Consider the following 252,342-nt stretch of genomic DNA (forward strand, 5'->3'; position numbering starts at 1 on the left):
GGGGAAAACTGAGATGTCTAGGATGAGCAAGAGATCATGTTTGCCTAGAGGAACAACAGGAAACCCAGTGTAAGAAAATAAAGAAATTGCTATGTCATTTGGCTATTTTTACCTGTATGCAATACAGCTGGGATCACACAGCTAGTAAAATACCAATATCTCTGCATGGGGGACCCATGTGGAACGTAACACACAAACTATCATTGCTCACATTTTGAAAGGAAAGCTCTAAGAATTAGAAAGGAATGCGAATTGCTCCACAAAGTGATGAAACTGGACTCCAGTCCTGCATTTCTTTTAGCCACGAGGGAGGTTGGCAAATGAGGGTTTTGCTAAGTGCCAGGATCCTGAAGTGCCAGCCCTGGTGTACTGGCGGCCCCACTCCTCAGGGTCCTGGGGGCGCCCGAGTGGCGGCAGAACTAGAAAGTGGCTCTGGGACTCCGGCGGGGGTTCCAGCAATCAAGTCCGCGGGAGCTGATTGGTGGAATTCTGCCCTTCCCGGCTTACAAGAGCTGACCCTGACGCAGCGGGCGCCGGGACTGCAGGCGGGCCGCCGCCCCCGGAGGATCGGGCGTCCTTTTCTTCCTCCACCCGTTCAGTTCCGAGGCCTAAAATCCAGACGCAAAATGGTTGCCTCCGCTCTGGCTGTCGGGGGAGCGAGCAGGCTTTGCCAGTGGGGCCTGAAGCGCTGGGAGAGGCTGGCAGGACCTTCAAAGCTCCCTATGGGGGCTCAGATCACTTGGACCCCTACTCGGACGACAGCCACGGTGGTGGTGGAGCCCGCGGGCCGCGTGTGCTGGGACGAGCCCGTGCGCATCGCCGTGCGCGGCCTGGCCCCCGAGCAGCCCGTGGCGCTGCGCGCGTCCCTGCGCGACGAGAAGGGCGCGCTCTTCCGGGCCCACGCGCGCTACCGCGCCGACGCCCGCGGCCAGCTGGACCTGCAGCGCGCGCCCGCGCTGGGCGGCAGCTTCGCGGGGCTCGAGCCCATGGGGCTGCTGTGGGCCATGCAGCCCGACAGGCCCTTCTGGCGCCTGGTCAAGCGGGACGTGCAGACGCCCTTGCAGGTGGAGCTGGAGGTGCTGGACGACCGCGAGCCCCAGGAGTCCGCCGGGCCCGAGGGCGGGCGGGTGCTGGCGCGCACGGTGCACGAGCGGCACTTTATGGCGGCCGGGGTGCGGCGGGGTGCCGGTGCGCGAGGGCCGGGTGCGGGCCACGCTCTTCCTGCCGCCAGGTGAGTCCCCTGCCGGCCTCGCTGCCCACTGGTTACTGCCCGGGGCCCTGTGCATTTACCAAAACCGGGGGGGGGGGGGGTAACTTGCAACAACACCCTAGCCCTGCTGTGGCAAGACAGGAAGGGCTGGAGGACTGCAGTGAATCGGAGCTGACACCCCGAGGAGGGGAGAAGGGTGCCCTCCACAAGTACTTTCAGCTCTCCCTGCTGCTCACACTTAGGCTGAGGTTGAGGTGAAGTAGCAGTTACAGTAAGACAAAGGCGTTTTCCTAGCAACTGGAAATGTGCTGAGATGCTTGCAGAAACACTCACTGCCAGTGACTCCTTGGTAATCAAGGAAATGAGAACTAAAACGCCAGAGTACATTCATTACACAGCCTCAAGAGTGGCAACGAGGTACAGGTCTGCCCTGTCAACTGTTGATCAGTACCTAGAGGGAAAGGAACTCCTCCACACAGCTAGGAGTGGAAGTGGCCAGCAATCCAGGGAAAGTTTTCAGCAGGACAGGTCATTCTGTCTTTAATTCACAACCCACGTGGACCTGGAGGCAAATCGTTTCCAGACAGCCCAAATGTCCACCAACAGAACTGAGGAGTGAATGCAGGCCCATTTCCAGCAGTCAAAGTGATTGGGCCACAGCTACAAGAATCAACATATAGGAGCCTCAATCAAATCCCACACAGCACATCCACTGTTACTTCACTCAGATAAGGTTCACAAAATCAGCCAAATGAAGAACATGCTTTTTCTTTTTCTAGTCCTGGGGGTCTTGAACTCAGGGCCTGAGCACTGTCCCTGGCTTCTTTTTGCTCAAGGCTAGCCTTCTACCTCTTGAGCCACTTCTGGCCATTTTCTGTATATGTGGTGCTAGGGAATTGAACCCAGGGCTTCATGTATTGGAGGCAAGCACTCTTGCCACTAGGTCATATCCCCAGTCCCTCTTTCAGCAGTTTTGACAGCTGAAAACCTGGTCATCTTCATGTGGTCAACAAATGGCTCATGATACCACTGCAAAGAGGTTCAGGAATTGTTTACTATTGTTTTGTCTTGTTCTTCCCAAGGACCTGGGCCCTATCCAGGGATTGTGGACCTGTTTGGAGTTGGAGGAGGCCTTCTGGAGTATCGAGCAAGTCTGCTGGCTGGGAAGGGGTTTGCTGTGATGGCGCTGGCTTATTACAACTATGATGACCTCCCCAAGGGCATGGATGTCATGCGTATAGAGTACTTTGAGGAAGCTCTGAACTTCCTACGCAATCACCCTGAGGTTAGATCTTCTCTGAGTTTTGTGGGATACATAAAAGATCTCTTCTTCATTCATGCTGTGCCTGTCTACCACTGCTGTCGTGGCCTTTCTTGTGTGTGGGGGGGGGAGGGGTAGAGGGGGAGAGTTGAACTTAGAGCCCTGTGCTCTCTGTTATCTTTTTCTTCATGGCTGGCCCTCTACAACTTGACCCATTCCTCCACTTTTTACTTTTTGCTTTATTGGGCATAAGAGGGTTTCTTTTTTGTTGTTGTTGTTTTGTTGGAGCGTGGGGGTCAGTTGTGGGGCTTGAACTCAAGGCCCATGTGCTGTCCCTGAGCTCTTTTACTCAAGGCTAGCGCTGTGCTGCTTCCAGCCAGTGTGTTTTCTGGTGGTTCACTGGAGAGAAGAATCTCATGGACTTTCCTGCCCTGGATGGCTTTGAACCATAGTCCTCAAATCCCAACCAGTATCTAGATGATTTTTGTCAATTTCTGTTTCCATGACTTTAACACCTCTTTTCTCCTTTGAAAACCTAGGGTGATAAAAATGTCTTTAATTACAAGAGCTGTGATATATGAATCAAAGGGCCATTTATTTACAACATGAAACACTGGGAGACAGGCCAGGAATCATTCTTATGGGAAACTACAAAAACTAACTACCCCACTGTTGATAGCATTCAGTGGGCTATTGAGGGAAAAGAAACCTTTCCCACATATTTTGCTTTGAACAGGAATAGACTATCAGGATAGTAGTTATTGTGGCTGAGGTCACAAATTATCCCTAATAGAGCAGAAAGTAACTAAGGGGAAAGAACCAGTAGAGAAAACATAATAAAGGTGGAAAAGAGGTGGGAAGAAACGCATGAGGCAGTCCTAGAGAATGGAGTGATGGTTCCTCAAGCACAAGTCGATGGTGGCCTTTGAGAAGGTCAGGAGGGACACCCAAGAACTTGAGTTGATGTGAAGGTAGACAGATGAGGCAGTAGGGAAATGGGAATCCCCTGACTGTTCACTTCAGTTTCAAGGGAATAATGGAAAGCTGAGAAGAATGAGAGGGCTGAAGTGGATGGAGGAGGTAGAAGACGTGAAGGAGTCTAGAGTAGTGCAAAGCAAACTACCAGGGACGTGTGACACTCTGAATGCTCATTGGGATGAAAGTAAGGTGATCAGCGTCCTTGTATATTTTCCCCCAGCCCCAGCATTGGTCTGATGGACGTGAACAGGTGGCCTTTTCCAGGCCAGTATGAGCAAAGCAGAAGAGGTAATAATGGAGTTGAGAGTGTTTGTGAGGTGCAATGACACTGAGGAAGCAGGAAATCTAAGCTGGAGGAGGTGGGAAATGAGACCATGAGAGATAAGGCAGTGAGGTAAAGAAGAAAGGACAGCTGAGGTGTCAGGGATGTAGACATGGAAGGGGTAAACCAGAAGGGCAAAGCTGGAGGAATTGAACATGGTGGACTGAAAATGGAATGCTCAAAGCCAAGGTTTTTCAGTGATATACTCATTGATCATGATGAGGTAAAGCTATAGCAATAGGAGCTCAAATGGGATGGATAAAAGATTATACCTGAGCCAGCCTGGGTACCTTCACTGTACTGCGCTGTTGGAGGACTCATTCTCCTTCTGTTTTGTGTCTCTTTCCAGGTAAAGGGTCCAGGCATTGGGCTCCTTGGGAATTCCAAAGGAGGCGAAATTGGCCTTGCTGTAACCTCTTTCCTGAAGGGTGTCACAGCTGCTGTCATTATCAATGGCTCTGTGGCTGCTGTTGGGGGAACCATACACTACAAGGATGAATCTGTGCCCCCTGTGAGTCTGCTCAGAAATCGAGTCAAGATCACCAAAGATGGCATCATGGATGTGATAGAAGGCCTGCAGAGCCCTCTGGTAGAAGAGAAGAGCTTCATTCCTGTGGAGAGGTCTGACACCACCTTCCTGTTCCTTGTAGGTCAGGATGACCACAACTGGAAGAGTGAGTTCTATGCAAATGAGGTCTCTAAGCGCCTAGAGGCCCATGGGAAGGAAAAGCCCCAGATCATTCTTTACCCTGAGGCGGGGCACTATATTGAGCCCCCTTACTTCCCTTTGTGCAGGGCAGCTATGCACCTCCTGGTTGGTGCTAATATCTTGTTTGGAGGGGAGCCCAAGGCTCATGCAGTGGCCCAAGTGGATGCGTGGGAACAACTCCAGACTTTCTTCCACAAACACTTGGGTGGAAAGAATTAGGAGACACTCCAATGAACACAACTCATCCTCTGAAGCTTTAGGGGAAAAGATAAAACATTTTCCAAAAGGCTGGGACTATGTCCTAGTGGTAGAGTGCTTGCCTCGTGTACATGAAGTCCTGGGTTTGATTACTCAGTACCACATATATAGAAAAAAAAAAAAGCCAGAAGTGGTGCTGTGGCTCAAGTGGCCGAGTGCTAACCTTGAGCAAAAAGAAGCCAGGAACAATGCTCAAGTCCTGAGTTCAAGTTCCAGAACTGGCAAAAAGGAAAAAAAGAAAACCCACAAAAAACATATTCTGAGAACGTCAGTTAAAATTACTTCATTTGAGGGCTGGGGACATGGTCTAGTGGCAAGATTGCTTGCCTCGTATACATGAAGCCCTGGGTTCGATTCCCCATCACCACATATATAGAAAATGGCCAGAAGTGGCGCTGTGGCTCAAGTGGCAAAGTGCTAGCCTTGAGCAAAAAGCCAGGGACAGTGCTCAGGCCCTGAGTCCAAGGCCCAGGACTAGCAAAAAAAAAAAAAAAAAAATTACTTCATTCGAAAGTTTTATTGTAAGTGTTTTTTATTGTTTTGTTTCATTTTGTTATTTTTGTGTTGGTCCTGAGGCTTGAACTCAGCCTGGGTACTGTTCCTATTTCTTCAACTCAAGACTGGTACTCTACCATTTGAGCCACAGCACCACTTCCAGTTTTCTTGTGGTTAATTGGAGATAAGAGTTTCATGGACTTTCCTGCCCCAGCTAGCTTTGAACTGGGATCCTCATATCTCAGCTTCCTTAGTAGCTAGGATTACATGTGTGAGGATTGGTACCCAGCTACAAATCTTGTATGGTGTTGTTTTTTTCCTCTTTAAATAATATAAGTGCCTAGCCAAGTGTGGTGGTACGTATCTATAATCCTACCATTTGTGAAGCTGAGACAGAAGGGTCATCCATCCAAAGCCAAGTTGACATATGTAATTTGCTTGAGACCTTGTCTCATACAACCACTAACAAAAAGTGCCTATCTAAAAAATGATGTCAAGAATGGATATTTAACATTTGGACCATTACACACAAAGTTATTGTGTCCTCTAGTGTTTGGAATCGTTTTACTACTATCATCCTCCATCCTAGAAGTGGCCTTTTGGTGGGTACCTTTGATCTGTATCGTTTTCGATATTATGCCTTAAGGTGCATGCATGTAACAATAAAAAGAGAAGCTTTTTATTCCATAAATGTCACTTGATGTCCATCTTGATTTTACAAAATAATCAAGTACTAGGGAAAGATCGCCTTTTACCTGACACAAGCCCTGTGCCACAGCAGTGTGTGTGGCTGCCAAACAAGTTCCTTCTAGGAAGGAACCAAGCAGCAGGAGAAGGCAAACATGCTTCCAGGAGGCCCCTGCTGTGCCAGGCACGGAGCCCACAACCCTTCTGTGTGCAGGTAGAGGAATGAGTGCAAGCAAAGGCCTTCATAGCATCTTAAGGCTCAAGTAACCTGCTACGGAAGGTAACTGGTATTAAAGCTATCGGGGAGGAAGGCTTTCTTCTATCTCACTCATCTCTGCATTCATAGATGAAACCTTTATAACAAAGACAGTTTAGCAAGAGAAAAATCATAGAAATCGATTTAATGTAAGTTTGCACGACATGGGAGTCTTCATAAGTCCCAAAGGAATAGGGAAACCTAGCTATTTTATGCTCACACAAAATCACTATAACAACAGATGTGGAGGGGTTTCTGCCTACCAAGCAAGCCATTAGTTCTGCAGCAGATGCCAGCTGAGTGCCTTCTGACTCACCTCTGTCGGATCCCACAGGCTGACAACCCGTAACCAAGACTGCCTACCTCTGCCCACCAATTAGGTGCTGACTGCAAGCCCTAGTGGTTTAACTAGTATGATGTGGAATAAACTGAGTTCCTCACAGTCCCCTTCTTGAGTTCAATTAAATTTCTAGGGTAGCCTATACAAGTCAAGGAAACACTTAGGCTCCAAGAGGGTGGCCCTTCAGGAACCTCTACATAGTCAGTCATGTGGAAACTCTCCAAACCCTATCCTTAGGGTGTTTTCTCTTGTTGCTGTTTTGTTTTGTTTTTGGTGCTCATACAGGGGCTTGAACCTGGGACTTTTACTCTTTCTAGAGTTCTATACTTGAGCCACACTTCCACATGTATATATATATATATATATATATATATATATATATATATGAGTGAAGTATGGACAACTACAACTTAATGTTAGTTGACTGAGGTAGAAAACCCAGCAAGGCCTGTCCCTTGAGATATTTTTCCGATCATCTCTGTGCAGTCTTGTTTTCTCCAAAATACCTCCTGAGATGGAGATACTATGATCTCTCATGAGATAAAGTACTTAAGAGAATCTCTGGATAGCCAACTTCAAGATATCATAATAAAGAACTCTTACCACTCAATAGGGAAATCATAACCCATATAATACGGTGATGAGAAGTCTGGCATTCTCCTCAAAAGTTAAACATAGCCTTGGCATAGGACTCAGGAATTCCAGGCCTAGGTATGAATCTGAGAGATACAAGAATATCTGACCACACAAAAATGCACATGTAAACATCCATAGCAGCATTATTCATAATAGCCAAGAGGACAGCCACCAACGAATAATTAAAAGTTGTATATACAAAGAATGGAATGTTACTTGACAATAAAGAGGGAACAAAGTATTTGTACAGAGATGTTATCATGTAACATGGCTTGCCCTTGGAAACATGGTAAGTCAAAGAAGCAAAACACGTCTGGGAGGGGGAAAAACCACTCTAGAGACAAAGTGAATGCAGGTAAAAGAGAATGATAAAAGTGGCTGAAATCTGGGGCTGGGGATATGGCCTAGTGGCAAGAGTGCTTGTCTCGTATACATGAAGCCCTGGGTTCAATTCCCCAGCACCACATATATAGGAAGTGGCGCTGTGGCTCAAGTGGCAGAGTGCTAGCCTTGAGCAAAAGGAAGCCAGGGACAGTGCTCAGGCCCTGAGTCCAAGCCCCAGGAATGGCCAAAAAAGAAGTGGCTGAAATCAATGGTAATGCATTGAACACGTGTGTGCAAGTGTCACAATGACATCCCCCTCCCCAGTATAACTATCATGTGCCAATAAATGTTGTAATCAAAATAAAAAATATGAACAACAAAGAAAATGAATAGTTGCCAGGAACTACGCAGAGGACAAATTGGAGAACAGGAAGAAGACTGCTGAGGAGCATAACAATTTTTCTGGAGTGATGAGAATGTAGCAGAATTAAGAATGTACAGCCTTGGGAATATGCTAAAAACATTGGAATTGAATTCATTTAAGTGAATTATGTGGTATAGATTATTTAAAATATGAATGTTTTGTGCATGTATGTTTTTAAGGCTTTGACCTATAGCCTCAGGTGGATTCAAACTCAAGATCCTCCTGCCTCAGCCTCCTGAGTGCTGGGTTTATAGACATGTGTCACCACACCCAGCCCTAAATGATATTTTTAAAAATTAGACTCACTTATAGCTTTGAAACCCACTAAATAAAAACTTTGATCAAGTAAAGAACAAAAAGGGAATGTTTTCATTTATGTGAAATGCAAGTTGGAAAAACTTTAAAAATTGTGTATAGATACAAACATGATAAAACTATCAAGAAAGAAGTCTAAAGATAGGTGCCAGTGGTTCATGCCTAATGAGTCTACTCAGGAGGTTAAGGTCTGAGGCTTTAGGTTCAAAGTTAGCCTGGGCAGACAAATTCTTGAGATTTTTATCTTCAGTTGACCAGCAAAAAGCCAGAAGTGGAGGCTAAAGTGCTAGTAATGGGGAAGAAAGCTAAGCTGCGAGCATGAGGCCTGGAGTTCAAGGCCCACTACTGGAACAACCACAACAACAGTCTAAGGAATAAATGCAAAATGGAAGAATTGTTTACCCCTGGATGGTGTCAGAATGGAGTGAATGAGGACTTTAGAGGCAAAGGAAATTAATATTCTAGTTCTAAACCAGGTGTCAGTCATGCTATTTTTCTTTAAAGCTTCACAAATTTTACAATTATTTGCCTAATCTATATTTTTTAAAGAATAATACAAATTTTAAGAAAGAAGAAGGAGAGAGACAGAGACAGCACTCCAGCAAAACAGCCTGTCTTAGGCTAGGATTTATTTTGTTCCTTAACTGTGTTTGTTGCCTGATTCACCTGGTACTACCTCTGGATTCCCAAATGATTCATATAAAGGGAACAGCAGGTAAAGGTCTATTCTAAGGGGATGGGTAGAATTACCTGCCTCTCTGTCTGCCAATCTATCTACCCACTACCTATTTTTTAAAGACACCTCTCCATTTTACTCTTCTAATGAGAGGAATCAGTAACAGTGACTTCAAGGGGAGCCATTTATCTCTGTGCTATTTTTCAAGTCTGTCTAGCTTTTCAAGTCTGTCTCTTACAAGACCTGACTAGCTTGATTTCATCTGACTATCCTTACCCAACATATGATGTATTTCAAGTCTCAAATGTGGCTTAAGATACTTAGGTAACAAGTGGAAGCAACCTAAAAAGACCAAAAATACTTTAAGTTCCCAAAAGAACAATAGAGGTGTTTGTCAGCTTTTTGTTACTATAACACATACCTGAGACAATAAGCTTATTGATAAGACAGGTCTATTTTGACTTATAGTTTCAAAAGTCAATTAGTGATTGGTTGATGATATTTTTAAGTCCATGATACAGCAGTACATATGGTGGGGTCATGTTGAGGAGCAAAACTGCTAGCCTTATGTTGAGTCATTGAGAAAAAGAGAAGACCAAGGTCTCATACTCCCCTTTGAAGTTATGCCCCAGTGACCTAAAGGCCTCTCACTATGCTCCACCTCTTAAAGATTCACCACCTTCCAAGAGCACCATGGGCTAAGAACTAAGCTTTTAACATGTGTACCTTTAGGGGATCTCTCTCTCTCTCTCTCTCTCTCTCTCTCTCTCTCTCTCTCTCTTTCTCTCTCTCTCTCTCTCTCTCTTTCTCTGCCCAGAGGTTTGAACTCGGCCTAGATACTATTCCTGAGCTTTTATGCTCAAGGCTAGCACTTGAGCCACAGCTCCACTTCCAGCTTTTTGCTGTTGGTGGTTAATTGGAAATAAGAGTCTCATGAACTTCTTGCCTGGGCTGGCTTTGAACTATAATCCTCAGATCTTAGACTCCTGAATACTGAGGATTACAAGCATGAGCCACCAGTTTCCAGCTTCCCTACATGTTCTTAACCATTTGAGCATGTGGCTTTCTTCTAAGGCCAAACAAATGCTATTTAGCTACTCAAAGATATTACTACTTCCGTGTCAAGTTCAAGGATAAGTAGAATGAATAATAGACATTGCTCTCTAAAGGTGAATGTGAGTAAGTGTGGCAAGGGACAAAGCAGAGATGGCAACAGGTTTCAAACTCTCCACATTCTTCTCCACGCCCAATTCATTCTTTTCCCTCCCAGCTGTCAGTCAGCCTGTGTATTATCAGTGACCCAAGAACCACCACTAGAGGCAGAAGCAATGACACTTTATAAACCAAGGTCTCATCTGAGCAGCCGAAATTGTCTTGCTTCCCAGAGTCCTTTGTGAGCCATAATGTATCCTCCCATGCCAATGTAGTGAGAAAACAGGTCAGCTTATCTCATTCTCCCTCCCATCTACTAAATTTCCCTTTTAACCTACCTCTCTTTTACAATCTCACTTTCCAACTTTTTTCCAGTTAGGTTTTATTTCTATAATCCCTATATCATCACTTTCACAGTGCCCTTCTCAAATTGCCCCTGAATTAGACAAATTGACATGGGCCAGAAGTAGCACTCTTACAGCAGTCCAGTAAACTGTGCTGAATATTCAGTTAGATAAGAATGGGTTGGGGGTGAGGGGGGATCTTCTCCAGATCCTACAGTAGAAGATCCCAGATGTCTTAACTGGGACCATGTGGAGGAGGTAAAGGGAACAATGGTGCTTAGTTGAAATCTGTTACTGATGTGTAGTCCCATGAGAAAGCAAAAATCAGATTTTACAACTTCAGTGTTAAGATCCTACAACATTAGGCATCACGGATGAACCTGATGGGCCTGATGGGTCCAACTGGTATGACAATACTGTGGAAATATGGCCATAAATGTTGGACCTGAATTGCACATGAGGGTTAGAGAGAAACCAAGCCATGACCCTATTTTCATGGCTTCCTAAATGCCATACTTGCCTCATAGTCTGGCAAGTGGTGATGTTATTCTCTTTTTCTTCTTCAGGTGGTACCAGAGGAAAGAGTGCAGCCTAGTAAGAGATCACCTTCCAGCAGTCACCTACAATGTACCAGTACCTATGCTTCATGCTACTGGTACATGACCGCCATCTTTCCAGGAAGATAGATGTGACCAAGCACTACCATCTGAATTTCAGATTTGCAAGCACCAATTGCAGGCTAATCAAATGGGAAACTCAATGAGGAGCTTCCAAATGCAAGTGATCAGAGAAATAGGACTTGAAGTTGGATGTGTTAGTGAATACAAGCTGTGAAAGCCATCACGGTCTAGGGAGTCTTATTTCTGAATCACAGCAGGTAGGGCATGGTAGGTACCAATGGATTTCTTTCAACTGAACTGATGGTTTGCAAAGCATATTGGAAGCCAGGAACTGGTGATTGGGCTTCTAAATCCTAGCTCCTTGAGAAGCTTCAAACCAGGAGTTATGGGTCCAGGTGAGCCTAAGCAGAAAGTATTTATGAGACCCCTTCTTTTTTTTTTTTTTTTTTTTTTTTTTTGGCCAGTCCTGGGCCTTGGACTCAGGGCCTGAGCACTGTCCCTGGCTTCTTCCCGCTCAAGGCTAGCACTCTGCCTCTTGAGCCACAGCGCCGCTTCTGGCCGTTTTCTGTATATGTGGTGCTGGGGAATCGAACCTAGGGCCTCGTGTATCCGAGGCAGGCACTCTTGCCACTAGGCTATATCCCCAGCCCTATGAGACCCCTTCTTAACCCACAGCTGACACAGTAGCTTGTGCCTGTCATCCTAAACTATGTGGGAGGTTGAGAATGAGAGGTTCACAGATCCATGCCAGCCCAGGCTGGAAAGTCAATGAAACTCTGTCTCACTGGAAGGAAGTGGGACACAGAAGTGCTCACTTGCCATCTCAGCAATTAGAGAAAGTAGACAGAAGGAGGCATAGAATCCCAGGTGGGAAGTGAGACCCTGTCCTAAAAATACAATCAGTGAAAAACAAGGCTGGAGGTATGGTGCAAGAGTAGGAGTGCTTGCCTAGCAAGAGGAAGGCATTGAGTTCAAACCCCCAGAAAAATATAGTGTAGGTAAGTATAAGGGTAGACACCCATAGTCCCAAAATGCTTGAGTCAGGATAGTTACTTGTGCCCAGGAGTTTAAGACTAGTCTTGGAAGCATAGTGAGACTTTGTCTCAAAGACATTTTCACTGGGTTAGGAATATGGTGTAGTGATAGAGTGGGGATAGAACACCTGCTTAGCAAGCACATGGTCCAGAGTTCAAACTTAGTACTCCCCGCCCCCAAATTGTTTTATTGCTAAGAAAATGAAAAAAAACAAAGCAAAACTGCAGACTGAAAAAATACTTGCAAAGCACATGTACAATAAAGAACTTATATCCAAGCTGGGTGCTGGTGGCTCATCCTGTAACCATAGCTACTTAGGACATGAGATCTGAGGATTATAGTTCAAAGCCAGTCTAGGCAGGAAAGTACACAAGATTCCCCTCCCCCCCTTTATTTAGTCATTTGTAGGGCTTGAACTCAGAGCCTGGGCACTGCCCCTGAGCTCTTTTTGCTCAAGGCTCCAGCTCTACACTTTGTGACACAGCACTACTTTCGGCTTTCAGGTAGTTAAATGGAGATAAGAGTCTCACAGACTTTCCTGCCTGGGCTGGCTTCGAACCATGATCCTCAGATGTCAGCCTCCTGAGTAGCTAAGATTACAGGTGTGAGCCATTAGCACCTGGTTTCCATGAGACTCTTATCTCCAATTAACCTCCAGAAAACTGGAAGTGGTTCTGTGGTGCAAAGTGGTAGAGTGCTAGCCTTGAGCAAAAGAGCTCAGGAACAGCACCCAGTCCCCAAATTCAAGCCCCAAGACCAAAAACCCCCAACTCATATCCAAAATATAAAACCAACTCTTAAAATTAATCAATAAGGAAATAACCCAAGGAACAAGATGTAGCAGTATAGCTACATCACTCATGGGGAATACAGAGAACAAATGAGTACATGAGAAAATGTTGACAGTCATATATTGTCATGGATTTCCAAATTAAAACTGGACAACCAGCATATACCTATTGGACATCACCAAAGATCAGTGCCCATGAAGAGCATGGGTAATGATACTGAAGCTTGATATAGCCATTTCAGAAGGTGGTTTGGCATATCATTCCCATCAGATCCAACAATCTCTGTGCTGCTGAGTTGAATACTGACATCCATACAGATACTAGCACATTCATAGGAAGTACATTCATAATTGCCAAGGCTCACAAGCAACCAAGATGTCCTTCAGAGCACATTCTCTGGGTGGGTTCTCTACTCACACAAGAAGTTTAAGGCCAACTTTGTTTAGGTCTTCTCTAAATTGCTTCAGAATCTCCTAATAATCAGTAGATGTATAGAAGAAATAATACTAAGGATCAACTAAAAGATACAATATTGGAAAACTCCTAAGGGCTCATAGGAAACCCAGAATCATCTACAGACAGACCCCTGGGCATTCTATACTGTATTAACTACTAGGGTTGCAGGATAAAGGCAGGAGGACACATTACTCAGACTGAATTGAGAAAGAGAGGCCTGACGTGAAGACATTAGAAATGTGTGACATTAGAAGAGTCAGATGCTATACTTCTTGTTTGGGGAGATTATGAAGGTTACCATAATCATAATTTTGAGATGCCTGAGAACAAATGCAGTCAAAGAAAATTATAACAGAAAGAAGCATGAATGAGAGAGAGAGAGAGAAAGAGAGGAGAGAGAGAGAGAGAGAGCATTAGAGCCTGGTGCTGGTGGCTCACTCCTATAATCCTAGTCAAGAGACTAAGATTTAAAGACTGTGGTTCAAAGCCGGCCTGGACAGGAAAGTCTGTAAGACTCTTATTTCCAGTAAACTACCAAAAGAAAAGCTGAAGGTAGAGCTTGGCTCAAGTTGGTAAGGTGCTAGCCTTGAGCAAAAGAAGTTCAGGGACCGTGCCCAGGTATTGAGTTCAAGCCCCAGGACCAGCACACACAAACCGGCATTCCTTTTTTTCTCTATTTACATCCTAATTTCCCTAAAAGAACTTCAGCAAGGCACAGATGGTGTAGGTAGTGGACAGAGATGGGGGGTTGGCATATTTGGTAAGCCAATGTGTCATTTCTGTTTATACAACGGTTGCATGGCCCGTCCATTTGATCATGCCTTCTCGTGATTCCATGAAGTTGCAGAAGTCACCAGTGTGGCACCTGACAGAGTTAAGCACTCAGACTTCTACTATAAGTTGAAACTAGAGGAAAGGTCATGGCAAGCATCCAACTAGGTGATTTCATTCAAAGTTCTGGGAAGTAAGCCAACAGAGGACTCAGGAGAATACACTCTTTTTTTTTTCCCAGCCAGCCAGTGGGTATTTTGAAAATCATACCTTTCATGTAACCTAATAACCCTTTCCTTCTGGAAAGATTAAAGAGACACCCATCGCCTGCTGTAGTACATCTGATTCCTCTGGAGACACTTTTCTGATGCCTGAAGCTGTGAACCAGAAAAATGGGCATGAATTTCAAGGGATGTTAGACACAATTTCACATACAATGTAAATTTCTAGAAAATTCTACCCCTGTTTGATGCTATGGAGAAGGAGGATATGATGTGGATAGATTTTATTAACATGACAATTAGGCATAGAGGACTAATATCCTCTCTAGTGGTTTCATTACTCCTAGATGGGGCCTTGATATTCTTTTTCTGAAATTCCTATGTTGAGCTAACGCTATACTTACACAAATCTTGCAGCAATGGTAGAGTTCCCTTTAGGTGTCAAGCTTCCCCTAATGTTAATACCATTCATACCATTGGACATATTATCATAAGGACATTGGTTTCAGCAAGAGCAAGATGGGAGAAGAGAGACACTCAGCACATTTCTAGTCATTCACAAGACTGAACCAAAGCAACAGGTGTCTGAGTTTGTACTGCTTTGTGGGTTGGAGACTACAGCGCATTCTCAGATGTGGATCTATGAGCTCTCTGCACTGTCTATGTGGTGATGTGGTGACTGCCTCATGAGATAGTCTAGGCTCTCGGCTTGGGAATGAGTGACAGATACTTGCTGAGGAGCGTGCTGGCTGCTCTGCAGAGGTAAATAGAGGACATTGCCCTCTGGAATTGGCAGGGAACCTGCCTGCTGAAATGCCACATGACCTGTTCCTTGTGGTTTCTCAAGGGGCCAGTACTGAAGTGGTCAGGATCAAGGGCAGATTGTGAGGTTCTGCAACACCTCTCCCAGCTCAGACCTTGATGATTCTTTCAATTGACCCCTGCCCTCAGAGGCACCCAGGGATCTACCACTGCTAGAATCCTACCAAGGTCCAGTCTAAACAGCTCTGGGGAGAATGTATGCCCAATGTGGCCCCATTTCACACAAACCCTTCTAGTGTGGAATCTGGCTGAGAGGAATTTCAGCTAGATGCAATGGGATTCACTTCTACCCCATCGCTGGCAGGAACCCCAACTGAAAGAACAAGGTGAAAAACTCCAATTTGAAATCCCTGCCTGTAGGGTACACAGTAAGAAGACACTGAGGGGCTGGGAATGTGGCTTAGTGGTAGAGTGCTTGCCTACCATGCACGAAGCCCTGGGTTCGATTCCTCAGTACTGCATACACAGAAAAGGTCAGAAGTGGCGCTGTGGCTCAAGTGGTAGAGTGCTAGCCTTGAGCAAAAGAACCTCAGAGACAGTGCTCAGGCCCTGAGTTTAAGCCCCAGAACTGGCAAAAAAAAAAGACACTGAGATGAGCTTTCATCAGCATGCCTGCAAAGCTGAACATCACTTACCTAGCTTAAGCGTTTGAGCACCTTGGCTGGCAGGATTAAAATTTTTTCCCACCATTTTTTCCATAATATTTTAGTACTCTTTAAATTTGCAGTTCTATTTCCTTTTCATCTATTTATTTATTTATCTATCTGTGTGTGTGTGTGTGTGTGCGCACACACACGTGTACTGAACCTGATACTGGCTAATCCTACCACTTAAGCTACAACTCTACTACTTTTCGGTTTTGGTAGAATTAAATGCCAACTAAGGAGAGAAGAATCTCACTACGTGGACTTTTCTGCCTGGGCTGGCTCTGAACTGTAATTCTCAGATTTCAGCCTCCTGGGCAGCGGATGGGAATCTGCTTTGTTCTCTAACTTCATGTTGCTCCCATGGTCCCTTGACCACCCTCCCCCAGGGAGCCCGCCTGGCTCTCAGGAAAATTTCATCTCTGATTTTATCTGAAAGTGCAAGACTGTCATCATCAGAAGGATACCCCTACCATCAAAGCCCCAACAGGAAGGTTTGTATCATAAATCCCCAACAGGACAGGACAAGGACATTCCAAAGAAGCGTCTCACTGAAAATGTATAAAAACCTTAGCCCCCACTCCCTACTCTTGGTTTCTCTGATCCTGCTGGGTGTTATATGGAGTCCCTCCACAGCCATGGTGAAAGCCTGTGTGGGCTGCTGAGGTCTCTGCCTTCTTTCTCTCCTTTCTCTGCTTGATCTCCTTTAACACTCAGGACTCAGTTTCCTGACACTTGCTAAGATTAAAAGCCCGAGCCACCAGCCTTGGGTTTACTTACTGCATTAAAATTTTGTTTTTATTTCTTTTTCTTTTGAGACAGATTCTCACCATGTAGCCTGGCCTGGCTTCAAAGTCTCTCTTAGCCTGCCAGGCTCTTTTCCCCAGGTTGGCTGACAAAAGGCCCTTTTGATACAGGCAGTTGATAACCAGATTCCTCCCTCTCACCTTGGAGTAACATTCTATTTTGGTCAGTTACAGCCATAAATGGGAACAATAAGCCCTCTTATTTACTATTCTGACAGACAGCCCCCATAATGGAATACTCTGCTTGTCTCCCAAGAACCAGTCCCATAGCCAATAAAGACTGCCTTATCCAAGGGCAGGCAGCTACTCTACCCCGAGAGGGCTGGCCTGTCAGCCTTCGACAATAAATTCCTTTCTCTGTATGTGACTGTGTGTCCCTGTGGTTTTCTGGGATGGTGCTTTCACTCTCAACCCTCTTGCCTTTGCATCCCAAATGCTAGAATCTCAGGCCTCTGCCACTGATCTCTAGTCTAAGCCTATGAGTATACCTTTTCCAGTGTCAATTCTCTAACACTTTCCATAATCTATTAGAATGAAAACAAGCCCATTAAACCAAATGTATGTAGTGAGATGATTCACTATCTAATAGTATAGGAAGCAGAGACTCAAGTGTTTCTGTCATTAGGCAGCCTTTCTTTTTTTAAAAACTGATGATACAAGATTTTATTGTCCAGATACTTTTTAAAGCTCCACAGCACATTCCTTTTGGCTTTTTACTGTCAGCAATTTAGCTATGGGAAACTCATGAAAGTGACCTTCCTTTGCCCCCCGCCCCCAAGAAACCAGGGTTGGAGTCATGACCCTCCCAGATGTCTCTTCCCTTCTACTTGACTATGAAGATCTAGAGCCCCCTAGAAGTAGCCAGTGGTGTGGGGATTTCCCTCCAAGGAGTGTGGATGGTGGCGGGGAGGGGAGGGGTGAAAAGTCGACAGCATGGGGGATGGGGCTCTAATGGCGGTAGTTCTGGAGAACCTCACCCCATCCCCACAGCACTGTGGTTTCAGTAAGTCTGTGAGCCTGGCACCAAGAAGCAGTAGATCTGACATCTTTAGGTTCAAATCTTGATTCTGCCACTTCATGTCCAGCTCTGGGCCTGAGCATGACTCCTTCCCAAGTGCAGATAGAACACTGGATCAAGGTGGCAGTGAGAACTAGATGACACCAGACACGCAGGTGCCAAGCCACGTACTGTGCGATCATGGCAGGTAAGGACCTATTAGACATTGGACCTGAACCGAAGGCTGTGCTTGCAGAGCCAGTCTTGGCTCAGGAGCCACTTGTTATGCAGCCTTTCTATATTGAGGGCAGAGTTGAAAGCCAGGAGCTACCAATCACTGACAAGTTCAGGGACCCTTTCAGTGAGGCCTTTAGTGAGCACCCTCATACATGTATAACCAACAAAATTCCCTGGATCAGCAAAGGACATGGAATCCTAACCCTTTGTTAGGGGCCCAGAAGCTTAAAATTTGGTTTCATTCTTAGCACAGTATGTCCTCCATCTGGGTGTTAAACTCAGCCCTCATCAAATCACAGAACAAACACTGGAATTGTATGAAGCCATCCCCCTCCCATAGGCACTAGGAATTTTCTATGGTAGCTGGTACTTTGTAGAGTATGGGCACACCTGATCTGGCCCGTGGCATACCTTCTTCCATGCAGCTCCCATTGTAGTAGGGATGCTGTATTTGGCCAGCATCACCTTGTCCACATGGTAGGTGGAAGGGAGTAGAGTCTGACCAGCCTGAATCCCTAGAGGCAGGGGCAAGGACTTGGACAACAGGTTACTGGACCTACCTTTCTTGGGTCATGAATCTTCAAGCTCCCTGACCTGACCCTATTTAGGCCCATACAAGCTCAGGCATGGGTACGCCATGCCTCCTGTCTCCATGTCTCCTGACACTCCTCCAGTCAACATGGCGTCCCACTTCAGCTCCCCATTGGAATTGATCTGGCTTGTTGGTCTTGCATTTCTGCTCTTTCTTTCCTCTCTATCTCTCAAGGCTCAGTTTTCTGACAGTGTTAAGTGTATTCGCTGGGCTGCAGATCTTTGTGACAGTCCATCTACAGACCACTGGCATGCCAATAAAGGCTCCAAATTCCACCTCTCAAAATGTGGCTTCTCTGTTTTCTCATGGTACAATACTATATTATAAAAGAATTCAATCAGCAAGATATAGAGAAGCCACATTTTGAGAGGTTGAATCAGGGGTCTTTATTAGAAGCTGGCAATTACAAGTGGACTTTTGTCCCCCCAAAACTTGGAGTATCAAATGTTATTCCAAAGCTTATAAAGGCAAAAACCACAAGAAGGCACATGTTATGTGGTATGGAGACCAGCAAAGCATGTTTTCCAGAGGCAAAGCAAGCTATCTATGGGGAAAAGTCAGGGGCAATAAAGGGTGAGCTATCTAGGGGCTACAGTCAAGGACAACCAAAGGCAAGAATCCCCTGGAGCAGGAGCTAAAACAACCCATGTCACATCTGGAATGTAAACAATGACCTATATCACCTCTATAGTCCTGAGAAAGTCCCCATCATCTACTAAGATGCCAAGACGGCTGTGAGGACAAGATGGTACTACTTAGACCCAGTATCCATGTTTCACCTAGGCTCACCAGTGAAGGTTCTCTGAATAGCCAGGCCCAGCCCCTTTTTCAGCTCCTTTCCCCTCATGTGTCACTGAGCCATTTCTGTGAGTCTCATAGGAACATGGATATCAGGAAGGGAGAGGAAGAGCTGCCTGTACAATTTCTGAATTCTGCCTTTACCTTTTAATTTCTATGCTGGGCACTGCGGTGGCCCAGGTGAGTTCTTTGTGATCTTGAGTTTCCCCAGACTAGGAAACTTTCCCGATTGTCACACATTAAACAACAGGTATTTCAACTACCCAGAAGCAATTGCTCCATTAGGTAGACTGGAGGAAAGGTCACTGGAGCCTAATCGGTAAGTATTTATACAACTACTATTCACCAAACACCTTCTCTGGTACCTTTCTTTACCCTGCTGAGTATCCCAAAAGGATGAGCTGTACAGTTGAGCTCCTCCAAAGACAGGGCACTGAGAGAGATACTGCAGAGACAGAAAAACAATGAAATAATTTTACTTATTTATTTAGTCAGCTCAGGGACTTGAACTCGAGACCTGAGCACTGTCCCTGAGCTATTTCGCTCAAGGCTAGCACTCTAATACTTTAAGCCACAGTGCCACTTGCTGTTTTCTCCTGGTTAATTGGAGATAAGAGTATCACAGGCTTTCCTGCCCTGACTGGATTTGAATCACTATCCTCAGATCTCAGCTTCCTGAATAGCTAGGATTCCAGGCATGAGCCATCAGCACCCAGAAAAATAATTGTACTTAGTGTTCTCCCTCTAGGAAGTTAGAGCTCCTACAAGTTTAGCATTGCTGCCACAAACTTCACAGGGTCTTTTGCTTCTAACATTCCTATACTTTTGCAAATGCCTTAGCTCCTTTATGAAATGCCCAGGTTCCATGAGTCTCTTGCTTGCTGCTAGAACTATAAAAACAAACAAAGAAACAAACAAAACACAACACTGAACCTGACACTGAGAGCAATTAGATTTGTGAGTTAAAGACTTCTCTTTCTCGGGACTAGGAATGTGGCCTAGTGGTAGAGTGCTTGCCTCATATACACGAAGTCCTGGGTTCCTCAGTACCACATATATAGAAAAGGCCAGAAATGGTGCTGTGGCTCAAGTGATAGAGTGCTAGCCTTGAACCAAAAGAAGCCAGGGACAGTGCTCAGGCCCTGAGTTCAAGTCCTAGAGCTGGTTACAAATTCTGCCTTCAATAACTGTTAACAAACTGTCCAGATAAATGTATTCAGAGTTACATACTTTGCTAAAAGATCCTCGAGCTATTAAGGAGCAAAGTCACACTAGCAGCCAGAGGGTCTGACGGCATCAAGACTGGCAAGCCCTGGAAGCAGATCTGGGTACCAGGAGCTTCAAGAAAGGCTTAAGGGGGCCTGGGGATATGGCCTAGTGGCAAGAGTGCTTGCCTCGTATACATGAGGACCTGGGTTCAATTCCCCAGCACCACATACAGAAAATGGCCAGAAGTGGCGCTGTGGCTCAAGTGGCAGAGTGCTAGCCTTAAGCAAAAAGAAGCCAGGGACAGTGCTCAGGCCCTGAGTCCAAGCCCCAGGACTGGCCAAAAAAAAAAAAAAGAAAGAAAGAAAGGCTTAAGGCAGCCATGTTTCTGTATGATCACATGAATTTCAATCACTAAGGATGCCTCTGAAAATCCAGTTCCTGAGAGTTTGTGGTTGCCTCTATGTCCTTCAGTGTCAAGACTCAACTGTGCCTTCCAGAATCAACACTGGCACAGGGCAGATGTTCTCCCTTTCAATCAGGAAACTTTTGTTCACCCAAAGAAGACTGAGCCCTCAGCTGAGAGAGCTTCCCAATCCTCAGCCAGCCAATAGGCAGAGAGCCAGTGCTCAAGCCAACGGCTGCCAGGCGGGGAGAAGGGGCTGGGAGGCGCCAGGCTTGTCTCTGCGCCGCCGGCCCTGGCTGCTCCAGTCGGGATGGCGGTGACTGTGGTGGTGGAGCCCGCGGGCCGCGTGTGCTGGGACGAGCCCGTGCGCATCGCCGTGCGCGGCCTGGCCCCCGAGCAGCCCGTGGCGCTGCGCGCGTCCCTGCGCGACGAGAAGGGCGCGCTCTTCCGGGCCCACGCGCGCTACCGCGCCGACGCCCGCGGCCAGCTGGACCTGCAGCGCGCGCCCGCGCTGGGCGGCAGCTTCGCGGGGCTCGAGCCCATGGGGCTGCTGTGGGCCATGCAGCCCGACAGGCCCTTCTGGCGCCTGGTCAAGCGGGACGTGCAGACGCCCTTGCAGGTGGAGCTGGAGGTGCTGGACGACCCCGAGCCCCACGAGCCCCAGGAGTCCGCCGGGCCCGAGGGCGGGCGGGTGCTGGCGCGCGCGGTGCACGAGCGGCACTTCATGGCGGCCGGGGTGCGGCGGGTGCCGGTGCGCGAGGGCCGGGTGCGGGCCACGCTCTTCCTGCCGCCAGGTGAGTCCCCTGCCCGCCTCGCTGCTCAATGGTTACTGCCCGGGGCCCTGTGCATTTACCAAAACCGGAGGGGAGGGGGGGGGGGGGTAACTTGCAACAACACCCTAGCAGTGCTGGCAAGACAGGAAGGGCTGGAGGACTGCAATGAATCGGAGCTGACACCCCGAGGAGGGGAGAAGGGTGCCCTCCACAAGTACTTTCAGCTCTCCCTGCTGCTCACACTTAGGCTGAGGTTGAGGTGAAGTAGCAGTTACAGTAAGACAAAGGCGTTTTCCTAGCAACTGGAAATGTGCTGAGATGCTTGCAGAAACACTCACTGCCAGTGACTCCTTGGTAATCAAGGAAATGAGAACTAAAACGCCAGAGTACATTCATTACACAGCCTCAAGAGTGGCAACGAGGTACAGGTCTGTCCTGTCAACTGTTGATCAGTACCTAGAGGGAAAGGAACTCCTCCACACAGCTAGGAGTGGAAGTGGCCAGCAATCCAGGGAAAGTTTTCAGCAGGACAGATCATTCTGTCTTTAATTCACAACCCACGTGGACCTGGAGGCAAATCGTTTCCAGACAGCCCAAATGTCCACCAACAGAACTGAGGAGTGAATGCAGGCCCATTTCCAGCAGTCAAAGTGATTGGGCCACAGCTACAAGAATCAACATATAGGAGCCTCAATCAAATCCCACACAGCACATCCACTGTTACTTCACTCAGATAAGGTTCACAAAATCAGCCAAATGAAGAACATGCTTTTTCTTTTTCTAGTCCTGGGGGTCTTGAACTCAGGGCCTGAGCACTGTCCCTGGCTTCTTTTTGCTCAAGGCTAGCCTTCTACCTCTTGAGCCACTTCTGGCCATTTTCTGTATATGTGGTGCTAGGGAATTGAACCCAGGGCTTCATGTATTGGAGGCAAGCACTCTTGCCACTAGGTCATATCCCCAGTCCCTCTTTCAGCAGTTTTGACAGCTGAAAACCTGGTCATCTTCATGTGGTCAACAAATGGCTCATGATACCACTGCAAAGAGGTTCAGGAATTGTTTACTATTGTTTTGTCTTGTTCTTCCCAAGGACCTGGGCCCTATCCAGGGATTGTGGACCTGTTTGGAGTTGGAGGAGGCCTTCTGGAGTATCGAGCAAGTCTGCTGGCTGGGAAGGGGTTTGCTGTGATGGCGCTGGCTTATTACAACTATGATGACCTCCCCAAGGGCATGGATGTCATGCGTATAGAGTACTTTGAGGAAGCTCTGAACTTCCTACGCAATCACCCTGAGGTTAGATCTTCTCTGAGTTTTGTGGGATACATAAAAGATCTCTTCTTCATTCATGCTGTGCCTGTCTACCACTGCTGTCGTGGCCTTTCTTTGTGTGTGTGGGGGGGGAGGGGTAGAGGGGGAGAGTTGAACTTAGAGCCCTGTGCTCTCTGTTATCTTTTTCTTCATGGCTGGCCCTCTACAACTTGACCCATTCCTCCACTTTTTACTTTTTGCTTTATTGGGCATAAGAGGGTTTCTTTTTTGTTGTTGTTGTTTTGTTGGAGCGTGGGGGTCAGTTGTGGGGCTTGAACTCAAGGCCCATGTGCTGTCCCTGAGCTCTTTTACTCAAGGCTAGCGCTGTGCTGCTTCCAGCCAGTGTGTTTTCTGGTGGTTCACTGGAGAGAAGAATCTCATGGACTTTCCTGCCCTGGATGGCTTTGAACCATAGTCCTCAAATCCCAACCAGTATCTAGATGATTTTTGTCAATTTCTGTTTCCATGACTTTAACACCTCTTTTCTCCTTTGAAAACCTAGGGTGATAAAAATGTCTTTAATTACAAGAGCTGTGATATATGAATCAAAGGGCCATTTATTTACAACATGAAACACTGGGAGACAGGCCAGGAATCATTCTTATGGGAAACTACAAAAACTAACTACCCCACTGTTGATAGCATTCAGTGGGCTATTGAGGGAAAAGAAACCTTTCCCACATATTTTGCTTTGAACAGGAATAGACTATCAGGATAGTAGTTATTGTGGCTGAGGTCACAAATTATCCCTAATAGAGCAGAAAGTAACTAAGGGGAAAGAACCAGTAGAGAAAACATAATAAAGGTGGAAAAGCGGTGGGAAGAAACGCATGAGGCAGTCCTAGAGAATGGAGTGATGGTTCCTCAAGCACAAGTCGATGGTGGCCTTTGAGAAGGTCAGGAGGGACACCCAAGAACTTGAGTTGATGTGAAGGTAGACAGATGAGGCAGTAGGGAAATGGGAATCCCCTGACTGTTCACTTCAGTTTCAAGGGAATAATGGAAAGCTGAGAAGAATGAGAGGGCTGAAGTGGATGGAGGAGGTAGAAGACGTGAAGGAGTCTAGAGTAGTGCAAAGCAAACTACCAGGGACGTGTGACACTCTGAATGCTCATTGGGATGAAAGTAAGGTGATCAGCGTCCTTGTATATTTTCCCCCAGCCCCAGCATTGGTCTGATGGACGTGAACAGGTGGCCTTTTCCAGGCCAGTATGAGCAAAGCAGAAGAGGTAATAATGGAGTTGAGAGTGTTTGTGAGGTGCAATGACACTGAGGAAGCAGGAAATCTAAGCTGGAGGAGGTGGGAAATGAGACCATGAGAGATAAGGCAGTGAGGTAAAGAAGAAAGGACAGCTGAGGTGTCAGGGATGTAGACATGGAAGGGGTAAACCAGAAGGGCAAAGCTGGAGGAATTGAACATGGTGGACTGAAAATGGAATGCTCAAAGCCAAGGTTTTTCAGTGATATACTCATTGATCATGATGAGGTAAAGCTATAGCAATAGGAGCTCAAATGGGATGGATAAAAGATTATACCTGAGCCAGCCTGGGTACCTTCACTGTACTGCGCTGTTGGAGGACTCATTCTCCTTCTGTTTTGTGTCTCTTTCCAGGTAAAGGGTCCAGGCATTGGGCTCCTTGGGAATTCCAAAGGAGGCGAAATTGGCCTTGCTGTAACCTCTTTCCTGAAGGGTGTCACAGCTGCTGTCATTATCAATGGCTCTGTGGCTGCTGTTGGGGGAACCATACACTACAAGGATGAATCTGTGCCCCCTGTGAGTCTGCTCAGAAATCGAGTCAAGATCACCAAAGATGGCATCATGGATGTGATAGAAGGCCTGCAGAGCCCTCTGGTAGAAGAGAAGAGCTTCATTCCTGTGGAGAGGTCTGACACCACCTTCCTGTTCCTTGTAGGTCAGGATGACCACAACTGGAAGAGTGAGTTCTATGCAAATGAGGTCTCTAAGCGCCTAGAGGCCCATGGGAAGGAAAAGCCCCAGATCATTCTTTACCCTGAGGCGGGGCACTATATTGAGCCCCCTTACTTCCCTTTGTGCAGGGCAGCTATGCACCTCCTGGTTGGTGCTAATATCTTGTTTGGAGGGGAGCCCAAGGCTCATGCAGTGGCCCAAGTGGATGCGTGGGAACAACTCCAGACTTTCTTCCACAAACACTTGGGTGGAAAGAATTAGGAGACACTCCAATGAACACAACTCATCCTCTGAAGCTTTAGGGGAAAAGATAAAACATTTTCCAAAAGGCTGGGACTATGTCCTAGTGGTAGAGTGCTTGCCTCGTGTACATGAAGTCCTGGGTTTGATTACTCAGTACCACATATATAGAAAAAAAAAAAAGCCAGAAGTGGTGCTGTGGCTCAAGTGGCCGAGTGCTAACCTTGAGCAAAAAGAAGCCAGGAACAATGCTCAAGTCCTGAGTTCAAGTTCCAGAACTGGCAAAAAGGAAAAAAAGAAAACCCACAAAAAACATATTCTGAGAACGTCAGTTAAAATTACTTCATTTGAGGGCTGGGGACATGGTCTAGTGGCAAGATTGCTTGCCTCGTATACATGAAGCCCTGGGTTCGATTCCCCATCACCACATATATAGAAAATGGCCAGAAGTGGCGCTGTGGCTCAAGTGGCAAAGTGCTAGCCTTGAGCAAAAAGCCAGGGACAGTGCTCAGGCCCTGAGTCCAAGGCCCAGGACTAGCAAAAAAAAAAAAAAAAAAAATTACTTCATTCGAAAGTTTTATTGTAAGTGTTTTTTATTGTTTTGTTTCATTTTGTTATTTTTGTGTTGGTCCTGAGGCTTGAACTCAGCCTGGGTACTGTTCCTATTTCTTCAACTCAAGACTGGTACTCTACCATTTGAGCCACAGCACCACTTCCAGTTTTCTTGTGGTTAATTGGAGATAAGAGTTTCATGGACTTTCCTGCCCCAGCTAGCTTTGAACTGGGATCCTCATATCTCAGCTTCCTTAGTAGCTAGGATTACATGTGTGAGGATTGGTACCCAGCTACAAATCTTGTATGGTGTTGTTTTTTTCCTCTTTAAATAATATAAGTGCCTAGCCAAGTGTGGTGGTACGTATCTATAATCCTACCATTTGTGAAGCTGAGACAGAAGGGTCATCCATCCAAAGCCAAGTTGACATATGTAATTTGCTTGAGACCTTGTCTCATACAACCACTAACAAAAAGTGCCTATCTAAAAAATGATGTCAAGAATGGATATTTAACATTTGGACCATTACACACAAAGTTATTGTGTCCTCTAGTGTTTGGAATCGTTTTACTACTATCATCCTCCATCCTAGAAGTGGCCTTTTGGTGGGTACCTTTGATCTGTATCGTTTTCGATATTATGCCTTAAGGTGCATGCATGTAACAATAAAAAGAGAAGCTTTTTATTCCATAAATGTCACTTGATGTCCATCTTGATTTTACAAAATAATCAAGTACTAGGGAAAGATCGCCTTTTACCTGACACAAGCCCTGTGCCACAGCAGTGTGTGTGGCTGCCAAACAAGTTCCTTCTAGGAAGGAACCAAGCAGCAGGAGAAGGCAAACATGCTTCCAGGAGGCCCCTGCTGTGCCAGGCACGGAGCCCACAACCCTTCTGTGTGCAGGTAGAGGAATGAGTGCAAGCAAAGGCCTTCATAGCATCTTAAGGCTCAAGTAACCTGCTACGGAAGGTAACTGGTATTAAAGCTATCGGGGAGGAAGGCTTTCTTCTATCTCACTCATCTCTGCATTCATAGATGAAACCTTTATAACAAAGACAGTTTAGCAAGAGAAAAATCATAGAAATCGATTTAATGTAAGTTTGCACGACATGGGAGTCTTCATAAGTCCCAAAGGAATAGGGAAACCTAGCTATTTTATGCTCACACAAAATCACTATAACAACAGATGTGGAGGGGTTTCTGCCTACCAAGCAAGCCATTAGTTCTGCAGCAGATGCCAGCTGAGTGCCTTCTGACTCACCTCTGTCGGATCCCACAGGCTGACAACCCGTAACCAAGACTGCCTACCTCTGCCCACCAATTAGGTGCTGACTGCAAGCCCTAGTGGTTTAACTAGTATGATGTGGAATAAACTGAGTTCCTCACAGTCCCCTTCTTGAGTTCAATTAAATTTCTAGGGTAGCCTATACAAGTCAAGGAAACACTTAGGCTCCAAGAGGGTGGCCCTTCAGGAACCTCTACATAGTCAGTCATGTGGAAACTCTCCAAACCCTATCCTTAGGGTGTTTTCTCTTGTTGCTGTTTTGTTTTGTTTTTGGTGCTCATACAGGGGCTTGAACCTGGGACTTTTACTCTTTCTAGAGTTCTATACTTGAGCCACACTTCCACATGTATATATATATATATATATATATATATATATATATATATGAGTGAAGTATGGACAACTACAACTTAATGTTAGTTGACTGAGGTAGAAAACCCAGCAAGGCCTGTCCCTTGAGATATTTTTCCGATCATCTCTGTGCAGTCTTGTTTTCTCCAAAATACCTCCTGAGATGGAGATACTATGATCTCTCATGAGATAAAGTACTTAAGAGAATCTCTGGATAGCCAACTTCAAGATATCATAATAAAGAACTCTTACCACTCAATAGGGAAATCATAACCCATATAATACGGTGATGAGAAGTCTGGCATTCTCCTCAAAAGTTAAACATAGCCTTGGCATAGGACTCAGGAATTCCAGGCCTAGGTATGAATCTGAGAGATACAAGAATATCTGACCACACAAAAATGCACATGTAAACATCCATAGCAGCATTATTCATAATAGCCAAGAGGACAGCCACCAACGAATAATTAAAAGTTGTATATACAAAGAATGGAATGTTACTTGACAATAAAGAGGGAACAAAGTATTTGTACAGAGATGTTATCATGTAACATGGCTTGCCCTTGGAAACATGGTAAGTCAAAGAAGCAAAACACGTCTGGGAGGGGGAAAAACCACTCTAGAGACAAAGTGAATGCAGGTAAAAGAGAATGATAAAAGTGGCTGAAATCTGGGGCTGGGGATATGGCCTAGTGGCAAGAGTGCTTGTCTCGTATACATGAAGCCCTGGGTTCAATTCCCCAGCACCACATATATAGGAAGTGGCGCTGTGGCTCAAGTGGCAGAGTGCTAGCCTTGAGCAAAAGGAAGCCAGGGACAGTGCTCAGGCCCTGAGTCCAAGCCCCAGGAATGGCCAAAAAAGAAGTGGCTGAAATCAATGGTAATGCATTGAACACGTGTGTGCAAGTGTCACAATGACATCCCCCTCCCCAGTATAACTATCATGTGCCAATAAATGTTGTAATCAAAATAAAAAATATGAACAACAAAGAAAATGAATAGTTGCCAGGAACTACGCAGAGGACAAATTGGAGAACAGGAAGAAGACTGCTGAGGAGCATAACAATTTTTCTGGAGTGATGAGAATGTAGCAGAATTAAGAATGTACAGCCTTGGGAATATGCTAAAAACATTGGAATTGAATTCATTTAAGTGAATTATGTGGTATAGATTATTTAAAATATGAATGTTTTGTGCATGTATGTTTTTAAGGCTTTGACCTATAGCCTCAGGTGGATTCAAACTCAAGATCCTCCTGCCTCAGCCTCCTGAGTGCTGGGTTTATAGACATGTGTCACCACACCCAGCCCTAAATGATATTTTTAAAAATTAGACTCACTTATAGCTTTGAAACCCACTAAATAAAAACTTTGATCAAGTAAAGAACAAAAAGGGAATGTTTTCATTTATGTGAAATGCAAGTTGGAAAAACTTTAAAAATTGTGTATAGATACAAACATGATAAAACTATCAAGAAAGAAGTCTAAAGATAGGTGCCAGTGGTTCATGCCTAATGAGTCTACTCAGGAGGTTAAGGTCTGAGGCTTTAGGTTCAAAGTTAGCCTGGGCAGACAAATTCTTGAGATTTTTATCTTCAGTTGACCAGCAAAAAGCCAGAAGTGGAGGCTAAAGTGCTAGTAATGGGGAAGAAAGCTAAGCTGCGAGCATGAGGCCTGGAGTTCAAGGCCCACTACTGGAACAACCACAACAACAGTCTAAGGAATAAATGCAAAATGGAAGAATTGTTTACCCCTGGATGGTGTCAGAATGGAGTGAATGAGGACTTTAGAGGCAAAGGAAATTAATATTCTAGTTCTAAACCAGGTGTCAGTCATGCTATTTTTCTTTAAAGCTTCACAAATTTTACAATTATTTGCCTAATCTATATTTTTTAAAGAATAATACAAATTTTAAGAAAGAAGAAGGAGAGAGACAGAGACAGCACTCCAGCAAAACAGCCTGTCTTAGGCTAGGATTTATTTTGTTCCTTAACTGTGTTTGTTGCCTGATTCACCTGGTACTACCTCTGGATTCCCAAATGATTCATATAAAGGGAACAGCAGGTAAAGGTCTATTCTAAGGGGATGGGTAGAATTACCTGCCTCTCTGTCTGCCAATCTATCTACCCACTACCTATTTTTTAAAGACACCTCTCCATTTTACTCTTCTAATGAGAGGAATCAGTAACAGTGACTTCAAGGGGAGCCATTTATCTCTGTGCTATTTTTCAAGTCTGTCTAGCTTTTCAAGTCTGTCTCTTACAAGACCTGACTAGCTTGATTTCATCTGACTATCCTTACCCAACATATGATGTATTTCAAGTCTCAAATGTGGCTTAAGATACTTAGGTAACAAGTGGAAGCAACCTAAAAAGACCAAAAATACTTTAAGTTCCCAAAAGAACAATAGAGGTGTTTGTCAGCTTTTTGTTACTATAACACATACCTGAGACAATAAGCTTATTGATAAGACAGGTCTATTTTGACTTATAGTTTCAAAAGTCAATTAGTGATTGGTTGATGATATTTTTAAGTCCATGATACAGCAGTACATATGGTGGGGTCATGTTGAGGAGCAAAACTGCTAGCCTTATGTTGAGTCATTGAGAAAAAGAGAAGACCAAGGTCTCATACTCCCCTTTGAAGTTATGCCCCAGTGACCTAAAGGCCTCTCACTATGCTCCACCTCTTAAAGATTCACCACCTTCCAAGAGCACCATGGGCTAAGAACTAAGCTTTTAACATGTGTACCTTTAGGGGATCTCTCTCTCTCTCTCTCTCTCTCTCTCTCTCTCTCTCTCTCTCTTTCTCTCTCTCTCTCTCTCTCTCTTTCTCTGCCCAGAGGTTTGAACTCGGCCTAGATACTATTCCTGAGCTTTTATGCTCAAGGCTAGCACTTGAGCCACAGCTCCACTTCCAGCTTTTTGCTGTTGGTGGTTAATTGGAAATAAGAGTCTCATGAACTTCTTGCCTGGGCTGGCTTTGAACTATAATCCTCAGATCTTAGACTCCTGAATACTGAGGATTACAAGCATGAGCCACCAGTTTCCAGCTTCCCTACATGTTCTTAACCATTTGAGCATGTGGCTTTCTTCTAAGGCCAAACAAATGCTATTTAGCTACTCAAAGATATTACTACTTCCGTGTCAAGTTCAAGGATAAGTAGAATGAATAATAGACATTGCTCTCTAAAGGTGAATGTGAGTAAGTGTGGCAAGGGACAAAGCAGAGATGGCAACAGGTTTCAAACTCTCCACATTCTTCTCCACGCCCAATTCATTCTTTTCCCTCCCAGCTGTCAGTCAGCCTGTGTATTATCAGTGACCCAAGAACCACCACTAGAGGCAGAAGCAATGACACTTTATAAACCAAGGTCTCATCTGAGCAGCCGAAATTGTCTTGCTTCCCAGAGTCCTTTGTGAGCCATAATGTATCCTCCCATGCCAATGTAGTGAGAAAACAGGTCAGCTTATCTCATTCTCCCTCCCATCTACTAAATTTCCCTTTTAACCTACCTCTCTTTTACAATCTCACTTTCCAACTTTTTTCCAGTTAGGTTTTATTTCTATAATCCCTATATCATCACTTTCACAGTGCCCTTCTCAAATTGCCCCTGAATTAGACAAATTGACATGGGCCAGAAGTAGCACTCTTACAGCAGTCCAGTAAACTGTGCTGAATATTCAGTTAGATAAGAATGGGTTGGGGGTGAGGGGGGATCTTCTCCAGATCCTACAGTAGAAGATCCCAGATGTCTTAACTGGGACCATGTGGAGGAGGTAAAGGGAACAATGGTGCTTAGTTGAAATCTGTTACTGATGTGTAGTCCCATGAGAAAGCAAAAATCAGATTTTACAACTTCAGTGTTAAGATCCTACAACATTAGGCATCACGGATGAACCTGATGGGCCTGATGGGTCCAACTGGTATGACAATACTGTGGAAATATGGCCATAAATGTTGGACCTGAATTGCACATGAGGGTTAGAGAGAAACCAAGCCATGACCCTATTTTCATGGCTTCCTAAATGCCATACTTGCCTCATAGTCTGGCAAGTGGTGATGTTATTCTCTTTTTCTTCTTCAGGTGGTACCAGAGGAAAGAGTGCAGCCTAGTAAGAGATCACCTTCCAGCAGTCACCTACAATGTACCAGTACCTATGCTTCATGCTACTGGTACATGACCGCCATCTTTCCAGGAAGATAGATGTGACCAAGCACTACCATCTGAATTTCAGATTTGCAAGCACCAATTGCAGGCTAATCAAATGGGAAACTCAATGAGGAGCTTCCAAATGCAAGTGATCAGAGAAATAGGACTTGAAGTTGGATGTGTTAGTGAATACAAGCTGTGAAAGCCATCACGGTCTAGGGAGTCTTATTTCTGAATCACAGCAGGTAGGGCATGGTAGGTACCAATGGATTTCTTTCAACTGAACTGATGGTTTGCAAAGCATATTGGAAGCCAGGAACTGGTGATTGGGCTTCTAAATCCTAGCTCCTTGAGAAGCTTCAAACCAGGAGTTATGGGTCCAGGTGAGCCTAAGCAGAAAGTATTTATGAGACCCCTTCTTTTTTTTTTTTTTTTTTTTTTTTTTTTGGCCAGTCCTGGGCCTTGGACTCAGGGCCTGAGCACTGTCCCTGGCTTCTTCCCGCTCAAGGCTAGCACTCTGCCTCTTGAGCCACAGCGCCGCTTCTGGCCGTTTTCTGTATATGTGGTGCTGGGGAATCGAACCTAGGGCCTCGTGTATCCGAGGCAGGCACTCTTGCCACTAGGCTATATCCCCAGCCCTATGAGACCCCTTCTTAACCCACAGCTGACACAGTAGCTTGTGCCTGTCATCCTAAACTATGTGGGAGGTTGAGAATGAGAGGTTCACAGATCCATGCCAGCCCAGGCTGGAAAGTCAATGAAACTCTGTCTCACTGGAAGGAAGTGGGACACAGAAGTGCTCACTTGCCATCTCAGCAATTAGAGAAAGTAGACAGAAGGAGGCATAGAATCCCAGGTGGGAAGTGAGACCCTGTCCTAAAAATACAATCAGTGAAAAACAAGGCTGGAGGTATGGTGCAAGAGTAGGAGTGCTTGCCTAGCAAGAGGAAGGCATTGAGTTCAAACCCCCAGAAAAATATAGTGTAGGTAAGTATAAGGGTAGACACCCATAGTCCCAAAATGCTTGAGTCAGGATAGTTACTTGTGCCCAGGAGTTTAAGACTAGTCTTGGAAGCATAGTGAGACTTTGTCTCAAAGACATTTTCACTGGGTTAGGAATATGGTGTAGTGATAGAGTGGGGATAGAACACCTGCTTAGCAAGCACATGGTCCAGAGTTCAAACTTAGTACTCCCCGCCCCCAAATTGTTTTATTGCTAAGAAAATGAAAAAAAACAAAGCAAAACTGCAGACTGAAAAAATACTTGCAAAGCACATGTACAATAAAGAACTTATATCCAAGCTGGGTGCTGGTGGCTCATCCTGTAACCATAGCTACTTAGGACATGAGATCTGAGGATTATAGTTCAAAGCCAGTCTAGGCAGGAAAGTACACAAGATTCCCCTCCCCCCCTTTATTTAGTCATTTGTAGGGCTTGAACTCAGAGCCTGGGCACTGCCCCTGAGCTCTTTTTGCTCAAGGCTCCAGCTCTACACTTTGTGACACAGCACTACTTTCGGCTTTCAGGTAGTTAAATGGAGATAAGAGTCTCACAGACTTTCCTGCCTGGGCTGGCTTCGAACCATGATCCTCAGATGTCAGCCTCCTGAGTAGCTAAGATTACAGGTGTGAGCCATTAGCACCTGGTTTCCATGAGACTCTTATCTCCAATTAACCTCCAGAAAACTGGAAGTGGTTCTGTGGTGCAAAGTGGTAGAGTGCTAGCCTTGAGCAAAAGAGCTCAGGAACAGCACCCAGTCCCCAAATTCAAGCCCCAAGACCAAAAACCCCCAACTCATATCCAAAATATAAAACCAACTCTTAAAATTAATCAATAAGGAAATAACCCAAGGAACAAGATGTAGCAGTATAGCTACATCACTCATGGGGAATACAGAGAACAAATGAGTACATGAGAAAATGTTGACAGTCATATATTGTCATGGATTTCCAAATTAAAACTGGACAACCAGCATATACCTATTGGACATCACCAAAGATCAGTGCCCATGAAGAGCATGGGTAATGATACTGAAGCTTGATATAGCCATTTCAGAAGGTGGTTTGGCATATCATTCCCATCAGATCCAACAATCTCTGTGCTGCTGAGTTGAATACTGACATCCATACAGATACTAGCACATTCATAGGAAGTACATTCATAATTGCCAAGGCTCACAAGCAACCAAGATGTCCTTCAGAGCACATTCTCTGGGTGGGTTCTCTACTCACACAAGAAGTTTAAGGCCAACTTTGTTTAGGTCTTCTCTAAATTGCTTCAGAATCTCCTAATAATCAGTAGATGTATAGAAGAAATAATACTAAGGATCAACTAAAAGATACAATATTGGAAAACTCCTAAGGGCTCATAGGAAACCCAGAATCATCTACAGACAGACCCCTGGGCATTCTATACTGTATTAACTACTAGGGTTGCAGGATAAAGGCAGGAGGACACATTACTCAGACTGAATTGAGAAAGAGAGGCCTGACGTGAAGACATTAGAAATGTGTGACATTAGAAGAGTCAGATGCTATACTTCTTGTTTGGGGAGATTATGAAGGTTACCATAATCATAATTTTGAGATGCCTGAGAACAAATGCAGTCAAAGAAAATTATAACAGAAAGAAGCATGAATGAGAGAGAGAGAGAGAAAGAGAGGAGAGAGAGAGAGAGAGAGCATTAGAGCCTGGTGCTGGTGGCTCACTCCTATAATCCTAGTCAAGAGACTAAGATTTAAAGACTGTGGTTCAAAGCCGGCCTGGACAGGAAAGTCTGTAAGACTCTTATTTCCAGTAAACTACCAAAAGAAAAGCTGAAGGTAGAGCTTGGCTCAAGTTGGTAAGGTGCTAGCCTTGAGCAAAAGAAGTTCAGGGACCGTGCCCAGGTATTGAGTTCAAGCCCCAGGACCAGCACACACAAACCGGCATTCCTTTTTTTCTCTATTTACATCCTAATTTCCCTAAAAGAACTTCAGCAAGGCACAGATGGTGTAGGTAGTGGACAGAGATGGGGGGTTGGCATATTTGGTAAGCCAATGTGTCATTTCTGTTTATACAACGGTTGCATGGCCCGTCCATTTGATCATGCCTTCTCGTGATTCCATGAAGTTGCAGAAGTCACCAGTGTGGCACCTGACAGAGTTAAGCACTCAGACTTCTACTATAAGTTGAAACTAGAGGAAAGGTCATGGCAAGCATCCAACTAGGTGATTTCATTCAAAGTTCTGGGAAGTAAGCCAACAGAGGACTCAGGAGAATACACTCTTTTTTTTTTCCCAGCCAGCCAGTGGGTATTTTGAAAATCATACCTTTCATGTAACCTAATAACCCTTTCCTTCTGGAAAGATTAAAGAGACACCCATCGCCTGCTGTAGTACATCTGATTCCTCTGGAGACACTTTTCTGATGCCTGAAGCTGTGAACCAGAAAAATGGGCATGAATTTCAAGGGATGTTAGACACAATTTCACATACAATGTAAATTTCTAGAAAATTCTACCCCTGTTTGATGCTATGGAGAAGGAGGATATGATGTGGATAGATTTTATTAACATGACAATTAGGCATAGAGGACTAATATCCTCTCTAGTGGTTTCATTACTCCTAGATGGGGCCTTGATATTCTTTTTCTGAAATTCCTATGTTGAGCTAACGCTATACTTACACAAATCTTGCAGCAATGGTAGAGTTCCCTTTAGGTGTCAAGCTTCCCCTAATGTTAATACCATTCATACCATTGGACATATTATCATAAGGACATTGGTTTCAGCAAGAGCAAGATGGGAGAAGAGAGACACTCAGCACATTTCTAGTCATTCACAAGACTGAACCAAAGCAACAGGTGTCTGAGTTTGTACTGCTTTGTGGGTTGGAGACTACAGCGCATTCTCAGATGTGGATCTATGAGCTCTCTGCACTGTCTATGTGGTGATGTGGTGACTGCCTCATGAGATAGTCTAGGCTCTCGGCTTGGGAATGAGTGACAGATACTTGCTGAGGAGCGTGCTGGCTGCTCTGCAGAGGTAAATAGAGGACATTGCCCTCTGGAATTGGCAGGGAACCTGCCTGCTGAAATGCCACATGACCTGTTCCTTGTGGTTTCTCAAGGGGCCAGTACTGAAGTGGTCAGGATCAAGGGCAGATTGTGAGGTTCTGCAACACCTCTCCCAGCTCAGACCTTGATGATTCTTTCAATTGACCCCTGCCCTCAGAGGCACCCAGGGATCTACCACTGCTAGAATCCTACCAAGGTCCAGTCTAAACAGCTCTGGGGAGAATGTATGCCCAATGTGGCCCCATTTCACACAAACCCTTCTAGTGTGGAATCTGGCTGAGAGGAATTTCAGCTAGATGCAATGGGATTCACTTCTACCCCATCGCTGGCAGGAACCCCAACTGAAAGAACAAGGTGAAAAACTCCAATTTGAAATCCCTGCCTGTAGGGTACACAGTAAGAAGACACTGAGGGGCTGGGAATGTGGCTTAGTGGTAGAGTGCTTGCCTACCATGCACGAAGCCCTGGGTTCGATTCCTCAGTACTGCATACACAGAAAAGGTCAGAAGTGGCGCTGTGGCTCAAGTGGTAGAGTGCTAGCCTTGAGCAAAAGAACCTCAGAGACAGTGCTCAGGCCCTGAGTTTAAGCCCCAGAACTGGCAAAAAAAAAAGACACTGAGATGAGCTTTCATCAGCATGCCTGCAAAGCTGAACATCACTTACCTAGCTTAAGCGTTTGAGCACCTTGGCTGGCAGGATTAAAATTTTTTCCCACCATTTTTTCCATAATATTTTAGTACTCTTTAAATTTGCAGTTCTATTTCCTTTTCATCTATTTATTTATTTATCTATCTGTGTGTGTGTGTGTGTGTGCGCACACACACGTGTACTGAACCTGATACTGGCTAATCCTACCACTTAAGCTACAACTCTACTACTTTTCGGTTTTGGTAGAATTAAATGCCAACTAAGGAGAGAAGAATCTCACTACGTGGACTTTTCTGCCTGGGCTGGCTCTGAACTGTAATTCTCAGATTTCAGCCTCCTGGGCAGCGGATGGGAATCTGCTTTGTTCTCTAACTTCATGTTGCTCCCATGGTCCCTTGACCACCCTCCCCCAGGGAGCCCGCCTGGCTCTCAGGAAAATTTCATCTCTGATTTTATCTGAAAGTGCAAGACTGTCATCATCAGAAGGATACCCCTACCATCAAAGCCCCAACAGGAAGGTTTGTATCATAAATCCCCAACAGGACAGGACAAGGACATTCCAAAGAAGCGTCTCACTGAAAATGTATAAAAACCTTAGCCCCCACTCCCTACTCTTGGTTTCTCTGATCCTGCTGGGTGTTATATGGAGTCCCTCCACAGCCATGGTGAAAGCCTGTGTGGGCTGCTGAGGTCTCTGCCTTCTTTCTCTCCTTTCTCTGCTTGATCTCCTTTAACACTCAGGACTCAGTTTCCTGACACTTGCTAAGATTAAAAGCCCGAGCCACCAGCCTTGGGTTTACTTACTGCATTAAAATTTTGTTTTTATTTCTTTTTCTTTTGAGACAGATTCTCACCATGTAGCCTGGCCTGGCTTCAAAGTCTCTCTTAGCCTGCCAGGCTCTTTTCCCCAGGTTGGCTGACAAAAGGCCCTTTTGATACAGGCAGTTGATAACCAGATTCCTCCCTCTCACCTTGGAGTAACATTCTATTTTGGTCAGTTACAGCCATAAATGGGAACAATAAGCCCTCTTATTTACTATTCTGACAGACAGCCCCCATAATGGAATACTCTGCTTGTCTCCCAAGAACCAGTCCCATAGCCAATAAAGACTGCCTTATCCAAGGGCAGGCAGCTACTCTACCCCGAGAGGGCTGGCCTGTCAGCCTTCGACAATAAATTCCTTTCTCTGTATGTGACTGTGTGTCCCTGTGGTTTTCTGGGATGGTGCTTTCACTCTCAACCCTCTTGCCTTTGCATCCCAAATGCTAGAATCTCAGGCCTCTGCCACTGATCTCTAGTCTAAGCCTATGAGTATACCTTTTCCAGTGTCAATTCTCTAACACTTTCCATAATCTATTAGAATGAAAACAAGCCCATTAAACCAAATGTATGTAGTGAGATGATTCACTATCTAATAGTATAGGAAGCAGAGACTCAAGTGTTTCTGTCATTAGGCAGCCTTTCTTTTTTTAAAAACTGATGATACAAGATTTTATTGTCCAGATACTTTTTAAAGCTCCACAGCACATTCCTTTTGGCTTTTTACTGTCAGCAATTTAGCTATGGGAAACTCATGAAAGTGACCTTCCTTTGCCCCCCGCCCCCAAGAAACCAGGGTTGGAGTCATGACCCTCCCAGATGTCTCTTCCCTTCTACTTGACTATGAAGATCTAGAGCCCCCTAGAAGTAGCCAGTGGTGTGGGGATTTCCCTCCAAGGAGTGTGGATGGTGGCGGGGAGGGGAGGGGTGAAAAGTCGACAGCATGGGGGATGGGGCTCTAATGGCGGTAGTTCTGGAGAACCTCACCCCATCCCCACAGCACTGTGGTTTCAGTAAGTCTGTGAGCCTGGCACCAAGAAGCAGTAGATCTGACATCTTTAGGTTCAAATCTTGATTCTGCCACTTCATGTCCAGCTCTGGGCCTGAGCATGACTCCTTCCCAAGTGCAGATAGAACACTGGATCAAGGTGGCAGTGAGAACTAGATGACACCAGACACGCAGGTGCCAAGCCACGTACTGTGCGATCATGGCAGGTAAGGACCTATTAGACATTGGACCTGAACCGAAGGCTGTGCTTGCAGAGCCAGTCTTGGCTCAGGAGCCACTTGTTATGCAGCCTTTCTATATTGAGGGCAGAGTTGAAAGCCAGGAGCTACCAATCACTGACAAGTTCAGGGACCCTTTCAGTGAGGCCTTTAGTGAGCACCCTCATACATGTATAACCAACAAAATTCCCTGGATCAGCAAAGGACATGGAATCCTAACCCTTTGTTAGGGGCCCAGAAGCTTAAAATTTGGTTTCATTCTTAGCACAGTATGTCCTCCATCTGGGTGTTAAACTCAGCCCTCATCAAATCACAGAACAAACACTGGAATTGTATGAAGCCATCCCCCTCCCATAGGCACTAGGAATTTTCTATGGTAGCTGGTACTTTGTAGAGTATGGGCACACCTGATCTGGCCCGTGGCATACCTTCTTCCATGCAGCTCCCATTGTAGTAGGGATGCTGTATTTGGCCAGCATCACCTTGTCCACATGGTAGGTGGAAGGGAGTAGAGTCTGACCAGCCTGAATCCCTAGAGGCAGGGGCAAGGACTTGGACAACAGGTTACTGGACCTACCTTTCTTGGGTCATGAATCTTCAAGCTCCCTGACCTGACCCTATTTAGGCCCATACAAGCTCAGGCATGGGTACGCCATGCCTCCTGTCTCCATGTCTCCTGACACTCCTCCAGTCAACATGGCGTCCCACTTCAGCTCCCCATTGGAATTGATCTGGCTTGTTGGTCTTGCATTTCTGCTCTTTCTTTCCTCTCTATCTCTCAAGGCTCAGTTTTCTGACAGTGTTAAGTGTATTCGCTGGGCTGCAGATCTTTGTGACAGTCCATCTACAGACCACTGGCATGCCAATAAAGGCTCCAAATTCCACCTCTCAAAATGTGGCTTCTCTGTTTTCTCATGGTACAATACTATATTATAAAAGAATTCAATCAGCAAGATATAGAGAAGCCACATTTTGAGAGGTTGAATCAGGGGTCTTTATTAGAAGCTGGCAATTACAAGTGGACTTTTGTCCCCCCAAAACTTGGAGTATCAAATGTTATTCCAAAGCTTATAAAGGCAAAAACCACAAGAAGGCACATGTTATGTGGTATGGAGACCAGCAAAGCATGTTTTCCAGAGGCAAAGCAAGCTATCTATGGGGAAAAGTCAGGGGCAATAAAGGGTGAGCTATCTAGGGGCTACAGTCAAGGACAACCAAAGGCAAGAATCCCCTGGAGCAGGAGCTAAAACAACCCATGTCACATCTGGAATGTAAACAATGACCTATATCACCTCTATAGTCCTGAGAAAGTCCCCATCATCTACTAAGATGCCAAGACGGCTGTGAGGACAAGATGGTACTACTTAGACCCAGTATCCATGTTTCACCTAGGCTCACCAGTGAAGGTTCTCTGAATAGCCAGGCCCAGCCCCTTTTTCAGCTCCTTTCCCCTCATGTGTCACTGAGCCATTTCTGTGAGTCTCATAGGAACATGGATATCAGGAAGGGAGAGGAAGAGCTGCCTGTACAATTTCTGAATTCTGCCTTTACCTTTTAATTTCTATGCTGGGCACTGCGGTGGCCCAGGTGAGTTCTTTGTGATCTTGAGTTTCCCCAGACTAGGAAACTTTCCCGATTGTCACACATTAAACAACAGGTATTTCAACTACCCAGAAGCAATTGCTCCATTAGGTAGACTGGAGGAAAGGTCACTGGAGCCTAATCGGTAAGTATTTATACAACTACTATTCACCAAACACCTTCTCTGGTACCTTTCTTTACCCTGCTGAGTATCCCAAAAGGATGAGCTGTACAGTTGAGCTCCTCCAAAGACAGGGCACTGAGAGAGATACTGCAGAGACAGAAAAACAATGAAATAATTTTACTTATTTATTTAGTCAGCTCAGGGACTTGAACTCGAGACCTGAGCACTGTCCCTGAGCTATTTCGCTCAAGGCTAGCACTCTAATACTTTAAGCCACAGTGCCACTTGCTGTTTTCTCCTGGTTAATTGGAGATAAGAGTATCACAGGCTTTCCTGCCCTGACTGGATTTGAATCACTATCCTCAGATCTCAGCTTCCTGAATAGCTAGGATTCCAGGCATGAGCCATCAGCACCCAGAAAAATAATTGTACTTAGTGTTCTCCCTCTAGGAAGTTAGAGCTCCTACAAGTTTAGCATTGCTGCCACAAACTTCACAGGGTCTTTTGCTTCTAACATTCCTATACTTTTGCAAATGCCTTAGCTCCTTTATGAAATGCCCAGGTTCCATGAGTCTCTTGCTTGCTGCTAGAACTATAAAAACAAACAAAGAAACAAACAAAACACAACACTGAACCTGACACTGAGAGCAATTAGATTTGTGAGTTAAAGACTTCTCTTTCTCGGGACTAGGAATGTGGCCTAGTGGTAGAGTGCTTGCCTCATATACACGAAGTCCTGGGTTCCTCAGTACCACATATATAGAAAAGGCCAGAAATGGTGCTGTGGCTCAAGTGATAGAGTGCTAGCCTTGAACCAAAAGAAGCCAGGGACAGTGCTCAGGCCCTGAGTTCAAGTCCTAGAGCTGGTTACAAATTCTGCCTTCAATAACTGTTAACAAACTGTCCAGATAAATGTATTCAGAGTTACATACTTTGCTAAAAGATCCTCGAGCTATTAAGGAGCAAAGTCACACTAGCAGCCAGAGGGTCTGACGGCATCAAGACTGGCAAGCCCTGGAAGCAGATCTGGGTACCAGGAGCTTCAAGAAAGGCTTAAGGGGGCCTGGGGATATGGCCTAGTGGCAAGAGTGCTTGCCTCGTATACATGAGGACCTGGGTTCAATTCCCCAGCACCACATACAGAAAATGGCCAGAAGTGGCGCTGTGGCTCAAGTGGCAGAGTGCTAGCCTTAAGCAAAAAGAAGCCAGGGACAGTGCTCAGGCCCTGAGTCCAAGCCCCAGGACTGGCCAAAAAAAAAAAAAAGAAAGAAAGAAAGGCTTAAGGCAGCCATGTTTCTGTATGATCACATGAATTTCAATCACTAAGGATGCCTCTGAAAATCCAGTTCCTGAGAGTTTGTGGTTGCCTCTATGTCCTTCAGTGTCAAGACTCAACTGTGCCTTCCAGAATCAACACTGGCACAGGGCAGATGTTCTCCCTTTCAATCAGGAAACTTTTGTTCACCCAAAGAAGACTGAGCCCTCAGCTGAGAGAGCTTCCCAATCCTCAGCCAGCCAATAGGCAGAGAGCCAGTGCTCAAGCCAACGGCTGCCAGGCGGGGAGAAGGGGCTGGGAGGCGCCAGGCTTGTCTCTGCGCCGCCGGCCCTGGCTGCTCCAGTCGGGATGGCGGTGACTGTGGTGGTGGAGCCCGCGGGCCGCGTGTGCTGGGACGAGCCCGTGCGCATCGCCGTGCGCGGCCTGGCCCCCGAGCAGCCCGTGGCGCTGCGCGCGTCCCTGCGCGACGAGAAGGGCGCGCTCTTCCGGGCCCACGCGCGCTACCGCGCCGACGCCCGCGGCCAGCTGGACCTGCAGCGCGCGCCCGCGCTGGGCGGCAGCTTCGCGGGGCTCGAGCCCATGGGGCTGCTGTGGGCCATGCAGCCCGACAGGCCCTTCTGGCGCCTGGTCAAGCGGGACGTGCAGACGCCCTTGCAGGTGGAGCTGGAGGTGCTGGACGACCCCGAGCCCCACGAGCCCCAGGAGTCCGCCGGGCCCGAGGGCGGGCGGGTGCTGGCGCGCGCGGTGCACGAGCGGCACTTCATGGCGGCCGGGGTGCGGCGGGTGCCGGTGCGCGAGGGCCGGGTGCGGGCCACGCTCTTCCTGCCGCCAGGTGAGTCCCCTGCCCGCCTCGCTGCTCAATGGTTACTGCCCGGGGCCCTGTGCATTTACCAAAACCGGAGGGGAGGGGGGGGGGGGTAACTTGCAACAACACCCTAGCAGTGCTGGCAAGACAGGAAGGGCTGGAGGACTGCAATGAATCGGAGCTGACACCCCGAGGAGGGGAGAAGGGTGCCCTCCACAAGTACTTTCAGCTCTCCCTGCTGCTCACACTTAGGCTGAGGTTGAGGTGAAGTAGCAGTTACAGTAAGACAAAGGCGTTTTCCTAGCAACTGGAAATGTGCTGAGATGCTTGCAGAAACACTCACTGCCAGTGACTCCTTGGTAATCAAGGAAATGAGAACTAAAACGCCAGAGTACATTCATTACACAGCCTCAAGAGTGGCAACGAGGTACAGGTCTGTCCTGTCAACTGTTGATCAGTACCTAGAGGGAAAGGAACTCCTCCACACAGCTAGGAGTGGAAGTGGCCAGCAATCCAGGGAAAGTTTTCAGCAGGACAGGTCATTCTGTCTTTAATTCACAACCCACGTGGACCTGGAGGCAAATCGTTTCCAGACAGCCCAAATGTCCACCAACAGAACTGAGGAGTGAATGCAGGCCCATTTCCAGCAGTCAAAGTGATTGGGCCACAGCTACAAGAATCAACATATAGGAGCCTCAATCAAATCCCACACAGCACATCCACTGTTACTTCACTCAGATAAGGTTCACAAAATCAGCCAAATGGAGAACATGCTTTTTCTTTTTCTAGTCCTGGGGGTCTTGAACTCAGGGCCTGAGCACTGTCCCTGGCTTCTTTTTGCTCAAGGCTAGCCTTCTACCTCTTGAGCCACTTCTGGCCATTTTCTGTATATGTGGTGCTAGGGAATTGAACCCAGGGCTTCATGTATTGGAGGCAAGCACTCTTGCCACTAGATCATATCCCCAGTCCCTCTTTCAGCAGTTTTGACAGCTGAAAACCTGGTCATCTCCATGTGGTCAACAAATGGCTCATGATACCACTGCAAAGAGGTTCAGGAATTGTTTACTATTGTTTTGTCTTGTTCTTCCCAAGGACCTGGGCCCTATCCAGGGATTGTGGACCTGTTTGGAGTTGGAGGAGGCCTTCTGGAGTATCGAGCAAGTCTGCTGGCTGGGAAGGGGTTTGCTGTGATGGCGCTGGCTTATTACAACTATGATGACCTCCCCAAGGGCATGGATGTCATCCGTATAGAGTACTTTGAGGAAGCTCTGAACTTCCTACGCAATCACCCTGAGGTTAGATCTTCTCTGAGTTTTGTGGGATACATAAAAGGTCTCTTCTTCATTCATGCTGTGCCTGTCTACCACTGCTGTCGTGGCCTTTCTTTGTGGGGGCGGGACTAGTGGGGGGGTTGGTTTAACTTAGAGCCCTGTGCTCTCTATTATCTTTTTCTTCATGGCTGGCCCTCTACAACTTGACCCATACCTCCACTTTTTGCTTATTTGGACATAAGAGGGTTTCTTTTTTTGTTTTGTTGTGTTTTTTTTTTTTTTGGAGGGTAGGGGTCAGTTGTGGGGCTTGAACTCAAGGCCCATGTGCTGTCCCCGAGCTCTTTTGCTCAAGGCTAGCGCTGTACTGCTTCCAGCCACAGTGCCACTTCCTGTTTTCTGGTGGTTCACTGGAGAGAAGAGTCTCATGGACTTTCCTTCCCTGGATGGCTTTGAACCATAGTCCTCAAATCCCAACCAGTATCTAGATGATTTTTGTCAATTTCTGTTTCCATGACTTTAACACCTCTTTTCTCCTTTGAAAACCTAGGGTGATAAAAATGTCTTTAATTACAAGAGCTGTGATATATGAATCAAAGGGCCATTTATTTACAACATGAAACACTGGGAGACAGGACAGGAATCATTCTTATGAGAAACTACAAAAACTAACTACCCCACTGTTGATAGCATTCAGTGGGCTATTGAGGGAAAAGAAACCTTTCCCACATATTTTGCTTTGAACAGGAATAGACTATCGTAGTTATTGTGGCTGAGGTCACAAATTATCCCTAATAGAGCAGAAAGTAACTAAGGGGAAAGAACCAGTCGAGAAAACATAATAAAGGTGGAAAAGAAGTGGGAAGAAACGCAGGAGGCAGTCCTAGAGAATGGAGTGATGGTTCCTCAAGCACAAGTCGAAGGCCACAAATGGTGGCCTTTGAGAAGGTCAGGAGGGACACCCAAGAACTTGAGTTGATGTGAAGGTAGACAGATGAGGCAGTAGGGAAATGGGAATCCCCTGACTGTTCACTTCAGTTTCAAGGGAATAATGGAAAGCTGAGAGGAATGAGAGGGCTCAAGTGGATGGAGGAGGCAGAAGACGTGAAGGAGTCTAGAGAAGTGCAAAGCAAACTACCAGGGACGTGTGACACTCTGAATGCTCATTGGGATGAAAGTAAGGTGATCAGCGTCCTTGTATATTTTCCCCCAGCCCCAGCATTGGTCTGATGGACGTGAACAGGTGGCCTTTTCCAGGCCAGTATGAGCAAAGCAGAAGAGGTAATAATGGAGTTGAGTGTTTGTGAGGTGCAATGACACTGAGGAAGCAGGAAATCTAAGCTGGAGGAGGTGGGAAATGAGACCATGAGAGATAAGGCAGTGAGGTAAAGAAGAAAGGACAGCTGAGGTGTCAAGGATGTAGACATGGAAGGGGTAAACCAGAAGGGCAAAGCTGGAGGAATTGAACATGGTGGCCTGAAAATGGAATGCTCAAAGCCAAAGGTTTTTCAGTGATATTATACTCATTGATCATGATGAGGTAAAGCTGTAGCAATAGGAGCTCAAATGGGATGGATAAAAGATTATACCTGAGCCAGCCTGGGTACCTTCACTGTACTGCGCTGTTGGAGGACTCATTCTCCTTCTGTTTTGTGTCTCTTTCCAGGTAAAGGGTCCAGGCATTGGGCTCCTTGGGAATTCCAAAGGAGGTGAAATTGGCCTTGCTGTAACCTCTTTCCTGAAGGGTGTCACAGCTGCTGTCATTATCAATGGCTCTGTGGCTGCTGTTGGGGGAACCATACACTACAAGGATGAATCTGTGCCCCCTGTGAGTCTGCTCAGAAATCGAGTCAAGATCACCAAAGATGGCATCATGGATGTGATAGAAGGCCTGCAGAGCCCTCTGGTAGAAGAGAAGAGCTTCATTCCTGTGGAGAGGTCTGACACCACCTTCCTGTTCCTTGTAGGTCAGGATGACCACAACTGGAAGAGTGAGTTCTATGCAAATGAGGTCTCTAAGCGCCTAGAGGCCCATGGGAAGGAAAAGCCCCAGATCATTCTTTACCCTGAGGCGGGGCACTATATTGAGCCCCCTTACTTCCCTTTGTGCAGGGTTGGCATGCACCTCCTGGTTGGTGCTAATATCTTGTTTGGAGGGGAGCCCAAGGCTCATGCAGTGGCCCAAGTGGATGCGTGGGAACAACTCCAGACTTTCTTCCACAAACACTTGGGTGGAAAGAATTAAGGGGATTCTCCAGAAAAGGTAGCTCATTCCTTGTTGGTTTGGATTAGAAGATTTAATAATTTCTAGGAACTTCAGTTTAGATTAGTTAGTTCCTCCTTATGTGTCAGAGGACTATCCGCTTTTTGAAAAAAAAAAAGGCGGGTTACTATTTACAATACTTTATAAAACCATTTTCATTAAGAATTTGAGAGCTCTAAGCATGAGTTTTTCAAAATAAATTTTCAAAATGCAATTGATAAAGATCGTGTGTCTTTTAATCCCTGTACTATTATCGCTACATCATCGTGCTTCCACAAATACCCTGTGCGGTGATTGTGCTCTGTTCCCCTTGGGATCTCCATGTGACAACCATGTATGTACAAATGAAAGTCTCTTGTTGCATGAATGTCATTTGAAGAAGGACATTGCTTTCTACAAAACAAGAAACTACTGGAAGAAAGAGCACCTTTGACACAAGCCCTATGCCACTTGAGGATGTAGGTCTGATGAGCAGTTTAGTCTGGAAAGTAAATAAGCATCTGAGGAAGAACACGGGACTTCCTCGTCACTGTTGCAGTGCCAGGCTTTATCCCCACAATCCTTCTTTCTATAGGCATGTCAAGAATGCATGTGCATGGGGCTGGGGATATAGCCTAGTGGCAAGAGTGCCTGCCTCGGATACACGAGGCCCTAGGTTCGATTCCCCAGCACCACATATACAGAAAACGGCCAGAAGCGGCGCTGTGGCTCAAGTGGCAGAGTGCTAGCCTTGAGCAAAAAAGAAGCCAGGGACAGTGCTCAGGCCCTCAGTCCAAGGCCCAGGACTGGCCAAAAAATAAAAAAATTAAAAAAAATAAGAATGCATGTGCAAGCAGAGACCTTCACAGCAACTTCAGGCCAAAGTAATCTGCTAGGGTCACATTCTACTGTAACTTTGGCAAAGAGGGATTAGAGTGACAAAAATCCATCTAAACTCTCCCTTACTAATGAAAAGTCAGATGGTGACACATGGGCATTTCAACCTGCAAGGTTATTTCACAGAATATACTCTGCTTCTGTATTGATAGTTATATTCCAGAGGCCCTTAAGTTTACATTTTGGAGGTCTACACATTTTTCAGAAAATACGTACAAATAAAATGTCATAGGACATGTGTAATTACCAGAAAAGAACATAGAATAAATAAGATGTAAAGTAAGCCGGCAAGTAGATCCTTGCTCTTCTTAAGTGAATTACAATTTCCAACCTCTCTATCTCCCTGTGGGAGGCACGCCTGGCCTTGGAGTGTATGCCGCTGCCCTAAGGGACATGGCGTGACAGCACACTGGGCACCTAAGACCACGCAGAACACTGTGTGTTGTTTGCCCTGGTTCACGATCTCCTCCACATCAGGTACCACCACACCTTTCTCACTCTTGAGAATTGAGCCAAAGAACCTGGTAAACAACCTTTAAGGTAAGAAGTTACATTAGGTTGCATTTTAGGTCGCTAGGATGAGTAGGGTATTATAATTAGTTTAAAATTTTATATAGGCTGCTGTGCTTCTGCAATAAAGTAGACTTGTCCCTTGAGACCTGTCTCCAGTGTCTGCATTGTGACTCCGTCAACCTTACCCCTCCCCCGCCCAGGACCACCTCCAATGAAGGAATAACATCTCCCATACCCTTTGTTTTCGTCACGGAATTTCCTATATTGCTGTATTTCTGAGCATCCAGCATTAGATTCAGATGTTATCTAAATGAAATGCCACTTGGCTAAAACTATATTTTCTCCCTTTCATTCCCCTCCCCTCCCCTCCCCTCCCCTCCCATCCCCTCTCCTCTCCTCTTTCCTTTGTCAGTTGTGGGGCTTGAACTTGGAGCCTGAGCACTGTCTCTGAGCTCTTTTGCTTAAGCCTAGTACTCTACCACTTTGAGCCACAGCACCACTTCTGGTTTTCTGGTGGTTAATTGGAGATGGGTCTCACAGACTTTCCTACCTGGTCTGTCTTTGATCTATAATCCTCAGACCTCAGTCTCCTGAGTAGTTAAGATTACAGGCATGACTTACCAGTGCCCAACTTAAAGCTATGTTTCCCAATCACTGGTCTCTGACTCTGCATAGCCAGCTTGAATAAGGGAAATTGAGGCTATTATCTGGAACTTCCCAGTTTGGCCTGTGAGCTCAATAACCTCTTTGGTTTCTACAGAAAAGAAGGAGAAATGGAAACAAAGGCAAAAGGTGGGGGGGGGGGGAGATAATTGAGAGCTAAAATTCAACGGACAAAAAACAAGTACAGGATTATTTTTTCCCACATGAAGATGACATGATGCTTGGGTTTCCACTTTCTACAGACATGAGTGAGTAGGATCAGAAAAGTACTAGTAGCAAGAGTGGCTTTCTTGCTTTTCCCTGGTGTTATGCTTTCTTTGTACCTTGGGAAGCCCTCAGCTCCATATTAGACTATTCTAACACTCTCCAAGGTAATTTCTTCCACTATTTATCATGCTCGAGTACTAAGCATCTCAGAGATTTGGGATCAGGAGAAAATCTTAAAATAGAAGTAAAAAAGAAGTGGATGACCACACTCTCTAGAGAACTGGCCTTGAAAGCAATGAGAAGAAAAAAATCTCTTCTTCATTTTTCTCTTTCCCTCCCTCCTTCCCTCTCTCCTCCCCTCTCCTCCTCTTGGACATAGTAAAGAGTTATTTTTTTTCACAAAGCAAAGCAAAAGTACATCTTGAGGTTATAAGGAACAGTTGGAAAAGCAGTCAACTTCCTAAATAGGACCAGTGTACTTCAAGGGGTGAAGTGGCTCCTGTAGATGAGTACTGGCTTTGTAGAAGGGCTTGGGGCCTGGGGTTTTACTCAATAGGGTAGAGTTACTAAGTGACATTAAACCAAGGCCCTCAGTTTTGAGGTTTATAAGGTTGACTTGAATATACAGTGGCTGCCCTGGTGTGGGAAGGCATAGGCCAGTGTGTTAGATCCTCTATGTCTTTTCTGCTTGATACAGGTACAGGCTCCTTAAGGAGGGAGCCCATTATGTTAATCATTGGTCTATGGTATGGACCTAGGCCATCTGGGGGTCTAGGGCATTTCTTTGGTCCTGCTTACCTCTCTCTACCTGGAAGCCTATGCTAACAGTAATGTGGTATCCTGGATAGAATTCTGAAACAAATGAAGGATATTAGGGGAAAAGATTAATTATTTTGTAAGCCAGTGTGTCATTTTGTTTATACAACATTTGTTTCACCCAGAAGTCCGGTCATGCTTCTTGATTATCTAACAAAATTACAAAAGTGATCAATACGGCACCTGAAAGGTTTAATTTCTCAAACTTACAAATATTAACTGGAAATGGGGCAGAGGTCTTAGTAAATAACCCAACTAAATTAACACATAGTTCAAGGTTCTGGGGAGTAAACTGGTAGAGGGATTAACAGGGTAATGATGAAGCTCTACCCAGCTAGCCAGTGGCTGTTCTGAAAGCCATGTCTTCCATATAAACCAAGATCCCTAAATGTAGAGAACCTTCCTTTAAGGACTAAAGAAGAGATCTCTCGAAGAAAGTGACATGAGAATCCTACCACTCATTGCAATGGTAGATCCTTCTGAGAAACTCTATGTCTCAGTTTCAAAACTTTGGACAAGAAAAACAGTCAAGAATTTCAGGGGATTTGCCATACAAGTTCACAATGTACATTTCTAGAAATTATAAGCCATTGTTGAAGTCTTTACGTGTTTGAGAATGTGGAGGAGGAAGGATCCAAGGTGAATGAAACTCTATGAGCTAGCCAAGGGTCAGGATCTTGTCTATACATGAGTTTCTCAAGCCTCCTTAGGGGCACAGAGATTTATGGTTTGGTTTCATTCTGAGCATAGGAGCACAGGATGTCCTCTATCTGGATATTAAAACTCAGCCCTCATCAAGACACTGGAGAAACACTGGAATTGTTTGCTGGTACCTCTCATGAGTGCCAGCAACTTTCTATGGCAGCTGATGCTTTGCTGACTGAGGGCAGCCCTGAGGCCTGGCCTGTGCTTTGGCCATGCCACTCTTAGGTGCAGCTCTCCCTAGTGATGGTGCTCTGAATGCCCAGGCTCAGGCCCCCTTGCCAGCTGTGGAGCGATTTCTGTGTGTCTCACAGCAACCTGGGTATTGGAGATGAGAAGCCTGCCTGTACCATTTCTGAATTCTACCTCTACCTGTCAATTTCTGCCTGTATAACTTCCGAACTCTGCCTGTACCATTCTTTGTCTGTGATGGGAGCCTGCAGTGATCCAGACTAAATTTCCCAGACTGGGGACTAGTCTGTTACACCTTAAACAACAGGTATTTCAAATACCCAGAAGTTGCTTCATTACCTGGAATGGGGGGAAAGGTCACAGAAATTGGGGACTTTGGGAGGAAAGGTCACAGAAATCTGGGACCTAAGGCCTAGCTTGATTTTTTTTTTCCATTTATAAATATTTATTTACCCCAAACCTCCACATACCCTTCCTTTTCCATCTTGGTCAGGGTCCAAGTAGGCTAAGCTGTGTGACTGAGTTCAGCCAAAGAGTGGCACAGGCATGGTAAGAGAGAGTCAAGTCAAGGTAGTCAGTGTGCCTTTACCTGCCATGTTATGTTTTTTTTTTTTTTTTTTTTTTTTTTTGGCCAGTCCTGGGCCTTGGACTCAGGGCCTGAGCACTGTCCCTGGCTTCTTCCCGCTCAAGGCTAGCACTCTGCCACTTGAGCCACAGCGCCGCTTCTGGCCGTTTTCTGTATATGTGGTGCTGGGGAATCGAACCTAGGGCCTCGTGTATCTGAGGCAGGCACTCTTGCCACTAGGCTATATCCCCAGCCCCCATGTTATGTTTTAAGGATGACTATTCTGCTCCAAACACTATTGGGTCTTTTTTTTTTTTTTTTTTTGTCGTCCAGTCCTGGGCCTTGGACTCAGGGCCTGAGCACTGTCCCTGGCTTCTTTTTGCTCAAGGCTAGCACTCTGCCACTTGAGCCATAGCGCCACTTCTGGCCGTTTTCTGTATATGTGGTGCTGGGGAATCGAACCCAGGGCCTCATGTATACGAGGCAGGCTCTCTTGCCACTAGGCCATATCCCCAGCCCCTATTGGGTCTTTTTTTATTTCAAGTTTTCCAAAGCCTTTGCAAATATGATTCTCTTTATTTAAAATCTTCTCAAATTAGACTGCTTCTGTTTGAGGAAACAGACATTCCAGTTACTAGATCTGACGCTTGAGGTACAAAATTCTCTCTCTGGATAGATGCCACAGGCAAATTTGGCAGTGTTTTTTCCACTTAATATTCCTAACAAACTTTTAACTGGGTAGCTTGTTAAAGGCACTGGAGCTTGCAGTTGGGGGAGTGGCTCCGTTACTAGAGCACCAGCCAATGAGGGGAGAGGAGAGAAAGGGGAGAGATGGGGAGGGGGGAAGGAGGGGAGAGAGAGAGAGAGAGAGAGAGAGAGAGAGAGAGAGAGATCCAGGCTATTGATGTAGGTGGTCTGATCACAAAAGCAACAGAAGCCACTCCAATTTCCATGCGTGGCCTCTAGGAAAGGCTTAGCAAGAGACATGAGAACCAGGGACACTTTAGGAGCCTAACCTGAACTATCCTTTCCGGTCTCTCAGTGTCTCGGCCATCGTTGTACACCAATTTCAACACAGTTATCTCAATCTAGAGTTGCTAGAATACAAAGTCCATGAACCTCAGAAGGAGTTGTGGACAGCGGCTCCCAGTCAATAAACAGAAGGACTCGGTCCCCAATCCTGTCCTCAAAGGCCACTCCTGCCATTAGGCCCGATGAAGCACAGCACACACGTCCAGGGAAGGACAAGTTTCCTGTCAGGAGGCTGCCTCTATCAGGATGGCGAGCAGTGAGGGAGGGTGACTGCGGAAAAGGCCTGCAAGGATGCGGGGTGGAATCCGCGCGGTGAGAACAGCAATTGGTATCTGTGGTCAGGCCAGGTCAGGCCAGGTCAGGGCGACCTGAGTTATGGGAAGCCAGGCAGCCCTGGAGCAGCTGGAGTGCCCCCGCCCCAGGGCGACTTCCCCGCGGGCCAAGTCTGCACAAGGGCTTATGGAGCTGATCCCACCCCCTCCCACTCCCACCTCTCGTCCCGTGTTGGGCTCCAGTCGAGATGGGAGCGCCCCGGGTGATCGTGGAGCCCGCGGGCCGCGTGTGCTGGGACGAGCCCGTGCGCATCGCCGTGCGCGGCCTGGCCCCCGAGCAGCCCGTGGCGCTGCGCGCGTCCCTGCGCGACGAGAAGGGCGCGCTCTTCCGGGCCCACGCGCGCTACCGCGCCGACACCCGCGGCCAGCTGGACCTGCAGCGCGCGCCCGCGCTGGGCGGCAGCTTCGCGGGGCTCGAGCCCATGGGGCTGCTGTGGGCCATGCAGCCCGACAGGCCCTTCTGGCGCCTGGTCAAGCGGGACGTGCAGACGCCCTTGCTGGTCCTGTGATCTTAGCTACTAAGAAGGCTCAGATACAAGGATCGTGGTTCCAAGCCAGTCTGGACACAAAAATAGGGGGACACCTAATTCTAGTTAACTAGCAAACATCCAGAATTGGAAATGTGGCTCACTAGTTGTGAGAGGGGGAAAAAAAAAAGTCAAGCAAGAGCATGAGGCCATGAGTTCAAACCCTAGTACAGCACCCCCCCCCATAACATTCATTGTCATCTAAAATAAATAAATAGTGTTACATCATCTCATTATCACATACAAATTGATATTTCCCAGTTGCGAAGAAAAACAAAATAATCATCTGAGCTAATGTTAAGATTCTACTCTAGTTATAAATATCTGGAATTTGTGGTGGCAGGTATAAAAGAAAAGTGGATTCAGTTGGAGTGTTTTGATGGTAATTTTGAAAATCAAAGCTTTGACGCAGAATGTTCACACACTGCCTGAGAATCCTGAGTTTCTTCCCAGATACTTCTAAGGAGAGTGAGCTTGGCTTTTGACATCACAATATTTAGAAGGTCTGTTGATTCCAATTATGAGTGTCAAACAGACCATGGGAAGGAATCTATCACAAGGGTACTGGTTTAAGAACAATTGATCAGCACAGAGAATATCCAAGGAGTCTACAACAGGAACTCCACCCAAGTCACAGCACCTAGCCCAACACTGGGCAAAACTAATGCAGGAATGGCCACTGGTGGCTCACACCTATAATCCTAGCTTCTCAGGAGGCTGAGATCTGAGGATCATGGTTCAAAGCCAGCTTGGGCAGGAAAGTCCTTGAGACTCTTAATCTCCAATTATCCACCAGAAAACTGGAAATGGCACTGAGGCTCAAGTGATAGAGTGCTAGCCTTGAGCTGAATAGCTAGTAGTAGAGCTCAGGATCAGTGCCCAGGCCCTGAGTTCAAGCCCACAACTGATAAAAAAAAAAAAAATCACTTGGCTACAGTTCCTTGAGTTTACTTTTCTATCTTGTGCCATTGGTCTATGTGTCTGTATTTATGCCAATACCCTGCTATTTTGATTACTACATCTTTGTAATATATTTTGAAGATGGCCTTGGCTATTTGAAAATTTTTTTTAATTAATACTCTTTTTTGAAGCTAAAAATACTGGTAAAGCCCACATTCACACTCAGTTCCACCTGATTTTCAGGGTGGAGACTACTCACTCTACTATACTACTTACAGACTCATTCTCCTTCATTTTTTTCTGTCCAGGTCATAGGTCAAAGGCCCAGGAATTAGGCTGCTTGGGACTTCCAGAGAGGGGCAAATCTGCCTCTCCATGGCTACTTTCCTGAAAGGCACCACGGCCGCCATCATCATCAATGGCTCTGTGGCCAATGCTGGGGGAACCCTATGCTACAAAGATGAGACTTTGCCCCCTCTGGGCTTCAACCGAAATCGACTCAAGATAGCTGAAGATGGCATTGCGGATGCTCTGGATACCCTGAATAGTCCTTTGGAAGGACTATGTGAATGAGGCTTCTAAGCACCTAGAGGCTCATGGGAAGAAAAAGCCCCAGATCATTCTTTACCCTGAGGCAGGGCACAACATGGATCCCTCTTACTTCCCCTTGTGTAGAGCTAACTTTAATCACTTGGTGGAGGTCTCCTCTGGGGAGGAGACCCCAGGGCTCATGTCATGGCCTAGATGGATGCGTGGGAGCAACTTCAGACTTTCTTCCGCAGACACTTGGGTGGCACAGAGGACACAATTTCAGCAAGGCTGTAATTTTTATGTGACTGACATTTCCAATGCTGATCTCTCGTGGGAATAGCTGCCACTATTAGTGAGTGTGTGTGTATTATTTTTTCTTTTTAATGATAGAAGTGTTTCCTCATCATAGTGAAAATGAATTCACCAATAAAAGTAAATTTCAAGATTAAAAAAATTACAGGTGTTTTCAGTTTGGAAAATTAATAGAAAATTTGACAGGTAAGAAAAAATCTGCCTCTTATTTTAGTATAATGTGTAACTGACTAGTGTTTAGTTCTGAAAGGAAAAGTGAGCACTACTGATTAGCAGTGCCTGCTTCAAAACTAGAGTGTAAAAATTACTAGCTGAAAAATTAACAAATGAATGATCACCTACTGTGTAATTAAGCAAACATAGTTGCCTCTTCATATGCATAGGTTCTATTGATCTGTAGGTCCAAACAACCACAGATTTAAAACATTACAAATTGTACCTGTTCTGAACATGTATGGCTGGTTCCTCAATATGATGTGACAGCTATCTCATAGCATTGCATTGTAGTAGGTGTTAGAAATAATCTGGAGGGGCTGGGAATGTGGCTTAGTGGTAGAGTGCTTGCCTAGCATGCATGAGGCTCTGGGTTTGATACCTCAGTACCACATAAACAAACAAAAAAGAAATAATCTGGAGGTCTAATGTTTATGGGAGAACTGGGTACTGGTGCCTCACACCTATTGTCCTAGCTTCTCAGGAGGCTGAGATCTGAGGATCTTGTTTTGAAGCCAGCTGGGGCAAGAAAGTTAAAAAATTGCAAGTGGGGGCTGGGAACATATTCCCAGCTTAGTGGCAAGAGTGCTTGCCTTGTATGCCTTGTATACATGGAGCCCTGGGTTCCATTCCCCAGCACCACACATATAGAAAATGGCCAAAAGTGGCACTGTGGCTCAAGTGGCAGAGTGCTAGCCTAGAAAAAAAAAAAAAAAGAACCCAGGGACAGTGCTCAGGCCCTGAGTCTAAGGCCCAGGACTGGCAAAAAGCCAAACCAAACAAAACAAAGTAATAAAGCGGTAACTTTGAGCGAAAAAACCTGAGGGTCAGTACCCAGCTCTAAGTTCAAGCTCTACAACCAACAACAACTATGAAAGCATGTGGGAGAATGTAGAGATTATATGAAAATGCTGCACTGTTTTGTTTTGGTTTTTTTGCCAGTCCTGGGGCTTGAACTCAGGGCCTGAGCACTGTCCCTGGCTTCTTTTTGTTCAAGGCTAACACTCTACCACTTGAGCCACAGCTCCACTTCCTGCTTTGTCTATATATGTGGTGCTGAGGAACCGAACCCAGGGCTTCATGTATATGAGGCAAGCACTTTGCCACTAGGCCATATTCCTAGCCCAAAATGTTGCACTGTTTTATGTGAGGAACTTAAGCATTTGCACATTGTAGTGTCCTCATCCATACCAAGAAACACCTCCAGTAGAAAAACTCTAATCATGTTTGAATTTCCCCTTTGAGAATGGAAGTTACAGCTATTAGATATAAACATATTTACAATTTTAAAGCAAATACATTTTTAGTTTTTTGGGTTTTTTTGCCAGTCCTGTGCCATGGACTCAGGGCCTGAGCACTGTCCCTGGCTACTTTTTGCTCAAGGCTACCACTCTATCACTTGAGCCACAGCACTTCTGACCATTTTCTATACATGTGGTGCTGAGGAATCGAGCTCAGGGCCTCATGTATACGAGGCAAACACTCTTGACACTAGGCCATATTCCCAGCCCCACATTTTTAGTTCTTTAATAGCATCCTGTGGATGAATAAATGTTCTCCTAGCCAACAGATTTTGTTAAGTTCCTGCCTATACCTATGGACCCTCAAAATATGATAGAATAAGTCGGACCCCCATGGCTCATGCCTGGAATCCTAGCTAGTCAGGAGGCTGATATCCAAGGATTGATGTTTGAGTCCAAGGAAGCAAAGTCCTTGAGACTCTTATCTCTGAAAGTCTTAGTCCAGAAGACCTTGTGGACAGCAAAGGAGTTTATTGTCTGCAGGGCTGACAGGCTAGCTCTCATGGAAGAGAGAGTAGCAGCCTGCCTTTGTGCAAGGGGGTGGTTATATAGAGCAGGGCAGCTAAAGGCAGGAAATTTCACTAGGGGCAGGGGGTGCTCTGCATTCTGGTTCATGTCGGGCACTGGTGGAGTATGAGAAGTACATGAAACCGGGGAATTCCATTGTGGTGGGACTTAAAAGACTTATGGCAGCAGTTGCAGGCTAGAGATAACAGGCAGCTTAGGGAAGAGAACTGGGTGGAAAGGCCAATAGCTAGATTAACTGCTTTTGGGGGTGGGGCCGAGGACTTGAGATAGAGGACATCCAGTGAGAATGGAGAAGGGCATGCTAACAATCTCTAACAAACTACTCAGAAAAAGCCAAAGTGGAGCTGTGGCTCAAGAGATAGAATGCTAGCCTTGAGCAAAAGAAGCTCTGCTACAGTGCCCAAGCCCTGAGTTCAAGCCCCACCACCACCAACAATGAAAATAGCTATAGAACAACAGATGTACTAAATACATGATTTTACAATGGTACACATGAAAATAAATAAGAATGATATTTGTATCACTTGTAGAAGTAGCTTTACAATAAACTTAATAAACATTTCTTAAGCTCCGATTGTATTTAAAATACGAATACCTTAATTTATGATTGTTGTTTAGAAGTTCAAGGCCAAAAGTTCAAGAGACACCTACCTAAACTACAATTATAGACAGAGGGACAGACAGACAGGTAGGCAGTCAGATTGGCAGACATCTAGTCAGATAAACAGAGATGGAAATAGAGATGGAGATAGGTAGGTAGCTAGATACAGTCATAGGTATGGAGTCCACTACCTGTCATCTCGCCTTGTAGGAAGCTTAAATAGAAGGATTGCAATCAGAACTGGCTGCCTAGACAAAAACAAATGGAGATCCTATTTGAAAAATAACCTAAGCAAAAAGGGTCGAGGTTAGGTATTTATCTACTTACTAATGTAGCTGCAAATGCTTAAGACAGTATAGAAGTTTAAAAACAAACTTAGCTTGGTACCGGTGACTCTAACCTGTAATTCTAGCTACTCAGGAGGCAAAGATCTGAGGATCAAAGTTTGAAGCCAGCCCAGGAGGAGAAATCTGAGAGTCTCTTATCTGACTTAACCAAAAAAAAGCCAAAAGTTGGGCTGGGAATGTGGCTTAGTGATAGACTGCCTGCCTAGCATGCATGAAGCCCTAGGTTCAATTCCTCAGTAACACATAAACAGAAAAAAGCCAGAAGTGGGCACTGTGGCAGAGTGCTAGCCTTGAGCAAAAGAAGTTCAGGCACGACTGGCCAAAAAGGAAAAAAAAAAGCCAGAAGTAGAAGTACATATCAAGTGGAAGGTACAGTGCTAGCTAGCCTTGAGCAGAAAAAGTGAAGACCTCAAGATCCTGAGTTCAAGCCCCAGTCTCTCTCTCTCTCTCTCTCTCTCTCTCTCTCTCTCTCTCTCTCTCACACACACACACACACACACAGGAAAACTTAAGTGCTATGGTTTGAATATGGATAGTGTTTCTCAAAGGTTTAGTGATAAAAGCTTGGTCCCTTGGAGGAGGCTGTTGGGATGTAGTGGAATCTCTGAGAAGTAGCTACTGGTCTTTGTGCTGTAGGTAGCCATTAGCCAGGCACCTTAGGAATCTAAAGTGGGTAACAAGATCTCAGAGACTCTGAGACAAAGCTGTTTAATTCAGCTTTCCAACTTATAGGTGATCAGCCAATGAGGCTACCAAGGTTATTAAATATCCCAGGATGTGTGTGTGTGTGTGTGTGTGTGTGTGTGTGTGTGTGTGTGTGTGTGTGTCCTGGGGCTTGAAACTCTGGGCCTGGGTATTATCCCTGAGCTTCTTTGGCTCAAGGCCAGCCTTCTACCAGCTGAGCCTCAGTACCATTTTTGGCTTTTTTGAGTACTTTATTGGAGATAGGTCTCATGGAGTTTCCTGTCTGGGCTCGCTTTGAACCATGATCCTCAGATCTCAGCCCACTGAGTAGCTAAGATTAGAGGCGCCACCAGTGCTGGGATCCCAGGATTTATTTTTTATTTATTTTTTTTTTGCCAGTCCTGGGCCTTGGACTCAGGGCCTGAGCACTGTCCCTGGCTTCTTCCCGCTCAAGGCTAGCACTCCGCCACTTGAGCCACAGCGCCGCTTCTGGCCGTTTTCTGTATATGTGGTGCTGGGGAATCGAACCTAGGGCCTCGTGTATCCGAGGCAGGCACTCTTGCCACTAGGCTATATCCCCAGCCCCCCAGGATTTTTTTTTTAAGTACTCCACCTACCTACGGATTACCCAACGTGGCTCCACAAATAGTTCTACAACAAAAGATTGTTAACTTGCCTAGCCAAACTGAAGGCCAAATGTAACTTAGCAGTGACTCTGCCTCCTGGGCCGGTGGAGTGGGACTCCAGATCTATTTTCTGCCTTCTCTTTGACCTTACAAGATCAATTCTGAAACAATGTACTATCATACTGCCTGCCTGTACCCCCAAACCAGCCTGCGATTTAGACTATTTTAACTATGCATATCTTTTTACACCCTTCCTCCCAATTCCTTCCATGTAACCAGTCATTCTCTTATACCCCAGAAGGCTGATGATGGCAAAAGAGGACCTAAGATGCTGTCTTTATGTGGCACATCCATGCCTTGTGATCTTTTGTCTGTCATATTTGTTTCTGCATAAACTTTCTCATCATGGGTACTATGTTCCGGACTTGACTTAATCCTTCTCATGCTGGAAGCAAGGGCGTAGGTTGACTAGCTGGGCTAATCCAGGCTGTGTCTTTGAAGGGGACTGTGGGAAGCCAATGTCTCAGGCTCTGTGTACTCTCAAGCTTGCAAATTTGGCACAAGCACAACCCACCATTGCCACCTAGTGTTACCAGAATCGCAAAGAAATGGGGTTACAAAATCTTGAACTAAACCTCCCGAGCTGTGAGGTAAATAAACATTTTTGTTTATAAGTAAATCGCCTCAGGTACTTTATTGAAGTAATGTGATGTCACAAGTACCTTTGGGAAAGAAGAAAATGCTTAAGAGCAGTTTTGTGAAGCTTGGCATGGATCATTTCCTGGATTCTGGAGCTTGCTTACATGAATATGCATGTATATATGTGGGGGATGTTGAGCTTGAGAAAATTCACTCAACTGTCCACATGAGTTTACAACCTTTGGGGGGGGATTGTTTATGCTTTGAGTATGACCTTTGTACATTGGACAATTAGTCCCCAATGCTACCACATTGAGATTTAGGACTCTTAATTTGAGAGATGAAGTCAAGAGAACAGAGCCTTGAGGCCCTTACAGATGGAGTCCAGTAGTCATCTCTGGAATGGGTTCCTGCTAAAAAGATGTTAGGTCTCACCTCTATGTTAGGCTTTTTTTTTTTTGGAGGGGGGGGAGGGTGTTGGGGATTGAACCTGAGCCTGTCCATGGTAAGCATGCACACTACCACTGAAATATTCCTCCACTGCCCCCCAACCTTTCTTGTATGTTTCCCTTATCCTTCCACCACAGGGTTGGTTATACAGCAAGAAGTCCCTTGCCAAAGATGGACTCTTCAACTTGTACTTCAGAACCCTAAGAAGTAAATTTGCGTTCTTTATAAATTACCTGACCTCAGCCATTCTGTCATGGCAGCCACAAGAGTCTAGGACAAACTTATACTTCACTGAAGATTTTTTTTTTGGGGGGGGGCGGTCCAGCGGCTTGAACTCAGGGCCTGGTCCCTGAACCTCTTTGCGCACGATGCTAGTGCTCTACCACTTGAGCCACAGCGCCACTCCCTGCTTTTTCTGAGTAGTTTGCGGGAGATGAGTTTCACGGACTTTCTGTCCTCCCCCCCCCCCCCCAAACTGGCTTCGAACTGTGTTCCTCAGACATCAGCCTCCTAAGTAGATGGGATTACAGGCGTGAGCCTCCAGTACCAGGCCACTAGAAAATTTTATTTATTTATCTTAACTATTCCTCAATCCATGGAGGCGCTGGGCTGGCATCTGGCGTCATCACTAATAGATCACTCAGTAGTTCTCACTCTAACACGTGGAGGGCGGTGAGAGGCCGCGCATCCTCTTCCCGCAGGGGCTCGGCTTCCCCAGCAGGCCCTGGGACCGCCCCCGCGCCGCCCCGCGCCCCGAGCCGGCCTCCAATCGCCCCGCCAGGCCAGTTCCCGGCCGAGGCCTGCGGAACCGAAACAGCCCGACGCCTCCCGGGTCGCCCGGCCTCCCCGCGCTCCCCAGTCCGGGGCTGGGACCCACGTGGAGCGCTCGCCACGAGCCGGGAAAGGCTGCGGTTCCCTGGCTTCGAGTCCGGCATGGCGGCGCCCCGGGTGATCGTGGAGCCCGCGGGCCGCGTGTGCTGGGACGAGCCCGTGCGCATCGCCGTGCGCGGCCTGGCCCCCGAGCAGCCCGTGGCGCTGCGCGCGTCCCTGCGCGACGAGAAGGGCGCGCTCTTCCGGGCCCACGCGCGCTACCGCGCCGACGCCCGCGGCCAGCTGGACCTGCAGCGCGCGCCCGCGCTGGGCGGCAGCTTCGCGGGGCTCGAGCCCATGGGGCTGCTGTGGGCCATGCAGCCCGACAGGCCCTTCTGGCGCCTGGTCAAGCGGGACGTGCAGACGCCCTTGCAGGTGGAGCTGGAGGTGCTGGACGACCGCGAGCCCCACGAGCCCCAGGAGTCCGCCGGGCCCGAGGGCGGGCGGGTGCTGGCGCGCGCGGTGCACGAGCGGCACTTCATGGCGGCCGGGGTGCGGCGGGTGCCGGTGCGCGAGGGCCGGGTGCGGGCCACGCTCTTCCTGCCGCCAGGTGAGCTAGGACTTGTGAAGTTGAGTTTGCCACCGCTGGTCTCCCCGTGGTGCCCCTGCTGGGTTCGGCGCCTCTGCCCTCGCGGGGGATCTGGGATTGGCAGCTTCCACGTAGACAACGTCAATGGCTGCTCAATCAGTTTGAAGGGTTTGGTTGTTAGGCTCTGTACAGTATCATTTGCTTATATTATCTCATTTAATAATAGCATCCCAACGAAGTGAGTACCATTACTCTGTGGTTGACAAAAGGTTCACTTTGCTATTTATTATTCACTGCCTCCCAGCAGCAGCAGGCATGGTGAGGTGAAATGATGACAGCCAAGGAGACACTATGGCCTTCTGTGGTGATCTGGCACATTGGGTCACTTCTTCACCCATTTCTGTCATACTTCAGACCTTGCTGCCTTCCTCATCAAAAGCCAACTCCATTGTTTCAGTTTTCTTTCCTCCTACATAGACATCTGGAATGTCTATACACACACACACACACACACACACACACACCCCGGTGGTGGTGGTCACACACACACACACACACACACACACACACACACACCCCGGTGGTGGTGGTGGAGAGATGGGGACAGGCTCTGGGACAGAGGCAGCACAACATGCACCTTTCTTTCAAATTCTTCTAGGTCCAGTCCTCCACCTGTGACTGGAGGACCTGTGAATGCCTGTCACTTGAAACATCGCCCTCTGTGATAATTCCTTAACAAAAGCTTTTACCACTCTCCCTTGCAATAACTAAGGCTTCTTCAAACCTGGCAGATAACTCCTAGAGTTATGGACAGGGTTAAATCATCAATGCGAAGTTCCCCTTGTTTTGGATTTTTCTCCCTCTAAGGCACTCTTAGTAGTGATCTGGAGATACTGTCTTCTTACCTTTGATCCATAGAAACTCGATAAATAATTTAGAAAAGTAGCCAAACACAGGTGGCTCGTGCTTATAATCCTATCTGCTCAGGAGGCTGAGATCTGAGAATTACAGTTCAAAGCCATTTCAGGCAGGAAAGTCTGTGAGACTCCAATTAAATCAGAAAAAACCAGAAGTGGCATTGTGGCTCAAGTGGTAGAGTGCTAGCCTTGAATGAAAGGAGCTCTGGGACAGCACTGAGGCCCAGAGTTCAAGCCTGAGGACTGGCATAAGTGAATGAATGAATATTTTTAAAATCCAGAAGTGGTGCTGTAGCTCAAATGGTAGCGCACTAGACTTGAGCAAAAAAAGCTCAGGACAGCACCCAGGTCTTGGAACCCAGGACTAGCAAAAAAAAAAAAAAAAAAGTGTCTACCCAGAATGTAGATTCCTTTTTTTTTTTTTTTTTTTTTTGCCAGTCCTGGGGCTTGGACTCAGGGCCTGAGCACTGTCCCTGGCTTCTTTTTGCTCAAGTCTAGCACTCTGCCACTTGAGCCACAGAGAGCCACAGAGATACTTCTGGCCTTTTCTATATATGTGGTGCTGGAGAATTGAACCCAGGGCTTCATGTATACGAGGCAAGCACTCTTACCACTAGGTCATATTCCCAGCCTAGAATGTAGATTCTTTTTTTTTTTTTTTTTTTTTTTGACAGTCCTGAGGCTTGGACTCAAGGCCTGAGCACTGTCCCTGGCTTCTTTTTGCTCAAGGCTAGCACTCTGCCACTTGAGCCACAGCGCCACTTCTGGCCATTTTCTGTATATGTGGTGCTGGGGAATTGAACCCAGAGCTTCATGTATAAGAGGCAAGCACTCTTGCCACTAGGCCATATCCCCAGCCCCAAAATGTAGATTCTTTAAGTTGTATAATGCTTCCTTTATAATACACCCCCCTTTTCTTTTTAGGCCATGGACCCTTCCCAGGGATCATTGACGTGTTTGGTCTTGGAGGGGGCCTATTGGAATATCGAGCTAGCCTTCTGGCTGGCCATGGCTTTGCCACCTTGGCTGTAGCTTTTTCTAACTTTGAAGATCTCCCTAAGGATTATAACTGCTTATTGGTGGACTACTTTGAAGAAGCCATGTGCTACATGCTTCAGCACCCCCAGGTATGCCTCCTGCCTTTTATTTAATCAGTCTCTAGGAATCTCTCCATAGAGGGTGTCACTTGTACCAGGTGCACTAAAGCTGCCCTCTTACTTTTTTCCCATATGTTTCTTTTGGCGATTTCCTTAGTTTCATGTGTCTAATATTTCCCTCTATCAAATGGATACTTGCTGTAGAATTAATTGTAAAATCGATGCCAAATCTCACTTAGTGACATTGGGATTTCTCTCTCTCTTTTTTTTTTCTTTTGCCAGTCCTGGGCCTTGGACTCAGGGCCTGAGCACTGTCCCTGGCTTCTCTTTGCTCAAGGCTAGCACTCTGCCACTTGAGCCACAGCGCCACTTCTGGCTTTTTTTCTATATATGTGGTGCTGAGGAATCGAACCTAGGGCCTCATGTATACGAGGCAAGCACTCTACCACTAGGCCATATTCCCAGCCCGGGGAATTTGTAATACAAATTGAGCTCCTCATCATCTTTGCATGCTTGCTTTTTAAAAATACATTTGAATATTTTAAATATATTTTAATGTATGTTTCATAAGTCAGATAATGAGTACATTTCTTTTTGGATAGTGTCACACCTTTCTTGGCTCTCTCCCAGTTTTTCTGTCCTGTCCCTGTCCCCACTCACTAGTTGCTAATTTTCAACATGGTGTCTCCCATAGTTAAGTACCACTGCTGCATTTGTTTTTACTGTTTAATTTTCGGGCATCAGAGTATGTTTTCACATTTTGATCAGAATGTTCCTTCTTAGCCTTCAAGGTTAAGAACTCCTGAAGTGGACTCTGACATCTTGCTTTGTTTTCTTGAGATTAATCATTTGCCAATATATTTGGATTGGGGCTGATGAATGTTTCACATCTTGGAATAGAGCTTGATTCCACATGGTTGACTATCAAGTCATATAAAGACAAAGATCTGTTTCACTTGGAATGAGGCTCTGAACTTGACAGTTGCTATGGCTCAGTCTTTTCTACTAGACGATCCTTCAGGAACATTTTTAACCAATTAGTAAATTAGACAGCAAGTATGATTTGTTTGCTCTGTGTTTAGGCAAATATTTAGTACTTGGAAAAACTCCCTTTAGTGAATGTGAACAACTCACTCTTTTTCTTTTCTTCCAGGTAAAGGGCCCAGGAATTGGACTTTTAGGCATTTCTCTGGGAGCTGATATTTGTCTCTCAATGGCCTCATTCTTGAAGAATGTCTCAGCCACAGTTGCCATCAATGGCTCTTGCTTCAGTGCAAACAGAACCATACAATACAAGCAGACTAAGATCCCACCATTAGGCCATGACCTGAGGAGAACTAAGATGGCTTTCTCAGGCATTCTGGACATCCTGGATACACGGAATGATCTTATAGGAGGGTATAACAACCCCAGTATGATTCCAATAGAGAAGGCCCAGGGGCCCATCCTCTTCATTGTTGGCCAGGACGATCATAACTGGAGGAGCGAGTTATATGCCCAAACCGCCTCTGACCGGCTACAGGCTCATGGAAAGGAAAAACCCCAGATCATCTCCTATCCTGGGACTGGGCACTACATTGAGCCTCCTTACTTCCCCATGTGCCCAGCATCCCTGCACCTATTACTAAAGAAAGCTGTAATGTGGGGTGGGGAAGTCAGGGCTCACTCTAAGGCCCAGATAGATGCATGGGAACAAATTCTATGCTTCTTCCACAAACACTTGGGTGGTTCCCAGAAGAAGACTTGTAAATTGTAACACATTTATTAGTCTGTTGTTGACATGGAAGATTCGAGGTCAAATTGTAGTGTTTGGTAATATTATGTGAATCATTTTCCCCATAAACAATACTAAATTCATTCTTTGAAATTTTAGATCACTTTATTGAATAGGTTGTATTTGTCCATACTGTATTTATGAATGTATCACAGGCTTACTGCAGAAGATTCAGACATATATAACACAAGAAAATATAAAAGCATGATCACTATTAAAACTTAAATTTCTTTTTAGGTTTTAAGGGTTCTTTTAGTAGGTGAATTGTGTGTGTCTGTGTGTGTGTATACGCACTCACCAATAGTAGAGCCTGAATTCAGGGCCTGGATGCTGTTCCTTAGCTTTTTTGCTCAAGAATGGTACTCTACCACTCGAACCACATTTCTGCTTCTCCATCTCTAGCTTTTTGGTGGTTACGTGGCATAAGCATCTCATGGACTTTTCTGCCCAGGCTGGCTTTAAACTGTGATCCTCAGATCTCAGCCTCTTGAGTAGCTAGGATTATAGATGTGAGCCTCTGATGCCTGGCTTGTAGATGAATTATAGAGATAAGTTGTCGGGACCTCAAGGATCCCTTCTCCTCACTTCTCCGGAGGAGATGCCCAAATGTTGGAGTCTCTAGGACCCCCTTCCCCCTATCTCCCTGGGGAATGCCTGAACCTAAATTATGAAAGACACTCAGCCCTACCCCTCCCACCGGCAGAAGGAATAAGGCGTATCTTTGTGGACTTTGCTGAGTTGAGGAGAAATGATGAAATCCCCCCTCAGGTGTCTGACGCAGGAAGAGAATCCCAGGGAGACAGGTTGAAGGTTGAAAGGGTCTCCACTGCCCAGAGGGCGGGGAGAAGGATTTATTACAATGACAAAGGCAGAAGGGGAAGGACTTGGGGTGACTGACTGATTGGCTGACTGGGATGCCCATCAGATGATGTCATGAACCTTCCCCTGTGGGCGGGGATTACAGCCCCCCAAGAGCTGGGTCTCTGTAGAAGTCCCCGCCATGATGGCATGCATGTGTTTGCCCCCCAGGGGCGGGGGCTTCTCTTCCTGTTACAGATGGAAGGGGAGGGGACAAGCTAAAGCCAACTATGGCCTCTTAAAGGCACAGCTGTCCCCAACAATAAGTGGCTAGATATGGTGGTTCATACCTGTAATCCTAGCTATTTAAGAGGTAGATGTTGGGAGGATCACAGTTCAAGACCAGCCTGGGCAAACAGTATGAGACCCTGTCTGAAAAATTAACTCAAGCTACAAAAAGGGCAGGAGGCACAGTTCAAGGAGATGAGCACTTGCTTAGCAAACACAAGACTCTTCACCTGTGAAAACAACTGAGAAACTGATCATCTGTGAGAACATGATCCTCATTCCAACAACTGGTAGCAAGGTAAATCTTTAATGGGCAAAAGCAATGGAGTGTTGTGTTGCTATATAAGGAAAGGCAGCTGACTTCTCCATTACAGAAGTCAGAAGAATCCTTTGCTAGGAGGGGTGGGGAGCATCTGTTTATGGAATGGTCAAATGTAAGCTCTGCTCCAAGTCTGCATATGATCTGTTTTCTGTCTCATGTCATGGTTCTAAGACCAGGCTTGGAAAATCACAACATGACAGTCTTAACAGCAGCACTGACCAGGTGTGTTTGAAGCCACAACTACAAATTACTCAAAATTGACCAAGCCTAATATTCAAGAAACACTACAGCCCCAGACAGGATAAATACACAGAGCACTGTCCTTAGCCCACCATGTAAAACTGATTGTAGTGGCTTTAAAATGTAGCTGTAAAGTCTTGGCCACTCTGCCACTGACATGAAACCTACATCCTCTCCCTTCCACATGTGTGAGCTGTGACTGTGTCAGTCAGTACAGCAGAAGTGATGCTGTATGTGTCAGAGGCTGGGTCCCCACAGATCACAAAAACTCTACCTTGTTTTCTGGCATGCTTGCTCTTGTAGCCCTGAGTCATTGTGAAGTTTGACTACCTCATGTTTTACAAATTTCATTCATTACAACCCATAGTAAAAATGTACATGCTATATCACATATCTTTGTCGTTAATTTTTTTTTTTTTGGCCAGTCTTGGGCCTTGGACTCAGGGCCTGGGCACTGTTCCTGGCTTCCTTTTGCTCAAGGCTAGCACTCTGCCACTTGAGCCACAGCTAGTCCCACCTCTTAAAATTTCTACCATCTCCCAACAGAGCCAAGCTGGACACCAAGCTTTTAACATGGTGGCCACTGGGGGACATTTATGGTGAGTTCATTAACAATTTTCTTTTAAACTCAAGGCTTCCCACTTGAGTTACACCCCAGCCCTTTTTGCTTTAGCTTGTTTTTCAGATAGGGTCTCCTACTTTGCTCAGGCTGGCCCCAGGCTCTACCTCTGCCTCTTGAATAGCTGGAATTACAAGCAAGCAGCACTACCACACTTAGCTTGCTTTTTTGAGGCAGAATCTCGTTAACTTTCTGCCTGGGCTGTTCTCAAGCCATTTCCTTCTATCATATTCCACTTCTTAAAGTTCCTACCATCTCCCAGCACCTCCACTTCCCATCCACTGGTAACCAAGGCTTTTACCCAAGAGTCTCTGAGAAACAGTTAAAATGTAAACCATAACAGTGGCAAATGAGCATACAAATATTCAATAACATATGTCATCAGGGTTTAAAAAATAAAATGACAACAAGAAGCAAAACACACATTAAATAGCAAAAATCGAAAAACATTAACAATACCAAATGTTGGTGGTAATATAAAGCAACAGGAATTCATCGCTCATAGGTTGGCAAAAGGCACAACAAGCATGTTAGAAAACAACTGTGGCTTCTATGTGATCAAGCAATCACCCACCTTGGTATTTATTTAAATGCATTGACAACTTCTGTGCACACAGATGCCTGTAAACTAATGTTTATAAGATCTTTACTCATCACTGCCGAAGTGTAGAAGCAACCAAGATGCCTTCCATAGAGAAATGGATAAGCAGTGGCACACCCATACACTGGAGTAGTACTAAAAAGCAAAAAAAAACAAAAAACAAAAAAAAAAACGGAAATGAGCTATCACAGATGCACACAGAACAACCTTAATGTATATTTTTATGCCAAGGAAGCCAATCTAATAGGTGATATACTATATGACTAAAACCATGTGACATCTTTCTTTGGACAGAGTTTGGGGGGGTAGGGGTGTGTCAGTCCTGGGGCTTGAACTCAGGTCCTGGGTGTGGTTCCTGAGCTCTTTCACTCAAGGCCAGCACTCTACCACTTTTAGCCACAGCTCTACTTACAATTTTCTGGTGGCTAATTGGAGATAAGAGTCTCCCAGGCTTTCCTGCCCAAGCTAGCTTTGAACTGTGATCCTGACATCTCAGCCTCCTAAGTAGCTAGGATTACAGATGTGAGTCGCAGGCGCCCAGCTTTTATGACATCTTAAAAAGGCAAAGCTATGGAGACATTGAAAAGATCAGTACTTGCAAGGGACATTGGGATGAATGAAGTGATGGGAATAGATGAGTGCTCAGGCCCTGAGTTCAAGTCCCAGGACAAGCAAACACACACACAAAATCAATACTGGCTCATCAATTGTAAAAAAAAAAAAAGTGCCATATTTATGCAAGATATCAATGACAGAAGCAACTGCATACAGGATGTAACTGAGGATGGTATATGATAATTTTCTATACTTTCTATTTAATATTATCTATCATCTATCTATCAACTGTCACCCACCCACCCATCATTTATCTATTAATGCTCTGTGTGCCATCTCAGGGAGGAAAAGCAAAAGCAAAGGACTGCAAGTAATTTATTCCCCAAAGTTTCCAAAAGTGTTCCTTGCCTGTGTTGATTAGACAAGCAAACCAGACTAGAAAACAAACAACAAAGATAATTTTCAAGATTGCTTTGGTCAGTCTAGTCCAAAGTGTAAACATGTAAGAGTGAACCCTTAATTTCATCTGAGGCGGAAAACAAAAAAGAAAAAAACAAAAAAAGGCAAAAGAGACTTTTAAGAAACAAACTATGAACAGATGTCTTTCATTTATTCCAATTTACCAGAAATATAATTCACATTCAACTTTTAAAACTGGTAAGTTGATTGGTTAATTTTAGTGCTGGTTCATGGGCTTGAACTCAGGGTCTAGGTGCTGTCCCTGAGCTTCTTTTGCTGAAGGCTAGTGTTCTACCACTGAAGCTACAGTTCCACTTCCTGCTTTTCTGGTAGTTTATTGAGATAAGAGTCTCATAGATTTCTCTTCCTGAGCTGGCAGATCCGCAGATCTCATCTGCCTAAGTAGCTAGGATTGCAGGCATGTGCTACCAGCATCGAGCTATTTTTTTGTCTTGACTAATATTCTAAAACAAAAGTTGTAAGATCTTGCATATGTGTTTATGTTTATTATAAATGTGTGAATGTATAATGTATCTCAATGGTAAAAAACAAATCTCCTGAAGAATTCTGTTTAACTTGGCTTCCAGATAGATGAATACTCAGGCTAACTGTAAGTTATTATGTTAATAATACTATAGTGGGTAATAATACAATAAGTATCCTAAAATGACTTTTGAGTCACATAACTTAAACCTTTGCTAAATAAACTGATTTTAACTTCGTTGGTAGAACAAAAATGAAATGTCTTTGTAATGATTAAACCTGAGGCCTAATGCCTGGAGTTCATGTCAGTTCTGTCCACTTGCAGGCTACTGTCTGCCAAATGAAGAGACTTGGCGAAGGGTAGAGAAAGGAAACTTGTTACATGGTACAGGCAGACACAGAATGATATTACTATAGCTCCTCATCAGTCATCTCTAGGTACAGACATGAGTTGTAGGTTTGAATGGACAAAGAATTGGGGGGAGGGCTGGGGATATGGCCTAGTGGCAAGAGCGCTTGCCTCATATACAGGAAGCCCTGGGTTCAATTCCCCAGCACCACATATATAGAAAATGGCCAGAAGTGGTGCTGTGGCTCAAGTGGCAGAGTGCTAGCCTTGAGCAAAAAGAAGCCAGGGACAGTGCTCAGGCCCTGAGTCCAAGGCCCAGGACTGGCAAAAAAAAAAAAAAAGAATTGGGGGGAGGGGGATGGAAGGAAGCCAAGATCAGTGGTCCCAGACAAAAGTGTGATCAGATGGTCATTTTTTAGTCCTTGCATTGAGAGGGGTTCTGTAGAAGTTGCACCACTTTATTATTAAGACAGGGCAGCCTGGTTAGGAGAAACAAGGCATTGATACCTGGCTAGTGCTCTAATCTTTGCTGGATTCCAGGATGGCTGTAAAGTGAGTGCAGGAGAAAATGGCTTGGAGAAAAGGACATGGATATAAAATGGAGAAGGCTTGGATGACAAGCTGTCCTCCTGCTTTTTCCATTGTAGACCCAAGTAAGTAGTCAATACTTAAAAGCAGCTTTACAGTACCACTTATTTTTATGCTTACATAATAGAATGCACACACATGACTTAAACACAGACTTTTGGGCTGGGAATGTGGCCTACTGGTAGAGTGCTTGCCTCATACACATAAAGCCCTGAGTTTGATTCCTCAGCACCACATATATAGAAAGGGCCGGAAGTGGCCCTGTGGCTCAAGTGGTAGAGTGCTAGCCTTGAGCAAAAAGAAGCCAGGGACAGTGCTCAGGCCCTGAGTTCAAGCCCCAGGACTGCCCCCCCCCCAAAAAAAACACACAGACTTTTTGGGTGTCTATCCATACTTAAGGCCCTTTGCATCAGGTTAGACCTCCAGGTGGTTGGAACAAGCCTCAATCAGCAGAAGCAATGTCATAGACAAACATTTTCTTTATTTGTGGGTTACCAGACTCAATACACAGATCTTGTTTTGTGTGAAGATAATTTCTTGTGTTTTTTTGTTGTTGTTCTATTTAGTATTTGATTACTGAGTTAAAGTGAACCTTAAAAGAGTTGTTTTAAAAATATTTTTATTTAAAACCTTTTAACCACTTTCTAACTTTTATAACTACCTTATAACCGTGGTTAAATCAGGCTGGTTAAATGTGTAAGTATTGTTTCACAATGATGTGTCATCCCATTTTAGATAGGAAGTTTTAAACCTTTGACATATTTGGCGGGCTTTCTCTGGATCAAAGTTCTAAATTAAGACTTTTGGACTGTGAGACTTTCCACTTGGGCCCTTTGACATCCTCAAATTTCTCAGATTGTACAGATAATAAGAAGGTAATCAGGCCTACTGATTATGGGTATTATGGAAAACATTGTGAAATAATAAAATGCTGCTCAATTTTCTTTATGGTATATTTATATGAATATGGTATTAATGTGAATGTTCTAAAGATGATAAGATTCATAGAAGTCTTAGGGTCACTGTGAGTTATGAACAGCTTAATCATGGCATGAACAACGAAAATAACTGAACTTCCTTGTCAGTTGCTTAACTACAATCAAAATTTAAACTAAGACTTTTATTATCTAGTTTTGATTCTTTTCTGAAAACATTTGCAACCAGGCTTATGGGGAAGACTCTAACAATACTCTTGAGCATAGTTTTCTAATAGTTTTAAGAATAATGGATGAAATAAAAACTCACAAAGCTCTAATGGACTAATTGATGGAGTTCTAAAATTGCTTAATGGAGGGGCTGGGGATATGGCCTAGTGGCAAGAGTGCTTGCCTCATATACATGTAAGCCCTGGGTTCGATTCCCCCGCATCACATATATAGAAAATGGCCAGAAGTGGCACTGTGGCTCAAGTGGCAGAGGGCTAGCCTTGAGCAAAAAGAAGCCAGGGAGAGTGCTCAGGTCCTGAGTCCAAGGCCCAGGACTGGCAAAAGAAAGTTGCTTAATGGATATCAAACTGGGCCATGTGCAGTGACCCCAGCTAGGGTAAGAGGCAAAAATTGGGAGGATCGTGGCTCAAGGACAATCCAGGCAAAAAGTCAGTGAGATCTCATCTCAACAAATAAGTTGAGTGTGGTAGTATAAACCTGAAAAGTCAAGCCTTGGGGGAGGCATTAGGCATTAGACCAATCCTTGCCAAAATGTGAAACCCTCTTCCAAAAATAACTAAAGTAAGAAAGGACTGGGGGTGTGGCTTAAATAGTAGAGACCCTGTCTAGCAAAGCACAGGGTCCTGTTCTCAAATGGCAGAGTGCAGTACTATAAAAAACAAACAAACAAACAACAAAAAAAAAAACTAACAGAACAAAAATTACACAGTCTGAATTAGCTGATAATACTTAGAGTTCATTACATCTCTTAGGAGTTTATGGACTCGTAAAGGTTTTTGTTTTCTAGACCTAAGGAAACTTCCTAAGTAATCTATAGCTATAGGAGTTTTACAAGATATACTTTTGTAAGCAAGAATGGAAACACTACTTGGTTCCTCCAAACTCCTACTCAGGAGTATTTTTTATTGATTTTTATAGTTGCAATATTGTTGTTTGCATATGTTCAGTAGGGATGTGTTCTCTTTATGGTAGGAGACAATTAGAAGCATCAGCGTATTTGGAAATAGGTACCACCATCTTAATCTTTTAGTCACTCCACAGAAGAGAGGCAACAAGACACCTTTCATCTGTTTCATGACATCTGTTTTGTTACTGCCTTTTTCTTCCTAGTCAGATTTCCATCTTGTGCTGAACTTGCTGCTTTTTGTTCATACTGAAAAATGACATTCTACAGAAACTCCTAAAAAATAATGCTGGCCCAGAGCTTTGAGCTGATAGCTATCACCTGCCAAACACATAAAGTTGAATTTAGCAATGGAATATGGATAAATTTAGTCTCAGAAGCTCACTTACATCTCCCTTTTTTTTTTTTTTGCCAGTCCTGAGGCTTGAACTCAGGGCCTGAGCACTGTCCCTGGCTTCTTTTTGCTCAAGGCTAGCACTTAAGCCACAGCGCCACTTCTGGCCATTTTCTATATATGTGGTGCTGAGGAATTGAACCCTTCATGTATATGAGGCAAGCACTCTACCACTAAGCCACATTCCCAGCCCCCTTCTCCTTCTTATCTGCTCAAACATTGCTGTGTAAGTTTTGACACTAACTCCTGGCCATCAATCATGTCCCCCTGGGAGCAAGCAGGACACGTCCATCCTGGCAATGAGGAATGATCAAACCCCAACTCCAGGATGGTTGAAGGGCAGAGATGGCTTCAGAGAAATTATCTTATTCAGGTGAGAAAATGTGGAAGTTGTCAAATCCGAGTGGTTTATGTGGATTTTGACAAAATGAAATTTATATACATATAAATCTAGGGATGATGAAGGGTTCTCACATACAATATTTAGATACTATCACAAAGACTGCCCAAAACACAATCTTGCACAAAGCCTGCTGCAACCTTACACAAAATACTACAACAGATAATATCTGCAAGAATATCTACTTGTCCATTGAATTTTGACTGGCTCCATCTTTTCTCTTAGTCCACGAGGCTAATGATTATTGCTTCAAAATATCATACACAGCAAGTAGGAGAGACACTTGACAAATGGGATTACATAAAACTAAAATATTTCTGCATAGCGAAGGACATAATTACAAAACTGGAAAGGCAGCCAAAAGACTGGGAAGAGTTCTTTACCAGCTATACACATGACAAAGGCCTAATATCCACAATATATAAGGAGCTCAAGAAATTAACTCTCCCCTAAAGTGAATAAACCAATCAATAAGTGGACAAAGGAACTAAACAGAGACTTCTCAGAAGAAGTAAGAGTGGCCAATAAACACACAATAAAATGCTCAACATCTCTGGCTATAAAGAAAATGCAAATCCAAACAACATTGAGATTCCATCTCATCCCAGTTGACTGACCAAATTTGTGAATTCTAACAATAACAAATGCTGGCAGGGATGTGGGGGGAGATGAACCCTATTGCACTGTTGGTAGGAATGTAAACTAGTACAACCATTCTGGAGGGCAGTTTGAAGGTTCCTCAAAGAAACTAAACATAGATCTTTCCTGTGATCCAGCCATATCAATCCTGGGCATCCATCCAGAACATTATAAGTCAGCATATGGTAAAGACATTTGCATATATCCATGTTCATTGCTGCACCATTCACAATAGCCAAGTTATGGAAACAGCCCATATGCCCTACAATAGATGAGTGGATCAAAAAACTGTGGTACACATACACAATGGAATTTTACTCATCCCTTAAAATGAATAAAATTATGTCATTTGCTGTGAAATGGAAGGACCTAGAATAATAACTCATGTTAAGTGAGGTAAGCCAAGCTCAGGGGACAAGCTGTGCACATTTTCTCCCATATGTGGAACCCATATGTAAAACACAACTGGACATAATAACTTATACAGAGTCCTATGTACATATACACAAACAGACTAAAGGAGGATATATGAAGGAGAGGAATTCAAGGGTATAACTTTTCTGGATATATATATATATATATATATATATATATATATATATATATAATTTATTTATTTATTTTTTTGGCCAGTCCTGGGCCTTGGACTCAGGGCCTGAGCACTGTCCCTGGCTTCTTTTTTGCTCAAGGCTAGCACTCTGCCACTTGAGCCACAGCGCCACTTCTGGCCATTTTCTGTATATGTGGTGCTGGGGAATTGAACCCAAGGCCTCATGTATACAAGGCAAGCACTCTTGCCACTAGGCCTTATCCCCAGCCCCTTTTCTGGATATTTAAAGTACTATTTCTACAGGTTTAGGCTAGTCATAGCAGAGGATCACAAGAGCCATATAGCTCCCAATAGCTATGCCCTTAGGAACACATAAGATGATGTTAAGTGAAATGAACTCCATGTTATGGAAACGAGTGTTATATCACTGTTGTAATTAATTTCAACATGCCATGAGAAACCATAGCTTTTTTGTTGTTGTTGATGATGATCCTCTTGTATCCCCTTCCTGTGATTGTCCTGGCGCTATCACTCTATCTCATCTGAGTACCCTGGATACTGTATATACTGGTATTAGAACTAGGGAAGGGAAAGGGAATATCAAAATCAAGAGACAAAGGATAAGAAAACAAACAACTCCAAAAGCAATACTTGTAAAACCATTTGGTGTAAACCAACTGAACAACTCATGGGGGGAGAGGGAAAGGGAAAGAGAGGAGGGGAAAATGAGGGAGGAGGTAACAAATTGTACAAGAAATGTATCCACTGACTTACGTATGAAACTGTAACCCTCTGTACATCACTTTGACAATAAAGTAATTATTCAGAAAAAAGTACTATTTCCCAAAACAAATTCCAAGAAATGGAAACATGATCTTTTAATTTTGTTGTTCTTCCTTTTCTTTTCTCTTTTTTGGGGGGTGAGCAAAGGAGGGCACCGGAATGAAGGAAAAAAGAATGAGAAAGTATAGTCATTGTATTCCATGTATATATGTCTAAAAATGAACTATGTCACTTGTGGGTAGGAATAGGATAAGAAAATAGGGGAAATGAAGGAAAGTAAAGAAAGGGTGAAAATGCCCAATAAGCATTGTACTCATAGCCTGACTTATGAAATTGTAACCCCTTATATAACTCCTTAAAAATAACAACAAAAATGAAAAAACTTACATAACCCCTTTATTTTCCCTTAAAAACTTCTCTTTGTAGCTGAGTGCTGGTGGCTTATGTCTGTAATTCTAGCTACTCAGGAGGCCAAGATCTGAGGATCACAGTTCAAAGCCTTCCTAGGCAAGAAAGTCTGTGAGACTCTTCAATTAAGCACACACACACACAAAAAAAGCTGGAAGTGAAGCTGTGGTTCAAGTGGTAGTGTACTAGCCTTGAGCTCAGGTGGGTCGTGACAAGGGAGCAGGCTGTAGATAAATCCTTCTGGGTTTACCTTTCCTAGGAATGTGGGCTTGCAAGTCACCTTGAATTTCTTTACAATGCTTCTCAACATTTCCACTATTAAGGGAAAACATGGAATGCTGAGAAAGTACTGGAAATATTGAAGTATACTGTTTTTGATGAAAGGATTCTAGGATAAGTCAGAACAGATTGACCAATATGAATCTGGAGAGAGTTTTAAAGCTATCTCCTTGAATGTGACAATACAAGGTCCAGATGCTCTATTTCTATATTTGATTGGCATGATTATTTTCATAATCCTAATTAGGAGGTGTTTGGAGAACAACAGCACAAGTGATTTCATTTCAATAAACACATAGAAATTTATATTCCTAGCATCCCAAATATTTAAGTCCTCCCCTTCTATATACTTAAGAGCAAAACTCTTACAGAAAATGAAGAGTGTTAGGAGTGAAGAGTCAGAGATAATCAGCAAATACGTGTGTGTGTGTGTGTGTGTGTGTGTGTGTGTGTGTGTGTGTTGGTCTTGGGGCTTGAACTCAGGGCCTGAGCATTGTCCCTAAGCTTTTTTGTTGTTGTTGAAGATTGGCACTCTACCACTTGAACCACAGCTCCACTTCTTCTTTCTTTCTTTTTTTTTTGCCAGTCCAGGGGCTTGGACTCCTGGACAGGGGCTTGGACGTAGGGTCTGAGCCCTGTCCCTGGCTTCTTTTTGCTTAAGGCCAGCACTCTGCCACTTGGGCCACAGTGCCACTTCTGGCCATTTTCTGTATAGGTGGTGCTGGGGAATTGAACCCAGGGCTTCATGTATATGAGGCAAGCACTCTTGCCACTAGGCCATATTCCCAGCCCCCTACAGCTCCACTTCTGACTTCCCTTTTTTGGCAGATAACTGGAGGTAAGAGTCTCACAGACTTTCCTTCCCTGGCTAGCTTTGAACCATGACCCTCAACCCATGGCCTCCTGAGCAGCTAGGACTGCACCACGAGAGACGATACAAATACTGTATTTTTGTAAGCCAACATTACATTCTGTTTATATAATAGCTACGTGGCCAAGCCTACAATCATGCCTATTGATTGTCCAACAAAATTATTAAAGGAATCCATGTTCTGGAAAGATTTTATCTCAAATTTCTCTCCGCTGTAACTAGGGAAAAGGTCTTGGCAAGTAATCAAGTAGGTGAATTCTAGAACAAGGTCCTTGGAAGTAAGCCAAGAGAGGGCTCATCAGGATATTGCTGAGTCTTGTGCCCAGTCAGTGCTGTCTTCCATATGATTGTCCTGAATGTAGGGAACCTTCTGGTATGGTTGGATCTTAACTGTCCCCCCAAAGGCCTAGTGCTTAAAGCTCAGTTTCCAGGCAGTGAAGCCTAATGGAAAGAAGTGAGGCATGGGGTAACCCTGAAAGAGGCATTTGGACCTCTTCCCTTCTTTTCTCTTATACTTCTAACTGCTATGAGGTGAGCAGCTCAACTTGGCCACAGGCTCCCTGCCATCATGATGATGTCTTGTTACAAACACAAAGCAATGGGGCAAATCAACCATGGATTGAAATCTCTGAAACTGGGAGCCAAAAGAAATCTTTTCTGCTTATAAACTGATAGTCTTATGTATTTTTGTCACAGCAATGGAAAGCTGACTAACATGTTCTCTTAAAGACTAAAGACAAGGCCCCTCACAAGGAGAGACAAGTAGTGACTTATCACAATGTCAGTCCCTTCTGGAGAAACTATAAGCCTCCCTTAGTCCAGAGGCTTATAGGCTTTTTAGACACAAGATCATAGATAGTATAATATCTAGAAACTTCCATCCAAAAGAACTGAGCACTTGAGGGATATATAGAAATTAGGATCTGAAGGAGACAGGTTACATTTACCCTACAAGTGGCACACAGATCATCCAGATCCTCTCTGATAGTCTTATCATTCCTGCCTGTTATCTAATCTTTTTACTTTGTAATCATTTTTCACCTACTTGCAAAACAAAAACATCCTTCATAAAGCCTTCCCTAATGTTTACATAGAACTAACATTGAAATCAGGAAATTACCCTTGGTACAATACTCTTATTAATGAGAGTATCACTGATGATGCTATTCTATTGTGTAGTACACTGACTACACAAAATGGAATCCAGTGGCCTTTTCTTGCCTTACCTATACTACATGTGCATCATACAACTATGTCCAAGGTCATGAATGCAATCATGACACTAAAGCACCAAGGGGTTTGTTGCACCTCCCACCTCTTTCTTTTACTCTGGGCCTATGAGAAAGGAAGATCCATTTCAGATGTTCAACTAAGATATATACATATATATCTCCAATCCAATGTTCTGAGTCAGCAAAGGATTTCATCTATTGAAGTCATAACCTCTAATTAAGGGCACAGAAACTTATGGTTTGGTTCCATTCTGGGCACAGTATGCTTCTTCTCTATCTGGGTCATCATCAAGACACTGAACAAACCCTGGAATTGTACGGAGCCACCCTCCTCTCATAAGCACCAAGAATTTTCTATGGTAGTTGGTGATTCCAGGCTTTCCAGACTGTGGACAGCCCTGTGACCTGGCCTGCGCTGCACCTGCTTCTTCTATGCAATGTATAGGTCCAGATCTCCTCCACGAAGGTGTTCTGAATGGCTGTGCCCAGGCCCCTTTCCCAGATGCTTTTCCCTTATGTGTCACTGAGCCATTTCTGAGGGTCTCATAGCAACCTGGGCATCGGGGATGGGGAAGAAGGGCTGTCTGTACAATTTCTGAACTTTGCCTGTACTTCCCAATTTTTGTGCTGGGGGCTACAGTAGGCCAAGTGAGTTCTTTATGAGCTGTGTTTCCTAGACTGGGCCCTAGCCTATAATACTCGAAATAACAAGTATTTCAAATAATAGCCATACTTCCTTCCTTAGGTCAAATCAGGGAAAGGTCACTGAATTCTCACACCTAGGGCCTAATACAAGAGCTTTTGTTTGTTTTGCTTCATTTTCTTGTGGTGCTGAGGATCTATCCCAGGACTTCATATATGTTATGTAAGCAGATCCTACCACTGAGCTGTAACTCCCTAGTCGGATAACTTTTTAAAAAGAAAAGGTATTGGGCTTCCAATTGCCACAAGCCTTCCACATGCCCTTCTCCCTTTTCCATTGTGCTCTAGGTACAGAGAGCCTGAGCTGTGTGGTTAACTTTAGCCTATGAGAGGCAATGACAATACATTGCAGAACAAGAGGAGAATGAAATCAAGGTATTGTCTCTTCCTCAATTACACATCATCATCACAGGCTGCCTGTAGCTCTTTCATCATCATAAGGCCTACAGTCTTTCTAGACAGCCCATGCTCCTATCCCTTGGGGACCTGCATTAGGTCTTTTTTTTTTTTTAAGTAAAACAAGAAAGCTGTTGTCCAAGCTTTTGTAGATAGTCCCTTTGCATAACACTTCATAAATGACAAAAGTTTCAGGCAACTTGATTTTCCTTGACCTACCTGTGACTGATCAAAACCAAAATAGAACTGTCAGTGACCAGATTTTCCAGTTGGGAAACAATCCCCTCTTTCCTTGGGTACTGATGCCACAGGAGTGTTAGTGCAGTGTTTTTAGGTGTTAGCTATGTGCAAACCTTTTGAGAAATGGAAACTACATTCAGAGAACACATAGCTGGTTAAACACTGAAGTTACCAAGGAGCAGAATCAGACCTCAGCCCCGATGGTCTGACTGTGTTGTGCCCAAGTCCTAGAAGACCACCAAGAAGACCACCGAGAGCCAGACGTTCCGAAATGCAAAAGCAAGGCTTTATTTAGGCAAGCTGCAGCCGGGACCTCGTCCTACCCACCGTCGCAGCAGAGGTTAGGAGGAAGGCCAAGAGAAGAGTTTTACATGGGTATTTAAAGAGAAAAAAACCCACAAAGTTGCATAAACTAGAAGTGCAAGCAGGGTTGGGGTGCGAGGACAAATCTGATTGGCTCGGGGTTAGGGGTTCTCTAAAATTGGTCAGAGAACATTCCAGGGAGGTCAACGTGACTGGAATGTTCCCAAACCAGTTGGGCCATCCAAGAAATGGGTTTTCATGGCTGGTTGGTTTCGGCACAAACATCCGCATAAGCACCTTTGTTCCTGGAATCTGTACAATTTCTGGCTAGTTTCACCATAAACAAGCCATTTCCCAGTTTTTATGTATGTGCTGGGTTATTCTTAGCTTAACACAAACAACAAGATGGTTGCAGCCTCAAGATGGAGTCATCCTAGTTCTTAATTTTTTTTTTTTTTGCCAGTCCTGGGCCTTGGACTCAGGGCCTGAGCACTGTCCCTGGCTTCTGTTTTGCTCAAAGCTAGCTAGCACTCTGCCACTTGAGCCACAGTGCCACTTCTGGCCGTTTTCTGTATATGTGGTGCTGGGGAATTGAACCCAGGGCCTCATGTATACAAGGCAAGCACTCTTGCCACTAGGCCATATCTCCAGCCCCCCCCCTTTTTTTTTAATGGTATCCTTTTATTCTCTTCCCTATGTAATCTAGGAGTTCCTGTCAGTACCTCTGAAGGCAGAGCTCAAGGAGCTAGCCCCCTTCATCTCAGTATAGCTGTGCTCATTAAACCTCCTCTACCAAGTCCAGAGCTACGGCTCAAGTCTTTAATCCTAGCTACACAGAAGGCTGAAATTGGAGGATTTCAGTTTGACACCATAATGGACAGGAAAAGTCGTGAGAGATTCTATTTCTAATTAACTAGCAAAATGCCATACTGGAGTATAGCTCAAGTGGCAGAGTGTTAGCTTTGAGCAAAAAAGCCAAGGGACAACTCAAAACTCTGAGCTCAAGCCCCAGTGCTGAAAAAGAGGGAAAGGACTATCATCTACCTATCCGCCTGTCTCCTAATCTACTTACCTATCTGTCTGTCCCAGCACCAAGGGCTTGAACTCTGGGCCTCATGCTGAAGTAAGCGCCTTAAGCTCTCCTTGGCTTTTCCATTCTGTATCTAGGGCTCAACCACTTGAGCTGCACTTCTAGTCAGGCTTTTTTGCTGGTTAGTTGGAGATAAGAGTCTCTTGGATTTATCTGCCTGGGCTGTTTTCAAACCTCAATCCTCAGATCCCAGCCTTTGGAGTAGGTAGAAATACAGGTGTCAACCATTTGGTTTTGGGGCAAAGGGGCTAGCCTGATTTGTTGGTACCTTTCTCTAGTCTAGGATTCTGGAACTGGGATATTAACAGTTGTACTTAGGCAAGACTCCTAACTTCCATGATAATTTTTGTTTGTTTATGGTACTGAAACTTTGAACTTAGGGCCTGGGAGCTGTTTCTGAACTTGTTTTGTTCAAGACTGGCAGTCTACCACTTGAGCCACAGCTCCACTTCCCACTTTTTAGTGGTTAATTGGAGATGAAGGGTCTCACAGTCCTTTCCTGCCCAGTTGGCTTTGAACCACCATCCTCAGAACTCAGCCTCTTGAGTAGCTAGGATTATGGGCGTGAGCCACCAGTGTCTGGTTCAAGACTCCTAAATTTGAACTTGAGCCACTTTAGGTGGAAGTGAGGAATCATTCCTCTTTACTCTTTGTGTTGAACTGATTGTCTCCATTCTGACCAGTACTCATTGCCACAAATGAGTCTGGTAAACTCATTATGGCCTGAGAATGTAACCCCGGGATGGGGGTAGGGGGTGGAGGAGAGAAAAGAATGAGATTTGCCTTCCAATCCAGAACGGGTCACTCCTCTATGAATCTTACTGGATCACTACATGCTAATGTTTTACAGCAGGGACACCTGGACATCTTCATCTGTACAGTCTCCTAATTGCCCCCGACAGCAGAAAGGGACAGTTCCCTGAGCCCCTCAGGGAAGCTTTTTCCTTATATCCACCACAGCTCATCTGTGAATTAAATTATGCCATAATTGACATATGAAACACCGACCAAAAAAAAATTTTTTTTGCCAGTTCTGGGCTTGAACTCAGGGCCTGAGCACTGTCCCTGCTTCCTTTGGCTCAAGGCTAGCACTCTACCACTTGAGCCACAGCGCCACTCCCAGCCTTTTCTGTTTTATGTGGTACTGAGGAATCAAACCCAGGGCCTCACGGGTGCTAGGCAAGCACTCTACCACTAAGCCACATTCCCAGGCCCTTCAGGATCGATTCATGCTGGTTATTTTGGAATCCCAGACATTTCTTGCCTAGGGTGGTTTCAAACATAGAACCTCCAGGTCTCAGCCTCCCGAGTACTTATAGTACAAACCGAGCCACCAGCGCCTGGCTTGCCCTCCTGTACTTTTTAAGTACTTCACATCTCTGGCTTGTTTCTCCCATCTGTTTCCAGTTATAAGCAGCACTTAAACCGGGCCTGGTGGTTTTTAAACAGTGAATGCCAGCTATCCTCACTTCAGCATTTCGTACTAGGAATATGTACTGTTCTTATCGCTAGAGCTTTTTATGTGTGTGCTCGTCCTGTCCTGGGACTTGAGCTGTGGGCCGCCCCCCTGAGCCTCGTGCTCAAGGACAGACCTTCACTCCTGGCCTTTTCTGAGTAGTTTATCGGAGAAGGGTGTGTGTGTGTGTGGCTCAGAGACAGTGTGTAGGCCGAGTTCAAGCCCCAGGGCTGGGGAAAAAAAAAAAAAAAAAAGAGCCAGAGCCTCACCGACTTTCCTGCCCTGGATCCGTAAGATCTCAGCCTCCTGAATAGCTAGGATTTCGGGGCGTGAGCCCCTAGTTCTTCAATTGTTTAAAAACCGAACTGCTCTGGAAGGAACTCCAGATCCCTTGAGGTCTGAGAAAAGGCTTAAAGAAGGGGGGGAGTTCGAGGCTCTGTTTCTCAGGGATCACCAGAATTACAGTCAACTGGGATGCCTAAGTAAGCAAAATCATCAGTTTTGGGGGAGGGGGATCCTTTCCAATCTTTCAATTTTGGTGGCTTGTTTTGTTTTTTCGGCTCTGGTGATCTACAGAGGGTTTTTCGCGCTTGCTCTAACATGAGCTGCGTCCCACGCCAACCTCCGGGGTGTTTTGTGCCTGTTGCTGCACTCTGCACTGTAAGGCAGAAGGCCGGGCAAACGCTAGGGGACGGCACGCAGCGGCTCCCAGCCAATGGGAACAGTGCAACGGTCCCGGTCCCGCCTTCGGGCGCGGAGGCCCCGAGTTTCCTCTTTCAAGCCTGGGTTCTCCCGAGCCACTCCACCCGCTAACTTCCCGCGGGACAGATGGCGGTGAGGGTGGTGGTGGAGCCCGCGGGCCGCGTGTGCTGGGACGAGCCCGTGCGCATCGCCGTGCGCGGCCTGGCCCCCGAGCAGCCCGTGGCGCTGCGCGCGTCCCTGCGCGACGAGAAGGGCGCGCTCTTCCGGGCCCACGCGCGCTACCGCGCCGACGCCCGCGGCCAGCTGGACCTGCAGCGCGCGCCCGCGCTGGGCGGCAGCTTCGCGGGGCTCGAGCCCATGGGGCTGCTGTGGGCCATGCAGCCCGACAGGCCCTTCTGGCGCCTGGTCAAGCGGGACGTGCAGACGCCCTTGCAGGTGGAGCTGGAGGTGCTGGACGACCGCGAGCCCCACGAGCCCGCCGGGCCCGAGGGCGGGCGGGTGCTGGCGCGCGCGGTGCACGAGCGGCACTTCATGGCGGCGGGGGTGCGGCGGGTGCCGGTGCGCGAGGGCCGGGTGCGGGCCACGCTCTTCCTGCCGCCAGGTGAGTCCCCTGCCGGCCTCGCTGCTGTCTGGGATGGGATGGGATGGGATGGGAATGGGTGGCAGGTGCTATGCATCCCACCGGGCTCACTTTCCCCACTCCCGAATTCTCCACGGGGCACTTAGAGTTCAGTGACCCACTGGAACAGCATTGCACACCTATGGGTCATAAGTAATCTTAGAGTCAAACAGGAACAGTACCGGAAGTTCCCCGGGAAAGGAGATCTCATTTGTGTGTACAGTGCAGGTTTGTTCCCGGTGCTCTCGTGGTTCCTGCGAAGTGTGGCAGCGTCTCTGAGGAATTTGTGAAGATGCTGCCCTTAGATCCGCCCGGAGTTAAAGAATTCCACAGGGTGGGAGTGGAGGCACCGTATGATTTAACCGGCTTTCAAGGGAGATCTGAGACAAGCTGAAATGTGAGGCTTGGATGGCACAGTTGCTCAAAGTTCTCAGGATGTAGGCCATGGTTCCTGTTCCTTTGAATGTGGAGGCACTGACCAAAAGGAGTTTAGTTAAGCTCCAAGGATAAGGATGTTCAGCCACCTCTCATTGTGTCGGTACTAGAGCTTGACCTCAGGCCTTGTCCATTAGAGTTTTTGTTCAAGGCTGATGCCGTACCACTCGAGCCACAGCTCCACTTCTTCATTTCTTTTTTTTAGTGGTTAGTTGGAGATAAGAGTCTCTCAGATTTGTCTGCCCGGCTGGCTTTGAGCAGCAGTCTTAGATCTCAGCCTCCTGAGTAGCTAGGATTATAGGCATGAGCCACTGGCCCAAGCTAGATGTTTATTTCTTATACAATAAGAAAAACTGGCCTGGCACCAGTGGCTCCCACCTGTGTTCCTAGCTATTCAGGAGGGTGAGATCTGAGGATCACAGTTCAAAGCTAGCTGGGGCAATATAGTCTATGAGGTTCTTATCTCCAGTAAACCAGCAAAAAGTTAGAAGTGGACCTGTATGTAGTTCAAGTGGTAGAGTTCTAGCTTTGAGTAGAACAGCTTAGAAACACTGCCCAGGCCCTGGGATCAAGCCCCAGGACCAGCAGGAAAAAAATAATAAAAAGGACTTGCCTTTGTCAGTTTTAGTGGCTCTAATACTACTCTAGGCTATCAAAGAAATGTAAAATTGAGAATGTGTTTCCTTGATAAGCCATAAAATATAAATATGGCCATTACATATTTAAATAGTAACAAACAAAAATTACACAGCTCAAAGGGGTCTTTGTTCTGTTTCATGTGAAAGGGCAACTGAGATATGATCTAATATCCTGTTTTAAACTTGAGGGTTTCCTGGGCACTCTGGCACTTCTGGGGTTATCACCATTCTCTCACTCTCTCACTCCCTCGGCTTGAACCCAGGGACTGAGCACTGTCCCTGGCTTCTTTTTGCTCAAGGCTAGCACTCTACCACCTAAGCCACAGCACCACTTCTGACTTTTTCTGTTTATGTGGTGCTGAGGAATCGAACCCACAGCTTCATGCATGCTAGGCAAGCACTCTACTACTAAGCCACATTCCCAGCCCACCGTTGTCTCATTTTAACAATTCTTTTCTACCTGTTTCCAACCCTCATTACTCACATTACTGGAGATTCCCCTTCTCTATCTGGAGATCATTTTATATTGTAATCTGTCCTTCTTGCACACAGCTCTGAAAAGTCATTGACTTGAGTTTTGCTTTTGAAAACTGCCAGAATGAAGGCTGACACTAAGAGCTCCACACCTGAAATCCTAGCTATTTGAGAGGCTGAAAGTTGGAATTATTGCAGTTCAAGGCCAGTGAAGGCAGGAAAGTTCACGAGATAACCCACCCCCAGTAGCTAGGCAGGTGCTATGCATCTGTCATCCCAGCATTAGGCTGGGGAGCAGGAAGTGAAACATAGAAGGATCCTGTCCCATGCACATACCTGGGCAGGAAGTGAGACCTTACTATCAAAGTAACACTGCAAAATAGGGCTATATGGGGCTGGGAATATGGCCTTGTGGTAGAGTGCTTGCTTTGTGTATACATGAAGGCCTGGGTTCGATTCCTCAGTACCACATATAGAAAAAGCCAGAAGTGGCGCTGTGGCTCCCTTAGTAGAGTGCTAGCGTTGAGCAAAAAAAGCCACAGACAGTGGCTCAGCAGTTTTGTTTTGTTTTCTTTTCTTTTTTTGGTGGTTGTGGGGCTTGAACTCAGGCATGGGCGCTTTTTTGTTCAAGGCTAGAGCTCTACCACTTTGAGCCACAGTGCCACTGCCACTTCCAGTTTTCTGGTGTTTAGTGATAAGCGTACCATGGACTTTTCTACCCTAGCTGACTCTCAGCCTCCTGAGTAGCTAGGATTACAGGCATGAGCCACCATTGCCCGGCTAAAATATGTTGTTTTCTAAGCATAGAAGTATATACCTTTGGTATACTGTATAAGACATTTCTAAAAACAAAAAGTCCAAGGGGACAAATGCATAGACATTTGCTTCATAAAGAATTCTCAGATTAGCAAGCTTCAGTGACTAAATGTGTTGATGTATGACTAGACATAGGTCAATAGATAAAAGTAGACATTCATAAATTGATAAAGACAAAGTATAGGTATGATATAAGTAATAGTATAAATTGATGTGTACATGTAATCTCAACCACCTAGGAATGTACTACTAGATAAATGTACCTGGAACTTAAAAGATGCTTACAGAAGTACTGTAAGAAAAGAAATATCCATAACATTTAATGATCATTTAAAAAGAACAACAAATTGTTCTCTATTTTTCAACATGATATCATTGTTAAGAACAGATCAATCCACCCATCCCCCAGTTTTGGGAAGAAACAATGACAACCCAAGTCCTTGTTAAAGTTTCACTCCAGTTATCAAGATGTGGAAATTTGTGACTGCAGGTGCACATCAAATGTGGGTTCTGTTTGACTATTTGGATGGCCGTCTTAAAAATCATAGCCTTCTTCTCCACACATTGCTGAGAATTAATAATTCTTTGCCAGCCATATACAGAAAACTAAACATGGATCTCTGCTTGTCACCATGAACCAACATGAGTTCAAAGTGAATCAAAGACCCCAATATCAGACCTGAAACTCTGAAGTTACTGCAGAATAAGAGAGACATTAGAAATTATAGGCATAGGCAGAAACTTCCTGAATAGAGTCCCACGGGCACAACAGATAAGAGAGAGACTCAACAAGTGGGACTCATTAAAATAAAGTTTCTGCACACGTAAAGACATAGTTATTAAACTAGAAAGACAGCCAGCCAATTGGGAAAAGATCTTTACCAGCAATACATCAGACAAAACCTAATATCCAATATATACAGGAGCTCAAGAAACTAACCCCTCCCAAACTTTAATACACCAATTCTAAATGGGAAAGAGAGCTAAGAAGAGACTTCTCAGAAGAAACTATGAGAATGGCAAAGAAACAAATGAGGAAATGCTTATCATCCCTGGCCATAAAGGAAATGAAAATCAAAACAACCATGAGATACCATCTTACCCTAGTAGATTGGCCAACGTTTTGAATTCTGACAACAACAAATTCTGGCAGGGATATGGGGAAAAAGGAACCCCACTGAACTGCTGGTGGGAACGTAAACTAGTACAACTACTCTGGAAAGCAGTCTGAAGGTTCCTTAAAAAACTAACCAGACATACCCTATGACCCAGCCCTACCACTCCTAGGCATCTGCCCTGAGCATCATGCACCAGGATATGATAAGGACACCTGCACATCCATGTTAATTGCTGCACTATTTACAATAGCCAAGATATGGAAACAACCCAGATGACCCACAGCAGATGAGTGGATCAAAAAAAATGTGGTACCTGTGTACAATGGAATTTTCCAGAGCCATTAGAAAGAAGAAAATAATGTCATTTTCAGGGAAATGGATAGAACTAGAACAAATCATGTTAAGTGAAATAAGCCAAGACCAGAGAGACAAACAGCTCATGTTCTCCTGCTGTGTGGAAGTTAGATCTAAAATGCAATGGGACATGACAAATTAAACAAAATTCTAGATACTCACATACAGTAAGACCAAAAGAGGATAGTCTTAAGAGAAAATCACAAAGGTGTAATATTCAAGTCCCTCTTAATATTTATGTAAAATAATATACATTACTGAAACAAACTCCAAAGATATGGAAACAAAGGATTTTTAAATGGTTTTTTCTTTTCCTGATGACTGTACTGTTTACCTTATGTATGGTGTATTCACGTGCACATCTGTGGGAAGGTGGGGGAAGGCACAGAATCAGGAAAATGATGAAAAAGTGCAGCAGTGGAGCGCTGGACATTGATGAAAGTGAACTAACTATACAGCTTCTAGGTGGAGCTGGGAAAGGAGGGCGTGTGAGAGACTGAGGGAACCGATGACACTATGCAAAAGGAAATGTACCTATTACCTGACATAAGTAAAGGTAGCCCCACCGTAGAGCGCCTCTAAAACGACAATAAAGTAAATTAGAAAAAAAATTTTCATCTGTTCACATTTTTCACAGTGACCATCCTGCTTCAATTCTCTGTTAAAATGGCAGGAAAGCATCTGGTTTGTCCCAAGGTTCCAGCATAAGCTGTTTCACGTCACCGAGTCACAGAGTTGTGTTTATATTGAAATTGTCCTAAACTGGGACACACTCACAATGCATTTACCCTCTATGGATCCTTCTGTGGCTCTTTTATCCTCTAGCATGTTACCTGCTTGAAAATTTTACTTTGTCAACTTGGGAAAGAAAAAGAATACAATTTACAACCTGTGTAGAAATGTTTACACAATATCTGAAATATGCTTTTTGGTGAATGGATCCTTCATTAAAGTATTTTGAGGAACAAGTAAGCTTACACAAGAAATGGTTTGTGAATAATAAAGTAGCATGCAAAACTAATTACTAAATGTGTAAATGATTGAAATAGTTAACTAGTAATCAAAGATGAAAGTTATGATTATTTCCAATTAGTTTGATCACTTCAAACAGTATCGAGGTGAGACAGAACCATTAAAATGTCAACCTGTAAACATCCAAGAGAGGAGAAATTGGGGCTGAGAATGTGGCCTGGTGGTGAGAGTGCTTGCCTCGTATACATCAAGCCCTAGGTTCGATTCCTCAGCATCATATATTTAGAAAAGGCCAGAAGTGGTGCTGTGGCTCAAGTGGCAGAGTGCTAGCCTTGAGTAAAAAGAAGCCAGGGACAGTGCTCAGTCCCTGAGTTCCAGCCCCAGGACAGAGAGAGAGAGAGAGAGAGAGAGAGAGAGAGAGAGAGAGAGAGAGAGAGAGAGAGAGATTTCTTCTCCCATCCATTTTCTCCTCATTCCTAAAGGGCTTCTTGCCCTACTTAAAATCTCTTGACAAAAGGCACGTACTTGGTTCTAATTAGTAGCACTCAGATTTTATTAGTATCAGCATTATACATTGAAAACAAAATTTTCAAAGAACTGTATTTCTCAGACAATATTATTACACAGAATAAAAAAGCCTGATCACAAGTTTAAAAAAAAAGACTTCTTTGCCAGATTGTTTTTTAACATCACAGTACTTGGAAGCTCAGTCCGGGCTATGAGTTGTAAACAAGAATGGACTCTGGAATATTGAAATAGGGCATCTTATTGCAAGGGCATTGGTTTAGACACAACCAGTACCCATAGCCACGCCCACCCACCCCCATAAATGCTGCCAACTCAGAATCGCTGTGTATTAGTGCCCACCGTGTTGACACAGGAGGATTCTAAATTGTCTTTACCAGTCTGTATCACTCACGGGAGTGAGTCTAGGTCACTAGTGAAGAGTGGAATTCCCTTTTTCTTTCTTTCTTTTTTTTTTTTTTTTTTGCTGATCTTGGGGCTTGAACTCTGAGCCTGGGCACTGCTCCTGAATCTCTCTGTGCTCAGGCTTGTGCTCTACCACTTGAGCCACAGCACCACTTCTGGAATTTTCTCAGTAGTTTGTTGGAGGTAGGAGTCTCATGGACTTTTCAGCTCGGGCTGGCTTTAAACTGTGATCCTCAGATCTCAACCTCCTGAGTAGTTAAGATTACAGGCATGAGCCACCAGCACCGGGCTCTACTTCAATTTAATTTTTTTTGAAACTAAATACATTTTAATAGAAAACAAAATACAAAATAACTCTTTCAGAAAACAGAAATGTCCAATCCTTTTCCCACACATTGGAACTTGTTTTGTCCTCAGAGCACATTTGATATGCATGTGTGTGCATGATTCATTCACAACCTGTTCATCAGACAGGTATTGCAGTGCAGAGTGGGAGCAAATGATCACAGGAGAAAAAGATGCGGAAAAGCCACACTTCTGAAGAAAGTCATTTAGAAACTCAACATTTCCTAAAGCTATCTGTGATTAATTCCAAATTATCTTATTCTTTAGCATTATCTTTTTTTGGTGCCAGGGATGAACCACAGCCTCATGCATGCTAGGCAAGCGCTGTACCACTGAGCTACATCCCAGCCCATCATAATTTTTTCTTCAGGGGAGAGAATTGACAAGATGTGCAGCTATGCAAACAATCTTTCCCACCACCACTGCAACTGCCCAATTTCAACTCACCCACCGACTTCTAGAAACATGTCATCTGGCAGGAGTGTCCCCAAGACCTCCCTTTCTCCTGATACACAGGGCCACCAAATTATCTGAATTCCCCGAACCTCAAAATTCCAAGTATCATTGCCAGTGCCAGGAGTCAAACCTGAAAAGTAAGAGAAGGTCCTGTCCTCTCTGCCAGTGCTAGGTTTCCTCTTCTCTATAATATAGTAACAATGATTTTTAAAAAATCCTATTTATCTTGTCATATGGAAACGGAAACAATTTGCCAAGATCATGCCTTCTTTTTCTATTTGCTGTCCCCACTTCCTTCCCCGAGGGAAGCAGTGACACCTCCCTCAGTGGCTCCAGGGAGCCCTCTGCAGCTGCCCCAGCCAAACCCACTGGGGAGAAGATGAGAAAGTGCTGCGCACAGGAGGGCAGGCAGGTTCTCTGAGAACCTGCAACTGACTTCTGGCTCTCACCCAGAGTCTAGATGTCACCTGCCCCATCGTCCTGGGACACTTGGCTGTGTGCAAGAGCTGAGCAGTGGTGCCCAGGAGGAGGGGAAGGGCTGGTTCTCCCACCATCAGGGATCCAGAGGAAAGACCCATTAATACAATACCCCCAAAAGGTGTTTTTTCAAGATAAAAAGGGTTTAGATGCTCAGCATTCCCCAAACTGCCACACAAATGAATGAGATTCCAAAATCCATTTGTGGACTAAATGTCTGTGTGTGTGTGTGTGCGCGCGTGCATGTTCCCCTTAAGGTCCTGGACCCTTCCCTGGGATCATAGACCTGTTTGGAGTTGGAGGAGGCCTTTTGGAGTATCGAGCAAGTCTGCTGGCTGGGAAGGGGTTTGCTGTGATGGCGCTGGCTTATTACAACTATGATGACCTCCCCAAGGACATGCAGATTCTCCACCTGGAGTACTTTGAAGAAGCCATGAACTACCTGCTCAGGCACCCTCAGGTAGCTGCTCTTTTTAGTCTTCTGGATTAGAAAGCAGCTTCTAAACCTGCTTTAGATCCTGGGATCCTGCACACAGATGGGAAGTGTCTCAGGTTCACCTTCCTGTTCTCAGATTATCATGAACTTTTGTGAACACTGGGTCACTGGGAGAAAAGGCACCAGAGATTAAAGAGCAAAACATTTTTGGACATGCCTGAGTGCATCTTCTTCACAACTCCATGCTCAGGGCCTTCCCATGGGCTCTGTGGCCCAGAGGTGACCCTTACCCTGGAACTGGGGAAACTGCGCTGTATATGGGCTTAACAAGATTTCTAAAGCAAGGATAATGATGGGAGTCTGAATCAGGCTGAGGTCCACCTGATGTCCCAGATTTGGCACTGTTGACCATACTCCTCTCCATATGAACTCATTTCCTTCTTTTCTCTCTGTCCATCTCAGGTAAAGGGCTCGGGAGTTGGAGTGCTTGGAATTTCCAAAGGGGGTGAACTTGGTATTGCCATGGCCTCTTTCCTGAAGGGCATCACTGCGGCTGTTATAATCAATGGCTCTGTATCCAATGTTGGGGGAACCATATACTACAAGGATGAGACTGTGCTCCCTGTGGGTATGGACCCCAGTCGAGTCACAATGACCAAAGATGGCATCATGGATGTTGTGGATGCCCTGAACAACCCTTTGGAAGGACCTGACCAAAAGAGCATCTTTCCCGTGGAGAGGTCTGACACAGCCTTCCTGTTCCTTGTAGGTCAGGATGACCACAACTGGAAGAGCGAGTTCTATGCAAATGTGACATCTGAGCGCCTAGAGGCCCATGGGAAGGAAAAGCCCCAGATCATTCTTTACCCCGAGGCCGGCCACTATATTGAGCCCCCTTACTTCCCCTTGTACAGGGCTGGCATGCACCTCATGGTTGGTGCTACTATCTTGTTAGGAGGAGAACCGAGGGCTCATGCCATGGCCCAGCTAGATGCGTGGGAGCAACTCCAGATCTTCTTCCACAGACACTTGGGTGGTACAGAAGGCACAATCCCAGCGAAACTGTAATTTTTATTTGACTAAGTGATATCTGATGTTGGTTTGCCCTGGGATTCACCACCACTTTTAATGTACTGTTGCAGTTTTATTTAAGAGTTTCTTTCCCAACAGTTTTTAAAATAAACTTTAGACTTTCTCAGTTTGGGAGCTGCAGGATTCTGTAGAAAAGTTAAGAGGTGGGGAAATCCTGCCTCTTACTATGGTACAACATAAAACTGACAGAGTTTAGCTATGAAAAGCAAAGTGAGTAACACTGATTAGAAGAGCCTGCTCTTTAAAGTACAATGATTCAATGATTATTTGCTGAATGTCTTATTAGCAAATGAATAATTGCTGTACTTTTCTTACTTTTGTAAAAGAAAGTATATACAATACCCTTTATGCCTGTCAGTTCTACATTGCGGATTCAAGTAACTGCATATTAAACTTTATATGTGTGTGTGTGTGTGTGTGTGTGTGAGTGTGTGTGTGTGGTACTGAGGAATCAAATCCAGGGCTTCACGCATGCTTGGCAGGCACTCTACCACAAGGCACATTCCCAGCCCTGTAATCAGCTTTTCCTAAAGGAACTTGCTAGTCATAGAATCCTCGCTGTTCTCTGAGGCTGATTATTTTATTTCATTTGGTGTTACTCCTGGGGCTTGAACTTGGGGCTTGGGCACTGTCCCTGAGCTTCTTTGCTCAAGGTATGAGCAAAAAGTCTTCGTACCTGGTGAAAACTTCATTTTCTCAGTGAGGAATCCCAGGCTTAGAGGAGTTCATAGCAAGTGAGCCATCATTTGTTCACTCCTATAATCCTAGCTGCACAGGAAGCCGAGATCCGAGGATTGTGATTCAAAGCCAGCCTGGGTAGGAAAGTCCATAAGACTCTTACCTCTTCATTTAACTAGCCAGAAGTGGAGTAGTGACCTGAGTGGTAGAGTACTAGCTCTAAGCAAAAAAAGCTAAGGGGCAGTTCCCAGATCCTAAATTCACATACATGTTCATAGCATAGTCAGGGTATGAGCACCCTCAAATTGAGTTCCTTCTCTCATCTTAAATCTGTGCTTCTTATTGTATTTGGTCACAAAACCACTTGTCCACCCATTTCTGCCCCTTGTCAACCACCCTGGCTGGAGAATGCCCATCCTGTGTGTCCACATTCAACTATATGTGGTGGTGTCAATGCAGGTACATTCTGATCCCTAAAGCCTTTCTATGCTCTTGAAGGACAATAGTAGCTCCCAGACATCAGAGAAGGAGAAAGCTTACCTTTCATCCACACAAGTTTGTGGTTAAATTCCCAGATTTGGGTTGGGATAACATATAATTCAAAGTACCATGAATTTGTAACACTTAGATGAGTTAGCTGACGCCAGTCACACACCTGTAATCCCAACATTTAGGATGCTAAAACAGGAAAACAGAAAAATCGAGGCTAGTCTAGGCTGCCTAGTGAGACCATATCTAAAAAAGAAAAAAGGGGGTGGGGGGCTGAGGATGTGGCTTAAATGTAGAGGGCTTGCCTAGCATGCATGAAGCCCTAGGTTCCAGTCCTTAGCACCACATGAAGAAAAAAAGCCAGAAGTGACGCTGTGGCTCAAGAGATAAAGGGCTAGCCTTTAGCAATAAGAAGCCAGGGACAGTGCTCAGGCCCTGAGTTCATCAAGCCCCAGTACTGGCAAAAAAAAAAAAAGAAGGGAAAGAAAAGAAAAAAATCTGGAACCACAAGCTTTGGCCTTCATTTAGTAGTCTGGTTTTTGAAGAAGGAGATAGGTAGCAGCCTACGATACCCTCTAAGAAAAGGCTTCAGGGTCAGAGAGGTAGAGCGAGGGAAGGGGAACAATCCAAACCAATGACTTGAACTACAGTCTTTGGATGCACCCTTTGCTGTCTTTTGCATCAGCATGTGTCCCTCTACGCCCCCACAACTCAGAATTAATCATTAATCCGAGCAGATCACCCCTTCACCCTGCAAAGCTCTGAGGCGGACCACGAAGGGCAGAGGGCATCCCACAGCGGCTCCAGTCGAGGGAAGAAGCAGATGAGTCCATGGTGACTTCATTCCCCCAACCGGATCCATCCAGTCAGTGTTCAGATCTGGCGCCCCGGGTGATCGTGGAGCCCGCGGGCCGCGTGTGCTGGGACGAGCCCGTGCGCATCGCCGTGCGCGGCCTGGCCCCCGAGCAGCCCGTGGCGCTGCGCGCGTCCCTGCGCGACGAGAAGGGCGCGCTCTTCCGGGCCCACGCGCGCTACCGCGCCGACGCCCGCGGCCAGCTGGACCTGCAGCGCGCGCCCGCGCTGGGCGGCAGCTTCGCGGGGCTCGAGCCCATGGGGCTGCTGTGGGCCATGCAGCCCGACAGGCCCTTCTGGCGCCTGGTCAAGCGGGACGTGCAGACGCCCTTGCAGGTGGAGCTGGAGGTGCTGGACGACCCCGAGCCCCAGGAGTCCGCCGGGCCCGAGGGCGGGCGGGTGCTGGCGCGCGCGGTGCACGAGCGGCACTTCATGGCGGCCGGGGTGCGGCGGGTGCCGGTGCGCGAGGGCCGGGTGCGGGCCACGCTCTTCCTGCCGCCAGGTGAGTCCCCTGCCGGCCTCGGCCTCGCCGCTGTCCGGGATGGGATGGGTGGCAGGTGTGATGCATCCCACCGAGCTCACTTCCCCCACTCCCGAACTCTCCACGGGACACTTAGGTCAGGGGTGGCTGAGAAAGTGCTGCCAGTTGTTTTCCTGGATGGGCAAAGTCTTGAGCCGCCGGTGGACAGCGGGGTGGGGGGGGGGGGATGGTAAGACCAGTTGCTCCAAAAGGCAAAACATCAGAAGTTGCCTAAGTCCCCTGAGTTGGCCTTGCGCTGTGCCCTGGCGTGGTTTTTGTGCACATTCCGCTCGAGGTCAGGTGCTCTACAACAGAGATTCGAGAACATGGTTCCAGTAGTGGCCACATCACCCTGAATCTTGCACTTAGTGTATCACTTGGTAGGTAGCAGTGGTCTTCCGCACAGGTAAAGAATCCCAGAGTCTGGGAGTGAAGGCTCAAGTGGGATTTAAGCACCTTCCCAGTTTGAACTGAAGCAAGTTTGGGAGCCACTGAGTGCTTAGAGACAGGCTTGGAAAATAGTTGCTCACTGACAGCTCTTCTCAGCCAATTACTTTCATGCTTTTGATTTGTTGAAAATTGCACAAGGTCCAGTTTAGGCTAGTGACTCCCACCTGTCATCAACCTTAACTACTCTGGATGATGAGATTTGAGGATTTACGTTCGAAGCTAGCCATGCCTAACAAATTTCAGAGAATCTTACCTGAAAGAATCTTAACCAGAAAAAAAAAGCTGGAGATAGGGCTCAAGCGGTAGAGCTCAAGCCTTGAGGAAAAATGCTCTGCAAGAGTGTAAGGCTTTGAGTTCAAACTCCTGTATCCGCACAGAAAGAAAGACAAAAGGAAAGAAAGACAGGAAGGAGGAAGGTAAAGAGGGAGGAAGGGAGATAGGGAGGTAAAGAAGGAAAGATGGAAGGAAGGAGCAAGCGGTTTAGTGGAAAGTCCATGGATTCTTGAACAATAAAGCTTCCTCTTGCCAGTTTCATGACTCTAATACCATTGGAGGATATGGAAAAATATGTGGCTAAATGAGGAAGTGTGTCTTTGTCATACAACTTTAAAATACTTGAACATTAAAGCAAGCAAAACACCAACCATTCAAAGGAATCTACACTGAAAAGTCTCTTCCATATGAAATCTTGCCTTGCCTTTTACATGGGCAGCTGTAAAATTTCTCCCAGTTTTTATATATGTGTGAAACTTCTGTTTCCTTGGGACTCTGTTGTGGTAAATTAAATCCTGCATTCACCACCACTTTCCTGAGCTCCTTTCATGTTACAGTCTGCCCTGGATTTTGGAACCCCATAACCTTGTTGGCTCAGTGAGCTCCTGAAAGCCGTTGACTTCAGTTTCCTTTCAGAAATTTCCAGAATGTGCTTTGATGTGGAGTTCTACCTCCGGGAACTTGTCCTGCCCAAACCCTTCAATTTGTTTGCAGTGATTCTTGCCATTATGAAAATTGAACTCAGTCTGTTAAATAACTCAGCAGTTAGATAATGTGATTTTCTTGTGTGTTCTCTAAAATGATTTATGATTGTTACAGTGACTCAATGTGCACTTATGTGGGAGGATGTAGGATTTGGAATGTGCTGGTATGTGAAATAGCAATGTGTAAAAATAGGGTATTGTTGTATAATATGGTCTTGCTTTTCTAAGCAACAAGTGGATCTGTACATATTGGAGTGTGTGTATTTACAAAAAAAATCTTTTGGTAGAAAAGACAATTCTAGAATGGAACAAAGTTTAAGGGAAGGCTGGGAATATGGCCTGGTGGTAAAGTGCTTGCCTCGTATACCTGAAGCCCTGGGTTTGATTCCTTTGCATCACATATGTAGAAAAAAGCCAGAAGTGGCACTGTGGCTCAAGAGGTAGAGTGCTAGCTTTGAGCAAAAAGAAGCCAGGGACAGTGCTCAGGCCCTGAGTCCATGCCTTAGGACTGGCAACCAAAACAAAACAAATAAACAAAGTTTAAGGGAATAAAAATGAAGTGCTTCAGAAGTGGCTTAATGTGGTCAAATGCTAGCCTTGAGCACAAAAGCTCAGGGAGAATGCGCTGTTCCTGAGTTCAAGCCCCATGTCCAACCAGCAAAAAAAAAAAAAAAAAAAGAATGAAGTACTTATCACCAGTGGCTCACCTTTGTAATCCTAGGAGAGTAAGATTTGAATTCAAAGCTAACTAGGATCAAAGTCTGTGAGAGATTATCTCCAGTTCTCCACCAAAAAGCCAGAAGTGAAACTGTGGCTGAAGTAGTAGAGCATTAACCTTGAGCAAATAAAGCTCAAGGATAGCACCCAGCTCTCGAGTTCAAACCCCAGCAATGACACAACAAACACAACAAAAAGAGGAAAATGCTTACCAAGAATGAAATCTTAAGTTCTTGTGGTTAGTAAAGAGTACTAACCTTGAGCAAAAAGAAGCCAGGGACAGTGCTCAGGCCCTGAGTCCAAGCCCCAGGACTGGCCAAAAAAAAAAAGAAATGGACAAATAGGTCCTTAGAAGGACAGTCATAGCCTACCTATATGGACCTCTGCACATGTGAAGCCATGGAATGTGACATTATGAGAGTATACTTGAGGAAAAGCAGGCTTATAGGCTTTTTGTTGTTGTTGGTGGTGGTGGTTGCCGGTTGTAGGGCTTGAACTCTGGGCCTGGTCCCTGAGCTCTTCAGCTCAGGGCTAGTGCTCTACCACTTGAGCCACAGTGCCATTTCAGCTTTTTTTTTTTTTGTAATTGAACATAAATTTTTTTACAAGGTGTTGTGCAAAGAGGGTGCAGTTACATAGTAGGGCAGTGTGTACATTTCTTGTGATATCTTACGACCTGTTTTTCTATCCCTTGTCTAGGTCAGGTAGACATATATGCAATATACAATGTATCAAGAACATATACAGTATTCACAGACTTGGTCTCTATTGTCTCTCCGTCTCCCTTTCTTAACAGTCATATATCAGGGAGATCATGCCCCTTTGTTTTCTGTGTTCTAGGCTTGTCTCACTCAACATTATTTGTTCGAGTTCTGACCATTTCCCTGCGAATAACAATATTTCACCATTCCTAATCGCTATGTAGTATTCCATTATGTATAAGTACCATAGTTTTTGGATCCATTCGTCTGTGGAGGGGCATCTGGGTTGTTTCCATATTTGGCTATTGTGAATTGTGCCGCGATAAACATGGAAGTACAAATGTCTTTTTGATATCTTGGGTTTTGCTGTTTAGGATAGATGCCTAGGAGTGGTATGGCAGGGTCATAGGGTAGGTCTATATTGAGCTTTTTGAGAAACCTCCATACTGTTTTCCAAAGTGGTTGTACTATTTTGCACTCCCACCAACAATGGAGAAGGGTTCCTCTTTCCCCACAGCCCCTCCAGCATTTGTTGTTTCCTGAGTTCAGAGTATAGGCCATTCTAACTGGGGTGAGGTGGTATCTCAGGGTTGTTTTTATTTGCATTTCCTTTACTAGCAGGGATGTTGAGCATTTCCTCATGTGTTTCTTTGCCATTTTTATATCTTCTCTTGTGAAGTCTCTCTTTAGCTCTTTTGCCCATTTCCTAATAGGTTTATTGGGCTTGGAGGGGCTTAGTTTTTTGAATTCTCTGTAGATGACCGATATCAGGCCTTTGTCTGTTGCTGTGCTGGTAAATATCCTTTCCCATATCGTTGGCTGTCTTTCTATTTTGGTGGCTATGACCTTAGCTGTGCAGAAACTTTTTAATTTGTAGTAGTCCCATTTGTTGAGTCTTTCCCTTATTTGTTGTGCCCCTGGGACTCTATTCAGGAAGTTCCTTCCTGTGCCTATAAGTTCTAGTGTCTTTCCTACTCTGTCCTTCAGTAGTTTCAAGGATTCAGGTCTGATGTTGAGGTCCTTGATCCATTTTGAGTTGATCTTGGTGCATGGTGATAGGCTTGGGTCTACTTTGAGTTTTCTGCATATGGCTGTCCAGTTCTCCCAGCACCAGTAGTTGAAGAGGCTATGTTTATTCCATTGTATGTCTTTAGCTCCTTTGTTGAATATCAGTTGGCTGTAAGAGTGCAGTTTTATTTCTGGGTCTTCAATTCTAATCCACTGGTCTTCCGATCTGTTTTTATACCAATACCATGCTGTTTTTGTTATGATGGCCTTGTAGTAGAGCTTGAAGTCTGGTATTGTGATACCTCCTGCACTATTTTTTTTGCCTAGAATTGCTTTAGCTATTCTAGGTTTTTTGCTGTTCCATATGAATTTATGGATTGGTTTCTCTATTTCAGTGAAAAATGTGGCTGGGATTTTGATAGGTATTGCATTGAATTTGTAGAACAATTTGGGCAATATGGCCATTTTCACTATATTGATTCTGCCTACCCATGAGCATGGGAGGTCTTTCCATCTCCTTGTGTCTTCTTTGATTTCCCTTATTAGATTTTTGTAGTTTTCATTGAATAGGTCCCTCACATCCTTGGTTAAGTTGATCCCTACGTACTTTATTCTTTTTTTGGCTACTGTAAATGGAATTGTTTCCATAATTTCCTTTTCTGTTTGTCTATTGCTGGTGTACAGAAAAGCTGCTGATTTTTGTGGATTGATTTTGTATCCTGCTACTTTGCCAAATTGGTTTATTAGGTGTAGGAGTTTGGGTACTGAGTTTTTTGGGTCCTTCAGATATAAGATCATGTCGTCTGCGAATACGGATAACTTGATTTCTTCCTTGCCGATGTGGATCCCTTTGATGTCCTCCTCTTGCCTTATTGCTATGGCTAGGGATTCCAGCACTATGTTGAACAGAAGTGGGGAGAGTGGGCATCCTTGTCTTGTTCCTGAGTTTAGGGGGAATTATTTAAGTTTCTCTCCATTTAATATGATATTAGCAGTTGGTCTGTTGTATATGGCTTTTATTGTTTTGAGGAATGTTCCATCTATTCCTGTTCTCTCCAAAGCTTTTAATAGGTATGGATGTTGTATTTTGTCAAAGGCTTTTTGGGCATCGACTGAGATAACAATGTATCCTTTGTTGTTGAGGGTTACCTTTAATCCACTGTGATCAGATATAATACATGGGATGATGTCAATACTTTTGTATTTGCTGAGGTTCTTTGTGTGGGCTATGACGTAGTCTATTTTGGAATATGATCCATGGGCTGCTGAAAAGAAGGTGTATTGGGTTTCTGTAGGGTGGAAAGTTCTATATAGGTCTGTTAGATCCATTTGGGAAATGGTGTTATTTAGGTCCTGAGCTCCCTTGCTAATCCTCTGGGTGTTGGATCTGTCTCTTGGAGAGAGAGGAGTATTAAAGTCACCCACTATGATTGTGTTTGCGTCTATCTTGCTCTGTAATTCTGTGAGAATTTGCTTGACATATGTAGGGCCTCTTTTGTTCGGTGAATATACATTTATCACTGTGATTTCTTGATTCTAGATTTTTCCTTGTATTAATATGTAGTGTCCTTCTTTGTCTTTTTGAGTGGACTTTAATGAGAAGTCCAGCTTGTCTGAGATCAGAATGGCTACACCTGCCGTTTTGGTGGGTGCATTTGCTTGGTAGATCTTGCTCCATCCTTTCACTCGAAGCCTGTTTTTGTCCCTTGCTGTAAGGTGGGTCTCTTGTAGACAGCAGATGTCAACTTTTTGTTTGCGAATCCATTCTGCCAGTCTGCTCCTCTTTATCGAGGAGTTTAAACCATTTATATTTAAAGAGATCAAGGATAAGGGTGTTTTTTTCTCCTTCCATTTTCTTGTTGGGCTGTTTTTTCCTCTTTTTTTTTTTTTTCCTGTCTTTAGTGAGCTGGTCTTTCTGCTGGACTTTGGCTATTGAAGTTTCTTTCTGATTCTGTCTGTGTGTCTTTTACGATCTCTGTTGGGTGGGCTTCCCCTCTTAATATTCGCTGTAGGGCTGGTTTTTTATTCACATACTCTTTTAGCTCCTCTTTGGTGTGGAAAGATCTGGTTCTCCCTTCGAATGTGAACTCCAATTTCGCTGGATATTTGATCCGAGGTTGTAAATTGTTATTCTGAAGTTCTTGGATGGTGTTCTTCCACTCGCTTCGAGCTTGGTAAGTTTGTGTGGATAAGTCGGATGTTATTCAAATCCTCTTCCCATTGAAAAAACTTTCCTTCTTCGCTTTGGCTGAATTCAGAATTTGCTCTTTAATCTTGAGGTCTGTAGTCTTGAATATTATGTGCCTTGGGGTGGCTTTCCTGGGGTCTGGCCTGCCAGGTGTCCTATAGGCTTCGGTTATCTGGATGGGGTCCCCTGTGAGATTGGGGAAGTTTTCTGCAATAACTTTATTGAGAACATGATTAAGCCCTCTGCTCTGGTATTCAGCTCCTTCTTCTATTCCAATTATGCGCAGATTATATCTCTTGTCTTTGTCCATTAGTTCCTGGATTAGTCTTCCCTGAAGCTTCACCTTTTCTTGGAGTGTGGTCATTTTCTGGTTGTTGTCAGCTGCTTCATCGTCCAGGCGAGAGATTCTGGATTCTATATGGTCCACTATTTGTGTTATGTTTTCAATTGCGGAGTTTATGGATGTCAGAGAGCTATTTATGGTTGTCATATCAGCTCTGATCGTGGAGATTTCTTCCTTTAAAGAGTTGTATTTTAAATCTATTTTTTCATGCATTTCAATTCTCAGGATGTGGAGATTTTCTTTAAAGGCGGCTTGCATTGTATCCATTTTTGCTTCCATTTCTTTAATTGAGGCTTGCATTGTATCCATTTTTTGCTTCCATTTCTTTCTTGGCTTCCTAGGTGTCCTTCCAGATTTCCGCTCTAAACTCCTGGAATTGTTTTCTGATTTCATTTCTGACGCTTTCAATCATTCCTGTTAACATGGCCTCATTTGCTTTTTTAGTCTCCATCTCCTCTTCAGTCGTGCTGCTTTTTGGAGCTGGCTTGCCCTTTGATGAACTGAGTTATGTTTCTTTGTGATTTGCGCATCTGGAGGTCTGTGTAGATCTTCTCTCCCTTCTGTGTAGGCGTGTCTACGGCAGCAGGTACTGTCGCTGTGGCCCCGCCCACCAGTTCAGGGTACACCTACCAGAGCGGGCGCTGTCGCCGGGGGCCCCGCCCTCCTGTGTGCTGTGCATCCACTACAACAGGCACTTTGGCGGGATATGCCTCCCAGAGCGAGCCCCGGGTTGTTGGGTTATGCTTGCGCCCTCCCGCGAGTCTGTTGGGGGGGGGGCGGTATGTGTGGGGTCCAGTGGGATCGACTGTCCGGGTGTGGCTTGGCACCCTCAGACCTCGCTTCCGCTGCGAGGAGGGGACGTGATCAGGCTCAGGTGACCCTGCTGGGCTGGTATTGCCCACCAGCGCCTGTGATTTTAGTTGTAAGAGTCTGCTAGGTCTAGGCGCCTCGGGTGGGGCTTGCACTGCTGGCCGTCCCCCGGCCCCTGTTGGGAAGGGGACAGGGCCGGTTCTGCCAGTTCAGGAACCTGTGGGGCCTTGGTGCTGCTCTGCCCTTTCCCTGCTAAACTGACTTCCCAGCGCCTGATGGGGGCTCCCCGCCTGATTTGGGGGTTCTTTGTTCCCTCGGGGTGGGGAGGGGGAGGGAGGGAAATCTAGCTTCTTTGTCGGGCTTGGGTCTCTGATAGCTGGTCTCCCGTTGGGGGAGGGGATAATGGGAGCACTCACAGTTGCTGCTTTGTGTGTGTGTCCCGCGCAGCCGTTGGCCCTTCAGGGGTTGGCGAAGTGTTGTGGTGGCTTCCCGGTTCCCTCTTTCTGCCGCACTGGGTTCCCTTGTCCGAGCCCGGTGTGGACCCGAACTTCCTGTCGCTGCCGGTGTGTGTCTTGGTCCGCACCCTGCCTTGTGTCCGTGGGGTCTCCCCCTATATGAATTCTGCGCTCCTGGCAGCCTGTCTGCCGATCGCCGGGTTCCCCTTTCCCAGCCTGGCCCTGTTTGGGCCAGGGTCGGCTGGTGGGGGAGGGTGCCCTGGAGATTCTCCGGCTCCGTGTAGGTTTTCGGTTCTTCTTTTTTGCTCCTTTTTGTTTTCCTACGTTTCTCCACTGCTTCTGGCTGCTGGTTTTGCTGGGTTCTGGATGGGGTGTTGGGTGTTGGAGTTCCCAGCTCGCTACTCAGTTGGAGTGAGTCGGGGTGCCTCCCTATTCTGTCGGCGCCATCTTTCTCTCCCACCCATTTCAGCTTTTTGATGGTTAATTGGAGATAAGAGTCTCCCAGATCCTGCTTGGGCTAGCTTTGAATTGAGATCCTCCAATCTCCTGAGTAGCTAGGATTACAGGCGTGAGCTATTGGTGCCTGGCAGTTATGGGCTCTTTAGTAGTAGTCAAACCTCACACCACAGGCAAGAAAGGAATTCCAGATGAATCAAAGACATTATATGTGAAAAACAGTCATTTAAATGATTAGAGAGCTGCTCAGGGTCCTCTCCTATGTGTGTCATGAAGGATACCAGTGTCTCTGCCTCTTCATGAAGGTCACTGGCTTTAAGAGCTTTCAAGTACAGACTCTAGGTGACCCCAGAAGCAAGAAATGAAAAGATCAGTTAGCCAGGAACAGTACAGATCACTGTTATGCCAAGTTGCGAAACCACCACCAAGAAGAGACCACCGACACTCAGACATTCCGAAATGCAATAGCAAGGCAAGACTTTACTCAAGCGGGGCCGCGGCCCAAGCCTTGTCCTACCCACCAACACAGAGGAGGTTAGGAGCCAGCCAGAAGCCCCGAGCTGCGATTGCACAGGGCTTATAAAGGCAAAAATCAAAGTTACAGCAATCAGGTTTTCAGGCAAGCAAGATTAGGGCTCAGGGCTCGAGGCATGCTGGGGGCGGTTAGAGTTAAGCATTCCAGGAGGTTAGAGTTCTTGACCGGCTGGGCCCTAATAAGCTTGCCCTGGGTTTGCTCATAGTTTAAACAGACAACAAAATGGGGGCTGCCTGAAAATGGGGTTTACTTCAACTTCTTCATTCCCCCTTCACTCCCCCCTTCTGATAGGTAACTCGAGAACCAATCGTGGTTCTCCTTGCTTATTAGTTTGATTCTGACTTCGAATTGGTAGGGATAGATTGGTATTGTGCCCGCAATACCATAAGTTGTCGGTGGCGCTTTACTCAGTTTGTAGCGGGTGTGGCTCAAGAGGAGGTCCAGTCTCATAAAGGACCTTTAGCTTGAGCCAGATCTCTTGGTGGACTTGCTATAGGGCTCTGAGAGGGCGATAAAAGCTCATAACAAATGTGATTACAAGTTAGGAATAACATTTAGATGACATCACACAAGTCCCTTAGCCCTGCAGATACAGGTACAGATAAACAGTTTTACACCAAAGCCCCAATTCTGACCCTATTTATATTATAGCCAATTTGATTACATACCAACTTTACTCACATGCTCTAATTTTAAGACATACTGATACCATTTGTTACATACTCACTTTCTAGGGATTGTCTTTCTCACCTTTAACATGCCAAAACCTTTTAATCTAAAGGAAACATTTTTGTTTTCTCTCTCTAAAGTCTTTCCTTATACAGTTTTATAATCTGTGTCTTATAAAATTTAGCATATCCCCACTCACACCATCTTCTACTTCCTCACACCATCAGTGACTTACTGGAACATTCTGTGACAATTTACTTTTTAAATCCCTTTCTTATCCAGAGGAAACCATTTCTCTATCCCTTTCTCCAAGGCTTTCTATACTAACCTTCCCCTTTACATTTCCTGGGGCTTCTTTGCTGCTAGAGTTTTAAGCTGTCTACGTTTTCTGGTTTATCTCAACTACATCAAGGGAATTTACTGTGACTCCACCCACAGGCTGTTGGGGAAGACAAAAAGGGAACTGATGCTCCTAAGAAGCCAGACCAGAGCCAACTATCATAAGCCAACTATTCTATATCTATATTCTATATTCTATATCTATATTCTATATCTTGAGCCAACTATTCTAGAGTGGATTTCTCCAGTTTCCAGTTCCTCTAAGTGCCTAAGGTTGGCCAGTGGCATCTGCAAGATCCACCCCCAGGAGGGCTCCATGAAGATGCCCCCGGCAGTTTAAATCTCTGTCCAGTTACCTTGGTACCTGGTATACCTGATGGCAGTTACTTCCCTCTCTTCTCTGAGGTCACACCCTAATCCATCTGGACACATTTTAATACTCTTGGACATACCTCCACCCCAGGCATTGTCTGGAAGTGACTCTCCAGCCTGTCATACATGCTTTGAATTTAGCAGCAGGCCAGTCTGCTTGAAAATTTCTTACAATATCCAATTTTCTTAATAGAGCTAGTTAGCAGATCCAAAGCACTTTCCAGCAGAAACCAGCTGCGTATGATAAGAGTCTGATCTGAAGATGTAGATTCTTCCAGATGACTGTTGACTCTCCTTGATCCTCACTCAAATGCAATAAGCAGGGGCCATGGTGGTGTCAGGCAGCAGTGGCTCCCAGTGGTTCCAGTAGAATGTCACACCTTCTGGGTTACCTGCAACTTTCTCCATAGACTGGTTAGAGAAGCTTAACCTAAGTTAACCTAAAGCCTAACTTTAGTTAAATTTCCTAGTATTTTCCTGATTCCTTCTTAAGCACACTAGCTTTTGCAGGCTGGCACATTACTGAAGTCAAGACAGCTTTAGGCAATCAATGGCCCTTGGGTCATTTTGCCAGGGCAATAAGTTTAAATCAGATATTTCCAATAAGGCTAGGGTTTTTTTTTTAAACCAACATAGGCGGCTTGGCCTGTAACCATTTCTCACAGGTGCAGTCTATACTGTTACCTCTGTTTTCCATGCCTCTAGTTTATCCTGCCTCATCTTCCCAAAAACAACTCTGGTCCCTTGGTCCTAAAATGGGGGGCTGATGGGTGAAGATCATCCATCTTCTATAACTTCTTCATGCTGACTCAGGGACGTTGACCTTACCTAGCCAGGAACCTATAACCTTAGTCTACTTTACCAAGGGGCTGCAGGATCAGATGTCCATTAGGAGCTTTACTCCAAACTGGAAATTACATTCAACATTTTAACTTTCAACTATACAGACTTCTTTTTGGGCTATCGCAGTGTAGCCTTTTAACATTCTAGTTTGTAAAAGCTTTTTCCCGACTGGCTGGGGAACTGATCTCTGATGACCTAAAAAAAAATGCCTACATTACCATTGCAGGCCGAGGACACAATCTCAGGTCTACAAGCTTTCTTTCCTGAACAGATGTATCAGCTTAAAATTCTCACTGCCAGTCAGGGCTTTGAGTAGATATGGGGGTTGGGATTTTAAACTATCCTCTCATTTGACACTTACCCTTACTACCCACTATCACAGATGACTGGCAAGTTCCTGCCCAGTAGACAGACATGGGCATTAGAAAGGCATGCTTACGAACTATTCTTCTAGGACTTCCCGGCTTTAACTTTTGAAAGGCCAAACAGGAGTGACTTTAGGATATGACACCATCTCTGCCATCCAAGCAGTGGCTTACTGCCTCTGGACGCTCCACCACTTTTGTCCCAGGAGGAGTGACTTTTCACTGGACTTGGACTCAGGGCCTGAGTGCTGTCCCTCAGCTCTCCAGCTCAAGACTAGCACTCTACCACTTTGAGCTCCACACCACTCCGTTCCCAGCACTCTGCTGGCTGATTAGAGACCAGTCTCTCACAGGGACCTTTCTCTGCCCGGATTGGCTTCGAACTGCAGATTTCAGATCAGTGAGTCTTACAAGAGGCCACTTTACTCCAATTAAAAGCAACAAGGTGGTCCACACAGAAGTAGTTTTTAAGCATGCTCTTACCTGGAACTTATTAAGGATCAATGTTAGATCTTGACAAACTTGTAGGAATCACCTGTCCTCTGTGGGCCTGCTGGAAACTGTTACAAAAAACCTACAAAGAAGCTGGAATGGCAATTAAACATTTTGGTAGCCATAATTCTCCTTTTCTCACTTTGCAATAATCATTTAGGACAATTTTACTTCCAAATTTCTTATAAATGTATTCTTGATTTCCAAAGCCTTTTTACTAACCTCTGCTTTAACACTAACACTTTAGCTTTTATCTGCATTGGAAAAACTCTGAAGCTTACAGGCATTCTGAAACCAGGTACCACCCTTTGCCTCCGGGCTGCTTGTTTTAAAAAAAAAAGCCTCTCTTCTTTTTTTTCTTTCTTCAGTCCCAGTTACTGCATGGCATGAAGAGCTTTGAACTCAAATGACCATTTTTTCTTAATGCAAGAATTACAATTACAGAATTAGAAATACTTGTCCATTCAGCTTTCCAATAAATTAGTGAGAAACGGTGGCCCATTTTGCCATTTCTTCCTACATACATAGAGTTAATGAGAGTTTACTTCTGTCCCCATTAGTTTAATATATATCCTTTAAAATCCAAATTACAAAAATAGCATAGGAATCGAATCACATCAGATAAATAAACTTTTTAACCATTTAGTCCAGTTAAATCATTCATTTTTACCACCAGGTTTCCAAAGTTCACCTGAAAACAAAACAGACAAAAGAAAGCCCTCTGTTGGCTCCATCCTGACTCCATAGGGCTTAATGAGTTCACGCCAGCTTGCCCTTTGTTAAATCAAGTCTTAATTTATTAAGATACCCACTTTTTTTGACTGCTAATTAAAGAACCCTGAGAAATCCTTTTTTAACTCTAGTTCGGTTTTAAAACAATGCAATAATCCTTTAAAGCATTTGGTAATGCCCAAACTTGATGACCATTTGAATTTAAACTTAAACTTAGTTTTACATTATACTGCAGTCTTGAACATGTTCACACTCACACATGCACACACACACATACATATTCAAAAGATCTTAAAGCGTGCAAAATAAGCATCGGCCGTACATTTTCCAGTGGCAAGAGGTATTCAATCTTACTCCTGCAACTCCTGCAACACCCAAATTTTAAGACAAAACCTTTAACAAATGATTTTAGCATTCTCTAGCCTCATTTTCCAGGGCTTGATAATTTAACAAAACATTTTAGCACACCAAATAATTTTCTGCTGAAGAAGGCTGGGTGGGGGTCACCCAGAGTCACAGGGTGATCCACTTTTCCTTCTTAAGGGCCACACTCTGGTTCTGAGCTATCTCCTTAACCTCCCTCCAGTGAGCTAGGATCAAGTCTAGAGGGCTAGATGGAGGTTCCCATGATAGAACGTTACCCATAGCTCTGATCAGATGTTCAGTCCAAAAGGCTACAAAAAACAAAACAATTATAACAATACAAAAGGAGGAAAACACACAGGCAAGAACAAGAACAAGAACAAGAACAAGAAAAGCTAGATCTCCCAAGTTGGCCCACAACCTCCTGCAAGGATGCAGAAGGAGTGGACTTAAGTTGAAGGTGGGGCTCCAGGGGTCCTCCTTCTAGGGTGGAGAGTCTGGGGTGTCCCCTGGTGTCCCCAGGATTGCCGAGTAAGCACGTCCGCTTCGACAACCCCTTCAAGAAATAAGCAAAAGCAAAACAGACAAACAGACACATTACAGGACAAGACAAATGAACAGGGCTGTTTTCTTACCTTCGGAGTCTGGGGTCTCGGGGGGGTCTCTGGGGCTATCCCGGACGAACCCCCAAATGTTATGCCAAGTCGCGAAACCACCACCAAGAAGACCATCGAAACTCAGACATTCTGAAATGCAATAGCAAGGCAAGACTTTACTCAAGCGGGGCCGTGGCCCGAGCCTTGTCCTACCCACCGACACAGCGGAGGTTAGGAGCCAGCCAGAAGCCCCGAGCTGCGATTGCACAGGGCTTATAAAGGCAAAAATCAAAGTTACAGCAATCAGGTGTTCAAGCAAGCAACATTAGGGCTCAGGGCTCAAGGCATTCTGGGGGAGGTTAGAGTTAAGCATTCCCAGGCGGTTAGAGTTCTTGACCGGCTGGGCCCTAATAAGCTTGCCCTGGGTTTGCTCATAGTTTAAACAGACAACAAAATGGGGGCTGCCTGAAAATGGGGTTTACTTCAACTTCTTCATTCCCCCTTCAATCACAACTGAAATACTTACAGAAATCTAAGGTAACTTACTGTACTGATAAAACATTGCCCCTCAAAAGTCTCGGAATGACAGAAAAAACAAATACATGATACAAGTAAGTTGAGGCCCAACTGATTTCATCTCAGAAAGTGTTCCCCCAAACTGCATACAAGCTGAGCATCTATTCCTGGAAAATTGGAAATCTGAAATATTCCAATATTGGAAACATCTGGAAATTTTATTCCAAATACAAAGATCTAGGATGGGAAGGTGGGAAACTAGAAGAGAGCGAGTGGAGGGCTGACATTGTTCAAAAAGAAATGTATTCTTTACCTGACTTATGTAACTATAACCCCTTTGTATATCATTTTTACAACAACAACTTTAAAATTATTTTTAAGGGCTGGGAATGTGGCTTAGTGGTAGAATGCTCACCTAGCATGCATGAAGCCCTGGATTCAATTCCTCAGTGTTATGCCCATGTCGCGAGAAGACCCCCAAGAAGACCACCGAGAGCCAGACATTCCGAAATGCAAAAGCAAGGCTTTATTCAGGCGAGCTGCAACTCGGGCCTCGTCCTACCCACCGACACAGTGGAGGTTAGGAGGAAGGCCCCGAGCTGAGATTTCACAGAGCTTATAAAGGCTAAAACCAAAGTTACAGCAATCAGGTGTTCGAGCAAGATAAGGATACGGGTACAAATCTGATTGGCTCAGGGCTTGAGGCATTTTGGGGCGGTTAGAGTTAAGCATTCCCAGGCGGTTAGAGTTACGCATGGAGTACCCTGACCGGCTGGGCCCTAATAAGCTTGTCCTGCTAGCCGGGATAATTGGTGGCCTGGGTTACTCATAGTTTAAACACACAACAAAACAGGGGCTGCCTGAAAATGGGGTTTACTTTACCTCTTCACTCAGTACCACATAAACAGAAAAAGCCACAAGTGGCGCTGAGGCTCAAGTGGTAGAGTGCTACACTTTGAGCAAAAGAAGCTCAGGGACAGTGCACAGGCACTGAGTTCAAGCCCCAGGACTGGCAAAAAAAAAAAAAAATTTTTAAAGCAAATACAAAGACCTGGAATTGGTGACAGAAGATGTACGTGCAGTTTGATCTCATGTGGATGGCTGTTGGTTTTTAATTTGCCGGGCTTAGCTCTATCCCTCCCCAACATGTGGGGAAGGGTCCTGGGCTTACCTATCTATTCTGCGGAGGATCCATACCTACTCTCTCACACCCCCTCTGGCTGGTAGGGTATCGGACGCGGGAGTGGGGTCCCAGGTTTAGCCTTGGGTCGCGTGTGGGTGCGAGACTTCCATGTTCTCCAGCCCAAGGAAGACACAAGCGCGTGAGATCTCGGAGAAAACCTCTAGGGCTTCTGTTTATTCAAATGAGGAGCCCCCCAGATATACCCCCGAGGCCGGGCACAAGAGAGGGATTGCAGATTGGTCACAGAGGGCTGTCCATCAAGTGATGTCAGGGGACCTCCTTTGGTGGGCAGAGGCCCAGCCCCTCAAGGATTGGGTTTCTGGGGTGTCCTCCATTACACACGTGCTGCCCCAGGAGCAGGGCCTTCTCTTCCTGCCAAAGGAGGAAGGGGAGGGACAGGCGAAGGTCAGCAGTGGCCCCTTAAAGGCACTGCTGACCCCAACAGATGGCTATTTTAATGGCTATCTTGTAAATCATAAGTCATAGAGAAGATGGCGCCGTCACGATAGGGAGGCACCCCAACTCGTTCCAACTGAATAGTGAGCTGGGAACTCCAGCACCTAACACCCCATCAAGAATCCAGCAAACCCAACAACCAGAAGCAACAGAGAAACACAGGAAATGAAAAAGTACAAAAAAAGAAGAGCCTATAACCTGCATGGAGCCAGAAAATCTCTGGGGTACCCCTCCCTCACCTGCCGACCCTGGCCCAAACAGGGCCAGGCTGGGAAAGGGGACCCGGCACCGGCAAACCAACAGGTAAAAAGTCACGCCAGGAGTACAGAGTCCAGACAGCAAGAGCTCCACAGACCCCAGGGGGCACGCAGACCGACTGAGACACCGGAGCTGTGGAACGGCCGGGATCAGACATAAGCAGCAGGGGAACTCGAGGTGCAGACGGCGAGAGCCAGGTCTAGCACCACCAAACGACTGATCGCCGCACCCCAGCACCACAGCCCCGAAAAGCCCACAGCAGCGCGGGGCACCCACTCAACCCAGGACCTTTAAGTTCCCCATTACCCCCTCCCCCATGGGAGACCAGCTATCAGAGACCCAAACCCTACAAAGAAGCTAGAGCTCCCTCCCTCCCCCTCCATACCCCGAGGGAATAAAGCAGCTCCATAGCTGGCAGCACTAAGACCTCTGGGAGGACTCGGGAACTAATAGAGGCGGAGCAGCGCCAAGGCATCCCCCCCCCCCAAGCCCCAGCAGAGCTGCCTGAACCTGGCCTCTCTGGCCCCACCCCCTCCCCAGCAGGGGCCCGGGGATTGGTAGGCAGTGGAAGCCCCAGGCTCGCTGGTGAGCAACACCAGCACAGCAGGGTCACCTGGGCCCAAACACACGCCCCCCTCACAGCAGAGGCACAGAGAGTCTGCGGGCACCAACCCACGCCCAGACACTTGATCCTGCTGGGGCCCATGCATACCGTCCCCCCACAACAAATTCGTGAGAGGACACAAGCACCCTCCAACAACCCTGACAACTCATCCCCAATGGAAGCACTAGAGTGCACATGCACGTGCCCCCTGGAGGGCCAGCATGGGCCAGCATGCTAGCCTTCCAACAGGAGGACCTCTTGTCCAAACCCCCATGGGAACGCACAAGCAGGCACAAGTGAGGGTGACCACCTCAGCAACAATCAAGAAGGTCACACTCACCCATTGGGCAGTAAGGTTCAACAGCCAAACTCAGAGCCAGGACACAAACAAGTCTCCCACTGACGGACCAGCAGGAACCAGCACAAAGCCAACCCAGGGAAACCACCTACAGATCCCCAGATGCGCAAATCACAAAGCAATGTAACAAATTTCATCAAAGGGCAAGCCAACTCGCCAACTCCAAAAAGCAGTATGACTGAAGAGGAGATGGAGAATAAAAATACAACTGAGGCTATGATAGCAGAAATGATGGAAAGCCTCAGAAAACAATTCCAGGAGTTTAGAGTAGAAGTCTCGAAGGACATCCAGGAAGCAAAGAAAGAAATGGAAGCAAAAATGGATAAAGTGCAAACCTCCGTTAAAGAAGATCTTAACATCCTGAGAAGTGAAATGCATGAAAAAATAGATTTAAAATACAACTCTTTAAAGGAAGAAATTTCCACGATCAGAGCTGATCTGGCAACCATAAATAGCTCTCTGACATCCATAAACTCCGCACTTGAATCCACAGCACAAAGAATGACCATATTGAATCCAGAATCTCTCTCTTGGACAATGATGCAGCCAATAAGGACCAGAAAATTACCACACTCCAAGAAATAGTAAAGCTCCAGGGCAGACTAATCCAGGAGCTAGTGGACAAAGACAAGAGATATAATCTGCGCATAATTGGAATAGAAGAAGGAGCCGAATACCAGAGCAGAGGGCTTCAACATATTTTCAATAAAGTGATTGCAGAAAACTTCCCCAAACTCACAAGGGACCTCACCCAGGTAACCGAAGCCTATAGGACGCCTAGCAGACCAGACCCTAGAAAAGCCTCACCCAGGCACATAATAATCAGGACTTCAGATCTCAAGAATAAAGAGCAAATTTTGAATGCAGCCAAAGCGAAGAAATTTTTTACAATGGGAAAAGGATCCGAATAACAGCAGACCTCTCCATACAAACCTACCACGCACGAAGAGAATGGAAGAACACCATCCAAGTCCTACGGGCTAACAACTGCCAACCTAGAATAAAATATCCAGCGAAGCTAGAGTTCATATTTGAGGGGAAAACCAGATCTTTCCATAGCAAAGAGGATCTAAAGGAGTATGTGAATAAAAAACCAGCCCTACGGCGAATTCTAAGAGGGGAACCCCACTCAACAGAAATCGTACAGGACACACAGACAGAAACCGAAAGAAACTACAATAGCCAGAGCCCAACAGAAAGAGCAGCTCACTAAAGACAAGAAAAAAAAGAGAGGAAAAACAGCCTAACAGGAAAATGGAAGGAGAAAAAACACTCTTATCCTTGATCTCTTTGAATATAAACAGTATAAACTCTCCGATAAAGAGGAGCAGACTGGCAGAATGGATCCGCAAACAAAAAGTTGCCATCTGTTGTCTACAAGAGACCCATCTTACAGTAAGGGATAAAAACAGGCGCCGAATGAAAGGATGGAGCAAGATCTTCCAAGCAAACACACCTACCAAAACGGCAGGAGTAGGGCTGGGGATATGGCCTAGTGGCAAGAGTGCTTGCCTCATATACATGAGGCCCTGGGTTCGATTCCCCAGCACCACATATACAGAAAATGGCCAGAAGTGGCGCTGTGGCTCAAGTGGCAGAGTGCTAGCCTTGAGCAAGAAGAAGCCAGGGACAGTGCTCAGGCCCTGAGTCCAAGCCCCAGGACTGGCAAAAAAAAAACGACAACAAAAACACGGCAGGAGTAGCCATCCTGCTCTCAGACAAGCTGGACTTCTCATTAAAATCAACTGAAAAAGACAAAGAAGAACACTACATTTTAATACAAGGAATAATCCAGAATCAAGACATCACGGTGATAAATGTATATTCACCGAACAAAAGAGGCCCTACTTATGTCAAGGAAATTCTCACAGAACTACAGAACAAGATAGACCCAAACACAATCATAGTGGGTGACTTTAATACACCACTCTCTCCAAGAGACAGATCCAACACCCAGAGGATTAGCAAGGGAGCTGAGGACCTAAGTAACACCATATCCCAAATGGATCTGACAGATCTATACAGAATCTTCCACCCTACAGAGACCCAATACACCTTCTTCTCAGCAGCCCATGGATCATACTCCAAAACAGACCATGTCATAGCCCACACAAAGAACCTCAGCAAATACAAAAGTATTGACGTCATCCCATGTATTATATCTGACAACAGTGGAATAAAGGTAACCCTTAATAACAACGGTTGCCACAGAGGCTATACACGTTCTTGGAGGCTAAACCCCACACTGTTATCCAACACTTGGGCCACAGACCAAATTAAAAATGAAATTAACGAATTCATAAGCCACAATGACAATGAAAATACATCACAAACCTATGGGATACAGCTAAGGCAGTACTGAGGGGCAAGATCATCGCCCTCAGCACTCACATTAAAAGAATGGAAACAGAGCAGGTGAATAACCTCACGATGAAACTAAAACAACTGGAGAAACAAGAAATGATCAAATCTAAAATGACTAGGAGGAGAGAGATCACAAAGATTAAAGAAGAGATAAATCTGATTGAAAATAGAAAGACCATTCAACAAATAAATAAGACTAAAAGCTGGTTCTTTGAGAAAATAAATAAAATTGACAGACTCCTCGCAAGACTTACAAAAAAAAGAAGAGAAGAGACTCATATATGTAAAATCAGGGACTCCACTGGAAAAATTACAACAAGTACACACGATAGTCAAACAATCATAAGGAGCTATTTCCAAAACCTCTACTCAGCAAAAAACAATAATTTTACAGAAATGCATCAATTCTTAGAGAAGTATAAACTTCCCAAACTGAACCAAGAAGAAATAAATCAACTAAATAAACCAATAACGTACAGCGAGATACGGGGGGTAATTAAGAACCTCCCAACAAAGAAAACCCCAGGCCCAGACGGATTCACCAACGAATTCTACAAAACCTTTAGTGAGGAGCTAATACCAATACTCCTCAAACTCTTCTGTGAAATAGAAACAGAGGGAGAAATCCCAAACTCATTCTATGAAGCTAATATTATACTCATCCCCAAACCAGGCAAAGACTCAACAAAAAAAGAGAACTACAGACCAATATCACTAATGAACACAGACGCAAAGCTCCTCAATAAAATATTAGCTAACAGGTTCCAGAAACTGATCAAGAAAATTACACACCATGACCAAGTAGGCTTCATCCCACAGTCATAAGGATGGTTCAACATCCGTAAATCAATCAATGTAATCCATCACATCAACAGAACTAAAATCAAGAATCACATTGTTATATCAGTCGATGCCCAAAAAGCCTTTGACAAAATACAACATCCATTCTTATTAAAAGCTCTGGAGAGAACAGGAATAGATGGAACATTCCTCAAAACAATAAAAGCCATATACAACATCATATTGGAGAACAGTATGGAGGTTTCTCAAAAAGCTCAACATAGACCTACCCTATGACCCCGCCATACCACTCCTAGGCATCTATCCTGAACAACAGGTCCCAAGATATCAAAAAGACATCTGCACTTCCATGTTTATAGCTGCACAATTCACAATAGCCAAAATATGGAAACAACCCAGATGCCCCTCCACAGATTAATGGATCCAAAAAATATAGTACCTATACACAATGGAATATTACATAGCGATTAGAAATGGTGAAATATTGGTATTCGCAGGGAAATGGTCAGAACTTGAACAAATAATGTTGAGTGAGACAAGCCTAGAACACAGAAAACAAAGGGGCATGATTTCCTTGATATATGACTGTTAAGGAGGGGGAAGGGGAGATAGTAGAGACCAGGTCTGCAAAACCAAAAACTTCTTGTCAAATGGTATTTCCCACAGGTGTAGGTCAGTGACCCTACATTATATATCCAATTCCAAATAACTACTCAACATATAAAGGTCAAAAATAGACCTCTCAGTGGATCACAATAGCTCAAAAACTATGTATGTACGTTCATATAAGACTATTGTTGACATATTGTCTAATGTCAACATTACATTTAAAGCCCTAGGCGAATTTTCTTTGGCGTAGGCCACATGGCTACTGTATATGTTCTTGGTACACTGTGTATTATATATATATATGTCTACCTGACCTAGGGAAGGGAAAGAAACACAGGGTGTAAGATATCACAGGAAATGTACACACTGCTCTACTATGTAACTGTACCCCTGTGCACAACACCTTGTCAAAAATTTTTGTTTAATTAATAAATAAAGTATAAAAAAAGAAAATCGTAAGTCATGGTATAGTATGCAGACATTGCTTGAAAATTACAGGTTCTTTTGAAGATGTTCTAAGATCAATGATGGCTTCTTACATCACAATATTTGAGAACTCAATCAATTGGATTTTGAATTGTAAGCATTACACACAGTCAAGATCTTGTATATTTAAATAAAAAGGAACACACACACACACACACACACACACACGATACCAGTTCTAGGGCCCAAACTCAGGGCTTGGACACTGTTCCTGAGTTTTTTGTGTGCAATGCTAGCAATCTACCTTCTGAGCCACAGTTCTACTATCAGCTATGGGTCCTTAATTGGAGATAAGAGTCTCACAGACTTTCCTGCCCTGGTTTCCTTCAAACTTCGATATTCAGTTTTCAGCCTCCTAAGTAGCTATGATTACACGTGTGAACCACTAGCACCCAATAGAAAGGAATCTTTTATTAGACCCTTAGTAAAAGAACACAATTGACCAGAAGCCTGGGGAGTCAGATTCAAATTGCTGAGGATCCAAAGGACACTGATCTAGGACCCCAGCCAGATCACAGCATTGCTGGCTCCACCAGACAGCACAGAACACTGCTCAGACAAGACAACAGTAAACCACTTTTCTCCCTCTGTGTCACTATTAGGAATGACTTTAGATCCCTGGGGGTGGGGGCAGATTCCTCTATATGGGTGCTGACATCCATTACAAAGTAGAAACTTAGACCCTTCTAATAAAACAAGTATAGACATTCTTTCAACCAGGACAGAATGGTATTTCACAACCTCCCCTCCCCTGCAAATAAGGAAAGAGGCCATTTGAGGACTAGATCTGGGTTTTGTTTCTTTCCAAGGTCCTGGACCCTTCCCTGGGATCATAGACCTGTTTGGAGTTGGAGGAGGCCTTCTGGAGTATCGAGCAAGTCTGCTGGCTGGGAAGGGGTTTGCTGTGATGGCGCTGGCTTATTACAACTATGATGATCTCCCCAAGGACATGAAGCTTCTCCACCTGGAGTACTTTGTAGAAGCCATGAACTACCTGCTCAGGCACCCTCAGGTAGCTGCTCTTTTAGTTTTTTCATCTAGATAGCACAGTTCTAATTCCCTAGCCAAGGTGAAATGTTCAATTCAGCTGCCCAAGTGACAAAACCGTGTAGTCTCTTTCACACTGACTGAGAAATGTAAATTTCTAAGCGGGAATGACCTCCTAGGGCACAGAGTGGTTGAACAGACAGATCTCTGTATCCCAAATCAGGTGGCCAAGCATCCTGGGCTGCCCAGGACAGAGAGCTTCCTCTGATATAGGTCCTTGGTGGGAAGACTGAGACCCTCCATGCAATTTATGAAGGATGGTCTCAGTCTAAGGTTTCTTATAAGAGTTCAGGAGATCACATTTGTGACATCTTTACGATGAGACCTGGGATTTATAGATGAAGGTTTATTCGGAACCTTTGAAAGATGTAGGCCCCAGAGATTAAAGAGCAATCTTTTTGGACATGCCCGAGTGTATCTTTTTGGCAACTCGATGCTCAGTGCCTTCCCTGGGCTCCTCCCTGGGCCTTGCGTGGTCTCTGTGGCCGAGGTGAGCCTTAGCAATGAGCTGTATATGGGTAAGCCCGTAGATGAGGTTTCTAAAGCTAGGATAATGATGGAGTCAGAGTCAAGCTCAGGTCCACCTGTTGTCCAAATGTGAGCACTCTTCAGCCCAGAACCTCATTTGTGAACTCATTGTACATTTTCTTCTCTCCTGATCTCAGGTCAAAGGCCCAGGAATTGGGTTGCTTGGGACTTCCAAAGGGGGGCAAATCTGCCTCTCCATGGCTGCTTTCCTGAAGGGCATCACGGCCGCCGTCATCATCAATGGCTCTGTGGCCAATGCTGGGGGAACCCTGTGCTACAAAGATGAGACTTTGCCCCCTCTGGGCTTCAACCGAAATCGACTCAAGATAGCTGAAGATGGCATTGCGAATACTCTGGATACCCTGAATAGTCCTTTGGAAGGACCTGACCAGAAGAGCTTCATTCCTGTGGAGAGGTCTGACACCACCTTCCTGTTCCTTGTAGGTCAGGATGACCAAAGCTGGAAGAGCGAGTTCTATGCAAATGAGGCCTCTAAGCGCCTAGAGGCCCATGGGAAGGAAAAGCCCCAGATCATCTCCTACCCAGACACAGGGCACAACATTGAGCCCCCTTACTTCCCTTTGAGCAAGGTTGCCATGCACCAGTTGTGGAAATGCCTAGTCACCTTTGGAGGGGAAACCCGGGCTCATGCCATAGCCCAAGTGGATGCATGGAAACAACTCCAGATTTTTTTCCGCAAACACTTGTGTGGCACGAAGGACCTGAGCCCAGCAAAATTGTAATTTGCATTTGACTTACTGCTGATCTTTTGTATAAACAGTTGCCTCAAACAGTGTGCCTGTGGATATCTGTCTTTATAATAACAATAAGCTTTGGCAGTGGGGAAGGGGAGTGATTATAAAACAGGAGGGAGTCAGCCAAGTGCTGGTGGCTCACACCTGTAATCCTACCTATTCAGGAGGCTAAGATCTGAGGATCCAGGTTCTAAGGCAGCCTGGGGAGGAAAGTCTCTTCTAAGACTCTAATCTCCAATTAATCATTCAAATAACTAGAAGTGGAAGTATGGCTCAAAATGGTAGAATGCTAGCCTTGAGCATAAAAGTTCAAGGCCAGTGACCAGGCCCTGAGTTCAAGCCCCATTACTAACAAAACAACAACAAAAACAAAAACAAACAAACAAAAAACACCAAGGGATGGAAACTGTATGTCTTTTAGTATGGCCTAACATGCAACATGCAACAGAAAAGGCTTTTGCTCAGAAAAGAAAGATGAGTATCACATTAATAATGCTTCCTATGTCACTATTATTTTCTACTACACTGATTAATAAACAAATTCATCATTTATGTGGGCTCAGCATTACAGTTTAGCCAAATTTGGACCGAAATTATTTAAAAACTATATTGTCTCTGTACTAAGTACATCTATACTCGGTGTGTTTGGGTGTGTGATGGGAGGGGAGGGCAGTATTGGGGACAGCGCCGAAGCCCTGAGTTCAAGCCCCATGACTGACAAAAACAACAACAACAACAAAAGACTTTAATTGCTAGTCATCATATGCCAATGAATTCCTTATTGTTCTTTTTGAAACAGTAATTTCTTCCTTCAAACTCAAAAACCACATAGTAGCTGTGCTTGTTCAGATTAAGTATCTGCCCTCAAAGGCTTATTAAAGACACTAGGTTGTCAACAGACAGGCTTTCAGAAAGTGAGTTGGTTATGAGGACTGTGACCCAATCAACAGATAATTCGTGGATGAGCTCATAATTTCATGGCATTACTGGGACGTAGTGAAAAATTAGAAGATGAGGCCTAACTAGAAGAGGTAAATCACTGAGGCTGTGACTTTAAAGGGCACATCTTGTCCCTGGCACCTTTCAGAAATGGTGGCATTTGATATATATTTTAAAAGACTGATAGGACTTCTTGGTTTTAAAGTGATTTTTAAAAAAATCTTATACTAAATTTGGGCAACAGAGAAAATGTTTCAGTACAAAGCACCCTAAAATCCCATCATCTAGAAAGCAGTGTCCTTAATATGTTTTTCTTGCTACATTTTTAGTTATTAATCTTTTTGTTTGTTTTTTGTTGGTTGGGCTTAAACTGAGGGCCTAGGTGCTGTCCCTCAGCTCTTTGCTCAAAGCTCGCACTTTACTACCGCTTTGACCCCCGGTTCCACTGCCAGTTTTCTGGTGGTTAACTGGAGATAAGTCTCATGGGGACTTTTCTGCCCGAGTTGGCTTTGAACTGCAATCCTGAGATCTCAGCCTGCTGAGTAGCTAGGATTACAAGTGGGAGCCACCAGTGCCTGGCTTCAATTAGTCTTAACCACTCAGAACACTGAATTCAAGAAGGAAAGGAATTGCAAAAGAAGACTTTAGGGGGCAAACTTGTAATCCTAGCTACTCAAGAGGCTGAGATCTGGAGAATCACATTTTGGAACCAGCCTGAGGAAACTGATATAAATGGTTCACTGAAAAACTTAAATTTTTCTTAAACCTAGTTTGCATTTTGTATTTAAAATAAAGACTTTAGGGGGCTTGGGGATATGGACTAGTGGCAAGAGTGCTTGCCTTGTATACATGAGGCCCTGGGGTTCGATTCCCCAGCACCACATATACAGAAAACGGCCAGAAGTGGCGCTGTGGCTCAAGTGGCAGAGTGCTAGCCTTGAGCAAGAAGAAGCCAGGGACAGTGCTCAGGCCCTGAGTCCAAGGCCCAGGACTGGCAAAAAAAAAAATTTTTTTTAAATAAAGACTTTAAATGTCTGCCAACAGATGGGCATGCATGCGCGCACATACACATACACACATGCACACAAGCATTTTAGAAAATAAGATTTCTCAGTATATTTTGAGTGTTTTAATCCCTTTCACTTTAATGTCGTGTAAAGAACATTTTGATATTACTATATTTTAAAATATGATTATTTTTCCACCCAGTGATTTATATTGCATAGTTTGGGAGTGGCTGGGGTCACTACCATTCATTAAGCCAATTCTCTATTGTAAGGTCTTGACATTGTTGACTGTCTTTCATCATAAATCCAGTGCTGTGGTGAACGCCTCACTAGTCCAAGGGTAATGACAAGTTTTATAGCAATTTTTTTTTTTTGCCAGTCCTGGGCCTTGGACTCAGGGCCTGAGCACTGTCCCTGGCTTCTTTTTGCTCAAAGCTAGCACTCTACCACTTGAGCCACAGTGCCACTTCCAACTTTTTCTGTTTATGTGGTGCTGAGGAATCAAACCAAGGGCTTCATGTATACGAGGCAACCACACTACTGCTAAGCCACATTCCCAGGCCCCAAAAGTGCATTTTTTTAATGCTCACAGAATCTCTAAGAGTTCTACATAAAAGCTATAAAAGCAAAAACTATAAAGATTAAAATATTTTTTTAAATGAATAAAATAACAAGATGAGCTAAGTAAAAATGTCTACAATACATACAAAGACAAATGACCCAAATCCAGAATATTAAAGTTCTAGAAGCCAATAAAGGCGTCCAACTCCTAGAAAACCTGCCACAGATATGACTTTCAAGTTTAAAAGAGAAGACATAAAGAATGTCAGCGAAATATGTGAGAGAGTCCCAGCTCTGTAGTTTGCCTAGGAATAGACTTCAAAATCATCTTGAGCACTAGAGACATGGCTCAAGCTGTCGCGTGCTTGCCCTATAATCACAAGGCTCTGTGTTCAAACCCCAAACCCCCCCCCCTCCAAAAAAGTCTTCTGGATTCCTTCTCATACTTCCTTTTTTCAGGAAGCTTTAAAAAAACAAACTTAAATAGATAAATTTAAAAAAAAAAAACTTGCACAGAACAGCTCACAGTTCTGTGAGAAGGTCAGGCAGCAAAGCAACTTTGGAAATGCAGTTCTTTAGTGAACATTGAAAAGTATGCACTACATAAATTACTCTAGGGATGTAACTTGTACCCACAATCCTAGATGAGCACCTAGAGTTTAAAGGATGGTTATGTTCCCAACCTGGCAGCTTATATCCTTTTGCTTTACCCCAGATAAAAATTGTGGGTAGGGGCTGGGGATATGGCCTAGTGGCAAGAGTGCTTGCCTCAATTCCCCAGCACCACATATACAGAAAACGGCCAGAAGTGGTGCTGTGGCTCAAGTGGTAGAGTGCTAGCCTTGAGCAAAAAGAAGCTAGGGACAGTGCTCAGGCCCTGAGTCCAAGACCCAGGACTGGCCAAAAAAAAAAAAAAAAAAAAATTGTGGGTAGGTGAGGAGTAGCAGCTCTAGTTACTCTGGGATCTTGGGTTGGGGGTGGGGCGTGTCTGAAGGCTTTGTAGTGTGTTTGTGGAGTATTTTCAGCAGGTGCTTGCATGTGGGCAGTTAGTTTGCTGCTTGGCTGGTAGATATTCATTCAAGGCAGGCAGATTTCTTTATCTCTCCCTCTCTCCCTCTCTCCCTCCCTCCCTCCCTCCCTCGCTCCCTCCCTTCTTTCCTTCCTGTCAATCCTGGGGCTTGAACTTCAGACCTGGGTCTTGGCCCTGACCTCCTTTTGGCTCAAGGCTAGTGTTCTGCCGCTTGAGTCACAACTCCATTCTCTGTTTTTTTCTGTGATAATTGGAGATGAGTCTTACAGATCTTCCTTCCCCAGGCTGGCTTCGAACCATGATTCTCAGATCTCAGATTCCTGAGGAGCTAGGATTGATTCAAAATTAGACTCTGTGATACTTACATAGGAAAGGATCGTTTCCAAAACCATTGGTTTTGCAATACAATTGACCCGAAGTCTGAAGAATGAGGTTCAGGAAATGAACTATCCAAAGGAACCTAATCTAGGAACAAGGTCAACAGAAGACACATGTAACCACTGGACTTCCCTCATGCTGGTTACTTGGGCTCCTGTGCACTATATACAAATGCTGCTTCCCCCACCCCCCTCTCTGTGTCGCTAGCATGTGTGAGTCTATGTCTTGGGAGATGGCAATTCCTTCCATTTGGCCTGTTAATGAAAGCTACATCCCTGAATTCCTCTAAAAGAGCACTTCATAAAGCATTCCTTCAAAACACGAAAAAAGGGATTTAGATGTTTGACACTCCCAAATCTGTCCCTACAAATGAAAGCCTCAAATTCAAAATCCATCCCCCTATTCACCCCCACCCCCTCACCCCCCAGATCTGGACGCTTCCCTGGGATCACAGACCTGTTTGGAGTTGGAGGAGGCCTTCTGGAGTACCGAGCAAGTTTGCTGGCTGGGAAGGGTGAAGTGGGGAGGGGCTAGGGGAACTAGCCCCCACCCTAAGATGTACCAGGGTCGGAGCACAGTAAGTCCAGCACACGAACAAAGTCGGGAAAATTTAAGCTTTATTGCAAGCACAAAAGTAAAAGCTGACTAGCCAGGGTCCCAGTGCAGACTTTGCTGACACCATGACCTTGAACAGTCCTCAAATGGCTTATATAGGCAAAGACCACAGGCAGGTGGCTGCAGCTGGCTTAGTAAGGTATGCGATAATAGCATAGGAAAAATCTATATCTTGACAGTTAAAAAATAACACCTTCAAAGTAAGATAATAAATCTAGGCAGTGAATGGGGCTAATGGGTTACATTTTTAGAGTAAGATAATAACAAAAACTTAGGAATAACATCTTCAAAGCAAGATATTGATAAGTGGGCACAACTTAAAAATGACATTTCCAAAGGAGCGTATAGATAACACTAATGAAACAGGGCTTATCCTTCAGTTGCAGGTGCAGCCCGGTACTGCACAACATTTGCTGGGCCAGCAGCCTGGTGCAGAACAACATTCACCGGGTCAACTCTACCATCACTCTGCTTATCGAGACCAACTGACACTAAAACATTTCCTCCATCCTTAAGCAGGCCTGGGAATGGAATGTCTCAGAAACTTATTCCCTTAATTGGAGGGGCTGTTAGGGGCGGTCATCTGAAGGCCCATACAGCAGCCTGGCACTGGGTTACTTCATCCTGCCTTAGGAAATATGAAATATAAAACGTGCGCCCCCTCATCAAAAGGGTTTGCTGTGATGGCACTGGCTTATTACAACTATGATGACCTCCCCAAGGGCACGAACCTTCTCCACATGGAGTATTTCTCAGGTGGCTGCTCTTTTAGTCTTTTAATTTAGATAGCACAGTTTTAAATAAATTTCTAGGCAGGGTTAAATCTTTTTTCTTTCTTTTCTCCTTTTGTTCCTTCCTTCTCCCCCCTTCCCTCCTTTCTTTCCTCCTTCCTTCCTTTCTGTTTCTCCTTCTTAAATTACTTTTCAGTTATGTTTATATAGTCACACAAGTGGGTTTCTATCCAATATGTACATTGGATATATATTTTTTCAAACCAGTCTGTATAATCCAATGCTAATATGTATAATGCATCTTGATCAGTGAGATTTCTTCCATCATTCTCCCATTTATCCCCACACCTCAACAAGTGGTGTTGGGACTAGACATCTAGACATCTCCATGCAGAAGACTGGAACTTAAAGAAAGCAAGCCAAGAAATCTCAGCTTATATTAGTATCAATTTAAAGTACATCAAGATTTCAATTTAAGGCCAAGGATAGATTTACAATATTTTTTTGCCTAAGACTCTGGGACACAAATCAAGTATTTAGTCTCTTCTGCACACAAAAAAAGTAAATTTCTGAACTTAGATAATCTCAGAAGGCACAGAGTGGTCAGGCAGCAAGGATTCTGAATCCCAGATAGAGTGAACAAACGTTCTGCTTAGCCCAGGACAGGGAGTTTCCTCTGATACAGGCTTTTGGTGGGAAAACTGAGAGAGTTAAGGAAAACTGTGGCAGATAGTCCCCTTAAGCACCATCAATGCTTTTAGGTTGAGATCTTGTGTTTAATTTCCAGTTTGTTATGGGAGTTAAATAGATCACACTGTGATACTCTTGAGCTAGGACCTGAGATTTACAAATAAAGGTGTGTTCATTCCTGCGGAAAATTCTAGAGCATGTAGGTATACAGTGGATAGAGCGAGGAGGACATGGCCATCTGAGCTTAGTATACAGTGGGGACAGGGGAGGGAGGGCTGGGGACACAAGAAATCTTGTCATTTGTTGTTAATTAACAAATAAAGCACTGATGAAGAAGATTGGGAGTGAAAGGGGATGGTAGGAACCTCATTTAGCAAAGAATGATATGTCACCTGTAGACATTAGTAGTAGTAGTATTTTATTAGATATCTGGGAGATATTTCTAGAAATTGTATTTTTCTAGACCTTACCGTGTCTGCCCCCACTTACATGTTTGAAACAAAATGAACACAGGAGAAAATGTAAAATGATTTACAAGTTCCCAAAGTAGGTTTACTTCATTCTTTAGACATGATTTTCTTTGTTTTTCTTTTTGTCAGTCATGGGGCTTGATCTCAGGCCTGGGTGCTGTTCCTGAGCTCTTTTGTTTAAGGCTACCACTCTACCACTTTAAGCCACAGCACAACTTCTGGATTTCTGGTGGCTAATTGGAGATAAGAATCTCACAGACTTTCCTTTCCAAGATGGCTTTGAGCCATCATCCTTACATCTTAGCCTCCTAAGTAGCTAGGAGTACAATCATGAGTCATCAGCACCTGGCTTTCAATTAATGATTTTATACTATGTTTCCTATAAAACTATTCAAATACTTCAAATATATGTGTGTGTAGATAGTGTATTATATATACATGTGTATATATGCATACATGTATATATGTATATGCATGTGTGTGTGTGTGTGTGTGTGTGTGTGTGTGTGTGTGTCTGTACTGAGCTTGAACTCAGGACCTGAGTGCTGTCCCTGAGCTTTATACTTGAGCCACAGCTCCACTTCCAGCTTTTTGGTTGTTAATTGGAGATAAGAGATTCATAGGCTTTCATGCCCAGGCTGGCTTTGAACCATGATCCTCATATCTTAGATCTCCTGAGTAGCTAGGATTACAGGAGTGAGCCACCTCTTCCAAATATTCTTTGAAAAAAATTATTAAATTCAGGAAGATTTTTTTTCTAGAAATGTAGGCCTTGTGTTTCCCAGTTCTTTTATGTACATACTGGGATCTTACACATAGATGAGAGCTTTCTCAGGTTCGGCTCCCTGTTCACAGATTTTCATGAACTTCCGTGAGTACTGGGTCCTTGAAGGAGAAGGCACCAGAGATTAAAGAGCAAAAAATGTTGGACTTGTCTGAGTGTATCTCTGTTGCTTTTCTTGTTTGTAGTGGGCCTTGAACTCAGAGCTTGGTTGCTATCCCTGAGATCTTTTTGCTCAAGGCTAGTGTTCTACCACTTTGAGCCATAGCACCACTTCAAGTTTTCTGGTGGTTAGCTGGAAGTAAGAGTCTCACTGACTTTCCTGTGTAAGCTGGCTTTGAACCGTGATTCTCAGATCTCAGCCTCCTGAGTAGCTAGGAGTACAGGCATGAGCCATCAATGCCCAGCCTTAATGTATCTTTTTGGCAACTCGATGCTCAGTGCCTTCCCTGGGCTCCTCCCTGGGCTTTGCGTGGTCTCTGTGGCCGAGGTGAGCCTTAGCAATGAGCTGTATATGGGTAAGCCCATAGACGAGGTTTCTAAAGCAAGGATAATGATGGAGTCAGAGTCAAGCTCAGGTCTACCTGATGTCCAAGTGTGAGCACCACCCCAGAACCTCATTTGTGAACTCATTGTGCATTTTCTTCTCTCCTGGTCTCAGGTCAAAGACCTAGGAATTGGGTTGCTTGGGACTTCCAAAGGGGGGCAAATCTGCCTCTCCATGGCTGCTTTCCTGAAGGGCATCACAGCCACCATCGTCATCAACGGCTCTGTGGCCAATGCTGGGGGAACCCTGTGCTACAAAGATGAGACTTTGCCCCCTCTGGGCTTCAACCGAAATCGACTCAAGATAGCTGCAGATGGGCTGGGAATATGGCCTAGTGGCAAGAGTGCTTGCCTTGTATACATGAAGACCTAGGTTCGATTCTCCAGCACCACATATATAGAACAAGCCAGAAGTTGCGCTGTGGCTCAAGGGGCAGAGTGCTAGCCTTGAGCAAAAAGAAGTCAGGGACAGTGCTCAGGCCCTGAGTCCAAGCCCCAGGACTGGCAAAAAAAAAAAAAAAAAAAAAAAAAAAAGCTGAAGATGGCATTGCGGATACTCTGGATACCCTGAATAGTCCTTTGGAAGGACCTGACCAGAAGAGCTTCATTCCTGTGGAGAGGTCTGACACCACCTTCCTGTTCCTTGTAGGTCAGGATGACCATAGCTGGAAGAGCGAGTTCTATGCAAATGAGGCCTCTAAGCGCCTAGAGGCCCGTGGGAAGGAAGAGCCCCAGATCATCTCCTACCCAGACACAGGGCACAACATTGAGCCCCCTTGTGCAGGGTTAGCATGCACCTCTTGTTGGCTAGTAGAATCTTGCTTGGTGGTGAGGCCAAGGCTCATGCTATGGCTCAGGTAGATTAATGGAAACAGCTTCAGATTTTCTTCCACATACACTTGGATTATCAAGATAACACAATCTCAGCACAATTGTAATTTTGGGGTTTTGGTGCTTTTTGTTGTTGTTGTTGTTCTGGTTTTTTTTTGCTAGTCCTGGGGCTTGAACTCAGGGCTTGAGCACTGTCCCTGGCTTCTTTTTGCTCAAGGCTAGCACTCTGCCACTTGAGCCACAGCGTCACTTCTGGCCTTTTCTATATACGTGGTGCTGAGGAATCAAACCCATGGCTTTATGTATATGAGGCAAGCACTCTAGCACTAGGCTATATTTCCAACCCTTCTTTTTCTTTCGAATAATAGCCACAGAAAAAAAGAAAATGACTCCTATTTCACCCATACATCTTGCAATCAATTTTCTGAGACTTCAGCCTATGGTACACATGTTTGAAGGCATCATATATTTTTTTAAAATCTAAAAGAGTAGATCTGGAACTTTAACCCTTGGCTTTGATGTTGTCACCTGGTTTTAGAGTAGCATGTCTGGAGAACAAAGAGCCCCACATTACGTACACCCCTTCCTTGCTTAACTACCTAATATGTCACTTGCCAAGCTCCTCTTTTGTCTTGTTTTCTCTTTCCTGCCATTCGAGGCAGCCTTGTAGATTCATCAGCCAGGAATAACTGGGATGACCCAAGATACTTTCTGGAATTTCACTGTGTACACAGAGTTAGGGTCATCAAGGACTCTGATCGGTAGGATAAAAGCAGAGCTGAACTAATATGAAGGCTATTCGTGATAGAGTCAAGTAAAACATATACTTTAAGTGGAATTCCTCACTAAATTCAATTTTGAAAAGCCAGTGTGCCATTTTGATCTCATTAATGATTGTTCATTTGAGGTTTTATAGATGGACTTGATCTATGTTCCTCCTTCACAAAAATACAAAAGTTACTTGTAGGGGCTGGGAATATGGCCTAGTGGTAAAGGGCTCGCCTCATATACGTGAAGTCCTGGGTTCGATTCCTCAGCACCACATATATAGAAAAAGCTGGAAGTGGTGCTATGGCTCAAGGGGTAGAGTGCTAGCCTTGAGCAAAAAAAGAAGCCAGGTACAGTGCTCAGGCCCTGAGTTCAAGCCTCAGGACTGGAAAAAAAATTAATTTGTAGGTTCTTCTACTTGGTGGAAGCATCTCTGTTGACACGGTGACCAGTCTACTAGTAGAGAAAATAACCGCTACCTGGGCTATCCCCCTTTTGCTCCACAACTGAGGAACCCATTTTACTTGACATGTCATGTGTTATTTGGCTTACAGCATTTTTTTGTGTGTGCCTATTGTCCCAAGTCTTCTGGGCTAGTGCACCTATATACTGTCAAAACCCAATCAAAACATTTAATGGAAACTTTCTAGTTACTATACCCCCATAACCCTGCCTATAGTACTTCTGAAATTAAGGCCCACTACCCTCACCCCCCCTTTTTTTTTACAGTCTTGGGGCTTGAACTCAGTGCCCATGTGCTGTCCCTGAGCCTCTTCGTGTTCAAAGCTAGCACTCTATTACTTGGGCCACAGCAGCACTTCCAGCTTTTTTGAGTAGTTTATTGGACATAAGTGTCTCATAGGGACTTTTCTGCCCAGGCTAGCTTCGAACCATGATCCTCAGATCTCAGTCTCCTGAGTAGTTACAGGCATAAGCCACCAGCACTTGGCTTCCCACTCCTTTTTAGCCAAATAAACTCTCACCCTGAGTCTGATTAGTCTCAGTCTTTCCAAGGCTGCTCCACTGTCATAGGAGACGTTTGTCAGCTCAAACACCACTTTTTGCTGGTTTGGTCCTCTGGCCCCTCCAACTTTATTCTTTCTTCTGCTGTCACTTCTTTTCTATCTGCTACCAGCTCAGCCATTCTACTACTGATAAAGATCAAAAGTAGACCCAAAAGACATGTTGAGAGAAATCTTTATTTGGACCCAATATGGTCACATCAGAGAGCAACACAGGAAGGCATCTCTGAGTTGCTCCCAAAATGGGCTTAGAGGCTTGCTTCTACAGCTAAGAAAGGGATGTGGCCGGGGTATATGCACCGGTTATGTCAATGCAGTCTCCTCATGCAAACGAAGGGTGGCACCAATCATGGCAATGTCCCTGTTACCAGTCATGGCAGTCCCTGGTGCTTATGAAGCACTGTATTTGCAGGGGTCATAGGGCTTCTGTTGAGTCACTCAGGAAAAGAAGTGCTCCCTTTCTGGCCTGAGTAAAAGTGGCTGTGAATCTTCTAGAGGTCGGGAAGGCACGGGAAGGCAAAAGTTGTTATTGGGGCAATAACATTCTCAATAATTGGGGCAATAATATTCTCAAGCCAGAATTGTGCTTTGGGTTCAAAATGGGCAGTGTAGCATGAGGTCATTCAGAGTGTCTGACTAGTAATCCTTCCAAGCATTCAAAGTCCCAAGGAAGGGTCTTCTAGCTGTCAATTAAGGAATCAAAGTTCTCAAGACCACTGCATCTCAGGGAAAAATAAACAATCTAGGAGGTAGTTACAAAGGCTTATCATTGACCTTAGCACTGTTCTAACAAAGCTTAACTACTACTTCCCTGGTCCCCTAGGAAGAGGGATATGCATCTCTGTTTTACCCAGGTGCTGGTAATAATCCATTTCTGCTTGATGTGCTTGCTTAGATGGACATGCAGGGTTGTATATATATATGCATAGGACTGTGAAAGCTCACCAAACTAGCTGGGTGCTGGTTGCTCACATCTATAACCTGAAAAAATAAAAATTAAACATTAAGAATAAATAAATAGCTCCAAAGTGACACGAATCAAGGAATGAAGGCTCCTGTCCAGTCTAGTTAGGAGACTTCCCCCTTCCCAAGGATGGATCCAGAAACTCTCCAGCGCGCAGGACTTGGGGGGTGAGGGGGCTTGGCTGTGAACCTTAACACTGAGCAGTGTGGTGGGGTTAGGTGGCAGCTGCTGAGGGCGGGGCAGAGGCCAGCCAGGGAGCAGGCACCGAGGAGGGCAGGCTGGGCCTCTCCAGGACCTGCTTGAGGCTAAGCTCCCTTTTAATTCAGGCCCTTCCCCAACTTTTCTAACATGCTCTTGAGCTCTTCTGCCTCGGGATGGCACAGCTAGAAGGCCTCTCCAATTTGGCCTCCAAGACTGCAAGAAATAAACCTCTGTTCTTTAAAAATCATCTGATCTCACTTATCTTAGCCAAAATGGCCCAAGATAAAAGTTATGCTTATTAAAGGGTTAAGAAGTCCATGGAGGCGCTGGGCTCGGGCTTGCCCTCGCTGGCACCTGGCGTCATCACTAATAGATCACTCAGTAGTTCTCACTCTAACACGTGGAGGGCGGTGAGAGGCCGCGCATCCTCTCCCCGCAGGGCTCGGCTTCCCCAGCAGGCCCTGGGACCGCCCCCGCGCCGCCCCGCGCCCCGAGCCGGCCTCCAATCGCCCCGCCAGGCCAGTTCCCGGCCGAGGCCTGCGGAACCGAAACAGCCCGACGCCTCCCGGGTCGTCCGGCCTCCCCGCGCTCCCCAGTCCGGGGCTGGGACCCACGTGGAGCGCTCGCCACGAGCCGGGAAAGGCTGCGGTTCCCTGGCTTCGAGTCCGGCATGGCGGCGCCCCGGGTGATCGTGGAGCCCGCGGGCCGCGTGTGCTGGGACGAGCCCGTGCGCATCGCCGTGCGCGGCCTGGCCCCCGAGCAGCCCGTGGCGCTGCGCGCGTCCCTGCGCGACGAGAAGGGCGCGCTCTTCCGGGCCCACGCGCGCTACCGCGCCGACGCCCGCGGCCAGCTGGACCTGCAGCGCGCGCCCGCGCTGGGCGGCAGCTTCGCGGGGCTCGAGCCCATGGGGCTGCTGTGGGCCATGCAGCCCGACAGGCCCTTCTGGCGCCTGGTCAAGCGGGACGTGCAGACGCCCTTGCAGGTGGAGCTGGAGGTGCTGGACGACCCCGAGCCCCAGGAGCCCCAGGAGTCCGCCGGGCCCGAGGGCGGGCGGGTGCTGGCGCGAGCGGTGCACGAGCGGCACTTCATGGCGGCCGGGGTGCGGCGGGTGCCGGTGCGCGAGGGCCGGGTGCGGGCCACGCTCTTCCTGCCGCCAGGTGAGCCACCGCTGCCCAAAGTCAGATCTAGTTGGTCCCTAGATCTGGTCTGGTTTCTGGACCTTCATAGGTCCCTGAGGTGCCCTGATAACCACATGATCATGCAAAGTCTAACACCCCCACCCCCAAAGCCCCCCATCCCCCAGGGCTTAAACTTGAACTCCTGTTAAGTTCTCACTGGCATGTGTGCCAGTGGCTGGCGCTCTACCACCTGAGCCAACTTCTCCATCAGAGTGATACAGGCTTCCAGGCTTTTCTGTGTGGATTTGCTCCCATCGCTGAGCCTCTGAACTCAGCCTCCTCAGTAGCTAGAATTTCAGGGGTGAGCCACCAGAGCCCCACATGTCATGCATTCTTTCTTTGTGTGTGTTTTGGCACCAGAGCTTGAACATGCTCGACTTTTTTGGTTCACTGCTGGCATGTCCAAAAATTTGGCAGATTTAGTGAGGGTGTTCTTTTAAGAAGAGCAGAGCAGTATCTATCCCCTATATTTATTGGACACTTGACTGCCATTCTCAAAACACTCTCAGATGGTTTTTGAGAAAAATGAGAAAGAAATGTTGGTGGAAAATGTATATCTTATATATTATTTCTAAATATATGTATTTAATTATTGTTTATGCAACTGTATGACAAAATCAGAAATCAGTCTCTTATTTATTGTCCTTTGTAGGGTTTTTGTGTGTGGTGTGTGTGTGTGGGGGGGGGGTTATAGGGCTGAACTTGGAGCCTAGATGCTGTCTTTGAGCTCTAAGCTTATGGTTAGGGCTCTACCACCTTGAGCCACAGCACCACTTCCCTCTGTAGATTATTCAAAACAAAAATTAAAATAGAAAGAAAACTTTTTCACTGTGTTCTCCCTGCTGACTGGCAAAATCTCAAACTCAGAATGTCTCCTTTCCTTTCCCTTCCTCTCCCCGCTCCCCTTCCCTTTTCTTTTTCTCTTTGCACCATTAGTTGGCTGTGTTGTTCAGAATGATTTTTGAGACTAAAGCCTCCTATGACTTGTCTTCTGCAGGTGAGGGACGTTTTGCAGGGATCATTGATCTCTTTGGAAGTGGCGGTGGTCTTTGTGAATACAGAGCCAGCCTCCTTGCGGGACATGGCTTTGCTGTGCTTGCTCTGGCTTATTTCAGATATGAAGACCTCCCTGAGTATTTGTGTGATGTGTGCCTGGAGTACTTTGAAGAAGCTGTGGCCTTTATGTTGCAGCATCCAAAGGTGAGTCCCAGTGTTGACCAGAATGGAGTAGAAGGATTATAGTGGGCACAGGGCTGGACCCAGAAGCCCGAACAGGACCTACAGGGAAACACACACAAAGGCTCCTTCTAAAGTTACTATTTATTATTACTATTTCATAATTCCAGTTGCCAGTTACGATTTCCATTTCCTCCTATCGCTAAAGATCTAAATGTTTGAGTTCCTTTTGTGGCTACTGGTCATAATTCAAAGGAGTACTGAATTAAGTCAATATAAACTCTGTGTTCTGGTTCTCTGTCTACCACACAGTGGCTTACCATCCTGAATAAAGCAGGTGACCTCTCAGAGGTTTAATTTTTCTCATTTATAACACTAATGTTAAAGTGTGGTGGGAATAGTTTGACTAAAAAGAGACTTTTTGAGGCAATTGGTGACATTTGAATAGGAGCAGTGTAGTTGATGGTATTAAGGAATCATTATTCATAAGTATGAATACTACTCTGAGCCACAGCTCCACTTATGGTTGTTGAGTGGTTAATTAGAGATGACTCTCACAGGGACTTTTCTGCCAGGCTAGCTACAAACCACAGTCCTCAGCCCCCCGAGTAGCTAGGGTTACAGGTGTGAGCCACCAGGGCCTGGCCTGTGCCATATTTCAATACAGAACCGGCCTGTATTCTAGGAAATCAATAGATTTATTAGAAGACACACTGTACTTTGTATATTGTTGCCTAAAGAAGGGAAGAAAGTTATATTTGAGAATACTGAGAGAATACAAAATGACCACTTACCTGTGGATTCTTCACTTATTCTCCTCCTCCTTCTCTCCTCAGGTCAAAGGTCCTAGCATTGGGCTTCTTGGCTTCTCCAAAGGAGGCGACCTATGTCTTTCAATGGCGGCTTTCCTGAAGGACATCACAGCCACTGTACTTATCAATTCCTGTGTGGCCAACACTGTAGTTCCTCTACATTACAAGGATATGATTATTCCTGATCTTGGTATTGACCCCTCAAAACAAAAAACCACTGAGTCAGGCCTTTTAGATTTTGGAGATGCCTGGAACAATCCACTGGAGGAACCCAACCACCAAAGTCTCATCCCATTGGAAAAGGCCCAGGGGCCCTTCCTGTTTATTGTGGGTATGGATGATCACAACTGGAAGAGTGCATTCTATGCACAAATAGCCTCTGAACGGTTGCAAGCCCATGGGAAAGACAGACCCCAAATAATCTACTATCCAGAAACGGGTCATTGTATTGACCCACCTTATTTTCCTCCCTCCAGAGCCTCTGTGCATGCCATCTTGGGTGACACGGTGTTCTATGGAGGAGAGCCAAAGGCTCACTCAAGGGCACAGGAGGATGCCTGGCTGCAGATTCAAACGTTTTTTCAAAAACACCTCAATGGTAAAAATTCCATGAAGTATCCAGGTGCTGGTGGCTCGCGCCTATAATCCTAGCTACTCCAGGAGGCTGAGATCTTCACATACAGTTTGGACCCAGGCAGACAAATCCAAGAGACTCTTAGCTCTAGTTAGAAAAAAAGCTGTAAGTAGAGGCATAGCTCAAGTGATAGAGTACCAGCCATGAGTTAAAAAGCAGAGCAAGAGCAAGAGGCCCTGAGTTCAAGCCCCAATAGTGACATACACACAAAAGAGTTAATATGTATTAATGCATCCTTCACTGTAAAAGAGTCAAGTAATACAGACAACATAAAAGATCCTATTGGCTGACACAGTAACTCATGCCTATACTCCTAACTACTTCAGAAGTAGAGAGCAGAAGGATCTGGGTTGGATGCCAGCCCAGGCAAGAAAGTCACAAAATTCCCAACTCAATCAATAAAAGTTGGATGTGCAGACCTGTCACCCGAGCTATGTAGGGAGCCAAAGAGATCATGAACCAGACAAGCTGTCACATAAATGTGTGATCCTTTTCAAAAACAACTAAAACAACAACAAAAAAGACATAAATGTGAATCCTTGTTTGAAAAATAACTGAAGCAAAAAGAGCTGTGGGTGTGTCTGACAAGGTACAGTTCCATGTGCCTGGCCCTAAGTTCAAACTCCAGTGTTAACAAAAAAATTTTTTTTAAAAATCTTAATTCATTGCCCAATTTCTGTCTTCTCCCAAGGGTAGTTACTATTACCAAATTGAAGTAGAATTTTATTGTCCAGAAACATTTTTGGCATACATGCACACCATACACACACACACACACACACACACACACACACACACACGAATGGGAAAACATGGTTTTATTTTGTAAGTACGATGCCTCTTCTAAACAAAAATAAATCCTAAAAGTTGTATTATGTAAGCTTTTTTTAAAGAACAAAATATACATTTTCAGACTTGTGTCAGGCCACAAGACAATAGAGGATTTTGTTGTTGTTGTTGCTCTTCCTTCAGCTTGATTAAAAAGCCAAATTTCTACTTCCCCAACTTTCCATCCCAACTGGGCTTTATGGCATTCAAGTCAAGGAACTTTCTCTGCTCTAGATTTTTGTCGCATCTGCCACTTTAATATAGCTCAACTCATCTGAAACATTTAAATGAAAGCTGATCAGTCTTTATTAATATGAAACAATTATTTCAAGGAAGGACACGAATTTGGCAAGTGCATGGCCTAAGTGCCTTCCTTCAAGCCAGCTATGGGAATAGTGCCCTCTGGTGGCCAGTGAGGGGATTGAGCAAAGGCAACAGGCACCGATGTTCTGTTTGAAATCATTGCTTCTCTTTCCTGAGTACGCCATCCTGACTCTCAGATGGCCACACCGTGGCCTCCTCAGTGGCATCATCTTGGAGCACTTCGTTAGATGGCTCCCCAGGCTCCTATGTTGTGGGTGTGTGGGGTTTTGCTTCAGGGATACCGCAGGCCCAGATCAAAGCCACCACAGCCACAGACAGCACCAGGTGGTTTAATTAAAGCTCCTGGAGGAGTTTAGGCCCTGCGGACAGATGCCTGGTGGCTTCTTACTGTCCCACCACAAAATGGATAGCCTGAATCTAGACTGGGGCCTAGCTCTGGGGGACAACTTCACAGGCAAGGAAGTCATGCTGTTCTGGTGAAGCCCTGGAGAGATCCAGCATTTGCCAGATACCAAATGATGTGATTAAAAACAAAACAACCCAACTTCAAAGTGGAGGGAGCAGTACCCCTCTGCTGGCCTCCCACAGGGGGCAGTGCTATTTCTGTACCTCTGAGCTTTCCTCCTTGGCTGCAGGCACACTGCCTGCCCTGTGTCTTCCAGGTACGAGAGGCCTTTTCTGAAGAGGCCTCCTACTGGATGGTTTGCTTTGCTAGCTAATATGTCATCGGAAAACAAAGTGAGCCCCAGAAGGGCTTTACTTTTTTTTCCTAGATATTGTGGTGGAGCATTCACTCCCCCCTAGATGGTGGCTAGGATTTGATATTTTATCTGCTTGAACACTTCTCTTCTGCCAGCTGTCCACCCTCCAAACCCCTACTTCAGCTTGGCTGTATATATCTTGCTTATGTTATATACTAAGCACAGAACTGCAGCAAAAGTACCTAGCATTGAATGTCTTCCTATCTCCACTAAATGGGGCTTTGTGTTCATTTCAGTTTTCCTGTTACCATTTCTTGTTAAAAATGATAATAGTGGCGTTAAAAATGATAATAGTGGCCTGGTGCTGGTGGCTCACACCTGTAATCAAGCTGACATTGGAGGACTGTAGTTTGAAGCCAGCCCAGGCAGGAAAGTCCATGAGCCTTATTGGATTAGCTACCCAAGTTGGGCAAAGCTACCAAACCCAAAGCTAGAGTTGTCACTCAAGAGGTAGAGTGCCAGCCTTGAGCAAAAAAAAGCTCAGGGACAGCATCTAGGGGCTGAGTTTAAGCCCCAGGACCAGAACAAACAAAAGGATAATAGATATCTCTTTTCACTTGTTAGATTTTTGTATGTGGGGGGGGGGGCAGGGGTGGGTGTCCTGGGGCTTGAACTCAGGACTTGGGCACTGTCCATGAGATTCTTTTTCTTAAGGCTAGTGCTCTACCACTTTAGCCACAGTGCCACTTTGGGCTTTTTCTAAGAGTCTTACAGACTTTGCTGCCGAAGCTGGCTTCAAACCTTAATCCTTAGATCTCAGGCTTCCTGAGTAGCTAGGATTACAGGCGTCATCCACCAGGGCCCAGCCCCCACTTGTTATCTTAATAACATTAAACAGGTGCATATTTTTAATGTGATTCAATTCCAGGTCTTCAAAATAAAATTTATTTCAAACACCAAGGTAGAAATAGGCATCTGAGATCCCTTTCACCAACCTGGTGCCGAAAGCAAAGTAGGAAGTTCCTACCCTTCCCAAAGCCAAACCAGAGCCCCACCACTGAAGGCCAAGAAGTCAGTGCTGGGAAGCATCCACCACCACAAAAGGAAGAGGCTCCTGTCACTCACCTTCCTGTAGTCCAAGATGTTGCAGTCCAAATACCCTGGGAAGAGCATCCACAGAAACAAGCTTGACCACGACTCCATCTTTCTGTTTCCCTCACCCAAGTCAGCCACGAAGAAGATAGAGGTGTCTATTTTGATGTCAAGGGCAACCAGCAGCAGATCAACCAGGCTGTAAGATGCAGTGTGACAGTCATGTGGCCAAGGTCAGTTCCCTAATCAGGCCTGCTGGACACAAGAAGCCATCTGTTCCACAGGCTCCTGACTAGGATGCTTTGTGTGTTGTCTACAAAATTGGCTAATCATATATATACATATATATGATTACATATATATGTATATATATATGCCATTAAAAAAATCTGTAAAGGGGTGACATTATACCCCCAAAAAGAAATGTCCTCATTACCTGACATGAAATGATAGCCCCTCTGTACAACACGTTAATAGTAACAATAAAGTTATTTTTTAAAAATGAAAATCTCCGGCCTAGTGGCAAGAGTGCTTGCCTCGTATACATGAAGCCCTGGGTTCGATTCCTCAGCACCACATATATAGAAAACATCCAGAAGTGGTGCTGTGGCTCAAATGGCAGAGTGCTAGCCTTGAGCAAAAAAAGTCAGGGACAGTGCTCAGGCCCTGAGTTCAAGGCCCAGGACTGGAAAAAAGAAAGAAAGAAAATCTCTGCATTAGAGGACAATCAGAAAATAGACCAGCAAGGAGGTTGTGCTAGTTGGCGTGGGGTGCTATGAACACTGAGTGGCTTTATAACATTTTCTATCTGCTATGGGATGCTGGAAGGCCAGGATGAAGGTGCTGGCAGGGTTATTCTCAGTGGGCTCCAGGGCCTCCCACCCCTCTCATCAGAACACCAGTCCCGTGGGCTCACAGCCCCACTGCTGCGGGCTTACGGGCCTTCAAGGTCTTGTCTCCTCATATGGTCACTGTGGAGGACAGGGTTTAAAAGCATAGATTTCTATCCATAGCAATCATTGTACTTTCATAGTATCCTCTTGAAATATCTATTTATGTATATAAACATACACTTATGTGTTTGAGCAATCTTTCTAGTAGAAGTATATTGTGTCACGGTATGTTCAACACTCCTAAATAATTCTCTTGTTAATTTTTGAGTTTCTGTTTAAACTTTGAGTCTGTGTATGAATATAGATGTGTGTGCGCGCATGTGTGTGCACTTGATGCACACATACTTGATGCACTCTTCAGAACCAAGTCCTAAAGGTGGTACTTCTGGGCTGGTCACAACAGATAGGAAAGTCCTTAACGCTGCTGTCAACAATACTGGACCAAATTATTAACAGTAATAATATCTGCTCATCTCTCTTCTCCACAGCCCTGCTAACAATACAGAAAACATTATTTTCGGCCACTTTTGGGGCCCAGAGCTCCGCCATGTAAAGCCAGCGTGTTGGGGAATCCCTCGAATGTGGAGCCGGGCCGGGTGGGGCAGGCTTGTGTGGCGCGGGGTCTTCTGTGGGGTGGCCAGGGGAACCACAGAGGTGTATTCTTCTCCCTCTTAGAAGAAGGGCAAGTGCCAGGGTGGGGAGGTTCAAGAGTTAAACTTTAGGCAGACCCTTCACTGGAGATGAGCCGGAAAGGTCGTCCCCGGTCACTCCGGGCACGGTGGGTTTCCAGCCTGCGGGCGACGCAGCAGCCACAGGGACGCAGGAGGCCGAGCCGGGAGGACCCCGCGGAAGGCCCCCCGTCCCACAATGCCCCGCTCGCGCCACCCCGGGGGCGGGGAGAACGGACCGCTGCCGGGGCAGGCGTCCGCAGCGCGCACCCAGCGCTGCGCATGCGCGCTGACCCCGGCGGGCCCTAGCAACCAGAGCAGTGACAGTAGCAACCGCCGGGATGGTGAGTCCCCTCCGGGCCTCGCAGGCCGGGCGGAGAGGAGACGGGGCGTGGGCACGGGTGGCGGCGCGGGGCTTGTGGGCCGCGGGGGCCTCGAACCGCGGGGAGGGAGCCCGTGGCGAGGGCTGGCTCGATGGAGCCGCGGGCCCGAGGGGGTCCCCGGGGTGGGGTGCCGTGCGGGGCGGGGCGTGGGAAGTGGGATTGAGGTGCGGGACCGCGGGCTGAGGGAAGGGGAGGGCGGAAGCTGGGAGTGGAGGGCGCGAGGCGTGGGAAGGAGGCGGGTGACGAAGGTCTCTTCACCCAGCAGGGATTGTTGACGCTCTCCCCACGCCCCCGGCCAGAGGGAAGCGGCCAGGGCCGCAAAGGGTGCACACCCCAGCCGGCCTTGCTGCCCCGATGGTGGCCGTGGCCCTCACCTGCACTGTGCCCCGATGGCCCTGTTACTGGGAAACGCTGAAAACCCGCCTCGGCGGAGGAGAGTTAGGACAGCATTCTCAGATTCCACTGTGGGCCGTGTTGGAACGCAGCTTAGGTGAATTTCGTGTCACTGGGGGCCGCCCCCAGGAGTGAGCATTTCAGTGGTGACCCCCAACTGACGGTAAAATCGGGGAGCATCCCACCACGCTTGGAGAAACGCAGCTGCCTTCCGGGTGGGACCTAGCTGCCATCTATCCACAGTTCTTACGAAGTAATGGTGCTTCTCCACCACTACTTAAAGTGTGCACTTCTCTCGCTCTGTGACTTGGTATTTCCAGCTAGTTGGAAGAGAGTTACAAACCCCCGCAAAACTTTTGAGTGAAGTCTGTGATTGACAGGATGGGTGGAGGTGTTGATAAAGAATGACAATTGAGACTAGGAGAGTAGCTCACTGTAGATAGATACCCAGTACTACTCACGAAAGAAAGCCACAAACATTATATTAGGTGTATGTGTGAGAGAGAGAGAGAGAGAGAGAGAGGGGAGAGAGAGAGAGAGAGAGAGAGAGAGAGAGAGAGAGAGAGAGAAAAGAGAGAGAAAAGAGAGAGAAAATTCCCAACACTAGTTGAGTGGCAGAAACTGAGCCCAGGAGATTAAAACGATGACGTCATGCCAACCTTCAATTATATTAAACATCATCTCCATTTCTTAGTTACTCCACAGGCAATTAGCTAAAAACTATTATCAAGGAAAGGAAAAACGTTTTACAACTTAGGTTCAGTGTTCAGGTTCTAGATTTACCTATTCAGGTGAAAAAAACTGTTCTAAATAAGGAAGAATTAGCCATGAGATTATTGAAAATCTTTAATTAGAGAATCAGAACCAGCCATTGATGAAGCTAGCTAGGGCTGCAGAGTGGTAGGCTTGGACTCTCCAGAAATGCAGGTCAAGATAGTATTTAAGTTTTTTTTTTAAAGTAGCTTCCAAAGTCTGAAGAAACTCTATTTTATGTTCTGAAAAATCAGAACTATCATATTTCAACTTAGATACACCTTTTCACATTTGAGTATTGACAAAATACAGTGCTAAATTATTTTTAGCCTCTTTTCTTTCTTTTTTGAGACAGTCTCATGACATAGCTCAGGCTAGCCTCAAGCCATGATTCTCTTTGGCTCAGTCTCTAAGGTGCTAGGATTACAGGCATGCATGTATCACGACACCTGGCCATCTTTTCTTTTTTAATGACCTATCTTTTTTTTTCTTAATGGTACATGAGATAAAGGTGTTGCTTACACTAGAAGTATGTTGCTAGGATAACTTTCTCTCCCAAGTCCTGCCTGCCAGCAGTTATTTGGTGCTCAGTAGAAATTACCATGTCTATATTGCTTCTGGCTTGGTCTGGACAGCTTGGCCCATTAATAAAGTCCACTTGGTCCATTGGGCTTTTGAGGTTTGGGCCTCTACTGTGACTTAGGGAAATCCATGTTCTCTATCAACATAACATATTGCCCAAATCTGTAGCTATTGAGCTCTGTAGAGCTATTGCCTCTAACATTGTATTACAGTGTTGTCTTTTTATGGGCTTATACAAGATTTCTCTGGGAAACACCACCAGGATTGGATTGTTCTCACTGAGGATCTAGGTGTACTTCATTTCCCTAGCCCACCAGCTACTTTCCTGAAGGGCTACACTAGTTTCAACTTCCCCCAGCAGTGCATAAGAGTTCTGTTTCTCTACATTCTCACTAACTTTTGCCAGTCTGAAAATGTTTTGTTTTTCTAATGTCCTGTGGTTTGACTTCAAATTTTTCTGATTTTTTCAGTGAGATAATTTGATGAGTTACCCGAGTCCATTCATTTTTTTTCCAATACCCTTTGTTTATGAATTTTAGGAGTTCCTTGTATGCACTACATGTTGCAATAGGCTTTTGTTGGCTTCATGTGGAAAATGTCTTCTCCCAATTTCTCTGTTGATTTTGTCAGAGTCTCTGTCCCTAAGCTTTTTCACTCAAGCCTGGAGCCCAACCACTTGAGCCACAACTGCCCTCTGGTCTTTTTACTGGTTAATTGGAGATAAGAGTCTCTCAGATTTGTCTGTCCAGGTTGACTTCAAACTGTGATTCTCAGACCTTAGCCTCTGGATTACAGGTGTGAGACACTGAACTTGGCTTGCGACACTTTTGATTGACACTTGGGTTTTTTCTAGAAAAAACTTGTTGACATTTTGAAACTATCAACATATTTTGCTTGTACTATTTTGCATTTGGAATCTCTGTGGTAGCCAATCATTTCCCCTTATTCCATAATTTTAGTTTGTATATCTCTCATTTTTGCCTAATCAGGCTTGAAATTCTCAGTGATGTGCTGTGTGTGTGTGTGTGTGTGTGTGTGTGTGTGTGTGTACATGCGCGCTATGTGAGCCAGTCCTGGGGCTTGAACTCAGGGCTTGGACACTGTCTCTGAGTATTATTTTATTTTTTGCTCAAGGCCAACGTGCTACCTCTTGAGCTACAGCCCCACTTCTGGCTTTATTGGAGGTTAATTGGTGATGAGTCTCAGAGCTTTTTCTGCCCAGATTGGCTTTGAACCATGATCTTCAGATCTCAGTCTCCTGAGTAGCTAGGATTACAGGCATGAGCCACCAGCTTCTGTCTTGTCTTTCATTCTTTTTTCTTTCTTCTTCTTTTTTTTTTTTTTTTGCCAGTCCTGGGGTTGGAACTCAGGGCCTGAGCACTACCCCTGGCTTCTTTTTGCTCAAGGCTAGCACTCTACCACTTGAGCCACAGTGCCACTTCTGGCCTTTTCTGTTTATGTGGTGCTGAGAAATCGAACCTAGGGCTTCATACCACAGTGCTACTTCTGGCTTTTTCTGTTTATGTGGTACTGAGGAATCGAACTCAGGGCTTCATGCATGTTAGGCAAGCACTCTACCACTAAGCCATATTCCTAGCCCCTGTCTTTCATGCTTGAATTTAATGTATAGTTTTTTATGTAAAGGTTATTAATACAATATGTGTTCACTTTTTAGATATAATGATGTCTTTAAAAACTTTTCTTTTAGGGCTAGGAATATGGCCTAATGGTAGAGTGCTTGCCTCGTATACATGAAGCCCTGGGTTCAAGGTCGTGAATAGCGATAATCACAGATACGTGGGAAAGATATGTAGGAGGATGAAGGTTAAGGCCAACATGGGCCTGAAAAATAACCTAAAGTAAAGAATTCTGGAATCATGGCTCAAGTGGTAGAGTTCTTGCTTAGCAAAGATCTGGCAAGTACCCAGTGCTGTCAAAAAAGCAATCGCAGAAGTGAAGATTTACTTTACTATCAAATGTTGGAAGCTATGAATTTTTGCAAACCTAGTACAAGTAAAATCTATGAGCATTGTTTAATGATTTATTTTCTGAGATTAAAAGAAAATTTTCTGGTTTCACAAAGCTACAACAGCTTCTTACCTTGAAGTCTCAAAGGGGAAAAAAAAGAATAAGTTTAATGGTAGAGAACAAAGCTAACATTTGTTGTAATGAAAGTGAGCCATCTAACCACATCAATAAAAACAATCTTGTTTCTTCTTTCTTTTCCTTTTCCTTCTTTTGTAAGGCTAAAGCAACAACCATCAAGGAAGCCTTAGCCAGATGGGTGAGTATATGAATTTCACTTCTTTTAGAAACTATATAAGAAATATTTGGGTAGTTACTGAAATCTGACCACTTAACCCAAGAGTGCTATTGGATCTGTTCAGCTGTCTGTTCTTTGGTTGTAGATACATGAGCCTATACAGGTGATGAAATTTTATATGACCTGATACACACTTACAGATATGCATACCTGAAATGTGGGGAAACCTGAACGAGACTGATCAATTTATATAAACAGCAATATTCTAGTTATGATATACTATAGTTTTGCAGAATAGTATCACTGAAAGAAACTGGAGACACTGGACACATGATCTCTGTTGTTGTTTTGTTTTTTGTTTTTTTTTGGCCAGTCCTGGGCCTTGGACTCAGGGCCTGAGCACTGTCCCTGGCTTCTTCCCGCTCAAGGCTAGCACTCTGCCACTTGAGCCACAGCGCCGCTTCTGGCCGTTTTCTGTATATGTGGTGCTGGGGAATCGAACCTAGGGCCTCGTGTATCCGAGGCAGGCACTCTTGTCACTAGGCTATATCCCCAGCCCTCTGTTGTTGTTTTTTTTTCACTTCTGGAGATCAAATCCAGGGTCTCACCTCCATCCCCTGTAGTAGTTTGTTTTTTACAACTTGCAGGTTGATCATTCATTATGTTAATAAAATTTTCAACCAGAAAATTCTGACCACTACAATATTTAAGTATGGCTGATTCATCTGTTGCTATAAAAATGACTGAAATCTTTATGCTACAATACACTTTCAACTTTGTCATCACTAAACTCTACGTCATTTTCAAGCAATAGAGTGTCTATCACATTGTCTGGGATTTAGTTAGGTAATGGTTTTAGTCTCCTGAGGTTAGAACAGAGGCAGCCCATGTAGACAAATGAAAATCACACATAGACAGCTGAGAAAGCATGGAGTTAAAATACTAAAGTATGTGTTAGAGAGGAGACCACATTGCAAAATAGGTGGTAAATATAAAGCTTGTTTTGAATATTGTAACATTGAATAGTTTGAACATCTGTAATTGAGCATTAGAGATCAAATCTCCATAGAGAACAGTGTTTTCTTTGTTTAGGCAGTATGCTTTGTTACATAATTATGAACCTTTTGCTTTTGTCACTAACTTTGAATAAGAAGTCTTTTAGAAGCTATGTTATGGGGAAAAGAAGCAAAAGTGGATAGAATATTTAAATTCTTGTTTTGGTGCTTACAGATTTCTTATTGACTAGATAATTGCATTTTGAAAATTCATTTATCAGGTTACAATTTGATAAATATGTGAGTATTGTATAGACTGATTTGAGTTGATTTCTTTAAATTAGACTTTAGGACATTTGTTTATAATGACTAGTACATTTGTACATTTTAATTTGTTTTGTAGATTCTATTTCTAATTTATATTATTGCCATCAGTCTTTGACTTCAAGATATTTGAAGATATCAAGCTCACTCTTTCTTTTTTTTTTGGCCAGTCCTGGGGCTTGGACTCAGGTCCTGAGCACTGTCCCTGGCTTCTTCTTGCTCAAGGCTAGCACTCTGCCACTTGAGCCACAGCGCCACTTCTGGCCATTTTCTGTATATGTGGTGCTGGGGAATCGAACCCAGGGCCTCATGTATACGAGGCAAGCACTCTTGCCACTAGGCCATTTCCCCAGCCCTCAAGCTCACTCTTTCATCGATCAGTCCACCATTTATTTTTTAACATTTAATGCATGTCTAACAATTGCATATATTTATGGAGTGCAATATGACATTTTAATAACAACATAATCAACAACCTCTAAATTTCAAATCAAATAAAAGTAATCACTCCCAAATTAAAAAAAAAGTTCTACAAATGTTCTCATAGCTATTTGGAGATACACAACTAATTATTGTTAACTATAGTCATTTTTCCGTGTGTGAACACTGGAACTTTTTTTTTCCAATTTTTATTATCAAACTGATGTACAGAGAGGTTACAGTTTCATAAGTTAGGCATTGGATACATTTCTTGTACTGTTTGTTACCTCGTCCCTCATTCCCCCCCTCCCCTTCCCCTTTCCCTTTCCCCCCCTGAGGTGTTCAGTTCACTTACACCAAACAGTTTTGCAAGTATTGCTTTTGTAGTTGTTTGTCTTTTTTTACCTTGTGTCTCTCAATTTTGGCACTGGAACTTATTTATTTATTTATTTAGTAGCTCATTATCCTTTACTCCTCCCTCCTCCCTACCTCTCTGCTAACCAGTGTTCTCTTAAGTTCTGTGAGATGAATTCTCAGCTTCCATCAATGAGGAAAAACATGCAGTATTTGTATTTCTGTGCCTGGTACATTTCACTCAAGATAAATGAGTTCTCCAAGCTCATTCACACTGTTGCCACAACAAACTCAGCATTTATTGAAGATCTATTAGAGTATTTACTGGGTGTCAGTTTTCTTTTCCATAAGCTACAAAAGTATGGCAAAAAAGAAGTATTAAATGGATGTGTATTAGATCACTTTCTTTCAATAGATTGTATATCTTCTATTGTTGGTACGTGATGTAATTTTTCAAATGAACACTGTGCTAGGTTATAGAAAGCAGGAAGTCAGAAGAAATGGTCCCTGAACTCCCAATTTTGTTTGAGAGAACTGTCCTCCCTTATTACTAACTCTAGGTAATAAGGTGCTTAGAAAACATTAATAGGCAGTATATACTGATAATTAAACTTTGAATTGTGGTCTTAATAATGAAATTAAGCTCTAAGATAAGATTTGGTAGTGAGAGTAGAACAGATAACTTTGACTTGAGCTATATTGTAAAGAGTGTATCTCTTTAAGGTTCTTAGTATTTGTGGCTCTCACTTAGGCTGAACTGTGGTACAGAGAGAAGACAAAATGAAAGATAAATCCATCTTACAGATCTGGATCTGATATTTAAAAAAATAGTTGTTCAGGGGCAAGGAATTCTTTTCAGGATAATATTTTTGTTGTGCTATGGTTTTATTAATTTATGGACTCTTAAAGCATTTAAATACCATAAAAGTAAATATTTCTTTTCCCCTAACTTCCACTTATTAGGGACTTAATGGTTATTTGAAATAGCCAGGTAGAAGCCTGGCTGGTAGAGTCAGCAAGTAAATGTATCAATAAGTGAAGGATGAATAATTATCCAACAATTATTAAATTCTAATCATTGTTTTGAAATAAACATAGAAAGACCTTGGAAAATTCTGGTCTCTGTTCCACACTACAACTAGGGATCATTTTGTTCCACATTTATTATTTTTTCCCATAGGAAGAGAAAACTGGGCAGAGGCCAGCTGAAGCTAAAGAAATAAAGCTTTATGCCCAGATTCCCCCGATAGAGAAGATGGACGCATCCTTGTCTATACTTGGTAACTGCGAGTAAGTTCTCTTTTTTGTCCTTCTAGTATTGTTATTATCTCTTCCTTCCTTTTCCTACACAAACTAGAAAAACAGTTGTTTCCTGCAATTATTTTTTATTATAAATCTCTTCTTGGAAACAACAACTATGAAAGATTATTGATTTATTGGATTTTTCTATTTTATTTGTTTGTTTGTATATATTTTTTGCCAGTCCTGAGGCTTGAATTCAGGGTCTTGGCCTTGTCCCTGAGCCTCTTTGTGCTCAAGGCTAGCACACTACCACTTGAGCTACAGCCACTTCTGGCTTGAGCTACAGCCACTTCTGGCATTTTCTGAGTAGTTTGTTGGAGATAAGAGTATCACAGTGTTTCTTGCCAGGGCTGCTTTCAGACCAAGATCCTCAGATCTCAGTTTCCTGACTAGCTAAGATTGTAGGCATAAGCCACCAGCACCCAGCTGGCTTATTGGATTTTTTTTTTTTTTTTTTTGCCAGTCCTGGGGCTTGACCTCAGGGCTTGGGAACACTGTCCCTAAGCTTTGCTAAAGGCTAGCACTCTACCACTTGAGCCACAGAGCCACTTCTTTTTCTGTTTTATGTGGTACTAAGGAATGTGGTACTGAGGCAAGTACTCTACCACTGAGCCACATTCCCAGCCCTTTATTGGATTTTGAAAGTAATACTGCACAGTACATTTTTTTAGTTGCTTTGTGTGTGTGTGTGTGTGTGTGTGTGTGTGTTTGGAAATAGAGAATCAGCAGTCTATTGACAGAGGCTAAATAACGCCATGACTATTATGATTCCTCTGTGTAGGCTGTGTGTGGTGGTGCACTCTGTCTCCCCATCTACTTGGGAGAGGGCAAGACAGGCGGATCATGAGTTCCAGCCAACCCCAGCAACGTAGTGAGACTCTATCCACAATAAGAATTTTAAAGGACAGGAATCTCGCTCAGTGCTTGAAGACTTGGCCTAGCATATGTGATGCTCTGGGTTCAGTCCCCAGTACCACACATCCATTTTCTCCTGAAAAATTATCTACCCATGTCAGACCACATTTAGTTCCTTCATGCCTAATAAGAGATTCTTCTTTTTAAAAATAAACTGAAAATACATTGCAAACCATCTAGAAAATGTTTTTATGAAGTAGAAAGAAAATTTGTAGCATGGTATAGCATACTGATGTAAAACTTTCTGGTTTTTAAAAATTCTAATTGGGATTGAATTATGCTCATTTTATAATCCTATTTCCTATGACTTTAAATATCAGATCTATACTAATTCCTTTATTCCTACTTTATTATCTAAATAGCCCATAGTTCTTATCAGAAATCTGTGACTAATTTGAGGTGATAATACCACAGTGCCTCCTAACTGTACTTTTAGACTCTATTGTCAGGGCTGTGGGAAACTGAATTCCAGAGGTTCTGCCTGACTTCTTCACACTGTGGTTTTGTTGTTTGTTGTGAGCCCTTCACTACTTCTGTTTTCTGTATGAGAAAAGCCCTCACCCCTAATAAAATCTAGGAACCTACTTGAGTGGTGGTTTTCAGTTACCTATATATTAATTAGATAGTTAGCTATTTAGAAGATTAAAGAGGAAATCAAATAGATAAGCAGGTTATGTGTAACTTGGTCTTTGCTATGAAAGCATACTGTATCACTTAAAGATTATCTTTGGGTGTTTGGTTGGTTTGGATTCTTTTTTCTTCAAGCATGATTTCAAAGTGGTCAAATACCTTGTCATAAAACCATCTCAAATTTGAGAAGATATTGTACTTCATACCAAAGCAGCTTAGAGGGCTGGGGATATGGCCTAGTGGCAAGAGTGCCTGCCTCGGATACACGAGGCCCTAGGTTCGATTCCCCAGCACCACATATACAGAAAAAACGGCCAGAAGCGGCGCTGTGGCTCACGTGGCAGAGTGCTAGCCTTGAGCGAGAAGAAGCCAGGGACAGTGCTCAGGCCCTGAGTCCAAGGCCCAGGACTGGCAAAAAAAAAAAAAAAGCAGCTTAGAAACCACGTCGAGAGAGTCAACATGTTCATATTATTTCTGATCATCTCTTTGGGCAGTCTGCCTAAATAAGAAAGAATTTATTTTCTAGCAATATCCCTAGATTTAAAGGCACCATGTTTTCTACTGTTAGTTCTCAAGAGTGGGGGATGATTAGAAAACATGCAAACTTGACCAGTATTAACATTGTTTAGTAATTGCTTTTGCTTTTTCAAGCAGATAAAAAATGAATAATTCCTCTTCAAGTCAAATCATAAGGGTAAGATACATGCTCTAGAGTCAAACTTACCTGGGTTTTAATTTGGCTCTTTCACTTCATAGCTATATAATAATGGGAAAATTGCTTAACATTTGTGTGCCTCAATTTCATTTGTAAATGTAGATAATAATAATAATACTTACCTCAGAAGATTGAGAAATATTGGGTCAAGAGTACATTCATTAAAAAATTTAATACACAACATCAAATTGTCCTCAAAATAGTTCTTTGAATTTCTATGGTGAATGCATATTAACTTTTATAATCAAAGGGGAAAAAAGATTTCAAAATAAAGGAATAAAAAAGACATGATTTAAATATTAGTTTCTATAAGCACTGCTATTGATGTATAGTTTCTGCTGTGCCATTTAAGTTTTCTTTTTGTTTTTCTCTTTTAAAGGAAGCTTTCACTGTCTACAAACTGCATTGAAAAAATTGCCAACCTGAATGGCTTAAGTAAGTGACCTATAGTAGCAGCTGTTTCTCAGATCTGTTTAGTTATTGGAATGAACACTCCAGAGACCCTGTGTAATTCCAGAAGCTGATACCTGTTTTTAACCCCAGTAACTGTCAGTTGACAAAGAACATGTATAAAACACATGTCTTAAGTTTGGTCATCCAAAGAAAATTAGAGGCAACAGGAGCCCTCCAGGCCTGTTCACAGAGATTCTGACCCTGCTATATGAGGCCTGGACTCTTAAACTTTCCTATGAAATCTAGTTGGAAGCTTCCACAACCCTACAACTTCGTGCATTCTCCAGGCCCGCAAAGCTAGCATCATGTGGGTGATGTCATGGTCTGCCACCAGCTTAAGCAGTAGCCCGGCTCCCCTGTACCATGGCTGCAGCAGCCTGAGTCCCTGCTCAGCTGAGCTTGGAGTCTCAGTGATTCCTGACATAGCGCCAAGGCATATTTTCCTGTTGTCCCAGTGCAGAGTGCTTGGCTTCTTTCAAATGATATATTAGTTTCTCTTCAGAAACTGTACCTTCTTTCGCCCCAAATTTACATTGGCCTTTTCTGATCAAATGTCAAGTTTTTCAAATCTTTCCACTCTGACTTTTACCCCTGATTCTCACTGTAACTCTGTCTAAAAGCAGTCAGCAACATCCATGCCACAGCCTGAACAATTCATCACCTTTAAACTCAGTCTCCACATTGTCCTAGGTCACAGACAAATGTAGACAAGTTCTTTACCACAGTGTCACACAAATGATCACTAGTTCACTTACCAAGAGAAACCTCATTTCATTCTGAAACCTCATGAGCACATTTCTATCAGCGTTCTGGTCTTCTGAGCTCACATCAGAATTGCCCTTCCTACCCTTAGAGCATCCTAAGCTTTACCTACTCAGCTTTTCCAAGTTTTTCTGGTTTCATTCTACAAGCTAGTAGCAAAGGTTTCTGATCACATTGTCAAATAGAGCAATTCAAAAAAGTGTATGCAGGCTGGGCACTGATGGCTTATGTCTACAATCCTAGCTACTCAGGAGGCTGAGATCTGATGAGCATAGTTCAAAGCCAGCCCAGGCAGGAAAGTCTGTGAGACTCTTATCTCCAGTTAACCACTGGAATACTGGAAGTGGTACTGTGGCTCAAGTGGTAGCGTGCTAGCCTTGAGCAGGAAAGCTCAGGGACAGTCCCCAGGCCCTGAGTTTAGGCCCCACAACTGACCAAAAGAAAAATCTATGCTAGGGAGAAGGTGGAGAGATGCGAGAGAAAGTCCAAAATATTAGATCGTAAGAAAAGAAACCAGAAGCCATGTTTCAGAGACCTGTGCTACAAGTGCTTCGTCAGTTTGTAAGACATGAATCTGAAATAGCCACCAGTTTGGTTCTGGAAAGATCTCTGAATCGTGTGCAGTTACTTGGGCGAGTGGGTCAGGACCCTGTCCTGAGACAAGTGGAAGGAAAAAATCCAGTCACAATATTTTCTCTAGCAACAAATGAAATGTGGCGATCAGGGGAAAGTGAAGCATACCAAATGGGAGATGTCAATCAAAAGACAATGTGGCACAGAATATCAGTGTTCCGACCAGGCCTTAGAGACATGGCATATCAGTATGTAAAAAAGGGGTCTCGAATTTATGTGGAAGGAAAAGTAGACTATGGTGAATACATGGATAAAAATAACATGAGGCGCCAGGCAACAACAATCATAGCTGATAACATATTTCTGAGTGACCAGACAAGAGAAAAGTCATAGTGTGGACGATTCTTCCTGGGCCAGTATTTGGTACAGCCTCATTTCCAAATCATGTATAGTCTTTATAGTTCCTAAGGACAATGATTAAAATGCTCTTTCATATAAAGTGAAAAAAAAAGAGAAAAATCTATGCTAATCATTTTATTATATTAATCTTAAAATACCCTGTTCTGGGTGGCTCAAGTGGCAGAACACTTGCCTAGCAAGTACAAGACAATCCTGAGTTCAATCCCCAATACCACCTCTCCTCAACACACTTTAGCCCCTGTGAAAAACAACAAAAAATCCCTTAATCAGAAAGTTCAGTGTTTCTCGTAAGAGAATTTAAGATAATTTGTTCAATTTAAACCAAGATATGTACCCGATATATATGTGTTATATATGGTATTCTTGCATAAATTAGGCACTTACTGCATGTTTTTGTTAGTTACCTTATTTACTCCTTATTGTCTTATAAGATAGATAAATCCTCATCCTACATATGATAGAACAAATTCAGAAAACAGGTCCTAGTGGCATACGCCTCTAATCCTAGCTATTCAGGAGGCTGAAATCTGAAGACTGATGTGTGAAGCCAGCCTGGACAGGCAAGTCTGTGAAACTCATCTCCAATTAACCAACAATAAACCAGCAGTGGAGCTGCTCAAGTAGTAGAGTTCTACCTTTCAGAAGAAAAGCTAAGCGTCTGAGTTCAAGTCCTAATACCAGCAAAAAAAAAAAAAAGTACCAAAAGCAGATTCAGAGAGGTTTATAGCTTCCAGTACTATCTGCAATGTCCCAGTATAGTTGCTACTAGCCAAATATAGCTACTAAATATAGCTACTAAGCCCTTGAATTGTGGCTGATGTGACTGAAAAACTAATTTTAATTTAATGAAAATTTAACTTTCATGCACTTAGAATAAATATCCACATGTGGCTAATGACAACTTGATGAGAACAAGTAGTTATAGAAGTTTCTATTGTGGAAGCTAATTATATTTCTTATACAAAATGAATCATCAGGGGCTGGGAATATGGCCTAGTGGTAAAGTGCTTGCCTCGCATACATGAAGCCCTGGGTTCGATTCCTCAGCACCACATATATGAAAAAGCCAGAAGTGGCACTGTGGCTCAAGTGGCAGAGTGCTAGCCTTGAGCAAAAAGAAGCCAGGGACAGTGCTCTCAGGCCTTGAGTTCAAGCCCCAGGACTGGCAACAAAAACAAAACTAAACAAAATGAATCATCATTTCTGTTTTTTCATTTATTTAATTTGAAAAAATATTATACATGGTTTTCTTCAAATGATCTAAAAGGAGTTACAATGAAAAATAAGTTTTTTGGCCATAGAGTCTCAGTTTCTCCCTAAATGCCAGCACTGTATCTACTTTTCTTCCAGAAATAATCTTACAATATACACATATATAGGCAGGCATTTTGTTAACCAAACTATAATCACTTGAAAGATTGAAAACAAAATGCTTTGAAATACTAAATTTATTTTATGTCTCTTCTAATCCTTTCTGGAGGAAGGTGAGCTAGTCATAAATACGTGTTTCTATTTTCCTGTGTGAGTCCTTACTATATCTTCATACATATTTGAAATACATGTGCTCCCAAACATTAAGAGTACAATTTTTCTATTCCTGCAATACTGTTTTACTAGCCAGCATTTTGAGATCATACATTTCAAATAATTAATCAGTTATAAATTTAATATTGGCATGATATGAAGTTATTGTTTCAGTGCTTAGCTTCGATGATCTGGGTTATTTCTTCCAGATTGCCTACTTTAATTAATACAGCGTTTTTTCTTCTTCTGTAAGGGATAATTATTACATGAAATTGCTAAAATCTTATTATTTGTAATAGTTATATGGTATGATTCTCATAGAATTCTTTCCACTATAGAAAACTTGAGGATACTGTCTTTAGGAAGAAACAACATAAAGAATTTGAATGGACTGGTAAGTTGTTATTTATTACTCTTAGAACAGCACATACTTTTTTTTCTTATTATAATGCTTGTCCATCATAGAAACTTTACAAAGGAGAAAAGCAAGTATAAACCACTGATATTTAAACACATCTAGCATTTTGATTGGCTTATACGATTTTTTCAGTTCTTCAGTGGGTCTGTAGACACTGAAATCGTACTGTACATATTTTTTTGCATTGCCCTTTTTTTTTACTTTATATGTAAAAACTCAGTTTTCTGTGTCATTTGCCCAATATATTTTCTGAATGTCTACTTTAAGACAAGTCTAGTCTAGGCATTAGAGACCACAGAATATAAAACAGCACTTACTCTGGGGAAGGGAGAGAAAAAATGAGAGAGTACAGGGGAGGAGTGACATTGTTCTGACCTACGTAACTGTAACCCCTCTGTACATCACCTTTATAATAACAATCAAAAACTTTAAAAAAAAAACAGCACATGTTCTCATAGAACTTACCTTATAGTCATGAGAGAAAGATAATTGTGCCTGTCAGGCACTGATGTCTCACACATGTAATCCTAGCTATTCAGGAGGCTGAGGATCATGGTTCAAAACCAGCCTGGAGGGCTGGGAATATGGCCTAGTGGTAGAGTGCTTGCCTTGCATACATGAAGCCCTAGGTTCCATTCCTCAGCACCACATATATAGAAAAAGCCAGAAGTGGCCCTGTGACTTAAGAGCTAGAGTGCTAGCTAGCCTTGAGCAAAAGGAAGCCAGGGACAGTGCTCAGGCCCTGAGTCCAAAGCCCCATGACTGGCAAAAAATAAAATAAAAATCTGAGAGACTTTTTCTTCAATTAACCAGTAAAAAGATGTAACTGGTTATACGGCTCAAATGGTAGAATGCCAACCATAAGCAAAAACCATGTGAGTGCAAAGACCATGAAGTCAAACCCCAGTACTGGCACATATGCACAACCAAGATAATTGCACAGTTTATTAGGTGGTGATGAATTCAAGGAAGTAAAATGAGTCATAGTAAAAGATAGAATAATGGACAGTCCTCTGTGGAAGTGAGGTGTATGGGTTATAAAGCTACAGAGCTAATGAAGGGACAAGTAAGTGCACTGAGCTAATGGAGCAGCAAGCGCGAATGTACTACATCTGATTTGTTTGAAGTTTTTGAGCAAGAGCAAGAATTGTTGATTAGGAAAGGACAGTGGTCCTCAAGAATGGTGGAAAGAAAGCCAGGAACCTGGCCATGGAGGGCCTTAGTGGCCTGGATTTTTCCCCTGACATCTTACAAAGCCGTTGTCTATAGATTTGTATGGAAGGGAAAAGGAGAGAGAGAAAAAAAATCAAGAACCAAATGCCAATGGCTCAGGACTATAATACTCACTACCTAAGGAGGCTGAGATCTGAGGATTGTTGTTTGAAGCCAGCCTGAATAGGTAAGTCTGTGAGACTCTTATCACCAATTAACTATCAAAAAAAAGCCAAAAGTGGAGCTGTGGCTCAAGTAGTAAAGCTCTAGCCTTGAGGAAAAAAAATCCTAAGGGACAGCGCCCAAGCCCTGAGTTTAAGGCCTAGCACTGGCACAAAAAAAAACCCCAAAACAAAACAAAACAAAAACCCCCATAAAAACATATAAATCAGATTTCTTTATTTTTCAGGAAGCAGTAGGAGACACATTAGAGGAACTGTGGATCTCTTATAATTTTATTGAAAAGTTGAAAGGTATCCATGTAATGAAGAAATTGAAGATTCTGTACATGTCTAATAACCTGGTGAAAGACTGGGGTAAGTTAACAAATAGCTCTGGCTAACCTTCTGCCTCCTGCTTATAGAAAACATCCAGTAGACACTGGCTTATGCCTCTAACCTAGCTATTCAGGAGGCTGAGATGTGAGGATCATAGTTGAAGTCAGAACAGGAAAATCTGCGAGACATTGATTTCTGATTAACCACCAAAAATCTGGAAATGGAACTGTGGCTCAAATTATAGAGCACTAGGCCTGAGCAAAAAAAACTAAGGGGCTGCTCCTAGGCCTGTCACAAAAGAAGGCGAAGAAAATGCTCAATCGGAACTCAGTGTAGTATTATACACCTGTATTCCAGCACTAAAGCAATTGAAGCAGGAGGCTCTTGAGTTCAATGCCAGCTTGGGTTACATAGCAAGATTATGTCTCAAACTAGGAAGAGAGAATGCTGGGCTGGGAATGTGGCTTAGTGGTAGAGTGCTTGCCTAGCATGCATGAAGTCCTGGGTTCAATTCCTCAGTACCACATAAACAAAAAGCTGAATGTGGCACTGTGGTTCAAGTGGTAGAATGCTAGGGAGCATATCCAGGCATGAACTCCTTTGAGTTCAAACTCCAGGAGTGGCAAAAAATATAAATAAATAAGTAAATAAAAAAGAGAAAATACCCAATAAGAATAAAAAGATACAAAAATTGGATTTTTTTCCCAGACCCAGGCTTTGGACTCAGGGCCTGAGCACTGTCCCTGGCTTCTTTTTGCTCAAGGCTAGCACTCTGCCACTTGAGCCACAGCACCACTTCTGGCTGTTTTCTACATATGTGGTGCTGAGGAATCGAACCCAGGGCTTCATGTGTACGAGGCAAGCACTCTTGCCACTAGACCAAATTCTCAGCCCCAAAATTGGAATTTTTATCTCTAAACACAGGGAGAAATGCCTATAAGAGTTTCTGTATTTCCTATAGAAATAGCTGTAGGATTTCCTAAATTTTAAATGCACTTAAATGTGTTTAGTTATAACAAACATTATTGTACATTATTATTCAACATGTCCTCAAGTCCCATTATAAACCATGACCCATGCCAGTATTTTGATATAGACAGTTGAATAGGACATTATGTCTGCCCTCAAAGTTTGTGGCTTAATGGAAAAATGTATAAACTAGTAATTATAAGACTGTGTGTTTTTGTGGGTATGGCTCAAGTGGTAGAGTTTCTGTCCAGCCAGTAAAAGGCCCAGCAGAATTAAAACCCCAGGAATAGGAAAGAAAAAAAAGGATGAATTACCTTATGAATTCAAAGATGAGGAAATGGGTAGAGAGAAAGGTGTTATAGCCAGAGAAGAACTGCCACTAAAGACTGCTTTTTTTTTTTTCTCCAATCTGAACCTCTATCTCTTTTCATCTCATCCTTGGGCTAGCAGGTGTCTGCGGCTCATGCCTGGAATCCTGGCTATTCAGTTGGCTGAGATCCAAGGATTACCTTTTTTTTTTTTGCCAGTCCTGGGGCTTGGACTCAGGGCCTGAGCACTGTCCCTGGCTTCTTTTTGCTCAAGGCTAGCACTGTGCCACTTGAGCCACAGCGCCACTTCCGGCTTTTTTCTATATATGTGGTACTGAGGAATCAAACCCAGGGCTTCCTGTATTAGAGGCAAGCACTCTACCACTAGGCCATATTCCCAGCCCAAGGAGTGCCTTTTGATAACAGCGTGGGCAGGAAAACTGTGAGACTAGCAAATTGACTAGCAAAAATCCAGAAGTATAGAAGTATCCATCATTCTTGAGTGAAAAAGCTAAGGAAAGGCATGGGCCCTGAGTTCAAACCCTACTACTGGCATAAAACAAACAAAAATAAGTAATCAAAGTAGAAGAGATAAGTCTTCACTTTCTCCCATTGCATAATGTCTTCAGAAAATGACTTCATATGGTACAATTTTTCTAGTTGTCTTCAAAGTCTTAAACTGATGTTCTGAATATTGACAAATTTAGCGTTATTAATTTGAAACTTAGTCCCCCCAAATTGTAACAGTATGTGTCACCATTTTCATGGAGAAAATATTCTTTATATTTGTAGCTGAGTTTATGAAGCTGGCGGATCTGCCATGTCTGGAGGATCTGGTGTTTGTAGGCAACCCCTTGGAAGAAAAGCATTCTGCTGATGGCAACTGGATTGAAGAAGCAACCAAGAGGGTTTCCAAACTCAAAAAGCTGGATGGTGAGTGGCCAGACTGGCTTGGAAATGTTTCCTAGGCATAAAAAAAAAAAACAACTTTTTTTTAGTCAGGCATCAGTGGCACACACCTGGGAGTATAGCTACTGTGGAGGCTGAAATAGGAGGTAGAATGCTATCATTGAGCACAAATGCTCAGGGATAGAAGCCAGGCCCTGAGTTCAAGCCCCAGTACTGGCACAAAAAAAAAAAAAAAAAAACAACAAAAAACATGTTTTGGCACAAGACTATGATAAGAAGCAGAGTTAAGGAAAAAATGATAAGAAAGCAATAGAGGGATGAATTTGATCAAAGCACATTATGTTGAATGCATGGAAATAGTACAGTGAAACTCCTTTGTACAACTAATATATGTCTATAGAAGGTTGTCTCTAATTATTAAGGCTATGTCTATTGATTTACTATATGAACTTTAATAGGCTATGGTGAAATGAAAGACTGCTAGGATGTTTAGTACAAAATCATCCTTAGACCTAAAGTTTCTAGGAGAGCTGGAATTATTCTCAAGTTGCAGAAAGTATTATTTTGGGAATAAATTAGACATAAGTGAGAAGTAGGTGCTTTTCCATAGTTAGAACAAAATTGTTGTTTTCTCTCTTGTCAGTTCCCCACTGCTTTTACTTTTCTAGTCTCTAGGGTCCAAGTTAACTTCAGTAGGTATCACCACTTAATAGCTTTACTGACATTTTACTAGTCAATTTATCTCAGCAAACCTTGTTTATATGGAATGTAAAAGCTGGGGATGATGATAGTACCATTAGTAATCATTTTAGAGTATACATCATATTGTTGTTATGAAGGTTAAATGAAATAACCTTAAGCATTGTGGCTAACACAAAATAAGTATTCAAAAATATTATATTTGTTATAATTATCCTAATAAGATAATTATTTTTAAAAATCCAAAAATTTAGAGCTGAGAATATGGCCGAGTGGTAAAGTGCTCGCCTCGTATCAGCACCACATATATAGAAAAGGCTGGAAGTGGCGCTGTGGCTCAAGTGGTAGAGTGCCAGCCTTGAGCAAAAAGAAGCCAGGGATAGTGCTCAGGCCCTGAGTTCAAGCCCCAGGACTGGCAAAAAACAAAGCAAAACAAAAATCCAAAAGTTCAAATATATGACAAATATTTCAGTATAAATTAACAATATATGTTGACTTTGAACACCACCCTCCCAATTCACCTGTTAAAGAAATTGTCAGTAGGCATAGTTACATCTTAGCTGTTTAAGAGAAGGCTGTGAGCCAAAGATCATCGTTTGAAGACAGCTTGGTCTGAAAAGTCTGTAAGACTCTATTTCAAAAATAACCAGTAAAGGGCTGGGAATACGGCCTAGTGGCAAGAGTGCTTGCCTCATATACATGAAGCCCTGGGTTTGATTCCTCAATACCACATATGTACAAAAAGGCCAGAAGTGGCGCTGTGGCTCAAGTGGCAGAGTGCTAGCCTTGAGCAAAAAGAAGCCAGGGACAGTGCTCAGGCCCTGAGTCCAAGCCCCAGGACTGGCATTAACCAGTAAAGCCTGGGGGTACTGGTGACTCATGCTTAGAATCCTAGCTGCACAGTGGGCTGAGATCTGAGAATTGCAGTTTGAAGGCAGCCTGGCAGATAAATCCAAGAGACTTTTACCTCCAATTAACTAGCAAAAGGCCAGAAGTGGAGTTGTGGCTCAAACGGTAGCATGCCGGTCTTAACCAAAAAAGCTAAGCAAGAATGTAAGGCTCAGAATTCAAGTATCACTTTACTGGCACAGAAAAAAAGCAAAAAACAGGACTGGAGATATGGTTCAAGGGGTAAAGTGCCAGCTAGCAAGGGTAAGGTCATGAGCTCAAACCCCAGTAATACCAGACAAATAAATAAAATGTACAACTAGGTAAGTGTTGGTGTGTATGTGTACATATGCTCCAAAGGCATCTGTGAGGTCAAGATAATGCATATAAGCATGGCCCACAAGGGTTTCTTTGTCCTCCCTCCCTCCTATGCCTTGCCACCCCCCTCAAGGCAATCACTGATCTTTCTATCCCTTTAGATCAGTTTAGATCCCTTTGAGTTCTTTTTTTTCCCCCACAAATGGAACTATGCAGAATGTTCTTTTGTTTCCCCCTCTAGACATATATGTAGGCATAAAATGACACAGTAGACAAATTCCTTCTTGTGGGGAGGTACAAGAATAATCAGGAAGAGGGCAAACAGACTTCTATAATGCTAATAATGTCCTAGTTCCTAAACTGGGTAATGAGTATATACTTATTACTTTTGTGACTCTTTTTTTTCTTCTTTTTTTGGTTGGTTGTAAGTCTTGAACTCAGGGCTTGGGTGTTGTCCCTGAACTCTTTTTGCTCAAGGCTTGTGCTCTACCACTTTGAACCACAGCACCACTTCCAGGGTTTTTATAGTGGTTAACTGGAGATAAGAGTTTCATGGACTTTCCTACCCTGGTTGGTTTTGAACTGTGATCCTCAGCTTTCAGCTTCCTGACAAGCTAGGATTACAAGGGTGAGCCACCAGCACCCAGCTTTGTGATTCAATAATTTATACTGCATTTGTATAAATAATTTTTCATAAAAAGAAGACATCTGAGAGTATCGCTCACTGTAAGTGCGTGCTTATTAGCATGTGAAGGCTCTGGGCTCAGTTCACAGCATCCAAAAGGAAGGAAGAAGGAAGGAGCAAAGGAAGAGAGAAAGGAGGAAAGGAGAGAGAGAAGGGGAGGGATTGAAGGAGGGAAGAAGACAGTAGGGACATCTGAGTCTTAAATTTCAGCCTTTTGGTTGGTCTCAAGAAGCTGTTTGAAATCACTCATTTTTACTTCTTCAGAGCAACACAAAGGAAGTGAACCCCCTCTCCTTGAGAATGGAACAGAGCCCCTCATATAGACTCTGAATGGACTAAGCCACACTGTGGCCTTTTGGACCAAATCTTGACCTCCAATTAATCAGCTGTCCCTAGGGAACCACCCAGGTTTGCCCTAAACCAGTAGGACAGACCAGAACAGAAAGAGCCCCATCTACTAAGTTACATATTTTGGTTCCTCTTCTGATGCTCAACAGCAACACTGAGGGGGCTTAAAATGCCAGAACAAAAGGCAGGTAAGACCAAGTACTAGTGAGGATACAGAACTGCTGGAACCATCATGTCTGCAGGGCGGTTGACACACCTGGGTGTAGTCACTTGAAAACTGGCGTGGGCCACAGAAGCTCAACGTGCACATCTGAGACCTAGCAGCCTCTTTCCTACCCATTTCTCCACCCCCCAAAGAGGTTTGGGAAAATGTACATAGCACTGTTTTAGTAGCTCAAAACTCAAAGGAACCCAGATGTTCATCAAGAATAGAACAGATAGATGACTTAGAATATTAAACAGAAATGAGAATAAATGAGAAGCTCATGCCTGTAATCCCAGCACTCTGGGATGCCGAGAGAGAAACGGGGGCTGGGGGGGGGGGAAGGAAGGAAGGAAGGGAGGGAGGGGAGGGGGGAAGGGAAGGGAAGGGAAGGGAAGGGAAGGGAAGGGAAGGGAAGGGAAGGGAAGGGGGAAGGGAAGGGAAGGGAAGGGAAGGGAAGGGAAGGGAAGGGAAGGGAAGGGAAGGGAAGGGAAGGGAAGGGAAGGGAAGGGAAGGGAAGGGAAGGGAAGGGAAGGGAAGGGAAGGGAAGGGAAGGGAAGGGAAGGGAAGGGAAGGGAAGGGAAGGGAGAAGGAGAAAAGAAAGGAGGAAGGGAGAGAGTGAGGGAGGTAGGGAAAGGAAGAATGAAAGAGGAAGGAGGAAGGGGAAGAAAGGAAGAGAAAAGAGGGAGAAGGAAGGAAGGAAGGGAGCAGGAACAGCAAAACAACAAAAACAGTTTTACCCATTGGTTGAGAATGACCAGAAATTGTTTTCTCTTCCATTGTAGGTACTCCAGTAATCAAAGAGGATGAGGAAGAAGAAAGTTAAGGCCATATTTTCCACTTTGTGTTAATTTATTTAAATGTCATGAGAACAATAGATAAGTTTTGTATAATTGTCTATTTTAAAGATGCTGTGTGGGACAAAAGGTTCTGAAGAGAAAACAAATCTCTCCTTCCATCTTTTCTTTAGCCCTATTCAGCGTTTCTTCCCTAAGCCAGTAACATCAACCTTAGTCTTCTTTTCGGAACTACAAATTTTCCATTTTTGCCTGGGGTCCCAGCTGTGCACTGTGTGGCCCCATCTGCTGACATTGACAGATCAGTCATCTTTAATAGCAAAGGAACAAATGCTCCTTATTCAGTTTGTTTAGTCTTTTTATTTTTCAGCCAGGCATTTAAAAGATAAACTTCCATGTCCGTCGAGGTCCATGTCTATGTGACACAGAAGCACAAGTGTATCTTCCTTTGCTTCAGAAGACAGCACGGTGACGAGAGGCCCCTCTGAACCACAGCAGCCCGAGCACTAAGACCCCCAAAGTCCAACTGGACATGGCCTTATTGTCCAGGAAATGATGCTTATTTGTTTTTCCAAAACTGCATTACCAACTGGCATTTGCACTCACATGCATGGCCACTTGTGTCAGTCATTGTGTGCAGTCCACCTGTGGCTCAGGCGAGGGGGTAAAGGCCAGGAGTGCGGCCGTGTGCTTGTGGGCTGGCTGCTGAGGCACACTTCCTTGGCACATAGTTCTCTCTATGTTTCAAATAGTCATCAGTGGTCCTAGCAGAAGTACCAGCCAGCAAATACCATCCAAATTTGACCTAATGATTTTGTCTGGTGTCCCTCACTGTTACAGCTAACAGGGTACAGATTTAAAAGATTGAATTTGGTCCCTCTCAATAAACATAGCTTAGCATTTCAACATGTATATATTTTTTGAGATGTTTTCAGTTAGCAGCTCCTAGTGTGTGTTCTGCAAGTTGTGAAGGGAAGAGAAGAGATGATTCAGAGAGAGTGGCATGGTGGGCACGTTTGCTGCCTGGCAGATGGCAACACAGTTGAGGGTTATCTTCTATGTGCAGCCTTTAGGTGACAACCCCACACTGAAAAGCAATAGTGAGGTGCAGAGATTGGAATGGGTCATGTGAGAAAATAATGCTTTCTGGAAAAAGGAAGATGTCAGTGACCAGACAAAGTCCATGCAGGCCTCGGATGCATCGCTAATACATGGCGGAAGAGACATCAGCACTCCTCTGCCCAATTGTGCCTAAAGTCCCCCAACCAGAGACTGCATATTCTTGTCTCCCCATCTGTCTGTGATCTCACTTCCGTTAACTCACAGTGCAAGAGGGGAGAGTGACTACCTGAGTAGTCAGAGGCCTGAGAACTTTGCAGCTATGGTTTAGATAGGAATTACTAGATTTGGGACCACTGCTTTGACAATCAACTCTAAATCTAAACAAGAGACCATTCAGTCTGATACCTTCTAGCTTCCTTCTGCTCTGCTTTTGAATCTGACAGGAAGAAACCCCCCAGGTTTCAGAAACTATTGGCAGTTCTTTTGTGAGTCATGGGTAATGAGCCTTCATCTTCTTTGGTGATGTTTTCTTGTTGCTTGTACTTTACCAGCAGGCAAGCTTAAAGCCATATTGTTATGTTTAAGTATATTGCCCAAAAGTTACTCTGACAGTAGTATACCAGGAAATGGATGACTTATTATTGAATTTATTTGTGAAGTGGCTTAGAGTTTTAGCGTTTGGTTTTTTGAATTGTGTAATACAGAAGTTAGTTGATTTTCTGCTTTTCTGTTTAACCACTAGTCATTATCAGAGATGTAATGTGATTTTCTTGTATTCATTTCAGACAAAAAGCATAGTCAGTTCCACTTAACAAATATTTGAGTGACTTCTACACATCCCTGCCATGGATTTAATGCCAGAATCCGTTTAAGTAGATAATAGAAGGTTGGGTATAGGACATAGTTCAGGATACTCTTCTAAATTTGTCCTTGAACTCATCCTTTACCACTGAAAATCCAGTTGATAAGAAAAATGTCCTTGGTTTATGCATCTGAGCTAAGATGTTTGACAGAATAGGAATGGACGCTATCTATGCTCCTGTATGTTCGTGTATCATTTGAACTTCTTATCATGGTACAGCTCTGGGATCAGTCTGGTAATCTAAATTTTTCACAGCAAACTTGATTTTGTCTACCAAGGAACTTAACTTTTCAGTGTTCCATATTTCAAATTTTATGGCCTATATGTTCTCAGATCATAGGAGTTTGTTCTTTTAAGCCAGAGATTCTAAACTCTGACAGTAATTACATCCAGATTCATGGTATGGAGGAGGCTGTGCTGTGTACTATAAGATATTTAGCACCATCCTTCACCTCTGCTCCAGGTGAGTTACACCTCCTCCTCCTCCACAGTTGTGATAAGAAAAGATGTCTCCAGACAGTGCCACCTGTCCCCTGGGGCGAGGTGTGGGGGAACAAATTCTTCCTGGAGCACCAGAGCTCTTTGCTCCACCGTTCCTTTTGTCCAGGGTCCATTTATTTTCAGTCTGTAGCCAGGGGCCACGAGAGCGTGAAGAAAGCAGCATGTTTCATCATCATGGAAGGAAGTAAAGGGCCACTGGGGTGTCCCATTTCTGTAATGCTCAGTTTCATAAATTTCTCATAGAAACTCAGGGCTAGAAGGCTCAACTTATCTTTTCTCAGCAGGGTCTCACGTTTTATTTTTTAGTATCCTTGCTTGTCTTAGGACAGTGTTTATTAACCTACCTCTCTGTTACTATCAACAGAATCCAACTTTATGATGGATTGGGCTTTGACACGGAGGTTTAATAGTTTCAGTATACTTTTAAAATAGATCACTATTCCTTGCCTAATAATGAACAAATTATTGCAGATGGGGGGCAGATGTTATACACAGAGATATTGTATACAATTTAGTGTATTTGAAGGTTAGTGTTGATATCAAGTTTGAATGTGGTCAGAAGAATGCCTGCTCCTAGCTGATCCATAACTTGGAACGCTTACTGGATGGCTCCACGGATTCCAGTGTGTAAGAAGACACTTCCACGTGGTCCTGCCTGGTAATTTCTGTGTGAATAGATGCCAGTGGATGAGAAATAATCTTTACTGTTGACTTATTCTCAGAGTTGGCAATGTCTAAGGAGTTGGAATCTTCTACTAAATGGAAAAGCAGCTGGCTCTCCTACAAAAGTTGGATTTTAATAATTTACTTCAAAAAAGTGAGGAAAGGTCAAAGTATCAATCATGAGTAGTTATTGCCTTTGCAGTAGACTATTTATTTACTAAGACAAAGGTCATAGGTTATTGGGAAAACAAGAAAACTGCTAAACAGCAAATTACCCTTTACCAGAAATCTACTCCTTGGATATTCATTTTTTGGTATGTGGGCTGTTTGTGTCTATACATAATGAAGCAAGATTATAAATAATGAAACAAGAGTCAGTGTAGCAAGAGTTGGTGCTTCTAACACAGCTAACTTGATTGTGTTCCTTTATCTTTTCTCAAGTATGGAATAGTTTTACTGTTAGAGAAACTATAAAATAGGTGAAAATTTAAAAATGAAGAGTTACTTTTTTTAAAAAAATCATTGCTTGTAGAAATACTGTATATATATATATATATATTCCTCCCTTTTTTTATTCGTTGGTAACTGCAAAGGAAGAAAACTGAAAGGAAAAACTAGACTGAGTCTTATCTTTGGACCTAAGATAAATAACATTTCTCAACATATGAAGAAATCATCATTGGGATTTAGCTAATTTCCCATATTGGGCAGGTTAAAGGGGAACCAAACAACTAAATTATGGTCAGAAAACTTAAAAAGGGGTACGGGAGAGTAAACTATTTTTCCATAGATTTGCACTTTAAAATGATAACCTGGCTGTAAAGAGAAAGTACTTGCAAAGAGCAAGATGGATAAATACTTAGCCAGTTAGGGAATTACCTTTGCTCTAAGTCCACACCAGAGTCACTCTCTTTGGGCGGAATTATAGTTAGGATTTCCCCACTTCCCCCCTTGGGTCATCTCCCATGTCTGCTACATCCGGTTATCTGTCTGGGGGATTTCAAGTCATTTTCTTACTTTGAGTTTAAATTTTGTGACTTTCCCACATCTGAATCCTGAGTTAATTTTGATGTTGAGTAAATTTAAGTTTTGGCCAAATGATGTGGTAGGAAGCTCTTAGCTTCTTTGATCAGTGAGTAGGGGGTACCTGCCTCTGCAGTGCTATTGCCTGGAGGGCTCACTTCTCCCAAAAGTCTGGTGATTTGGAAGCTGAGGAGGGTAGACTTATATCAGGTACTCCTCCCAGGTTTCCAGTTAGGATCATGAGAGACATTCTACAGTCTTTGGCTTCTAGAAGCAACTCCATTCTGAAGAACATTTTACCATCTATGAATACTTTGGTAATAATCTTTTATACACAGGAATTTTGTAGCATGACCTTGACTAAACTTATTGTGTTAAATTATTTGGAAATATTGTTTCTGAATGTTATTTTGTGAGACTTGTTTTAAAATAGTAATAAATTGTGTTGTTTTATAAAAAAAAAAAGTGTCCTGTTTGGTGATATGAGCTAGTATAGACTAATTACATGAACTTCAAGTTACATTCCATTTTTAAGCAAACTAACCTTTTGTAACACAGTCCATGTGAGCCGGGAAGAGGGGCAGGGAGAAAGACAGCCACAGGCGGGGACAGGAAGATGGAGGGACAGGAAGAGACAGTTTATATTAACTTTTTTTCAGTAGTTTACTATCAGTGATAACATTTCTACCTGGATTTATAAACCTTCCACCATTATTTAGCCCCAGGAAAGCTCCCAGGAACGGTACATTAGGACTGAACTTGCCATTCTTAGTCCTTTAAGATAAAGGTTAGCTGGCAAGCCCTCAAGAGTAACAACAATATCAGTAATGTCAGACATTTTACAAGTACACATTTTGTGCTATCAGATAAAATGTAATTGTGGACACAGGACTATATATAGTGCAGATTCTACTTATTCCATAGTTCTTCAAGTATACGGATACTTTTTTGGGGTTTTTTTGTGTTTTTTTTTCCTATTTTTTAAACAAAGGCTTTTTCTTTTGGTTTTTTTTTGTGGGCTTGAACTCAGGGCCTGGGTACCATCCTTGAGCTTTTTTCCTCAAGGCTAGAAACACAGCTCTGTGTCTGGTTTTCTGGTATTTAATTGGAGATGAGAGTCTCATGGAGTTTTGCCTGGGCTGGCTTCAAACTGATTCTCAGATTTCAGTCTTCTGAGTAGCTAGGATTACAGGTATGAGCCACCAGTGCCTGGCTTAAAAAAGATATTCTAATTTCTGAGCTTATAAAAAGCCTTGAAAGGGCTGGGGATATGGCCTAGTGGCAAGAGCGCTTGCCTCGTATACTTGAAGCCCTGGGTTCGATTCCCCAGCACCACATATACAGAAAATGGCCAGAAGTGGTGCTGTGACTCAAGTGCCAGAGTGTTAGCCTTGAGCAAAAAGAAGCCAGGGACAGTGCTCAGGCCCTGAGTCCAAGGCCCAGGACTGGCAAAAAACAAAGCCTTGAAAGTCATAGTTGATTGTTTTCTAGGACAAAAGATGGGCACCTTGGAAGGCTGTCAGGAGGGCTGTTTGAGGCGAGTCTGGCTGTATAATGTCTAGGCCAGCCTGGGTTTGTCACAAGGATGAGTTTCTGGGATCTTGGCATGTTGTGTGTGTGTGTTGCATTAAAAGTATGTGTATATGATATAGTTGATATAAATACTAAAAGACATTTTCTCCTATGATGCAATCAGTTCTGCAGTTATAAATAGGTAAAGGCTAGGTGTAAGTGGCACATACCTGTAATCCTAACACTTGGGAGGCTGAGGCAGACGGATAAGGAGTTTGAGGCCAGCCTTGGCTACATACAGAAGCCTGTCCTTCAAAACCAAATACCAGCCAAAAAACTAAACATAGCCAGGTGCAGGTGGCTCACTCCTGTAGTCCTACCTACTCAGGAGGCTGAAATCTGTGGATCTCGGTTCAAAGCCAGCCCAAGCAGTAAAGTCTGTGAGACTCATCTCCATTTAACCACCCGAAAGCCAGAAGTGGAACTGTGGTTCAAGAGGTAGAGTGCTAGCCTTGAGCTGAAGAGCTCAGGGACAGCGCTCAGGCCCAGCATTCAAACCCTACAACCGACCAACCCCCCCCCCCCAACAAAACATATTTCCCCCTTTGTACACTGGATACCGATATCATACTGGGTCAAAACTGACCGCTTTTGTGGATATGGGTGTATATGGGAGTGTGCCTGGTTAGAATGTGATAAAGGGCTATGTGTATACAAAATGCAACATGGAATGAATGTTGAGGGTAAGAGTGTACTAAGTGGATGCCTGTACACAGCGTGAAGTGGGAGAAATATGTCCCACTCTGGTGGGAGTGGACAGGGAAGTTGAAAGTCTGGTGGGTAGGGAACAGGGCTTTGCAAGCGTTCATGGCAGAAGTGAAGATCTGCACATCTGTTGAGGGAGAAGGGCAAGCATTGTGGGATGTGCATTCATGAGAATGGAACAACAGAGATGTAAGGAGAATGAACAGAAAAACCAGGGAAAACACCAGTATTAGCCTTTATCAATTCAATAGTGTATAGTGGTTATCGGTTGTAATTTTAAAACCTTAGGGAAAAAATCCAATCATTTAATGCTTGAGTAATCATTTGACTTTCCTCAAGATATCTGTAGTCACTAAATCGCTCCACAGGCAAACATTTTAAGTCCTTTCCCTTTTCATATATTCTTGGTATGAAACAGCTACTAAAAATCACTTTACACAGATGTAAAAAGCTTTAGTTATTTCTTCAGTGAGATAAGTTCTTAGCTGGAAAGTATTTTGCCAGTCCTGGGGCTTGAGCACTCTCCCTGACTTCTTTTTGGCTTAAGGATAGAATCACAGCACCACTTCCAGCCTTTACTATTTATGTGATGCTGAGGAATCCAACCCAGGGCTTCATGCATGCTAGGTAAGCACTCTACTAAGCCACATTGCCGGCCCCGGAAAATACTTTTTTTAATGGTACCAAGGTACCGGGTATGAACTCTGGGCCTCCTACTTGCTATGCAGGTGTTCTACCACTTGAGCCACGACCCGGACCCACAAAGTGACTTTAAAAAGAGAAAAAAAAATCTTGCCAGGTATTCAGATATTCTAAAACCTTTTAGTAAAAGAATCTACTTTAAGCTAACATTTGTCTAGAAGAAAATATGTAATATGTAGAAGAAAATATGGGCTGGGAATATGGCCTAGTGGCAAGAGTGCTTGTCTTGCATACATGAAGCCCTGAGTTCGATTTCCCAGCACCACATATATAGAAAATGGCCAGAAGTGGCACTGTGGCTCAAGTGGCAGAGTGCTAGCCTTGAGCAAAAAGAAGCCAGGAACAGTGCTCAGGTCCTGAGTACAAGCCCAGGACTGGCAAAAAAAAAAAGTAAAAACTTAGTACACTAGAAAATATTTGCAATTTAAACTCATAATTATTAGGGTCAGATTTTATATATGGGGGAATTTTTTCATAAGAAAAAGGATACAGTTAGTAAAAAAAAAACAAACACCAAGACAAAAGAATTTTTTAAAATTACTTTTATTTGCATACATCTATTTGATAGCCTCAAATTTAAAACACAGAATCAGCCTGAACAAGAAATATGACAAAAGATCTGAAGTGGGGGAATGGATCAACTAGTGCATATCAGCCTCCTCATGAAAAATTAACACAGCTCCTTAACTGTAGTATTTTTAACACTCCATTTTGTAGTCGCAGAATAGTTTTCAATTAAATGGATCCACATCTTGGGAAGAAATTTGCATCATAAAGTTGCATAGTAGCTAACAAATTTACATTTCACTAATATGAGGAGCAATTAATAGTAAAGAGAACTTCACAACATTAGTAAAATAACAATTCACAGTTTTACTACTGAACACTTCTTGTGAGCCAAGCCTGCACTAAGCGTGGGAACATGCAGCTTTACAATGAATTACCTGGATGGGAAGCGTCACAGGCTCATGGTTTTCACGACTGCCAATGATGTCTTGAAAACAGCTTACAGCAAGCACTTGGGTCCAGCTCTTCGCTGACCTTCCAGTCAGCGTGACCCACTTTGTATTGTTGCAGCAGCTCACGGTGCTTGCACAATTTCACGAATGTGACATGAACAGGCCGGTCTGACTCCCCCTTGTTCCATCCCCCTCCCCAACCTCCCACACCCCCCTCCCCCCCAATAAACAACAGAAACAGAACGAGGCTAGGTCTTTACTACTCAGACAGGCCTGCAAGGTTGCAGAGGAACAAGGAAAGCAGTGACGGGGCGCCATTACCACAGCCCTTTTCCGGGGGAGGGGGGCTCAGAAGTGCCCATCCAGGCCTAACTGCAGGAGGGCAGCCTCGGCTTCCTCCTCCTCCTCTTTGGCCTCCTCCTCGCGGATCTGAACGAGCAACTGGAAGAGATTGGGAGCCGGCCCCTCCGCAGCCCCCGTCAGCCACAGCTGCCTCCGGATGGCTCCACTGTGGTTGGCCCCGGCAATGACCTGCTCCAGCCGCGCCTGGTTGACGCTATCTTTATCGATGGCTCCCTTCTCCACCACCTTCTGCAGGAGGGGCTCCAGACGGATGACATACGCCGATAACTTTTCTCCTGGGTTCTGGTAAGTGTTCAGGAACTTGACCTGCGCATCCCTAGAACTCTCCACGTTGCCAAACACCTGCTCCAGGGCCTTCAGACATTCGGCGGTGGTGATGGCCGGGTTGTTGGTCTTGAGGATGCGGATGACGTCAGCGGCGGGGCCCCGCAGACTCTCCATCAGCCGCCGCCTCTTTTCGATGTCAGACACCTGCCACTCCTCTATGACCTCGTTGGTGTGCTCCAGCCAGGGCTCAAAGGCCTCCTCCCCGGGGCCCGGCACGTCCCTCCCGGAGAACAGCGTCAGCTTCTTGTACCATACAGACTCCACCAGCGGCTGAATCACATTATCCAAAATATAGTTGAGCATCTCCGCCGGCATCTCCGGGCCGGGCGCCGGAGCAGGGTTCTGGAAGCCCAGGACGCGGGCCACGTCTTGCACGGACCACCCTTCCCGGGCCAGGAAGAGGTGTAGCCTTTCCAGGAACTCGGCGTCGTTCGTGGGGGGCTTAAAGACCACCTTCCACATCCCGCCTTTGCCTGGCAACTCGCGGGGGACCGCCGAGTAGTCCACGGCGCCGGTGAGCTCCAGCAGGGCCGCCTTGGCATTCTCTTCCCTCCAGAACATTCTCCCGAGCACTCGGTAGGGCACCTGGGGCATGGCGGCCTGGAGGGTCTCCTCGATCTCGGCCTCGTCGCAGTTCACCGGGATCCCCCAGACCAGCAGAGCTCGCTGGGAGTTCACGTCCATCCCCCGGCACCAGTCTTCCAACAGTGTCATCGCCATCTTCCCCCGGCTCTCAAAGCGGGACGACTCTTCAGACCCGGGTACCACCGAGGCGGCCCCCCGAGCGGCAGGCGTGGCGGGCGCTGGGACGGGGAGCCCGCAGTCCGTGCTCCGGGCCTCAGCTGGCCGAGTCTCCAAGGTCCAGGGTCAGTCACTCAGGGGTCGGTCACGCAGCCGACGCCATCTTGCCCCTCCAGCCAAGGTCTGCGGGCTGGGGATGGCGGAGCCAGAGACGGCGGGTACGGTCGCGGTCCCGAGGTCCGCGGGGGGTCGGGAGGTCGTTGGCAGGCGGCGGGGAACGCAGTCCCGAGCTCGCGCGGGCGGCCGGGCCAGCCGGCGAGTGGCTTCCTCGTGGGCTCGGCGGGGAACGGGCAGCGGGGCCCGGACGAGGGGCGGGAAGGTGGGAGAAGCGAGGCTGGAGGCAGCGGAGGCGAGGGCGAGCGGGGGCGACCCAGCGCGCGGGCCGCGGCGGCTGTCGGTGCGCAGCGCGGCCGCGGCGCGTCCTTCCCGCACCCGCCGGCCGAGACGTTACTGCGGCTCCCGAGGGCGGGGCCCGCCCTTGAGCGGCCCGCTCGGAGCCTGCGCCGGCGTAGCCATGGCAACCGTGTCCCAGAAAACGCGAGACCCGCCGGCTCCCGCGGGGGCGTGGGGGGAGGGATCTCGCGGTTGCCATGGTGCCAGCTAAGGGCTCTGAAACGCCATTCTGATGGCACATTTCCTTCTCATATTCTCCAGGGTGGTGTGTGTGTGTGTACACACGCGTGGACGGCCTTGAACTCAGGGCGTAGGTGCTGTCTCTGAGCTTGTATTTATTTATTTATTTATTTATTTATTTATTTTACTCAGGGCTGGTGTTCTACCTCTTGAGCCACAGCTCCACTTCTGGCTTTTTGCTAGTTAATTGGAGGCAAGGCTTATGAACTTCTGGCCGCTGGGGCTGACAGCTGCCCGAGTGGAATTATAGGCACAAGGTGAGCCACCAGGGTCTGCTCCATTTTTTTTTTTTTTAAAAAAAGCAATACTGTTAAAAATCACGTTTAAAAAAATCTGAGTTTGGTGTTAATACTGTTGAAAATACATGCATCAGGGTCAACTTATCAGGTGCTGAGGCAGGATAGATGAAGGAAAATGAAACAAGAGAAATAGCCAGAAATTCAGAGATAAACACTGTATTAGTGGGTAGCTTGATTAAAAGCACAAAGGCACTATTTGCTTTAAGCCTTAAACTCCTCCAGTAAACGGTAACAGTTATTAAAGAGAAAGAGGGAGGCCCTTTCCCTGTGATCTTGTCCCCTTTGCTCAAACTGTGTGCTCTGGGAACTGAGCAAGTTATCTTAAAATACTGCAAAGCAAACACAAAACAAAAAACCCTTAGTAAAAGGACTCCTTTGGGCACCAAAGTAATTTACAGGATAGAATAGATATCTCTTAGGGTGAATATTTGTCTTGAAAGGGGTACCAGGCAGAACCCTTACTTTGAAAGGACGTTAAAATATCTATGTCACAATGACCTAAAGTTAATGAGCAGACCAACTTTAAAAACTCTCACCCAACTAACTCTCCACAAGACTGATGGAATGAGTCAGATCACAAAGGAGCGCTTCTCCTTAGAAGAATTTGAGGCAAATCTCCAGCCTACTTTTTTTTTTAAATAATAAATACCTGTGATGCTAGAGAACTCATCGTACCAGTTACACTTGTCTGGCTTGTGTACTATCTTTGTTTTGCTTTACTGATAAATTTCCTTCATCTCTAACTTAGTATGTCCTAAAATAATGATTATTTGCAACATCAGGAACTTGGTACTCAAGGACTGGACTGTGAGGCCTCCTCCTGGAGCATCACCAATCCAGTAACAGTTGCTCATTCATCCTATGCAATCTCTACTGCATATAATAATACTCCTCAGCACTCAAGACTTTCCTGACTTTCGCCCTCTATATTATATCCAAATGAAACTTAAAAACACATTATGCCATGTGTGTTACACGTTATGCCATGTGTGTTTGTATACGAGACATTGACGTCAAAGTTCTCTAAAATTTTGTAGAAAGCTCTGTCTACTCAGTCATCTTTGTAAAGCAAACTGTTATGTGCCTTCTTGGCCTTACCAACTTGGGCTAGTTGCTTTTAATAAATTGTTTTTTTAAAAAAATGCCAAGTAATCTCCCTTCGAACAACACAAGGCCTATTTACGTCAATCCCAGATGGTTAAAATCCTACTAAAAGAACACAGCCATCAACTCTGAGTTTTTTGAAACCTTATTTAATAAAAGGTTTAAAGATACAGAACATTCAAAAGTAAATAAGTTACATAGGTACATTACAATCACATCAGCAAGATTCTCTTTAGTGTATTAATTTTTTTATAAAAAGCACACAAAAAATAAAATCTTCAGTCTGGTCTATCACAACTGTACAGCAAAAGAGGTAATATTTATATATGTACACTATTTTAATATGTAACAGTCTTTTTTTCTTAAAAAAAAAAGGGAGGGTGCCACAGGCAGCAAACACACAAAAGGCAGTGTCTGATCATTTCAAAATAAAAGGAATATACTTTATATGCTATTAAAATATTTGTACAATAATTACAGACTGTCAAGGCTGTTCCTGTGTTCTGTCCCAACAAGGCCTTCAACTTAAGAGACAAATGAGGAAAAGGTAAAAACAGCTGCAAATTGTTAGAGGCAAATATTAATACAGCCAAATGTGGGGTGGGCATGATTGTTTTTATAAAAAAAATATGCAAACTACTTCTGGTAAACCTAGTCAGGCTTGCCAGTCTGGTAATAAATAACATCCCAGAAAAAAACAAAAAACAAAAAACCCAGTGAAAACAGCCGAGGCTTGAGTATGTGTTGTAGTCCTCCTTCATCTTAACATCCGGCACATGAGAAGAAAGAGGTTAGGTCACTGAGGCAGTTCAATAGAGGCGATCCCTTTAGACATAAGCAGCACAAGACCTCTAGCCAGGGCTAGAGTGGGGTGGCAGAAGGGGCAGGTGGGTACCTTCGCTATGAGGGGGCTGCTGAAGGCATGGAGGACAGCAAGGATGGCACTGTCTCCTTAGATGGGTAAAAGACCTCAGAAATGGTCCAAACACAGGCACTAGGTCGATGGCGCGCCCTTATCTGAATGCGGACGGAGGTGGCTATAATGAGACAGTGTGGAAAGGACACTGTGAAGCAAAGAGCTCTGAAAAGGGGACAAAAAAAAAAAAAAAGGCAAGAAAAGACAAGCCTACTGTGTTCACGGGGGAAAGCACCATTAAAGATAAACCAGCTTCCATGAGTGCAAATATTTTATTGGCAAGTCACTTGCCAAAAGTGCATCTGCGCTCTGGATATTTCAGTTTTCACAGTGCATTCTCCACACAACTGCGTTCTGGAGCAGGGAAGCTCCTGGAAATCTGGTGTCTGGTTATTTTAATAGCAAAAGGTACCATCTGAATTTTCCCTGACGACACTCCCCTGCCTCTGTCTCTGTGTTTATTAGAGAATTACTGCCCTAGTACAAAAGAATTTTCCCAAGTACTAGATGTTACCACTGAACAGAATGGATTCAATGTGACTGAAGGTTTTTGTTATCATATATCCATAAAGGGGCCTAAAACCAAATACGGATTAAATTTTAAAAAAATCTTGGGAAACATAAGTAGCACTTAGAGGCTAAGCTGTGAAGGCACTCATATTATACAAGTGATTTAGAAGAGAACCTACATTTAATGTCCTCCTGATGGTATATCAGATTTTTGCATTCTTAGGGCTTTAAGTTTAGATACGCCTATGGAAGGAACTTAACAAGGAAACTAAAGACTGAGGCAGTAGTTCAGGAAGTTGGGAGAATTGTGTCAGTCCCCTAGCTGGGGTCCTGTAGAACCACATTAATGCATAAATGAAACTGAAAATTACCTGATATGCATACTTTAAAAACTGCCCCTCCATTCCCAGTTACACAATGCCTTTAGTGTATCTCCCTCCTAAGGAATCTTCTGATATGTTAACCTCTCATACACACACACCTCAACTTCTTTTGAACAACTAAGGTTGACTGATGAGATCAGAAAAAATATGACTCGGACCCCTTCCCCTCCCCCCCCTCCTATGGGTTTGGCAAGTAAAGGAGCCTCTAGAATTTTCTGGTTCCTTTTACTTCAGCGATTCCACACCAAATATAGCTTCTTCAAGGTAGAATCCAGGCCTGATAAATAAAACTAGAATTCTGACTCCCTGCCAACACCCACAAGCTACTTCAAAGTACAGAAAAGGCAGCTACAAGAAATGCCTTTGAACTCACCCACTTCTGCTAGTCTCTGGGTGACTCTGTTGACATCCTCCCTCTTTCAGCCTCTAACAATGCTACTATCAGTCCTACTGGCAAAAGCTTCCAGAGCAACAAGGTAAGGGACCCTAGCGCCTTGGGAACTGGGGGGTGAGGTGGGGAGGGGATATTGAAAAGGTGCCTTATTTAGGGATAAATGCACTTGGGCCTCAGAAAGCAAGAGGCCCCTGGTCCCTGAGAGGATGTTAAAAATTAAATATTAAGAATAAATAAATAGCTCCAAAGTGACACGAATCAAGGAATGAAGGCTCCTGTCCAATCTAGTTAGGAGACTTCCCCCTTCCCAGGGAAGGATCCAGAAACTCTTCAGCGCACAGGACTGCGGGGGGGCGGGGGGGACGGGTGGCTGTGAACATTAACACTGAGGAGTGTGGTGGGGTTAGGTGGCAGCTGCTGAGGGCGGGGCAGTGGCCAGCCAGGGAGCGGGCACCGAGGAGGGCAGGCTGGGCCTCTCCAGGACCTGCTTGAGGCTAAGCTCCCTTTTAGCAGCCTCCAGAGCCCAAGGGTATTTGGCAAAATAGTGAGAAGCAAGAGCCAGGCTTTCAAAAGCTTTCTCGGACCTAGCCCTGCAGCTCCCAGCCTCTCTGCATTCCCTTTCCCTGCAGCAGGCAGAGCAGAGACGTGAACACTTGAGGAAACCTCCCAGCCCAGAAGGGCGGGGAAGCAGCGGAGACCAGCATCTGCCCCAGGCTTCACTCCTAGAGAGGAAGAAGCCCCAACAGGTCATTGGCCCAGCGCAGGACTGCTGGCTGCTGGGCAGGGATATCAGCAGGTGTTAGGCCGCCACATTCCCTCTAAAGGAACCCATTTTCTGGGGTTTGGGGCAGGGCCCGTGCAGCCTTCCAAGTCCCATTGGGAGGGAGAACTAATGCTGCCAGGGGGCTCGGCTTGTGCTTGGCTCACCAAGGTGGCTTCCTGGACACCGAGGGGGTAAGGTAGAGAGGCAAAAAGGAGGGAAGAGACTGCGCAGCAGCAAAGGCAGCAGAAGTCAGAGCGAGAGGCGGCCGCAGAGCCCCCCACACTCCAAGGAGACCAGGATTCTCAAGCTTCCAGGAAAGCAGGACAACTTCTGACAGACCAGATGCCAAGAGACCTTGGATCCTGCAGCCCTTTAACACTGTTCCTGGGGCCTTTATCAAGAAAAGCCATTTATTTCGTTGCCGCAAAGCCCAAGGGGCCCTCTTCTTGCTCCCCTGTGTTCCCCAGTGCAGGATGGCTGGGGAGTCCGGCGAGAGGGGCCGGCTGGCCTCAGCCCTTCTCACCTGCACCGCTCTCCTCCCACCGAGCCTGCTGGTGCGAGGCCGCAGCCGCCGCAGCCTCCTTCTCCTTCTGCCGCAGCGCCGCTGCCTTCTTCTCCTGCTCGGCGTGGCTCTTCATGTGTGCGCTGCGGCTCTTCACCTTGTAGAACACCCTGCAGCAGGGGAGGGAATCAGGTGAGGGCTGGCCGGCCCTGGACGTCCCAGGGTAGGGATGTGTGCACCTCGATGCTGCCCATCCTTCCCCCCTCCCCTCTGGAAACCCACCCACGGGTACCAATCTCACACTATCTGAATACTCCCAGCAACCCCCCCCCCCCCGCAGCCTCCGCCCCACGCCCCTCAGGGACTAGCCATCTTACCTGCCACATTTTTTACAAGGGAAAGTGTTCTCCTGATTCTGGGTCTTATTAAATGTCTCTGGTTTCTTCTTCTTCTCTGAGAAAGGTAGTGCCCTTCGGGACTTCCCTGTCCCCTCCTTTGGCTTCTCCGAGACCTGGCCATCTTCTGACCCAGGGGCATTGGACTCGTGGCTCCGGAGGATGAGGATATCATTGGCCTGGAGAAAACAAGTGAATCAGCAAGAAGCGTCCGGTGATTTGGGGAAGGAAGGGCACATCCAGAATTGTGGAATCTCAAGAACAGGAGCCCTTCAAGGTCATCCAATCCTGCCAAAGGGACACCTAGCATCCACCATCCTCCCAGTGAGGAGCAGTGCCTCTTCAGGAGCCCACTGCATCCTAGGTCAACTGTGGCGCTATTGTTCACAGGGGCTGGCCCCTCACAATGAGCTACTGCACTGCTTGGTGCTTTCTGACCTGGAATCTTGGCATGGCACTTAATGAAGCATGTATTCAAGCTTCCTGTTACTTAGTCCACACGTGCCTTCATGTCATAAAAGGGATTAAGATCCACAAAATGTGCCAGGCACTGGGGATACAGAGGGAGACAGACAGGAACCCCTGCTCTCTGAGACTTCCTAATCTAATGGAAGGGTGACTTTCGGCACAGAGCCTGGGAAATGCTGAGTAAGGTAAAGAGCAGAAGGAAAGCAGGTGGCAGAGGCAGAGGACTCATGGGGCAGGCCTTAGGTGGGGAGCCCCAGATGGCCCTCAGAAGGGCTAAGTGTCCTGGACCAATTCTCATGGGAAAGCAGAGCTGGACAGAGGGGGAGCACCCAGCACAGGTCCTGGCACACAAGCAGCCACGCTCAGAAGGGAGCAGGCAGTTGTGTTTGATTGACAGGTGTTCCTCAGGCCAAAGTGTGCGAAGGAATTCCCAGCCCCCCCACCTTCTTTTTATTTTGTTTTTTTTTTTTTTTTTGGCCAGTCCTGGGGCTTGGTCTCAGGGCCTGAGCACTGTCCCTGGCTTCTTCTTGCTCAAGGCTAGCACTCTGCCACTTGAGCCACAGCGCCACTTCTGGCCATTTTCTGTATATGTGGTGCTGGGGAATCGAACCCTGGGCCTCATGTATACAAGGCAAGCACTCTTGCCACTAGGCCATACCCCCAGCCCCCCCCCCCACCTTCTTGAGAGAAGCCTCACCGACAAGGGCAACTATGGCAGGAGGTCTAGCCTCCTGGCTTGTGATGTGGTGGACAGAATATACCATACTAAGAGCTCAAGGGTGTGGGGTGTAATTCCATGTAGAATCTTTTTGGAGTCATTGTGGGGAGACGAGATTTTTTTTTCTTGTTATTGTTTTGTGCCAGTTACTGGGGCTTGAATTCAGGGCCTCATGATCTCACTTGGTCTTTCCTGCTCACTGCTGGCGTTCTACCCCTTGAGCCATGCCTCTTCTTCCAGCACTTTACCAGTTAATTGTAGGAAAAGAGTCTCTAAGATTTGTCTGCTCAGCCTGGCTCTGAACTGACCCTCAGATCTCTGCCTCCTGAATAGCTGGGATTCTAGGCCTGTGTTACCAGCACCAGTTCTTACTGGGTCTACACAAGGTCTCTTTTTCCTCCAAATCTCAGACACAGAAGGAGTAGAATATAAAAATAAATAGCAGGCTGGGGATATAGCCTAGTGGCAAGAGCGCTTGCCTCGTATACATGAAGCCCTGGGTTCGATTCCCCAGCACCACATATACAGAAAATGGCCAGAAGTGGCGCTGTGACTCAAGTGGCAGAGTGCTAGCCTTGAGCAAAAAGAAGCCAGGGACAGTGCTCAGGCCCTAAGTCCAAGGCCCAGGACTGGCAAAATAAATAAATAAATAAATAAATAGCAATTGGCATCAGGCTGCCTACTGCGTGGGCCTTGAGTTCCCTGTCTATAAAATGGGGTTCATCGTAGCCTCTACCCCACAGGGCTGAGGAGTACAGCAGTTGATAGCATAAAGTACTTCATTCCCTTGCCGTTATTGTGATGGCAAGGCTTCCCACCTTGTCTCTGCTCTGCCCTCCTCCCACATCCCCAGGCCCATGTCAGCCCTCCTCGCCCTGCGTTCAGGGATGGAGGTGGAGGTCACACTTACCGCCTCATTGGCCTGTAGTGTCTGCGTGGCTTTGACAGCAGCTGCCCGCCGGCTGTGCTCTCGCCCCTCTTCCTGTTCTCCCTTCTCCTGGATTTCTGGTACCTCTTCCTCCCTCTCTCTCTTGGGCTCCTTCACCTCTCCCTTGAGCTCCAGCCTCTCTTCACTTGGGGACTCTCTTCTGGGAAGAGGCACCCTTGGAAACTTCTGGGAAGTCTATGGGGACAAGAATACGCTCAGTCACACTGCTGTAGTGCCCTGATTCTGACTCAGCCAGAGCTCGTGAGCTACTCCTTGTCCTGGCCTGACCTGGCACAGCCTCCAGTACTAGAACTCTGTCATGGACTAGCCCTCCTATGTCTAGTCTGCCTGGGAACAGGAAGAATTTTGACCATGGGAGCCCTTAGGATGAGCTTGAGCACTTGAGACTGAGCCAAAGGAAGTATGCCCAGATCCATAAACTACCTGCATTATTTGAGAGATGCCCACCGAAAACACACCTGGAGTACAGTGGTCTGTTGAGCCAGGCAGGAGCCCTGCGCTCCAGCTCCTAACCATCACTGTAACACTTCTGGTACTTCCATTCCATTCCCGTCTGCAAAATGGGGTCCAGTCCACCCCTTGTATGAAAGCAGCATATTCCTCAAGTATAAACTTGGAACCCTGAGATGATGCCAGAAGGCTACACAAAGGCGGAATTAAAAAACATTCCCTTTTCAGTTCTCTTTCGGTCCTGGTTACGTCAAGGACAAAGTCTAGGTTTGGTTTTAGTGTGTTGTTGTTTTTTTTTAATACTGCTCTAGACCTGATAATCTCTTTAACAAAGAGAGGTCAAGCCGCATTCTCAGAGGCTAGCAGGCAACAACAGCCTCTAGCCAGAATATAGTAACAGTGTTTGGTTTCAACATATTTGCTTTTATCAGTACCTTCTATTCACAAGAAACAATCTTGGTTTTCTATTTATCCTTATGACATAAAGCTTCCATTTTATTTGAGTTAAAAAAAGTTGACTCAAGAAAAATGTTCAGTAATAGCACGTGCAGAATGTAGACATGACAGGAATAGTAATGTTGACATGCGGTGGGAGGCAGATAGTGCAGAAATCATAAAGGTGATGAGAGAATGACCAGAGACTAGGAAAATGGGAGAGGCCTGCTCTCAGGAGAACAGTTGATACTGCAGCAAATTCTCCAATGTTCTGCACCGACACCATGGAGTATTCCTATGACCCCAGCAGCCTAGCAAGGAGAACCCAAAGGTCCAGGGCCTGGGTCAGCAGCTCCAGGGCCCCGAGGAACTCTGCTTTCCTCTGCCTGCCTTCCATAGATTCCTGGAGAGCTTGGCCTCAGCCTGCCAGCTCAGCCCTAGGCCCAGCCCCAGAGCTTGAGGTGGACAGAGCTGGGAAAGGAGTCACCTTAATGTCCACTTCAACCTCTTCCTGGGCTGACTTCTTATCATTTGCATCCACGTCCCCAAAGGTGAGTGTCCCATTGCGGCCGATTTTCACCTGCTTCTTATAGGTGTAGTAGAACTCCACACATTGAGCCACACTCTTGGTCTGGATCTGGTTTGAAGCCAAAATTGAGGTTAGAACCTGCTGGTTTAATTCACCTACATGCAGAGAATCCAGCCAAGAATCCTTCTTGTTTCTGAAAATACCTGTTAGCCTTAGGCTAAAACATTCAATCTAGTAAACCCAAGAAATTTCTCTTATGCCTTACCCTGGCACAAACCCATGATCAATGCAATTAACCAATGCTTCCACACTAGCTTCAATCAACTCGTAAGTAAGGGAATAAAACCATAAAGGACAACACTGGAGTCACTGGGAAGATTTGACAGATTTGAACCAAATACTGAAGAGGTTCATATCAGTTTTAATTTCTTGGGAGTGTTTTGTGTTGTTTGGTTTTTGTGGTACTGTGGGTTGACCCAGAGTCTTGCACTTGCTAGGCAAGCACTCTTGGAAGTGTTTATGGTACTGTGGTTTTATTGGAAAATAATTCTTGCTTTAGGAGACACATGCTGAAAATCTATTGAGTCATGGGCCAGGATAGCTATAACTTACTTTTATTTTCTTAGGCAGAACTAGGGTTTGAAGTTGAGGCCTCACACTTGCTAAGCAGACACCCTATGGCTGAGCCACATCTCTAGCCCTTTGTATTGAGATAGTGTCTTACTTCCTGCTGGGCAGCACTTCAGTCAGCTTCAATACACCTATCTTGGGCTTCCCGTTGGAGCTATGTTAATGGTGCACACTACTGTGACCAGCTCTCAGTTGAAAAGGAAGCCTCATGAACTTTTCTGTTTGGGCTGGCCTCAAACCATGATCCTCCCAAGTACTTAGGAATATGGGCGTTAGCCACGGGTGCAAGGCTTGTAATTTACTTTCAATGCTTATATAAAACAGGTGAGAAAATAGCTGGGGGAGGGGTAGTATTTAGATGTAGACAAAGTAAAAAGCATTTGGGGTAAAAAGCAATTGGAAACATGGATGCAAGGGGTTAGTGAGTGTTCATCATACTGTTCTTTCTATTTTATGTGAGTTGGAAACTTTTCAAATTAAAAAGGTAAGAGGAAGCTGGGTGCTGGAGGCTCAGGCCTGTAATCCCAGCTACTCAGGAGGCTCAGATCTAAGGACCAAGCTTTAAAGCCAGCCTGGGCACAAAAGTGTCCGTGAGACTCTTATCTCCAATTACCCACCAAGAATCCGGAAATGGAGCTGAGGCTCAAAGCTCACACCCAGGCCCTGGGTTCAAGACTGACAAAATAAATAATAAATAAATAAAAGTAAGAGGAAGAGCCAGGGTACACTCCACATCTATCTAGCAACACAGGCCCCCCTTCGCTTGGGCTGCTTGATTTCTGGTCAGGGAGCAGCAGCACCTGACAAGTGAGAGGGAGAAAACATGGGAAAAAAACAACCCCAGGGGAACCAATAAGAAAGTCTGAAGAGGAAGCAGAAGGCCTAGCTTTCCCAACAAATGGCTGTACAACCTCAGGTAAGTCACCAACTTCCCAACCGTGAGGTGAGTCATCTCCAGGGACTCCCCAAACCCTCCCCAAATCCTCCCATCTCAGAAATCTACTTGCACACGGGGTTGGAGTTTGGGGCTACCCTCCTACACAAGGGTTGTTTTCTCGGTGCTTCCCTCCCTTGTCTCTCCCCCGCCTGGACCCAGCCACTACTGGGCTGGGCGTCCCCTCCAGACAGCCCAGAAGCAGTGCGGTACTCTGGCCTGTGGAGGAAACAGACATGCTTCTTGTCTCATGGGGACGGCCAAGCCACACATTTGTTAATTAGACTGTCTGCAACTCTCCAGTCAATTCTCCCAGATCATTTTGTCTGACCATTCGGCTGCTATCTTCATTAGGCACTGGGACACCTCAGTGAACATTACAGATAAGAGCTTCCCAGCAACAATGGCAACAATGTTACTAAAACCTAACAAATGACTGCCCTTAACTAGGCCGTCACTGGATTCATCAACACTTTGTCCGGTCCCCAGGGCCATTCCTGACACAATGCATCTGAACAGGAAACAGACCATTCCCGGAAGCTTTTTTCCATTGGTGATCCACACTACTCTCTCTCTCCAAAGACCAGAGTTTGTGAGATAACACTGAAAGAGATGCGTCTCTGGATTAACAAAAACAACTCTACTCTTACAAAGAATATGGGGGCGGGGGAGTGGAGAGAAGGACAGGACAAGATAATTTAGGGAACCTAGACATGGTTAGCTAAGTTACTGAGAGGAAGTCCTGGGTCAGACAGGAAGCAGGAAGAGGTCGCTAGCCAGCAGCAAGGCATTTGCTGGCTCTCAATTCCTTTCGTCATAGAGTGAGCTCTTCTCTTCCCTTCGGGAATGGTTCACCTGTTGGCAGCCCTCACTCCTGACTTGTCCTGCCTTCAAGGCCTCCCTCTAAACGGACACAATGAGGTACAATTAGGGAATCCTCCTTCCTGCCCCAGGCCACTTGGATGTTTGTAATATTAAAAGGGCCATACAAATGATCACTATAGGCTGGCACCCATGGCTCATGCCTATAATCTTGCTGCTCAAGAGGCTGAGATCTGAAGATCAAGGCTCAAAGCCAGACCCAGCAGAAAAAGCCCATGAGACTCTTATCTCCAATTAGCCAGCAAAAAGTCAGAGGTGGAGGTATGGTTCAAGTGGTAGAGCACCAGCCTTGAGTAACAAAGCCAAGCATGAGCTTGAGGTCCTGAGTTCAAGCCCTTAATACTTGCACATATTATCAGTACAAGTAGATGTACCTCAGATAGCCCACTAGAGCCAACAAGAAACATACATGCCTTCCTAGTCATGTGTCTCTATGATCATATACAAATGATTTAGAGGGCCTGGCCTGCTGGCTGGATATTTCTCAACCCTGTTAGAGCATGATTGCAGCACCCTAAAGCAGGAGAAGGGAACTTAGAACCAAGGTCAGATCTTTCCCCCTTCTTCCATTGTTTAGAAAACTCTCAGTCTACCTAGTGGAATTGATTTGTTTTTGTTTTTTCGTTTGCAGTGCCAGGGATGGAAGCCAGGGCCCCAGGTGTAACTGGCACATGTTCTACCACTAAGTAGAACCTAGCAAGCTTGGTCAGCAGCTATAGTCCCTCCTTCCACTCCCCCCCGCCCTTCAGCTCCTGTAGAGGGAGTCCCAAAGTTTGGAAGCAGCTTCTAGCCCTCACTTGCCCCCACTCACCAGCTTCTGCACCAAGAAGAAATCCTTCTTGTAGATGGCAATGCCCTTGTTGAACAACTTCCTTTCAGCCATCTTCCACTGGTCAGAGCCTGAGAGGCAAAGAGAGCGAGCCAGGCTGTGAGGTGGGGGGGATGGTGAGCATGAAGGGGGTAGGGGGGAATTGCACCTGCTTAGAAATGTTAACATGGCCGCTGCAGGCAGGCACTCCAAGCTGACTTCATATCCCACTTTGGCTACTCACAAGCGAGGTCACTTGGAGCCTAACTCCCATGCTTGAGAAATGGGAAACTGACACCAGAACCCATCTCTCCAGGTGTGGAGAGGACTAAGGAGCATAATGCAGGGGACATGGATGATGAGTAACGATGGACGCTAGGATGAAATGATTTCATTAGTGCCCCTCTCCCCCGTGTGTGTGTGTGTGTGTGTGTGTGTGTGTGTGTGTGTGTGCTGGTAGTGAGGCTCGAACCTCAGGATCTGTGTGTTGTCCCTTAGCTTTTTCACTCAAGGCTGGCACTCTGCCACTTGAGCCACAGCTCCCACTTCCAGCTTTCTGATGATTAAATGGAGATAAGGGGTTCACAGACTTCCCTGGCTGGCTTTGAACTGCAATCCTCAGATCTCAGGCTCCTGAGTAACTATGGTTACAGGTAGGAACCACCAGCACCTGGCTTCAACAGCCCTTATCAGTACAATATCCAGAATGAGACTCCAGGGCTGGGATGTAGCTCAGTGGCAAAGCACTTGCCTAGCAAGCGCAACGTCCTAGGTTTGGTCCCCAGTACCAAAACAGAAAAGACAAAGAAAAAAAAAAAGCCAGTTGATCAGAATGAGACTCTAAGAGACAGACGCCTAAGCTCCAGGTACCTGTGGGCATTTCAGATGGTACTTCCTGGGTTCCTGCCCCTTGTATCCTTTTTTTTTTTTTCCCCCTGCCAATCCTGGGGCTTGAACTCAAGGCCTGAGCACTGTCCCTGGCTTCTTTCTGCTCAAGACTAGCACTCTGCCAACTTGAGCCACAGCACCACTTCTGGCTTTTTCTACATATGTGGTACTGAGGAATCCAACCTAGGGCTTTATGTATACAAGGCAAGTACTCTTACCACTAGGCCATATTCTCAGCCCCCCTTGTATCTTTGAAACTTGGGCTCTTTTCCCTGGCTGGACTGCCACCTGCCCACCCTTTTCACTCTTCCTCTCTAGGGCACAAGGTCTTTCAGGACCTACCTGCCTTGGTACCATTTCTGGCTCTCAAGCTGACCCCAATGGGCTATCTATGACTCAGCACTAAGCAGGAACATTGAGGCGGGTGACTCGAGACTCCAGGATGCACGCCACCTTGGTCCCACCCACCTGTGTAGTGATAAGTTGCCAGTGGGTGGTTGTGGGGCCACAGGGGCTTCTTCAGTAGCAGCTTATTCAATGTTTCCTGGAGGGAAAGGGAAGGGAAGGTCAGGGCCAGTACGGTCTCAGTGGTGGACTGGCATCCCAGGCCTGGGGGAAGATGCAGAGGGCTTCCTCAAACTTCTCAGTGGGGTGGGCACTTACTCCTGCTCCCCTTAACTGCTGAGACATGGAAGTCTAGGAGGACGGCAAAGTCACGGGAGGCAGGGCTGCTCAGGAGCTAGGCTGCAAGGGCTCTAAGGATACATGGTCCTGGAAGCAAGTAGCATGGATGTAGAAGGCCCATGGTGACAGTCTAGTCTAGGAATGGGACCCTGAGACCTTAAAATTAGGGAATGGAATGGACAAGAGGGCCTTCCCTGCACACCCGATCTGGCGTATGGAGCTAGAGTTCTGGGGCTGAACCCCTACTTAGCCAGCCCCTTCTTAGGCAAGCATCCCCCCACCCCCTACTTCCACAAAGCATGTCTGTCAACAGGCCTAGTTTCTGGGCAGCAGACACAGATGGATGGCAGCCTTTTGAAGGGACCAGCCCTGAACCAATGGTGCTGTCTTACCAGGATGTTTCCTCTAGACTCGTGCAGACAGTGCAGGGCCAGCTCCTGGTTGGTGCCAGCGCCAGGGAAAATGCTGGAGCAGGAAGCTGTCAGCAGGTCTTCCACTGGATTCATGAGAATCATGGGGAAGAGAAGGAAGTCACACTTAGGGCCACACCTGGCTAAGTCTGCTGCCTACCAGTCTCACCCGACATTCCCATGTCTCCTCACCTTGCCTCTGCTTCTCCTGGCTGCTCTCCAGGTCCTCCCATGGCTGCCATACCAAGTCAGCCTTGTGAGGGTCTGTGGCTGCCAGGGCGCTGTCCCTCATTGAGGGGATTTCTGCTTGGAACTGGGTGCCCACGTTGATCCTCCTGCAAGGGTGGGAAGGACAGAGAATGAGGCCTCACCTCACGAGCACAGGAAGGAAGTAGGGAAGTTGGCAGAGGCTCAATCCTCAACTGAGAGCAGGGAGTCTGGCTTTAGGAAGACTGTCAAGATAGTCTTCTGGTACAACCAGAAAGGAAAGGCGCCTTCCAGAAGAAGCTAGAGAGGGGAGAAGCTGTTCCACGCTGGCAGACAGGGAGTTAGTTCCCTGGGACTAACCCCCACTCCCCAGTGCTGCTCTTCTGAGAGAAAAATTCAAGCTGAGCTGGAAGGTTCAGGGAATCCAAATGGCACATGCCAGGGACTGATTGGCAGAAAAGCCCAAAGAAGCTGGCAGGCTCTCTATAGACACCATTTAGCCCCCCCTCTTGCTCTCAGAAGCCACCTGCATACATTGCACCCCTCCCCCAAGCCACCTTCATACCAAGGGCCCATGGCAGAGTTGCACTTACGGCTCGATGCTCACAGGGGTGGCCTCCCCCATCACAGACAGGACAGGCGGGGTAACTTCAGTACTGTCTATGAGACAAAGAGCAGGTGGATAAATGGCACCCTCCTCCCTTCAGCAAAGCACCCGCAGCCATGGGTGACAGTCCTGCATGCAGCAGTCACAGTGGTGACTCAGAGTGCACTTGGAACTCAGGCGCCCCGTCCTGACTCTCAGACTGATAACTCGGTGCCAACTCAGGCTCTTTACTACATATGCGGGTGCCTTGGTTTTCATATCTGTTAAAGGGACTCTTTCTAGCTCTTAAGAATAAACATGATGGGGCTGGGGATATAGCCTAGTGGCAAGAGTGCTTGCCTCGTATGCATGAAGCCCTAGGTTCGATTCCCCAGCACCACATATACAGAAAATGGCCAGAAGTGGCGCTGTGGCTCAAGTGGCAGAGTGCTAGCCTTGAGCAAAAAGAAGCCAGGGACGGTGCTCAGGCCCTGAGTCCAAGGCCCAGGACTGGCAAAAAAAAAAAAGAATAAACATGAGGCTTGAATGAAATAATGCACAGAGCTATGACTGTCACCACTACCACAAGCTCTCCTCAAAGCCCCCGTGGCCTGTTCCTAGGAGTTCCTACCCTACAGAATCAACTACAACCTAAAACTCTGGTGTCTAGCAGAGAGGCTGAAACTTTGGGTGCACCAGGAAAATGGTGAGCAGACCATGGTCTTATAATTATCTTCTCACTTCCTCTCTGGATTTTCTGCCTCAGTTTCTCCCAAACAAATCTTTAGGCTCCACACTAAGACACTCCCTTGCTCCACAACAAACAACTTTCTGCAGCATGAGATAAAGCCGAAAATCCATAGCTAGGAGTTCCACGTTTTCCCCCTGTCTATGCCTCCCACCAACCTAAGGCCTGGCCTGTTCATCCCAGCAGCCCTATGGCCTGCTCACCTCATGGCCATATACCCCTTTTGGAACAGACTCACCTACAGATCTTTGCAGCAGTCATTTGCTTGGCCAGGCGTGTTCTTCCTGCCCCTCCCCCTCTAGAGTTCAGCCCTAGCCCCACCCACTCCCAAATGCTTTCTACCCTCCCAGGCTTGGAACTTAAGTGTCAGGCTCACTCACTCACTGGATGGCCGTCTCAAACTGCTCAACCTCTGCTTTTCTCCAAGGCTTTCTTGCCAGCTCCCTAATGACCCTGCATTGCACTTTCTCTCTGGAATAGATCATGATGTCCCACACATTCTTGGGAGTCCTCACAAGACCCAGTTCAAGGCTTTACACCCAAGTACTCCATAAATACTCGTGAACAAGCTGACCTCCTCTTGGCTGCCAGTCTGCTCTCTACAATGGCTTCCTGCACAACCTAGCCAGGGAGAGCAACTTTCCTGAGGGGGAGAAAGGCAGGCTGCTCTGCCAGGCACAGGGCGAGTCTTTCCTGCCCCCAGACACCAGGGGGAGCCAGAGAGCTAAATCATGGGTGAAGTCAAGGTCAGAGGTTGATTGGGTGCTATACCACGAGATCCTCTCTCTAAGGGAAAGCTAGGATTATGCCTATTTTTTTCCTTTTTGGAATGGGAAACATTTTTTTCAGCAATATGCCACACAGGTCAAACATGTCTAAAATGTCTGTTCTTGGCCAAAATACTACCCAAGAGGCCTAGGAGACAAGATCTACTGCAAAATTATTATGATATTATGAGTAATATAATACCATAATATATGAATAGCCAGACCCGATGTTAAGGGCTTTCATTCCTTGCTTCAACCCTAAGAGTTGAATTGAACCACAGGAAATTGCAATTGTAGATCTAAAACATAGTTGAATAGTGGCAATTACATCACCAACCAAGTACTACTAAGGCCAATTTTAATACTGAAGAAACAGGGAGTTGAAATGATTTGTACAAGGGGATGTAATAAATAATGGAATTGGGATCTGAATAGAGCGCAGTAGAATCCACCCCCCACTCCACTCCCAGTTGCTGTAAGAGAACATCCTTTCTCCCAGAGACCCCATAAGCCAAGCTGCTCCCCTGCCCAGTGCTCTTCCCCCAGCATTCTCAATCACTTACTCGACCGGAGCAGGGTGCGATGGGCACTCTTTGGCGTGATGGGCGGAGGGGCGGGCATGCTGCTAGTTGATATGATGGCATTGAAGTAGAGGCCGGAGCCTTCCCTCACTGGGCTAAGGATGGGGGGTGGTGTGTAAGGGGGCAGCTCAAAGCTGCGTTCTGAGGGGTGGTCAGGGAGGCGGACGGGGGAACGCAGGTGGCTCTGGTGTGGGGTGATGTTGGAGTAGACTGGAGGGGCGATGAAGGTGCCGGCTTTGGTGGGGATGATCAAGGGCTCGGGCCGTGGCCGGTGCTTTGGCTTCCGCACAGAAGGCTCCCCCTCCAACTTAACTTTCAGGTCCTCAGCCTGGAGAAGGAAACACAAGAACAATGGCTTCAGCCTCCTGTGGCCCAGGGAAGCTGACCTCTTGACCAGGAAGGCCTGCCAGTGTCACCCCTGAGGCTGCCCTCCATGCCCACCCAGCAAGCTGGAAAGGAGGAGGCGGGTCTCAGGGCCCTCCTCGGAAGCCACGCCCTTTCTCTGCAAAGGGCCCGAGAGGAAGTGTGTTTCAGGTTCTTCAGGCTACACATGTAAACATGGAGAAACCATTCTGAGCTCTGTTATTTGGCCCCCAGCCTTAGCTCTGATGCCTAATAAATTGTGGGAGGTCCAGCAGTGAAGGGTTCAGGCTGTGCTGCTAGTCTGCTTAGATTGGGGTCTATCACTTTTACTTACCACTTAAAATTACACAACCTGTGTGTGCCATTATTTTTAACATGGGAATAAGAAGCATCTACTTGTAGTGGCCCAGGCCTGTAATCTCAGCACTTCTTCGAAGGCAGAGGCTGGAGGATGTCAAGTTTTACCAATCTGTGTTATATAGGGAAACCCTGTCTCAAAAAATAAAACTAAGCTAATATGGTAGCTACGAAGACCACGTGAGCTAGTACATGGAAATCAATCTGTGCCTTCCCTAGCACAAAGTAACCACTCGATAAACACATCACTACTTAAAATTCCAGGCTCTGCATTAGATGAGAGCCCCTATTTTGTGCCAAGACCTGAGCTGGGCATATGATTACTAAAATGGAGTAAGAGAATCTCTGGCCTTGCAGGATTAGATCTATGATCAGAGGTTACCCCTCACGCTGTCGGAGGCTGGCCCTCCTGGTTCATACTTCCCCCTCCATGATCAGTCTCATGAGCCCGTAGGAAAGGCTGTGAGGGAAGAGAAGCTTTTCCTTGCTTCTGTCATATATTCCCCAGAAGGCCGAGGATATAACGTACCAGGGGGGAGCAGCAGCCAGGCTCTCTCCCTCCCTGACAATCCAACTCCCATGTCACCTTCCCGCAGAGGGCCCGACTCCCTGAGAAGCCCTGGCCATGACCTATTTCCATCTGTGCCCTCCTTTCCCTCCTATACACAGGCGCAAACGGAAGCGTTCATTCTCTACTCGTAGAGGGAACAACACGATTAGACAGAAAACAATGGGGTAGCATAAAAGACCCCTCCTCCCCACCCCTCCATCAACTCGCTAGACAAGAAATAGAACACAAATTCAGAAAGCTTAGAAGTATTCATAGTATTCATAGCTTAATGGAATTAAGCTATCCATACATTTGGCCATTCTTTCAATGTGATAATGGTATGGACAGCATGTTAAAAAGGCCAGAAACAAAGAGTTGGTGTGGATATACTCAGGTGCATGTGTTTATGTTATGTATATATTCAGAGGTATGTATGAGATGATACAGTACTTGGGATTTGCCTCAAAATAACCCAGGGATGGGGAGAACTGGAGATACAAATGGAATACAATTGGCTGTAGAGAGAGTGTGTGTGTGTGTGTGTGTATATGTGTGTGTGTGTGTGTGTGTGTGTGCACTCATGTGTCCTGGGTCTTGAACTTAAGGCCTGGGAGCTCTCCCTGACCTTTTTGTTCAAGGCAAGTGCTCTACCACTTTGAGCCACAGCTCTATTTTATGGCTTCTCTGGTAGTTTAGTGTAGCGAAGAGTCTCACACTGTCTTGCCCAGGCTGGCTTTGGACCACTATTCTCAGATCTTAGCTTACTGAGTAAGATTACAGGCATGAGCCACGGGAACCCAGTTGGCTCTATTTTTTGTTTGTCTTTCTGGCAGTACTAGAGTTTGAACTCAGGGACTCTTACTTGCTAGTTAGATGCCTTAATGTCTGAGGCACACCTCCCGCAGAGTCTCCTGCATACGGCTATGAGTGGGAAAATTGGATGCTGACTAAACATTTACTCACTATACCATTCTGTTTTATCCATGATGGAAAACATCTAGAGTACAAAGAAAAATAACTAAACAAACAATCAAAAATAAACTTCCCACAACTGCCTGGTGTCGTGACAACCTTGAGCACAGATTCGGGTCACCCGAATTCCAGGGTTAGTGCTGCCATTCTCTGCTATATGACATGAGCTCAGTGCCGAGTTTGAGGTTTTGCAGCATTGGGAATGGAACCCATGGCCTCACAGATGCTAGACCAGTGCTCTACTATTGAGCTAGACCAAATATCCAGCTGGGGCTAAGGTGTGAACATCATGTGTACCTCAACACATACTTGTGAAAGGGTTGAATTCCCAAAGTCATGTCCAAATGCCATTAAAAAGGTGGAAACTCACTCAGCCTGGTGTTAAGAGGTGGAGTCTCTGGAAAAGGACTAGGTTTTACCCCCTGTTGTCACTGTATCTGATTTTGATACCGAGGATAGTAAATATACATTTATCTGAATCAGGGAAGGGAAGGGGAACTTCAAAGTGGTGAGACAAAAGGCTAACCAATGCAACAGTGATACAAGACAATATGTTGGAAATTAACTGTACAACTTGGGGGGTGGGTTGAGGAGGAAAGAAAGTGGGAGAAAAATAAGGGAGAGGGTATCAAGTTTGACAAGCAATGTACTCACTACCTTATGCATGTAACTGTAACCCCTCTGTACATCACCTTGACAATAAAATTAAGTTTTAGAAAGTACTCAATAAAAAAAAAAAAGAAATGATTAGGTTTAGGTAAGGTCGTTAGATGAATCTTCATGACTTTATAAGAAAGGGACAAAGACCAGTCATATGTACTCCCTACCTCTTGCCACATGATTCTCTAAATTACCTTGGGATTGTGCCAGTAAAAAAATTTAAAAAATTAAAAATAAAGGCTGTTACAGGATAAGGCCTATGGACCTGGTACTTTCAGAACCATGAACCCAGTGGATCTTTTTTCTTCATAAGTTAGCCTTCCTCAGGTATTTCATTACAGTAATGAAAAGGAGGCTGATACAATCTATCTCTTGCCTATTCTGGGCCTATTTTCCTTGCCTGAAATGGTAGTACTAAACACCTCCATGTAGTTAGTTGTTCAGGCTCCTTCTGAACATTCCCCCAAACTATAGAACAGTACCACAGAAAAAAAGATAAGCTTGGATAAATTATCTTATAATAATCTTGGGAGCCTTAGCCCTCCTGCCCAAACGGCACCACTCTGTAATAGAGAACAGGTATGCAAGCTAACTCTCTAGGCTGGGAATAATTTAAAAACCTGATCTCAATGTAAAAACAACAACAACAACAACAACAACACACACACACACACACACACACACACACACACACACAAAACTCACTTGTTTTGAAGGTATCAGAGAACACAAAGGTTGGCGACAATATCAAAGAACCAAGGGTTGGGGGTAATAAAGGAAGAAAGCCCAAAGAGGTAAGTCCAGCACTGGAATTAACCACCTTATCCCTAGAGGCAGATGCCATTAGTGCAAGAGGCAGCTGAGGGGCTCCGAAACTGGGCAGAGCTTTGAACAAATCCCAAGAAGCCATTAGAATAAGAACTGGAGGGCTGGGAATATGGCCTAGTGGCAAGAGTGCTTGCCTCATATACATGAAGCCCTGGGTTCGATTCCCCAGCACCACACATATACAAAACAACCAGAAGTGGCGCTGTGGCTCAAGTGGCAGAGTGCTAGCCTTGAGCAAAAAGAAGCCAGGGACAGTGCTCAGGCCCTGAATCCAAGGCCCAGGACTGGCAAAAAAAAAAAAAAAAAAGAAAAAAGAAAAAAAAATAGAATAAGAACTGGAGTTTAGGGCTTACCAAGGAAAGAGAGTCTGGTAAACACCAGGTTTGAACTGGGACTCCAAAGAGCTATATCTGAGAATCAGAATCAGAAATAGGCTGGTCCTTACAGGAACTAAATTCCCAGCTCCAATCCTCCCATCTCAACCTCTAATTAAAATGACTCAGAATTGCATGCTCTCTGTGACCTTTGGAAGAGGAAAACACTGCCTGGAGTCTTATTTTGGGGGCATGCTGGTATTGGGGGGCTTGAATTCAGTGCCTCAAGTTCATGTTTGGCTTTTTTGCTCAAGACTGGCACTCTACCACTTGAACCACACTTCCACTTCAGGTTTTTTGCTGACTAGTTGGAGATTCATGGACTTTGCTACCTGAGTTGGCTTTGAACTACAATCTTCAGATCTCAGCCTCCTGAGTAGCTAGGATTACAGACATGAGCCATCAGCACTTGGCTCCAGAATCTTTAAATAAAGAATCAGATCTGGGGGGAATTCTATCTCTTTCTCTGTCTCTCTGCACACACACACACACACACACACACACACACACACACACACACACACACAAACAACAACACATATTTTTACTTCAGATCAATTTAGAACTTAGTTGTAAAGTTATGGTTTCCAATCTGGAAGATAAATGGTGCATGAGGATGGGGAAACATTATAGAAGACTTTAACTGTGTGCCTCTGGATCATATAAAATACCTGTCAAAAAAGGGCTTTAAAATCTTGCCTGAGATGGGGAGATGCTAACTGAACAATACTGAGAGAAGGAAAAGAGACCTATTAGGCTGGGAATGTGCCTTAGCAGTAGAGTGCTTGCCTAGCATGCATGAAGCCCTGGGTTTGATTCCTCAGCACCACATAAACAAAAAAAGATGGAAGTGGCACTGTGGCTCAAGAGGTAGAGTGCTAGCCTTGAGCAAAAAGGAAGCCAGGGACAGTGCCCAGGCCCTGAGTCCAAGCCCCAAGAGTGGCAGAAGAAAAAAAAAAAAATAGAGACCTACATTTTTATAGGGGGCAAAAAAAGGATTAGAGCTGGGCACCAGTGAGTGACTCACACATGTAATCCTAGTGACTCAGGAGGCTGAGATCTAAAGATTGTGGTTTGAAGCCAGCCCAGGTCAGAAAAGTCCATAAGACTCTTATCTCCAATCAACCACCAAAAAAAGCTGGAAGTGGAGCTGTGGCTCAAGTAGTAGAGCACTAGCCTTAAAAACAAAACAAAAACAACTCCGATAGTATCTAGGTCCTCCTGATTTCAAGCCCCAGGACACACACACACACACACACACACACACACACACACACACACACACACACACTATAGAGTTAGGTACCAGTTTTTCAGGATTTCCAGTAGGAGGACCATGGGAAAAGTGCTGGGGTTAGTGTTACGTCGAGGCTGGTACAGAGAGTTCCTGGACGCACTGCCAAGCTCTGAGGAAAGAAGGAATTAGAGGGATGAAGATGGAGGGAGAGTCTTTAGAAGCCAAAGCCACACGCCTCAGACATTAAGCAATCTTTTCATACATAGTCTGTGATGTTATAGCTTACATGTGGTGTGTTCCCTGAGAGTTTATATGCCCCAGCCCAGGTTGGTGGTGTTTAAATGGTAGAAGCTTTAGGAGTTAGGGCCTACTGCCAGGTCATTATGTCACAGGGCCATTGCCCTCAGAGAGATAATACTGTTCTTGAGAAGTGGGTTACTTCTCATGAAAGCAAGTTGTTGTAAGATCAAGTCTGATCCCCACTCTTCCTGCTTCCTTTCTCGCTACAGGACCGCGCGCTCTCTTGCACAGACTCCCACGTTGATGCCATCGCCCTGTTGTGATGAATGTCGGGGGGTGGGGAGGAGGGAGCCCTCACCGGAGGCTGAACAGGTGAGGATTTTAGGCTACAAAATTGTGAGCTAAATAAACCATTAAAAAAAATAATAAGTACCTAGCTTCTGGTTATTTACTATAACAACAGAAAATGGACTAATATACTGGCCCTCAATAATAAGTGACTCCATATACAAGAAAACAAGATGTCATTTTAAAACAAGAAGTAAGAGACTGGACTGGGAATGTGGCTTAGCGGCAGAGTGCTTGCCTAGTATTCATGAAGCCCTAGGTTCGATTCCTCAGCACCACATATACAGAAAAAGCCAGAAGTGGCGCTGTGGCTCAAGTGGTAGAGTGCTAGCCTTGCAAAGGGAAGCCAGGGACAGTGCTCAAGCCTTGAGTCTAAGCCCCAGGACTGGCAAAAAAAGAAAAGAAAAGAAATAAGAAACAAGAGAAATAAAATTGATATTATGGAGTCATCAGACATAAACTTTTAAGAAAAGCTATATTTAATTTATGAAATAAAAGGCAAATTTGAAACTTTCATCAAAGAACTAGAAACTAAAAATGAACCAAATGGAAATCTGGTAATTAAAAAATGAAAGAACTAAAACAACTCAACCAGTGGGATTAACAACATATTAGACACAGCTAGTGAGAAACTGGTGAAGTGAAAGATCAGACTGAAAAAAAAAATTAGAAAATACAAGAAAGTGCATGACAGTCATAAAATAAGTGATATATGAGAAAAGGCCTAACAAACACATAACTGGAGTTCCAGAAGAGGAAAGATAGAGAAGAAATATTTAAGGTAAACTCTAAACATGTATGTAAACAATAAAATTACTAAAAATCAAAGGTAAAAAACAACCAGACAAAAGATACCCCAAATCTTAAAAGTAACAAGATATAAAGGTATCTTATATCTAAACAATAATTATGGCTTAAACACTAATCAATCAATCTTTCTTTTTTTTTTTTTTTTTGGTGGGTCGTGGGGCTTGAACTCTGGGCCTAGGCACTGTTCCTGAGCTCTTCAGCTCAAGGCTAGTGCTCTATCACTTGAGCCACAGCTCCACTTCTAGTTTTCTGGTGGTTAATTGGAGATAAGAGGATCATGGAGGGGCTGGGAATATGGCCTAGTGGCAAGAGTGCTTGCCTTGTATACATGAAGCCCTGGGTTCGATTTCCCAGCACCACATATATAAAAAAACGGCCAGAAGTGGCGCTGTGTCTTAAGTGGCAGAGTGCTAGCCTTGAGCAAAAAAAAGCCAGGGACAGTGCTCAGGCCCTGAGTCCAAGGCCCAGGACTGGCAAAAAAAAAAAAAAGAGTCTCATGGACTTCCCTGCCTAGGCTAAAAAAAAATTGAGACAGGATTTCCCTATGTATCCCAGGCTGGTCTTGAACCTGAAATATTCCTGCCTCAGCCTCTCTTCAGGTTTGGAATTATTTCTTAACACTGCAAGTAAAATGGAAGCCTGAACCACAATAGAACGTTATCTTTAAAGAGTCAGAAGAAAATAACCACAAACCTAAAATCTACTACCTGGCCAAAGTTATCCTTCAAAAATAAAGATAAAATGAAAACACCTTCTGAAATCAGGTCTTCTGTATCATCAAAAGACTTGCACTAAAAGAAATGAATACTATAAGATATTCCTCACAAACAGTATATTACATATCCGAGAGAGAAGCTTGGAGATATGAGATGAAACATATGAAAGCAACCAAAGGGATGAATAAAAATGAAAAAAAAAAAAGTAATGATTGGGCTGGGAATATGGCCTAGTGGCAAGAATGCTTGCCTCATATACATGAAGCCCTGGGTTCGATTCCCCAACACCACATATATACAAAATGGCCAGAAGTGGCGCTGTGGCTCAAGTGGTAGAGTGCTGGCCTTGAGCAAAAAGAAGCCAGGGACAGTGCTCAGGCCCTGAGTCCAAGGCCCAGGACTGGCAAAAAAAAAAAAAAACCACAACAACAACAAAAAGTCATGAGTTCGTATGATAATAAAGAGAGAACTGCTTATAGTAACACACACTAATATGCCAGTCAATCATTTTACGAGTTAGGAATTAGTGAAAAATAGAGTTAGGGTCCTGTAGAAACTTAGAATCCAGTAAGAGGTAAAAGTGCTTAGTTAGATTTCAATAAGCCAAGAACACCTGGTTAAATCTCCAGCAGTCTTCTCAGCTCCAATGTCATGGTACTTTCAGTGTACATGACAAGCCAGCTTCCCTCCTGCTCATCTATACTGGTACTCACCGTGGGTCACCCCTCAGAGAACTGAGAACACAATCTATGCATGTTTCTTTAGACCCTAGTTCTCCTGCAGAAATCCAAGTGAGAGTAATCCCAGTATACAACTAATAAATTCCAGAGCTGCAACATTAGCTCAGTGGCAGAGCACTTGCCTAGCAAGTGCAATGTCCTGGGTTCAATCCCCAGTACCAAGAAAGAAAAGACAAAAAAAACCAAAAAGCAAAAAACAGTAATAAATCTCAAAAGTGGCAAAATGCAATGACAAGGCTGATCAATCAAAATCAAGGGGAACACTGCCTAGGACTGGCCAAAAAAAAAAAAAAAACAAAAAAAAAAAAAGGGGGCTGGGGATATGGCCTAGTGGCAAGAGTGCTTGCCTCGTATACATGAGGCCCTGGGTTCGATTCCTCAGCACCACATATACAGAAAATGGCCAGAAGTGGCGCTGTGGCTCAAGTGGCAGAGTGCTAGCCTTGAGCAAAAAAGAAGCCAGGGACAGTGTTCAGGCTCTGAGTTCACGGCCTAGGACTGGCCAAAAACAAAACAAAACAAAACAAAACAAAATCAAGGGGAAAAGAGAAGAAAAGTTGCACAGTGCAGGAGAGACCAGACAGGATAGACAGAAAGCAACAAGTAAATGAAAGAGTCCATTCCAAGTAGATCTATGGCATCTGAAACAGTGGCACTCATAGATATTGGGGTGAGGACCAGGGATGGACTACCAAGGGAAACATAACCTTAGTCAGACAGAAGTTGAGTACGTTCATCTACCATATGCCCTAACTGACTTTCATTAATAACAGCATATTATATATTTGAAAAGTGTTGAGACAGCAGATTTTAAGTGTTCTTGCCATACACACACAAAAAATAAGTATATGAGTAATGACCGAGTTAATTATCATGATCTAGCCATTCCACACAGTACACACATAACAAAACATTACGTTGTTCACCATATACACAATTCCCTCCCCGCCCCCCGCCCCCCACCCCAGCCCCAGCCTGGAGCTTGAATCCTTTAGTGCTTCATATGCTTTACCTTGAGTCACACTACCAGTCCTTTTTTTTTCTTTTGAATTTTGTTTTCTGGTTAGGGTCTCCCTATCACTACCCTGCGGGCCTCCTGTCTCTGCCTCCCAAGTGGGTGGAATTACAGCTATGCATCACTGTGCCTGGCACTGTATATACAGTTTTATTAGTAGGTAAACAGAAACAAAAAGGTAATTTGCTGCATTAGTACTCTAGTTAAAAAGACAAGTTGTTAGACTGTAGTTTTTCAAGTTTACTAACTTCTGAAGACACAGAAAAGAAGAAAAAGATAGAAAAGATATACCTTCCAGGTATTAACCAAATGGATGCCAAATATCAGTTGATTTTGAGACAAAATATTGCTAAATAAAATGAAACATTTCATAGCAAGGAAGTGCCTAATCCAGTTCTAAAGGTACCTGAGTAACATTGCCTCAAACAAATAATGACAGAAATAAAAGGAGAAATAGACAAAACTCTCCATCTAAGTGCACAATTTCAGGGTACCTGTCTCTCAGTACTGACATAGCAAGCAAACATTTCTACATCCCACTACCTTGCATAAGGCATTGACTCACGTTAGGGGCTGGTCACAATTTGCTGACCTGAAACAAGAGAAATTCACACATGTTCGACTTCCCAGACAGCCTCTATTTCAAATACATCCTGGGTCCCAGAAGTCTCGGCCCTAGTGAGGATGGGTTTAGAAGAGCAGTTTCTCCTACCTGAGCCGAAGCATCCATCCCAGGGATACGAGTGGACCGCCTTCGAGTGACGATGACAGATGGCTTGTGTTCAGAGAGGTTCTGTTCCAGAGCCTTCCTATCTTCGTCCACACCGCCAAGCTGGGTCACCTCGGCTGCATCCGCCGTCCGCACAGGAACAGACACAGGGATGATGAGAGGTACCATGCCGCTCTCATCTCGTGCTCGCTTGGCAGCTAAGGCAGGCTCAGAATACTCCACCTCACATTTGGTAGTGGAGGCCAATACACTTTTCTGCTTCTCCTCAGAGCCATTGGCATCCTAGAGAAAAGGGCGATGAAGTGGATGGAAGTGAGATTCAGAAAAGACGTCCTGATTGGCTGACCTAGAACTCCTATCCCCAATGCCCATGAATCCAGGGACACAAACAACCACAATGGCTCCCACAGGTCTTTGACAATCTGCCCTCTCTCCCTGGACCATCTCATTTCCCAGGTATTCCAAGCACTCTCTCTCCCTATAACTTCTCTTCCACTGGGTCCTGCCATTCTAGCCTTGAGCAAAAAGAAGCCAGGGACAGTGCTCAGGCCCTGAGTTCAAGGCCCAGACTAGCAAAAAGAAAGAAAAAACAAGGGAAGAGAAGAAAAGAGAGAAAGAGAGAGAGAGAGAGAGAAAGAAGGAAAGAAAGAAAGAAAGAAAGAAAGAAAGAAAGAAAGAAAGAAAGAAAGAAAGAAAGAGAAAAAAAGAAAGAAAAAAAGAAAGAAAGAGGGAGGGAGGGAGGGAGGGAGGGAGGGAGGGAGGGAGGGAGGGAGGGAGGGAGGGAAGGAAGATGTGGCAAGGGTTCCCGCATCTATGTCTCCACAAGCTGATAGCCACAGTAGACAATGTCCCTAAGCAAATTCTAAGCTAATTGTGAAGCCTCGTATATACCAGCCTGGACCTCAAGGCATCAGCAGTGAGACTTCTAATGAAGAAAGGGACAAGCATTGGCACTGGAGTCAGATACCAGGCTTCTGCTTCAGCTATGTGGCCTTGGGAAATCCAACCTGAGTCTCAGCTTCTTTAACTAGAAAACAGGTAACAGCACCATTCCTATTGGTTGTGATGATTAATTATTTGTGATCAGGCATTAAAAAGCCCCAAGCATCACAGAGGTGCTCCAAGTATGTCCATTTTTCTAAAACAACTTTATTGTGTTATAATTTACATACAACTTTTTTTTTGAGGTGTTGGGGTTTAAACTCAGGGTTTTACACTTGTTAGGCAGGTGTTCTACCACTTGAGCCACACTCCCCACTCCTTCTTTGCATAGTTATTTTTCAGTCAGGTCTTGCATTTATGCCTGGGCTGGCTTTGGACTGTGATCCTACTACTTATACCTCCCGTGCCGCTTTAATTACAACTCGCCCCACCATGTCTGGCTTGTTTAAGATGTTTATCTTGTTAACTTTTTGCTTGAGCTGGCCTAGAATTTTGATCCTCCCAATCTCTAACATCAGAATAGCAGAATAGCTGGGATTATAGGTATGCACCACCATGCCCAGTCAAAACAAGCCTTTTCTTTGCGGGTGGGGGGCGGGGGGCATGGCGCTTGGACTTTTTTGCTCAAGGCTAGCACTCTTAGCACTTTGACCCACAGCTCCATTTCTAGTTTTTTGGTGGTTAATTGGCAATAAGAGCCTTAGAGACTTTCCTGCCCAGGCTGGCTTTGAACCTGGATCCTCAGCTCAGATCTCAACCTCTTGAGTAGCTAAGAACACAGGCATAAGCCAACACCTGACTAAAGCCTATCAACTTCAATGTTGACAAACAAAGCCACTGTATAATGATCACTATATTCTTTGTGTGTGTGTGTGTGTGTGCATGCGCATGTGCCAGTACTAGGGTTTGAACTTGGGGTCTAGAGCTCTTGCTTAGCTATTTTGCTCAAGGCTGACACTCTACCACTTACTCCATTCCTAGCTAGTTAACTGGAGATAAGAATCTCTCAGACTTGTCAGTCCAGACTGGCTTGGAACTCTGATCCTCTTATCTCAGCCACCTGAGTAACTACAATTATAGAAGTGAGCTACTGGCACCTGGCAATCACCACATCCTTGTCTTTTAGCATACTTGATCCAGAAATGGTCTCACCTCCCTCAATTCCCAACCAAGGCCTGCATGAAGAAGCTAGCAGGGTGGTGTGTGGTGCCTTCCTGCCTGCCCACCTCTGTGGTATAACAAACTCTGGCTTCCCTTCAGGTAGGGGTGCCTTGAGCAGAGAGGTTCTTTGCATTGGAGAAGTTCTCTCGTTTCTTTCAATGAACTGAAAAAATAAAAATGAAAAAGCCCTACTCTTTGAGACTAGGGTCACTTGCGCCCTCCTCCCTTGTTCCATGCCCGGCCCAGCCCCCAGTGCTGACCTCACCTTTGCACTCTGCAGCGAGGCCAGCTCCACGGCCTTTTGGGCCAGAGTCAGCAAATTGGCCTCCTGGGATGCTCTCCGCCTCCGTCTTGTGCTCTGGATCACCCCACTTCGTACAATCTGCCCACAGTCCCCTTTGCCCCCTGCCCTCAAACCCTCCTCATTGCCCACTGCAGTTTCTTGTTCCCGACCGTTAGGTGCTAGTCTCTCGCCATCAGACGGCAGCTGAGGTTCCCTCAGTTCCAGTGGGAACCCCAGAGCTTCGGGGTGGGGCTGTCCCAAGGAGCCAGGTGGCGGCTGTTGCAGGGACCAGTGATGTAGGAACAGATTGCTGGCGGGCTCCTGCCCGGGTTGGGTGCCAGCCCCATCCAAGGTGGTGGGAGGCAGGATCCCCTCCTTTGAGAGGCGGCGGGAGCGGCGGGGGAAGGAGATCTGGGGCTGAGGTAGCACAGGCTGCTGGGCCGACTCCTGCAGGAGTGCCTTACGCAGTTCTGGATTCATATCTGGGTTGTGGGGGAAGGGGTAGGGGGCCATGCTGTGGTGAGCCAGGTGGGACTGCCCCAGGGGCCCCGTGGGTGGCAGGCCAAAGTCCTGGGGCTGTTGAGAGGGCGGCTGCTGCATGGGGTAGAAGTTCTCAAAGAGCTGCATCTGGGGCAGGGCCGCCTGCTGCTGCTGCGGTTGCTGCGGCGGCTGCTGCTGCTGCTTCTGCAGAGGGAAGGCCGCCGCGGGGTTGGGAGGTGGTGGACCCTGCCGGAAGACCTGCCGGTTCACTTGGCCGAAAGCCAACTGGAAGGGCTGCAGGGGCAGTGTCTGGCCTGCTGTCTTCTTGGCGGTGTGGAAAGAGTTCAAGGGGGCCGGGGCCCGCCCCACCTCCAGAGGCAGCTTCTGTGGCATCATGGGCCGCATTGCATTTCCATAGTGGTCCAGCTGCGGGCCGCCAGCCTTGCTCCCCTTCAGTGCCTCTGGGTGATTATAGTAGCTAGAGACCCCCACGCCAGGATGAGGGCTCCCCTTGGGTCCACCGTAGAGGGACAGGCGGTTCCACGTGGAGTGGGGTGGAGGCTGGCCTGGCTGCTGTTGCCAGCCACTGTCACTGACACTCCCACCTCCTCCTCGCTCCAGGCCCCGCCCTGCAGCCATCACGGAGTTGGGCCACTTCACGGAGCCAACCTGCTGGGACAGCATGGCTGCTGTGGCCCGTTCTGACCCGTACACCACAGAGTTCAACAGAGCCAGGTTGTTGGGAGGGGGTAGATCCACAGGCTGAGAGGTAGAAGCAGCCCCTGGGGGGGCCTCGTGCCCCCGATACTGCTCCTCCTTCCCTCTGAGGGACTGCTGTGAGGCCTGCAGGGGTGGGAGCTGCTCCTTGGGAGCTGGCTCCTGGTCCCCGAAAAGGCAACGCTTACGCTTGGTCTGACCCTTGGGCTGGGCCTGGAGGTTCATGGTGTGGCCAAGTGAGCCTGGGCGATGAGACTTCCTTCACCAGCTGCCCATCCCCTGGGGAAAGATCCTGCAGGAAACCAGGTCTCTGTTCAGAAGCCAGTGAGGGCAGAGCAGAGGCAGAGGAAGATGCTAGACAACTGGATCGGGCGTTAGGTCCTGAGAGAAGGTGGCTGGCTCCTCCTTCCCCTTGCGGAGGCTCTTGGGCTCAGCTACACTTCCCAGTTCATGATGCTCCACGGGGTCCCGGAGCCTGCAGAAGGAAGAACAACAGTGGCAGTGTCAGGACTCCTGTAGGCCAATGTAAATGCAAGAAAGAGATCCCCAAGGTCCTGCCAGAATGTCCCACCTTGTGCCACAGAGCAGCCCTGGTGAGGCAAGAGCCAGGAAGGCAGTAGAACTGGCAGCCTCACCTGAGATACTGTCACTCTCATCTTGTCCCACAAGCTCCGGGCTAGGCTCCAGATCTGCGGTGCTGGCTTGTGTCATTTGTGCCCTGTGGAGCTGACACTCAGCCTATGTCCCTGAGGCAAGCTGGGAAAAGGGGGTGACAAAGGCAAAATTGGGCTCCCTTGTCCTTCTAGCCCAAGCCACAGCCCACAGGGCCAGGCCTGGACTTCCTCACACATCTGTCTACGTAACCACCTCCCACCCCACCCAGAAGGCTCTTTAGCCACACAAAGCCTCCTTCCACACTCCAAGCACATCCCAGACACAGGAAGTGGGAGGACAGGGGTCACTCCTAGCACAGCCACGGCTCTTGTGTAGTCCTGCCAGGCACTCGGAGTCCAGCGTTCAGGGCCAGGCCCAGGCCCAGGCCCCACCCCAGGAAGAGCTGCTAGGTGGGGCTCTGGCTGCCAAGTCTTTTCTGAACTAGCACAGAACCTGTTTTGCAGCCCTGGCTGGCTAGAGGCAGGATCCAGCCCTGCAGCCCATCAGGGTCAGTGGTTGCAAACTGCTCCCCAATCCCTGCTCCTCCACTGCTGGAGCCCCTGGTACTTTGGGCAAAGAAGAGTCCAACTCAAATAAGACAGGTGCCCTTTGCTAGAAGTTTGGTCCAGGTATTCTCCATGACAGCATGCTTAAAGTGCCTGGTTTCCTTTGCTAACTTGAGCTTCTTTTAAATGCGGAGGCTTAAACTCAGGCCCTCATGCATGCTAAGCCACGCCCCCGGCTTCCTCTAACTTGATTTTTTTAAAAAGGATCCTGCTGCAGAACAAAATCCAGACCTCATTTTACATAGCTGCTTCCACGTCTTTTTAACTTTTTAATTTTTCTTTCTTTCTTTCGTCAGAGAGAGAGAGAGAGAGACTGTGTGTCTTGTTTTTGTTTCTCTCTAGAAAGTTGGTGGGGGTTCAGTGGCTCACCTCTTCCCCAAGATTCTGGTGGGGAGAGGAGAGAAGAGGAACTCAGCGGGCCCGCTCACTCAGGAGAATGGACCTGCAGGTCCAGGTGACCTCAGTCCTTGGATTTTCCAGATCCTTGTCAGCAGCCCAGGCAGTTCCCAGGAAACCAGAAGAGCACAGGGCGGTGGAGGGGGTGGGCGGGTCCAAAATCCGGGCTACACCCAGCACTGGCCCCTCCCCTTGCCATGCCAAGCTATCACTCCTCAGCACATTTCCCCAGCTCTAGCCCTGCCTGCATGCCTGCCTGTCTGCCTGACTCCTGGGCTGACCTGCCTACTTATCCACCTAACTGCTTGTCTGCTGCAGGCCTGCCTGACTCACTGGAGGTGGGTGCCCTCCCTGTCTTTCACTTTCACCAGGCACCAAGAAGGAAATTAACTTCTCCATTTCCTTCCTCAGCTCCCAGACCCCAAGAGACCCTACCAGCATACCTTCTTTGTCTTCACTTGTGAAAAGGTGCCCAGGAGGGAGGGGGGGCAGGTTAGGAGAGCACCGGGCTAACAGCCTTGGGAATAGATTTAGACAAGAAAGGAGATCTGAAGGCCAGAGAAATCGCCTTTTCTCTTGATTTTAAACCCTTTTGTTGTTGTTGTTCTTGACAACCTAATTCGGAGCAGAGACCCAAAAGCCAGTCCCCTAGATTGAGTCACCCTGGGTAACTCCATGAAGCTGCAGGGTGGAACTGGGCACTCCTCTGGGACCCTGCCTCAAGCCCAGTCAACTAAAAGTTCTGCAGATACAGAAGCGAGAGGGGAAGGAAGAACATGCAACAGAGGGGACGATACAAAGGTGAGTGAGCCCAGCAAGCCACATGTGTCCAGGAGGCTGTGAGCCTGGGATATTCACATGTGTTTATGCCGTCCTCCATCACAGCCCTGTCTATTTGTGAGCCACTGCAGGGCTTTGGGGCCTAGAGCAAGCACAGGGACACATGCTAGTGGGTTCCTAACACAGGCAGAGGAAGAGCTGCTACCCAGTCCTGGTACAGGATTTGGAACAAAGTAAAGCCTATGAAATGGACTCCAGGACTTGGCTGCTCTGGCCCAAAGAAGGGGCTAGAAGCCTGAGGCAGACAAGAAGAAGCTAGACTCCTCTGCTCTGCTTCTTCCTTATCGCTCATCAACAAGGGTCATCACTCATGACACCACAGCAGGCTTCTGAAACTGAGACAGGGATGTGACCAGAACAAATCAAGGGGCCTGGTGCGGGAGAGGATGAATCACCCAAGAGCTTTCCTGCTACAGAGGGTCTCTCTGTGTGTCTAACAGTGCTAGGGGCAAGGACACACAGGTCTAGGACCCCCGAGAAGAATGGTCATGCTGGGAGTAGGAGAAAGGGGAAGGAGTGGGTACTTGGGAACCTGGGGAAGAGGGAGATGGGGAGGGACCACCCAGATAGCAAACACTAAGTAGCAGTAGTAATATGGAACCTGCACCAGGAGGGCCCAAAGAGCTTTTGCATTCTTTTAATTCCCACCACTGACCATTGCTCTTTCAACCTCCACTGTGCAGGTGGACTAGATGAGTCTTGGAAGGGCTCAGGAACCTGCCTACAGTACATGCAGTTATGTCACGAAGCCAGGACTTGACCTTCCCCACCCCCATTCCTCTGTCCCTCAGGTGGCTCCAATCTGGCCTTTCTCAGTGAGGAAGAGGAAGAAAGCGACTTCCTCCAAGGCTTCCACCAGCTAAAGTGCAGGAAGGAGGGTGTAAGGAGGAACCCCTGCAGGCAGCTCCCCTCTGGGACCAGCTGAAAGGAAACCCACAGCCACCATGAGGCCCAGGCGCCCAGACTGTGGCCAGCCTGCTCGGTCAGCCCCTGTGACTACCTGCCACCCTTTCTTTACCCCTCTCTGCTGCAGTCAACCTCCCACCAGAGCCATAGGTCTGCTGAGGCTGAAGACCAGGCAAGTGACAGTGGCCAGAGACCTAGGAAGCGTTCAGAAAGATCTATGGGGAAAGGAAAGCAGTACCAAACCCACACAGGAGTTTTCCAGACCCATGAGAGGCACGTGTGAGAAAAGCTTGGGGCGCTCTGTAGGGATGGCAGTTCCAACACACACACACCCCTGGGTGCCAAGAGAAGTCACCTGGGGCATTCATCCAGGTGTTCCTCTGAGAAGCCAGATGGCTGGGAGTCAGTCGCACAGGGAAGGGAGGAGCTGTTCATCCTAAGCCCGCAGCTCAGCTCAGATCTGGGGGGTGAGAGCTGGCTGGAGAGCTCCCCTAACCCCAGCACCTGGAGACAGATGCCTCAAGCTTCTGCTCTTAAACCTGCACAACCTCAGGCTCTGCAAGCTCAACACAAGGAAGCAGAGGAGTCAGAGCTCAAGATCTCCAAAGCCAAGAGGAAAATAGACAAACAAAGCCCTAAACTCAAGACAGTCACCTTCTGAGTACATAGGAAACTAACTTGGGACAAAGTCTAAACTCCAAGTCCCGGTAGACTTTAGCTCCTGCACGTCTCCTCATGCTTGAGGCCTACAATCAAGGCCTCCAGCGTGACGCTTCTGTTTTGCTTCCAGATGTCAGTGCAGACTGTGCATCTGACCAGGAAACCTTCCCACCCTGTCATCTGGCCAAGGCCATCCTTCGGGCCTCAGACAGCTCACTCCAGGAAGCTTCTTTAACCCCCAGGCTGGGACAGGAACTCACTGTGAGTGGAGCACATAGTCTGAGCCCGCTCCCACGCGCTCAGCACACGACCTCCCTGGTTCCTCATCCCCAGATGGGCTCTGAGGCAGAGCTCGCAGGCCTTTGTGCTTTCACACATGGAATGTTCACTCAAGACTACACCCCAGGTGAGTCAGAGCATGCCCAGGCAAAGGCACGACTCATAGCCAGGTGTCCAGCTACAGCTCCTGCCTGCCTGGTCCTGAGGCCAGTCTCTCTCCCCAAATGTGCAGCACAACTCCCCCCAAAAAGCTGAGACCCTAGGAAGAGGACCAGTCTCAGAACTCCACCACCCACACAGCCCAGGCCCTCAAAAACAAAGCTGAACCCAAGTCCTCCGGTGGCCGGTCCATGAGTCACCGGCTCCTGGACCATCACTCACTGTTCTACACTACATGGAAGCCAGAAAAATAACCAGCTCCCCTCACCAGCTTCCCACTCCTGTCTACACCATGGCCAGGAGCATGGGCTTGCGGATCTGTATGCCTTGTGCCCTGACATGGCTGGGGTGGATGTTCAGACACCGAGGTCGAGTCAGAACACCAGGGGGTTTTGGCAAGGTGCCCAGTGTGGTTTAGCTGGCCCCCTAGTTCAGGCTCACTTTCTGCAAGGTTCTTTCTCAGATATCTAGGGTCTCTGGGTACAGGCAGACTAAGTAGTCTGGAATTGCCATTCTGGGCTAGCTAGTATTGTCCAGTCCATGGGCAAACTTTTACCCTGGACATAGTAGCTGGATGTCATTTGCCCAATACCCCAATATAACTGAGAGTTTGCCCCTAGGCCAGAAGACCCCATTCCTCCAGACTACTGGACACATAAGCCCTGTTCTCAGGAGGTTTGCAAACCAGTAACAAAGAAGGCTCTGAGGCAAGAGGTGTGGCCCTGTCAGCCACAGTGAAGAGGGGGTGGGCAGGAGACCTATGACATTCCTGTTCCCAATCCAGAGTCCCCAAATCACCCCTTCCCTGCACTGAACTTCAACTCTGAGACACAGAAGCCAGGCAAAAGAACAAGAAGGAAATCCCAGGGTCTTGGCCAGACTCAGAATCTTGGCCAGGGTTCAAGCTGGCTGCAGTTTGAGCTTTGACAGGGAATACACCACCAAGATGTTTTCCGAGGGATACGTGTGAAAAGTGAGTCTTTCGGTTTGTGAGACATTCTGGACTCCATCGGAGCATTCACATCCACCTTTGCTGTCTCCCTCCCCTGCCATCCCACGAACATCACCTACATGTCCAGCAGGGGACAAGATAACTAGGTCCCTTTTTCAGGGGAGAAGCTGAGGCAGAGAGAAACTCAGAACCATGAGCAAAGCCAGCAAAGAATCATGTCTCCAGGCTTAGCCTGTGCCTACACTGCAGGAGTAGCTGGTGTTGCCTCCTAGGGCACAGGCATAGGTTCCAAGAAAACCCTTCCCAACAGAACTTAAGATTCAGCAGGCAGAGGTGAGCTTTCTGTACACTAAACACGGTGAATGTTTTTCAAGTGACTGGTGAGAGCCTTCTGGGCTTTGCTGGGGCCTCTGGGTCTGGCCCCTCACAACACCCTCTATGTCCTACGCACACCACCAGAGGCTGCTCTGGCTCTTCCCTCCCCTTCTGGAAAGGTCTGGCTCCCTAGCAGGTCCAGGGCAGGGCCCTTTGGAGTCCATGCCTGACTGCCCCAGTGAGTGCCCCAGTGCCTACCTCGGCCCTGCGCCAAGATACATAGGAGGCCAGTTACAGGGGCCTCCCTTACCAGACCGGCCCTGCCTCCTCCTCCACCCCACACACCCTGCTGCCGCCTGGTCTGCCTGGGCCTTTTCGTCCATTCAGCAAGCACAGCTAGCTAATGCTGTTTGGAAAGCAGACACAGAGACAAGGTACCGTGTCTCTATCCTGTGGAGTCTCCCAAACGATGGGTGGGCAGAGAGAGAGAGAGACAGAAAAACACATATTAATCATAATGCAAGGTGGCTGGTTCAAAGGCTACAGATAAATACAAGGAACAGGTGATGTTCACCACCACCACCACCACCACCACCACCACCACCACCCGACGCCAAGTCTTTGACTTTGGTCTTTGTTGAAGCTACTCCTGCCTTGAAAGTCTTGCCTCTACTCTCATAAGCTCCTTCCTGCCTCCTCCAAGAAGCCCTCAGCACACATGGCTGTCACTCCTTCTGAATCTTCAATGTTCCATCTTTATCCCATAATGTTTCTTCAAGTCCCATCTGTTTTTTGCCCCAAGGCTGGAAACAGCAGGACCTGGAGGCGGTGAGGCGAAGGACAGGAGGCTGCTTGCAGGGAACCAGGTGTCCCATTCAACAGTCTTCCCTCACCAGTTCTGCCTTTGAAGGACTTAAGAGCTAGGGGTGGGGGGTGGGGGGACACAGGAGCCAAAGAAATACCTCTGTAAAAAGCATCTACCACAGAAAACAGCAGCCACCAGCACAACCTGTGTGCTCAAGGTATGTGGGCATTGCTTACTGGTAGAACCACTCATTCAATCTGAAACACAAGGAGGCTGGCTCTGAAAAGTAGCTCATCCCAGATCCCAGAGCTCACAAGCAAGGAGCCAGGATTCAATCTAAGTGAACGGATTCCAAACCAGGTCTCTCTGTCACACTCTGTTGCCCACCACTGTAGGTATCCGACTTCAGTGTACACAGAAGACTCACCCTGAGAGATTCAGGGACCTGGCAGGGGGAAGAAAGGGAACAGGACACATCTCCATAACAAGTGTGCCAGGTGCTGGAGCAGGGGAAGAGATGACATCCAGTATGGTCAAGTTTCCCAACACCGATTACAATCCACCCTCCAACACTATCTGCCTGCGTGCTGTACCCTTCCCAGAAGGCATACAGGACCATGGAGTTCTGGATGGACTTTGCTCTCAGTTAACCATAGGATGACTGGGGCTCTTACAGAGCACACGGCACAACTAAGTGCCCACATTTATGGGGCACCAGCTATTTATCACGCACAGTCCTAACTGCATCACAGAGAGCATCGTATTTAAACCTTACTTTTATCTCACTTTACAGGCCAGGAACAGTATACTCCAAAAATAACTATTTAACAGTGATGAAGGAACAGTAGAACAAAGTATGTAAGACATAAAATATCAAACAGCAAAATGGCAGATATAAATTCTACCTTATCAATAATTACTTTGTACCAAAGGCAGTGGCTGATAAAAAAAAATTTTTTTAAGATTACCCAACTACATATGGTTTACAAGAGACATATTTACATTCAAAGACATGATAGGTTTGAAGAATGACAAAAGAGATACCATGGGGCTGGGAATATGGCCTAGTGGCAAGAGAGCCTGCCTCATATACATGAAGCCTTGGGTTCGATTCCCCAGCACCACATATGTAGAAAACGGCCAGAAGTGGTGCTGTGGCTCCAGTGGTAGCGTGCTAGCCTTGAGCAAAAGGAAGCCAGGGACAGTGCTCAGGCCCTGAGTTCAGGGCCCAGGACTGGCAAAAAAAAAAAAGAGAGAGAGAGAGAGAGAGAGAGAGAGAGAGAGAGAGATACCATGTAAATATAACCAAAATAGTGCTGGAATGGCTCTACTGACATTGGACAAAAAATGCCTTAAGACAAAAATGGTTACTACAGACAAAGGACATTCAGAAATGAGGAAAGTCTTGTCCATCCATCAAAAAAGTCATTACATGCTGGTCGCCATTGCCTCACACCTGTAATCCTAGCTACCCAAGCAGGAAAGTTTGTGAGACTCGTATCTACAATTAATCACCAAAACACCAGAAGTAGCCCAGTGGCTCAAAGTGGTACAGCGTTAGCCTTGAGTAAAAAAAAGCTCAGAAACGGTGCCCAGGCCTACCATCAGAGCCCCAAAATTCACAAAACATACCTATCCAAACTGAAGGGGAAAATTCAGTAGCAGAGACTTCAACATTCTACTTCCGATACTGGATGTACAACTAAACGGCTCAACAAGGAAAAGAAGACTTAAACACTATAAACGAATTAGACCTCATAGATATCTATACAACACTCCACCCAAGAACAGAATATACTCTTCTTAAGAGTACATAGGGAGGGGGAGACTGGGAATGTAGCTAAGGGGTAGAGTGCTTGTCTAGCATGCATGAAGCCCTGGGTTCAAGTCCTCAGTAGCACATAAACAGAGAAGGCTGAAAGCAGCACTGTGGGTAAAGTGGTAGACTGCTAGCCTTGAGCAAATGAAGCCAGAGACAATGCCCAGGCCCTGAGTTCAGAGTTTAAAGGGACTGAAATCATATAAAGTATGTTCTTTGATTAAAATGGATAATAAATTTGAGAAAAATACAGAAAATAAAGTTTAGAACTACTTTGATAAATAGCAACTTCTTTGTACAATGATTTAAAGATAATAAGGTAAATAAATAATAAAGGCAGTTTTTTTCTGCCTGTCCTGGGGCTTGAACTCAGGGCCTGGGCACTGTCCCTGAGCCTCTTTGTGCTCAAGGCTAGTACTCCACCACTTGAGCCACAGCGCCACTTCTGGCTTTTTTGAGTAGTTTGGCTTTGAACAGTGATCCTCAGATCTTAGCCTCCTGAGTAGCTAGGATTACAGGGGCGAGCCTGGCCAAAAACAATTTTTTTTAAGGTTGGAAATAACTGTTGACACTCTCCTAGCTCAAAAAGCCCCCTCCCTCCACCACCTATTGCTCTCCATGCCTTTCTGTACAGCAGACCTCATTTATTTGTGAATGCCTAGGTAGCCTCTTGCCCAGCCCTCACACCTGACACGTGATTCTCACCCCAACTTTGGTCCTAGAATTAGAACAGCTGTGAGACGAAGAGGGCTTGCAGCCTTTCATTCCAATGGGAAAACTGCTACCGGCAATTATTTCCTCCACCATTCCCATTGGGTATTCCCATTTGGGTATTCCCACAGAATACCCAAAAGACAGATCTTTCTCCCAAAACAGGAGTTAACATTTTACCAAGCACTTTGCTGAACCTGATACATACTTTACAAGTTCTAATCCATACGCCAACCTTACAAACCCCCCATAGAGGGATCTTTCCTTTCTGCAGAAGGAAACTGAGGTTCTGCTGTCAAAATGACATAAGAGTCAAATGCTTATTTACTGTCTACCTCCCAGGTCTCTAACCCTTATGAGCCTCAGAAAAAAATGCTACATTTAAAAAGCTAGCAAAGGCTCTCCCTTTCCTCTCGTTCCTTCCCAAGACTGCTTTTCCCGGGGGGTATTTCTTTTTTTTCTTTTTTTGGCCAGTCCTGGGCTTAGACTCAGGGCCTGAGCACTGTCCCTGACTTCTTTTTGCTCAAGGCTAGTATCTACCACTTGAGCCACAGCGCCACTTCTGGCCATTTTCTGTATATGTGGTGCTGGGGAATTGAACCCAGGGCCTCAGGTATACGAGGCAGGCACTCTTGCTACTAGACCATATCCCCAGCCCCAGCCCGGGGGGGGTACTTCTAACCAGAGCGCAGTATATAATGGTTCTCTCAAGAGATAATCCCAGGCTGTCTTCCAAAAACAGGTTCCCGTCCAGACTAAGACACTGGTTAAAGGCCCCTGAAAGTCAGGGTTGCACACAGCACGTATGGGTGGAGAGGAAAAGAGTTTCCTAGAAGTACCCTGAAAGCTGCAGGGTCAGTCGTATCTGTCTGGAATCAAGGCCTCCCCCCATATGAAGAAGATGGCTTGGATGGATTTCCAGGGCCAACTGGCAAAGCAGGGGTCAAATGATTCCAAATTACAAGGGAAGTGGATGTTCACTCAGTCAGAGAGGGAAAGAAACTTGCCTTAGGATATATAGCCAGGAGGGCCTCAGAATCCAGGACTCCAATAAACAATGCCTCAAGTCAGGCAAGCCCCACCTCTTTGCAAAACATTTGCAATGCTTGGAGCCAAGGTTAATCCTTCATCACACAAATAGGCCTTCGCAGGACCTCTAACTTCTCTTGAGGGTGCTACCACGTAGGTATGGTTCACAGAACTCTATACACGGTTAATCCTGTTTAACCCTCACAAGGCAACTATTTTATTCTCTTTCCCAACAAGGAATCCGAAACAATCCAATAGGTCAAATCACTTGCCTAAGGTCACAGTACAGAAGCAAGGCCAGGACTGCAGCAAAGGCCTGCCAAAGGTCTTTCCACAAACTTCCCCAAGCTTCCTGCTTGGATGCCACACCTGGCTGTCAGCATCAGAACAGAAGCCTCCAGGCTGCTCACACCTTCTCCTGGAATCAGAGCGGCTTCAGCTGGCCTGCAAATCACTGTGATATTCTAGAACTGTGCCTGGTTGGGGAAGAAGGCTAGGAGAAGCCCGCCATGTGAGTAACTACAGAAGCTACAGGTGATTCCCAGCCCAGGACCAACCTGTGGAAGGTGTTGCATCTTCTCCCCAAGAGAAAGCCACTCGTCTCCCACACCCTCGACCCTGTGCACATAGTTGGCTAGCAACTCTTTAAAAACAAAGCCTCTTTTTGGTACACTGGATATTGTCTATATGCTTACCTGAACTAGGAAAGGAAAAGAAAAATGAGGGAGGGTGTTACAAATATGACAAGAAATGCACTCACTACCTCATCATGTAACTGTACCCCCTCTGTACATCACCTTGTCAATAAAATTTAATAATAAATAAGTAAATAAATAAACATAACAAAGCCTCTCCAATGACTGTCAAATGTCCCCAACCCCCATGAGGCCTAAGCCCACCACCCACATCTTAGCCTGAGACTCTCGCAGACTACTTGGCCCAACAACTTAAATTTCTAAATCAAAACTGGCCACGGCACATCCTGAATAGGGGAGAGGAGACTAGGGTCTGAAGACCACACTAAAATCCTAAAATCCCCATTTCATGGCTAATGGCACTAATATCCTAGAGGGAAAGTAATCATGACCCCATGGTCACTTGAGCCCAAGGACAAATAGATGGCTTGGTGGAGCTGTGTTCAGGGGTCTGCGATGGATGTCCTGGCACTTGGAAGCCCTTTACAAGCCAGGTCTCCTCCCTCCAACAGGCAGTGGAATAGGGGGCTCTGATGTATGGAGTAAAGGATCCCAAGTAAATGCCTGACCACCTGTAGAAAGAGCCCAACATGCACCCAGTAGCCAGGAGTGGAGGGTAGAGGGGTGGGGTTGGTGTCTGCTGGCTTGGGGGGTAAGAATAAAGCTGATATGGCTCCCAAATGCTGCTAGTGACCAGGACACCCAAAAACCTGCTTCCTGAAGAGGGAGGTTCCCAGAAAGGCTAACGGGAGCATCCCAGAGGGACTGCAGAGTGAATGCCTGTCTTCCAGGCTGGGCCATCATCTGCGCCAGGCTCACTCTCAGGCCCGTGAAGATGCAGGACCTCTGCCAAATGTTTACACATTCCTTGCATTTCTCCAGTCTCTGAGCAGCTGCTATAGGGCCTTTTCTCCTATGTTGATTTATTCTTTATTGTTCCTGAAATACACCCAGAAGCCCTTGGCATAACACACTAGAGCATTCAACATTAAGTCCCAAGAACACACCAACCAGGCTGTCTGGGATCTGGGCCACAGCAACAGGAATAAGCCCCAGGATCAAATCCTGCAGCCAGGGAGACTCCCAAATCCCACCAACTCCCAGATTATGGTTCTCAGAACGGCAGAGACCATGGTGTATTGGGAGAGCAGCAGGGGCAGGGAGAAGACCATTAGGAGGTCCCTGGAAGGCCTAAACCAAGCTTCTGCACTGCTCCCATGCAGGACTGACTCACACGCATGCCAATCCCCAGGTCCATCACTGAGCCCTCTAAAACAGGGCTTCAAGGCTCAAGGTTGGGCTTCTGGCTGCCCAACTTTGTTTAGAGAAGGAGGCACAGAGGGGCCCTCCCCACCCTTCCGGGCCTCATAGCTCTCCTCTACCAGCCTAATGGTGCTCAAATTCCTACCACCAAGCACAGCATCCCAAGCACTGTTCTCTTCACATATGAGAACAGCTGGGAGTAGAGTGTCAGGGCACATGCCTTTCTCCCTCATCACCAGTCTCTGTGCCTCAGGTTTCTTACTGGTAAATGGGCATAATAGTTTTGTCTCACAGTTATTCTAAGATTAAATAACAAAATACATAGTAGTAGTGCTTGGCACTAAGTAAATACTCGGCAAATGGGATTTCCTAACCCCTTTGCCAGGCAGTGGAAGCTCAAGTATGTTAGTAGCAGTCTAACTCTGTGGGAGAAATGTTCCGTCTCTTCTTGCTCCACACATGGCTGAGAGCAGGGCTGGCCAGGCCGAGTAGAACAAGAAGACAAAAAATCCTAGCAACAGTGTTGGGCTCTGTGGGTACACAGGGCATCTAAGACCCAGGAGAGAGGGCTGGCAAAAATTCCAAAGCACACACAGCCCAGGCCTCCTCTGGACACAGCCATGTCACGGCAGGGCCTGTGAGGACACCGTGGGCTCAGGAGTATTTCCCAGATAATACTGGCAGAGCTTCCAGGCCCACAGGATGAGCCACTAGAAGAGCAATAAAAGGGACGGCGTCATTGCCTGAAGGAGGGTGGGGAAGAGTGGCCGCAGGAAGTAGGAACAGGGACAGCACACACCGGGCCTGCAACAAGCAAGGAAGCAAGCCTGTCCAGAGGCCACCACAGTGAATGTCCCACAAGTGGAAGTGCACTGTCTGGTTATTTTTGGCACCTCTTCTTCCCAGAGCCAGCAAGGAAAGGCAGCTGCTAGCAACATGGAAGAGCTGTTTATGCTCGAGTGTGCAGGCCTGTGGCAGGGACAGAAAGAGCACCAGCAGTCACCATGCAGAGGGGCCTCTGTCCCCTTTTTTCCTCTCCTGTCTCTGCCAGGCCCTATCTGCACACTGCATAGCTGACACAGAGTGTGGGTACTTCTGCTTTCACTCCGATCCAGCCAGCCTCCCAACCACAGGGCTCATGCACACAAACAAATAAATAACCACGGAGCCAGTGGAGGGCTGAGCCACACCCAGGAGCCGAGACAGTATTCCTGTGGGCTCTTCCTGCACGGCAGCAGCCCTCCCAACTTCCAAATGGGGAGGTGCAAAAAAGCAAGCAGGGCCAGAGGCAGGCCCAGCCACTCTTCCCACCCTCCCGGGGGAAAGCGGAGCCACCAAGCCATTCTTGGCTTTGCTGTATGAAAGTGAAGGACTTGAGGACTAAATGTCCCAGAGTGTTTGTCAGTGCTAGACTGACTCCCCAGAGCTGGGGAGCCCAAAGCTAAGTGACCTAAGGCCAGCTGGGATGTCAAACAGCAGAGTCAGGTAAGAAGCCAGGTGCTTGTTCCAGAAGCTCCAAGAAGCTGGGAAGAGGAGTTTGAAGGGTCAGCCCTCCTGCTTGAAGTTTCCAGTTATCACTTTGGCCCCTTTCCTACCTCCAGGATTCTTACCTTCCAGAAAGCACTGACGAGTTCTAGCAAGAGTGGAATTGAATTGGGACCTCTACCTGCTCATCTATTAGGGAAGGCTGAGGACCCAAATCTCCCACCATATTCGTTCTTCTCTGGACCCCAGTCACCAAAGGTGCATGGCCTGAGGAAAGCCCTTTATAACTGCAAGACCAGGAGTGCTTCTCTCTCTCCACACATGGAAGGGAAACCTCACCCTAGCTGCTCCTCTCCTCTGCCTTTGGAGTCCTTTGGAGGAAGAAACAGTGCCTGGAAAAAACACTCTCACCATGAGCTCCTTACAGCTGGCAAGATGAGAACAGCAGAGGGGACTGGGAGCACCTTCCAGGCTGGCCACAGCTCAGCTATAGGCTCTATTCCAGGAAGATCAAGAGCAATGGTGGCTTTCAGGGAAGCCTCAGCCCAGAGCCCCTACAAACCACAGCCAGCAATCTCCTCCCCCAGGGAGACCCTCACCCCTACTCAGCAAAACCTCAGCTCTTTTCTGACATGTGGCAACTTTCTTCTACGTAATATCTTGATACTCCCCTCACCCCAGCTCCTCGTTTAATTGGAGAAATGCCAATGTGGTCTTGGGTGGGACACTGCACCCTAACCTCCACCCAGAACAGAGTGACAGACTGCAGACCAAGCAAAAAGAAGATTTTTTTCCTAGGTGGAGAAAGTGCCTCCCACCCACATGAGCAGTTCAGCCTGAGGCCTGGGAGGATAGATTTCCCAGAGCTCAATCAGATCTCTGGGAAGTTGAACGCTCAACCAGGTCTTCTGAGACAGAAACCCATACAAAGGCCCCAGAGCCTGGACTCATCTAGCAGGAAGTAGATGCGTTGTGTCCAGAGACTAAGTAGTTAGAAAAATGAGCTTCATTTGCACAAATCCCAGGGGCCTAGGACATTGCTTCCCTACTGCAAGCAAGACCCCTTTTATTTCCTCCCCAGTAGGAACAAAAGGCAAACAGGAAGCTGAACCTGGACCAGTGAGATGACAGCTACCATTTTTTGAAAATCTACAATGTGTCAGTCATTTTGCATGCAAAATCTTGTTTAACTTGCATTGTAACTGTACAAAGAACTATTATCCTCCCCGTTTTACAGAGAAGGAAACTGAGGCTCAGGAAGTTAAGCAAGCTCCAAAGCCACATTGTGAATAGAGAAGCTGGAGTATGAGCTTGGGATCTGCCCAGACCTTATTCCCATGCATGCACAGGCCAGGCTTCCTTCAGAGTCACCGCCGGGGTGACGTTGCATACACCATCCAGGAATGGTGCTTTGAGTGTGGGGGCAGAAGTGGGTGTGGACAAGTTTTGCTTGATGGCTCTGGAATCTGAACCAATGCCCCTAGTAACTGTTACCACTCCCAAGTGTGTGACTGTGTGAACCCATATATGTGTGTGTGCGTGCAACTGTGTGTGTGCTGGGGGTGGAGGAAGGGAGGGTGATCTGGATTCCAAAGAGCAGTTTCCAACACCAAAGTTATGCCGTAATGCTTCTGATTCATAAAATGAGCTCAGAGCCTCACAGTAACCTGAATGTTGCTTTGAATGCAAATGTAGATCCCTTAGTAAGAACTAGGAACTTCAGCACACTCCACCTAGTTCCTGGATGGGTGCAATTTTCTTTAGCCCCACACAGAGTTCTAAGGTGTAGAAGAAGCAATCCCTCCAGCTGAATGTGACCACTGGCTGCATTTCCTGTAATCTGCAGTGACTCAGGGAAGAACGGTGCCCCACAGCTGCCCCTGCACTGGTACATGTGCACACACACAGGAAGGGTGCCAACAGGGCCTGGTCACAGGAAATGTCCAGCTTAGCAGATCCAGAGGCAGGAGGCTGCACAACTCTTTCACTGTGAGGTCCCCTTGGGGTCAGGATGACCGGGACACTGGCTCCAGAAGGCCAGCTGCAGGACAGTGCTAGGGAACTGGATTCACCAACACCAGATGGTCCAGATGGTGCAGCATTAAGGACACCCTAGCAGTAGGAGCTCACTGGGGCCTCTACATGCCAGATCTTTTTTCTTTTCATTTTTTTCTCTTTTGTCAGTCTCACCATGGAGCCAGTATAGCCTCAAGCTGGTGAGCTTAAGTGATCCTCTCAGTCTACGGAGCTGGGACTAGAGGGGTGCACCACCATGGTAGGCAAGTCCCTATTTTTTTTTTAATGGAAATTTTTCACTCATTCAACTAGCATATGCTAAACACTTACTGGATCCTAGGCATTGTGGGAGCAACACAGCTTAAGCTAGCGCAGAAGCTATGTTTTATGTACACTAATTCAGAATCCATACAGCAACTCTACAAAGGAAACAAAGAATCCAGACCTGAGCCTCTGTTTTTAACTATCACACTTCTTGATGGCATTGGAACCAGGACTAGAAGAATAAGGAGGGTTCTTTCAGCCACCGGTGACCAGCTCCACCCTACCAAGTGCAGTTGGGAGTCCCAACTGCAAGAAAGGCCCTCCCAAAACCAAAGAATCCAAGATGCAGTCATTTCCCTTTTAGAACACTATCCCCCCCACCCCTACCCCACCCTAATCCTCCCTCTCTTCTTCCACTCTCTTCTTCCCCTGGTCTTGGCTCCAATGAACAGCTTTACCCTGAGTTTTGAAGCCACAAGAGACCCTCTGTTATATACATAATTGTATGCTGCCTTTTTTTCTTTTTAAGGGGTCGGCTTTTCTTTATTAGAAGTAGCAGCCCACAGGGTCAAACACCAGGGCTATTTTTAAGTCCCATGTTTAAAAGTTAAACTTCCATCCTCTTGGGCACTCCAAGGGCATCCTTCCCTGGAGTGGGGTGAGGGGCTGACAAAGTCACAAGGAGTGAGGTTTCTGCTCAGGTACTTGGAGCAGATTGTTGGGGAGCAAGCTGGAAGACCTGAGGTGGGGTAGGGGGATTCTTCAGGTTCTTCACCCCTTTGTCCCCTACGAGCTTCATAGACCAGAGAAACCAGCCAGAGGCCAATCCAATTACAGTGGAGACTGGACCAGGGCCATGCAATGAGATGGTTTATCACCATAATTGAATGTTTACACTCTTATTCACTACACAGAGGGGCAGGCAGGAGAGGACCCAGAAGTTCTCAGCCTGGGAAAGTTTGACCTTTCCTTTTGGTTCTGAGGTCATCTAACACCTGTGGAAGGGTGCATTTCTCTTATGTTACAGGGACTTGTGCTCCAGAGTCCTGGACTCTGGAGCACGACTAATGGTTCCCCCCCTGCCCCCCCCCATCTGAAGCCCTCAGATTGAAGTGGTTTCTCCGTGGCGCCACAATTCTCCTCTCTACTTTTCACCAGATCTCCTCAGTCCTAAAACTACAGGGACGCGCCAACCTAAACCTGAGGCCAGGTTCCCATGGCTGGAGGAAGTGAGACATGTCTGCCCTGCTCAGCCACAGATGACAACCAGAATCCCCTGCAAACTCATGCCACCGTGGCCTTTAGGACCAGCCAAGGCTCAACCTGCCCTCCCTCATCCCTCCACGTGGGCTTCCACAGCATGGCACACCATCCACCCGAGGGTCGGTGCAAGCAGGAAGTAGCCACCAAAGTTGTGGTCAACAAAGTTTTAAATGGGGCAAGAAAGTTCCCCTTTCATCTGTCCAGCAGCTCAGGCCGGAGGAAGGCTCAGTGGCCTCCTTTTAGGTGACAAGCACCTCTTCAGGTCTGCCCTGCAGCCCAAGCCTGAAAACTCCAGGGCGCATGAGGTTCTGGCTTCCCGGGGACTCCGTTCCCCGGGGGCCTGGGTGGTAGCTCTCCCCACCCCACCCCCAACAGTGCACATGCTCCAGTCGATATGCATGTGCAGGGTCGGGAGTCGGGGTTCACTCCACCGAGTCTGCCCTACATGGAGGTTGGAAAGACCAAGGCTCCAGAGTCCCGGATCCCCGGCTGGGAGCTGCGAGGGCTTCGCAGGGCCGCCGAGGGCCGGGGAGTGCGGGGGCGGGCGAGACGGGTGACAGGTCTGGGGTGCGCCCGCAACACCCGGACGCGCGGGTACGGCGGCTCTGCGCCCGCCCGCGCTCGCCGCTCCAGCCTAGGCCTCCATTGCACTTGCCCCAGTTCCCTGCCCTCGCTGCACCTCTGTCCCCTAAAAGTACCCCTAGCATCAACAACAGCGTTCAAGCCCACTTTGGGGGATCCCGAGGCCAAGTTCTCACAGCTCGCGACTTCCTCCCCTTCCCCCCCCCCCCCGTCTCTCCTCCTGGGGCCTGGGCTCCATCACACCCGCGGGTCCCCGCGGCCACCACGTTTCGCTGCGGTGGAGGAGGGCGCAGCGGCGGCGGCCGGGGGAGGCTGGGGACCGCGCCTGGGTGGGCGGGGGCCGCAGGAGCTGCGTAGCTGCACGACCGCGCCGGGGTTGGGCTGCACGCGCCGCCCGCTAGCGCGGGGTGCGGGCGGCGCGGGGGCGGGCTGCGGCGGGCCCCCCGCACATCGGCCCCCGCGTGTCCCCTCGCAGCCGCCCCCGCCGCCGCCGCCGCCGCCCAGGCCGCAGAAGTTGGCGCGCGCGCGCGCACGGCGCTTCCCCCCCCCACCACCCCGGCCCGGTACCCCCCTAATTAGAGGCCAAGCCTGCAGAACTGCAGCCCGCGGGGTGAGCGGCCACCGAGGGCGCGCCGCCGCCCGAGGTCCCCACCGCCACCTCCGCCGCGTGCAAGGCCTCGGCCGGACGCCCGGGCAGCCCCACTTACCCCGCTCCAGCCTGAGCAAGGGCCTCGGCTGTTCCCCCCCCCTCTTCCGCCGCCAGCCGTGGCTTCCAGCCGCCTCTGGGACTCCAGTCGCTTGCACGCACTCTCCGATTTTAAAAACAAACAGTCGTCGTCGTCGCTTTCCCCACGGCGTTTTAAGGGGCTTCCGCCAACCCGCGCCTCCCAAGGCAAGGAAGTTTGCTGGCAGGGCCCAGGCGGGACAGGCGGGCTGTCACCCTGAAGCCTTGGCGCGCCCAGTGTCCGTACGGCCCGTCTCGAGAGCGCTCTCCCTCCCTCCGTGTCACCCCCAGTCCAGCGATGCAGTGTCAGGATTGCACGGCTCTGACTCATCGGTTGAGCTCACAGCTTGAAAGAGAGAGAGAGAGAGAGAGGGAGGGAGGGGGGCGAGAGGCAACAGCGAAGGAGGAGGACTCAGGCGTGCTACAAAGGATTGCACAACTCGAGCGAGGCTGGGAGCGCCGAGCGCCCAGCGGCTGGCCGGCGCGCGCGGCTCGGCTCGGCTCGGCTCGGCGGCGAGCAGGAACCAGCTCTACCACTTCATCAGCACAACTGTCTCGGGCGGCCTCCCCGCCTGCAGGCCTGGCGCCGCCCACTTCCTGCGACCAAATAAGGCCGAGGGAGGCGTCTTCCAACCTCCTCGGGTGGCTGCCCAGGCTGGGGATTTCCAGCAGACCTCACTCACCTCCACTCCCGGGACTCGGTTGTCACCCTCCCTCAGCCCAGGCCGGGCGCCCCCAATGGCTTTGCTTAGAACCAACAGGCCAAGCGATTTGTTCCTCGCACACCAAGGTCAGGAGGAGATGGTGACGAAATGTTTGGAAACCCATGGAGCCTGCCAGGAAAGTGTGTGTGTGTGTGTGTGTGTGTGTGTGTGTGTTGGGGAAGGCACAAGTCTCTTCTACAAAGAAGGCTCTAGTTTTGGATTCGGGAAATCGTGCACAACCCTCTCCAAGGCACTTTAGTAACAGCCTCTGGCCCACCAGTCTCCCTGCAGTTTGTAAAGGTTACTGACAAACAGCCCGGTCCCTATTACAGCAGCCAACATGGCCCTTGTAAGAGATGAAAAGCCCTTGGGTTGAATTCTAGCAATTCAGGCCAGAGTTGGGAAGCTTTTCATCCCATGCCCATTTCCCTCCCTGCCTTCCCTAAATAGCCCCAAATATTTTTCTGGCCTCTTGGCCTAAGAGGCAAAAGATGGGAAACAATTTCTGCAGCTCAACTCAGGGAGGTCTTAACAGGGCCAAGGCAAAGTCAAATGAGGAGATTTTGTTCTTCCTTCCATGCATTTTGGAGTTGCTTTTTAAGATGAGTCAGAAAGAGATTTTCCTTTGAAGGAAAAACCAGCAAAGAATACACTGTGTTCTGGTAGCCACTTTCCCTTGTGGTCAGTCCTAAGAGCTAGGAGCATCCCTGCTTTCTCAGGGGGAAAAAAAGCAGAATAGGATTCTTATGCATACCCTAAGTCTTCAGGGCCTGGGCCTGTACCCCACCTAGGAAGTGAATGACACAGACAACATACAGCCCTTCTGCTTAGAAACCTGTAAAACCTATACTTGCTCCTAAGAGACACAGCTTTTCCTGTCATCCGTCTTCTTCCTCCGTTGGCTGGCTGGAGTACTGGTGACCACCTAGAAGCCTCATCCAGAAGAAAAGGGCTTATTTGACCTATGTTATGACAGATATGTCCAAGTAATGACCATTTAAAACAGTCTTATCTACAAAATAGCACTAATTATGCTAGGGGCCCAGACTAGATGACCTCTAGAAACACCTTCTAGTTTAAGATACATGATTCTGCTGGGTGCTAGTGACTCCCATCTGTAATCCTAGCTACTCAGGAGGCTGAGATCTGAAGATCACAGTTTGAAGCCAGCGCAGGCAGGAAAGCCCATGAAACTCTTCAATAAACTACTCTGAAAAAGCCAGAAGTGGTGCTGTGGCTCAAGCAAAAGAGTGGTACCCTTGAGAAAAATGATCTCAGGAACAGCGCCCTGAGTTCAAGCCCCAGGATCAGCACAAAATAAATAAAAAATAAATCCACGATTCTGTGATCATATATATATATGGAAAAGCTGGGGAAACCTGGTTCTGCAAAGAAAAGCTCAGCTCCTACTCCTGGATCAAACATCCACTATACAGTAATCCTGATATGTCCCAAGTACTTCCCCATACCCTACTGAACAGCTGTGTGATTTTTACCCTTCTCATGCAACAGAGAACATGGGTTTGCAGAGACTGGGTGTTTGCGCAAGGCCATGGGGTGAGTCAATCATCTATCACCTCTTTTCTCTGCTCTTCTTCCAGCCTCTCACAGAGTAAGGAAATGAGCAACTGAGGGACTACAGTGTTTAGGCCCAGTAGAGACTAGAATGTCAGGACTCCTGGCAGAAGCTGGGTCCAAAATCTCTTTGCCTTTTCTGTTTGCCTGCTTTCTTCCCTCCTACTAACAGTTTATCCACAGGAAGAAAACAACCCACAGCCACTTGGTCTCTAGTACCCATCGCTGCCAGGTTCTTCTGCAGACCTACCGTCATCCTGACTTGAAGGGCCCAGCCCCTTCAGTTAGCCTAGGGCCAGCCTAGAGGGGGCCCCTGAGAGAGAATGCAGAATAGCCAGGGACATTCCCAACCAACCAGAAAACCCAGCTGGGGAGCACATTCCTAGAAGAGCCTGCCACAATAAAGCCAGGGCCCAGCCTCCGGGGAAGAAGTGGGAGCCACTCCAGAGTACTGCTCAGCCCAGTTCTGCCAGGACTTCCTCCCTTCCCAAACCAGCTGTGGAGTTTGGCCCAGGAACAATGCAGGGAGTAGTAGCAGGTAGCCAGGTGCAGGGAGCCCGAGAAGCAGCCATATTCCTTTACCTCAACTAAACTGCATGCAGGCTGCCTCAGAAAGGAGGGAGGGAGTGCTCAAGATAGTTCCAATTGGCAGAAGAAGTCTGTCTCCCAACAGTGGGCAGATGAGGAGGTAGAAAGGAAGCTGTGGCCTTTCTGGGAAAGCCCTAGAGGTCAGTCTTGCTGCAGATATGACAGTACAAAGAAAAAGAAAAAAGAAAAAAGAATCACTGACTTGTGAAAGTTTTGGATTTAGAAACTCTGGCCTCTTCTACAAGCCTCTGGGGCAAATAAGAAGGTGCAATTTAAGGTCTTGGGGTTTCGAGTGGTGTTCGTGAGACTTTACGTCGAGAGTACTATTTTCTCTGTCCTACTTCTTCACAAACAGGTGGGAAGAGAGACAGACAGAGCTCCACTTCCCAAGGGGGTGTCTACTGAGAAACACTCCAGGAAGCAAAGCATCCTGGGCCAGGACTCCAAACTCTGGGCTCAACTATAGGTGGAGTGTGGTATTCCAGAGGCTTTCTAGGACTGGGTCAACTCTCTAGACTGCTCAGAGTGGTCTGGTACTGCCTGGAGTGGTCATCGCCAGTGTCCAAACCATAAAATCTTCCCAGGGTGAATTTTATGCCCTGTGAATTCTATCTCAATAAAGCTATTATGAAGGAGGGGAAAAAAAAAAAAAAGCTTCCAAGGAAGCCAGGGTCTTACCACTTACCCACCCATCTCCATTAACTTCCTGCTGCCATGGCTCATGATTTAAAAGAGGCTTTGTCCTGCGTCCCCATGCCTGCATTCCTGTTCCTATCCTCTTCCTGTCAGGATCTTTCCATGAAGGCCATATAGGATGTATAAGGGAATAATTAATCTTTCCTAAATTTGAGGAATCAGGGGGTCCCAATACTGCCAAAGGCATGACAAGTCACCAGAGTCATGTTCTTGTGACCCTAAAGTGCTTGTGTTCCTATTGCCATTCCCCTTTGCAGAATAAGGGTTACACACACACACACACACACACACACCCAGGATTTCACTGCCTGCAGTTTGCAAGGGAAGAAAGAAAGTTATAGAAAGACCAGAGAACCAAGACTGAGAAGCAAGACTCTGAAACCAACCTGCTGCATGATCTCAAAGTAGTCAGTAATTCTTTGAACTTCATCATTTTGGGCCCATAACAGTTGTACCATGTTTGTTGTATGAATAACGAAAGAGTGCCCACCTTCTAGGGTCTGACAGGATCAGATTGGGCCTAAAAACTCCTGTATCAACTGAGTGCTGGTAGCTCACACTTACAACCCTAGCTACTCAGGAGGCTGAGATCTGAAGATAACGGTTCAAAGGCAGCCTGGGCAAGAAAATCTGTGAGACTCTTATCTCCAATGAACTGTCAAAAAACTGGAAGTGGAACTATGGCTCAGTGTGGCAGAGCACTAGCCATGAGTGAAAGCCTTCAGGGAGAGCACCCAGACCCTGAGTTCAAGCTCCACAACCAAAAAAAAAAACAAAACAAAACAAACAAAAAAAGCAAAACCTGCTTTACCCCTGCATCATGCTATATAAAAATAAGGAGTTATAACTGTTACTTCTCCATAGTTCCTCCTCCCAAAATGTAGGTTCTCCTTTTCAAGAATCAAGTTCCAGAGATCTTTTTGCCCTTGCCAACGGCCTTGCTGGCCTCAAAGACTACAATATGAACCAGGTGTCCTGCCTGGAATGATCATCCAGGAGTGCTTCCCAACCCTTGCTCTTTTGTGTCCCTTCCTCCGTATGTTCCCATAATGCTGTCCTGCTGCATTGAATAGGGACCCCTTGGATGGCTGCCTCCTCCTCATCCCTGTTTGCCAAGTCCATTTTGAGGGAACAGGGAGCTCAAAACATATTCAGTTAAGCCACTGTGTACTGAGAAGTTCCTGCACTCTCTTTCCTTTTCTCCCTTGAGAACCCAGGGACCCTCTTTCTCGGTTCAAGTTTACTTCACCTGTTCAGGGGCAGGGCCCAGGCCTGCCACACCAGCCCACAGCTGTCTGCATCCCTTGGCCTTCCCAATGGCCTTTCCTGACACCCTCCCCTTTGAGCTGGGCTAGCTTCTGAGTGCCTTTGTTAGGTCTGAGAAGGAACTTCTGTAGATATCCCCAGTTGCTGCTGTCACTCTGGAAGAGACGTCTGGCTGAGTGTAGGGAGAAGGACAAAACAGGTGTGGCTGCCAGGGAGGGGTGGCCAGCAGGACCTTGGGACAGAAAACCCCTTTCATCACAGAACAAGAGCTGCCAGCTTTCCAGAGACCTCACTTCAGCACGGTCTCAAGCCCCCTGCAGAAGCAACCCTGAGCAGACTTCCCTGCTGGCTGTTCTCTGGAGCTTGGCTTCAGCTTGTGGCACTGAGCCAGGAAGAATGGGGATCCCCGGAGATCCAATGTGTGCCACGAGGCATGCTTTAAAGCAGTGTTTTCAAATGAAAACAAATACTGCTAAGTCATGGAGCAGAATCCAAAACTCATACTCATGGATGCGTGTACAGGCTAAGGTCTGAGTTTAAGTGTTTGGCTTGTGCTAGTTGGATTTTGAGTTAAGTTATTTAACCACTTAGTTGGCTCCTCTGCAAAATGAAAATGATAAGAGCTTAAAAATGTCTGACATACATTAAGTCTTTGATCAGTGCTGGCTATCATTGTTCCTCATCTCCTAACTGATCTCTTTGCTTCCACTCTTGCACGCTTTACTATCCACGCTGCCATCAGAGTGTTCGCCCCTCTACTCAATAGCTTCCATGGCTACAATATAAAGCTGGGGCTGTTAAGCACTTACATTCTTGGCACCCTCTGACTCTGCCTTACTGCCCAGCTCCAGCCCAACACAAACAATCTGAGATTCTCTAAGAGGCCTGCATTCTTGCACCCAAGCCTCATACACTCCCTCCACCTTGATCTGCAGGTAAACCACACCCAGGTCTCCCAGCAGATCCCAGAGCACCACAGTAGCTCTTCCAGGAAATCTTCCTTAATTTCCCCAAGAATGTGAAAGCTTCTGGAGGGCATAGTGTTAGAGCCCTCCCAGGTCTCTTTATCAGCTGGTGCTGCGTCCCCTGGCAACTGTGAGTGTTGGCTGCCAAGAGCTCACAGCTGCCCCTTCTCAAAGCAAGCCTTATGGTGGCATCGAATCTGTGACAGGGGTAATTCATGTTTCAGGGCTCCCTATGGGATCCAGCTGCAATGTGTCCTTTGCTTAGCTGCTTCCCCTGCTCTATCTTGCTTTTCTTCCTCCTCAGAGCACTTCCTAAAGAAACTCCAGGCACACAAAGCCTTTTTTTTTGGTCAGTCATGAGGCTTGAAGTCGGGGCTTGGGCACTGTCCCTGAGCACTTCAGCTCAAGGCTACCATTTTACCACTTGAGCCACAGTGCCACTTCCAGTTTTCTGGTGGTTAATTGGAGATGTTTCACAGGCTTTTTGCCTGGGCTGGCTTTGAATCCCAACCCTCAGATCTCAGCCTCCTGAGTAGCTAGGATTACAAGCATGAGCCACTGGCTCCAGGCCCAAAGCCTTTCTTGGTCTCTTTCTTGCCAGGATAGAAAAGCCACTTTTCCCCCAGCACATCATGGCACCCTCTGTTTATCTCTACCTCATTGCCCACACATTATTGTATTGTGTTTACTGAGCCATCTCAGAGATCGTTGCACCACCATCTAGAGTCAGAGCCCTCTGAGGGCCTGGTCCAGATCTTCCTTATCTTGGAATCCCTGGTACTTCCACTTGGCCTGCACAAAAGCTTAGTGAATACTTGCACTTGCAAGTACTATATGAATAAAACAACATATTTACATTTTAAGTAATCGATAAAATGTAACAATCACTACTCATGTTATTGCTAATCTAGTTCTATTTCATTAATTCTAAGATATACATCCTCCATCCCCTCTTTTTCGGTGCCAATCTCTGGACTTGAACTCAGGGCCTGGATGCTGTCCCTGAGCTTTTTTTTTTTTTTTTTTGCTAAAGTTAACATGCTACCACTACTGGGTTTTGGGTGGTTAATTGGAGCTAACAGTCTCACTGACTTTTCTGCCCTATACTGGCTTCAAACCACGATCCTCAGACCTCAGCCTCCTGAGTAGCTAGCCACCAGCACCTGCTATATTTCCCCCATTTTAACATCTGTGAAATCAAGATGTTTCCTATAATGGATAACTTTTTAAAAAATTCTGTTTTGTGTGTATATGTGAGGTGGTGTCTTTCTATGTAGCCCAGCCTGACTTTGAACTCTTAGACTCAAAAAAATCTTCAACCTCCCAAGAAGCTAGGACTATAGGTTTGACCCACCATGCCCAGGTTGCATGTATGGTTTAATTAACAGCACTTTCTCTCTCTTAACTATACATAAAATAATGATGCACATAATAATCAATGGCTTCTTGGGTTTAATGGTGCGTGATACTATTATCATTACTACTAAGGGTTGTTCTCCTGAGTTCTAGAATCTGCAGTGCAAAGTCCAAAGAGCTGTGAGGCCCCATTATCTGAGCTCAGTAGTTGTTTGGAACTGAAAGGTCTCAAAGTGACCTACAATTCCTAGGGATAAGTAAGACTCTGATGACCAGAACCTCCAAAAACTCCCAGGAAAGCAAGCTTACATGTGGCACGAGCTCTGGACTGGTTCTAAGTTTCTGGGTGACCCAAACACAGATCCTATCTACCATATCTATCGAGTTTCTGCTACATGCCCGACATGATGCAAGTCCACTGGGTCCGCCTAGCATCCTGCAAGGAAGCCACTGTCCCCATTTTATAGGTAAGGAAGCCCAGGTTCAAAAAGGTTCAACAGACTGAATGTGACCCTGGATTCTGAGCCCTCTCTGCTTCGTCACAGAGAGGGGTCTGTGTTTCCACCAAAAGGAAGTTGAACAAAATGAAGGGTCAAATGGGAGCCTGACAAGCCATTCTCCCTCACTGGTTTATTTTATTTGACCCATATATTGTGTTTTATTGATTTTACCGACAGGTTTTGTTTTTTTTTAACTACAAGGTAGGAATTCTAGTTTATCATGAAAGGAAAAAAAAATCACTTAACACTGGCCACAAGGAGCCTCCTTGCTTCTTGGGGGTGGAGCTGAGTAGCATTGAGGGAGTAGCTCTTGGCTGAGACTCACACATTCTAATTATCTGCTGGTCCTACCCCTTTCTAGGTCACAGGTCATGATCATTTATCATCACACTGTGCCAGGTCTCTGTCATTTCATTCTGTCTGTTCCCTGCAGACCTTTTGAGTCTACAACCTGGAACCAGAGGCACTCCTGTGCCTCCCTCACAGGCAATGGGTAGTCCCTAGACTGTCACGGGACAGCTTCCCTCCAAGGAGACTGCCTTATGAACTCCTTTAAGAACCACGCAGATGAGGCCCCTGTTTCCCCCTTTGACCTCTGGTCCTTCAGCCTCCAGCCCAGGCCTTCAATGTCCATCAGTTATATCCCCAGCAGTCAGAGGGTCAGGGGTAGTGAATGAAACCGGTGTGGGAATGAGTTATACAAGGCTTGGGGGGTGAGGGTAGGGGCAGGCCCCACCCAATCCAGAGAGGAAGGACCGTGTTTCCCAACAGGAAAGTAGTTCTTAGAGATAAATGCAAGCAGGAGGCTCTGCAGTGGCAGGAGATGAGCAGGGTTTGACACATGAGGAAACACAAACAGCAAATCATCAAGGGAAAAAAATATGGTCTCAGCAGCAATTTAGGATATGCAAACTAGAAAACCATTAAGGCTTCATTACAGCCCCAGTGAACCTGAAAATAAGTAAATAAATAAGACAAGAATGCTGCTGTTGCCAGGGATATAGGGGAACAGCTGCTCATACATGGCTGTGCCGCTATTAACTTGGAGTCTTTCTAGAATGAGGTTTGGCATTCTGTTGCAAGACTCTTAAGGTAAGGCCCTAAGGCCCTGACCGGTTACATATAGTTGAGAGACTATCTCCCATGAAAACATTCTAGAATACCAGCACAGAAGGGTTTTTATAAAAGATGTTCATAGTGCCTAGATATAAAGAAAAAAAAAAAAGGAAATCCATTCAGAGTATGGTATGATATAAAAGCATAAGAGGTGAGCTTACAAACTATGCTAAATCCTCCACAGGAACATTAGAAGCAATCAGAAGGGAATTCTTAACAGTGTGAATTGTTAGGGCGTAATGTTTATTCTGCCCAGTTGACGAAGGAAGATGGCTTAAGCAACAATAAAGACTATGATGATCCTGATCATGATCATGACGTCAGGGCCACTGAGCAGGATTTCCTCATCATAAAAATACCCTAGGCCAGGGTACCAGGTCACAGGTAGGCTCAAGTCCCTGACTAGAGCACAGGAGAAAGAATGCCAATGGGGACAGGTCCTGTCCTTTTAAGTATTCCCTTCTGGTTGCTCCTGTGGACGTTTTAGCATAGTTGGGCAGTCTGGGCAGAGGGGCCTCAGTGCTTCCCTTACCTAGAGGACTTTGAAATGCACTTCTCACAGAACAAACACAAGTTACCCAAATAAACCTACACCATTTAACCTCTAATGCCCTGGGTTTGAGCTCTTACTGCTGTATTTGCACTCTCACGTTTACTAATGCCTTATTTCAGCAGCTTCTGAGGTGATAACAGGACTCTTTGTGGGCCAGCCTAGGAACCCAACCGCCATTTATAGCATTGTTTCTGTGGAAATGTGTTTCAAGCCTCAAAAACATTGAGTTGCTGACAACCCTGGGGTATACATGTGGTCTCCAAATAAGGGAACTGAGACAAGCTGGGTCCTGAGCTCAAAAAGAAAGCTTGTTTCTTAGATTTGTGGCAGTTAATATTCAGTTGCCAGCAATGCCCAGAACTGAACTCCATGTTGCTGTAGGGTGACAGGGCTAGAGCATCTGAGAATAAACACATGATACTTTAGAGAAGGACTGGGATAGCCCGCACCCCCACTGCACACACACTTTCCTGGAAGATATTAAACTAGCCCGGGTATCCCTCCAACTGGCCCAGGACCCACATTCTTTTTGGTGGTGATTGTGGGACTTGAACTCAGGACCTGGGCACTGTCCCTGAGCTCTTTTTCTCCAGGCTAGCACTCTGCCACTTTGAGCCACAGCACCACTTCCAGCTCTTTCTGTGATTAACTGGAGATAAGAGTCTCAAAAGGACTTTCTGCCAGTGCTGGCATGGAACTTTGACCCTCAGATCTCAGCCTCCTAAGTAGCTAGGATTATCGGCATGAGCCAGCAGCACCTGGCTAAAACCCACATTCTTTAGCTCTATTTCAGTCTGATCACAGAACACGCGCACACACACACACACACACACACACACACACACACACAGAAATCTTGGACAGTTTTGGGATTTGGCTTCAGCAGATATATGCTTGAGATACCTGAGTCCCTGCTGGACAGGCGCCTCTGTCCACACACTCAGGGGTTGTGTGGTAGCGATATCTGTTTCTGCAAGCTCCACTAGGCCTGCTCAAGGTTCGCCTGGGGCTCTCTAGTCTCCACCCTTCTTAGGCTTCTGAACTACACCAAGGAGTCTGCTTTTCCTGGAGGGGAGTCCCATTCCTAATCATGCCCCCAGGGTGGTCACAGGCAAAGGAAGAGAAAAGCCTTTCCACACAGACATTCTACAAGACTAGAAAGTTCGCCACTGGGGGTCGAGGGGAGGCTACCCACAGTAGCCTACACAGGAGGGAGGAGGGAGTGAGAAAGCACAAAAGGTTCAGAGATACTTGGAGAGGACAAGGATGTCAGAAGGTTGGCTGCTCAGCCACAGGTCCATTTCAGTCAAATAAGAAAGCCAAATTGTCCTGCCTTTAACAGGAGTGGGCTGGGTACACATGGGGCTTCACGAGACTAGCCCGAAGAAACAAGTCTAAATTCAATGCTAAAATATGTGCAACAACAGACACACCCAAGACACTACCTCACTAGGGCCCCACCTGGGTGAGGCTGGGCTACGGGAGGTCAGCAAAGCATACCCTCCCTCAGCCTGTAGGAAATTGCAGAAGAACTGACTCCCTCCTGCTGTGGCTGGAGCCTGCAGGTGAGTGGGTGGCCAGTGCTGAGCCCCAAGGGTTTCATGCTCACCCCCCTGGCTGGTTCCCTGGAAACCTAAGTATGAGCAATTTCCTAGGGCTCTGAGGCTACCTGAGGTTGCATGTCCCAGCTCAGGAAGCTGAATCCATACTCTGAACCCTGAAGTTGTACCGTCAGTTACTCAGCCTGTGCAGGCAAGCCAATCTGACTCCTCCAGCCCCAGCATGCAGTAGTGCCTGATAAGACAGCCCAGTTCTGTCTTCCTGGAAGCAACAGATGGGAGGCTAGGAGTCCCTCTCTGGTCTCTTTGATGTGAAAGCATGGTCTTAAAAAAAAAAAAAAAAAAGCCAAACACAGTGGCTTATGCCTGTAATCCTAACTAATTAAGAAGTTGAGATCTGAGGATCAAGGATCAAAGCCAGCTTGGAGAAAAAATGTCCGTGAAACTGTTATTTCTAATTATCCACCCAAAAGCCAGAAGTGGATGGTGGCTCAAGTGGTAGAGCACTAGCCTTGAACACAAAAAGTTAAGAGACAGGGGCTGAGAATATGGCCTAGTGGTAGAGTGCTTGCCTCCCATACATGAAGCCCTGGGTTCGATTCCTCAGCACCACATATATAGAAAAAGCCAGAAGTGGCGCTGTGGCTCAAGAAGCCAGGAACAGTGCTCAGGCCCTGAGTTCAAGTCCCAGGACTGGCAAAAAAAAAAAAAAGTTAAGAGACAGCTCCCAGGCCAAGCCCCAATATTGGCACCAAACAAAGAAGCAAAAGAAAAACAAAGGAAGGAGAGAAAGGAGGGAGGGAGGGAGGGAGGGAGGGAGGGAGGGAGGGAGGGAGGGAGGGAGGGAGGGAGGGAAGATATAATGTATAAACACTGCATACTAGAATTACTTCAAACACAAATATTCCATGTATAACCTCTTCATCTAAATCGAGTATTAACACTATTCAAGTTAATACTATGGCCACTGCACAAAACTTTTTCTGAACTTATCCAGTGTATGTACTTTAGTGATTTAGTTACTTGCATCAAAACTCATCAACACTTTCCCATGAATTAACGTCATCTTCATGTTGATGTGATAATGTACAAAACTTCCCAGAGATCAGGTATCATGAATTATATAACAGCATCATGGAACACTCAGGTAGCTCACAGTTTTCTTGCTATTTTAAATAATATTGGCAGCCAAGTGCCAGTAGCTCATGCCTGTAATCCTAGCTGTTTAGGAAGCTGAGATCTAAGGACTATAGTTTGAAGCCAGCCTGGGCAGACAAATCTGAGAGGCTGTTATGTCCAATTAACCACCAAGAAGCTGAAAGTGAAAGTATGGCTCAAGTGGTAGAACATTAGCCTTGAATAAAGAAGCTAAGGGACACAGTAAGATTCTGAGTGTAAGCCCCAGAATAGGAGCAAAAGAAAAAAAACTGCTATAAAATATCTTGCATTTATATACTTTTTTCCTTTTTAGAACTAGTTAATACCCAACAGTAACACTAATAAACAAAAGGAAGTTAACATGTACTTATAGCTTTACATTCTACATTTTAAAATACATATTGTTCTGTGTTGGTTTCCTGGATTATCTATTTTCTGTTTTATTTTGTTTTTTCCAGTCCTGGGGCTTGATGAATTAAGGGCCTGGGCACTGTCCCTGAGCATCTCTGTGTTCACAACTAGCACTCTACCACTTGAGCCACAGCACCACTTCCAGCTTTTTCTGTGTATGTAGTACTCAGGAATGGAACCAAGGGCTTCATGCAAGCTAGCACTCTACCACTAAGCCACATTCCTAGACCTGCACTGTTATTTTGAGATAGGGCCTTTGGGCTGGAGTCTGGGCAGGGTAGCTCATGTCTATAATCCAGTTACTCTAAAGATGACAGTTCAAGGCTAATCACACACACAGACACACAGACACACAGACACACACACACGGCAAATTTGACATACTGCCCTCTTAAAATAAGCCAAAAATTCTAGGCATCAAAATTTCCCCATTCATCCAGGCTGCCCCAGAGCTGAGTTTCTAGGAGGTAAGAGCAGGAACATATATTGATGGGTTCCTAAATGGGATTCTCATCTCATTTCTAGAATGCTCTGTAAACATACCTTGCAAACAATCTAAGTGGCACACTCTCCAGCAGTCTAACAGGACTGTGCACATCCGAATACTTCAGCTTTAAGAAAGAAAGGGTTTTTAAGAAAGAAGGTCCAGCAGATCTATCATGGTGGGAAGGAGCTTTTCAGGGCTAAATGACACGCTTGCTGATCAGGAGGTCTAGTGGGTAGCAGGATGCTTCTGCAAGACCTCCAGATTGCACTGTGACATGCCAGGAAGACACCACCTGCCAGACTCTGCTCATGAGACCGCACAATCCCCAAGTGATAAAAGACCCCATGTGCTCTAAATCCTCATTTTATACATGCACTGCAACCTCGTGTTTCTGTTCTGTGGCCTGAACTGTACCCAAAAGCCTCTATCAAGAGGATCCACTCCTCTCTACCCTCCAACAAGAAGAGCCTGCAGCCCATTCTGACAGCCTTGTGACCACACTGAACAGGGCTTTCATTTGAAAGAGCCCCATGGCTCCTCCTATGGCTTGCTGACTTGTCCCACCACCACCACCCTTCAGTCCCAGGGCAAAGCCAGCAGATAAGGAGATAGTGCTAGGCGTGCAAACTGAGGGGTCCTCTGAGCATGGCCGTGGTTCATTCTTCCTCAAGGTGGGAAAGGAAGTCTTTGCCACTGTGTCTGTGTGTGCATACACACACACACACATGTGCATGCATATGTGCACCAGTACTGGGGCTTGAACTCAGGGCGTAGGTGCTGTCTCTTAGCTTTTTTTGCTCAAGCTTGGCATTCTACCATTTGAGCCATACCTCATACATCTGGCTTTTTGGTGGTTAACTGGAAATAAAGAGTCTCATGGATTTTCTTGCCCCGGCTGGTTTCAAACCACCATTCTCTGATTCTTTTTTTTTTTTTTTGGCCAGTCCTGGGCCTTGGACTCAGGGCCTGAGCACCGTCCCTGGCTTCTTCCTGCTCAAGGCTAGCACTCTGCCACCTGAGCCACAGCGCCACTTCTGGCCATTTTCCATATATGTGGTGCTGGGGAATCGAACCGAGAGCTTCATGTGTAGGAGACAAGCACACTTGCCACTAGGCCATATTCCCAGCCCCTCCATTCTCTAATTCTGTATCCTGAGTAGCCAGGATGACTGGTATGAGCCACCGGTGCCTGGCTTTTGCCACCTTCAAAGAACAATTCACCACAGGCATCTTGTAAGGGTGATCCCTCAGAGTTGTCCTCAAAGTAATAAGCAAGGTCAGTTTCTGGGCTTTGTATTCCTAAACTCCTTCCCACTCTTTCTGGGTTCCAGTTGGTGAAAGGCTCAAAAGAGTCACCAAGAGGGCTGAGAATGTGGCTTAGCGGTCAAGTGCTCGCCTAGCATGCATGAAGTCCTGGGTTCCATTCCTCGGCACCATATAAACAGAAAAAACCAGAAGTGGTGCTGTGGCTCAAGTGGCAGAGTGCTAGCCTTGAGCAAAAAGAAGCCAGGGACAGTGCTCAGGCCCTAAGTTCAAGCCTCAGGACTGGCAAAAAAAAAAAAAAAAGAAAAGAGTCACCAAGGAAGAATGGGAGCTGTTGTGCAGAAAACCAGCTCTTCAAGCATCCCCATCCCCATCCCCATCCACCTCAGGTCTCATGGGCTGCACTGGCAGTGCCCATTGTGGGCCACTTGCTGTGTGCTAGGCACAGTTCCAGGGTGGTGAGATGCCAGGAACACATGCATCTGACTCCAATATCTTACAGTGAGGAAAGCAAGTGGCAGAAACACAAAGGTGGTGGAGGACTGTACGCAAGCAGGTGACTTCTGGTTGGCCCCGTAGGTGTCTGCCAAGGGGAAAAGGGCAAGGAGGGCATTCCAGGCAGAAGTAACAAGGAGCAAGTGTATAGAAGAGTAAAAGTGCAGCCAGGAGCTGGCTGGAACATAAAGGGCTGTGCTGGGGGGTGGGGCCAGAGGGCAGGGGAGGGAGGAGGGGACTAGGGCTCAAACAAGGGGAGGGGACTAGGGCTCAAACAAGGGCTTTGGAGACCATCGGCAAGAAGGTGGGGCTTCTCCTGCAGGATGTGGGCAGCCCTCAAAGGTTGTAAAGAGGGTAACACAACCAAAGCTGTATTTCAATAGGACACATAATTTGGGGCCTTTGATATTTCACTTCCACTTTAATGTTACTCTTAACACAATTTATTTCACCTAGGCACAAATAGGCAAGTTCAAGGTTCCATCCTTTCCTCTCTGCTAGGGCTATCTTGATCCTACACTGGTCACAAAGCCTCAGCATCAGGAATGGTGTCCAGTGTATGGCACATCTAAGCTTTGTAGGGGCAGTGGTTCCCCACCTCAAGATGCCAGGAGCAGGGGCTGGAAATATAGCCTAGTGGTAGAGTGTTTTCCTCGCATACATGAAGCCCTGGGTTCGATTCCTTAGCACCACATATTTAGAAAAATCCAGGGCTGGGAATATGGCCTAGTGGCAAGAGTGCCTGACTGGTATACATGAAGCCCTGGGTTCAATTCCCCAGCACCACATATATATAAAATGGCCAGAAGTGGCGCTGTGGCTCAAGTGGCAGAGTGCTAGCCTTGAGCAAAGAGAAGCCAGAGACAGTGCTCAGGCCGAGTCCAAGGCCCAGGACTGGCAAAAAAAAAAAAAAGAAAAATCCAGAAGTGGCACTGGGGCTCAAGTGGTAGAGTGCTAGCTTTGAGCAAAAAGAAACCAGGGACAGTGCTCAGACCCTGAGTCCAAGCCCCAGGACTGGCCAAAAAAAAAGATACTAGGAGCAAAGTCTTAGACCACTGAGATCACAGCCAAGAGCTAGTAAGCTCAAAATTGTACTTTTCTCCTGCATTTTGAAGGAAATTTAATTCATTAACCTAAGGTCATTGGAACTGAGTAACTCCATCTTCATTTAAGGGACCCTGGCTTCAAAGAGCTAAACCAGGTGATCTGAGAACAAGAAAGGGCTGGAGGCTGGGCATGGTAGCTCATGTCTATAACCCAGTTACTCAGGAGGATGACAGTTCAAGGCTAATCCCAGCAAAAAGTTAGCATCATCTCAATCAATAAGCTAGATATAGTGTCTCCATCAATAAGCTTGGTACGATGGCAAATGCCTGTCATCCCAAGCTAAGCAGAAGGCCAGCTGGGAGCCCACAGGTAGGAGGATTATAGTCTGAAGCTAGCACCAGGCAAAAACATGAGATCCTAAGAAAGGGGGAGAAAGGGAAGAAGGCTAGGGGTATAGTGGAGTGCCTGTGCCTAGCAAGTTTAAGGTTCTGAATCAAAACCCCAGTACACCAAAGAAAAAGTGCAGGGGGTTGGGAGGGAAGGAGTTTATATCACTGTTTTGTAATGTAAAATTGGGCAAAGATGTAATAAATGAAGCTGACAGCCCCAGGCAAACAAAGCTCTTGCTCCTTTAGCTCCTGTCAGCAAGAGGCTAGGCAGAATATCTTACCTAGATTGGCATCTTCAGAACTAGAGAGACGGGGCTGGGGATATGGCCTAGTGGCAAGAGTGCTTGTCTCCTATACATGAGGCCCTGGGTTCAATTCCCCAGCACCACATATATAGAAAATGGCCAGAAGTGGCGCTGTGGCTCAAGTGGTAGGGTGCTAGCCTTGAGCAAAAAGAAGCCAGGGACGGTGCTCAGGCCCTGAGTCCAAGCCCCAGGACTGGCCAAAAAAAAAAAAAAAAAAACAGAACTGGAGAGACACCCACCTCTCTAGTCATCTGAGCAGTGTGGCCACAAGGACAAATCAAACCAGAAGTCCAGTTCCAGCCTATAGTCTCAAAAGCAACGTGGTACGTCCCAAACACCCCATAGCCGTGCCAGTCTCACCCAGTCTTGGAAGAGGAACAGAATTCAAGTTGTAACTGTTTTAGCCAGAGAATGCCAAAAGCCTTGGCCTCTGTTCTCACGAGGCAGCACAGAAGTTTTCCAAGGCAAATTAAATGTGCAGGAAGGAGCCAGATGCTGCGATGACCATACTTTTCCACTGGAATAGTTCAGATTCCACAGGAGAAATCCAATTGCTTAACAAAATACTCAGATCTCTAGAGCATATAAGAATCTCTCAAGTTCAACTAGAAGCTAAGGATTTGGAAAGATATCCAAAGAGATTATGATGGAGCTGTGGAGATTGTCAGTGGCTCAAAGGAGATGCCCCGTCTCTTCATATCCAGCACTGCCCCCATCATCCTAGCTTGAGTACTATGATGAGATCCAGGTTCTAGGAGAGGGAAGGTCACTTGGCCATCTAGCATGCACACCTGGTCTCAAGTACCTGGCATTGAGTCCCAGTGGAAGACAGAATTCCACCTGCCATGAGGGAAGCTGTAGCCTCCACTGCCTGGTTCTACAGGATCAATAGCAAAAACTGGGAAGAAATGACCTAATGCAGAGCATCCAAGTCTGCTGAGAGCCATGATCTCAGAGAAGTGTCTTCATCATCTTGGCTTTGATTCTGGCCATCAAACTTCCCACAAATCCTAATTGCTTTGTGGGTCATGTTCTATAGATTCCAGGACATTTAATGAGCCCAAACAGATAGCCTCCCAATAAATCCTTTTCCTCCTCAATTTAGCCAGAGTCATCTGTTGCTTCTGCCACCACCATCTCCTTCTGTGTGCATACCGGTTCCTCTGTCCCTGGAACAACACTCTGCTCAAGCCTCTATCTTCTCCTCTGTGCAGAGTCTAGCTAAAATATCCACGCAGTCCAAACACATTACAATCACCTAAGAATAGCAAGTAAAAGCAAATGCTACAAGGCTTAAATATCACAACTCTGGCTTCCAGATCTGACCAGATGTCCCAGTCTAGGGCATTCATATCAGAAGTAAAGGCATCCCTCTTGCCTTAGTCTCTGTATTTCCCCACCAGCTCAGGGAGCCTACATTCTAGAACTTGCACGTGCCACTTCAACCTGGGGCAAGTGATGCTGGCACTGCCTTGTTGACAGGGAGTTTACCCCAGCTGAGAAGGAACCCCTACCTCCAGTCTCAAGAACCTCCTAATTCACAAATCAATCTTTTCAAACACCCTTTCATGACTTCCCACTGATAGATGGTTGATCAATTAGAACTGTTTAAGAAATACTAAATGGAGAAATTTGCAAGGGCAAGTGACCATACATACTATGTGCACAAAATTATGGATGCTCTTGACATAAAATGCAAAGCTCCCTCCTCCTTTGGCTCTTCTGATACCCATATTGTCCTGATTTTCTTCCTTCCTCACTTGCTCATCTCTGTTCCTAACTACCCTCTCTGCTCCCCTCCAACAGTATGTACTTCTTGGAAAATGTCATCAGCTCCCCCAAGTTCCAGCTGTTTTTCTCTGTGCTAGGGATCCTCCAGATATCTGCTCCAAAATGTCTGATAGACAAAGGGGAAGAAGAGGAAGCGATCAAGTTTGCCTGGAACTTGTCTCAGGGCTACAGATGCACAGTGACCGTCATTTTTACCTAGATGATGTTGGTGGTGGCTTGGTCAGAGTTGATGGAGGTTATATAGGCTACTGTCCATGTCCCACAGGCTCTGACAATTCGATATGGCTGAAATTAGACTCATTGTCTCTCCCCTAAAACCTACTACTTCTATATCTTCTTTTGTTTCTTTGGGCAAGTCCTGGGGCTTGAATGCAAGGCCTGGACACAGTCCCTGAGCTTTTCTGCACAGGATAGCAATCCCACTTAAGTCACAGTTCCACTTTTGGCTTTTTTGGTGATTAATTGGAGATAAGAATCTCATGGACTTTCCCGCCTGGGGTTGACTTTGAATCATGATTCTCAGATCTCAGCCCCCTGAGCAGCTAGGATTATAGACATGAACCACTGGTGCCTGAGTCCTGCTGTATCTTAAGCAGAAATCTGAGCAAACCCTTTTACTTCTCACTCATACTATATCTTGTCAACCCACCTTTCTAACCTCCCTAAGCCACTTATCTACCTTCCTTCCTCTTGTTCCATGTGTACAATGATCTCTTCACTGGTGTCTTTCCTGTCTAGCTTCCCCCTACCTCCAGTCTAGCTCCCTATCTCAGTCAGGAAACTCTGATCTCCTCTCCACACACCCACTCATAGTTATCTAGTCCTCAGAAGCTCTTTCCCTTGGGAGAAGATCCAGACCTCTTAGCCGAAGTACATGGCTAGCCCATGACCTGGCCCCGCCTGCCCACCCCCAGAGCTCCTGCACCCCACCTCTTGCTCCCAGGCAGCTTTGCTATGCCTCCAGGCCTCACTGACTGCTCCTGTGCCTAGAACACCCTGGCACCCGTGGCTACCTGGTAGAGCTACTCATGTCTCAGCCCCCTCAGGCAGCCTCTCGTTTATTAATTCTAGAACAGTTGCTGAGCACAGGCACCCTTGGAGGCAAGAGGCCTTTCCTGACTATTCCCCCTCCTTGGACCCTGGCAGAAGTGACCAGAAGCCTCCTCTGCACCCAAGAGACTCATGCACTCTTTCTCAGTGACTTCTGTGGCACTTGGCTGTGCTTAGCTTTTGTGCACAGCTGTCCTTCCCACAGACTGGGAGCATGTTAAAGTGGGGGAGGAGGGAGGGCCGAGTCTTCTTCATGGTGGTATCCAGAACAAAGCACCCAGCCAAGCACCCAGCAAGGATTCAACATATGCATATAGCATTGGTGAGTGAAAGAATGAAAAGGTAAGGAATTTACTTTGTAAATCATATGGGGCAAGGTGACCTCTGCTATGCTCAGGTGGTTTTTCCTCTAGAACCAGGGAAATGAACTCTAAATGCCACCTTCTAGGTCAGCACAGCCTCCTTACAGAGATGGACAATGGAAATCTGAGCCTTCCTACCTCTGCTGCAAGTGCAGGAGGGGGCAAAGGAGCTGCTGTTGGCTTCTAAGTTACCCCAGCGACAGGCACAGGAAGAAAGATATGGAGAGCCATGCTGGTAGATTCCTTACAGGCCTCTTGTGATACCTGCCAAAAGGAGGCTGAAGGAGGACAAGGAAAAAGGCCTTGGAGCAAAGTGCCCACAGCATATGGGTGTAGCACTCTCCCAGCCCACACTAAAGACAGAACAAGCCACACCCAAGTCTCTCACCTGCAATGAGTAAATGAACTGCACTTGAGAACCTTGTCCAGGGCCTCTCCCCCATTACACTCTGCACAACTATTCTACAGCCTTTCTTGATTAATTGCCTATGTCACCTTCCAGCTTACAGCCTCCAAGACCTCCCCATGAGGCTCAGGGCAACTAAAGCTTTTAGTATGAACATTTAACAGACAGAAATTCAAATAAGCAAGGCACTTAGCAAAAAAGAGAGGAGAGAAAGTAAAGGAGCAGGGGGAAAGAAGGAAAAACGCAAAACAGAGCCAGGTGCCGGTGGCTCACACTGTAATCCTAGCTCTTCAGGCGGTTGAGATCTGAGGAACACGGTTTGAAGCCAGCCCAGTCAGGAAAGTCTGTGAAACTCTTATCTCCAATTAACCACCTAAAAACTAGAAGTAGACCTGTGGCTCAAAGTGGTAAAGTATAAGCCTTGAGCAAAAAAAAAAAGCCCAAGGACAGTGCCTAGGCCCTGAGTTCTAGCCTCACAACTGACCAAAAAGAAAAAAAAAGCAAAATTGAACAGAAGAGAACAAGGAAAAATAGTCCTGCAAACCTGCTGTTCCAGTGAGGGATTCACAGGGTAAGAACTGGAGCCCCACTGCTGAGAGGATGGTGTAGTATAAGCATTTGGCATGTTGCATGAGACAGAGGCATTTAAACACACATCTGTTTTACACCAAATGGTCTCCACTTTACCTGGTAGTCAGCCTTAGAGATGGTAACTTCTAAAACTAGAGGAACAAGTTAAAATAGTTTCATGAGCCAGTAGGAGCCACGCATGATGATGCACAATTACAATCCCAACACTTTGGAGGGTAAGGCAGGGGAATTATGAGTTGAACACCAGCCCAGGCTACATAGCAAGACAAGAAACAAAACCAAAACCAAAGAGAACACCAAACCTGGAAGCTGTCTTCCCACTTGCTGTCATCCTGAAAAAATACTTTCAAGATTAAGCGTGACTATCATTTTTTGTTTTGTTTTGGTGCCAGTCCTGGAGGGATATACTCAAGGCCTTGGCCACTGTCCCTGAACTTTTTTGCTTAAGACTAGCACTCTACCATTTGAGCCATAGCTCCACTTCCAATTCTTCCGTGGTTAATCGGGGATAAGAGTCTCAGACTTTCAGATCTCGGCCTCCTGAGAAGCTAAGACTACAAGCATGAGCTAGTGGCACTTGGCTTGATTACACTTTTATTTTTCATCTTACATGTTTCACCAAATTCCATGCTCCCAGTGACAGATTCCCCCTCAGCCTGTTTTTCCCTCAGTCTGATTTGACTCCAGAGCTGGCTGCAAGGTTCCTGGGGAGAAAGAGCATTCAGGACCTGCTTTGTATGTACCATTATGCCAGACTGTGATAGAGAGTACTGCAGCTGTTGCATAAAGGACAAGCACAGCTGGGCCTACATTAACTCTCTGTTTAAAAGGTGTCACATCTATATTCTAGAACCTACTCTTCTTGCTCCTTGGGAACTGGGGAAGTTCCTCTATTTCTTGGTGTTGCCCAACTCACTTTCCACACTTAGAGCACTAAGTGGTTTTGCTAGCCAATTAAGTCTGCTTAGAAAGTTTTGGGGATTCAGTGTATGAAGGACTGGGGTATCACTGAATGGCAAGAGTGTCTGCTTAGTATATGCAAAGTCCTGAGTCACACCTCAGAACCAAAAATTAAAACAAACTCAACTAAGAGTGCAGTGACACCACATGATGGTGAACTGTCTATACACATCCCAATCTCTTTCTAAAGACTTCCCCCTCTCCCCTGGCATTTGGTTTCTTTTTACTTTTAAGTTTCTTCTTTGTAAATATTTTGTGTACTGCCTTAAGGAATCCTTGGTTGACAAACACTGGGACTGATTTGTTATGATGACTAAGTCTATCAATGCAGGATGCCAAGAGAAAAGAAGTGTTCATTTAACAGCTGTGTAACCTCAGTAAATGCCACACCTTCTCTGAGTCTCAGTTTAAATGAGGGCTTTAGCACAGGTATCCTTCCTGGATAAATCCTTGATACCTGCATGGATTTGAAGAGATGCTATTGCTTTAGTTACTATAAAACTGGGGCTAGAAAGGTTGCATGCTTTCCTTCATATGTAGAAGGTAGAATTAGCTTATCAACTTACAAATAAATACACTAGGTGATATGCAAGTATATATAAGCATACTAACTGAAATATGGTAGATTCTAGGGAGAATTCAAATAGTGTAATTATTTAGAAAGATAAAGTCAAAGTTCAGCAAAATAAACACCAGGAAACTGGTACTTGAAAGGGGGCATGATGGAGTCAAGGGGGAAAAGGGTATGAACAGAAGGAATGAAAAGGAATGAACAGAAGAAGAAGGGAAGAATGCAATCAATAATTCAGTGTAGGGGCTGGGGATATGGCCTAGTGGCAAGAGCGCTTGCCTCGTATGCATGAAGCCCTGGGTTCGATTCCCCAGCACCACATATACAGAAAATGGCCAGAAGTGGCGCTGTGGCTCAAGTGGCAGAGTGCTAGCCTTGAGCAAAAAGAAGCCAGGGACAGTGCTCAGGCCCTGAGTCCAAGGTCCAGGACTGGCAAAAAAAAAAAAAATTCAATGTACACCCCTACAAAATCAAGATGAGTGAAGCAAGGGGTGAGTGAGAATGTTGAAAGGGGTGACAATGCATTGTATTCATAAACTGTATTGTTAAATGGCAACTCTGCTGTATGACTTAAAGATATTTTTTATTAAAAAAAATAAAAGCCTGGGGCTAGATGACAATAATTCCTAAGATCCTACCAAGCTCTAAAAGTTGATTATTTTGTGAAACAGCAGGGTCTAAAATATACTGATTTACTAAATCAGTTCACACATAGCTTTTCAGAAGTAGTTTTCCATGGTAACCTAGTTCTATTAACATGGAGCTATTAAGAATTTTCAACTATGGGCTGGGAATATGGCCTAGTGGCAAGAGCGCTTGCCTCCTACACATGAAGCTCTCGGTTTGATTCCCTAGCACCACATATATGGAAAATGGCCAGAAGGGGCGCTGTGGCTCAGGTGGCAGAGTGCTAACCTTGAGCGGAAGAAGCCAGGGACAGTGCTCAGGCCCTGAGTCCAAGGCCCAGGACTGCCCCCCCCCCCCCCAAAAAAAAGAATTTTCAACTAGCCAGGCATTGGTGCTCACTCCTGTAATCCTAGCTACTCAGGAGGCTGAGATCTGAGGATCATTGGTTCAAAGCCAACCCTAGACAGGAAGTCCTTGAAATTCTTATCTCCAATTAACCATTAGAAAACCAGAAGTGGAACTGTGGCTCAGAGTGGTAGAACACTAGCTTCCAGGACAGTGCCCAGGTCTTAAGTTTAAACCACATGACTGAAACCCCCCCCCCCCAAAAAAAAAAAGAATTTTCAACTATAACAATGAGTTCAACACTTTGCACAGTTGAGAAAGTGTAAAAACAATTCAAATGTTCTTCAGTAGGAAACAGTGAAATAAATCATGGCATTTTCATAGCCACTGGAAAAATGAAGCATTTACATGTGCTGGTATAGAACCATCTCTAGGGCATATTAAGCTTATGGCATTTATTTATGTACTCATATTTTCTTCTACCATTTTTTCGTGTGCCAGTACTGGGGCTTGAACTCAGGATCTGAATGCTGTCCCTTAGCTTTTTCACTTTACCCTTTCAGCCTTTTCAGCCACAGCGCCACTACCAACTATCTGGGATTAAGTTGGAGGTTAACTTTCACAGGACATTGCTGGCTTTGAGCCATGCTCCTCAGATCTCAGCTTCCTCAGTAGCTAGGATTTTGGAAAGCATGGAAGCCAGGATTTTCTTCTACCTTCTAAGACTATAGTCTGGAAGAGTGGGGGAAAATGTTACGTTGTAGCTGTTTAAGAGGATTACAAACTGGAGAAAAGACATTAGAGGATGGAAAGTCCATTTTCTCCTAATGTTATATAATCACAATTATCAATGTTTTCTTATGATTTGGGGGGCTTTATTTTTCTTTAGAAAGTCTTCTTTCTGGGCTGGGAATATGGCCTAGTGGCAAGAGTGCTTGCCTTGTATACATGACGCCCTGGGTTCGATTCCCTAGCACCACATATACAGAAAACGGCCAGAAGTGGTGCTGTGACTCAAGTGGCAGAGTGTTAGCCTTGAGCAAAACAGAAGCCAGGGACAGTGCTCAGGCCCAGAGTCCAAGGGCCCAGGACTGGCAAAAAAAAAAAAAAAAAAGAAAGAAAGAAAAAGAAAGTCTTCTTTCTCTCATAGCTAAAAATACTTTTTTTTCTAATCCTATTGCACACATATACGTGTATACCAATTTCTTTCCTATGTTAAAATTATTTTTGAGGTTTACTTTTCACTGTACAAAATACATGGTGACTTTTGAATTTTGAACTATGTGTATGAACTAGCTTTCCAAATAGACAATCTATCAGATGTTACTTTCAAAGGAATAATATATATATATAAAATCTAGAATAGTAGGTGTATTTTATGGTTTGTGAACTATTTAATTTAAAAAGGACAAATCTAGTTTACAAGTTAAGTTTGGGATTATCAGTTTGAGAAATGGGTGGAAGGACAGAGCCTCCCCATCAAGCCCAGTGGTTTAACCTAGTGTTACAGGTTTCACACTTGATTGGGCAAGGCAAGCCTTCAAGCCAGCCATGCAGCAGGACTTTCTTCCCCTCACAAGCCTGCCTGAGAGGTGTTCCTTCCTCTTCCCATCAGTGGAGTTCCTGCATAAGGCAGGTCACCAGACAACAATCCCTCTACCCCCTGAAACAGGCCAGAGGCACAGGAAGGCATCAAGGCAGGAGGAAGTGGGAGGAGCTAGACCCAAACTAGCCCCTGGTCTAATACCCAAGGGAAGGAGGAGCTGAATGGAGAAAACCAATGAAAGGCAAAGCCAGAGGAGTCAGAGAGAAACTAATAGACAACAGGCAGACTTGGACAAATGTTTAGAAAGAGAACCAAAAGCCACTGTGCTCTGTGCTTGGCTTATGGGCATACCTATGCACAGTGGACAGAATTTGATAAACACAGCAAGACCATTGTGATCATCATCAAATGTCTGCTGACATTGCTGAGTAGAGCACCAAGCTTGGAGGTACAGAGATATACAAAAAATGGGGGGGGGGGGGAGTAGCGTCCTATTTAGTTAAAATATGATCGTGGTGAGGGGGGTGGATACATGGCAGTAGAACACCTGCCTAGCAAGCACAAAGTTCAACCCCATTACTGCTAACTAAATAATCAAAATCAAATAACAAACAAATCAAATCAAATAAACACCAACTCTATGTTAACAACAACAACAAAAAAAAGTGATTGGGCACCGGTGGCTCATGCCTGTAATCCTAGCTAGTCAGGAGGCTGAGATATGAGGATCATGTTCAAAGCCAGCTCAAGCAGGAAAGTCTGTGAAACTCTCATCTCCAATAAACTGCTCAAAAAAAATTGGAAGTGGTGCTGTGGCTCAAGTGGTAGAGCACAAAGAAGCTCAGGGACAGCACCCTGGCTTTGAGTTTAAGCCCCAGGACCAGCAAAACAGAAGCGATCATTTTTTATCTACCTAAAGGCACATTTACGGAGCTGGACATGGTATGGATGAAGCCGTAGTCCCCAAAAAGCTGGAAAGCCTTAGAGCAGAATTCAAGGTTTTCTTCAGCCCAAGGCCCCAGCAGATGTTATTAGAGCATAATGGATCACCACAGAACATGACACGGGCCTTCTTAAGGAAAGGAACATGGACAGGACCAGTAGGGGGGCAGAACTGAGCCAAGGGGAAGAGGGAGTCAACTGTAGCCTCTAAGGAAGCAGGGGAGGTAGGAATACTTGCCACTAGTGCTTTGCACAAACACCAAGGCGGGGTCACTGGGTCAGGGCTGTGAATGAGGGCAGATAACAACAGAGAACAGACCCCTGTGTAGAAGGCCCTGACCACCAGCCTACCAGCTTGGTCCTTAATGTGCAGACAGTGGGGAGCCGCTGAAGGTTGCTGAGAAGGAGAGTGACCCTTGCCAACAGGCATTTGAAGTGAGATTACAGAGCAGCTCTTCATCGGAGGCATATCCAAAGCTCTGTGTGTGTTTCAAGTGGCCCTTGAGACAGAGAAGTCATGATGCTTTTGCCCCTGTGTCACATAGACCAGAAAAAGGCAGCTTAAGGATCTTACAAGGAGATGCTTCAGGAAGAATCCGAATTGAAGAGGGGGAATGTCTTAAAGGAGCCAAATCTGCAGGACAGAACAACCAGCCTCTGGAAATTTCCAGCTCTTTCTTAAGAATATGGAATGCCCTCTTCAGCTAAGGGTGCTCGGCCTCCTTTTTTGGAGGTGAGTTATGATGTCAAAACACTGGGTTGTGTAGGGAGATAGTCAGGAGAATGCAGCAATAAAAATATTAATGCCAGGCCTGGACAGCATAAAAAGCCTCTACTCTGAGTCTTCTCTGCTTCTCTCAGTGGTATCTTCAAGTTTTGCCAGAATTGTTAAACTCCCTAATTACCTGCAGTGTTTTTTCCTCTCGGAACTGTAAAATTGTTTTTTTAAAAAACCTGTCCAGTTTTGAATCAGTGTTTTTATTGCCAGTTCTTGCACAGCTAGATGGCAGGCAAGGCTGCTCAGGGGCTACGAACTGGGCTATGGCAACTTCAAGCCATAAATAACGATTTATATAAAGTTGGAGAGGAAGTCAGGGCCAAGTTTCCAGTCTTCAGCTGAGCTGTGTACCACTGCAGGACAAGCTCTGGAAACGCAGCGATAAAGTACACACAAGCCTGGGAAGGGCCAGGCTGAACTAAAGATATAGGCAGGTGACTGCTCAGGTGGCTTCATAACTCCAGGCAGCTGAGCTTCCTCTTTCTCTGGCCTGGCATAGGCTCCTCCCCTCCCTTCTCCCAAGCCACAGGTCTCTGCAAGGTTCTACATGAACACAAAAAGATCCCAAGCTCACAGCTTTCTTTCCTTTAGGAACAGAACGGCATGTGATCCTCTCCTGTCCATCAAACTAAGCTCCAGGCATCACTAGGCCCTTATTAAAGCAGTCCTAGTCAGGTTGATACAGCTAACCTGGACCTTGACAGTCAAGTTCAGTAAAAACTCAATGTTCCTAGAACAGGGGGTTATGCAACCTGTGATGGGTGACTCCTACTGGAATGGAGCTTTGCTTTAAACTTCATTCTCTGTGACCAACCATCCTAGACTGTCCAAAATTGTCAGTATCTAGAAGCACATATATACCTTCCAGGGACTGTTTGTGTTTTGATTTGACAAACAGTCACTGTCCATGACACATAGCTGGCATGAGACTGCAAAGCAAGCCTTTCCTTACAGGTGAAGTTGAGTTGTTTGGTGGAGGACAAAGTGGGGTGTGAAGGAGCTCCAGCATGCCAGGGTCACCCATGCCTGCCATAATGAGCAAAGAGGCTACACCATGCACTGCAGTGGGGGGAGAGTACAGTCCTGAGAAAGCCTTCTGCCTAGTTCAGGATGTGAGGTCATTTAGAATGAGAGAGGACTAGCCTGGCACAAATTCAGCACATGCTTTTTGGTTGGGTACTAGAGAATGTGTGAGCACGTTATTATAATGGCCTCCTCTGATGTCCTCAAGGAGAAACTGCCTACTTCCTCCATTTGCAGGCTTGGTTCTCTTCCTGCAGGGTAGCATCTTTTGCAAGGACCCTGGATATGACCTGTACTACAATACAAGCCCTACTCAGGAAATAAGAGCTGGGAGCCACACTGGAGAAAAAGTGAGTCATTCCTTTGCAGCCCTTGTCCCTGAAGACACCACCACAAATACAGTCTCAAAGTCCCAGAGACAAAGTTTCCTGCTGGATACTGGGGGCTCATGCTGTAATCCTAGCTGCTCAGAAGGTGAGATCTGAGGATCATGATTCAAAGCCAGCTGGGGCAGACAAATCTGAGAGGTTCATCTCCAACTAGCCAGCAAAAAGCCAGAAGTGGAAACATGTATGGTTCAAGTGGACAGACTACCAGCCTTGATCAAAAAAAGCAAAGTAAGAAGAACTCAGGCTCTGAGTTCAAGCCCCAGTACTGACACCCCAAAACAGAAAAAAGATAGAGCATGTTTTCCCTAGAACACAATTAAGGAATTAAAAGTGACCTAAATTCCTGCAGCTGACACTTCAAGGCTCAGCATCTAGCTGGCCTACACAGACAGACATACGTGATCTGACCAGCTACCATTTGCAATGCTGCAAATTCAAACAGCCTTTCCATTTAGAGAGGTTGATTGCCATCTCCTACCTCTTTCCTACTGGCATCATCTCACATTTTCTCTGGACAACAAGTTCCTGGCACAGTTCTTTGGGGCTGCCTAAAGTAGAAAGTTGGGGAGGGGGGGTCCTGGCCTACTGAGTCAAGTCCAGCTCTCAATCTTTTGGCAAGTTATCAAAGGTTCAGGGAGAAGCAAGGAACCAAACCACCTAGGTAAGGTTAAAGGGCAAAAAAAAAAAGACCTCAGAGGCTGCAGGCCCAGATCCGTCCTGGGTATTTGCAATGCAAATCTGCATTTTGTTGGAGGCCAACTCTACCAAGGTCTGGCACAATAGCCTGTGTATAAACATCCCCACCAACAATGCCTGACTGTGCAGTCAGGCTGTAATTACAGGCTGGCAGGAAGCTGCTGCTAGGAACTGCACCATTCAACCCCTAAACATCCCATCGAGGAGTCTCCTCCAGCCTCCACAGCTCCAAAGCACATTCCTGCACACAAGCCCCGGGGCCCCTCGGCCACTACAGTTGCACACTCAAAGCAGAAGTCCACATGGCCATGTGCTCTGCCCGCCAAGACCCAAGTCACTTCTCAGAGATGTCATAAACGACTCAGCTGTTCTTTTTAAAAAGCCCTGCGCCATGAGGCTACCGAGGGCGGTGGCTGGAACCACCATCAAAGTTTCCAGGCACATTCCTGCAGCCCCAGCAGTTTTAGAGAACAGAAAAGACCAGGGTGCCACTGCGTTCCCCCCCTCCCCCGGAAGCGGCTTTCTGGGTCTTACAGAGAAAACATACATAGGGGCTTGGGCGCGCTGACAGTTTTTATGGATAAAGGGCATAGGATTCCTCTCGAGTGGGGGACGTGGTCGGGGAGAGGAGAGAGAATGGGGGGGGGGGGATCGGAAGCGATTTGGGTTTTGCTTTCTGAAAATCCATAAGGTTCCCCCCCCCCCCTTAATTTCGGTGCTACTCCACTCTTCCTCACTGGAGGGCCGAACAAATAAAAGAGGGGGAAAGTTCCTTTAACTTCCTTCCAGCACGCGAGTGGAGGGCTGCAAAGAGGAAGAGCACGTTTCCCACTGGGGAGGAGGGGCCGAGGCCCGGCAGAGCGCAGCCTGCAGGGATCGGGGCGCGGGGCCCAGATCTAGGCCCAGGAGACCCCCTTCCCCCGCACCCCTCTCCTCGCAAACAGCGTCCGGAGCCAGCTTGGCTGCAGCGCAGGCGGTGTTAAGAACCGCCGCAAAGCAACGACGAACGGGACGCAGCCCGGCGACGCCGCGTCTCGCATCCGGCCACTCTGCAGCGCACCCCGGACCCAGGCGCCCGGCTCGCCATGTCCCCGCCCGCGCGGCCAAGCCCGAGCCCCGAGCCCCGGAGCATTTTCCGAGCTCCACGTCGGCGCCCTCGCGGCGGAAAGGGACGCGGAGCCCATTGCTCACCTCGTCGCTGGATCCTGGAGGCCGCCTGCGAGGGGCCGGGGCGCAAGGGGAGAGCGGCCCCGCAGACCCAAACTTTGTTGCTCACGGGACGGCGCAATCGTCCACTTCCTCGCGGAGCAGGCGGCGCAGCCGAGGCTGTGACCCGGCAGCTAGCGCGGCGGCGCGCGGAGCCCCGTAGCCTCCCGGCCCGCCGGCCCGCCTGCCTGCACCCCCGCCGGGCACCGCAGCCGCCCACGGCCCCGCCCGAGCCCCAGGCCCCGTGCGCTTCGGGCCCTGCGCCCTGGGACGCCCGTGGGGGGGGGGGGACGCGCAGCCCTGCGACCCCCGCCCCGGCCTCAGAGCTCTGCCTCTGGGCAAGCCTCGCTCCCGCTGCAATTCCAAAGTGCGATGGGGGGGCGCCACGCCGAGGGGCCCTGCTCTCAGGCTGCTCTAGAAGGTGGTGCAGGACCCCAGAAAGCTGGGTAAACGCCCCCCCACCCTACCCCACCCCCTCTCGCGCGCGCACACGCGCACACACACACACACACACACACACACACCACCCCACACAAAGGGACAAGCGAGGGGAAAGACAAACGTTTTCAGTTTTGCTTTTTGGGATTTTTTTAAAACCCCATTAGAAAGCAATACATTTTGTGCTTCCCCCACATAAAGATCAAGCTATGCTTTCATTTGTCCCTACATTTCCCTAAAAGGTCCGCGCTGTCGGCCGGCCGGTCACTTTCAGGAGGTGTGCGCGCGCGCAGTACCTTTCCAGTGTGTTGTCACAGGCTGTGGACCCGCTTTCGTCCTCCCCTGCGGATTTCCACCTCTTCCTTTGCACTTAAATCTCAAAATGTCTCTTTGAGGCCTGATGGATGGGGGAGGAGGGGGCGGTCTATCACTGGCCAAAAGTGACCTAAAAGCTCAGATAGAGTCCTGAGAACAGGAGCTTCAGGTAACAGTGATTTTGAAATTTACATTGCCCAGAATAAATTTGTTCACCTATAATAATAATAATAATAATAATAAGCTATAATAGAAAGCCACCTTTTGAGTTTCTGGTAAGTAGCAACAAAATAGTTAAAAAGCTGTGTCAAGAATTTTTAATCCTTTTCAGCTGAGGAGAAGGTAGAGTTAGCCTTGACTGGTTTACAAAAAAGCAAAGAGCCTGATCACAGTGGAGGGTTTTCCTAACAGGAACATCAGCCTTACTGTAGCTTGCCCTGGAAAACAGAGACCACTATAAGGCTGTTGAAAAGCCTCAGTTAAGTCTGAACAATTTTCTTCCCCCTCAACACCCCCCCCCAACACTACTCCTAGCAAATCCTGGCCCAATTAAGACTTCCCTATGCTTCTTTTTCTAAAAAGCACAAAAGATCGTAAATATAAGTGATATTTTTGTGTAGAAAAGTGATGGAAAATGACATCTGGGGAACAATCCCCAGGTCTGCTTAAAAAAAAAAAAGCCTCCAGAAAAGCCACAGATCCATCCACTCAAATATTGGGTAAGTATAGATCCTAGCTCTCCTAGCAACATGAAATCCTTCAAGTTACAGCTATGGATACACTAGCTCTGATTTCTATGGAGACATTTAATGGTACATTATAAATACATAATGCACAATCTAAGAAAAATAATATTGCTTTAAGAATAAGTGCATCCATTAGACTTAATGATTATAATTCTCTAAAATTTTCATTACATCATGCTGTGGTAAAGGGGGTAGATGGTGGTGGGGTTGCACATTTCAATTTTGGAATTGAAGTAATTGGATGTAAATCCTTAGGTGCCTTTTGCTTAAGGCAACCAAAGAGAAGAGAGGTGTCAGCCTGGCTTCTAAAGACAACATGTGATACTTCATATTTGCTAAAACAAGAGTAGACTATTTCTTTGTTCTGTATTGTGATTCCAAATTCTCAGTAGCAATTTCATGAATATTCAGTATTTCTGCATGCCCAGGAGTAATTAGCAGATAGTGTAAATGTGTGAAGCCTCAACACTTACATATGCACATACATAACTCTTTCTCTCCGCACTGGGTGGCATTTGCTTAAGTTCTAGGGCACTGTGCGGAGGATGTGGTAGACACACTCTAGATCATGCGCCCTGCCAATGATCTCTGCCTCCTTGCCTAATCTCTGCTTAAGTGTAGGCTGGACCCATTGACTCAGTTCTAACAAATAGCTAAGTGATGTGATGTCATTTCTTTTGTGTGTGTGTGTGTGTGTGTGTGTGTGTGTGTATGTGTGTGTGTGTTGGTACTGGAGTTTAAACTCAGGAACTTGTGCTCTTGCTTGGCTTTTTCTTCTTTTTTATTTATTTATTTATTTATTTTTAAATTTCTAGTCCTGGGGCTTGGACTCAGGGCCTGAGCACTATCCCTGGCTTCTCCTGGCTTCTTTTTGTTCAAGGCTAACATTCTACCACTTGAGCCACAGAGCCACTTCTGGCTTTTTCTGTGTATGTGGGGCTGAGGAATTGAACCCAAAGCTTCATGCATGGTAGGTGAGCACTCTACCCGCTAAGCCACATTCCCAGCCCTGGCTTTTTCCTCTTAAGGCTGGTGCTCTACCACTTGAACCAGGCCCCTACCTCCAGTGGTGATGTCACTTCTGAGATTAGGTTATAAAAGAAAACTATGGCTTACATTTTTAGTGTCTGTCTTTCACTTTATCTTGGACTGCTCACTATGAGCCACCTGGCATATCCCAAGACTGCCTGTGGAGAGGGAGTGAAGCTGCCAACAACCAACTGCATGAGCTTGGAAAATGATGCCACCCCTATCCCCTGCTAAACAAGTTTTCCAATGCTATCTGCAATTCCACCAGCTGCTTGATTACAACCTCACAGCACCTAAGCTACCTGGGTTCCTGACCCACAGAGACAGTACATTCACAAATGTTTGGTGTCTCAAAGTGCTATGTTTCTAAAATGTATGTGTGTCCTGTGAACAAGGGACTTTGTGCAGTTTAGACAAGACTACAAGTAACTTCTCCAGTCCAAATTGCTATGTTTTGAGGTCATTTGTCACACAGCCATAGATAACTAATATAGAGGCCCACAGAGCAGTCAATGGGCACCCAGTAACAACCCCCACAAGGCTTTCCTAATCCTTCCTCTGGAAAGCAAAAGGTGAAGAAAAAGTAAGAGAGTTAGAACCAGATTTAAAGTGTAATACTTAAGTCCTAGCCCTCATTCCCTTTGCAGAACAAAGGTTATCCTTCCATTTAAACTAGGTCAAAGGGTGTGGACTACTGCTCAGTTGCAGGTAGCTTTGGTATTGGGTGTCACCTACCTGACAGCAGATGTCTTTGTGTCATGGGAACTGACTTCTACTCAATCCAGGCACCCTCTTCCTCCTCCTTGGGGCATCTGCTCTGATCCCTGAGGTCTTGGCACAGCCAGGGATCATTAAATTGAGCTTTGATTCTAGAGGATGAAAGAAGGGGCTTTCAACACTGGCAGCCAAAAGGGGTAGGTGACCTGAAGGAGTGGCCTAAAAACCAGAAAGAGTTGAGATCCTCCTGCAAGAGCAAATCACGGTCTCTCTGATAAGTATCATCTCTGTACTGCTGCAGGGCTGAGAACAGGCTGTCAGTGTGATGTCTTTTAGTATCACTTCCTCTGTGGCTGGAGTCAATTATTTTACTCTTAAGGTTAAAAAAAAAAGTTTTAAAAAGCTAGAGAGGCATCATTCTCTTCCACCCTGACGAGGACAGGCTTCTGCTTCTGACTACCCCCATCCCCTCCCCTCAACCAGCCTTGCAGTAAAACTGGCAGTTGTACAGGTCATTTCTGTTTTCCCCTCCAGGGGATACCAGGCTCTGATTTTTTTCTTCTTGTGCAGTGGCCGCAGCTGCTGTGTTGCTATGCTGTCATCTGGTTGCTATGACTCGTGAGATTGTGAATGTGCCAGAACGTGAATCTATTAATTTCCCAGGAACTGGGCTCAGCACATATATTCCTTGTTAGGTCATTTGCTTTGCTAACCTAAACCACATCCAGTGTTCAGCAGTAGGCATGTTTCCTAGAGTCTGGCTTTGCAAAAACTCCAAATGCCCCACATTTCAAGTTTGTACACTTTTTACACAATTAAATTATTGTGGAGGATGTAATTTAGGGTAGGGATACAAATAGGTAGGTTCATGGAGGGAACAAACCAAGGGTGAAGAACTGGTTAATGTCTCTGGTTCTTGATAGGCATTTAGATACTGTCTGCAAGAGGGGTATGTACTAGCATCTACAGGAATTCCTTCTGAGCCCTACTTGTTCACTGTCAAGTTCTGAGCTCTCCCATACCAGGCTAGGTATATGTGCTACACTATTTTTTTCTGTTGTGTCAAGCACAGGCATTTTTTCATCCAGCATTTTCATATATAATATATATATAATATATATATATATATATATATATTATAATTATATATATTTGTTTTTTGAGTTGTGGGGCTTGAACTCAGGGCCTAGGCACTGTCCTTGGCTTTTTCACTCAAGACTAACATTCTACCACTTTGAACCACAAGCACCACTTCTGATTTTCTAGTGTTTAATAAGAGATAAGAGTCTCATAGACTTTCCTGCCAGGCTAGCTTTAAACCATGATCCTCAGATCTCAGCCTCCTGAGCAGCTAGAATTACTTACACACATGAGCAACCAGCACTCGGACTCATATTTTATTTATGTTTTATTTATTTATATATT

The 252,342-nt window shown here is 45.8% G+C and overlaps 8 protein-coding genes, 1 long non-coding RNA gene and 1 pseudogene across 18 annotated transcripts; 7 read left to right on the top strand and 3 right to left on the bottom strand.

Moving 5' to 3' along the window:
- The first annotated feature begins 305 nt into the window (after window positions 1–305).
- LOC125363148 (acyl-coenzyme A thioesterase 1-like) lies at window positions 306–25,102 on the top strand. Its single transcript, XM_048362177.1, has 4 exons — window positions 306–1,127; window positions 21,454–21,583; window positions 22,650–22,852; window positions 24,480–25,102. Exons 1-4 carry the CDS (start codon window positions 321–323, stop codon window positions 25,056–25,058), a joined length of 1,719 nt encoding a protein of 572 aa, XP_048218134.1. The 5' UTR covers window positions 306–320; the 3' UTR covers window positions 25,059–25,102.
- Window positions 25,103–41,442: 16,340 nt separating this feature from the next.
- Window positions 41,443–45,541, top strand: LOC125363410 (acyl-coenzyme A thioesterase 1-like). Its single transcript, XM_048362606.1, has 3 exons — window positions 41,443–41,944; window positions 43,010–43,212; window positions 44,852–45,541. The coding sequence occupies exons 1-3, from the start codon at window positions 41,461–41,463 to the stop codon at window positions 45,428–45,430; spliced, it is 1,266 nt and encodes a 421-aa protein (XP_048218563.1). The 5' UTR covers window positions 41,443–41,460; the 3' UTR covers window positions 45,431–45,541.
- Window positions 45,542–51,534: 5,993 nt separating this feature from the next.
- Window positions 51,535–53,598, top strand: LOC125363026 (annotated as a pseudogene).
- A 6,193-nt stretch (window positions 53,599–59,791) lies between these two features.
- LOC125363408 (peroxisomal succinyl-coenzyme A thioesterase-like) lies at window positions 59,792–117,121 on the top strand. 5 transcript variants are annotated; one of them, XM_048362604.1, is made up of 5 exons: window positions 59,792–59,953; window positions 82,147–82,498; window positions 93,551–93,692; window positions 115,566–115,768; window positions 116,469–117,121. In XM_048362604.1, the coding sequence occupies exons 2-5, from the start codon at window positions 82,367–82,369 to the stop codon at window positions 117,072–117,074; spliced, it is 1,083 nt and encodes a 360-aa protein (XP_048218561.1). In that variant the 5' UTR covers window positions 59,792–59,953; window positions 82,147–82,366; the 3' UTR covers window positions 117,075–117,121. The 5 variants fall into 5 exon arrangements, with proteins under 5 accessions (XP_048218561.1, XP_048218558.1, XP_048218557.1 ...); XM_048362599.1 differs by having other exon boundaries at window positions 59,812–60,250; window positions 82,445–82,498; XM_048362601.1 differs by lacking the exons at window positions 93,551–93,692; window positions 115,566–115,768; window positions 116,469–117,121 and adding exons at window positions 89,901–90,103; window positions 90,542–91,318 and having other exon boundaries at window positions 59,800–60,250; window positions 82,445–82,610.
- LOC125363413 lies at window positions 112,467–127,985 on the bottom strand. The gene is made up of 4 exons (XR_007213228.1): window positions 127,417–127,985; window positions 127,102–127,106; window positions 115,331–115,343; window positions 112,467–112,477 (listed from the first exon to the last, which is right to left on the bottom strand). It is a non-coding gene; the product is annotated as an uncharacterized LOC125363413 (long non-coding RNA).
- Window positions 127,986–129,191: 1,206 nt separating this feature from the next.
- Acot6 (acyl-CoA thioesterase 6) lies at window positions 129,192–132,521 on the top strand. Its single transcript, XM_048362605.1, has 3 exons — window positions 129,192–129,777; window positions 130,796–130,998; window positions 131,811–132,521. Exons 1-3 carry the CDS (start codon window positions 129,291–129,293, stop codon window positions 132,429–132,431), a joined length of 1,311 nt encoding a protein of 436 aa, XP_048218562.1. The 5' UTR covers window positions 129,192–129,290; the 3' UTR covers window positions 132,432–132,521.
- A 4,665-nt stretch (window positions 132,522–137,186) lies between these two features.
- Window positions 137,187–163,509, top strand: Dnal1 (dynein axonemal light chain 1). 2 transcript variants are annotated; one of them, XM_048362607.1, is made up of 8 exons: window positions 137,187–137,270; window positions 141,283–141,321; window positions 144,574–144,683; window positions 147,335–147,390; window positions 151,026–151,081; window positions 152,727–152,853; window positions 154,884–155,024; window positions 158,926–163,509. In XM_048362607.1, the coding sequence occupies exons 1-8, from the start codon at window positions 137,268–137,270 to the stop codon at window positions 158,964–158,966; spliced, it is 573 nt and encodes a 190-aa protein (XP_048218564.1). In that variant the 5' UTR covers window positions 137,187–137,267; the 3' UTR covers window positions 158,967–163,509. The 2 variants fall into 2 exon arrangements, with proteins under 2 accessions (XP_048218564.1, XP_048218565.1); XM_048362608.1 differs by lacking the exon at window positions 137,187–137,270 and adding an exon at window positions 137,745–137,799.
- LOC125363412 (single-stranded DNA-binding protein, mitochondrial-like) lies at window positions 148,633–149,212 on the top strand. Its single transcript, XM_048362609.1, has one exon. It carries the CDS (start codon window positions 148,693–148,695, stop codon window positions 149,134–149,136), a length of 444 nt encoding a protein of 147 aa, XP_048218566.1. The 5' UTR covers window positions 148,633–148,692; the 3' UTR covers window positions 149,137–149,212.
- Window positions 163,510–167,201: 3,692 nt separating the features above from the next.
- On the bottom strand, window positions 167,202–168,838 carry Pnma1 (PNMA family member 1). Its single transcript, XM_048362583.1, has one exon. The coding sequence runs from the start codon at window positions 168,394–168,396 to the stop codon at window positions 167,335–167,337; it is 1,062 nt and encodes a 353-aa protein (XP_048218540.1). The 5' UTR covers window positions 168,397–168,838; the 3' UTR covers window positions 167,202–167,334.
- Window positions 168,839–173,614: 4,776 nt separating this feature from the next.
- Window positions 173,615–248,526, bottom strand: Mideas (mitotic deacetylase associated SANT domain protein). 5 transcript variants are annotated; one of them, XM_048362980.1, is made up of 13 exons: window positions 248,407–248,526; window positions 198,359–200,048; window positions 195,973–196,272; window positions 186,033–186,378; window positions 183,962–184,028; window positions 183,354–183,496; window positions 183,144–183,247; window positions 182,536–182,611; window positions 181,183–181,271; window positions 177,884–178,033; window positions 176,473–176,685; window positions 174,359–174,555; window positions 173,615–174,151 (listed from the first exon to the last, which is right to left on the bottom strand). In XM_048362980.1, the coding sequence occupies exons 2-13, from the start codon at window positions 199,796–199,798 to the stop codon at window positions 173,989–173,991; spliced, it is 3,288 nt and encodes a 1,095-aa protein (XP_048218937.1). In that variant the 5' UTR covers window positions 199,799–200,048; window positions 248,407–248,526; the 3' UTR covers window positions 173,615–173,988. The 5 variants fall into 5 exon arrangements, with proteins under 5 accessions (XP_048218937.1, XP_048218936.1, XP_048218934.1 ...); XM_048362979.1 differs by lacking the exon at window positions 248,407–248,526 and adding an exon at window positions 218,640–218,815; XM_048362977.1 differs by lacking the exon at window positions 248,407–248,526 and adding an exon at window positions 217,940–217,986.
- Between the last annotated feature and the right edge of the window lie 3,816 nt (window positions 248,527–252,342).

The sequence above is a fragment of the Perognathus longimembris genome, chromosome 14 (assembly GCF_023159225.1).
Source record: "Perognathus longimembris pacificus isolate PPM17 chromosome 14, ASM2315922v1, whole genome shotgun sequence".
Taxonomy (NCBI): domain Eukaryota; kingdom Metazoa; phylum Chordata; class Mammalia; order Rodentia; family Heteromyidae; genus Perognathus; species Perognathus longimembris.

Coding starts and splice junctions, on each gene's coding strand:
- LOC125363148 (XM_048362177.1), top strand. CDS start 321: ATGAGGGTTTTGCTAAGTGCCAGGATCCTGAAGTGCCAGCCCTGGTGT. Junction 1,128..21,453: donor CCGGGCCCGAGGGCGGGCGG/GTGCTGGCGCGC, acceptor CACGAGCCCCAG/GAGTCCGCCGGGCCCGAGGG. Junction 21,584..22,649: donor CACGCTCTTCCTGCCGCCAG/GTGAGTCCCCTG, acceptor GTTCTTCCCAAG/GACCTGGGCCCTATCCAGGG.
- Dnal1 (XM_048362607.1), top strand. Junction 144,684..147,334: donor TCTATACTTGGTAACTGCGA/GTAAGTTCTCTT, acceptor TCTCTTTTAAAG/GAAGCTTTCACTGTCTACAA. Junction 147,391..151,025: donor TGCCAACCTGAATGGCTTAA/GTAAGTGACCTA, acceptor TTTCCACTATAG/AAAACTTGAGGATACTGTCT.
- LOC125363410 (XM_048362606.1), top strand. CDS start 41,461: ATGGCGGTGACTGTGGTGGTGGAGCCCGCGGGCCGCGTGTGCTGGGAC. Junction 41,945..43,009: donor CACGCTCTTCCTGCCGCCAG/GTGAGTCCCCTG, acceptor GTTCTTCCCAAG/GACCTGGGCCCTATCCAGGG. Junction 43,213..44,851: donor TCCTACGCAATCACCCTGAG/GTTAGATCTTCT, acceptor GTCTCTTTCCAG/GTAAAGGGTCCAGGCATTGG.
- LOC125363408 (XM_048362599.1), top strand. CDS start 59,939: ATGGCGGCGCCCCGGGTGATCGTGGAGCCCGCGGGCCGCGTGTGCTGG. Junction 60,251..82,444: donor ACGTGCAGACGCCCTTGCAG/GTGGAGCTGGAG, acceptor ACGCCCTTGCAG/GTGGAGCTGGAGGTGCTGGA. Junction 82,499..93,550: donor ACGAGCCCGCCGGGCCCGAG/GGCGGGCGGGTG, acceptor GTGCTGGACGAC/CCCGAGCCCCAGGAGTCCGC.
- Mideas (XM_048362980.1), bottom strand. CDS start 199,798: ATGAACCTCCAGGCCCAGCCCAAGGGTCAGACCAAGCGTAAGCGTTGC. Junction 196,273..198,358: donor CCTCGCTGCAGAGTGCAAAG/GTGAGGTCAGCA, acceptor CCTTTTCTCTAG/GATGCCAATGGCTCTGAGGA. Junction 186,379..195,972: donor GGATGGATGCTTCGGCTCAG/GTAGGAGAAACT, acceptor TTCCTTCTCCAG/GCTGAGGACCTGAAAGTTAA.
- Pnma1 (XM_048362583.1), bottom strand. CDS start 168,396: ATGGCGATGACACTGTTGGAAGACTGGTGCCGGGGGATGGACGTGAAC.
- Acot6 (XM_048362605.1), top strand. CDS start 129,291: ATGGCGGCGCCCCGGGTGATCGTGGAGCCCGCGGGCCGCGTGTGCTGG. Junction 129,778..130,795: donor CACGCTCTTCCTGCCGCCAG/GTGAGCCACCGC, acceptor TGTCTTCTGCAG/GTGAGGGACGTTTTGCAGGG. Junction 130,999..131,810: donor TTATGTTGCAGCATCCAAAG/GTGAGTCCCAGT, acceptor TTCTCTCCTCAG/GTCAAAGGTCCTAGCATTGG.
- LOC125363412 (XM_048362609.1), top strand. CDS start 148,693: ATGTTTCAGAGACCTGTGCTACAAGTGCTTCGTCAGTTTGTAAGACAT.